This window comes from Homalodisca vitripennis, chromosome 5 (assembly GCF_021130785.1).
Source record: "Homalodisca vitripennis isolate AUS2020 chromosome 5, UT_GWSS_2.1, whole genome shotgun sequence".
NCBI classification, from domain to species: Eukaryota; Metazoa; Arthropoda; class Insecta; order Hemiptera; family Cicadellidae; genus Homalodisca; species Homalodisca vitripennis.
Window position 1 is genome coordinate 50,845,255 of NC_060211.1, and position 268,693 is coordinate 51,113,947.

The window sequence follows — 268,693 nt, forward strand, 5'->3', positions numbered from 1 at the left end:
TAATCTATGTGAAGAGACATTCGCATTGTGTCATCAGGTGCAGAATTGATTGCACTGTAATATTTACGAAGAGGCATTCTCATTGTCTCATCAGGTGCACAATTCATTGCACAGTAATATCTGTGAAGAGGCATTCGCATTGTCTCATCAGATGCACAAGTCATTGCACAGTAATATCTGTGAAAAGGAATTCTCATTGTCTCATCAGGTGTACAATTCATTGCACAGTAATATCTGTGAAGAGGCATTCTCATTGTCTCATCAGGTGCACAATGCATTACACTGTAATATCTATGAAGAGGCATTCTCATTGTCTCATCAGGTGCACCATGCATTGCACAGTAATATCTGTGAAGAGGCATTCTCATTGTCTCATCAGGTGCACAATTCATTGCACAATAATATCTGTGAAGAGGTAGTCAGTGAAGGAAACATGATTTTCCGGACATTTGCCATCGTTCAGTGATACAAAAAATCAGTAACACTACGTTTCGATATTTGCAACCTGATCTCTTCTTCAGGTAAATAACTAAACTAAGATAACATTACAAACTAGGTTAAAATAAACAAATCATACCAGAGCGTTGTGACACGCGTAAGTGAGGAATCACAACCACCATGTTGTGTGTCAACTTCACTAACTCTAAAACATGCACTTATAAGAAGAAAAGTTTCCTTTTTTCCTTTCCTGTTTCCTTCACAATTCTTCCATCGTCAAAATCAAACTTCAAACAAAGAATTGATTCTCGGTATGCACCCGGAACCAGTAAAAAAAATCAAAGACCTTTTGAGAGCCTGCATATTAAATTAACTAAACACATTAATCATTTAACTTTTTCGCATAAATGTAAGATTAAAACGTTATGCCTGTAGGGTTATTGTTGTGTAGTGTTTATATTTCTTTTAAGAGCATTTTTAGGGTTAGTGCAGTTGACACACAACGTAGAGGTTGTGATTCCTGAATTACGCGTGTCACAACGCTCTGGTATGATTTGTTTATTTTAATCTAGTTTGTAATTATGTTTTAGTTCAGTTATTTATCTGAAGAAGAGATCAGATTGCAGATCTCTAAATGTAGTGTTACTGATTTTTTTGTATCACTGAACGATAGCAAATGTCCTGAATACGAATGTCCGTTTCCTTCACAATCCTTCCATCTTCAAAATCAAATTTCAAACAAACCATTCAGTGTTATTGAATTTTGTATCACTAAACGATGGCAAATTTCCGAAAAATCCTGTTTCCTTCACAACCCTTCTATTCACAAAAGCAAACTTCAAACAAAGAATTATCATTCTATCATCAGTGCACAGTTGTTCATTAGTCCACAATGTTCATGTGTTTGGAACAATCAATAAAAATAGTCGCTATAGAAATTCTCAGCTACAGAAAAGACGAAACACATAGTCTCATTGAAATACTGTTAACAGGCCGATCCGACGGTCAGTTCTAGTATTATTATTGAAATGAGTGAGTGCAAACCTAGCGAATTCTGCCGAATAAGCTCAACATGGATCGTGCAGTGAGCTGTATAACATAAAAGACAATAATTTATTAAAGACTACCAACATATTTGATAACTTCTCGTATCTTCTTTATTGAAGTTATTTTTAAGGAGTTTAATTACCAGTATGAAACATATTAGGCGCACGAAACATACAGATGCACGAAACATACAGATGCGGTAAAAGTCTTCCATGTCAAAAGACAAAAGAAAGTTAGTTACAAAACAAAGAACACAATAGAATCCAACAAAACAACAGTATTTGCAAAAATGCCAGACAATTATGCATAGAAATTATGAAGAAATAAAATTAGTTCAGTAGCATTAAATTATCATAAAATTGGCAACCTGTGATAAAGAAGCAACATCTATCACTGTTTTATCAGGCCTCCACGTTACAGCCCCTCTCCCGTCAATTCACTTCTATAAGCTGATATGTTTTATTGGCATTTTCGACTTGAACCGATTAAAGATGGTTCTCCACAGCATGGACGAAATATTTTATTTGTATTAGTAATGGTTCAATATTGTGTGAACCAGAACATTAGTACGAGAGTCCTGAAACTAACCGCGTATACTTAAGAACTTAAGAATTTGAAAATAGCATATAATATGTACGTTTGGTAAGTAGTATCGAAACGACTTTCCTGGTGATTGTTCACATCCAACACGAAACTGAGTGGGAAAACGGGGGGAAAGGATTATATTACGATGGGTTACGATCGATACTTTTCATTATACTACTACAAATTATTAAAATATAAATAAATATCGTCTCAGTATCAAGTTTTTATTTTTATTTTCCTGTATTATCATTTTGGTGTTTAGTTGGTTAAGCTGTAGCAAACCTCGTTACAGCTCCGCCCTCTTTAACTCAACTGTATAAGCAGAATGTTTTATTGGCAGTATCGGTTCAACTTCTGTTGACTGAGGATCCACTGGGAGGCCGAGTGAAGGTACACACAGAGACGTATTTCATTAATTGTACTGAATGTTTCAAAGCTGTCTAAACCAAAAAATTGAGATGAATCATGTACAACTCAGTTGCTCTACCTTGGTTAGACATCCTGTCAGAAACATTGTAGTTACACTCAATTGTGCACCTGATGAGACAATGAGAATACCTCTTCACGTAGATTACTCTGGTTTTTATATTTTGTAGTCTATGTGTCTTTGATGTGGAAACTTGTAAAGAGTTCGTTTTGAGCTTCTTCGCCGACGATTGTTGGATCTCTTCAGACTGATATGACTCCTAATTCCTGGGGTTAAGTTGTGACAGCGTCAGATCCCAGACGCTTGACTAAGACGAAGGTGAACTGGAGTTAAACTAAACAATCACAGTGAACATATCCTTAGTTAGCAACTATCGAAATTGTTTTCCCGGTTATTGTTTCGCAATCGAGGCGAAGTTAAGCGGGGAAAAGACGAAAAAGAAGCCTATAAGACAAATGATGAACGAAAACGTTCTATATACTACAGAATATTGAAATTGAAATAACAATTTTCGTTATATCATTTTTATGTTTTTGTATTACATAAAAAATAGAGTCCAGACTATTACACAACGGTATAAGCTTATCGCAACAGCAAAGGTACTTACTGGTAATAACACTGAAGGAGAAAGAAACGCCAATGCTTCTAATGGACAGGTATGGAACTAATATTAGCACGGTAATATCAGCTGATCATTTCCCTAGCCACCAGTCACGTGATTGGGAAACAATAGCCTAACTATTGTTGGCACTCTGATGTTATCAAATCTCTGGACAACAATGATGAAATATTGTTTTCTACAACCTGCAATGCCGGTGTAGAGTGATTGCTATATTGCTAAGTGGCGTGTGTCGAAGGAAAACGGCTTACTTAACTCAGTTGATCAGGCTCAGTGGTGTATATAGAATATTATTTTGGTGGGGCTAACACACTGGGTGATTTGTGATGTATAAAATACCCTAAGAAAATATGGGCACGGGAATGTTCTCCGGGAAGTTGTCGAGCTTTAAGAGATATCTTTAGCTTAAACAAACTAATGGGTCCAGTTTTAATGTTTGTCATTCATATTTTATGGGGGGTGGGTATCGAGCCCCCTGAGCTCTCCTTTCTTTATATAAATTGCCGCACATGATTATAAATTGCCGCTTAATGCAATAATTATTTTTAAATTGGTTTACTAAAGCACTTGTGGAAAAAACCGGATGGGCATTTTCTTTTTATCTCTTAACAGGGGATTTAGCTTACCAACCGACATTGTTTTTCGTTTGGAATACTCTAAAAAGAATCTGTAAATCCACAATACTGCTTACACATACGTAGAAACGGTGCATACGTTCATCCACGAATGGATTAACAGACTTGAACCCTTACTTTAATAGTATCGATAATCAAGGCTTAAAATAATTTGTTCAAGTATTTTCATCACACATCTCATGAAATTCAAAACGAAACATAGATTTTGCCCTATGAAACTCTGAAGGTTCTCATTGTTTTCGATTAGATTTGAAAAAATTAAATTAGAGGAATTATACAACCTTTGATTATATTAGTTACACAAGAGATAACTCTTTCAGTGTTCTAAACTGAGTCATAAAAACACTGAGTGCTCTGACTGCCATCTGTGGAGTGAGATAGTAAATAGTTGAGGTAACAATAACAGTTACGTGGCGCAGCCTAGCGTCGGACATCAGAACTGACTAAAATAAAATAATCCCAGGACCTCAGGTCACCTCGCCCATATCAATGATTTACCCCTGTGTTACTAATACAATCAAAGTTACAACTCACCATCTTCTACTTCATTTTACCTCAAGATCAACAATCTTGCAGCTCTATGGTCTTTTGTTGATAGTTTTTCAGTTCTTTTAGCATGGTACATTCTTTGATAGTTTATTACATGTTTATTCATTATGTAATTAAAAATGTTTTAACTAGTTGAAAGTAGTGTAACCTCTATTCTATTTATATAGCTTTTATCTTAATTTTAATACTTGTTCTACTTGAGTCTATATGTTTTCATGTTTCAAATTCAATTTTGTTTGCTCCCTAAACTGTTTATACTTTTTATATTCAGTCACTTATATTTACATTTTTGTTTTATGTAAACGTGTTTTTTTATTATTCTAATTTGCAACGATAAAAGATCCACTAGAAAATGTTGAACAATTTTCTTTAGTGAGAAACTACTTACTTGAAACGTAAACAATGTAAGTGAATTATACTATCAGCGCTTTTAATTATTCACTTTCTTTTCAGCAATTGTACAAATTGTACAATCAGCAAACACCCCAAACTGCGACTTTTATTTATCAAAGTTGTAAGTGGGGAACTTATAAGGAACTTTAATAATGTTTAAATTTTCTCATGGACTTCAAAATAACTTCCACGTGAACCTCATGCAGGAATATAAGTTAATGTTTTATTTACTCGGCGTTTACTAATTTTTAAGAAGAACTAGGTTTATGCCATTTGTTTATATTATTAGGATATTGAAATATGTTAACTAGAAGAAACTTCAGAAATAAATTTATATTATAAGTAGTAGTACATTGTTGTATGGTAGATAGACTATGTATTAGTTATTCACTTCCTTAATCAATTAGAAGGGCATTTTTCTTTTACAACACCCACGTATAACGCAAACCTTTTATAACCATAACACTGTAGCTACTATGTATTTCTCCCCTGTTTGAAAGATCTCAACAAGAATGATAATAAAAATGTAATAACAATTACATAAACCCGATTTGTTCGTATCAATTGTGATTGTAAATTCATGTTGAAATCGATACATCCTCTAATAGTAACATGGGCTAAGATATGGTAATTTGTATTATTTAACTTTTTCATTTTAAATATAAAAATACACCAACTATACATTGATAGTAATAACAGGTTTGGTACCTGTTTATTATGGTACAATCTGGAATCAATTATAAAGTAGTTTGTAAAATCATTCATATCAGTAAAATCATTAAATTCAGAGATTTGAAATACAATGCCTACGTTGGTGGTGCTGCTCTCATGTGACGATCAGTTGAACTACGTGTTCGAAATGTCTTGCTACCAAGGCCGACAAGGTAGATTACGCAGGAGAGTATGCTCTCTAGCGGAATTCCACGGAACTTGCTTTTCAGTCGGCAACGTAGATCAATCAGTCTGGTTCTAGATGGTGCTGCTTTTGGTGTTTATAACTGGAACTATTTTTGTTGATGCTACTACATCTACTAAAATAAATAAAAAAAACTTCCAACGTTTAAAACCTATACGGTAAACGTTTCGGAAGTAGCTTTTCACATCACCATGCTACTAAATTTAACCTGTTAACTTAAACTTATAACAGATACGGTATACATTTATTCTTCATGTATTCGGAAACTTTCTAAATCAATATATTAACGGTGTTTAGTATAAATTTCTTAACTGGTAAATATTACAAGTATTTTAACTTTCTCAAATATTCTCTATTCCGCATACTGTATGTAAAAATAATTCTCAATTTCAATGTTTAAAGAAAGTTGAGGAATATATTATTTATTACAAATTTGTGAAGAATATTTACTATTTTGAAAATAAATTTAATATTTTTCTATTACTTCTGGTCTAGTCTGGTAAATATGTTTTTAGATAACGAATATTTTACTGCATTCATAAATGACACACGAATAACCTTATTTCAGTCTTATATTCAAAAGTATTTTTGAAAGGTATTTGTTTAATCTAACATACATGAATATTAACATGTGAAACTCTAAACATACCATGTTTTCTACTAATCTGTAAAATATGCTAAATTAATCCTTTATAAGTATTTGTTTTCAAAAGAAGTAATTATGAAGTATCTAGATTTTTTTTAATGCATATCTAATAAAATTTCGTATTTAAACTCATATAGAGGATTTTACAGGCTTCGAAAATTGTATGGAGATTCTTAATGCCCCACTTTTTTAACTATGGGTACGTAGTTAAATTGCAATAGTGTATAATATAACATTAAACATTTGGGTTTCATAACAATTTTACTTTCCTGGGTATTATTTATGTATGTACATGTGGTTGTGTTTTTGTTTGTGTGTATCTGTTAATGTAAGAATAATTAATTGTGTCAATATTCTTTTATTTACATTGCAAATATAGACTTCAGATTAACACACAACTGTACACAGTATTATTAACAAAAAAATAAAAAATATGTAAGGTAAAAGTGTTACAGTATGGTTATTTGTGGTGCACAACATTTTGCAAGACACGTATTGGTACACGAGTTATCTACTATGTATAGAATTAATCTCTAAATGTATTGCTAAGCGCTAATTTCGTGAACTAATAATAATTTTTTTCATAATCCAATTTACCAAACAATAAACAGTTGTTGATGTTTTCAGCTGAATTTGGAAAAAACTAACTGAAACGTTTATACGTTAAAATTCTATCATTTAATGTGATTTTTAATTTAAATTGAATTTTAATCATTTCATTTAATTTAATGTTTCTATATTTAATCTTAAACAGTCACTGACTGTTTAATATTAATGACAATATTCAAGATTTTGATATTGACCTCAAAATAAGATAATGTGTGGTTGTGTTTATATTAATGTAAGTATAATTGTGTCAATATTCTTTTATTTACATTGGAAATATAGCCTAAGCTTCAGATTTACACGTAACTGTACGCAGTAAAATAACAAATATTCAAGGTAAAAGTGTTACAGAATGGTTAATATCTGGCTAATAATAACTTATCGCCTTACCAATCAAACTATATTCAAATCAAATCAGTTTTATTGTGACGACAATAGTACATTGTATAGCAAACGTCATGAATTTTGATCTAAAATTTCTTAAATTCTTTAGCACAAAATTCTCATTCACACACACACACACACACACACACACACACACACACACACACACACACACACACACACACACACACACACACACACACACACACACACACACACACACACACACACACACACACACACACACACACACACAATTTTACAATTACGCCCCTTTCATTCTTCGCCAATTAACCCACTTTAAACGGAAGAACACTTGTCTAATTGGGCGGTCTCCCAGTTAAATGCCAAAAACTCTCCTATATTATAAAACGCTTGTGAAATTATAAATATTATGAAATTAGATAAAGTTATACGTAATCACTTGTCTAACATAGACTATTAATACTACTAATCACTAAAAATATATTTAATACACACAATATTTACAACAGTTTTTTTTAGTTGGACAACACAAATTAGGTTATTCTTGAAAGCTATCCGTAAAAGGGCAACATATATTGTTCCATTTTAAAAACACTGAACACATAAATCAAATCCTAAACATTGAATGTTTGTTGATGTGACTTATTAATGGGCATTGAAAAAGACAATTTCACAGGAAATTGCATTCGTTTAATTTGAAAATGTAAATCTGAAGGGATTAAAGGAACCATAGGAATTAAAACAACTTCTCTAATTCCCCATCCAGCCAGTATTGTGCATTATATTATGTAGGGTTTTAAAGATTTTATCAGCAATCATGTAGCATTGCAAAATTTAAAGGAATTAAGTAAGGTTAAGTAGTAAAATGACGGGACACCCTAAATTCAGCACTAATTTATGCGGAGGTATTCCAGAGGGCTGCAAGGAATTCAGGAATTCTGTAGGAAAATGAACTACCTCACCAAGATCTAGCACGGGCTTACAGAGTAGTATGTTTGCATCTGTGAATAAACGTTCTTAGTCAAAGTATTTACTACTGATAACAAAAAACTTTGCATGTTTAATCTACCTTACATGAACATTAACAAGTGAAACTCTACACATACTATGTTTTCTACTAATGTGTAAACTGTGCTAACTACTACTAGTACTAGGTGATAGAACTCTTACTGAACCAAGCTATAGTCTTACAACTTGTGTTATTGATTTCTGGATATACTTTGTCGATAAACTCTTAAACGCCATTTACCAGAACCAGAGGTTTCTGTTTTCCAAATCTATTCTACCATTGCCTTCATCTCTACTGCTAAAGCAGCAATTTTGCAAAATTCCTGTTTTCATGAGTAGGCGTATATATAAAAATAACAGTGTAAAATATTAGCTTCAAGAAATTATTAAACCTCCCTTGTAAATTACAATTAACACAATTTTAATTCAATACTGAATAGGATCCTTAGTCAAATCCACGAATGGAGATATCGTCGACATAGTTTGCATAGGTTAGAATAAGATTCGACTTAAAATAACATTAAAATTATTATGTCCTTTCATAATAATATGTTATTAATTTCAATAACGGAAAATTTCGTTATAAATACGTTTTCTGCCATCACTAAAATCAATATAGAACACCTATTACAGACAACAGTGCCAATAGTTATTGCATCCAGTGAGAGAAGGTGTCCCGCTTCGTGCAGAACCTCAAGCCGAAGAAAACCAGTGACATCCACGGAATGTCTTTGTGGTCTGCAAGCGTTGCTTCAAGCACAGTTCGGCACCACGCACTGAATTGATCAATATTCCATTCTACAAATAAGAAAATTTTTATGTTCGTCTTTAAGACAGCCACGGCCATTCCAAGTTTCAAAAAGGATTAATTGAAAACAGTTATTTTCTTTGTTTTTTACACGGTAGTTCCTTATTTGAAAGTAGGTTTCCCTAAAGAGTCTAAAACTCCATTGACTGATTTCAAATGGATCATTGACATTGCTATAAATCTCTTTCATTGCATTATTGATAGCTCGGAAAGGCGAGAACAACTGCTCATCACATTTATCGACCTTTCTAAAGCATTTGACTGTTTGCATCATGAGGCCTATGTTGCATCAGTCATGAGCAAATGGTATCCGTGGTCTGCCTTAGTTTCATCATACCTTGATGACAGAGACCAGAGTGTACTATCGTGTCAGGCAAAATGCTCTTTGCGTTCCCCAAGAGTCAATTCTAGGGCCAATCCTCTTTCACATCTTTTATCAAATTTGACTTATCAATTTATCGCGGTGGCGAGATTTAATTTACTGACGATATTGCTCTGTGTATCAAACTGAAAATAATTATGCTAAACATCATAGCTATTGTAGAACTTGAAATGCAATGAACGCTTTTCACAAATTTTCAATAATTTGAAAACCAGCTGTTGTTAAATAAAAAGTTAAGTAAAAAATATACAATAATAATACATACATACTTTACAAGAACCTGATGATGAATTCATTGAATTCGAAATGTACATTGTACAAAATAAAATCCATCTAAAAGTGTTAAAAGGTGTATTATTGTATATTTATATCAAACACTTTTCGAGGCTACTTTTCTAATATGGTAAAGTAATCACCTACTGTCTGATACAAAGAGAAAAAGACTGACGACCCATTGTACTGTTATAAATAGATGAATCGCCTCGTTTCTTGAGATGCACTGACGAAGCCTACTCAAATGTTGCACAAAATATTTATGTTTGCACCCGTCAGTATTCTGCCCATTGGGTGTGCCAAAAACAACCTACTTTGGCCTAGTACATTTACAACTGAATTTCTGTTTAGAATGTAGAAGTCTGTCAGCATCATCTAAATTAAAATCCAGCGATGCAGGTATAAATGCCCTATAACCAGCTTATGTCTATATTATTTTTGATGTCGTTGTGTGTTGCTTATTCAAGTGTGGAGTTCGTTCAGGTAGAGATGTGACAGAAAAGAAAGTAGATGTAAACCAGTGGGAAAGAGAACCGAAACAAACAGCTCAGAACTACCGCCCCACCGCCGCTTTCGAATTACAAACGGAGGTCAAGATAATCAATAAGCTCGCTGAAGAAATAAGACAAATTAATGACCTCAAACGATTCAAATCTAGACTACTACAACGCCTGGTGTCAAAGGTATTTTACTCCGTTCAAAAGTTTATGACTGCCGCTGGGGTTGTGATCATTAGAAACAAGACATTAATTTATACTCCCTTAACGATGCCCTAAATATATGAAGTGGTTGCATTGAAATGCAAATCGTAAATATGCAAGTTATGTTTTTTAAGTACTTAATCATAAACTTATGTTCATCATTCGATTCTATGATTGTTAATACTTACAGATTTCAATGAAGATGTATTTTTACTCAAATGTAAAAACGAGACTATCCTTAAGTACAATATTAATGTTACTAAACTATTATTCTTAACAATATTGAATGCTAAACAATACGAGTATGGGTGATAAATATGAAATATTATTTTACAAATACAAATAAAGGGACCGACAGCCCAGAAACTCACACGAGTCTCAAAACAAAGTGTGAACAACTCACAGTCAAAAGCAAAATAAACTCTTTTACAGTTATTACGCTAACCTATACTGTACCATTAGCATATTATTAAACAGCTGTAACTTTTCTTATATCCAGAATATAAGATAAAAAGGAGTGTGATTCTTTTGATATGTCTATTTCGCGATGCTTTTAGTTTGGGAAATGTGTTAGTGCTCTCTCAAAATCGTGCTTTTCGTGAATTCAGAGTGTTACTAAATACCACCTGATGAGATAAGGCCGAGTTTACTTTGGTGTGTTACCAATACAGCCTCTACCTACACAGGATGACATTAGCTGTGCCGGCAAGTCAGTATATTAATAACTGTGACGTTGACAAAAATGTTTCCTGTGAAGCTGGTGTTATACATATACCCTAACCCTGTTTTTTCCTCAGCAACCGACAAAGCCGAACTAAATTCATACCCTAAGATGTAGCTTTGACATTGTGAGACAAGAGGTAAGTTCTATGTTTGCTACTTACCCTTTATTGTTAAGTCAGAGTGGGGTTTCTAGAAACTCTGGGTCGCGTAGAGCTTGTGGAACCACGGCAGAGTACGCCTGAGGAACTTACCTGCAGTACGGACAGGTGCAATTCCTCTCTCTTGTCCTGACCTGTCAAGTTGAGAAAGACAAGATATTCATAGTTCCTACTTTGGGAGGAGTTCGTTTCACTCCCCAGAGGTCTCCAAATGGGGAACTGCATTTAATTCAGTATGAACTTCAAGGTTGGCTATGACCCTAAAAGAAATGGGTTGGTATAGTTAGTCAGGCGAAGGATCCCCCAAAACCTCTCCGAGCTTGAAAATTATGCACTTATCTCCATTGCCAAAATTCTTTAGTCGAAAAAGTAAAGTAGGAAAACTTTAGATCACTTCATCGCTTTTTGCGTACTTCAGATCGATAATGACCGCATATGCTGAAGGAGGTGCTACATTTTACACATTAACACGCGAGACAATGTCGGTGTTGTTGTGTGCTTGGTAGGCAAAAAATATTGTAAATGTCATCGTTTGTGACTGAATTATCACAAAGATTTCCTGTTCCAATTCGATCGAGAGACAAATTGCTTACGCTCAACGTTTCCTAGTCGTAATGACGGAGAACTACTGAACAAAGGAACCTTCGGGAGAAGTGACGCTTGGAGGAAGAGTAGAAACACCACTGCTCCAACTGCACAGGTGGATCGCAGGGTTGAAATTATATTCAGGTCTATCACGTTCAAGTCAACTGCCTGTCATTAATAAGATGGACGAGAAGGAGGAGCAAGGTGACATTTGGATGTCCACTCCCGCCCTCGTGAGAGATGCCATCGAACGATTGTGATCACATATGTGTGTATGTATATATGTTATGGACTTTACATCGGACAAAAACACGAAGAAGGACCTCGCAATAATCCCTAGATGATCTTTGATAGATGCGAAGATTTTGCATCATTAACACAGAATAAAAAAGAAGAGTTCCTATGTAAGTGATCTGCACGTTGTGAAGCAGCTAAGTATCGAGATGTCCGGTTAGTAGTAAGTTACAGTTTTGAATTGACCTATCTCGTCCGTCGATACGTTTCCTTCAAATAGACGTATGGCAGTCACCTAAGAGCCCTTAAGAACAAAAAAGTAAGTCGTGGATCACTTGGTAATTAGAAGATAAAATGTCTATTCTTCAAAAATGGATTCTCAACCGGCTAAACATACACGTGTAATTAGTGATTACAAATCCCACACCAAGATAAAATCTATAGGGCCTTAACGAATTTAAAATATTTAAAACTGTAAAAAATAATCCGGTAGATTGAAAAATATATAGACTATATTTTTTTTATTTATGCCTGTTGAAGAATGAAAAATAAAAAATAAATAAAAGGATTAATATTCCTCTATTGTCATCTAAGATTTTCTGTTCATGCCACGTCAAAAACATTGTTAACAAAACCAGACTGACCGTTGTGTGGCCAATCAACAACCAATATAACAAAATACTGCTCTTTATTGACAATTATATTGACTTTGTTACACAGCTGTATTGACTAAATATATCTTCTTTATTATAATAATGATAATTCATTATATTTTTGGTTTACAACTTTTTATAATTTCACACTTTATTGAAGTTATTTTCTTTCATTATTATTTCTACGGTTTCTCTTATTGTCAATATTATTGAATTCCATTGCATATCTGGTTTTTTCACATACCGAACACTCTTATGCATCGTGTGTTCACAAATGTAGATATTCAAAATCTGTCTTCCTAATCTCAGTTTATATTTACGAAACAAGTATTCAATACTTTTACAAATTAGTGGTCAGATTAGGCGTACACAGTTTCAAGATATGGAAACGTCAGCTATAGCGAAACAATTACAACCAAACATGCAATAGAATTTGACAAAAGGAAAGTACGTGCAAAAATTCCATACTACTACCAAAGGTTAATAAGAGTAAGGACCGAAATAATCAAGAAAGAAAGAAGAAATTTCAACTATGATGATAGCGCGAAGTTATTCAAGGTGGCAACCATATCGTAGCCATGATCACTCCAGTGATCGTTGATTGATTAAGATTCAGCAAATCATGTAACAACCCCGTCTTCTTTAACTCAAATATGTATAAGCAGACATATTTTATTGGTATCTTTATTTAAAACACTAGCACATACCCGTGGCTTCGCCCGTAATTTCTATGCAATATTCAGTGTATATATTTGAATAGCTCCTACGATTTCAGTATCACCTGAACTACGTATTTTAGATCAATGTAGTGGAGTTCATAGTTTTCCTAGTGTAAGAAATTCTGACATAATACGATATGAGATTTTTTATATAAGTGGAATTAGTCATATATCGTACATTAGGTACCCATTTTACAGTGTTAAGAGGGCCAGAAGTTAAGCAAAAGTGTGAGTCATTCTTATTTCAGATTTTGCACTTCTAGTTCTAATTAATTCTATTTTCAATTGAAGTTTCCTATTTTGCCCTGAGAAACAATATAAATAATCATATAAATAATTTTGTAATGAGGTTGAAATCAAAACAGTAGGCTATAGCTTTCTAAATTGTATGGATATAGATATTTTATTGAGAATTAAAAACTAAAATCGACATCAACAATATTAAACACATTCCAGTACTTACATTATGAGAGTTGTCATGTAAAAATAATACATGATACAGTAAATTTCTTGCTTCCCAATCCATGTTCGCCATATCATACTATTTCCTCGATCCAGTCTAGGAATTATATCAGTATTTATATAAATAATAGGCATCGTATACCTCATCAGTGAAAAATGGATAAGATGTCACTTCGACGATTTTCTGTCATAACAGTTGCACTTGTGTGTTGCTTTGTGATCCAGAATCAATACATTGGTGTACCTAAGATGTGGAAATAAGAAGTGTTCTTACTTCTGTTGTGCTTTCACTCTATAAGTGTAAACAAATTGAAAATATTGGATAAACAATTAAACATATAGTCGTGGAGTCAAAATACAATGTTCTCAAATAAACGTTGAATTCATTTAACGGGCGCTTTGAGTTTTTTTTTCTCTTTTTTTAAGCCTCAGCTACACAGCTATGTAGGCTTCGATGTTCACTGGTTTATCTCGTGTCTATACATGATTGGCCCTCCCCGGGATTTGTTAATATTACACAACTTTAGAGACCAAGGTGGGATATTTTGCTGCTTTAAAAACCTGTGGGGAGTAGCCTAGAAGGATTTACGAAATAAGAATATGTCTATGTTCATTATAGGGATCCTAGGAATGTCTATGTACAATTTCAGTACAATCAAAGGTTGAGTAGTTTGTACGTGAAAGCAATACAAACAAAGGTACTTTCACATTTGTAATATTATTAGGATGTAAACTGAACATGGCCTTGTGCAAGTGGCTTGTAGAATGAAATCAATGTTTCAATAGCGATGTGCAGCTATAAGGCAGAACAGCAAGATCTTCTTCACTTACGAGGTGGTTGATCGTGCCGGCTATTTTGAATATTGTAATACATTTATTAAAGGTGACATATAAGGGAAATTTTATGATTTTTGATCAATTATAAAGTTAGTTAACACAAATGTATCTCTTCAAACGTTAAATTTGGGTTAAAACACTTATAATCTTCTTGAAAACTTAGAAATGGAAAAATTTAAATTCTGTGACTGTGAAGTTCTGATGAAGTAGTAAAAGTTGGGCCCCACGTAAATGCATACTCTTCACCACAGATATTTTATCAAAAAAGAAATAATTTGTTTTGTGGTTCATTTACCTTTTAAAAGTAGGACTGATGGCGTTCAAATACGAGTTTCAAGGGAGATAAAACTAATTTTGGGTCAGAGACAAAATTTAACCCTACTCACCAGCCAGTCAAATGGAGAAGGAATGAGATGGCAGGCAACACAAGTAGATTACCACTTAGCCTAACAATGTTGTCCACCACGTTCTTCCTTGTAGTCTTCTTGTCTTCTTACACTCATCGTTAAATCGGTAGAAGATTGTTTTTTATAGTAAAATATTTAAAAGTAGTTATTAATTTTGTTTGGACAAACTTTCAAACCTTTGGATGAGTAAAATAAAATTGTCTTTAAATAATTATTACATTTTAAATTAAGCTGATTAAATTAAGAATGCTATGATTGGGTGGATCAAGACGAGAGTAATTTAACATAAACAAAATTTACTAACAATAAAATTACCTTAACATTAATAAGAAATTATCTAAAAATTGTTTATATTATTATATTTCTAAGAGATTTGTATATATTCATGATACATTAAGGATGAATGATTTATGAAATGTCACAACCTACTACAAATTAATTTTGTATTTTTAGAAATATATTTAATATATTTGAATTACTACTTTTAAGGTTAATTGTACCACTTAAAGGAGCTAGGATAGACATAGGGGATTAACCTTATGTTTACGCAAGTCTAGTTGATTAAGTTTAAACAACAAACTACTAGGTGCAATTTTAGTATTTTCCAAAATTTCGGAGGGGAGGTGGTTGACTCTCCTGATCCCGCTTTTTATATACACCGTATGGTTTATACTGTCAACTATGCAAATAATGTTCTTACAAATTTGATTGGCATTCCAGACAGCATAATTTTACCATACGTATTGTTGAATACTAGCCTACATTATCCAACAGTTTCGTAACATTAAAAACTCACAGATCCAAGATTCAGAACTGTGCATAGCTTGACAACTGAAGAGAAAGAGGGAGTGTCCTCCAAGTAAGGGCATCACTTCTTCTACAGATCATATTGGGCTTACGGTTTCATTCTGTATTATACAACGCTCCTGTGCCTCTGTCCAACCAGCATCTGATACAGTTCGGCACCGTTTCGCATACATCATACTGACGTCTGAAACGACCACAATGTGTTCCGCGAATATCTGTATCAATTGAGTGGTAGTCTCTGACACATGACATATATTACGGTTAAGCACTCGACATGATAGTGTCACGTTTCACTTCTCGTGTGTGCTCTTGCTGGAAGGCTGTTCACTCAACACGAAAAAATATGTCCATATGATCGAGACCCCAAGTAACATCTCGTGGTTCACCAGTTGAGTAAAGCATTCGGACCCTCTCTAAGTTCAAAACCGTCAAACGGCAAAACAATTTGCTTCTCAATTATTCTGAAACAAGATATTGCTTACTGGGGATATTATCTGGTGCAAGCTTTGCAGTCTTATAAACATCAAATGAGGCGTATTTAAATCCAAGTAAGAGATGTCTATTCAACCGTCGTGTCGCGCCTGGAAGCGTGTTAGAAGGCCGTATGTCCACCCTTGGAGCCACACCATTGCCAACCGAAGCACGAAAAAAAGGTCAAACGATCTCAATTTTTCAAAATCTTCAGCATACTACTATGATAAAGACGGGTAGTGAAAAAAGAGGATTACATTTTCCAGTACTTATGGGATTTCAGAGGATTTTGGGGGAAGTCCAGAGAGTAAGCTCCAAGTTTTTTTTTATCTGTTTCTTTGTTGAAGACGATCTTTCACCAGTACATGTCAGTATTACTGAATTATTTAAATAATAATAATCGTTAACTAAAAAAAATTGAAAATTTGGGGGGTATTCGGACCCCTTGCTAGCTACGTCCTTGGGAGTCCTCTTGAAAATATACACGAAACCGACTGGTAAATGCTGAAACAAACAGGCATCTCTACCAAGGTTGCATGACTGTGAAGGTATCCACTACTCCTCCTCTTTATGGAAGGATGCTCGAGGGATCTCGTGAAGAGACGGCCCCAATCTAACATTAATTCTTAATAATGTCACTCCAGAAGCTGGTAGAACACTTTATAAGTTTAAGTGCAGTGGAAGGCAGATTCTTGTCCTAGAGACACACTCCTAACTTTGCCAATGGTTTAGCAATGAAAAATTGATTTACGATGTCAAATTATTTTCAAACATTTCAATAACGACTTCTAGCTGCGTTTCCAAAACAAAACAAATTAGAAGCTTCACATTTTCAGAACAATCATCTTTAACACAACAAAGACCGAAAATTATGAAGGAAACACAGGATTTCCCCGGACATTAGCCATCGTTCAGTGAAACAACAAATCAGAAACACTACGTTTCGAGATCTACACATGCGTTAGGTTAGATTTTTACCGGAGGAAGAGATCAGATTGCAGATCTCGAAACGTAGTGTTACTGATTTTTTGTTTTCACTGAACGATGGAAAAATCCTGTTTCCTTCACAATCCTTCCATCGTCAAAAATAAACTTCAAACAAAGAACCGATAACTAATACGTACGCTTCCAAAAACAACGCAGAGTCAAGATCGTGAAACGTCTTGACTATGTAAGCGTTCTTAAATTGTTAGGCCTATATAGCCTTCTTTACTTGTGGTTTAGAACTCAAATAAATTTAAATCTTAGAGTGCTGAGCAATTAAGTAAGGTCCTAAAATTACCTATTACAACAAAATTCTGCAAAAATAGGCCAGAAACGTATCATAATTCCTACGGTATCGAACGATATCCTTGTGACAACAACCTATGACCACACTGCGCGAGGCGAGTTGACGCCGAGCAGCCCCAGCCAGCTCCCAGCTCAGGCCGCTCGCGAGAGGGGCTAGCCGGAGCCGCTCGACAACGGATATTAATTAGATTTAGCCAAGGGCTGGAGTAGAGCGGACCGGGCCGAGAACTGGTCCATCGCCACAAGTGACCTTTGTGTGCCGCCGCGCGCTGTGCCGCTCGCAGTCGGGCTGCCACACCGCCCTAATCGTCTTATTTATTAGCGTTTTTAGCATTTAAATGCGAATATCGAAAGTTCACAACATAAATCTCTAGTCCGAGATGATCGAGCGGGAGCGATACACCTGTAATACTAAACGGATCAAGGTTTTTATTGGTATCACTGGGATCTCGGAAGACGCTTAATTCAATCTCAGTAAACACACCTGCAATGGAAGTAAGAAAATATGTAAATCGAGAAGACCGTGAATCTGAATGGTCAGAGTAGAATTTCTTTACGGAATCACCAATGAATGACTCAATACTTGCAACTAGAGGAATTCTTAAATCACACCAATGAGCATCACTTTCAATAAATCTGATGAGCCATTGCGTCAGTAATACACCTACAGGAGAAATTATCCTGACTTAAATTACGTTGTTGAGCACCTCCTCGGTAAATCTGTGGAGAGAATTGTGAGCTCCTGAGATGTTAGGCCTGAAAGATACTTTCAAACATCTGAAACATCTTGAAACGAACCCAAACAAGCGTTATAGTATGTGTTCTGTAATCTGAATTATAATAGTAAGGCTTCATGTTTGTATTGTAATAGACGCGACTGTGGCCTCAAGCCGTTTACGACAGTAAATTAGCTCATGTTGTAAGGCTTCATGTTTGTATTGTAATAGACGCGACTGTGGCCTCAAGCCGTTTACGACAGTAAATTAGCTCATTTTGGTATTGTAAGAGACGCGACTGTGGCCTCAAGCCGTTTACGACAGTAAATTAGCTCATGTTGTAAGGCTTCATGTTTGTATTGTAATAGACGCGACTGTGGCCTCAAGCCATTCACGACAGTAAATTAGCTCATGTTGTAAGGCTTCATGTTTGTATTGTAATAGACGCGACTGTGGCCTCAAGCCGTTTACGACAGTAAATTAGCTCATGTTGGTATTGTAAGAGACGCAACTGTGGCCTCAAGTCATTTATGACAGTAAATTAGCTCATGTTGTAAGTCTTCATGTTTGTATTGTAATAGACGCGACTGTGGCCTCAAGCCGTTTACGACAGTAAATTAGCTCATGCTGGTATTGTAAGAGACGCGACTTTGGCCTCAAGCCGTTTACGACAGTAAATTAGCTCATGTTGTAAGGCTTCATGTTTGTATTGTAAGAGGCGTTATTGTGACCTAAAGCCGTTTACGACAGTGATTAACTCACATTGAAATGCTTCATTTTGTATTGTAAGAGACGCGACTGTGGCCTCAAGCCGTTTACGACAGTAAATTAGCTCATGTTGTAAGGCTTCATGTTTGTATTGTAATAGACGCGACTGTGGCCTCAAGCCGTTTACGACAGTAAATTAGCTCATGTTGGTATTGTAAGTGACGCGACTTTGGCCTCAAGCCGTTTACGACAGTAAATTAGCTCATGTTGGTATTGTAAGAGACGCAACTGTGGCCTCAAGTCATTTATGACAGTAAATTAGCTCATGTTGTAAGTCTTCATGTTTGTATTGTAATAGACGCGACTGTGGCCTCAAGCCGTTTACGACAGTAAATTAGCTCATGCTGGTATTGTAAGAGACGCGACTTTGGCCTCAAGCTGTTTACGACAGTAAATTAGCTCATGTTGTAAGGCTTCATGTTTGTATTGTAAGAGGCGTTACTGTGACCTAAAGCCGTTTACGACAGTGATTAACTCACATTGAAATGCTTCATTTTGTATTGTAAGAGACGCGACTGTGGCCTCAAGTCATTTATGACAGTAAATTAGCTCATGTTGTAAGGATCATGTTTGCAGCCTTCAATCTTTGATATAAACGAGTTGTAAAGATAAAGAAATTGACCGAAGTAACAAAATAATGTAAAACAGAATACGACTAGTACTTGAAGAAACTTTTTTCTTCTGAAGAGAGGGTGTTTCATCTTTCCAGCTCAATGGACAAAGAAAGAAAAACATGATAATCTCGAGAACGAACTTATAGGCTTAAAATTTTGCATAAAGCTTCATTTATACAGGGTGTCAATTAAGTCTGGAACCTCTTTTTTAATTTTTAAACCACAATATAAAAAAATACCAATGTTCACACGTGCTTACTGGTGATAGTAACGCACACATCTGCCCAATTAGCGACCAGATAATCCCTTTGGGGGACGGTCCACAAGGAGTCCGACAAAATTCTTAAATAGCAGCATAGGTCAAGTTTGGTATCAAATTAAAGGTCTTACTTAGCAGAGTACAATGCCGCAAACCGGACTTAAAAAGGTGGATTCATTCAGTAGTTATAGCTATTTAAATTTTAAAACAATTGAACAATGTAAATTATTAAGTATTACAAGTAAACACCAATTTTTAAGTTCCTGTGATCAAAGTAAGTGTTCAAAATGTTCCCCATTATTTATCAATGGTAATTTAAATGGTGACTCGTATCTAGCAATGCTCCAAAATGAGATAATTCCTGCACTACAAGCTGCTCTTGGTCGACAATTTTAAAGAATTTATTTCCAACAAGATGGCGCGCCACCACCAAACTTTGCTCTCCTTGTTAGCGAATACTTGGATACAATATTCCTTCACAGATGGATTGTAAGACGTGGTGCAGTAGAGTGGCTTGCTCGTTCCCCTATTTATCTCCGCTGGATTTTTTTCTTTAGGGATACCTCAAAGATAAAGTTTATCGTACTAAGCCTCGAGATTTGGCGCACCTAAGAAATCTCATAGTCCAAGAAGCTCAAGATATTCCTCGTGACTACCTTCAAAATGTAGTGGATGGCTTTTACAACCGCCTAGGACATTGCCAGACGATGGTATTGGAACATTTTGAACACTTACTTTGATCACAGGTACTTAAAAATTGGTGTTTACTTGTAATACTTAATAATTTACATTGTTCAATTGTTTTAAAAATTCAAATAGCTCTAACTACTGAATGAATCAATCTTTTGAAGTCCGGTTTGCGGCATTGTACTCTGCTAAGTAAGACCTTTAATTTGATACTAAACTTGACCTATGCTGCTATTTAAGAATTTTGTCGGACTCCTTGTGGACCGTCCCCCAAAGGGATTATCTGGTCGCTAATTGGGCAGATGTGTGCGTTACTATCACCAGTAAGCACGTGTGAACTTTGGTATTTCTTTCTATTATGGTTCAAAAATTAAAAAAGAGGTTCCAGACTTAATTGACACCCTGTATATTAGCAAAACTGAGCTACGAATAACCATGATGACAACGAGATAATAGCAGAATAAATAAATTTGTAAACAAGGTGAGTACAATCATATGAGATTTTAACAAGGGGCTTATTAACACATATAGATTATTCACGCAGTAAAAAGAAAAATTATTGGAGTGAAAATCAATGTTAAAAGTCGGTGACAAAATCTCATTTCAGTGAACTTTTTTTATTGTAGTACCCTCCCTACCTCTCCGGAACTTTTATACTGCTATAAAATCTAACTCAAAGAAAAAAAATTGAATGCTTAATTTTTTTAGGATATCTTGATATAGATCACCTGCAGGTTTTAAGTGTTGCTTAACACTTCATTCCTAAACAGACAAGAATGAATTATATATTTGTGTATGTCCAACCGTGGAATTTGGCTGAGCGTCATTGGAGCACTCGGAGAAAGGATGTATAAATTCTCTCCTGCACCATGTATGGTGACCGCAGGACCTCATGAGAATGAAATGAGCTATAGCCTTGAAATTTGGATGCGACCTAAGTGATGCCTGTTACGCGACTCCTGGTGTGGAGTATTTCTAACTTGTGTTAGCAAATTATTTCAGTCTATAATAGATTTTTTATGTTAAAATGCTTTAAAATTTGTTTTAATGCTTGGTTAATAAAATATTTCTGGGAGGTCATTCTCGGGCGACCCTCTCCTACGATAGTGGATCGTCAGCTTAACACTCATCTTTTTACAAGGGAAAAACGCTCTGAGAGTACAAGAGGATCGTGCAGACCTATTTTCAGAGAGCTGCATTTAATGACTTTACAAAAGTATATATATATATATATATATATATATATATATATATATATATATATATATATATATTTATTGTTGCCTAATTTATATGAAAGAAATACTTATAGTGACCTAAGAGTTAGAAGTTAGAGTTACATCAATGTTGCACTAGAAATACTTATCTATTATTAAATTTAGTACCAGGTAGGTTAGAAAAAACTACCAGCAGTCTTATTTATATGAAAATTAAACTTTTTTCACATTCTACCAGAAAACGCACGGGGTCTGTACCGTTAAATAAATTTAAATCAGTTATATGGAATTAGTTAAAAGAAAATGTTTTTTATTCAGTAGAAGAGTTTATGGTATCTAATATGAGTAATCTTAACTTTTAATTTTAGTCTGTTTAGTATATTTTAATGTGTTTTATCTTGTTAAATAGTTGTAGTTTGTTTTAATGTTAGTTATATATTTTTAAATGTAATATAAGCTATGACATGGATATTGTTCTGTGTATTGTTGTTACATTTGACTTTGCTAGTTGCATTCTTTGCATATACTTAAAAACAATAACATTCTTGCAACATTTTTCTAACATCCATATATGGCAACCTTACCCACAACCAGTTTTGACCACTTTGTGAAGGTCGGCGATGTCCGATGATAATAACTCGACAGTAGCTGAGAGACCTCGTATTAACGGCATTGAAACACACTGAATCTTCTACATATTTTCTTGGGTAGAGCAAGAAGTTCATTCACTTTCCACTTACTCGAGCATTGAGAGATTATATCTCTCACTGGAACATACTGACACTAGCTAACAGCTAACTCTTGTGGTTCAAACCGCGCCGAATCATTGCTTACACTATTATTACTTTGGCGTTTTAACCTGAAAGATGGTTCTCGACAGCGAGGTCGAAATAATTGTGTAAGTAATATGTTGCTAATACAAATTATTTATTCAGTAAATATTTGTCCATAAGAAACTATGTTGAAAATAAATTATAAACCATTCATTGCTATTAATAGATAATCATATCTCCAACAATGCATTAGCATGGAGACACTAAAATTTAAGCTTCTATAGTGAAGCATTTTTGGATTTGAGGCGAATTATATTCATAAAGCAGTTTTAAACTTTGGCCTAATGCTAAAATGGAAAATTCCCTCTTAAGGGAAAATCCGTTAAGATGTAGTGAGCATCGGCAGTACACTGAATTTTAAAAAGTACCCATCATTAACAGAAGAGAGCTGGGAAATGGTTTGGTAAAACTGTAACCACTTCTCACCCAATGATCTTTCCCAATACTCTTCCTTTACACTCTATTGTAGTCACGTTCTTTCCAGTGCTCCTCTCTTAGTTGTATTTAACTAAATTAGTTAAGTAAGCCATATGCGCTGCAAGCTGCTTACTCGTGTTCCCCCTTAAGGCGTGTTTACTTCAGTTCTGTCGGAAAGTGAGTATAATGAAAGTAAGGGGTTTAATGGAATATAACACACGCACGAAGGCAATATGTATGATGATAATCTTCTTAATTTGAATATGACGCTCCAATTAGTGTTCGTACATGGCAGAATGGAGTGCACTGATTATGGTGATTTCCTCTATAACTTACTACAACTCATTTTAGAAATCCTGAGCGAACTTTTCCTTTTTTTTTGTACTTTCTGGTAGGCATGTCTTTAAATATTGAGTAATATCTTGTTAGAAACAAAATGATCTCAAGTTTGATCTCTCCCCGTCTTTGGGGTTGACTAGAAATTATTCCAACACTCTCAAATGTTCCTTTTCTCAAACAATGTTTTGAGCACTGAAGAATCATGCCCAGTGGTACAGTACGTGTAGTTAGTGACCTCTAGATGTATTGCCGTTTTATCTTTGACAGTTTCAGCTGTCCTCGAAATCTGCAATTTGCCTTTTTGTAATGAAAGACACGTAAAGTGAGCGCCAACGCAATGCCGAGGTTACAGAACCTTGGAGAGAGGCTAGGCGGCCAATTAACAATAAATGAGAGGAGTTAGTATGCATAGCGCATGCGTCATTACGGCGCACATCCGGTGAGACAAACGGCTTGTTAGAGCAGAGGCCTGGGCCAGTCGCAGACTCGCAGTCGAGGTTTGCAACACTTCCACACAACGGGTCCACTCTTCTCTCGCCAACACACCCTCCCTTCTGGCGACGCGCTGCTGGCCGTCTTCCTTCTGACGTCACACCACTTCTAGCTGACGGAACAACGCATTTAGATAACAGGAATAGTAAACAACTGTAGCAACTTCAGTGGTTGGATTTAGAAAGATACAGTATTTTATAGATTTCTAGGATGTATTAGAGACCGCACTGGTAACTTTGTAATTGATATATTATCCCTAACAGTAATGTCTCTTTCAAACATTTGTAATTATTGTAAACAATAACTTATTGTTGGATATTTAAATTTTAAAGGAATAAGCTGCACTTATGAACCAGCTAGTAATATGGGTGTGGAGATTAAAACTGTATTGGGCAGAAGTAACTAAATCTAAACGTTTTAGTTGTCAAAGCATACCGACTTATCAAATACTATGATTCACTAAATTCCACGACAACCCGCAATTTATTCGAACTCCTACATATTACGAGTGAAAACGGAAAGTCTGTCAAGCTAACTCAGGACAAGACTGATTGATACTGCTATCAATTTTTGTCAAAAAGACGAAGATACTCGTCTAAATAACAAAATTAGTTGGAACACGGAAATATCCCGCTTTTTATTAAGCTCGTATTATTGAAAATCACATTCCAATTATCACAACATACGGACACCTACTCATTGAAAAGCCGTATAAGCCGATATGTTTCCGAGCTGAGTTTGGGGTTAGATAAGTTCCACTTTATAAAACTACTAAATAAAATATATTGTATAGGGTTTGTACCAGAAATGTAGGAAAATCTGGACCTGACCACAATCCTTCCGGTTGTTCAGCTGTACACGCTGCTAAAGAGTATAATTTCACATATTCTAATGCTTAGCGACTTCAATATTCAAGCTATGATAGGGATGAGTGTAATTTTTAATCTAAAATATGTTAACTAGAGTAGACTTGATTTTTATAATTTTGGATTATTACAATCTGTAACAGTTTTACCGCAGCCAAAATACCTAAGAGCAAATCCTTATTTATTTAAGAATTTCTACTTTATTTATATCCTGATGGTGTGTTACTGATCAAAGGAAGACATCAGTCCTGTCCAGATTGAAATCTCTACTCATGGTAGGGAATGCTGGAAATTACTAGAAAATAACTGTTTACTTTGCATTGAAATGGTGAAACATTACTAAGATTTAACTATGCTGTTTTTCTTTGCTCTACTGTCAATAGTACTGATGAAGTTTTTTTGGCTGCCATTGTTCAGTTAGACTGGCATATTCGACAGAAACGTTTCTATCCGGATGGGAAGTAGCGTTAAAAATCTCTTACATTAAAAACATGTTTTGCGGAAAAGTTTATGTACAAAATATATCCAAGAAGTATGAATCTAATTTCAGTTATAAGGGAATCCAACTTGTGAATGTAGAGTTTAGATCCGTTTAGTGCAGCGTCTGAAGTCTGGCGCTGTCACAGACTTGACCTCTTGAGTCTGGAGCCATATCAGTCTGAAGAGATAAAAGGAAGCCGACGACGAAGAAGTTAAAATCGAACTCATTGCATCGTTTCGACATCAGAGAACGTAGATTACAAAATCGAGAGTACCTAATCTAGGTGAAGAGGTGTTTGTCACCGTCTCATCTGCTGCACAATTGAGTGCACTACGATGTCGTAGATTCCAAAACACGTCGAAGCAAACGATTTTTCTACCAGCCATGGTGCAAGGAGTTCGATTTACATGTTTGATGGGTTTGACACATATCAAGTTAGAAAATATAACCTGTGAAACAATAATTCGTTATTGTTAACTCTCTCGCTATCGTCTCACTTCGACCAAAGCTAACGCTACCGACAGTCAGTCTCTTTCTTGGGGAAAATTCTTTTGTGTATTTCACGGAAAAACTAAGTTCTGCTCTTGTACATTGCAAATATGCTGTATATTGTAACCCTGCAGATGTAGATCCGGTGTTATTGGTGTTTCCGTTACTTCCATTAACTTAAACACATCCACTCGTAAATAGGCTATTTTGTATTCCCTTTGTTTCATTATTTTCCAAATTAGTTATCTTGTAAAATATGTTTTTGAGTGAACTTTTGATTTGAAATAATTTTTAATTACGTAACACTTTCTTTCGAATAAAAACAGCATTTATTTGGCCGTGATCGTGATATTGTGAATTAGGAATTGTCTAGACACATTCTATTTTTTTCCAGGAATAATTTTTAACAGATTTGTTTGAGAAGTTCTCCTGAAGGTATAAATGTGAAATTTTAAAGTATGTACTTGATTTTTATAACTTCAGGAAGTGAGATTTGTTTTATTATTCTATGACTTAAAGAAATTATATTTTTAATTAAATATCATTTAAAAAATTAACTTGTTTAAATATATATTTTATAACACAATTAAACTACTGGTATTATACAAATAAAAACGTGTCGCTCCTTGAAGCTCTAACTCATATACATACTTTAACATTTCCCATTTATATTTATATTGCCGTTTTTATTTGGGCCTGGTTACAAAATGTCCTAAATTTCATACTTTAAAGACCTGTAATTTCACGTATAGTGATCAAAATTTATTTCTACTTTTTTGTGTTGAGAGAAGTTATCTCAATGGGTTAAAATATAAAAAATATTTTCCAAATCCAAAATTGATCGCACCACCTCAACCAAGAGTTCATCAGTATTTGACTTGTAGTGTATAAATATAATGGCAAGAAGTATTCCAAAGTTAAGATGAGTTATGTATATCCTCGATAACTCGTTTCCCTGAATGGCTGCTTGCTTATTTACATCCCCCCCCCTTATGTAAACAGACTTGAGATGGCCAATCTAAGAATCAGATACCAATACTGTATGTAAACTAAAAAAATCATAAGTAAACAAATTCCCAAACTTTGCTGAACCTTTAAATCACGACACACTATAGTACGCATCAATGTTTAGTTAGATTCAGTTGAGCAAATATAACAAACAGCAAGCGGTATGCAGTATGGGATTGGTGGTCTCGGAGTAGCAGTGAAGCGGATCAGGGTACCAGGACTACTAGTAGACTACATACTGCTGCTACTAGAGCGGGGATCAGGTGGTCGCCGCCGCGAAGGCGTGGCGTGGCGGTCCTATCCACCGCTGTTGATCAAAAGCGTTTTCAATATCATAAAAGGAGTGCCAGCATCATTTCATCTCCGTCGCTCAGATCCTGTTTGTGCGCCTCCGGTCAATGTACTACCCGGCCCGACAAAGTCGTCCTTGTGTGCTACTAGCTGGCCTGACAAAGTCCGTCTCACTCTACTACCGGTCGTGAAAACGTCTTAAGTCTTGTACTACCTGGACTGGAAACATCGAGCGAGCCCTCATACCGGTTCCGAAAACGCTGCTCTGATTTCCTAATAACCGTTCGAATTCCAATCTTCGATAGATTAGTGTATTCGGCAACACAGGTGCAAAATAAAGCGGCATCCCTTAAATATCAGTTTTCTTTGTAATTTACGCCAACTTCTGAAGTTTTGAGGGTATACCTGATTCATTTTTATGAATCACTGTAATACTTACTGATTACTTTGTCAGTTAGGTTTGCTAATAGCGTATGTTTATCACACTATATATTGTGTAAAACCAATTTCACACCATACGTTTTACTTAATAAGACAATGACAGATTGTCACTAATGAGAAACAATATAATATCGACTCTACTTATTACATTACTTAGTATATAAAATAACTTAGTTTATTTATTTTCAAACTATATTTGACTAGTTGTATTACATTTTATTATCCATGTTCATAAGTATAGATATAATTCGTGCCTTATATACTTTATATCAAAGATTGAAAATCTATTTAATATTTTTGTTTTACACCATTTTATAGTATTTTGATTAAAGCATTCCTGTTTATATATTCCGTTCAACAGAAACCTAGTTGTAATGTTTGAAAATAATTTCGTTATTTTGTATTCAATTGATTTTTGAATGCACCTTCAAGAACAAACATACAAATTGTTATACATATGAAAATTACAATGATGCTAGAAAAGACTTTATCAATAGTACAGAAGAAAACGAAAGTAAACAAACCGTTCTATTTGGTTGGCCAGTGAGTTCGACCTAGTGTAACCTGTATTCTGTAGTTCAGTATTAATAATTAATGTTTAGTTTTTATTAAGTACATATTTTAGTGTTAGTGTAAATGGAATAGACACACAACATGACTGTTGTGGTTCCTATGCCTGCCACAACAACACTCTGGTATGTTTTGTTTACTTCAACCTAGTTGTAATCATGCATTAGTTAGTAATTTACCTGAAGAAGAGATCGGATTGCAGATCTTGAAACGTAGCGTTGTTAGTGATTATATTGTATTACAATGGCAAACGATGCCAAATATCCAGAAAAATCCTGTTTCTTTCACAATCCTTCCATCGTCAAAAACAGACTTCAAACAAAGAAACAAAAGTACTTGAAAATCATTTTATTCACAAACATCACAATGTCAAAAAAAATCAATTGTATAAAAATTTCAATCCTTAAAGAATAAACTACTAACAGATAATATGTACATTTCATTTTACCAATACAACAATTCACTCACATACTACAAAGTAAAATGTAAATCTTTATAAACATAACATCATCATAAAAGTTCACCTGTACATAACCTCCAATAAATCCTTTATTACAAAAACACATTGTAATAGCTTCACATTATTTTCATTGACATAAAAAACGTTTAAAAAGTACAAAAAACGAATAGGTTTACATTGTAAAAATGAATGACGGGAACTACTTGGACTTGTTGAAACAGTAGTAGGATGTAGATCTTGTACGATTAAATATAATGAATTCCGTCTTGTAAGCTAGTTGTCGGTGTAAACGGATTACTTTGCAGGAAATGCTCAACAAGGCACTTAACATATGGTAATTACACAATGGCCCGCATTCTCAAGCTCCTGGACGTATAAAAACTGCTCTTGGTCACACAGGAAACGCCCTGTCAGCGACTCGATAAGCGGGAGCCATCAAACTACTGTGGCAGCCGCTCCGCTATCCTCGGCAAACAACACCCGGCTACCTCGAGATACTCCCCAAAACTAATTCTTATCCGCTATTTTTTCATTTCCACACAAAAAAGTACAATTTGTACCTTATTAAGAATGAAAAATACCACGAAACGGACGGAAGTTTCATCTAGTTATTCATCTGCTACGAACAATTAATTTTAGGAAACAAGTAGTATTGAAAAATCATCGAAAAATACATTTTTCTGAAATAGATAAATTGACATGACAGTGCCTCTCATTCTATATACAACATTCGATTTTAAAATGATTTTTCACACCAATGTACAAACCGTGATAGTCAATGGAATGAAAGCTTGTCAGTATTTCACACACTACATGAGTATGACCATTCACACTATAAATACTTGAATGCAACAATAACACACGGCACATGTGGAACTATAGTTTGTCATCCATACTATGACTATTTACAAAACAATTTACAGTACCGACGATTTGGCATGTGTCTGAGCAATTATTACTATTCTTATCGACGCATGATCTCCTCTATGCTGAAGCCTTGCTTCTTGGTGGTGGGGCCCTGGGTCGGCGCCGGTGGAGGAACAGGAGCGGGGACGGCCGCAGGCTCGGCGTCGACGGAGGGGCCAGGAACTGCGGCAGGAGTAGGAGTGGAGTCACTGGGCCCAGCACCGGACTTGGGGCACTCCGGCGAGGAAGCGGCCGGGGGGATGTCAGGAGGTTCCGGTAGTTTGCGGCGAAATATCCCCAGGCCTAAAGCGTTCGGCAGTTCTTGATTGCTGGTGACGGTCGCCGAGGGCGGGATGGATACGTGAAGATCTCTGCGAACCTGGAGTTGAGGTCTCGACCCCGGAGGCCTCATCGTGTACACGGGATCGTGAGGATGGTGACACTTGGTCGAGTTGGGGGACGGTGAGCGTTTCCGAGCGGAAAGATTGGTGGGCGAATGGCGCCTGAACATCGGCATAGGAGACGGAGAATGGCGCCTGAAAATCGGTACTGGAGACTGAGAATGCCTCCGGTAGAGAGGAACTGGTGACGTGGTCTGACGCCTGAACATGGGGATCGGTGAAGGCGACTGACGCCTGAAAGTGGATGATATCCTACTGGGACCGGGCTGTGGAGATGTGCACCTGATGTTTGCCACGGGGGACGGCGACTGCCGACGGAACACGGAAACTGGGGATTGAGATTGTCGACGGAACATCGACACCGGTGACGGAGAGTGCCGTCTTGTCGGGGACCCAGGAGACGGAGAACGTCGTCGGAATTGAGAAAACATCTCTGAAGAAACGTAAGTTCTTTCGACTGAAGGTGTTCTGGACGGGTCTTCATCGGACGATCTGCTATCATTAGGAGAATTACTGGAAGCAAACTCTTTGTGAAGATTCTCAGGAGCATTTCCACCTTGAAGAGTCTCCGCGAGCACGTCAGGCGGGACGTCTCCTACAGCGTGAGTTAGCGCGTGACGCCGAAGGTCACAGTTACGACGGAATACTTTTCCACAGGAGTTGCACTCGTAAGGTTTGTGGTCGGTGTGGGTCAGCAGGTGGGTCTTGAGGTTGGAGCGCTGATTGAAACTGCGACTGCACACAGGACACTTGTGGGGCGACTCCTCGAGGTGCAGGATCTTGTGGACGGCCAGAGTCCTGGACTGGCAGAATCCCTTGCCGCACTCCGTGCACTTGAAGGGCTTCTCCTTGCTGTGGATGTACCTGCAACACAGACAGATCCTTATGAAAGAGAAACAGGATCAAAACACACAAAATGCACTCAAATGTTCCTAGTAGTTCATGGACACTCCAGTTTCAGACAACAGAATCATTTATTTTATTTGTGGAATAATACATTTTTTGAAATATATATATACCACTAAAACGTGATTGTCAAACCTATGAGCATTTAATTACAGGAGTACACCACACCATGTGTCCCGTAATGAGTTTCGTTGAGATTGTATGCAAATTTTCAAGTATAAATCTAATTTCATTACGCTACCTACATATATATCACACGAGCAAATAATTATTGCACTCAGTGTGTTTAAAAGTTAAAATATTCTGCGATTTAAGTTGCCATCACGTTACTCATAATACCAATATGAAAACATTCGCCAACGCTCAGCCAAAGACCTTAAAGTGACTTGTATCACTATCGAGCTCGATATTGCTTATATAGAAATGAAGCTCCACGCAAAATTTAAAGTCTATAGCTCATATCACTAACTCTAAGCCAATTCATATTAAATGAAATTGAAAAATTAGAAATTTAAATATTGTTGAAAAACTATTGATTTGGGTGGGGTCTAAATGAAGGATATTTCAAAACATTTACTGGATGGGTATAATTCGTTTATTAGGTGGGATTATAGTGAAAATTTCATAGCTATTAGAACAATTACCTTATTATGTGCTGATTAGCCTTACAATTAAATATTTAATTAATTTTAGTTTCTCTTATAACTTGTTTAGTTAGCAACTTCGATGTACACTATCACGACTTCCAGTTGCTTTAGCTTATCTTTTCTTTTTTGAGTACTTATGGATACAACATCTCACATTGTTCAAAAGCACCACTTTAATATGTAATGCTGCTCTCTTGGATACCCCAGTCTGATAAATCATTCATGTACATTTGGTATAACCATTACCGAAACAAGTTTACAAACCGGATAAATCTATAAACAAACAATGGACCGTTGTTTTGACACCTGACATACCCCAAAAAGAACAATCGGTCATTGGTACATGAAGACGGAGCGAACCTGACAGCGCTGGCGGAGGGGAGGGACTTCAATAGTAATACGCACGCGAGTAACCTGAGAAGCTCGGATTTCCCGTTGCGTGACTGGCGTGCTCGTGCGTCTGGTCTCTCTTATCATGCCATCTCGCCCTCGTCATCAGGTCATCCGACTCTTTAACTTTGCCGATCTACGGGGACACTTTCTCCCTGTCTAATGTTTCGGCCTATACATCTTTCCCGCCATCAAACTCTGACGGGTTCTGAGCTGCAGGTAGCAAAACATATCGATACAAGTTAAATAAATAATATAACTCAATTAAATAAACAGAGGAAAATTATTAAACAAAATGACTAACACAATTTGTTCATTTTATTAACAACGGAACATATCTTTGGTGTTTTGCACCAGTTGCAGGGGACATCTGTCCATTCTCTTCACGTACCAATGGACAAGAACGTAGCCAGGAAAAGATTTGGAGGGGGGTCCAGACAACTGATATTTTCTCGTGGTGGACAGAGAGTAAGGCCCCATTTTGTTCCTTAAAACGTTCTTGACCCGTTTCTTTGTTGAGAACGATCTTTCAGCAGTACATATCAGTAATACTGAATTATCTAAATCACAATAATCGTTCACTAAAAAAGTAATTGAAAAAATTGGGGTAGGTCCGACCCCTTAGATCTTCTCGCTGGCTACGTCTATGCCCATGGATATCAGACTCATGGCTTGACGCAGAACCCTGCAGCTCAGAACCTCGAATCCACGAAACGGAAAGAAAAATTCGACGTACCGGTACGCGGCATAACTCGGGTCGAACCTGCCAGGAGTCGATATCAGAACTCGGTATCATCAGTAGACGAGTTTGGTACTTCGAGATGTACGGTTTGAGATGGCAACGAATGAATCAGTGATTTGTCTTCTGTTGCAATTCTTCTCTGGTTTGCTGATGTTCTTGAACTTCATGTGATCTTCAGGGCTACATTTAATTTCCATGTGTTTTGTCTCTTGCCAGGCCGGCAAAATAAAAAAAAACCAAGATCATTACAGCCCCTACGTACATCTTACAAAACTCTGTGTCTTGTTCTTGAGATATTTGTCTATAGGAAATTACATTATCTCGACGTTGACCAAGATTCTGTCAGGGCTGAAGAAGGCTAATGCGGATATTTACTTAATCAGCGAGCAAAATATCTTTTAAGCTTCAACAGCGCTTGAAATTTTTTTCATCCATCCTTTCTCGTACTTATCGCAGTGGTATAGTACCGTTGACAAAGTTTAGCTATCGGATGGCTTTGTTCGTGTTTCTATGCATCAACTGGTGTTTTCTAAGTTACATTGCGCTACGATGGACAAGACGTCCTCTCTCTATCGTTCGCCGTCCCTAATTAGTCGTTTCACGTGCGCAAATCCTTTATAAGTATTACAAGATTATCCCATTCAACGTGGGTCGAGAAGTCAGTTGTTTAAACTCGCCATGTTCTTGTAACGGTGGAAAACTCTTTACGGAGTACTCATGGGAGAAATGAGGGTTGAAGCAGAGGGCAGTCCGCAACCCACTGCTTCAGCTGCATGGATGGACTCTACTCTCCTTGGAAGCCAGGGTAGTGATCATATTCCATTCATTCATGCTCGGACTAGACTTCAACAAAGAATGCTCAAAACGGAAAAAGTAACATTTGGTTTTCCAATAGCAAGTTAGTCAGAGACTGAAGCTCACGTGATATAGAGATTTAACGTGGTTTTCGCGGTCACCAAATACATTGTTTCCATCAAGCGTGTTGATATGATAATCTATCTACTGTTGCTTGGACTTTGACACGGAGTTGTTCAAGGATATGGGGCCGATATGATCCATGCCATATTTTACTGGTCATATAGGTTGTAATGTGGTCCTGCGAAGAATAATTTGTACGCTGCCAAGGTTGCCAAGTACAGGAGATAACCAGTTACTAAAGGTGGTTCTGCAACAGAAGTAGCCTACAACGTTGACGCTGGAACCATCGTCTTTTCATCGAGCACGGTCTAGGTCGTATGCATCAGAGGCATGATTCCCCACAGGCGAATCTTAGAGCTAAGCCCCCTCAATTGAAATGACCCGCAATGAATAAATAAATATGATGAATAAATTTGAATCTGGGCGGTGAATAAATAAAACAGAACACGCTTGAGGATGTTTTAATTGCGACGTTAATTGACGTGTGAAGGTAGTATTTTTAGTTTCCAAATGTAAACTGTTATGGAGCACTTTATGTAGCGGTAATTAGTCTGGAGCCATAATTAATTGTTGAGCCTTCATCACGTCCTTCTATACTTCCAACCTCACTGGGGTTTATGAATGAGCACTAGATATAAAACAAACTGTGGGCTAGTAAATATCCTGTTAAAAACAGAGCTTTGCAAAAAATTAAATGTACTAAATCAATATTTTTATATATTTTTTTCTGAAATAAACACGTAAAGAATATTATTATCCTGACGACAGGAAAAACAATTTAAATTACTACTCGAAATTTTACAGAAGTATTTACAATATGTAATTTTATCTTATGACTACTGTAGCAAACACCCGCGGTTTCGCACGCAATTACGTGTTCACACCTAGGCCACTGAGAGCCTTTTCTTTTTTAAATGGCATTCTTAACACTCCAAAAATAAGTGATAGTCTCTGGAATATATTTCAATACATTGATCCACTTTAGAGTAAATTTTTTTATACCGTGTTTTGGGACCCTGAAGTCGAAGAGTGAAACAGATTTTTAAGTACCTCTCAAATAATTGTAATTTCATGTACCATGTCAAATTACACAAATTAAAAATACATAATCGCTTTTAAGGTTAAAGATATTTTTCTTTAGGTTTTCACTTACAATTCCTCTAATTTTAATTTATTAAAAGTGAACAATAATACTAGAAGTATCAATAGCATTTATTAGGGAAATCGCATTCAAATATGTCGAATCTTCTCATTCGAATGGAAAATATTTATCATTATACAGTGCTAGTGACTTTTATTAAAAAGTATAAAATTATTAAGTTATTAGATAACACAGTGTCAATGTTAGCTTCTTTATCTGTATTCAATTGTAGAATTTGTTTTAATCCTGTATTTATTCTCTCAGCAGTTCTGCAGCAGCTAATATTTCTGTTTTGTTTAATAATTCCTATCATAACATTTGTTTTCAATAATAGAAAAACACATCCTAATTAGTTAACACGTTATTTGATCAAACACTAGTCTAGGTATAGAAGTATAATATTGTCGTTGTTTTGTTACAATTAATTGATTGTGAAGAGAGAATAAACGTTTCATTTCATTATCCTACAGTCAGGTAAATACTTACGAGAACTTACGTAAAGGTTGGATTACAACATTTTAAGATTCTCTACAGGTAGACTGGATATCTTATAAATAAAAGTAAATCGCAAAATCTGTTGCTAAGTACCAATCTTGTGATGGCTGAACTGATTTGGCTAATTTTTGTGTGATAAATATTCATAGATATCCGAGAAAGGTTTAATTTATATGAAGATAAATATTAGAACAGGTACATGGTATATTTTTGAATGCAGAAAATTGTAGAATTTGTTTTAATCCAAATTTAGCTGACACTTACTAACCAGTAGTTGACACTTTGAGCTTAAGGTCGATAAATTGGCTGAAACATCTGCTTACATTTAAATTTTAAAAATACTAAGTACACATTGTAACACAGTGTGTATACTTGATCAATATTATAATGCAGATAGCAAATAAAATAAGTTAATATCTAAACTTTACTAAAGATTACCCTAATGTAAATCATCTAATTGTAACTACTGCACATTGTTGAACTTAATAAACATTTCCGCCTTATACCGGAAGTAGGTAGGATTTCCCCCAGGCCGTAATAGGCTTCTCATTCCTAGTGTGTATGTATATTTTCGGGACAAGGGAAACTGTTGTTAAGGCACTGGAGATATTTTAAAACGAATGAAGATTACAAGAGCCGGAAGTACACGCTTTTTGACAGAAGTATATTTCCGAGAGCTACATCCATATGTAGTTTTTCTATCGGGGCAATAAGGAAAATTAAACTGTGGCACCGTAAGTAAATTTAAACGCCCGAAAGTACCTATTTTATTCGAAGTACACTTCTCAGTTCTACGTTTGTATATATTTGTTTCTTCATCGTGACAAGGCAAACCCTACTATGGTACTGGATGTACCTTAGACCGGAAGTATATGACAAGGGCTAGAAGTAAACGCTTTTTGATAGAACTAGGATTCCAAGACCTGTGTATTTGTATTTTCCTTATCAAGTTAACATATGCTGTGACGTAAGAAATATAATTAATTTGAACCACAAATGCTCCTACATGTGCAAATCATGACGTAAGTGTCTGGTTAGACTCTGATTCTCTTAACCATGAACACTTAATATTAATGCCCGTTATGTACCTGATGTAATCTTACATTGGAAAAGATTCATAGTGGCTCCACCATTTTACATCATAAGTACTTTTACCAAGTAGTATAATGACGTCTGTGTGCGAGCCGCACACAGAAGTAACATCTGGTATAGAGCACAATATAATTTACTCTAAGTGAAATACTAATACTTTTCGAAAAAGTATCCCCGCTTCTCCGAAGGTAATTCAGAATTAAAACCTCCCAGAAGTACCGGCAACGTCATATTTAATACTCGAATATGAGGAGGTCCATTCCATCGTCATCCTCGGACTAGTGAAGTTTCTCCTACGAGCTGTTTGGTGGCTCTTATTTGTGTAATAATGCAAGCAAAAAAACTCGAGTTTTATACTAAATGTGATATCACGCTTTTAAAATTTTTACAAGACTTACCTACTTCTTTAGTCAGAAAATCATAAGAGCTGCAACGATTTCGATCCTCGACAGATATCCATTTTTACATTACGACTGACATAACTAATCTGTAGATCAAGATAGTGTAATATCTTACGGGAGGGTGTGAGGAGATACGTCACACATGAATCAGCCCTTCGTGCAGCGGCAAGCCACATCTGATGGTTTTACGAAAAAAGAGAAAGAAGGTAATGGTACGTGAGGAGTTATCTGTGTAGGAAATAATTGGTGTCGGTGATGGAATGTGTGTGTGACTACTCCAGAGCGAGTGCGGCGGCGCGGCGAGGCGCTGCGGCGGCTGAGAGGTCGGAGATCTGACAACACCGCACAGGAACCGGTCCGAGAGCCCGAGGCCCGCTCTCTCCCGCCACTCGCCCGCTAGGCCGGCCAGCCAGCCGAGCCGTTAATTAATTATTAAAGGACCACTGGGGATCTACACCTCGACTCGACTCGGGTCCGACTGAAATAGGCGCTCTGGAGGATCACGAGAGGCGATAAAACAATTTATGGTCACAAACAGCAGCCTGTCACACTGTACCCTTTCGACCGGCGCGGGGGCTCTTTGGGAAACATTAATCAAACGTAGGACCATTGCTGAACAAATTACATTACATACGGAGTTTGCAGAGTGAGGCCATTAAGACAATGGCGCACATTATTCACTTCAGTTGTTTCTTCATGAAATAAAATATCACTACTAAGTATGATTTCTTGTAACTTAAATAGTAGTAGCTAAGGTGGAAGGGATGAATCAATATAAATGTTTAGTTTAGCTCCAGTTCGCCTTCCTCTAAGTGCAGCTTCAGACGCTGTCACAGACTACTCCTGGAATGCCATGTTAAGTCTGAAGAGAGCGAAAAAAAGGTCGGCGAAGAAGATACACAAAATAAACTCCTTATCTTGTTTCTTAGGAACTCTTAAAAAGTAGTTGAAATGGAGCTTAACTCAATATTTCCATTGATTTAACCCTTCCCGCCATAGCTGCGGTATGTATAAAAAAACTCGGTTGCTTAGATATCGTGTCTAAAACATCGTAGTGGACTCAATTGTGCACCTGATGAGACAATGAGAATACCTCTTCACTTAGATTACACTATATTATGTTTTCTGGGCTGGGTGTCGCTGTTGTCGAACCGATGTAAGGAGTTTATTTTTAGCTTTTTCGTTACAGAGCTACAGAGATTTTGGATCTCTTCAGACGAACATGACTCCAGATTCAAGGAGTCACAAGACGTGTGTGACAGCGTCACATTTCAGACGCTACACTAAGAGGAAGGAGAACTGGAGCTAACTTAACAATCACGAAAATAGTAGTCTTCATCAAAAAATGGTCGCACAGTACGAATTTTGTTTTAAATATACTAATGTTCAATATATTGGAGGAAAGTTAAGGTTATAATACTTCATGTACCAAATTAAAGAGAGATCGAGTTGACAGAACACTGCGAAAAAGAGTGTTTTATATATAGTTCACTAGTTAGGAAATAGCTATATAGTATATATATATACATTGAGTACAAAAAGCTAGAAAACAGTCAAGATAAACAAAGTGGAATGATGAAAATTGACGTTGAATACGTGACCTAAACATGTGTTAATTTCAAATTTCAAATTACGATCACGATTAAAATGCAAATTTAAATTATAGTTAAAACACACATCTGTGCCAAAAACCTAGGCGTTTTTTTATTTCTTCTAAAGCAAAATTATAATGCCCCAAATCTTATAAATAAAATAAATCACAATCTAATTAATATAAAATAAAATCATTTGAAACTCATTGAATGCAAGACGCAACATGCCTGAGGACAAAATCTGAAAATGTATTTGTTTTATAAGTTTTTTTTATATATTAGTTCCACTTCAGTTCAACATCCAGGTAAGCACATAGAACATTAACAGCCAAATTTTGTTATATAGTGTCGTCAAGTAGAAAAGTTTGTATATTATAAAAAGATATTAAAGCAGAACTCAGAGCCACCAGTCTTTTCTAAATTAAGAAATTATTTATTTTTAATAGCGCGCATGAAAAGTTGTCAAGAAGGTATACTGAATGCACGATAAAAGTAAATTGTAATCATTATCATTTAAAAAACATTGTATCATCTGTAAATAATGAAATGACGACAGAATAACATTTTAAACTGCAATAAAACACATTCAAGCAGATCACTTATTTACAAAAGAAACAAAGTTCCAAGAAGGTACCCTGAAGTACTCCAATTCTGAAAAAATAGGAAATCTGGGAGAATCGTTTTTTCTAATTTGGGCTTGAAACTGGAGACAGCCTGTTAAAAAAGAGAGTGAACAATTCAGTACATTACCACGTATATAGTATTTCTGAAGTTTGTCGAAAAAACTTACATTCACTTACAAGGCTTGAAGTAAAGAATCTTATTAATGCAAAAGCCGACACGTCTGATATATTGCGATATGGACTTAAACCGTACTAATGAAAAGATGGTATTACAAAGGGTTCAGAAAGCTAAGCAGTCAAATGTAATTCTTTGAAACATTTTTGAGAATATAGGTGTTATAGGGGAGGTCGGTGGGAATTTTAAATCTCTTGCTCCAGAAGTTTCTTTCGGGTGCCTTGACAAGTGAATGCGTTAAATAAATATGTCATATTAGTTCATTTATAAACCTTATAAATTACATTCTTAAAATATTAGAAGGGGTTTTAAAAATACAATTGCATTATGATTTTAGTGATTGGAAACAAGCAGAAGATAGAAGAAGGAATTCGTGTTAAAAAATATGTAAAAATACGACAATTAAGAATTCAAAAGAGGGATTGGTATTTTTTTATTTCCAGCAACACTAATAAACATACCATTCAGAACAAATGCTATCTACAGTCTACAGGATTTTAGGTATGGTGTCAATCGTATTCAAGGTTCTGGACTCCTGAACTAAGGTGGAATAAGCTACGAAATAGCCCATGCGTATACTTCTGAAAGTTAAAAACATGTCTTCGATGTGCTTTATGCTCAAAACGCGGTCAGTGAATTAATATTTTTGATATTTGATCCAGTTTAAAACTAAAACATTGTACATAATTTTTTGAATTTTCTAACATCTTAAATTCGATTTCGTATAAAGTTTACTATTGATCAATTTCGAATTTTAGTTAGTACTAGCCGAATAAGGAACTAAATAATTCAATCTAGAAAATATACAGAACAGGATTGGCGGACTTGAAATTTTACGACCTAGACGGTATGAGTAAGTTAAACAGTTCGGGGACCGCGCCGGACCAGGATGATCGCTCATTAGAGAGACAAGTGGGCCAGGATTGTCTCTGCAGAAGCCAGCACGGCCATTGTCTACCGACCTCATTTACATTGAATAGAATGGTTCATGCCGACTATCATTAGTTGTACAGACCGAGCCGTTCTGCTACAGCTGCGAGCCTACTTGGAATACATTGCATTTACATGTGACCGTCTACTGCTCAGCGCTGTGGCGAGGCTGCTCCACCCGCTCATCTCTAGCCGGTTTGTAACACAGCATCTTACAGCAACATGACTTGTGCTACAGCTGCGAGCCTACTTGGAATACATTGCATTTACATGTGACCGTCTACTGCTCAGCGCTGTGGCGAGGCTGCTCCACCCGCTCATCTCTAGCCGGTTTGTAACACAGCATCTTACAGCCAACATGACTTGTGCTACTACAGCTGCGAGCCTACTTGGAATACATTGCATTTACATGTGACCGTCTACTGCTCAGCGCTGTGGCGAGGCTGCTCCACCCGCTCATCTCTAGCCGGTTTGTAACACAGAATCTTAGTCTGTACACTGTGCAGCAACATGACTTGTGCTACAGCTGCGAGCCTACTTGGAATACATTGCATTTACATGTGACCGTCTACTGCTCAGCGCTGTGGCGAGGCTGCTCCACCCGCTCATCTCTAGCCGGTTTGTAACACAGCATCTTACAGCAACATGTCTTGTGCTACAGCTGCGAGCCTACTTGGAATACATTGCATTTACATGTGACCGTCTACTGCTCAGCGCTGTGGCGAGGCTGCTCCACCCGCTCATCTCTAGCCGGTTTGTAACACAGCATCTTACAGCAACATGACTTGTGCTACAGCTGCTAGCTACTTGGAATACATTGCATTTACATGTGACCGTCTACTGCTCAGTGCTGTGGCGAGGCTGCTCCACCCGCTCATCTCTAGCCAGTTTGTAACACAGCGTCTTCACAGCAACATGACTTGCGCTACAGCTGCTAGCCTACTTGGAATACATTGCATTTACATGTGACCGTCTACTGCTCAGCGCTGTGGCGAGGCTGCTCCACCCGCTCATCTCTAGCCGGTTTGTAACACAGAATCTTAGTCTGTACACTGTGCAGCAACACGACTTGTGCTACAGCTGCGAGCCTACTTGGAATACATTGCATTTACATGTGACCGTCTACTGCTCAGCGCTGTGGCGAGGCTGCTCCACCCGCTCATCTCTAGCCGGTTTGTAACACAGCGTCTTATAGCAACATGACTTGTGCTACAGCTGCGAGCCTACTTGGAATACATTGCATTTACATGTGACCGTCTACTGCCCAGCGCTGTGGCGAGGCTGCTCCACCCGCTCATCTCTAGCCGGTTTGTAACACAGCGTCTCACAGCAACATGACTTGTGCTACAGCTGCTAGAGCCTACTTGGAATACATTTGCATTTACATGTGACCGTCTACTGCTTAGCGCTGTGGCCGAGGCTGCTCCACCCGCTCATCTCTAGCCAGTTTGGTAACACAGCGTCTCACAGCAACACATGACTTGTGCTACAGCTGCTAGCCTACTTGGAATACATTGCATTTACATGTGACCGTCTACTGCTCAGTGCTGTGGCGAGGCTGCTCCACCCGCTCATCTCTAGCCAGTTTGTAACACAGCATCTCACAGCCACATGACTTGTGCTACAGCTGCGACCCTACTTGGAATACATTGCATTTACATGTGACCGTCTATTGCTCAGCGCTGTGGCGAGACTGCTCCACCCGCTCATCTCTAGCCGGTTTGTAACACAGCGTCTTACAGCAACATGACTTGTGCTACAGCTGCGAGCCTACTTGGAATACATTGCATTTACATGTGACCGTCTACTGCTCAGCGCTGTGGCGAGGTTGCTCCACCCGCTCATCTCTAGCCGGTTTGTAACACAGCGTCTCACAGCCAACATGACTTGCGCTACAGCTGCTAGCCTACTTGGAATACATTGCATTTACATGTGACCGTCTATTGCTCAGCGCTGTGGCGAGGCTGCTCCACCCGCTCATCTCTAGCCGGTTTGTAACACAGCAGTCTATACAGCAACATGACTTGTGCTACAGCTGCGAGCCTACTTGGAATACATTTCATTTACATGTGACCGTCTACTGCCCAGCGCTGTGGCGAGGCTGCTCCACCCGCTCATCTCTAGCCGGTTTGTAACATACAGCATGCTGACTTGTGCTACAGCTGCGAGCCTACTTGGAATACATTGCATTTACATGTGACCGTCTACTGCTCAGCGCTGTGGCGAGGCTGCTCCACCCGCTCATCTCTAGCCGGTTTGTAACACAGAATCTTAGTCTGTATACAGTGTGCAGCAACACGACTTGTGCTACAGCTGCGAGCCTACTTGGAATACATTGCATTTACATGTGACCGTCTACTGCTCAGCGCTGTGGCGAGGCTGCTCCACCCGCTCATCTCTAGCCGGTTTGTAACACAGAATCTTAGTCTGTATACTGTGCAGCAACACGACTTGTGCTACAGCTGCGAGCCTACTTGGAATACATTGCATTTACATGTGACCGTCTACTGCTCAGCGCTGTGGCGAGGCTGCTCCACCCGCTCATCTCTAGCCGGTTTGTAACACAGCATCTTACAGCAACATGACTTGTGCTACAGCTGCGAGCCTACTTGGAATACATTGCATTTACATGTGACCGTCTACTGCTCAGCACTGTGGCGAGGTTGCTCCACCCGCTCATCTCTAGCCGGTTTGTAACACAGCGTCTTATAGCAACATGACTTGTGCTACAGCTGCGAGCCTACTTGGAATACATTGCATTTACATGTGACCGTCTATTGCTCAGTGCTGTGGCGAGACTGCTCCACCCGCTCATCTCTAGCCAGTTTGTAACACAGCGTCTCACAGCCACATGACTTGTGCTACAGCTGCTAGCCTACTTGGAATACATTGCATTTACATGTGACCGTCTATTGCTCAGCGCTGTGGCGAGGCTGCTCCACCCGCTCATCTCTAGCCGGTTTGTAACACAGCATCTTAGTCCTATACAGTGTGCAGCAACATGACTTGTGCTACAGCTGCGAGCCTACTTGGAATACATTGCATTTACATGTGACCGTCTACTGCTCAGCGCTGTGGCGAGGCTGCTCCACCCCCTCATCTCTAGCCGGTTTGTAACACAGAATCTTAGTCTGTATACTGTGCAGCAACACGACTTGTGCTACAGCTGCGAGCCTACTTGGAATACATTGCATTTACATGTGACCGTCTACTGCTCAGCGCTGTGGCGAGGCTGCTCCACCCCCTCATCTCTAGCCGGTTTGTAACACAGCAGTCTGTATACTGTGCAGCAACATGACTTGTGCTACAGCTGCGAGCCTACTTGGAATACATTGCATTTACATGTGACCGTCTACTGCTCAGCGCTGTGGCGAGGCTGCTCCACCCCTCATCTCTAGCCGGTTTGTAACACAGAATCTTCTGTACACTGTGCAGCAACATGACTTGTGCTACAGCTGCGAGCCTACTTGGAATACATTGCATTTACATGTGACCGTCTACTGCCCAGCGCTGTGGCGAGGCTGCTCCACCCCCTCATCTCTAGCCGGTTTGTAACACAGAATCTTAGTCCTATACAGTGTGCAGCAACATGACTTGTGCTACAGCTGCGAGCCTACTTGGAATACATTGCATTTACATGTGACCGTCTACTGCTCAGCACTGTGGCGAGGCTGCTCCACCCCCTCATCTCTAGCCGGTTTGTAACACAGAATCTTAAACTGTACACTGTGCAGCAACACGACTTGTGCTACAGCTGCGAGCCTACTTGGAATACATTGCATTTACATGTGACCGTCTACTGCCCAGCGCTGTGGCGAGGCTGCTCCACCCCCTCATCTCTAGCCGGTTTGTAACACAGCATCTTACAGCAACATGACTTGTGCTACAGCTGCGAGCCTACTTGGAATACATTGCATTTACATGTGACCGTCTACTGCTCAGCGCTGTGGCGAGGCTGCTCCACCCCCTCATCTCTAGCCGGTTTGTAACACAGAATCTTAGTCTGTACACTGTGCAGCAACACGACTTGTGCTACAGCTGCGAGCCTACTTGGAATACATTGCATTTACATGTGACCGTCTACTGCCCAGCGCTGTGGCGAGGCTGCTCCACCCCCTCATCTCTAGCCGGTTTGTAACACAGAATCTTAGTAGCAACACGACTTGTGCTACAGCTGCGAGCCTACTTGGAATACATTGCATTTACATGTGACCGTCTACTGCTCAGCGCTGTGGCGAGGCTGCTCCACCCGCTCATCTCTAGCCGGTTTGTAACACAGAATCTTAGTCTGTACACTGTGCAGCAACATGACTTGTGCTACAGCTGCGAGCCTACTTGGAATACATTGCATTTACATGTGACCGTCTACTGCCCAGCGCTGTGGCGAGGCTGCTCCACCCCCTCATCTCTAGCCGGTTTGTAACACAGAATCTTAGTCTGTACACTGTGCAGCAACACGACTTGTGCTACAGCTGCGAGCCTACTTGGAATACATTGCATTTACATGTGACCGTCTACTGCCCAGCGCTGTGGCGAGGCTGCTCCACCCCCTCATCTCTAGCCGGTTTGTAACACAGAATCTTAGTCTTATACACTGTGCAGCAACACGACTTGTGCTACAGCTGCGAGCCTACTTGGAATACATTGCATTTGCATATGACCCTACTGTTCCGTGCTGTGGTGACGGTGCTGTATGTACAACATTATCCTTCAGCCAGTAGCGTATGTTGGATGGTAATCATATTTCACTTCTTGATGTTTATATGGTAGCTTTCAAGAGCTTATCGTAATTAATTCTTACGAAAACAGTCCTTCATATAAACAGGCAATACACAAGGACTAACATCTAAACTATTCACTTCCTGAGAAGACCACGTATCGCGTCACAGACATGTTCCTATCATTCCCACAAGTTACAATTTTCCATTCTGTGTACTTCCATCAGCATAATAACCGGAAATTATAAGGAAGTAGCACTGTCTTTGAAATTTGTGTATGATCATCAGGGTTTATTTGAGGGGAAGGGCGGCCGAGGTGAGAATCCGGGAGCGGGAATATAGATAATACTTATCGCAGAGATGGTCATGTAGAAAATTTGGTTCACCATTTGAATATAGTATTTCCCAAGTTTAGATTGCTCTCGAGGGTTAACAGTATAGTGTAAGGATATTTAGAGCAACGTACAGAGGAGTATTTGGGCCACTACTTAAGTATATTTTTAGCTGTGGAAAGAAAGTGTAATGGATAGGAATTTCAAGAGACTTAAGACAGTGGGCTAAATTTCAAAGTACGTCGTCTAAGCTTATGCAACTCTGACTCCCGATTAGACAAGGATGGTGGCAATAAATATCACTTCGGACTTGCAAGTTAAAAATAGATCTAGTATGGCAAGATATTGAGTTAGAAATGGATAAGGTTGATGCAATGAGCAGGCCAAGAGAAGGGAGCCTGGAAGAAGGGTAATATATATATATATATATATGGAGGTTCTCAGAAAATTAAGAGAGATCTTCTTGTTTTTGGATTATACTACTTCAAGAGGTAGAGAAATGAGAACTAATCATTGCAGTTTTTATGAGACATGGTAATTTTGTTTCAGAGTTGGCTGGCTTCGTTTTGAGGGAGGAATCGATGTTGGTTTTTGTCAAAAGCAGGTGGCATCTAGTCATGTGAAGATCTAATGTGAAGAATTTGAAGAATGTGGGAGAATGATGTTGGTTGGAAGAACTTGCCTTTGTAAAACATGACTTCTGAATAGGCTTCAGAAAATTAAAAAGATTCAGGTGGATAGCAACGTAGTTTTAGATAAATGAGTTTAAAAAGTCAAGAACTTAGTTGATTAATGAAAACATAGCATAAGCTGACTACGGTAAAGAAAATTAGTGAATCGATTGGAAACAAGAACATGGCCCATTTGCTATGATAGAATAAGATAGACCTAGGATAAAGAAGCATTGTTCCTACCTTGGCATTGACAAAGATGGAAATGAAAAAATGAATCTGACCTACTTGTCAGAATGAGAGAACAAAGGAAGCGTCAGCCTAAACTGAGAAGTCAGCGACAGAAATAGGAAAGCTACGATGGTCCGTGACACATAGTGTGTAATGTGAAGAGTATCACGTTCAAGAATAAATTGTGTGATCCTTTCGCTGAATATGGAAATGAACGGTTACAGAAGGTATCACATTTGAGGATAGGCAATTTCATGAGGATTCGGATGTGAGGTCATGCCGTGTGGACTGACTAAGAAAGCTTTATGGCTTATATGTAGGAATAACAGTGGACCTTGGTCACAAACCCCAGAACTTGCATTGCAACAGTTATAACCCTCCGCATTAAACGCAATTGTAGTTAATACCCGGTCAGGATCCTCCTGTACTCCATCTCGGTGTGCAATCGATGGACACCTAGAACGTTTAGTTACAAAAACTCTTTCGGAAATTATACCTTTAAGTAAATATTTTTGGAGCTAAAAGAGATAAAGACAACCTGAATACAAAACCTTGAAAGAGACTACGGAACAATGAAGCAGCTAGTAGAGGAATCAGAATTCTCTGAAGACATTGAGACTATTAATTATTTTATAAAGAAGAGGTAAAAGAATAAAAAGAGATCCGGTCGGCCTAACTTGGAGAGGCCAAAAATGTGTAATAAACCAATTAAAATAATAACTCAGTGTAAGGTTCGGATTCGTATTTAATCGAACGTTATTCAATGTTAATAGTGCACACAATAACGAAATTACACAGGGAACCACACAAACAAAATTAACTTAAAGGAGATGGACCATGGCCGTGCAAAGACACGGGAAGATGAACTCTACTTGTAATGGATACACAGGAAGACACTTAACTGACAAGTGAGTTTTCGGTTGATATTTACATAAAAACGAAGTCTCGTGAAATGTGAACAATTTACAAGAGAAAGGTTCGAGTATGCGAGCGAGCAAGCCGATGCCGTGTTCTACTAAACACTCGCATCACAGCAGAGTCGAGTGTAGGAGGCTCGGTTAATGGTCTTGTCCAGTGTCCGGTACGACTGGCCGCGTCGTTCATGGGCACGTTGGCGAGAAAAGTGGTCATAAAGCGGAGACGGTAGCGCCCAGAACAATGGCATGGCAAAACACAGATAACCGACAACCGGCATGCGACAAGCAATGGCAACAGCACCGGTAGCGTCGGCTTCTTACCTTGACATAGGACATTGCCTGCAGTCTGGCGCACCTTCACACAAAGTCCTCCTGGTGCTGGCTGCCAGTTTTACATAACCCGTCAAACCACGTCCGTTTAACATTTTACTCTTTTTAATTGTTTGGATGTAGTCTGTGTATTCATTTCACACGGTCAATGGACTGATGGACCAAAATGATCTCTAGTTATTACTTGACACTTGGTCCCTTTATTGTCTCAAAACTACCACTATACGGTAGACTGTAAGCTTGTGGTTAAAATTTCAAAAACTTCTGCACGTACATGAAGAAGTTGATTGTTTATTGGTATAATCAATTAATATTTGTAACAAATATTTACTCCTGAGTTCTTATAAAAGATAAAACCTCATAGTCGGGGTAGACGCTCATTGCTCTTAATTTTCTAACCTGACCACCATCGTGAAGTCTTAGAAATATTGGTATCAAAAATGTGCAAGAGCTTGTTTAAAAGTAGAAAGGTTTAAAAAAAAACGTTTACTTTCTTGTGTATCATAGAGTTTCTGAACCGGAAATGCAGTTGAATTTTAAGAAGTCGAAAGAAGCCAGGCCAAAAATTATAAAACTTTGATCAAAGTCGAAATTTGATCAATTTAGAATATACCACAATCAGGTACATATTATAAGTATCATAGAAACTAAATTAATCCAATATTTTAGGTATATTGAAGTACTGTATTTCTTGGAACAATTATGAGTAGAGATTGCTAGACCCGAAAATCCAAAAAATACCCATTTATTTCCAAAATTCGTTTTTAACGCTGGTCATGTGGGCCACATATTCTCGCTAAATCCGAGATGAACTAAATGTTTGAAAATTAAATAAAGGAAGGAACTACCCTTGTACCGAGAAACTAGTGAATAACAGTAAATGCAGCGTGATTCTTTAGCACCACGGAGTGAAAAGAGTGATCATGACTTAGCAAAACACTAACTTTCTGTCAAGATTGTAGAAATTTGAAGTGAATCCACTGAAGCAAATAAAGAAATGTGTATATTTATTAAATTTTTACTGATTTATTTTCGATCTAATACAAATTAATTAAGCAGTTGTTCCATGAAATCAAAATACTTTGGAGGCTGGGGATTTTGGAAAGGTCTGATGACTAAGCCGTCTCGGTGTGAGGCGAGTAGTAAGTGTGGTGTGGAGGTACAGGTGCCCTCTCGTGCTGAGAGAGAGACAGAGACAGAGAGTGAGAGAGAGCGCTAATGATCCGTCAGAACAGCATTCCTGGGCGTAAGGAACGAGATCAGCGCCCCCCTCCCCCCCCCCCCCCAAACGACTGACCAGCGAGCGCCCGGCTGCTGCTGGGGCTCGGGCTGCCGTGGCTGCCTTCATGGTGTTTGCATTTATTAAAAAGGTCGTAATGGGAGACATTTATTGCGGAGTCTCCAAGCGGGAATTTTATAAGCCTTCCCGAGCGGCACCTCTAAACCTCTTCGTGCATCTGAGTGACGGAAATCTTCTTTGGTAATAAGAATTTAATGCGCCCCGCATATTCTTAATTTTATTTATGAACTCGTAACTTTCTTTATTTATCAACATTTCATTATTTAGACTCGCCGTTGCCCCCATTCACATCAACCTTTTCATTAGTACAAGCTTATAAAATGTCTCCAGTGAATGATCAAATTATTAAGTATTACAACGTTTACGTAACCTAAATGTTCACATCGTATTTAATATTGTTCAAAATTTAGTCCAGTGTAATTACGTAGGTTTGCAGGAAATTGTGTTTTGGCAGTACAGTATAAGTCAGCGTCATAAGTGCAAAAAGTAATCACAAAGAATAGTAAAGATGTATTAAGAATATTACATTTTTATATTACAAATATTGTATCGTAAACATGTATATACATAAACTGACCATATTTAAGAACACCGAACCTTTTGTTCCAAAGTAAAATTTGAAATATTTAGTTAATAAAACTATTAAAAATTCGTCAACAGTACATTAACGTCCCAACAACTTCAACGAATAAAAAATACGAATATGGGTCGAAATCTAGTGAGAATCAAAAGATGCCTATAACTCTAATAAATCGAAAATGTGAGTTTTAGTTTTATACACATTGAGAAACAAAGATGCTAGCAACCTTCAGAAACCAAAAATATGAATATTAGTTAGATAAAAGTGAATAATTGAATATACTAACAACTCTAATGAATCAATAACAAATAGTACCTCGATACAAAAGGGAAATTAAAAAAAATACCAACTTTATTGAATAAACACGGCGAATTACAGTTGGATATTTTTTGAGGACCAAAAGTTAGTAACAGAGCGAATGAATAAAAAATATGGACTGTATTTGGTACTAGTGAAATAACTGTATAGAATAATGTATAAAGGTAAAGGTGGGAATAAAGCAATACGTGTGTAGATTCCTATTGGCGACATCACAGACATAATTTGTGCAGTGTTATTCGAGTCGCCTCGCGATCCTTCATATATTACAAACATAGCTGCAGTCACATCCAAGATTTATGACTAATAAATACTAAGCTGCTTACATCCCGCTCATTCCCATGAGAATTAAAAGCTGTCTCCTTGTTTTATTGGTAACTAATGAAAATAAATTACATTACTACACATCCATACACATCTTTAGAAGTGGATAATGTGGGAAAACTAGTAATGGACACCGAGTGGTCATCATGATCTTTGATTAATCTTACAGCAGTGCCCACCTTTTTCTCACTTTCCCCAATCTAACTAAAACCTTGTAAAAAATAATTCTGTTGCAGTCTGGGTTGTTCAAATTACAGACCGTATGTTCTTCAGGCTGTATTCATGATACCTATGCTCATACCACCAAAGGACCCCCAATAAATTCTTTCTTTGAAGAAACCTAATCATCTTTTACTCAGGTACATCTTTTGACGCATCGCTGCGTAGAACATTTGTATTGGATCCCCAAAACCGATATAGGAATATGTCGTCCTTATCTCTTAACATCTCTAATCTCCAGGAAACCACAATGGACAATCAATTCGCGCATAAGTGGAAGGAATTAGAGGCTTCCATGTGTCCACTCCAACCAAACCCATTGGCACTTGATCCCTACCCTCCTTTCGCAACAGTATGCACTCAAACTACAATGATTTTAAAACGCTGCCTTCGTTTAAATGTCCCTTGTGTTCCTTTACTTCTCTACCTGTCCCTTCCTTTTCGCACAAGTTAAACGCGTGTCATCTGAGATTACATGTAACGGTTTACAATTTTCTGCAATGTGATCCACGTACAAAATATTGAAAAGTTTGTTTTCTCTGACTGAGATTGTTCAAAGTAATCTAATTTTGAAAATTATAATAGATTAGTTTAAACCCCCTTATGGCACAAATTTTTACGTTTATTGGTAACGACTAAGAGGAATAAAAATTACATTGTCCAGGACTGTTTTTGCTCCTAACGTCTTCTTTCTTACAGGCTTATAATACAAAATCCCGCGAACAACTATGTAGAAAGTAAGACAAGCGCCAATTTTCGGTACGTAGGCATAATAACATTTTTGGTACAATAAGACCAATCTTATTCATTTTTTAACTAAATTAAATCAATTGCATATACAGTTACTTAAGGCAGTAATATTATTGCTCCAGGTATCTCTGTTGTCTCTGGTAGCGAGCCGTTGTATTGGCGACCATCTTGAATGTACAACCCCATACCCCATAAGAACAATGTTAAACCTCCTGCGTTTTTACGATCTTGTTTAGGCGTGACTTTATGGGAGATATCTCATTGTTATCATTACTCCTCCAAGATCTTTTAATTTTTTCGATATTTTTTAATGTTAGTCGACAAGAAAATTTCTAAATTTTTTGTCCATCATCGGTTATGCATTCAAAAATATTTATAAATATAAAAAAATAAACTATAAAGCTTTTGGGTTAATTACATATTTAAAACATGACATCTCCCATAATGATGATTATACGATCAAACTTAATGGTGCATGGAATTTATCATTGTCTTAGGGAGACATCTAAGGATCGTTTACCTACAACGACGTTAATCTAAGATACTAGACATTAAACATTAATCTCAAGTTTTCTTTCAAAAAATAACAGCTTCTATGCCAGTTTGCAATATAAAACATTATAACAATATTAATTACACTAGTACACATGATCTTAAGTAAGGCTAAAGAGTCCTTTTTATGAAAACAAATATCAGAAACTCGCCATGAATGACAATTACATTCATTGGTTTCGGATTTAAAATGTAAGTTTGTGAAAAGAATTGAACCTGAAGAATGGGTTAGTAACTAATTATTGAATATGTAGAACTAATCAGAATATTGGATATAGAGACTATGGACTACATACAGGAAAATACATTAAGAAATTTGAAAAACTTCTGCATAGTGGGTACCAACTTAATAAGCAAAACGTAATAATTATCCTAACCAATGGAAACATTCATGGACCTACAACGAGGGAAGATCGTAATTTCGCCGTAGCTCACAGAATTCCAATAGAAGAAATTATATACTCCGTAAAAACTACATTCAAGGTGAATGTTGAATTCAGCTCCAGTTCACCTTTCTCTTAATTCAGCGTCTGGAATGTTGACTCCTGCATTCTGAAGTCATGTTCGCCTGAAGAGGTCCAAAAACGTCGGCAACGAAGACGTTTAACATGGACTCTTTGTACCTTTTCGACATCAAAAACACCTAGACTACAAAATATAGTGTAATCTAGAAGAGGTATTCTCATTCTACAATCAGGTGCAAAAATGCTTAACTCGATATTCACATTGAATCAACGCATCCCTCCATAGGTACGTTATGTGTACCTTGTACCACCCGGCTATCTGTATGTAGGTTCACTAACAACATACGTGGAGGTATGTCAAAACCTCCATGCATTGCTTCATGGCTGTTGCTGTCGAGTGGAGCTAGAGCTAGAGAGAAAGGAGGTATGTTAGTGAACACACATGTAGACAGCCGGGTGGTACAAGGGCTGTTGCTGTCGAGTGGAGCTAGAGCTAGAGAGAAAGGAGGTATGTTAGTGAACACACATGTAGACAGCCGGGTGGTACAAGGGCTGTTGCTGTCGAGAGGAGCTAGAGCTAGAGAGAAAGGAAGTATGTTAGTGAACACACATGTAGACAGCCGGGTGGTACAAGGGCTGTTGCTGTCGAGTGGAGCTAGAGCTAGAGAGAAAGGAGGTATGTTTAGTGAACACACATGTAGACAGCCGGTGGTACAAGGGCTGTTGCTGTCGAGTGGAGCTAGAGCTAGAGAGAAAGGAGGTATGTTAGTGAACACACATGTAGACAGCCGGGTGGTACAAGGGCTGTTGCTGTCGAGTGGAGCTAGAGCTAGAGAGAAAGGAGGTATGTTAGTGAACACACATGTAGACAGCCGGGTGGTACAAGGGCTGTTGCTGTCGAGAGAGGAGCTAGAGCTAGAGAGAAAGGAGTATGTTAGTGAACACACATGTAGACAGCCGGGTGGTACAAGGGCTGTTGCTGTCGAGTGGAGCTAGAGCTAGAGAGAAAGGAGGTATGTTAGTGAACACACATGTAGACAGCCGGGTGGTACAAGGGCTGTTGCTGTCGAGTGGAGCTAGAGCTAGAGAAAGGAGGTATGTTAGTGAACACACATGTAGACAGCCTGGTGGTACGGGCTGGAGCTAGAGCTAGAGAGAAAGGAGGTATGTTAGTGAACACACATGTAGACAGCCGGGTGGTACAAGGGCTGTTGCTGTCGAGTGGAGCTAGAGCTAGAGAGAAAGGAAAGGTATGTTAGTGAACACACATGTAGACAGCCGGGTGGTACAAGGGCTGTTGCTGTCGAGAGTGGAGCTAGAGCTAGAGAGAAAGGAGGTATGTTAGTGAACACACATGTAGACAGCCGGGTGGTACAAGGGCTGTTGCTGTCGAGTGGAGCTAGAGCTAGAGAGAAAGGAGGTATGTTAGTGAACACACATGTAGACAGCCGGGTGGTACAAGGGCTGTTGCTGTCGAGAGGAGCTAGAGCTAGAGAGAAAGGAGGTATGTTAGTGAACCTACATGCAGCAGGCAATTACGGGACAGCCCGAGGAACCACATATCAAAATGGCGGCCGCCGCAGTCCGGTCCAGGTGTTCCGTGTGCGGGGCTCGCGGCGCGGAGTGCTGGTCGCGCGTCTCCGAGCGGGCTTGGCTTCAGATGACCGCCCAGATTATAAGTGCCCATTACTGCAGATCCTTCCAAAATTATGTTTTGTAGTTGAATCACGAAATTTTGATTAAACTCGTCATTGTCTATTACAGTCCAAGACGTCTTACTCCAGGCATCTTCCTTGGTTTTTATTCTTTTACTGGGCCTCCTACTAGCACTAACATATAATTCAAATTGGGAAACCCTAAGCCATCTAAATGAAAAAAATATTCTTTTTCGGGTGTAGGCAAGCCATTGTCTACTCCTTGAATGTTCAGCCAGCTAACACTGAGTCAGATGGATTACTTTTTTTAATTCATAGGCCTATTCATAAAACAAATAAAGATACAATGATACTAAGGAAGCTATTCTCCAATGTCATTTACAATAATGTGGTACGTTTTGTTCTTTACTAGCACGCTTTGACTTCTCAGCATATATTATTGGTTCTAACTAGTGGCAATCGACTTCTTTAAAAGTAGTTTCGGTTTACTACAAGTCAACATGTTATAACAATTTGCTGGTTTCTTCAAGTACTTCGCTGTGAAGGACATGTTTAGTCGACAAATGTTAGACTGAAACTGTCAATAAAGAAGGCGAAGCTGTAACACAGCTTAACCAACCAATGACACAGATGAAAAAAACTGTGATCAACGTGGCTCAGCCTGCCTTAAGGTAGTGCAGGAATTTGGGTTTGGAAATATGTTTTATGCCTAAATCATAGCCATTTATAATAACTTCCCTGATAACATTTTTTATCGCTTTATGTGAAATTATAGACACTTAAAGTATGCAATATGTTCTAATCTGACACAAATAAAAACGGGCGAAGTACATATGAAAATTGTACAGTAAGAAAATTATATATATATATATATAAATATATATATATATATATATATATATATATATATACATTTATTTATTTATATAAATTCAAAAATACATAAATCATTGAATCTGTACGTAACGTACGTAATGTGGAAATTTAACATTTCAACTTCTGCCGTTTTTATTTAAATTGGAATTATAACAAATGAGTTTCTACTTTTTCTGTATTCAGGGAAGAGACAACCGAAATTATCGTACTAACACCTATATAGAACATCGAATCAGCATGCTCACTCTCAACATTTGTAGCAATGAACAAATATTAACCGTTACTATCGAATAATAAATAAATGTAAGTTTATTTTCATTCATATATTTTGTATAGAACATGCAAATCAAACCGACAGTAGTGGCGACAGCTACATCATAGCGGAAACAGTTGGTGGTCAGCAGCGATATGGCAACACTGCCTCAAACGTCATCGGACTATTTTGGTGCGGTCTGCTCTAATCTGGCATGATTTTGATATGAGCAACACTGTGTTTAATGACGGCGCATCTCATTCCATGAGATTTGGCTGACCGTTAGCGATTTATTGTTACATTGTCTTACGCTTACCCATGATGGCAAGGGGAAATAGCTGAATGAATGAATTTGTTGTTAACAAGCCAAAGTACAATCCTATGGGATTTCAACATGTAAAATTATTATTCATAGAGTCATAGGAAAAATAATTGAGTGAAAAATCAATGTTACAAAACTATGACAAGGTTTTATTTCGGCGCTGATTTCTACTCTTACGTTGTAGTAACCCTCGTAGCTCAAAGGATTCATGAACAAATATATGAATGTATCATATATGAAAAGATATAACGAGAAAGATTTAATTCATAACCTTTAATTTTCATGAAACTCAATTTCTACAAAAAGGCGATAATGAGTTCCAATATGGTGCATATCCAACCATGGAATTTGGCTGAGCGTCATTAAAGCCTATCGTTAAAGAGGCTGACACATTTTCACCTTTGTCTGCTGAGCGATGTATAAATGTATTTTCTCAACGATTTTCTTTGTGTTTGCGAGACATCTCGAGAATAAAATATGCTATAGCTATAGATTTGAAATTTTGCAAGCAGCCTCGGCAATGACTGTAACGCGTCAAGTGGTGTTGCGTACTCCTACCTTTTTTAGATGTATAACATTTCAATATGACCTAATTATCTTAATAAGAAACACTATAACAATATTAGACTCGTACACATGATCTTAAGCAAGGCTAAAGAGTACTTTTTACGAAACCCAAATATCAGAAACTCGCTATGAATGACAATTTCATTCATTAGTTTCGGATTTAAAATGGGAGTTTGTGTATATAATCAAACCGGAGGAATGGGTTAGTAACTAATTAAGTTAACAGGTAAAACTATTCAGAATATTGGATATAGAGATTATGGACTAACTACAGGAAAATACATTAAGAAATTTGAAACACCTGTGCATAGTGGGAATCAACTTAATATGGAAAACGTAATAATTATCCTAACCAATGGAAACATTCATGGGCCTACAACTTCTTTACTAGAGGCAAGATCGTAATTTTGCCGTGGCTCACAGAATTCCAATGGAAGAAATTATGTGCTCGGTAAAAACTGCAGTGAAGGTGAATGTTGAATTCAGCTCCAGTTCACCTTTCTCTTAGTGCAGCGTCTGTCACAGACTTGACTGAAGTCATGTTCGTCTGAAGAGATCCAAAAATAGTTGGCGATGAAGAAGCCCAAAATGAACTCTTTACATTGTTTGTACATCAGAGACACATAGACTACAAAATATAGTGTAATCTATGTGAAGAGGTATTCTCATTATCTCATCAAATGCACAATTCGAGCAACTAGAGCTATATTTAACATTCACAACGAATCAACCCTTTCTACGCACTGCGTTATGTGCAGTCAAGGCCTTTACACCTGTTCTGATAAAATTGCATACACCTAAGTCGAATTTATTGAAAGGGGAACGAAACACCCCTGGTGTTTTAAAAGAGAATTATTTTTGAATAATTATACCACTCGATGAAGGAAAGAAATATGACAGTACCTTTTACACTAATATTACCAACAAATCCCGCTGTGTAATTTATCTTATAGTAATTAAATTAATAAAATAGAGATACAAAATAATTTAAATCAACTCTGACCCAAATTACTACTGCAGTATTGATTGCATACAGTGCATGGTAAAACCATTCAACTAAGACCTATTATCGTCTCTATTGGGTTATTAATATACAGGATGATCAACTTAAGGTGGCTATCATTGGGATCTCAGAATGTATTAATTTTACAGCCAACTTTAAATACGAAACGACCTTATTTTGATGCTCATTATGATTACGTAGTTGACATTTTTATATTCGAGCGCGATTTTTCAAATATGGCGGTCAACTTTCGGAAACCTCTATTTTTAAACAGATTTATGTTTAACGTGCAAATCTAAGCATTTTATTATTTTTTTACTCTTTATTATTTTGATATACTAAACAATTAAGCCACTAGAAGCACTTAAAGTTTCAGAAACTCTTTCTTTCAAAATGTATTAAAGTGGTATGTAGGCTATTGCAATTTGCAAATAAAATAAATTAATTCAGAGTACTTTTTTTAAATTGAATGATAGAAAGCTATTGCAATTTCAAAATTACTTGATTTCTTAAAGAAATTACTCAAATTACTGTCAAAAGAAATTATTATGATGACTTAGTTATGACTTAAAGCAGATTTTCAAAGTGACCTCCACTTTATAAATACACGCGTGCACCCTCCTGTGCAAGTCATTTACGGCATGCGCTAACGTGTTATGGCAAATGTTGTGCAAAACGGCCACCTTGTGTTGATCACCTTGTGTAAAGTATGTATCAAACTGTTTATCTAATTTTATAAGTGACAGCTTGGAGAAGACTTAATCAAACGTTAGAGATTCAGGACATTTTATCGAAATTACAAAAATCGTAAAACGTGATGAAACTTGTGTACTTTGTCAGTTTATATTTTGAATCGTTGTCTAAAGTACCAATTCCTGAAATAGTTGAATGATACTTTAAATAGTTAAGAACATAAAATCTTAAGTAATACTGTATCGGAATTGGCTTAAATACATCTACAATCAACGCCTCGCTTTTGAGGGTAGGTCTATGAGCAAACTGACGGGATCACCACTATCAACTGTGGGCAAACTTATACATAGAAAACTTCAAAAAATATTCTCTGGAAGGATAGAATTGAAGAAGCTAAAACAATGAGTTCGCTACTTATATTGATGTATGGGTAGTTTTGACCGCAAGGTAAAAGACAGCTTAGATATATTCTTACAATATCAACATTTAATACCATACATCCCAACATCAATTTTACTATTCAAGTTGAAAATCAATGTGTTGGAATTACAGGACGTGATGACGACGAGGAAGTACAGGACTTTCGTTATACAGGTAACCAACACATACCAAGGTAAAAATAGTTATCTGGGCGGTAAATCTCACCCTCATCTAGTCTAGACGTTTGACGTATTGAATACATGAGTTAATGGTGCAACCATATCAGATAAAGATAACCGAGATGCAGAGGAGGGGACATTACACGTGATTTTACAGCAGAATAGGTACACCAAAACAGAGTTAAAAGACATTTGGAAAAAGTTTGAAAGTGTGATTTCAGAATGTACCACAATAAAATCCAAACTAAGATGATGAACGTCTAAAACTGGCCTTACACCAAAGGAACAATATCAAAACGTATCAAATCACACACAAAAGGACGATTTTAACGTGTACGCCTGGAGCCCATGAAATTCCATGTATTGTGGCTCGCTCTGTACTCACAACGCTCAGTATCAAGATCACAAGATACAAGATCACACATTAGACGCCACTCTCGCTCAGCGAAAAGCCTTGGCCCAAGATCCAAATCGCATCTGTAATCTGAGTTGGCCAGAACAGGGTAAGCGATAGACCACGATCTCCCCACCGGCAGGCCGGGAAGGCCAGTGGTTTCGCCTCGGCCTATTCAACGACAATAGAATCTGACCTTGGCGCAGTTTGCACTTTCAGTTGGACTATTAAAATTAAAACTATTGCCGTGAAGCACAAATGGTACCGGAGGAGAACTCTGATTACTAATCCCTTTGGATAAATTTACTCTTCTTTCTACTTCTTACACCCACATAAAACAATTCTTGGCGATAAAAAACGTTCTTTGCATTACAAATTTAACAGTTCCTTAGATATTTTTGCCAAGAACGTATCCTATTACCAAACCAGAAGAATGATACATTCCAACTAATCTGTTTCCAACTCTTCAAACATATTGTCTTCCTGCTCAGATTTTTCAGGGTGTGCTGGCCTCAAATCAACTTCTGCCAAGTGTGGCATACCAAACTTAATATTGCCCAAAGTTTTAGGTGTTAAAAAACAGGAAAATAAGTATCCGCCGGCCAGAAAACCCCATTTATTGGTGCACACAACTCATGTGTCTTCATTATCATCTTTTGCAGTAATTTGGATTTATCCTAGAATTTGCACACTTAGCAATCGAAGTTCTGCCTGAAAGCTATTATACTATCAAGGACCTTACATAACAACGTATTCCGTACCCCTTATGTATGGCTCAACATAATGTGTTCCACTTGCCTGTCTGCCCCCTGTAGTCTCACCACCCTGCTATAAAAAAGTTGAAACGACCATCAACTCCCTCTCCACCCCTTAGAGTTTCCAAAAACTGCCGCCAACTAACCTGATACTTTAACCTCTTCTCATATTACTAACTGTTTTAAACAGGTCTTATTCAATTAACATGTTGTATCAAAGCTCATTCTCAAACAGACATCTACGTATTGAAAGTATTTCAAACGCCTAAATAATCCTAACCTGAAATTTAATTCCTTAATCACCAACCTGTTCATACTAGTAGTACAATATTTATTGACTGACAGTTAAATCACGTGAAACTATCAGGACGTAAAGGACAGGCTCAGTTATCCTGAAATTTCAGTAGCTACACGTATTAAAAATTCATTATCTGTAACTTAGGCTACTTCAATAGCTATAAGAAGTATAAATCCCACTGTGTTTTATTTTTTGTATGACTTTATTGACTATTAGCGTCAAGTAGGATGAATGTTAAACTATTCCTTTTCCTAAAAAAGCAATTATTATAACACTTTCGAAAGGGAGAATTATAAATTTGAACTTGTTCGAAACTTACGTTGTGTTTTGAGTTCGGAAATATTTAAAACATATTTCACTTGAATACGTTTCGAAAAGTACATTTTTCAAAACGATAATTTTTTACACGCTATTTTATTATTTTGTTCCATTCCTGTGTAATCTGTCTAAATTTTCTTACACACTCGGAAGAAAATTTAGGACGACATTTATTTAATTATATACACCGCTCAGTTATAAAGAATAAATAATTAAAACATTCACAATATGACTTTTCAAAGAAATTTTACATTTTAAAACAAATACGAAATCAAACCTGTTCATGCTTGTTTTTGTGTCGCAAACTTCACCAGCTAAATTATTTACTTCTTTAAAACCTAATATATATATATATATATATATATATATATATATATATATACCATAAATATATATGGTATTGTTGTTAGGGAAGCATAAAGAAGCAAACTATTCTATTATCATGTCTATCTTAATCTTTTTTATACAATGATTTCTTTACAACAAGGGAAAACTTGATATTTCCAAAACGTATAAGTCGACAATAGGCACATACATTAGAGCGATAATTAAATACATGAATTATTTTGTATTATAATGAGACCATTTGTTTTAAATGTTGCATTATTTACTTGTTACTGTACTATAAAATATCATCATCAGACTGACCTGTGGTCCCGGAGGTGATCTTGTCGGCGGAAAGCCTTGCCGCAGATGTCACAAGAGTAAGGTCGCTCGTCCGTGTGAGTGCGCTCATGGATCAGCAGGTTGTAGGACTTGGTGAACTGCCGGTTGCAGAACTTGCAGATGAATTGCTTCTTCGGCCTAGAAGCTCGACCGGGGGGTCGCAATAGTCGGCGGTCCAGGTGTGAGTGGGGTCCTGAGGCCGAGGGGAACACGGGGGGTGCCAGAGGGAACCCGGCCCCCTGAAGCCCCGGTAGGAAAAAGCCCCGCGGGGTAGGGGGCAGGAGGGGGCGCCCCGTGGGGCAGCAACATCGCGGCCGCGGCGTGCGCTGCTGCTACACAAGCGGCTTCCTCTCGCAGAGCCAGCTCTTTGCGCTTGTCGGCCATCATCGCCATGAGCTCGTCCCCCGGCTGGTAGAGGTGCAGGGATCGGCTGGGCACGACAGGCACGAAGGCCGAGTGGTGATAAGCGGCGCTGGGGGGCATGGCGCGTGGCCGGGGCTCCTCGCGAGGTGGAGCCGTCCCTGGGCTCGGCATCGCTGCCTGTAACAAGAGTCACACACGTTACACACTCACTGTTCCATATTTTATAGTATGTTTGTGCTACACTATCTACTTTATTTCTAGTTATTATCCTAACACACACTGATTAAAACACACTATTTAAAATGTATTATATAGGTTATGGCTATAAAGATACAATGAATTGTAACCACATCATTGGTTTGGTGGATGACGAAATCACGTTCAAGAATAAATCCGATAGATGTACACTGTAAATCATAATTTGCACCTGCGTGGCGTGTGGGGTATCTTTGAAAAAGCTCTCAATGAACATTACAATCTTAAGTACCTTTTAAGGGTTCAAAGGGTTAACGTGGTGCAGTTGGTTTTTGTTGGATTAATACTTTAGAGCTACAGACTTTGAAGGTAATTTTCGTGAAAGCTGAAAATATATTTAAAAAATGTATTATTCTTCGTGGAGTTGTAGCATTTGTAATTAGGGATTTCGTGCAATTTATCGCCAGGTCCAAGGACATGCTGCTATAGATGTTAAATTTTAGTAATATTTATATGAATCGTTACTTCAAAGAATGATAAGTGATTTCAAGATTTTTGAGCACGTAAACGCCATAGGCTATTAATTATTAGTAGATTATTATGTAAAAATGACACGTTTTATATCTAATATGACAGGAAATTTATAATATAAAGATGTGTATTTCTTCAAATTAATCTCTTATATGAATTCTCTAAAAACCGATATCCTTATTTTCTTCCGTTTTTCTTCGGCCTGATTTCCAGATATTTTTAAGGAGGGGCCAACTACCTTTTAACCCTTATTCTGCCCGTCCTCATGAATCACTACCCTGTGCGAGGATCTTATCGAACAGAATAAGGGGTGATTAGATACAGTATAAGGTCTACGGTACTGATAAAAAGTGTAATGGTCACATACTGGCTTTGAAACTGTGCTATCTTTAACTTAAAACCGAAGGCCACCGTTTTAAACCGCTCGGTCTTTGTATGTTGAGGCTATTTTGTGAAGTTTTTCACAAAAGCACATACAAGCCAAAAATATGAATGTCTGAAAGTATTCAAAGGTATTCAAGTATTCATCACTCTCCCCTTTTATTTCACTTCATAATCCTCGAATGGTGGGTATTCATAAATTATTCATTTGATAAGCCTATCCAAGCAAAATGCAAGTTCAAGCTAAGATACGATTTTTTTTAAATTTCAGGTATTTTAACTTGCCCACCTCATTTCAACTCGTAACTCTTGAATGGTGCGTTTTATTTAACAACATGAATTAATTCATTTAAAAAGTTTAATTTATCCGAGAAAGGTTTCCTATTTTTCCCACACAAACTTAGATGTGAGTTTTTTTAACTGCAACGGTACGTCCACAGGCTATTCCAGATTGTAACCTCCAGTGGTTATAAGGCGCAATCGGTTTTCAGACGATTTAATGATTTTTAATTCTTAGTCAAGACTCCCTTTACAGGAGTACTGACAAGATCCCTTTCCTAAGGACAAAAATTTTGATCACTCCATGTGGTATTGCACCCATGGTGCCACTGGTCATCAGTGCGGGCTTCGGTGACCCGTACTTCTGCCTAAAAAAGAAAAACATTCCTCGAGATAGTGCCCAAATTCAAGCCCAAATCACGTAAGCGCTCGTAAAGGTTATCTTTAACTTTGGCACTACTAGAAACATATTTATGATAACCTTATCTAAACCTACTTATATCGTGAAATAACAAGTAGTAGATAGGGACACAGTGGCCTCTGAAAAAACCAAACTACCACCATTATTATAATCCAGTCAACAGATCCGTACAAAAATTTGGTCCAAATTGCAGTCTCTGTAGAGAAAAGCTTATAACATTCTTCTTAAATGTATTTCTTGCGGGAAAAGGATCACTCAAAAATCTGTTTACTGTCTGTAAATAGTCATACTTTTAGTGTTTATTGAAACCCTACGGACATACCTGTAGAGCTTTCAAATACACATTAAATAACATTCAGTGCAGTGTGATTCAAGGTTTACTTCTCTCAAGAAAATATAAATTCGATTGCTAAATAGTTTTAGTTTATTATACTAGTCACCTCTTTCAATCATATCTTTGCCTACCATGCGTGTTTTTGCTCCCGACTTGTAGAAATAATAGTCTCCACTAATTTTTACGTCTTTCTAAAATCTCTTTCACTTTTAAGACCGTGCTTACAAAATCCCCCAATAACAGTTTCTAGCAGACGGTAATTGACATTCTCTAGTACAAAGCTTGAGTAAGTAGACCATCTTCAATTCCAAACAAGATATTGCCAGGTAGTTGCCAAAGCGGTAGTAGGCCACATTCAGAGTACCAGTGGAGGGCCATTGTCTCAAGATAAAAATTGCTAAATCATTTAGATTTGAGCAAGAGACAGTGATTGTCTGACGACTCTACAATTAGCATACAATAGTATGCAACTTGCCTCCTGTGTGCCACCTGGTAATATGGCCACCTCCATGTGCTGGTCGGTCTATCTACATCAACATCTCCACATAGGCTACACTCCTTACAGATGGTGCATGGTCGGTCTATCTACATCAACATCTCCACATAGGCTACACTCCTTACAGATGGTGCATGGTCGGTCTATCTACATCAACATCTCCACATAGGCTACACTCCTTACAGATGGTGCATGGTCGGTCTATCTACATCAACATCTCCACATAGGCTACACTCCTTACAGATGGTGCATGGTCGGTCTATCTACATCAACATCTCCACATAGGCTACACTCCTTACAGATGGTGCATGGTCGGTCTATCTACATCAACATCTCCACATACAGTAAGCTACACTCCTTACAGATGGTGCATGGTCGGTCTATCTACATCAACATCTCCACATACAGTAAGGCTACACTCCTTACAGATGGTGCATGGTCGGTCTATCTACATCAACATCTCCACATAGGCTACACTCCTTACAGATGGTGCATGGTCGGTCTATCTACATCAACATCTCCACATAGGCTACACTCCTTACAGATGGTGCATGGTCGGTCTATCTACATCAACATCTCCACATACAGTAGGCTACACTCCTTACAGATGGTGCATGGTCGGTCTATCTACATCAACATCTCCACATAGGCTACACTCCTTACAGATGGTGCATGGTCGGTCTATCTACATCAACATCTCCACATGCTACACTCCTTACAGATGGTGCATGGTCGGTCTATCTACATCAACATCTCCACATAGGCTACACTCCTTACAGATGGTGCATGGTCGATCTATCTACATCAACATCTCCACATAGGCTACAGTCCTTAAAGGTGGCGCAATAAGTTTTTTATAGTGAAAGTTTTGTAAATGTTTTTAGGGAGTTTGTCGTACTTCTTTAAGACAATGTCCAGGAGACAAAAAAGAGGAAACTATTTTCTATCTCCCCACGTATAATTACAGACCTATTAAGTAACAAATCCATGCAGTTTTGAAAACAAACCAACGATACCCATAATAAACTGCGGAAGATAAATCCGTAAATATATAATTGTTTTGTTTGTGCTGAGGCTAAAGCCAAACTTCAATATAAATAATTTCAAATATAGTACAAACAGAAAATTATACCTAGAAGATTTCTATGAGAATGTTGTATGAATTTTAATCTGTTTTTGAAATACCAGATTAATAAAAAATTATTGTATTAAAAAGTTTACTTTTATTAAAACATTAACTTATTAAAACCTCTAAATAGGGTTTCATCTGGATTGTGAGTTCAAACTTACCTTTATTAAGTTACAAACATATAACAAAACATTACTATGCATAATACAAGTTCCAGTTTATTTTTCAAAAACTATCCAATACACTCAAAAAATTCAGACAAAAAATTTGATAAGGTTTCGTCAGAAGATTTGTTATTTCATTCTTTGAATTTGAGCAATATTTAAATTTGTAACACTTATAATTCCACCTAGTATACTATAATTTATGTGAACAAGTTTTGTATTACTTTCTTTTGTTTTAAGTGAAATTTGATTTGGTGTGTAATATTTAATTGTAGAGTTTTTATAAACTATCCAAAAAGGTGGTAGGCCCTGTACTGTATCTATTCAGTACATACAAATATTCATTAGATTGGAAATACAACATTAATTCGATTTCCTAAAAGGGTTGGTTAGCTGAGAAAAAAGTCGAAAAGAAATGCTACAATATTATGCTAAACAGCATTCCTGTGTGGTGTTTTGGCATCGAGTCCAGGTGCAGAGAACCACTGCAACAACCTCAATAGGTCATCGGCTTCTCACCAGAAGCCTGCTGGAGCAGGGTGCAGCACGTTTGTCCTACTAAAGGACCCAGTGCTCTGACATTGCTGCCACATCAGGAGCTCGCTCTCTGCTCTCGCCACTGTCATCACGCAACTCGCAATTGAGTACTGCAGCAACATCTTTAGGTCATCAGCTTCTCGTCAGCAAGTGTGCTATAGCAAGGTGCATTACAGCTGTCCAACAAAAGGTTCCTGTTCTCTGACATTGCCGCCATATCGGGGTATTTCGCTTTCTACTCTCGCCACTGTCAACATGCCCTTCACCTTGGAGCACTGCAGCAACTTCTCTACGTCATCGACTTTACATCAACAAGCTTCTTGGAGCAGGATGAGCCGCGGATGTCCTATTAATAGGTCACAGTGCTCTGACATTGCTGCCATATCGGTATTTCGCTTTCTGCTCTCACCACTGTCAACATGCCCTTCACCTTGGAGCACTGCAGCAACATCTTAACGCCATCGACTTTACATCAACAAGCTTTTTTCTTGGAGCAGGGTGAGCCGCGGATGTCCTATTAAAGGTCCCAGTGCTCTGACATTGCTGCCATATCGGTATTTCGCTCTCTGCTCTTCGCCACTGTCAACATGCCCTTCACCTTGGAGCACTGCAGCAACATCTTTACGTCATCGACTTTACATCAACAAGCTCCTTGGAGCAGGGTGAGCCGCGGCTGTCATATAAAAGGTCCCAGTGCTCTGACGTTCCTGCCATATCGGGTATTTAGATTTCTGCTCTCGCCATTGTCATGACACACCTCGCTATCAATAGCACAGCTAATAGTAGTAATAATTCTGAATGTACTGGCTTCTACACAAACTTTTTACGACACTATCGGGAAAAAAGGTTTTTAGAAAACATGCAGTACTTTTTTGTAACCACTTTCATGAAATGATAGCGATAGGAATGCTCCCAGAAATGACAAGTATCCATTTCCATAATTCATCCATAAATTAACCATGCAAATCAACAGATGATGACTAACAAATGTCCTGTAAAGTGAACTGCTTTATTGTTAGTTGCATTGATGTGTACATAGGCGTAGGAGAGATCATTAACAATAACATCGGAGGACTTATCAGCCAAAAGAGAAACACGTTCTTTCCTTCATATTTTTGACCACTATGCCCAAGAAACTTACTCATTACACATTTTCTACATTTCCACAAATTAAGTCAGACAATTTTCTCGTATCTTAGAGTTGAGTTGTACTATTGTTACGCGCAAGATTGTTTGGTGTAAACTTTGAGTGATATCTGCCAATGCACTATATTTTTAGTATCTTGAAGAATTTAGTAATTTTTATTTGGAACAGAGTAAAAATGTTTGATACTACAACAAGGAGTTGTAGACATTTCAGGTAGTATTTGGGAACATCTCAAAATCAGATCCAAAGTAAAGAGAAAAGTTGTAGTATTTAAAAAGCTATATGTGGGTTGGGAAGTCATTCAGGTCAATAAATAAAAAGAAAAAAGAGAGGCGCCAATAGTGAAACTTTGAGTACCCCACATAGTCCAAGACGAAAAATTAACACATTTCCATTATCCTAATTAAATATTTTTCATGCTTCTTCAGACAAGACCAAGTACAATTCGATTCCCTACCACGTAGCCTATTTCCTAGAAGCTAAGAAGTGTAATTTAAAGAAGTACATTTTCCACAGAATCATAGACCTTTGAGGTATCATGCAGAACTGAGGCTAAATGTGATCCTTAACATTCAGTGACTGCAGAACATTGAAGATTCAAACATTTCATAAACAAAACTCGCAATTCAACTGATGATTTATTTTTCAAAGCCGAGTTGCTTTTCATTAAACTCGGCTTTGAGCCACACCAAAAAGACTTTTCAATTACTTTTATGCCAATGAAGACGAGATATCGAGTGGTAATATTTACATATATTTTATGTTTTTTTATGTTCTTCAATCGAAACGACGGTTTTATTAAGGCATTGTTTAAAATATGTTGGTTTAGACGGCCAATGAGAAATAGACAGCATACAGAATGATATTAGCTGATTGTTCAAAACTGACGCAAGAATATCATCCCGTCGTGTAGCTTTTTCATTGTTCGTTTTTTTGCAGTCGCACCAAGTACGTACCTGATGGCCTCATGGGAGTTAATTGAAGTGAACAATTGATCCTCTACACATATGTTCATTTTCTTAAAATTGCGCAGAGGTGAAGTCTTACCAAGGTTTACGTTAATTTGTGTAGGGACGTTGATTATATAATAATCAAAGACATTAGCAACAGGTACAGTGAAGCGACCTGATCCTCTATTGTGTCACCTAGACGTAGGTAGGCAGGTAGGAAGGAGACAGGTAGCATCAATCCCTTCTAGCCACATCTTCCCTCTCACTCTACTTGCCACACAGGTGGGCAGATGCCGCGAAGCTGCTCCTCCTCTGTTTACAGACTAGCACAAACACAGGCCATTTTACCAAACGGCCACCACAACTCATTGTGTGGGAACCGACAAAGGTTGCTGCGACCAATCGAGTAACTGAAAGCGTTCTGGCCTTGTACAACATAAAACAACAAGGAAATACTTCAAGACTTGTTTAGTTTACTTGCAAGCTTTCGCATTATAAAAAATACACTTTTATGTACAAAATAAAAACAGGACAGCGCCTTTTTATTCACATTTTACTAGCTGAGCGTTAGCGAAGTCTATCACTCGAGGGACTGGAACAATTTCATTCCGTATCTTTTTCCACACGATATCTCGAGAACGGATTGGCCTATTAATAGACTTGTATGAAATGTTGTATGAAGCTTCATTTCTATATGAGGAATATCGAGTTCGATGATAGAGCATGTCATTCCATTTGGATGAGCGTTTGTATATGCGTGAATATTTTGATACTATATTTTTGTATAGGTAACCACGATGGCTAGGAGAAAAAGCATAGAGAGTCAAATCAAACAGACTTTATATAATATTTTGACATTTTTTCTTGGTTTGGTCATTAAAAAATTCGTACATCCTGTCGGGTCCTTCAATACTCTGTTGTATCAGTTTATTAGTATATATACAATATAATTTTCGATTATGGTGCATGGTTCAGATTTGGCTGAGCATTAGCAAAGTCTATAACTCAGGGTGATGCTCTGCTATTTGCAACATTTCTGGAAAAATTACTGTCCTGCCTGTTTGCCTGTCTATATGTCCGTTTAATTTTTTTCCGTTCTGAATAAATCAAATTGAGGCATGGACTTGAAATTTCGCAATTTTTAACTTCAATTCTACTTAGGCAACGCCGTTTGTCTCTATACAAATTGGCTTAGCATAATATCTTCATAATGCATCGAGAACAATTCCATCTGTAGATTTTAAATTATGCCTGAAACTTCTTATCTACATAAACAAGAATGAGAACGAAGTGCATGTCCATCTATGGGATTTGACTGAGCTCCATGAATGAGAACGAAGTGCATGTCCATCTATGGGATTTGACTGAGCTCCATGAATGAGAACGAAGTGCATGTCCATCTATGGGATTTGACTGAGCTCCATGAATGAGAACGAAGTGCATGTCCATCTATGGGATTTGACTGAGCTCCATGAATGAGAACGAAGTGCATGTCCATCTATAGGGATTTGACTGAGCTCCATGAATGAGAACGAAGTGCATGTCCATCTATGGGATTTGACTGAGCTCCATGAATGAGAACGAAGTGCATGTCCATCTATGGGATTTGACTGAGCTCCATTGAAATCTATCACTCAGTAGGCTGGCAGATTTTCTCTTCTGTCACACTGTTTGTCCGCAGATCATTTCGAGATTCAAATGAGCGATAGACCTTAAATTTCGCAAGCTTAATTTCGCCTACAATGGTGGGGCAAGTTTGCTTCTACCACTGGAATACATATTAGGCTTAAGAAACATTATACCAGTGTGAACATCGGCCGATTTTTTCATTACTAAATTAGTACTAATGGCATTATACTCCAATTTTTTTTTTATTTCAATATTGAAATATACTACAAAACATCCCGATCTCCATCCCAGTAGGTTGACAAAGCTCGTCAAACATCAGTGATTATACATGTGCATACTTAATCATTGAAGTTCATACGCGGGAATCGAATATTCCATTCAAACCATTCAACTGAGATACTTGTTCATATCAGATCATCGTAATTCATCCACCCGAAGATGATGTATTTTATCTTAACAAATATTCCTGCTGATTTAATCAAGATTTATCCGTAAAATCTGTTCCCGCAACCCACAAATCTTTTCAATACAGCTTTTTTAACACTGAAATAATTTATACATAATTCTACATTAATAATGACTACTGAAAATCAGTTTTACGCTGTTATCAGTGAAACTATCAAATGTCTTATCGCTATAAGGATAACGAACTTAGAATCGTTAAGCCGGATTTGGAACTCATGCTTTTTTTTATAGAATACATCTTTTTGCAAATGAAATCGTAATATTTGTTACATCTCAGACATTTCTGACCAGACCCTCTAGAAATGTATTCTGTTACGTGATAGCTTTCATTATACTAGTTACACAAGAGATTAACATTTATAACCAATGCTATAAATTGTGTTACTTGTACAATAAAGGTAATCGATCAAAGGCACTATCTGTGAGGATGTTTCTCGCTGGTCACCGTAGCCTGCACCGATAGTAGGAAGCATTATTGTCAGATGTAAAACTACTGAATTAGTAATGAAAACAAAGGAAACAGTTTTTATGGTTGTTTAAATAAAGGTTAGAAATTATTTTTAGTTTTTAAACGGTCTGATACTAATGCTTCCTGCCGCAAATGCGGGATGAGGCAGCACCACCATCCCGCACTGATGGCAACGAACGAAAAACACCCCTTCAGACGTGCTTATGACGTAACAGGATAAAACTGTAGAGGGTCGAACAAAAGTGCCTGACAAAACATAGTTTTAGAATCTCTGAAGTCTATAGGAATAGTTTAAGAGTTGCGGCACATAACATATTTTGACGGTTTATCTCACAAATTGATCAAGAACAAAACTGTCTCTGAAAAGTCATTGTAAAGAACTGTTAAATCCTGCTATGTCAGTGAATATAGCCAATCACTTATACAGACATCTTGTTAGGTAGGAAAGTAATATCTGAGACTTCTTACTATTATGTTGATTAAAACTGATTTGACTGAGTTTGTTCATTCTTTGTTGTGCTGTTTATGTAGTTTTTGCTTCTGGAAGGTCGTATCCTCTTTTGTTCATCATCCGAAGATGATGTATTTTAACTTAATTTTTTTAAAACAAAGATTCCTGCTGATTCAATCAAGATTTATCCGTAACATCTGTTCCCGCAACTCATACACTTTTTCAATACAGCTTTTGTTAACACTGAAACAATTTCATACATAATTCTACATTAATAATGACTACTGAAAATCAGTTTTACGCCGTTATCAGTGAAACTATCAAATGTCTTATCGTTATAAGGATACTTTTAGCTTAATTCCTCCAAGTTCTTGTAAAAAATAAACACCATCTTATGTTCCCCCTACACATTTTAATGAGAAAACTAATAATTTTTATGGTTGCAAACTCTTAGAATCGCTCTCCATAAGGTTCTCAAAAAACCAGAAATATCAGAAAGCCATTTCAGCACTCAAGTCTTTGATGATGGCGTAACTAAGTGGGAGGATAAAGGAAATACTCCACCCCTCCCCGAAAAAAAAGAATTTTTAAAAAGTAAATCAGCACTCCAACTAGTTTGTTTCTTTGAAGTCTATCTAATGTATTTAAATTTAGATTTATTCAGAGTTATTCCATAAGGTTTGGTGTGCTCTTCAATCAAATTCACCCCTCCCCCAAAGCCAAGTCAAATAACACCAATGACTGACTACCTTTATCTTGACCAGAGACCAGAGTACAAAGGATTACAAATCTCTGTAACAGACTGATGAAAACACTGGAATACATGGTCTACTCACAATAACTCTAATGGCAGTTTTTTTCCACTATTTGTACCAATTCTCCACTGAATAGTTGATGACAATTTGTGTTGGATGTAGAAAATTTAGGAATCGCTCAATTTAATATCTTTAAAAAAGATCATTTTAGTCAAGCATATGATCTATTACACATAATGTAGCTATGGTGGGGGAGGTTGATTCAATGTGAATGTAGGGTGTAGCTCCAGTTCACCTTCCTCTTAGTGCAGCGTTTGGAATCTGACACTGTCACAGACTTGACTCCTGGAATCTGGAGTCATGTTTGTCAGAAGAGATCCATAAAAGTCAGTGACGAAGAAGCTCAAATTAACTCCTTACATCATTTTGGCATCATAGACACTTAGACTACAAAATATAGTGTAATATAGGTGAAAAGGTATTCTCATTATCTCACCCTCAATGTGTAAATGATAAGACAATGAGAATATATCTATATTATTGTTATTATTACTGCATTAATTTACAATTTATTATCAGATTAACATGTGTGTTCCTCAGAGCTTACAAAAAGACTATGCTGCATTCCACAAGACTATAACACAGTGTCATTTAGGATCCAAAGCATCAATAATATGTACTATATCTAGAGCATTGTTAACACATAAAACATACACTATGGAAGTAGTCTACAAGCTTGGTAGCCAAAGTGTTTAGAATGTATACTATATCTAGACCATTGGTAACACATAAAACATTCACTACCAGAAGGTATAGTAGTAGTGTTTATGCATGGTAGATAGAGTATCCACAAATTATATTGTAGTTTGAATATGTTGTATATGAGTATGTTATAGTGTAGGACATGAGTCATGTATTAAATTTAGGATATCTGGGATAGTATCAGTATGCATCCACTGCAGTCGATGTGTTAATGATCTGAAATTCTGGCAAAAAACTATATACCTCACTACTTCATGGGGGGTGGGCTTAGATGATTTTACATTAACCTATATTTAAAATAGAGCTGCAAAACCTTACACAAAGTTACTGGACATAAAAATCTATTTTATCACATATTCAGTGATCCGGTACTTCCTCAGGGGGGCAGCCCCTGAAAAATGATTATTTTTCAACATGGAAAAGTTACTATATGGACATATTGCCACATAACACAATTTGGTGAAAGGATATAGTATGAGTTTGTGCACTTTCTAAGCCAAAGCTAGAGTAGTATTGAAATACAATACATTTTTTTCTAGAAATTAAAATCCACCACATGCGTCCCTTGAAATTAAGGGTCGGGGTATTATTCCATTTTAATCAACTACCTGCTGAATAGAATAAACACGAAAAGGTGTAGATGGAAGTTTAATAGCCGTTGACTAGACAGATGCATGACACTGGGTTGTTGCTTTATCTACATCACAGAAGCAGCTTCTTGAACGGAACAAAGACGCTGTAATCTCAATTTTGTTTCAAAAGAGGTCACGATCTGTGTGTCATAGACACTAAGGTCGAAGGTGGAGTTTCTGGGTTGAGTGCAAAAGTAACCAATTGTAGAATAACCAGTCACAAATGCTTGCTCTGTAAAGAGAATTATAATGTTGAAGCCAGAACATCTTCTTCTTGTTAATGGGATTATATGGTTCAGGATGTTGTCATACTATGACACACAGTTCATAGTGTTGCTAGAATAGTGTTCATATCACACCCAACAAATTCAGTACTAGAAGATACAGTAGTGATCAGTGTGATGGAGAAGAAGCAGAGGAAACATCTCATTGCACTGAGTTTTGATGAACCTTTGTACATGCTTCCAGAGTGACAGAATGGATAAGGATGGAGATAGGGGGCACAATGTCTCAGTCTTGGGGAAAGGGAGGGTCTAGCTAGCCCCTTCCAGTCAAAGCGGGTAGGGAACATTATGTATTATATTTAGAACTTGCAACCAACCTTTTAAACTGTGGGAGCTCCACCTACTATAATAGTCATCTCCCGCAGATAATATACCCATCGATCAACCCTTTTATCCCATATCTGGGATAAAATATTCAGGAGTTAGTAGTGTGTTGCTCCTGGACATCTACTGGGTTGCCCAGATGTAAATGACACACCGGTTTTGCTGTACACATTGCAGGTTCAACTGGAAGGCACACACAAGCCAGAGGTGAACCCTTTATGTGAATAGTCAAAGTGTTTAATAGAATCTAATATAATGTTTGTGTCTTTACTTTATCCCATACAGAGCTACATATAAATTTACAATTATCAGATCTCTTTAATGTTTGAACCCTTTCCTTCTTTCTGTTCTTTATTTTTATATTTACTAATACCTCCCCCACCTGACGAAGAGGAGAGATTTCAATCCTCAAAACGTTGTGTTATACCTTTTTTAACATATAACAATGGCAAATGTCCAAAATCCTGTTATCCCGTCAAACCTTAATCCTAACACATTACTCATATTGTATTTAAAATGTTATATTCGGTGGCTACATTCAAATTTTTTCACTTTGAATTGGTTACAGAAGAGTTTGGTATTTTATTATAACCTAACACACTGAAAACAAGTAAATTATCCTTTCCGTCACAATCGGAAAATATATTTTAGGTGCGGCTGTTAGACTAAAGTTCAAGTTTTCTTTGGTGTTGTAAGAACGTTTAAGGTTAATACCGTAGTTGTTGCAATGGTAATTGTTAAGTTGAGATTTCATGAAGATGTTGTTTCAGCAATGTTTAAGGTTAAATTACTATACAGTATATATTTCCATAAAATTGTATGGATGAGTTGTTATATTATCCAAAATTTGGTCAGTTGTTATCTTGAAGTCTTTTGGATAGCTTTGAAACCTCACTGAACCCATAAAAGCCAAAGTTAAAAAAAAAAAAAATAATGCCTGTGTTTTTATTGTTATGACTCATTTACTGGGATAAGATGATTGTATGTTTTGTGAAACTTATAGTTAAAGATATGAAAAACTTCCAAAAAACTTACTTAAATATTTAATACTTACTAAACTAAATTTGATGTTCTGTTTTCATAGCATAACATGTGGTCTAGTTGATCTCTATAAAATTTATTTACAAGTTTGATATTATTGGTTTCTTTGAATTTGTTAAGAGATATCAACTTTACAAAGACATTTTGGGGATATTATTTTCATGGTAAGTTGTCTGTATTAGTTTGTTTGAATCTTTTAATTTGCATGTTAACTGTGAAGCTAAATAATATGGTGTATAATACAAAAATTACACATAACTTTAAAAATCTTTGAGTGTTATTTTATATATGACAATACATAATGTGATTAATAGTAAAACCATTTAATTCAATACAAGTGTTATATTAACAAACATCGAGCAGAACATGTCACAGTCTAAGATATGAACGAAGGTGTCAAACTTGTTTGGTTCAGTTATCAGATATGTACAATTCTCTTAGGCGATATTCAAAATATACGAAGCGCGTCGTGTCCGTTTCCCCCACCATTGTAGCAGAAATTCAAATACAGTAAAATCACTGCAATAAGCATCGCGTTGTTATTGCAGTCACTGAATAATACTTCGACTATACAACTGAATTATCTTACCTAGATTCCGTGCAGGTATAAAGAATAGTCCACTTTTAGCATAAGTGTAAACAATGTAAACAAATCACAAGAAACACACGACACGACACAAAGTCACTGTCACACTCACACAGACAACCTCGAGTCGACTGGAAGTGGAAGGGAAGCTGAACGGCGGACACAGACAGTGGCGCCTCTACCGGCAGTGCTACCAAGCTACTAGGAGCGGGGGGAGCACATTGCTCACTGATATACATAAATTACTGTACCTTTGCGCGCTCGCGTGCGGACACACTCACCACGGACACACAGCAAGTCCAATACGTAATGTTTAACGATAATTATTATTTCATTAGAGTTTAATTGTGGAAACATTTATTAGTCACCAGTAGAAGCCTACCTGTTCTACACTCTTATACCGGCATCTCAACAACACATAAAATTGCAAAGATAAACAATCTGAAATTTTTTGGTTTTATAAACTTTTATTTGTTAACAGCAAAGTAATATGCACCGTATTTTTCATTATTATTATAAAATAAAACTAGTGTTATAATTATATAAATAAACTTTGATTATAATATATAGGCTGCGGCTTTATGATCAAGAGGCTTTATTTGTCCATTGCCAATAAATTCAACACGGATTTGCCAATGGGCATTAGCAGTTTCCTTTTAAAACTTAAAATGTCAAAGTTTGAAATACCGCTGGAGTAGAAAGGACTCCACAATAAACTGTACTAGATGAGTATTGTAAAAACAAATGGGTAGTTAAGATCCTCTTCCAAAAAACTATTGTACATGTAGGCCTAGGTTAAAAATTATGAAATTATGAATTTTGAGACTACTTAGACTTAAATATTTGCCGAAAATTAGCTGTTTAAAGACTAACTAGTTTAAATACTATCATTATTAATCTCTCTAACTCTATCTCTTTTTCGTGCTCCTCACTATCCATCAATAATCAAACAAAAATAATACTGATAATTTGACAAAATACTAAGTAATATATTTTGTGTGAACTTTTTTCAGTTTTATAGTAAAGAGCCAAAAAGATAGGTTATGTTACAAAGCAGTATAAAAATCGTAAATCTAATTTTGAACCAATTAACCAATTAAAAGCCCAATAATAGATTCTAACTTTCCTAATGTAAATTCAAACAAACATTTAAACATTGAAGTTTCGTCGATTTTGTATCAAGATAATGTTCCTAATTCACTTTATAAGATTTGTCGCTTATATAACACACACACTCTTTGAAGTGCACTCGTCTTGCTTTTACTTGCAAACATTGTGGTCAAAACTTGTTTCGAGTAGATTTCATAAAAAGAAAGCTCGGTTGCTCCTCCATGCTTTGGGGTCGTGTCTAAAACATAGCTGTGTACTCAATTGTGTACCTACGACACTAAAAACACCTCTTCATCTAGAGAGATTACACACTTCGCAAATCTTTTGGGATCACTCCAGACAAATGTGAACTACAGATCCAGGAATCAAGTATGTGACAGTGTCAAATTTCAGACTCTGTACTGTACTAAGCGGAAGGTAAAATGGAGCTAAACTCAACATTAGTATCAGATATTTTTCTTTTTCACCGATCATGATCCCAGATCACACGAAATACATACAAAACTAGTTGTGAAACCGGCTAGTCTAACTTTTACCGACCACGACTATGTGACTCACGTGTCAAACAGACCTACATTTCCAAATGGTAAGCATGTCATAGTCTAGAAGACACAGATTGTTTTCATACTCTTAACTAACGATTTCAAATAGAACCAACACGTTTTGGTAGAGTCTCTTCGATGGAGGGAGCTAAGCATTTGTAAACCTACAAAATTGTTTCAAACTAGTAAAGAATATTATATCAGAGTCCTTCACAACTCGTATTCCACTTATCAATCAATACAATAAAAATGTAAAAACAGTACTTGCATAGACTGATCAAATATCTAATTCTAACGTCAACGATGCCAATATAATTATCCTGCATCCTAACTCTGCCCGTTTTTGTTCATGATTCCAACAATTAATTGTCAAGTCTACAAAAGCATCATTACATGTTACAACTAAAGGTAGCTCTATATAAATTAACGTTTATACTTCTGATGACTAACGTATCCTAATCGCACATTTTGATAGTGTAAACGTGTCATTCTTATTGCCCTCCTGAAAACAAGAGACTCTCCGTCGTAACGGTCCATGTGTCTTGGTCGTATCAGACCATCGGACCTGGTCTTTGTTCGATGAAGACATTTGAACAGAGATAAGACTCAACAATAGGTCTACTCAACGTCACTCGTGTATAAAACATTTATAAATTTCCATTCCTCTTTTTACCGTACTATAAGATCGAAAAAGAACTTAAATACTTAAATTATAATTCTTATTTCATCCTCATTTATTGTCTACCTTGAACAATTTATAGTAGGCATCGCGTGTATTACTGAGCCATATTTGATATCAACTGAAAAGTTCATAATTCTGGGTTATCTCGTGTACAGAGCTAACACTGATAGGGATGCCCAAAGGGCGTCCTGTGGCGTCGCCGTAGTCATCAAAAGACATATCTCACCACTCATTGTAATAATTACCATATTAGAACAACCTAGAAGATGTTACAGGTAACATAAAAATTAACAGTGGTAATTTAGTCGTCTATTCCACATACCATTGTCCATGATATAAATTCTCATGCACCTATGTTTAAAACGTATTTTATTACGATACTCTAACGATTTTGTTAGAAGATTTAAACTGTAAACACTCAGCTTGGGATGTAGCGAAACAAATCCTAACAGAAGAAGACTGTTGGCAGTTATTGCGGACAGTCACATAAAAGAGTACTCGTAATGTCTGATGAACTAGTGTCTGATGTACTAGTGTCTGACGAACCAGTGTCTGATGTACTAGTGTCTGATGAACCAGTGTCTGGTGTACTAGTGTCTGATGAACCAGTGTCTGATGTACTAGTGTCTGATGAACCAGTGTCTGATGTACTAGTGTCTGATGTACTAGTGTCTGATGAACTAGTGTCTGATGTACTAGTGTCTGATGTACTAGTGTCTGATGAACCAGTGTCTGATGTACCAGTGTCTGATGTACTAGTGTCTGATGAGCCAGTGTCTGATGTACCAGTGGCTGATGAACTAGTGTCTGATGTACTAGTGTCTGATGTACTAGTGTCTGATGAGCCAGTGTCTGATGTACCAGTGGCTGATGAACTAGTGTCTGATGTACTAGTGTCTGATGAACCAGTGTCTGATGTACCAGTGTCTGATGTACTAGTGTCTGATGAACCAGTGTCTGATGTACTAGTGTCTGATGAACTAGTGTCTGATGTACTAGTGTCTGATGTACTAGTGTCTGATGAGCCAGTGTCTGATGTACCAGTGGCTGATGAACTAGTGTCTGATGAACGCACATAATACCGGGTGTCCCACGAAGAGATTTAAAAGTTTGATTTTATACTACTTGCCCATTTATGCACCGAACATTTTCAAACTCTACACAATTCATTAAATAGATTTTTATAATGTTCTTTGAAAATGTCAGCTCTCTAGCAATTGTTGACGCAAAATGGTGGCATTTAGAAAAACTATATTTTAAAAACAATAAAAAACCGTATTTTTGGTTTTGTAAAATTATTTATTGTCATATTCTAGAGAAATAAAAAATTTCAATCAGAAAATTAGAACCTAATAAAAAACTTACAATTACAGTCCACAATAACTCGTACTGTAATCTATCCACAGCGAAACACTGATAAAAACGCCTAACAAATGAATCATAAGCTCTGACAAAGAAATTCTGCGGTATCCGGAGAAGTTCTTATTGAATTGATTTTTGTAATTCTTCATCATTATTGAGGCTACGAGCATAAACTTGTTCCTTTAAGTATCCCCATAGAAGAAATCACACACAGTTAAATCTGGGGATCGGAGTGGCCAATCTAAAAAAATAACTTCCACGACCAATCCAATGACCATGAAAGTTGTCATTTAGTAATCACTAAAGCAAAATGGTAAAATTTTTATATATTCATATGTTACCATTTTCTTTCTACAATTGTTAGGAAGCTTTGACTTTCACAGAATATTTTATTAATTGTGTAGAGTTTGAAAATGTTCGGTGCATAAATGGGCAAGTAATATGCAAGCAAACGTTTAAGCCTCTTCGGAGGACACCCGGTATTTTCGTATAACCATAATATTAGACCAGACATTTTAGATGTATTGGTGTCAGTAAAATTGAGTCTTACCCAATGTACATGCCGTCCATATCTGACTTCGACTCTGATACCAGTTTGCTCTCTTTTTAACGAACCATCCGTATTAGAGCCCTGACAAGAAAATGCATAAAAGAAATCGTTAATTGGGGAAACCATTAAGCGGCAATTTCCAAGAAACTTTAAACCCTTACACAGTCTTTGAAATAAGTTTGACAAAGACGAGGCAATTAATAAGTTATTGAATTCCACCAGACTTTACATAGAACAAGCCACTGCTCAACTATTTTGAAACACAAGGACCCTTCTTACACTCCCGCAATACATTCTTTCACTTATTACACTGACGAATAAAATATAACAGATTATGGCGAGATTCCCTGGCTCTCGCAGAAAATATAACCCATTGAATAGGCAGGCGTGTGAATGGCAATTGGAAAATTTTATATCGAATCTTATACAAATATGTAATATAAGCAAACGATGATAATTCTTTGTGGTTGCCAACGAAGCGGGTTCTTAAAGAAAACTCCTCTTTGAAAGATAATGGGTATATTTATAAAAGCAAGGCAGGTAAAGTAAACGATTGCTGATTACAGGCACTTCAAATCTACATTTATTCATAACAAGTATATATACAGTGCAAGACAAAATTTTCATCTCATATGTCATATCCTCTTCATGTCACAACATGAGAGACCGGTGAAATCCATTTTTCCATCTGATATCTTATACTTCAAACCATTGAAAATTAAAGACAATCTCCTGGTTATGATATTATACCTTTTCAATTTAAAGAACTTTACTAATTATTGCAATAGAAGAGTCGGGGGAAAATAGTGCCAACCATCACTTGCAGAATCTTTTGGGAAAACAGTGTCAAGGAGAATCACAACATGGAATAAAACAGGAGATTTGTCTGAAAAAGCTGAAGGGTAATATATTTGCGATTCTTATAATTCATTTGCACCCAATAATTACTCGGATACTGATTCGGGGTTTAAATCAGAAGAGCATTCAATAGGGTTTCCTCAGTTTGAGCCAAATGTTGCTTGTCATTATTCTTAACATAACATATATGGTTAGCTACTGATATTTCATACTTAAATCATGTTGAGTGATCTTATTTACATGTTCCTTTAATGAAAAAACATGAAAAGGTGTTTTGATGCTTGGTACTAAACTCTCTCAAACTAGCGTACGTTGTTAGTTAGCTCTTTAGTTACTTGTACACTCTTGAAAATTAAAACAATGTTATCTGGGAAAATAAAGAGTCAACCCTCTTTTTTGTGTTTTGTAATATAATCATGGATAAAAAGGGACGCATAAGGTGTATCTTAGCACAGACAATGGATACGTTTCTATAATTATTCTATAATATAGAAACGTATCCATTGTCTGTGATCTTAGTGAAATATTACATCAATATATTAGACCTTAATACTTTTTAGTTAAATTTAATTTCTTTGCCAACATATTTATGGATTTAACCAGACTTTAAATATGTAAGATATCAAAACTTGATAATTGCTTCTTCGTTTAAAGTTTGTTATTGACGATGGAAGGTTTGAAAGAAGAACAACATTTCGGACATTGGCAGCTTTTGGGTATGTTTGAACCACCTTCTTTCCCTTCTTTACTTCTTTCTGTTCGTTATTTTTGTATGTATTAATACCTCCCCACCTCACGAAGGGGATAGATTCCAATTCTCGAAACGCTGTGTTATACCTTTTATAACATATAACGATGGTAAATGTCCAAAATCTTGTTATCCTTTGATAATTATGGTAGGCCCTATTTCTCCAAAGTCCCTCAAATCATTAAACTAAAAAACACCTCGTCTCAAGTAAATAGTTACTGTCCAATCATCCTTCTCCCGACACCTTCGAATCTGTTTGGACAGATTAAAAAAAGTCTAGATGTATATGTAAATAATGCCTCCCTTATTCTCGATCATTCATTTGGTTTTCAATCTCATCCACGATTGAGAGTATCTGAAGACGTTATACGAGGACTTGAAAGAAGATCGCATACCACTGCAGTGCTTTCAGACACACGTCTCCTTTTGATCGTGTCTGGCATGATGGCTTGTTATTTAAATTGAGAGAACCCGGTTTCCCTTATCATTTATTCAAGATTATAAGGAGTTTTCTTGAAGACAGGACATTTTCAGTCAAACTTGATGGAGTTATATCTCCAACCAGACCAATAAATGTCGGGATAAGCTGTATATTTTAATCATACTGAAGAAATTGTGGGTCGTTTGTTTTTTCCTTCTACTTATCCTTGTCAGAATTATCATACAGTAGTGCATTCAGGAATACGTCAGGAATAAATAATGACTGTAAATATTGATGTTTTTCCGGGTATATTATATTGTGATGAGGTATGGTTACATTATTTTATAGTTTTAGTTTTATAAACTTTATTTTTTATTTGTTTTGGTAAAACTTCAAATCAGAATATAATTCAAAACAAAATATTCAAATGGTCAAATAGTTATACTGTATAGTTGTCAATATAAACGTATTCATTTTCAATTCTAATAAAAATCACAGTTTTTCAAAGTGTAGGTTGAGTGTATGGAGGATTAAGAATGCTAGAAGGAAAAATTATATTATGGAAACGACTCAGTAAATAAAACGTAAATACGATAAAACAATTTTGTTCGTGGGTTAGGTATAGAAGACATGAAATAAGTTCCTTGTGTTTTTACCAAAGAACGAAATCGAAGTCACATGATTTATTGATTTAAAAATAACTTCCAGTTAAATTTGACCAGACTGTTTAATAAATTGACTGTTTCCAGTCACCACTTTAGCTTTTGACAACACTGATTTGGAAATATATATAAAGAAATACTCAGCGGCATCAAAACAAATATCAGATTGCACATTCATCTCATGAAAGTCTTTATGAAGATTAATCCTTCAAAACCTTTGATTAGCCTGTAAGAAGATTAAAACTAACGTGCAAAATGCATGGGAATAGAGAATTTATACAGGCAACTTCGTATTATAGTTTCGCTTGGTATATGATATTTCAAAGTTTCTCCAACATAAGACAAGGCTATGTTTGAAATAATTGAATTATAACAAATTTAGCCACATCTTCACTGGGACAATTTGTGTATTTTTCTTTCACGCATTGTTGCCTTTGTAATGGGAAAATATTATACATAGTTATGCAATTTATATCCTAGTTTTGTAATAGTTTCCCAGTTATATTAGCATTCTTCTGTAAACAAGTATATTTTTCTTTCCGACATTAATTTTTATTTAATAAGTTTTGTTATAAGGATTGAGGGTCCCAGAGAGTTTTACCTTGATGTCCATCATCCTTGTCTTTTCAGAGTGCCCTTTTTTGTAGCGTCAACTTCTTCAACAGAATCTTCTATTAACAAGACTATGAAATATATTTTGAAGTAAGTTTTTCAGCATGTGCATTTCTTTAGGATGTACCTGTTGAAATTTTAAGTGTCTGTACTTTTTGTATTGGACTATCGATTTTTTATCAAAATATTAAGATGTCCTAATAAATCTGCTTTTAATTTTAGATAGTAAAGGTGGTCTGAATATGAGTGCTTTATACGTGTTAAATGTGTCATTTTGCTTACTAATATGTAGCCCAAGTTTGTGAAGTTTTTTTTATAAGAAACTTGTGGAAAAGGCTCGTAGCTTTTTTCCCGTTGTCTGAAAAGTTAAACAACCAACGGCCAGACAACAAAGCACATTTCAATACCTTGAACATACTATACATTATAGTATAACACTAAAATGGCGCACGCACACACGCCGAACACAGTCCACTGTAATGCCAAAACACATTGCAATTAGCAGGCTCACCATATTTTAGTAGTTATGTGGGTACGGAGTGTTGGGTCAATTGCTTTCTTGGTTATCTTGGTCGTTCAGTAGTTATCTCTGTGGCCGCTCCTTGTGTGTCGCGTTTCCTTGTAAAATTTATACCGAGATATGTTATTCTGGACTATTGTGGCCGGAACGGTGTGATTATCAGTGTCCATAGTCTTCTATCACCAAAAGAATGACTATAACAAATCATAATATCATAAATTCCACGTTCCAACTAATTTCCATCAAAGATCTTGTACTGATATTCAGTAGGATGTCAGTTTTGACACTCATATAAACTTCATATTTAATACACGTATGTCTAAAAAGCTTCTAGTTAGGTTTATTACGAGATGAACCAGAGGGTTCCTTAATCTCCTGGCACTTAAATGCCTTTCAGTTTGTGGTTTACCAGGCAAGTCATTTTACTATATAACTTAGTAGGTCACAGGAAAAGGTGGTTCATACAACATTAAGCAACATACAGAATAAAATCAATAGCTTGTGTTACATGCAGTGTCAAGATTATGCAAAACAGTATAATGGTATGCACACAAATAAAATAAATAAAAACAATATATATAGAGTAAGCATGCAACAACAATTTCAGTTTTTAGTTCCTGGGTTGATAGTCTACTTTGTAATACAAGAAAGGTTTATGACAAACTTCAACTGAAGTTTGGAACTCTCCAATTGTCTCCTGCCGTTCGAAAGGTTACAACCGCATACATCCATCAGACGAAGAGAAGAAGTAACCCCAACTGCTAAAATGAGCGGATTTTTTATAATATTGATTTAGATTAAATTTGTCACTTTTAATTACGTTCTGGCACAATAGAAAGACAGATAAAAGATTGGATAAAAGATACAAGCTCATTGACTGCATCTATCGTGGACCTACTCAGCCTAAATACAAACTGACTAACTGAGTGCTAATAATATATTTTTGTTTAGAGAAAGCACTTACCTGATTGTTTTATAACTGCTCCACTTGTTCCTAAAATTGTCAACCAATTACACCATACAATTCAAGCTTTATCAGGAGTATGTCTCGATCGACTCAGTCAAAGGCCTTTGATAGATCACCCAAGACCAAGGGCGGATCCAGAGGGGGGCGCGAGGGCGCGCGCCCCCCCCTCGGTAGTCACAAATTCAAATTTTTGTTTGTTTATAAAAGATTTAAGCTTAAAGTAATACTATATTGTTCGTTAGTAAAGGGTGCTTTCATCGGCCACACTATTCGTAATTGGTACTGTCGGTGTTTTCAAACATACATTTTGTACTTAAGATTGTAGATTTAATTCGTGTATGAGTAGAGAGGGGAGGTGGTAACAGTGCGTATGATCACCGGAAGGGGTGGGGGAGCGGTGCGTGCGCATGAGTCGTCCTAGTCCGCCCGCCCCAACGATAGGCCTACACCACACCGCCTACTACGGCACTCAGTTGATTCAGTGCGTACGTTCGTGAATATCGTGAAGTACCCGTTCGCTTGTGTTTAATAGCTTTTTGAGTGTTAACAGATTTTTGTGCAATATGGATCGTTATCTTGTTAAAAGACCAAAGTTAGACAGTGAAGTTCCTTCTTCAAATGTTGAGGTTTCCACCCCAGCATGAGGTTACAGACGTGCCGCTGCCACCACAATCGGCGCCATCATCCTCCAATTCACAAGTTAGTATCTCCGAAAACATGTGCTCTTTCGACATCGGGTCTCACATTAACAACATCTCTAAGATGAGTGACCATACTAAGTATAGTATTTTTACTAATCATTGGAAGCCTAAAAAAGGACTTTAAGTTTCCTACATCCTCTCATGTAAAAACGAGGACGGGAAGAACAAAGAAAAGCTAATATTGGCCATTTTGAAAAGGATCCATGGTTTAGTTTTTTCAGAAGCTAAGCAAGGGCTATTTTGTAAATTTTGTGCAGTACTATGCCATCAAAAGTTAGTTGGAGGACAGCATACAGTTTCTTTAAAGAAATTAGTTACTGAACCTCTACAGAAATATGCTAAACTCTCAGGCAAGGACGGAGATTTAGAAAGTCACGCAGCGACACAATATCACAAAGATGCTGAAATTGACGCCAAACATTTTATATCTGTTTTTTGAAAACCCTGAGGGAGAAATTCTTAATTTGTTAAACGAAAATAGGAAGGCCCAAACCATGCAGAATCGTGCAAGGCTTGTGCCAATAATTAAAAACTATTTTGTTGCATGGTAGGCAGAACATACCCCTTAGAGGTCATAGGGGATGATGGCAGTTTGATTGAAGTTGGAGATGATCCAGTACAAAATGACGGCAATTTCAGTTCAGGGCACTTTTGCGATTTAGAATAGATAGCGGGGATGTTCAGCTTGAAGATCATTTGAAGTCTGCAGGAGCAAACGCCACTTACATCAGCAAGACAACAGCTAACTGCCTTATAAAATGTTGTTCTGATGAAATTTTGGAAGTGATAACTCAACGAGTATCAGAAGCTAAATATTATAGCATAATATTTGACGAATCAACAGATGCGTCTCATACTTCTCAGCTAAAGCCTTAGTTTACGTTACCTGTATAACAATGCTATAAGAGAAGACTTTGTAGGTTTTGTTGATCTCCACGGTACGGGTACGAACTATTCTGATCAAGAAGTTTGAACCTGTTATCACGGGGGAGGTTTTAGGACAGTCTGTGCTGAAATTCATGCAACAGCTTGGTTTGAACATGAATAACTGTGTAGGGATCGGTTGTGATGGATGCTCTGTCAATATGTCTGACATGCGAGGAGCAGTGACAGAAATTAAAAAAATTGCCATAAACAGCACCTTATGTGGCTGCAGTAATCATGCATTGAATTTGGCTATTTCAAAGTGCAATAAAGTCCAAAGCGTGAGAAATGCAGTAGGCACTGTAAAAGAGATTTCTAGATTTTTTCACCTCCTCGGCCAAACGGAACTCTATTTTGAAAAAAGTACTGGGACATCAAAAATGAGAGGATATTGTGAGACCCGTTGGGTAGAACGGCATGAATCAATTTTTGAGTTTACAGAAGACCTAACAAAAATAGCCGAGGCACTTAAAAATTGTCTCAAAGTGGAATGATAGCTCAACAGCAAGCAAAGCAAATTGCTTATTGTGCTCTATCTCCACTTGCGAGTTTATAATAACTATGCATTGTCTTAGTGATATAACGGATGCAACCTGTGTTCTTAGTAAATATCTTCAGTCAGAAACCATAGACTTGTGTTCAGCAAGAGACAAAGTAATGCACACAATAAAAGTACTTCAGAATAAAAGGCAAAATCCTGATCAATTCTTTTCTCTGATTTTCAATACTGCTGAAAAGACTATGGAGTCTATGGGCATAGAAGTTCGTATTCCAAGAATTGTGGGACAGCAAGTAAATAGACCAAACTACACCCCTCAACGTCCAGTGACAGTCGGGAATGTACAATACAACATTGGAAAAAATCCGCATACATAACAATCCTGGATAACATTATTGCAGATATGACAGATTTTCAAGCGATTCACTGGAGTGTTATATGCTGAACCTAACCGTTCCGACAAACTTGGACAAAATAGTGGATATGAAATCTAGTTTTGAGCCCATATGTATGAAGTATTGCAGTTTAGTGTCATTGAACAAAAACACGATGCTACTGAAACTTATGAACGAAGTATGCTCCCTCAAGAACATTCCTAATTATAATGAATTTAAGACTATAACTAAGCAATGAAATGTTTTGAAGCATTAAATGAAAACAGCTACCCTCTTCTAAGGGCTTTGGTACAAATTCTGCTTACTCTTCCAATTTCAATAGGTAAGTAATTTTTGTTTATACTATTTTTTCAAAATTATTTATTAGCAGATAATTTCTAAAACCAGTAAAACTAATAGTATTTTCTTACAAATCGTGTGGTTGTTAGTAAAAAGTATTTTTTTCATTAGTATGAAACATTTGACCTTTTTTGCCAATCTGTTAGAACTTATTGTTTTTTCCAACAGCAACGGCAGAACGATCTTTTTCAACTCTGAGAAAATTGAAGTCATGGATCAGAACAAGGATGGCAGAGGATAGGTTGACTGGACTCGCTCTGCTAAACGTGCACAGGGACATCGAAGTATGCCCCGAAAAAGTCATTAACAGATTTGCAAGCCAAAAAAACAGAAGACTCGATTTTGTACTTTAAAGATAAAAATTTTGTATTTTTACAACTTTTGTCAGATTATATACAGTTTATTGGAAATATTACATTGTTTTCATTTATCACTTTAGCCCTTTTTTTCATTAGTATACAATAATAACATTATATGTCAAATTACAGAGCTTTGACTACCAACATGAATCATATGTGTAAAAAATCTCCCAAAATCTCAGACCGCCCCCCCCTCACAAAATCCTGGATCCGCCCTTGCCCAAGACGGTACCAGAGGGTGATCTCACATCAAGTTTGGATTGGATAAAAGATACAAGCTCATTGACTGCATCTATCGTGGACCTACTCGGCCTAAATACAAACTGACTAACTGAGTGCTAATAATATATTTTTGTTTAGAGAAAGCACTTATCTGATTGTTTCATAACTGCTCCAAAACCTTTTGGAGAAGGCAGGGAACAGCGAAACCGGTCTATAGCCTCTACGTTCATTGCTGTTACCCTTCTTAAACATGGGCACAATCTTTGATACTTTTAATTTTTGCTGGGAAGTTGCCTTCCATGTTCCATATTTATTTATAAATATGGATGAGGGAAACAGCGATTTAATGTATGTCACTTTTTACAAGCACAGTGGACATATTGTAGATGTTACAACTATTGGGTGATTTGAGCCTAGACACTACACTCACATCACTTGGGTTGACTGTTTTCCATCTGTGCTAGAGCTTCTTTAGACCAGTACTCTGGATTTAGAACATATTTCACTTTGTGTCCTCTCAACCCAATTTTGTAGAGTTTGTAGGTGTTATATTTAGAAGTCCGCCCTCCATATGTTACATTTCACGTAATTAGATAGTATGTTTTCATAAAATTTAGTTGAAAGCCTAAAAATAAAGTAATTTATTATTACTTACTGTGATTTGGTACTAATTATTACAATAGGCCTATTCCTAGGCTTGTTTTTGGTTATACCTTGTCTTTGAGCTTGATTAACATTTGGCTCCTCTTCCTCCCAAAGGAGACCAATTGAAATTCAGCAAAGTTATTTTGACTGATCTGTGAAGGTCTTAGTGGAGTTTCTTTGGGAGACGCAAGTACTAAAGAGTTCATTTTTCAACACCAGCATTTCGTTCGAATACATTCAACGTAGGTATGGTAGGCCCGTTTTCATTGAGGTTTGGATTTGAGTGCTAAATGTATTTGTTCACGATAAATAAGTGAGAGTCAGGGTGACTTTAATGAGGTAAAGATCAATGTACACTCCTAATATAATCAGAATGAAAGTTTAATGCTGTTATAATCACAATTTGCTCGTCTAGTAATAATCATATTACCGGACATTCGAATAAAACTGAGATTTGAACTGTTAAAATCTTAATGTAATCAAAACACTCATAACAAACTTTGTTAGGTTTATCATCATCTTTGCTGTAAACAGCTTTCATAGGGCTTAACCAGGAATATAAACTATAGTATGAACAATTTCACTTATTGAAATGAAGTATCCTAGTTTTAAAACACCAATAAACGGGACAAAACTTTTCAATATTGACAGTATTGGTTATTTACAGAATTGTAAAGAAGGTTTTTTCCAAATTTAAACTAATAATACTTTTTGTATTTTCTAATGACAAGTACTACGTAGCGGATTTTTGATATTGAAACGTATATTAAGATATTACCTGAGGAACTCAATGAAAAAAGAAGACTTAATGGTTTACTATTCTATATAACAAGGGATAACAGTAGATCAAAAAGAAATAACAACCCAAATGTTGCTTTCTAAGGATGAAGAAGGTTAATTTTAGTTTGTAATCTCATTGCAATATCAAACTTATGATGCTAAATGTATGTACAACTAAAAACGTAAGTTCATTAAAAAAATATTTATGTTATTAGCCTTTTATCAAAGATATTTAAATATATCCAAATATTGTTTAAAAGTAATTTTTGTTATTCTAAATAGTATAATTTAATTAATTAAGATCATTTTAACTGGGCATTTATACCGCTGTTACAAGACCTTAGCTGGAGATGGTAGGGATTGTTATCAGGTGCAATTTTATTCAGCCCTGGTGTCTCTAAGGTGTGTCTCTAACACATCCATTCACATGGAAAATAGCTTCGTCTGTAAAACCTATATCGTCTTCACTTATTCTGTTCTACATTTCAACAGCGAAATTGTAACAGTGTACACAATCATTGGGTATAATTTGAGTTTCGTGTGTAAAACTATGTTTTTACACTGCTGTTTTTGGAATACCTAATTCAACGCTTCGACGAGGGATGGACTTCCTAGAACTTCTAATGCCGATTGTTTAATTAGTTCAACCGTTTCGTCTGATACACCTGGTCTGCCGGTTGATTTCTGTTTCTTAACTGATCCATTTTCTTCGAATTGTTTTAAAACCAACAATTAAATTGTTATGTTATATTTGTGTAGTGGATCTCTTCCTTTGTTTGAAGTTTATTTTTGACGATGACAAGGATTGTGAAGGAAAAAGGATTTTCCCGGACATTTGTCATCGTTCAGTGAAACAAAATAATCAGTAACACTACGTTTCGAGATCTGCAATCTGATCTCTTCTTCAGGTTCAATTTGGATCTCTTACTATCTTCCTACGAATTACTGAAACCGCACCATTCTTTTATGATAACCCTGTATAGAATTGCAGTTACATAACAGTCACACCGGCTCAGCATAAAAAAATAACTACCTACCGTATGACAAATTTAAGTGAAAGTAAAATAGGTAGTGAATAGTAAACAACAGAACATATTATTGTTCCATACCCAGGTGGTAGTCGAATTAGCTTGTTATAGAAGCTAAGAGAAAGAAAGAAAGAATTTTTAACAATTGAAGATGGCTGCAAAAATAGTAGAACAAAAAATTTTAATTTGTCAACAATGTTTGAAAAAGGCACATTATATGCCGTCCAGGATTAGTAAAAAAAGATTACAGTGACACATAATAAGTCTTAGTATTGTCTTATTATTGTGACTTTGGAATTCAACAAAAAGAAACGTTTAAAATTAATATTTTTCCATGAGAGTATTCCTCAACATTCCCCGGCTATTCGGCAAGCACGTCCCTCCCTAACAAAAATATAAGTGCACAGTGCACATGTTAGGGGGGTACACATATTAGAGTACACATATTAAAATAATAACTTGTCACCTACATTATAAGTGAATTTTGGGAAACACGCAAGTTGCCGAACTCACCGGTTTATTTTGTATGGTTAACTTATTTACCGGTTGTCATCCAGTAATATGGTCTGTTATTGAAAAATCAGCTGTAGATAAGGCAGAAACCAGGTCTGCGTTTGAGCAGCTGTGGGCTGGTTAGGACTAGGAGGTTGGATTCCAGGAATTGTGGAATGGAAGAGTCATTAAGAAACAGCGAACAACTCATCAATCATCGATTCTGATTCATCTTAAATGAAAAGTACTTTGAAGAAAGAAATGAAAGCTGCGTTCTCAGCTAAATTATAAGGTTGGTTTTCCATACAATTTTTATTAATTTGTTTAATGATTTAAAACAACAAATTATTTTGCACACATTATTTAGGTATATAAGGGCTTGGAAATAGTTTTTAGGCTAAATGAGACTGACCTGGGGCAAAATGTATGGTCTAGAACTTATATATCACATAAAATATTGCACCATAGGTCCACATGCAACTTAATATAGAACTATTTTTAGGCTATATTTCAATTTGATTATCATAAGTAGATAGAATTAACTTAAGTGGCCTATTACTAGATTAAAGCACCTTTAACCTTCACATTATTCAAGAATTTAGCTAACTAGTCCAAGCATAATTTAGCTGTCTAAGAGTTCATTTTATCATTCCTTGGCGGTGCACCGGTTTTTGGGAATTTGTAAAGATTTAGTTTTATCCTTTAGATTCTAACATCCAGATATTCGGATGTGTGCAGAAATGGTGAGAAATACTAACATCCTCTTACACAGACATGTATATTTCTTTGATATAAAAAAAAATCAATATAATACAATCTTAAAAGTCTAGAACAACGTGATCTGATGTCGGAGAAGTTGGACGATCTAGGACTTGATTTGAGGTCGGAAAATGCTGATAAGATATTCCTCTGGCCATCAGTGCGGGCTTCGGTGGGCCCGCACTTCTGGCGAATTAAGAAACTTCCCTTTTTACAACTTCCCTCAAGATTGTACCCAAATTCAACCTGAGCTCATGTGAGCACTTGTGAAGATTATTTTTAACTTTGGTACAACTAGTAATATAGGCTATATACAGTAACCTAATCTAAACCTATTTATATCGTTTAATAACATTCCATTCCTAGCTTCATTGCTTGCACGAAATGGCCTCAGCTGTTACCATTTACCGAGTAACCTAAAACCAGAAAATCATTAATTACTCAGCCAAATTTTATTTTTACTTTTCTATTAAATTCATTTTATTTACTTTATACTTTATATGCAGTTTTTACCTCATTATAAAACTAAACTTTATTATAAAACTGAAATTATTATCTCAAGCATTCTTACATTTTCCAAAAATAATCTGGATGATCTGAACCTCCCATACAGCCCAGCAAATTATACTATAAGTAAGCTTCAGTGTTTCTGTATTTTAGTTTGTGGTTAGAGGAGTTATCACAATTTAAGAAATTTTATTTATATGTATGTACCTAATACATACATGTTACCTAAAACGGGTAGACTTTAATAAGCGGCCTACACTCGTTATTCAGTTGTTTTTAACAAGTTGTTCGATGTTTTTATACAAAGGCATATTTCAATATTACAATTTATTTAACTTAGCATATGATTTCACCTTATTACTTATATCAGTTTTAACGTAAACAATAAACAGCAAGAAGTAACTAATATTTTGAGACTGAAAATGGCGATGAATATGAGAAAAATATGTGAGATATTTCTCACAAGTGACGAGATTAGTTTAAGTGGCTTCAACATGTACGTTTGGCTCCTGGTAACCCATGAGGAGAATTCTTTCCTCCATTCCACAAAAAGCTGTTACTCATTGCTATCAAGCTGGGCAAGTTATAAATATTGTAAGGTTTCTTTGATATGTAAGTTTAGGCCTTAGTTGGTTTTGTTGTTTTGTAATGTTAGTGTTAAATTTATGTTTTTAAAATTGTAATAAAGGAGATTCTTCTTGTTACGGTAATTTATTTTAACTCTCATTGTGTACAATTTTTTCATATTGAAGTTGGATAATATATCGAAGAATTCGACAAAAACAACTGAATGAGTGTAGGCCGCTTATTAAAGTCTCCCTCCTAAAACTATCTAAAATCACTTTTAATCAGTTTTTATAATAAGCTGCTGGTACTTTTATTTCCATAGTGAATTTTTATACATTCATGAACCATATATTGCACATAAATTAACCTTTAAACTGGCCATATAGTACCTTCTATACTGCCAACCCCATTTTGGCTGACTTGCAAGCTGGTTTTTTAAACAGCTATAAAATTTAGTCTATATGTTGTATGCTAATGTACACTTATTATATAGGCTAGGCTATATATTGTTTTGCCAAAGTATGTAGAGTTTGAAAATTGAATTAGTTGGAAAAATTATTAGAACTCAAAAGAAAAACTTACAAACATTAGTGGTTGCTGAGCAATTTTATTGTAAAACTACAAATATTGAGTTTCCTGATCATGTACCAGCAATTTTTGGGGAAAATAAAAAAATAGCCAAAAGATGCAGAATTTATTAAAAGGTACATATACATATATAAAAATTGGCTAATTCACTGATAATGTGCTAGTTTTTTAATCGGGCAATATCAAATTAATTATTGTTCTACCGACAAACCTAACAAATGTTGTCATAGCAATCCCTAACAAATAAATGTTCTTTTATATGCAAATTTATAAGTTTTAGCAAAAGAAAAGAAAGAAAAATACAAAAAACTTGAATTTAAAAAATAGATAAATTTAAGTAAAAATTTTGTATTCGTGTTGGTATATTTTCACTTAATTCAATAACTGTTCAAAGAGTGTAAATTTAAGTGTTTTATTAATATATTATAATACCTGTTGTATATGTTTATTCTTACTGGAATAAAGGGAAATTAAAAATAATTGTTCTAACACACAAAAATATAAACCGCTAAGTGATTTTTATTGTTAACACAAACGCAGCCTTTGTGCAACACACTACATATCTGTTCAGTCAGAATTTTCAGCCCAGGCAACAGCTAGCAATGATAGTAACAGCACACAAATGTTGTAGGCACTTCTTCTTCAACTTGGAATAGTTTATTCATTGGGAACATGTATATATCATTTTTGTTGGGGTTAAAGCCTTGTTTGATGCATCATAGAACTGGAGATGACACAGCAACTCAGAATGCGATGTTTTGTAAATGTAAGTGTAAATACTTCATTGAAATTTTGATGACCTATTATTTTGGATGGGAAGGAGATAGCAATATCTGGTTTTCACCATTCTTTAAGTTTTTTAAATGCTCTTGAAAATGAGGGATCATTTGAGAGTGGTTTTCATTTGAAATGTTTGAGTTGCCCCCAAAAACCCATAATAGGCACTAAAAATCATTAAATTAAACTTCCTTTCTACATTGCACCACTACCCAAATGATATCTCTTGATATAAACATTACAAAAAAATATAGGGGGAGGGGTCCTTACATTTTATTCACTCCAACCTTTTTATATACATACATAGGTGTGAATAGCCTACTTCTGACAAAAAAACAACTAAGATGGATTTTATAACAGGTTTAAAATTTATACATTCTAAAAGTTAACAGTAACTTTAGCTTTTATATCAACATTACAGCACTGACCAGTCACTGCATACTTAATATTTGGCTGTCAGATCAAATCAACACAGGGTATAAACATTACCACCTCAGAATTTGATGAAATTTGATATGAAGGAAGTCCTCATATAGATTAGAAAAATTGCCAATTTCCTCCTATAAATATTTCAAACAGTCTCAAAGTTACAGCTTTGTAAAGTTTCTCAAAATTCACCAAAAAACCGCAACCAACATATTTTGAAATTACTGTATCTTTTCTCGTAATTAAGCTAGAGATATGGCAGTGGTGTCATTTTAATCAGTTTTAAATGCTATCTTCTTTTTATGTACAACATAACATACTTTATCATAAAAAGTTTTTTTATTGAATTCAAAATTTGTATTTTCTCAAAAAGAAAAAGTACTACTATTAAAAATGATTAAAAATTCATGTAAATTAATAGTTTATATTTTTGGTAAGTGGTCCTCAAAATTTTAAAGTGGGAGACTAATGTGTTCATAGTTAAATAATAATTTAAGAAAGGATGTTAAAATTTTTTTTTAATATCATACTATGTATTCTTACTAAACTTAATTTCATTAAGATGATTATTATTATCATAATTATAATTTAAGTACTTAAAAGAGGGTTGCCCGATTAGCAGTAAAGCTATGGTGATTTAAAAATATGTTGGTTGTGGTTGTATGGTGGATTTCGAGAAAATTAACATAGCTGTAACTTTGAAACCATTTTTCATACCAAATTACATCAAATTCTGAAGTGGTTAACTAAATTTTTTATTTTAGTATGTTGGTTTTTAAGGAATAATTTTCTTATCTGGATATTTTCATACTCTGTGCTCAACAGGGGTTGCAGAAAAGGCTAAAATAAAGTGTTGTTACTATGAAGCTATGCTTTCATACTATAAATTTAATGTAAGTAAATTGAAAATAGTCTTTAAATTAATTGAATATGGTTGTGCTGTTATAAAGCAATGTTTATATAGAACAGTTTGTTACATTTAACAGACTCTTTCAATTAATAATATATATGGTAGCTGTAATGCATCTTTTGAAACCAAAATGGAATTTTTCACGACTTTAGAAACCAGTAGGGTGTAGCCCGAAGAGATTTTATAAATAAGAATAGGCCTATATTTTCAGTGCAATCAGTTGAATATTTACATGTGAAAGCGTAACAAACTCACTTTCACATTTATAATATTAGATTATTATTGAGAATAAGAAAATCTGAAAAATATTTATTTTTAATGTTTTTTTTTTTGCTGTTTTACTAACTCATTGCTTTATGGTGTTTTAAGTATAATATTTTATAAAATTATCAAACATTGTTTTTTTAGGAAAAGGAATTTTATACATACTACAAAGAAAAATGACAAGTCATCTCGAACAACAGTTAGCGGAATTAAAACTAAATCAGTCAGAAGTACATAACGCATCTCCAGGGAAAAAACCAGGCCCTGCAGTTCCTCCAAAACCGAAAAAACCTCAGCCACAGGTAAGTTTAAGAAAAGCATGTTCATAAAATTGCATAAATTATTGTAAGTAAAATTCAGTTTAAGCTAGACACTACATTAAATTTTAGTAATGGTAAGTAAGGTAATTTTGGCCAACATTTATTTTAACAGGTGTGAATGAACTACTAAAATAGGTGTGTCTTCAGAATTTCTAATGCTATTAAAGAAATATTTACAAGCTTAAAGATTTATAAGTTTCAAGTTAAACAGCCCATTTAACGTACTCTGAAATGACCTTCTGTAGTAGTACTTGTTATCATTGTGTACTTAAATATTACTCACTGATAACAATGATTTAGAGTGTATACCTTTTGTGCTAACTTTTCATAATGTATTCAGTATCTAAATTAAAATTTGTCATGATTATCTGAAAGTTTTCAGCATGGTAGGATCTCTGCTTGGCACACTATGTTTTGTATTTTTTCATTTCCAGGATTCTCAAATAACCTCTCTTTTTTATAATCATGCGTTTCTTCACCGAATTCAACCAACTGTTCTTAGATATTTATCTTACTCCACATCTTTCTATTCTTTTTTATATATTTTTTGGTAATATACTGTGTGTGTCTCTGTCTCTAAATTCAACCACTTCCTCATCCACTTCTTTGTTCATCCACTTCCTCTCAAACGTTCCTTTCAACAAGGCTCTTTCTATTTCTCTTTTTAGCTTGTACAGTGTTCTTGTTCTGTTTCATGGTAGCAGAAGGGTTAATTTTTAGCGAAACCAAAAGGAGTAGAAGTTTTAAAAACTTGATATAGACTGTAAAATGGCAACTTACCATAAGTGTAAAAGCTTCAATGTCCTCTATTGAATGTTCAGTCCTTTAACTAATTATTTTTCAACTAATTTCACTTTTAACTTATATTTCATTCAATACTAAAAAAAGTCATGTTGAAAACCCCAATATCAGGTGCTGCTATGTGAAATACGACTGAAACACCCAATATCGAGCTTTTGCCAGTTGCGTTGTTAAACTGTTTACTTTTAGCCATAAGTTATTTTATGACTAGTAGTGACTGGTTTACTTTAAATTAAACTGATGTTTTATAATTATAATTAATTTATGATATAAAGGACATTTGGATTAACTGTTTGTCTTGACCACAGGTTCCCAAGAGTTACCCTCTGAATGGACCAAGTGAGCCATCGTTCACTTCCCCACTGTCCAGCACAACTCCGGAGCGGCGACCAGCCCCTCCTATCTACTCTAACATTGACCAGGGCCCAGGTCAGTTCAGATTAGGCTGTTTCATAACAATTACTCAAAGAAAACATTTTAATTTGTTGAAAATCTCTCAAAACTTACACATTGTGAAAATTAATCTATGTGTATGTTAGGAGTCCTCATCAAATTATAATAGAATCAAGATTTTTATTAGTCTTTAAACACAGTACACATATGCAATAGACTTCGTCAAAATACTTATCAGTAATAATTACAGTTATTTTGTACAACCACTCCAAAGTTTAAAATATTAATAAAATAGAAGATTTAACAAGGATAATAAATAAATGAATAATTAACAACAAGAACATTACAAATAACAATAACAAGAGAATAAAAACAACGAAAGAATGAAACGTGTCTAAAAACTTATATTACTAGTATCACAGGCAAAGTATTCATTGACACAATAAAATGCTTTTTCTTTTAACCAGCCATTAATTACAGACTTAAACCTATCAGTACTTACTAACCAAGCTCCTTCTGGCAATTTATTAAAAAGTTTTATTTCCTTATAAATGTGACTTTTCTTAGTTTTTTCTAGTCTAATTGGTGGTAAGTCAAGCTTATATAAGTTTCTTGTTTTATAATCCTGAGTATTTCCTCTGATTTGATATTCGTTTAAATTTTCTTTAACTTTCATGAGACAATAAAAAATATATATACAAGGCAATGTCATAATGTGAAATTCTTTAAAAATGGACAAACACGTCTCTCTGTCTGGTTCTCCTTTAATTATTCTAAGAGCTTTCTTCTGCCATATAAAAGCTTTATTAGATACTCTACTGCTACCCCATAAATTGACACCGTATATCAAATGTGTGTGAAAAAAAGCATAGTAAGATATAATGAGCAGTTCGTTACTAACACGGAACTTAAGCTTACGAAGTAAAAATACAACCCTAGCTAACTTTTTACAAACATTTTGTACATGGCAATCCCAATTTAACTTACTATCTAAATAAATACCAAGCAGTTTAACAGTTTTAACATTTTCAAACATATTATTCATTGTAAAACAAATTTTTTCAGTTTATTTTCATTTACTACTAAAAAGTTAGCTTGAAACCACTTAACAGCCATATTTAACATTGCATCTTGCTCTAATAAAAGATTTTCAATAACATTATTACTATGTAAAAGTTTGGTGTCGTCAGCATAAAGGACAGATATACATGGAACATTACAGGAAAAGTCGTTGACTACTATAGTAAAAAGAAATGGGCCAAGTACTGAGCCTTGAGGCATTCCATTTTTAATTTCATTAAAGTTAGACTTATCATCACCTTGAACAACCATCTGTTTCCTACAGCTAAGATATGATGATGAAAGATTCAGTTCAATTCCTGTAATACCATAACGAGTCAGTTTATCCAAGATCAAAGCATGTGAAATACAATTCGAAAGCCTTGGACAAATCAATTAAAGTTGCAGACTGTACATCTTTATTTTCAAAACTTAAGATTAGGTATGTCATTAGCAACAGATTCAACTGCCATTACAGTGCTACAACCAGGCATGAAACCAAACTGTTCATTACACAAAAGATAATTAAGCAAGAAATAATCATACAGTTGCTCCTTAATACAATACTCGAAGATTTTACCAATGATAGGTACCAAAGAGATGGGGCGGTAGCTAGATGGATCTAACTTGTCTCCCTTCTTATATATAGTAATTATTTTTACCACCTTGAGAGCATTTGGAAAAATACCTTGTTCTAACATCTTATTATATAAATATAATAGAGGATCTATAATAATAGAATTAAAGATTATGCAATTAGACATGTTTTAAACTAGTTTTGTCGTAGTTGCTTTTTTATTTATTGAACCATGAATGGCAATGCTTTTTTTGTACAAAGAAAACGTGCAGAGATTTGTATCAAAGAAACAAGTTCTATATCTCTAATTTGTAACATTATCTATATTAGACAATAATTTTATTAATACTATATATTAAGACAATTCCTGATGTACAATCTGTATAAAAATGGGAAATAAACATCTTATGTCTTTTAGTTAACTTAAACTAAATAAACTAAAAGTTAACTAAGTAAGTAGATAGAAGAAAAAATTAAATTAAAACAAGTAATAGAAAAAAGGAATAAGATCTAAAGAAACACTGTTAAATATATAATAAATAAACTATTCAAAACTTCATAAGCTGAAGAGTAAGACTGTAAAACTTATTAACTATAGAGGAACAACAATAAATATAATGCTTTTTAATTGTTTCGATTTAAAATGAATCAACAGTGGAGTTTTAATACAGATATGAGGAAGAACTGGTTGTTGCACATTGGGAGGCATTGTATTCTGGATCTGAAATAGAGATTGTGCACTGTCTGTGGTCATCAGACCACATGGTTTTTTTTCTTGTGCTGTACAGATTCTATTCTTTATTCTGTTTGATAAGATTATCGCACAGCCCAGTGACCTATGTGGGCAAAATTATATGCTTTGTGGTTGATACTACAATTTTTAGACAGCATCAGGAATCCCCTAGTGTGTTTCTTTGTGCATATTGGTTACTTTGTTGCATCGACAGCTGTTTTTCTGAATACCTGATAATTATTTAAAATATTACAGGTAAAACATTATATTTGTTGTGGTTTAAAATAAGAACAATCATACTAAAAAATAATAATTTTGTCAATTTTAAGGCGTTAATTTGTCAATTTGCTGAAGAAAACTACACTTTTGGGATAGTTTATATAATATAAAATAGTTTATAGTATAAAATAAAATCAATTGTTTAGAAAGTAATTTACCTTTTGTGATTGACAATGATGTGATTACACTTCTTTTTACTATTGCAGGTTCAATAATAAACAGTGCCAGTTCTGTCAGTTCCACTGCCACCTACAATAACATCGAGCCGTACAAGCCCAGATACCAGAAGGCAGAACCTCAGAATGCACTGTACGCCAACAGCAACAATCCAACATACAGCAACATGTCAACTTATGCCAACCTAGTAGGTAATGATTCTGCTTTTTACCACTTCTATTTTGTATAAGTGTGCATTAATTATGCTTTAAACCCATCAAAAACACTTTAGTCATTCTATTATTTGCCAAGCATATTGTTAACACAAAATGTTAAGAGAGTTCCTCTTGTTGGTCTTATGCGTTCCCTTTAAATGCCATTATTGTAAAACTCCAGATCTCGCCTATCAATCAATGGCTTTGGAATATCTCATTAATCCTGGCAGGTATCCATCTTTGGGAATGTGTTTGGAATGACCATCTTTGATTTCAACCCTTCACTTAATACAAAGTAAAGACCATACCGCATATTTCAACCTACAAAACCTAAACCAAAATCCCTTTCACATGCCAGTCTCTTTCTTGGATAAAAGGTAGAGACGTCCCTCTCAAATCAATGTGGTATCACAGTGCCTTTCAGTGCAGAACACTGATCTCTGTAATTTTTCTGGTTGTGTTACAATCGTACCTTGTAATGTCTTCATTGTATGTTGAAGAACTCAATTGTATGCCTCTATACACTTGGCTGGATGTCATGTAAACTTGTCACTGAGTTTCTGAACAGCCAACTGTTTTTTCAAGTTTTTATTCCCCCTTTACCGTTGAGCCTCTTGGAATTAATAGAGCACATAAGAGAAGCTATGGAGGGTATTGGCTTCAATACTTTTAACAGAATCTGGTCAGGATTTTACTAATGAATTTATGTCTAATGTGTAATCTGTTGGTTTCATGTGGAACATCTATAACATTCTTAACAAAAACTTTGAAATGTCCTTTTTGTGATACGGCACTATTTATATTTTTATGTTGATTTAACCACTATACTACTTTAATTCAAAAGTGTCCATTTCTTTGTGATAACCATATTTTACTATCTTATAAACTGTCTTAATTTATGGTGATATGACATCTGACCTAGTCTTTGATTTATATGTTCTGAATTCAGATAGATACATTAAAGTTCTTAAAATAAGGCAATAAAAATTAAATAAGCCAATCCAGCTCTAGTTGAATATTTAGTTAGCTATGACTCTGAGTCAAAGATAACACAGTCTGTCTGGGCAGGAGTCCTCTTTATCAATAGTTTCCACTTTGCACATCTCTTACTCTCATAAGCACATCCTTGGACTCCTGTTGAATTCCTTATACAGACATAATAATCTTTGGGTTGTACAGAGTACGATTCAAAAGTAAATTGAGCTCTCTTTTGTTTCAATATCTCCGACCTCGCAAATACAAATGTATTATGTTACAGATGACTTGCCTCCTCCTCCTCCAAAACCATCGGAGTTCAGTGATTTCCCCCCGCCACCATCAGACTTGCCTCCCCCTCCATCCCCCGTGAGCAGCAGCTACTCTGAGCTGAGACGAGCCACTCATCACTACCAACCAGACTACGGCACATACACGCCCTCGTCCCAGGTCACTGATAATCACCTACCTCTTTGTGCTCATTTTGTGATAATATTTGAGAGCATCAACTTAAGCAGGATATCAACATTTTGCAACGTACATTGAACAGATTTTTTTTGTAAATAGTTCATATATCAAATGAGTTATATTTCATCTCAATATCTTGGTTCAGTACAAAAATTTTGTATTTCAGTGCTTGATTTATAGGGGAATGCATCAAAAGATTTTAGAACTGGGAAGATCCAGAATATTTTGGCGACACATTTAATGTTGATTGAAAAAATATTTGGTCAAGGTCTGTTAATTATAAATAAAGCTGGTTTGGTTAAAAATAACAAAAAAAGTTATAAATTTCCAGATTTATCATGATGGCTTGAATTGTGACAAGACTGCAAGTATAAGCATTGCAATTTTTAGTTCTTCAAAATGCAACATGGAATTGTACTTTTTTAAATTCAAGCTATTTTAATTTCCGTTCTTTTCATATAAACAATCTGCAACTGAAGAAATACTAAGTTACTATCTCAGTTGTAATAAAATCCTAGTAACAGTTTTTTATGTTATAAATATGGTTAATTTCCATATAATGGTTTTGTTCATTCAGAAGTATGTTGTACTTTAAGAAAACATTGCAGAAATTGTGTATTGTTTTCTCTTGTGTGAGTACAAGAGATACTAGATAAAACTTCAAATGTGAACCGAGTACTGCCCATAATATTTTTGTTCAGTGTTTTGTGGCTTTGAATATTATTTGGGAAGGGAAGGAAGAAACATAAAATGAGAAAGTAATTTTTAAACAGAATTCTTTGGAAAACCAAAGTACTGAAGAAGTATTTTACACTTATATAGGGTTATTAGGAGCTGACTATGGTAAAATGATCTTGGTTTTTACCCTTAAGAACAATGTTAATCCTTATGCAGTTTTGCACCCTCAGTTGTGATCATAGCGTTGTGAGAGATACCTCTTTTTAAACATATAATTAATTAATGAGCATCCAAACAATACTCAGTTTTTTGTGAAGTTTATACTTTTTAAATATAAAATGAAGTACAAAATAACCTTCCTTAACAACCCATAAAAATATTTTTTTTAATAAAAAGCATTTTGATGAGTAGTTAAACCTCGAATACATATTAACTCATGTTTGTTCATAGAGTTATTGGAAATGCTCCTTTTTAAAGATATAATAAATATGCATTCAAACACTTTTCTTTTATAGTTTATACTGAACTTATAATTTAAATTACAGTTAAATTATTAGTAATTTTCCCTGATCATTTAATGGTCTACAATTTGTTATGCTTATAGTGAAATGCTCAAGCAAATTAATAAAAAATGAATATTTGTTATTTTTATTGTTTTAATTATTAAAACCTAAATTTAATACTAGGTTGTAATGTCAGTAATTGATTGTTGTAGGGGTCGACTACATACGAGTCAATCTATGAGCCCATCAACCCCCGGCCACCCAGTGGAATGTCCTCCCGTTCCAATTACTCCTTGTACACGCCATATGTGAAGGGTTGCCCACCCCCTGCCCCCTCACCGTCAGCTGCCAGAGGACCCCAGGAAGTGGTGGTAGACGCACTCACTGATCTGCTCGTTCAGTCCATGGATTCAAATTCCCCTGATTCTGAAATATATGGTAAATATCTAACATGTTGTGCTGTACTCATAAGAAGATAAATTTAATCACAAACATAAAACCATTACCAATGAGTGAATTCATTTCAGAATGATGCAGGGACGTGCAGATTCTATCGTAGATACAAGAATTGCACAATCATTAAAACTGTGAATTTCTTATTATTCATTTATTGCACTAATTTTTCTAATATAAAAATATTTGTAAGGATGGTTCAGTTCCAGTTTTTGGTTTAACCGATTTTTTTACATTGTTTGTACACTTAATGTGTCAGCCTTAACCCTGGAACTGGCAGTCATATTTCTCTTAGTGGCAGAGGGGTTTTTAGTACTTCATACATTGCCGTATATTTATTTTATTATTACATGTTTACTATAAAGTACCTATGTCATATTATATATTTCTTCATTCAGCATTGTTCAAGGAACATTTTTCACATAATATAATTAAAACAAAAAAATTCCCTTACTCTACCTCTTCATGAAAAAAAATTTTTTTTAGAAAAAATAAAAATTAGTTCAAAGTTTTTGATTTGTAAAATTATTGTTGTTAGTGATATGCAAAATTCAAAATATAAAAAAGGAAGAGCATTTAATTCTGAGTAAAAATAAAACAACACATAGTTTATAAGGTTTACATGTGGTAAACGATACAAAAATCATACACTGACATTCGAAAGTGCTACTTACCAACAAAAGTAAGAACTTCAAAACTCACTTGTATTTGTATAATCTTGTAACTATTAGTTTATATTAATTTTCTATTTTTTTATTTTTTATTATATATTTTTTTGGTTATGTTCTGAGTAAATGTCTAAATCGGAATCCTAATCGTTGCTTATTTCATGTACAACTAGTTCTCGAATGTCACTTGAACGATCGCGGAAATTACGATCCATTACGTAAACACGTACAAAAAACTTACATTATTGTGTTATATACACACACCCATCATTACAACGAACTCAAACAAACAATAAACCAGATAGAACACCATGCAGCTGACGAAATAACAATAGCCGAATGAACCAGTTGACTCACGCTGCGCGCGCAACTAGCGCGGTACGCGGGAGATTGTAAACAAACAGTTTAGAGATTATAAAACGTATGGACTGTAACGAAACGATAAAATTATTTATTAGTGTATCATTTACATAAATTGAACCTTCCTCTTTTGATTGGTATCAATGTACAACTAGTTTTCGAATGTCACTTGAACGATCGCGGAAATTACGATCCATTACGTAAACACGCACAAAAAACTTACTATTATTGTGTCATATACACAACCATCATTACAACGAACTCAAACAAACAATAAACCAGACAGAACACCATGCAACTGACGAAATAACAATAGCCGAATGAACCAGTTGTCTCTCGCTGCGCGCAAAACTAGCGCGGTACGCGGGAAAAAGTAAACAAACAGTTCAGATATTATAAAACGTATGGACGTGTAACGAAACGATAAAATTATTTATTAGTGTATTATTTACATAAACTGAACCTTCCTGTTTCGATTGGTATCAATACCGATACTCTTTGATCCTGTTTTAAGTACGTAACATTGAGAAATAAAAGACGTATTAAAACGCCCGATATCGGGCGCTGCCATCTAGGATGCGACTAAAATGCCCGATATCGGGCGTTTGCCAGTTCCAGGGTTAATAACTGACAAATGGTACCCAGCAGGGATCACTTCTGGCTGGTTTATACCTTCCAGTTGAACATAACATTGGGCATAGCAAAAACCAATGTTTCACTTAAATCTGGGCAACCTAATGGATGTCCAGGAGCGGCGCAAATGTCGAGATTCTGGGGTGCAAGGGAAATTCAATAGGTCTAGTCTACTGCAGGAGATGACTGTTGGACTTGGTAGGGTTCGTTCCTTAAGTGTCAAAGGTTCTTGCTAAGCCTCAACATAAGTTCATCTGAGGGGAGATGACTAGAGATTAGTGCCCTAAATTCTTTCTCATAGATCTCGATAGGAGGCGGCTCCTACTCCCAACATTACCTGTCCAGAATATCCTGTCATTTAGGAAGCAGCACAAAGGTCCTTATAGGACTAGGTGCAATTTCTAAGCTTCTTATCCTAAGAGAACAACAACAACAAAACTTAAAAATGGAATCATTTGGAAATATTTAGATCCGGTTGGAAATCTTCCAGTATTGTTTAGTTCTGCTGTAATTGTGTGATGCAGTTTGATGTGCCATAATGTATTAATTTGGCCAAACACAAATTTCCTTCCCCTAACAATTATTGTTGGTAACATTTATTGTTAGTAACTTTCGGTATTACTAGTCAAAACCAAGTGAGCCTGCCAACTGTTTAATGCATTAGGAATATTATTATAATGATTGTAACAGTTACACAGGCATGTTATAATCATATTTCCCATAGAGATGAGAAATTGTTGAGAATAATTTAGGAGACGGATGTTACAGGGGATTGTTGCAAGTGTGGTCAGCGAGTCGTGGGAGAGGAGTCTGGTTGTACTGCGATGGACAAAGTCTACCACATCAACTGTTTCGCTTGCTCTCACTGTGGCATTCTGCTGCAGGGCAAGCCCTTCTACACCCTCGAGGGCCAGCCATTCTGCGAAGCTGGATACTTGGTACGTCTTGTGGTCCATTTAGAAATACAAATACAGTTCATTCTAATTTTGGTATCAAAGTTTGAAATTTAAATCTGATTACCTTTATCACCACAAGTGTATTACGATATAAAATATGCAATGATGTTGATTCAAGTAACTGTTATACTGTCTAGTTCAAATTGACTGTATGTGAACATTAAGTTTTCCTTATTTTGCATGATGCCATTGGGATGATTAGGGTATTAGACGGGTCTAAATTTCTAACGCCTATTCAAAAGCTTGTGGTGAGTTTGATAAGTTAACAAATAATGACTTTCAATAAAATATATGTCAGTACATTAGAATTCTTAGTAACAGATTCACTATAATTTTAGTTTTATAATTATCTTAAATATAACAACTTTCTGATTAATTTTTAATTAAAATATATATTTACATGTGAGAAAACATAATCATCGCAGATTATGTAAATTGTGTTTGTCTTGACAAAAAGAAACATTGTTTACAAAAAGTTTTTGGACGAAGTTCACTTTGAGTTATAGGACATTCCCAAGTATTTTACAGTTAGTTCCATTGTATTATTCTGATTTTTTCCTGCCAAAACTGAAGCAATTATTGTTTTTCATTCAAATTCAAAAACATGTAACATATTTGTCCGAAAATGTCTTTCATTCCTTTAATATCGTTACCTTAACTAGCTAGGAAATTACAAACATTATATTGATAATTAGTGAAATATGTCATTATTACTTTATCTTATTACATTAAAAAATTATAGTTGATCTTTCCTAATTTAATTTTGGAATTAACACTGGTCAATCCAAAATGTTGGATTGAAAGCTTAACTTTTAAAGCACAGCATACAGAAATATCCGTATTGTCACCTTTTATTATGTTGTGTACATTATAAATCACAAAAATGTTGTGAATGTGTACATTTATTGACCTAGGGCCATTAAGAAGCAAATTAGATTGTGTCGCTTGAAAATTTAATAAAAAACAAATGCTATTCTTTTATTGATGTTTCGTATTATAATGTGAGGCATGAAATGCAGATCTAACTGTTTGGTATGCCCATGTATATGTTGTGTCTACATGTAAACCAGTAGAGCTTTTTTTGAATAATGTGTTTGTTTGTTATTTCTTCTTCATTGAAATAGAAAATAAATTTGAGTTTGGAAAAAACAGAATTTTGTTTTAAATCTATATATATATATATATATATATATATATATATATACACACTAATGGAATCAAGGCCAAATTTTCTTCAGCCTTTTAAGGATAAAGCCAAAAAAAAGAAGCTGACTGTGTTAGGCCTTCAAACCTCTAATGGTCAGTGGAATTAACTGAAACAGCATGTTTGTAAATTTGCCTCACCAGTAAGTAAAATAGGTAAATAACTGCATTTTAACTCTCTGAGTTTGAGAGTTCTATATCAAACTGGAGTTAATATGAGTTTGTTACTTTTTTTCTATTGATCCAGGATGGAGAATGTAAAAGAAAATTGGATTTTTCTAAAGCATTAGTGACAAATTTTGCTGTTTTGTAGGAGGTTATGGCATAAAGTACATCATTATATTGTCATTCCCATTTATGAGATGCATTTATTGAGATTTATATAAAGAGAAGACAATAAGAAATTAAAGTTTTTTTTACCGTTGTGACATACTTTATCTCGTTATTTCAATCTTGCCACATAAGTACATTTTATTTTTTAACTTAATTGAAATATAATAGTACAGTAGAGTCCCGATAGTTCGAGTCTCGATAGTCCGAGGTTCCGTTAAATCCGAGCCAACACATGTAAAAAAATTAAATGTGATATTGACATATTTGTACAACACACTCGAGCGCATGTCTGTAAACTGAGTGCTAGGCTAATTGGAGAAGCCGGCAGCCTGACTCATCAGTGCCACTTCATTTGCAACCGCCCCACCCCCACCCTATTGTCAAGGCCACGGAACATCGCGCCCCGTATTGTCTAAAAAATAAATCAGTCCGTTGCTCATCAAGTTCGACTGCGGTACGGTTGTTCTAGATTACGATCGCAGTAATCCGTCTGTTATTTACAACGTACAGTACTCGTCTAAATATTAAGTTTTAGTAAAAAAGTATTTTCTGAATTATGTGTTCATTGTACAGTGAACTATGAGTTCAAAAAGTAAAGGAAAGTTTGTACCGATAAAAACAAAACTAGAAGCTCTTAAAAGACTTGATAAAGGTGAAACGTTAAAAAAATTAGTTGCCGAGTACGGAGTTGGTGAAGTGACAGTTGGTGACTGGCGAAGGAATCGCGATAAAATTGAAAAGTTTTGCATCAGAAAAGTGCTCGGAAAAGTGTACTAATGAGCGGAAGTCTATGAAGAAAGCAGAGTATGAAAAAACTAGCGAGGCCCTATTTTTTATGGTTTTGTCAACAAAGAAACAAAGGTTTTGTCCTATTTCCGGATCTATTTTACAGGAAAAGGCATTGTACTTTCGCAATGAAATCAATGAAGGTGAGGAAGATTTTACGGCAAGTGTAGGATGGCTTGACCGTTGGAAAAATCGTTTATGGCGTGAGGCAGTTAGGAATTTGTAGGGAGAAGAAACTCTCGGCGGATTCCGAGGCAGTTGTTCAGTTCTGTGAAAAGTTAAAAAATCTTATTAAAAGTGAAAATTTAACAGCTGATCAGATTTACAACTGTGATGAAACTGGTTTGAATTGTAAAACTTTGCCATCAAAAACTCTAAAGCTTCACGGGAGGAAAAAAAAGCTGCTCCGGGTCACAAAAAAAAGCAAAGAGGACTGTGCTAGCCGCTTCAAACGCGTCGGGAAGAAATAAATTAAAACTAACATGTCATTGGCAATTCTGCTAAGCCTCGTGCGTTTAAAAAAACATGTCTTTTTTCAACGCTTCCAGTAACTTATATAAACCAAAAAAACGCATGGATGGACAAACAAAAATTTTTTAAACTGGTTTTTTAGTGAATTTGTTCCTGAAACCAAAAATATTTTGAAGAAAAGCAACCTACCCTCTAAAGCCATCTTAACACTTTGATAACGCAGGATAACACCCAGATGAAAGGAAACTGCAATGCGATGGCATACTCACGATGTTTTTTTGCCACCGAACGTGACCAGCCTCATTCAGCCTATGGACCAAGGCGTACTTGAAACTTTGAAAAAAAGTATAGACGTCGTTTTGTTTGCAATCAATGTTTCAAACAATTGAGGGAGAGGCAACCATAAAAGATTTCCTGAAAAGAGTCACAATCAAGGATGTAATTTATTGGATCGCTGAAGCTTGGAGCGAAAATTAAACCAGAAAACAATCCCAGAAAATCATGGAAGAAAATCGGAGTGTGTAAAATTGAAAATGATGATGAAGATGACGATCTACCGTTAATAAATTTAATAAACAGACTTCCTGGTTGCAATGGGACAAATCATTGGAGAGTGGATGAGTAGGGACGAACAGTTAGAGACAACAGACGACACCTTAGTTGAGATGGTCACAGACATGACAACTGACGGGAGTGAGGAAGAAGAAAGTGTGCAGGAGACAGACCCGGCAATGACTCACAGCGACGGCTACGCAGCACTGGACGGCGGCAGACAGACACGTTATTGCTTCGGCGGTGGAGAGACATGGCTGCCCGCAATCGCTGCTGTGTGGTGAAGCAAAAAACTCTAGACAGTTTTTTTTAAGTAAACATTGGATCTTTGGACCTCTGTAAGTAATTTCTTAATGCTGGTAATTTGTAATAAAAAGCATATTTCTTTTGTTTGCCTTCAGTTTCTAATTTTATAACCCAATTCTTCTCAAAGTGTGTCCGTATAATTCGAGTTCTTCACAAATTCGAGGTACATTCGGGTCCCATTCACCTCGGATTACCGGGACTCTACTGTATATACACATTTTTTAGATTTAATCAACCTGGGAAACTGAATTTTTTCCTGACAGATGGTGAAATTGGTTTATTGAAATTTAGTGGCTGAAAATGCTTTAGCCAACTTTTACTATTAAAATTGTTGTACTTGTTTTAATCTATGATATTTGATACTTGTATATTGTAGGATACACTGGAGAAGTGTTCGGTGTGTATGAGCCCTATCCTGGACCGGATACTGCGTGCGACCGGCCGACCCTACCATCCTCGCTGTTTCTGCTGTATCGTCTGCGGCAAGTCCCTAGATGGCATACCCTTCACTGTCGATGCCACAAACCAGATCCACTGCATAGAGGACTTTCACAAGTACAGTACCAGTTAATGAAATGAATAAAGAATAACACTTAAAAACATTTATAATGTCTACTATGTACATTTCTATCTTTTGGTAAAAAAAAGGTCACATTCTGATTTTTGTAAATTACAATACTAATTGGAACAATGCGCACATATATATATATATATATATATATATATATATATATATATATATATATATATAAGTGGTTATTCATCAGTAAAAATTTGTTAAGGTATAACAGTATATTAACTCTTTTCATTTATGTTGAACATCTTCTGACGTGAAATACTAACTACACAGGGTGGTGTTGAAGCTGTCCCGATACAAATCTTTTACTGTCTGTAGTGGCTGAATAGTTGACAAATATCCCAATAGATTGCCGGAGCTTTACTTTGCTGGATTTCTGTAAGGACTCTAAATCAAATACATTACAAATAATAAATGGATTGGAAAGGGTTTACGTCATTTTGGTCTACAATACTTTGTATGTCGTTTAACATACGTACCTTCACAGTACATTTAAAACAATGCATTTTTCTGCAGATAATTTTTACTGTACAGAAGATGAGTTAAATAGAGAAACTAGAAAACCATACAATTTATACATTGGAAACATGAACAGCTGAATAAGTTGGTGCCTTTGTTTGATCTTCTATGTTAGTTGTGACGACAGTGACAGTTTCTGAAAACCAGTTACGTCCAGTTGTTTTATATTTACAGTAAGCAGGGAATTGCACACATTTTATTAGAAAAGTCTGCAAATCACCCAAAAACAACCTGCTGGTTAGATAAAAATCAACTGCCGCTTCGAGGGTAAAAACTTTGTGAGATTATTAGTTCTCATCTAGTTTATAGAAATTCAATTTCATTTTTATAATTTAACTTATTATTTACTCCTTAGAAATTCTATTACTAAAAAATCTGGTAATTTGTAATACTGCTATATAATGAAATGTCGACTTGTGTAAATTATTATTTTTCTATTATTACAAAAAGAAACGTTTGCCTGTAGGAAATTTGCGCCGAGATGTTGCGTGTGCCAACTGCCCATCATGCCTGAGCCTGGACAGGACGAGACTGTGCGTGTTGTTGCTCTTGATCGTAGCTTCCACATCGCTTGCTACAAGTGTGAAGTGAGTGTGTGACAGTTGTTACTTACATTCAATAGTAGCTGTTAACTGGCATTATATAAGATAGATTCAAGATTCAAACATTCTTTATTCCTATTATGTACAAAGGTACAATAAATAGCATCAAATTACAAATGGTCAAGACTTAATACTAGATAGGACTTTAAGCATTTTACTTAATATTTTATATGTTTATGTATATGACACGAATTTGTGGTTGTGACAGGACTGTGGGTTAGTGCTGTCGACTGAAGCGGAGGGTCGAGGCTGTTATCCTCTCGACGATCACGTCCTGTGTAAGAGTTGCAATGCCAAGAGAGTCCAGGCTCTCACTTCGCACATGACTACAGAACTGTAACTGCCAAGCTTCAGTACTAGCTGCTGAATACTATATTTATTCCAGGTTTGTATGTGGATATGTGAATGTTTGTAGGGAAAAAATAGCTTAATTTACCATATAAAAAGTTACTATACAGGGTGTTTCAGACCACCCAGCAACAATCTGCTGTGGTAGAACCGTTTGACATAGACCGATGCAATTAACTGTAACCCTAATAAATCTCATACAGCAAGCGTTGCAAAAATTTGTTTTGTCACATTTATAATACAGAGTTTACCGGAAGATGAAGGTCACAGGTTCGAATCTCAAATATCAAAAATTTCAAATAGCAAGATAGGTCATGTGACACATTTTAAAATCCTTTGAACGCTAAACAATTTGGTACAAATATTTTTAAAATATCGTAAATAATGCTATATTTTGTCAAAATGGCAGAGAATTTTTGGAAATAATTTGAGTTTATTCTTTTTTATTGTGGTCCTTTTGTATTTAAATTTGCAATTGTAAAATTTTTTTATGTTGGAAAAAGCACAAGATAAGCTTTTCAAACTGTATGCCATTTGACCGTTTCTCAAGTTTTTATTAACAGCACAAAAATGTTCAAGTTTGAAAAACTATGCAGATCTGTGCTTAAAAAAAAAAAAAAAATGAGAGCATAGGCCATGTGGCACATAAAATTAAAGGTAATCCAAAATTAAACATTTTTAAAGTTTAAACTTAAACAAAATTTTAGAAGTTGTATATTTTATTTTTGTAATGATGTTAATATCGTCAAGTATTAATTGTTTATGTGATGTCAAATTGAATACTTGTTCATACCAACATTGTTTTTCCATGTTCCTTTGCACTGAGTAATCTGTAAAAATTGGACTGTATCACGTTTAACCAATTTGAAAATTCAAGTGTTCGCACAATTCTACTACTCTATCTGAGGATTTTTAAACGACTATTGAATGACTATAATAATCAAATCTGTATATTTGAGTATTAATCATTGTTTTTTTTTTTTAAGTTAATGGTCAATTTTCAACATTGTGATCAAGCTGGAGATTTGATGAAGAATTCCAAATTGAGTTGGTCCTAGTGTTACAGTAGAAGTTAGATGGAGGGGAGCTAGTTTTTGTTGATGTCCCGTTTGTTACCATTCCCTTAAATCCTAAATTATTCAGTATCTATACTGAGTTTTTTTGTATATGTTTAGGAAGGAGATTTTTCACGCCAAAAAAAGTAAAACGAATTTCTATAAAGAGATGCCCTAAATTTATTGCTTTTTTATCTATCTGTTTGTATGTTGTTGTTTTTTTATATTGATATTTCATAAATTTGTTAAATTATAACATAGTATGCCTACTTGTCTTACTAACACCTCATTGAGAGCTAATAATAAAAGATATCGTTAAACAAGTTTCAAAAAGGTGGAACTTTAATAATAGAATTTCAAAAAAAAACAAAGTAGCAACAAGAAACTAACAAGACATAAAAAGTAGACCACAAAGTGAAAAATGTTACTATTTATTTATTGAAATTGGAAAATTCCAATTGAAAAATACATTTTTAGTAATCTTGTGCTTTTACATTAAGTGAAAACTTAATACTATGTAATCTGTGCAAATTATGGTTCAGTACTTTTTTATGATCACTCGTGCCACCTCCGTGGTAGGATTTAAATACTTATGTATCAGTACTTACTTCCAATATGTCAATATATACTTCCCAATCTTAAACATGAAATAATTTTTTAAATAACAGTAAAAATATGTTTTTCTAAAAAATCCCATTATTTATTTTCATTGACTGTTACTAAATACAATACTAATAATAAAATTTAAAAGCTGTTATTTCTTTAAAAGCTATAATATTTAAAATAATTTAGTCTCACCATTTAGAGCATTCTGATTCACATTTCATTGAATTTTGTAGATAAATATTTTACTACTACAATCTACATTTCCTGACAAAAAATATGTCTAATACATAAACATATGTCTTTGGGCAAACTTTGTATCTTCATTGCTGTTTTTAACAAAGCTTGCAAATGGCTGAAAACATTTTAAAATTTCACTGTGTAATAAAAATTTACTTGCCCTCTCTTAACTACTGTAATCTACATTTTCTGATAAAAAGTTTTGTAATTTACTTTTTGGGCAAATCATACATTTTGAAAAGAATCTGTTAATACATATTTATAATCACATTTTCACATTTTAAATCAAGCTTCACACATACACAAAACTATATACCTTAGAAGTATAGAAATTTGCTTTCATCAACTAATGAACCCTTTGCGGATAAGTGGAAATCTGCCAAATCATGTCAAATTTTATGCTCAGGATAGAAACATATTTTATAGAAACACATTTCTCTGGCACATATTGATGAAAAACTTAGTGTGTGATAGTAAATATACACCTAATACTTTTTTATGGCAAAAAAGTCATATAAGCACAAAACTAATTTCACTTTAAAATAATCATTTAATTGGTGTTTAGATCATTTTAATTTTAATTTTCATAAATTACCTCTGGTTAAATATGGTTTTAACCCTTTCCGGGCCAGGCGGCAATATATTGCCGCCATAGATCGTGTCTGAAAAGTCCCAGGCGGCAAAATATTGCTGTCGGTGTCATATGCGAAATACGACGTCAAATGATTAAACTGTTATGTTTTTTATTCCCTAGTATATTTGTAGATAATTAATATGAATATCATTTTTATTTTGGAGGTCTATGCATTTTTATTTTGTAATTGTCACGTGACATTATCAGCTGACTCGATCTTTCGTTGTTTATGCTTTAGTGTAATCGTATTATTGCCCCAGCAGGGATCACTTCTGGCTGGTTTATACCTACCAGTTGAACCCGCCACTGGGCACAGCAAAAAACCGATGTGCCACTTCAATCTGGGCAACTTTATGGGATGTCCAGTAGTGGCACATCACTAACCGCAAATGTCGAGATTCTGGGGTTCATGGGCAATTCGATAGGTCTAGTCTACTGTGGAAGATGACTGTTGGAGTTGGTGGGTTTTGTTCCCTTACCTCAGAGGTTCTTGTTAACCTCAACAAGGGTGTGCCACCCCCTGCCTACTTTGACTGGAGAGGCTGGTTCAGAGCTGGCCTCCCCTTCTTCCGGGATGACTTTGAGATGTAGTGCCCTAATTCTTCCTCATGCATCTCGATAGGAGGGCGGCCCCTACTCCCTAACCTTACCCATCCTGAATATCCTATCACTCCAGAAGCAGCGCAAAGGTTCTTTCAGGACTAAGTGCAATTTACAAGCTTCTTGTCCTAAGAAAACAAACAAAAAAAAAATCGTATTATTGTATGCTGGATTTTTCTTCATTGTTTTATTTTGTGGTTGTACATATTAGTAGTTTTAGTTGTTACGTGCTTAGCTATTGTGTGTAGTAGTTACAATGACTGACAATTTGCGATCTCACAGGAGCGAAATTGTAAATAGCATATTTGTAAATAGAAAAAGTGTAAATAAATTTCAAATAAAATTGTGTAAATATTTCTTGGTAAATAGTGTTTTTTAACTGTATTAAAACTGTTTATGGATCCTACAATGATCTGTTTACCGGTACATCCATAATGTGAATATTTATTTTGAGTTTCTTGCAATGTAAGAGGCAGTTGCTTTAACACTTATAAAATGTTGTGAAGTAAAATTATGCTTATTTATACAAAATGTGTCATAAAAAATTTATTTATGAGAGAAATAACACAACATTTTGTATGTTTGTTCCTTTCTAAATGTATAATATAATAAAGTAAGCTTCCCACAGTAAAATTATTTTTCCTTTTTTAGTTATTTGCAAAAAAAATAAAAAATACATTTTTTATGTAATCTAACATTTTTTTAAATTTTAAATTACTTAAAACTACATCTATATATTTTTTTGTTGATAGTATATATCTATACGAGTAATTTGGTGCAACTTTTAGGTCATTCTCTAATTTTTATGAAAACTTATTCATTTTAATCTAAGAGACTGCAAAATCGCCAATTTTAGCCTGGCACTTTTGACTAGTCACAAGGGGATATGAGATGTGAAAAAATTTTGCAACATCTCATATTTGCTCCTGGCCCTGAAAAGGTTAAACACTTTTACATACAAAAATAAATTTGTATGGATTATATTGGATTTTGCAGGTATTCTGCAAACCATTCATGAAGAATTAATTTAAGTATTTTAAATCTACTGATAGATATTTTTTTTACAGATTTACTCGACGTTCAACTCGTCTGCCATTGGGGATTTAGTCTAAAATGTAGGCTTCAAATAGTCAAAGTCAGCTCATCGTAGAATAAGAAAAAGCATAATAAGGTACATATACCGCACATACCAGAAATGCTAGATTTTTATAGAATATATATCTTAAAATAATTTTACCAATTTTTTATTGTTCTATTGTACAAGCTACATATTAGTCGCTTTTTTACTATGTTTTATCTATAAGTGTGATTATGCAAAGGTATGTATTGTTATTACTGTAAATTTATTATATTGCATGTATGATGTGTATGTTTTCAATGTATCTGTATTATTATTATTTTTAATAAATTTATAAATATATACTTTTATGTTACAAAATATGACTTTTTATTATGTTTCCCCAAGTATTGTATAACCAAGAATTAAATTGTTTAAAACCATTAAAAGGTACTGTATTTCAAAGCCATTAAACCATTAAAAGCCACCTTCATTTTAATCCCATACGAATAGTGTTAAATCTCAACATAAATTATGTCCTTGTTTGCCATATAGTTATGGGAGATGTATTATTTTAAAGATAGGACCCATCCGAACAATTTTCTGTTTATTTCATTATTTCTAGTAGTTATTCAGAAAAAAATCTCAACACATTTTTGTTCTCTATCATTTGGATACTCGAAAAGTATAAACTTCACAAGAAACACTTAAAAGTGTTAACATGCTTATTAATAAAACCTTTAAAATGAAAAAATCCATAAGTCTACGATCAAAAAATTGAAGGTCATAAACGTGTTTGAGGTATAACTTTGTTCTTATGAGGTAAACTTAGGTTTTTTTCACTATAGTATCTTGACAACTTTACTGTCGATCTTTACTTGCTTGGTTGCCTTTTGCAGTCAACCTAGATTTGTTATTAACTAGTTAAAAGTATTGTTATTTTTTAGTTAATTCATTATTCGCTGTTTGTTTATTAGATACTATATAAAGTTTCATTTCATAGAAGAAAATTGTTAAGCAACAGGATTTTGGATATTTTACATCTTTTTATGTTACAAAATCAGAACACTAAGTTTGAAGGATTCGAGTCTGTTTTTTCTTCAGGTGTCAAAGAAACCTTACAGCACAACGTTAAATAAATAAGCACAAAAAATTAAAATTATTGTTTTGAGCAGGAAAGACATTAGTTGTCATAGGTGGTTGTCTATGGAGAAGGTAGTTAAAATGTAATCCGGTCACCGCAACCCTATGTAACATTGTGTTAAAATAATATTATTAACCCTTTTGTGGTTTGTAGTAATGCCACTAATTGAAAGGTTTATTGCTAATGTATCAGCAATTTGACATTGCTTAAGACGTTTGCTGCTAAAATTCCCTATATAGAGTTCCGTATATGCTGAAAATTTTTAAATATATTTTTACTTACTTTTGGATGAAATATATTATGAAAACTACTCATAAGTCACAAAAATTATCACTCTCTACCATTTTGGGAATGCAGTAACTGTGGTTACCGCTAGCTCCTGGGGACAGTCTTTTCTTGCCAGCTGGTAACTAGTTATTGCTCGCACTAGGGAAGACCCTTTTATAGCAGTGGGAATATTCCAAATGAATACATCGTAGCTAAGTGAACTGTATTTTATTCGTTTTAGACAAACATAAACAATATTTATACGTAATTGTGTGTACCAAAATGAATGTAAAAGTTCATAAAAATGTGAAAAAGTTTATATAAGTCTCCGCTAACTCACTCAAATTCATTTATCATTTACAAATGTGTGGTGAGGAATTATAAGAAAATATATTTAAATGTTTACTTGAAATGGTTGTAGTTTACAAAAAATATTGTAGTACATAAGTTTATAAAAATGAAGAAAAAAGAAGAAATAAGTTTACTGAAATAAAATATTGATACAAATGCGTATATACATCCTAACCAACCCACCCAAAAGTCGTTTATTATTTAAAAATACACCTAGAACTTGGTTTTTGTACACCACTTGGTCCCAGAGGAACATCCATTGTGTTGCACAATCACTTATTACTATGAAAACTTAAAAAATAATGAAAAAGTCTAATGTGAAAATGAAGTGATACAAATGCGGGAAAAGTACCTCCCGAGGAGCGAGAAATACAGCGTTGTGATAGCTGGAGTGCTGGCCGCTCACTGACCTCATTTCAGAACAAAGGCTCTGTGGTAACCAGAGTTGCCGCCCGCAGATGAGTATTTGCAAGCAGACCATTTGACAATTACTGCTACTGTCGAGTATTTTCACACCGTGACATCAGCGCTCTGACAAAGTTAAATGGGCTTTCTAACCACGCCATTCAGTTGTCTGATATTTGTTTTAGTTGGCCGAGAGGTAGGGAGATTTGTGAGAGATGCGGAGTGGGTGGGAGGGAAAACTGGACATCTATTGTTTAACTAAAAAAAACTTCTAGGATTATTTTATAAAAAGTATACTGCAATGAAGTTTATATTTTATTATAACTTTATGCTTGACTTAACATCTTAGTTGTTTCTGTACCATTAATGTAGTTAGTTCTATAAGTAAAAAAATCATGGAATAAACTGTGTTATTTAAGTCATAATCAAAAATCAAGATTTTTTTGAAAGGCTGCACAATTTGTTTGCAGTCAAAGGGTTAAACAGCCAACTGTGGCTGTGTCCATACTTCACTGAATGCTTTGTACTTTGTACTGGTAGGGTAGAAACTGCATAATCATACCTTATTTCAGCAACTTAGTTATACTGAATAACAGCCATGGTAACAAATACAAGGGCAGTTCACTTTTTCAACCAAGATTAATTTTTATAATATTTGTAGAAAATTTTGTTCTCAACAATTATTTGATTATTTTCATTTATCTAAGAAATGTTCATATCAGCATGAATGCTTACATAAGTCTAAATTCAAATTTTACTCAATTCTTAGGATGCACAAACTCGAATTGGAAATACAGTATTTCCTTATCATATTAATTGGATATGAAACAATAATTGATGCCAATAAAATAAGTATTAAATATTTTTGGAACGCATCATCACATAAATTCATCGATTGGCGGTTGTTTATCACTGAAGGTAGACTACATTGTGACATTGATGGATTAGGATTAAAATTAATGGATTAGATGATGGATTCTCAGGGTCACTCAATAAAATTGATGAATGGATTATTGTAGTCGTTAAAACATCCTTTTTGCACATTTTTCAAAATTCTATATGGTACACTATTTTTTTTTTTTAGCAAATATTCTGAATTTAGAAATATCTGGGTATTTTGTTTGTATGATCAACTATAATATTGAACAGAACTCCGGGTGGCATACATGCGAATAATATAGGTTAAAGGTATATCTCTCTACACATTAGAATACTGAAAGCAGGGTGACCTGCAATTCATTTTAGTCAAAGAGTAGAGAACCAATTTACATATATGAGCACACAACCTGGTTTTTCATGAAATCAATAAGAAGAATTTCCCTTAAGACAGAAATTGGTCATTACCCATTCTAGTTTTGGTCAAGGTCAAAATGACAAGATGTAAAAGGGTTGATGTGGAGCAATAATTTTTTTTATTATATATTTGTTAGTTTGACACACTTCAAACCAAGTCAGACAAAGGCAGATCACTGTTCTCTCAGGTTGTGGGCCTGATTATGAGACATGGATATCCGAGGAAACATCTTCATAGAGTCAGTTTTAGGGATGATCCATTCTTTAGATTATGTAATGAGCATAAGAAACTGCTGAACACCTGTTTTTTTTTTACTAACCTGACCTGATAATAGTAAGGGAGCATTCCGCCATTTGGCTTTCTGGACAAGGGTAGTAAATTTTTCTAGAAGGACCTGATCGGTTGTTTTTGAAGTTTTGTGGGATCGCTGCGATTGTAAACTGGTAGGCATTTCACACTACACTTCTGGGCTGCAAGAAAGACCCTCAGTGTTTCAGTGCATGACAGTAGGCCATCTCAGAAGAAAAATTATCAGATATGTGAATAAATATTAAATAAGCACCAACTTACAGACCGATTATTTGGCGGTCGACTTTCAGTCTTTATCCAGTTGTCTGATGGTCACTAAAAAAATATTATCTAAGCAAAAAATTATCATTTGATATTTTTAATCATTTCCATATCAAAACTAGCAGTTGATCAATTTCCATCTTAGATGTTCATGTAGTGATTCTAAGAAAAAACAGGCTGTGTATGCAGTGAAATTGCCACCCTGCTCCAGGACTATTACAAGTATCTAGAACAAAATGTAAAGTACAGTTGAGATTTCAACAATATTAATAATGAAGAAGAAACTATATTTTTGTCAGATGAAAAAAATTAATGTCAACAGACTTTTATTTAGACAGAAAACCAAAACTTTACTGTTCTCTAAAGATTGATGCACCAAACAACACCACCAGTCTGTACACTTATAGACTGGGACATCAATTCAAATACGTCCTTAAACCAAAGGTGCTGCTCCTAGCCATTAGGCCAAGATCCTACAGCCAATATGCATTTTATTAGCATGTAACCAAATTTTACACAAGAGTACCGTAATTTCCCATTTAAAAAAATCAACCGTCAGCTGCTAATTTTATAGTAACCAAATTATTGACAATATCGAACAATGAATGTTTTCTCAGGTTATGATTTTTTTACTCAGTAGCTGAAAACTAATCATAAATAAAAATAAAAGCTCGTAAATAAAAGTGTAATATACGTAGCTGAATATTAGTGAGCACCTTTCAGTCTGAATCTCACTGGCTGATACTGCATTACTGTATGACTGATTATTCCGATGCTTGGTGTGTAAAGCTAAAGAAAAGCTAGTGAATCAGTGGTGTATATAGAAAACTATTTCAGAGGGGGCTGACACACAGGGTGGTTCAGGAGGTATAAAATACCCTCCAAAAATAGAGGTTCGGGAATCTTACCCTGGGAAATCGTTGTGCTTTTTTAAAGACCCTATAAATATGTTTTAGTCTAATAATACTACCAAGTGCAATTTTAATGTTAGTTTTTCAAAATTTCATGGGGGGGCTGAACCCCCTGAGCACTCCTTTACATACGCCCATGAATATATCTTTAGGTATTCTTATCCTCTTCAATGATTCCCTATTTTGAACCCCATCACAACTAGTGCAACTGATAATACATTTTTTTCTAAGGGAAAATTTTTCCATTTTCTAAAATACAAAGTTGCATGATTGTATAATACAAATTGGCCCTCATCTGGTTACAAGATGCGATTTAATAACTAAAAATATATTTCATCAATAAGACTAGTGTTATACTCAGTATTTTTTCCTCCAAAAGATATCCTATTAGGCACAAATTACAACATTAGCTATTATGTGAAACTGTCAGCAAATTTACAGATACAAGGTTTATAAGGTCATCTCAACATCAGCAATCTTTTATTCAAATTTTTATCTCCATTCACGTGTTTTGTGACAACTTTATTTATAATAAGGTGAGTCATTTTTTTTAACACAAATTCATTACATTTTAGTCTATTAAGTAAAATATTTATCTAAATTTTGTATTGGTATAATAATATTATTATATAAAAAAGAATATATACATTAGTACTTTCAACATGATACTATATATGTAGTAGTAGTTAAAAACATTCAATTTGGTTTTTTAGTTAAATGAGTATAATGTTGAATTTTAAAATTTCTAATCCTATTTTCAATATTTATTCATTATAGTGAATTTATATATTCTTTTTAATAAAGAAATATAATGTGTTTGCATCACTGTTTTAAGATGTTCAATAATAAGTTAAAATTTCATGTAATGCATCTTAAGATAAAATTACAAGAAGTTTGGTTTTAACTTGTTAATATTATTGCCTAGTTATGTAATAACTATTTGTATTATTTAACTGCTAGTTTGAAACAAAAACTATAAAGCTGGGTTTAACATGCCAGTTTATTCTAAAAAACATGAAGTTTTAACGCTTTTTTTGTAAGAAACCAATTTATTGATCAAAGGCAATTTCTGTATCAAAATTATTAATTTATTATGCAGAAGATGTTCCTCTGCACAAAATAGGTGTTATGTACAATCCAAATAAGACTTTTCTGTCTGGGGCACGTAATCCCATTCCCATTTACATTTTTTCCCTTTGCTTTTTATAATTTTTGGGAAGATATTCACAGACACTTGATTTATTTTTGAAAGTCAAGAGATGTTTTCAAATACCAAACTTTGATTTAGAACTAGTAAAGGCACAATTTTGGAAGCATATTACCTTATCAATCAAGTTGTGGAAGCCTTACTGGTACCACATAAGACATACATGTAGTGTGTCATGCTAACTTTTCAAGGTATTTGACCATGTTGTGTGTATAACATTATTTAAGCTAATCCAAGCCATTAAAATATTTTTTTGAATTTTATTTCAAAGCCATGAGTAGTTCTTACTTATTGGATTAAAGGCATAGGGTTATTTGCTGAGCATTAGCAAAGCCTACCACTCGAGAGGCTAAACATTTCTTTTTTGTCTCTCAGTCTACATGGTAAACAAACTTACCTATAAACATAACATGTTGTATGAAGTGTCATTGCTATACAAGGAACATTGAGTTCGATGATGGAACATGCCTTTGGAGTTTCGTTGAGAGTTAACAAATATTTTCAAATTGGTATTATGGATAACCATGATGGCAAGGAGGAAATCACAGGATCAAAAAATTTGTAAACAAAGTGAGCACAATCATATGGCTTTTTAATTTGTGACATGCAACACATGTAGCCTAATGGAATGAATTATAGACTGAAATTTTGCATGCAACCTCAGCTTACGCAACACGTGGCGTACTCCTACCTTGTAGTATGGACTGACTCAATAGGTTAAATAAATAGTTTATCAGTTGAAGTTTGTATTATTTGACAAAATAATCTCTGACTTTTAAATGGTGGAGATTCTTATCTTTATTAAAAATGCAAACCTTGATTATAACTTAAAGTGGGTACTTTATTGATTATTTTCCATAAGAATTCAAATTCGGATCTCTGGAATTATAATCTAAAGCACTAACTCTCCAAACTGGAACAGGAAACAAGAAAATAATAACTCATAAATGTAAATTTTTGTACTTGCAGATTCTGAGTTATTCACCAAATAACAATTCTAACAATTTGTTGGAATTGACTTATACAAATTTATAATGGCAAAGAACACCTGTTTAGAAAATAAGGTAGATGTCAAAACTAAAAGGAATAGAACTAAGTTCTTCAATAATTCGTTGATTATTTGTCAAGAAAAATCTATATTAAATGACATGATTTTATTATGAATTAAAAATCTTTCATGTAACGGCAAACAGGAGTGAAGTTTTCAGGAGTGTTATATCTTAATGTATTATATTTTATGAATGAAATTGAGGGCAAAGCTCGGAACCACAATGGCAATCTTGTTAGAGGAAGCCATGGAAGTGCTGCTGGCGAAGAGTGTACTTCAGAGTGACGGCACAACAGGTAAGCTAGGTAGTGTGTTGGTATAATCACAGAGTTATACTTTATTTCAACTTTTTCTGAAATACCAACAATATATGTATGAATAACTTTGATGAATCACACGTTATTCTCCTTCTCTAATACTATGTTTCATTACATATTTTCAATTTTTTTTATTTTTGAGTTTTTGTATATTTTCTAAGGATCTGGAAGCTGAGAGCCAATGTGCATTGTATACCACTCACAACCTAGTGTTTTGTAAAATAGATAGAAGACTTTTCCCTAAAGAAGAAATATTTGATGATCAAGCTTGCTAGTTGTAGTAGATTTGAAATAGAAGGCACCAAAAGAGCTAAAATATCTAATGATACCTTTTTTGCAAGTCATATATTTTAATTACACACACTTATAACCATCAGATATAGCTACGAAGAGGGGGGGGGGGGAGTTGATTCAATGTGAATGTTGAGTTCACCTCTTTATTTTGTAGTCTACTTGTTATTGTAATAACTTTATTAGAGATGTAGCCTCGAAAAGTGTTTCATAAATATGTATATAATTATAAACCTTTTTAACACTTTTTAAACTTTTTATTTTCATACTATGTACATTTCGAATTCTGAACTTAACCTTAGTACCTGAAGATGAATTCCCAGAATTCGAAATGAACATAGTATGAAAATAAAAAGTTTAAAAAGTGTTAAAAGGTTTATAATTATATACATACGTAATAACTTTTAATAGCTGTATGAAAATAGTGTGTCTTTGATGTCGGAACAATTAAAATAGCTCGTTATGAGCTTCTATGTCATCAACTTTTTTTAGGGATCTCTTCAGATGAATGTGGACTCCAGATTTAAGGGGTCAAGTTTGTAATAGTGTCAGATTGCAGATGTTTCACTGTCAGGTGAACTGAGCTGAACTCAACATTCACAACCATCAGACATGTCGTGAAATAATAGTTATATCACTGTTAATCAACGAATACATAGATTTAAAGTTTTTGTTTCCAGCCTAGTATTCGATTTTCATATGGTTGGTTGACACTGATTTGATTTTCGTTTTCATATCAACTTGGTTAATAAGCCTGAAAATATCTTTAATGTGAGTTACCTTACTAACTAACACACCTGGTAACAAATAACTGTCAGTCTATACTTCTGTTGTGTGCTGCTTTAATGGTAAAAAAGATTAATTGTCTCCCTGTTGTATCTTCAAATTAAAGAACAAAAAAGGCAACATGCACATTATGGTAACAACAGCATTCCTGTTGTTGCAAGGCAACAATCTTCTTTCATTAACTCAGATCTATTTCATGGTATTGAATAAAATTCAAAAACAGCCTGGAAAAACGTTATTAATTCTTGATGGTGTTTTCATGTTACAATTTTATTAAAATGCTGGAGTTTTTCAAAGATAACGATAATTTTGCTCGGTTTTCCAAGCTATAGTACACATTTCTTGCAATCTCAGTGCTGGATTTAGATGTGGGCTTAAAGGGCTAAAGCCCAGAGTGGCATATTTTGGGGGGTGGCAAATTATGGTAGCATGGGACTGAAGTCCACCTCCCCAAAATGTTGAAAGACAAACTTTATAATTGCGCCTAGTAGTTTTTTAAAGTTAGAAAACACTTATGAGGTCTTATAACTTGACAATTTCCTAAGGTAAGATTTGTGAGCCCATTTTTTAAGGATATTTTATACCTTCTAAAACACTCACTATATCAGCTCTCTCAGGAATAAATTTTTATATTCGCCATTCCATTATAGTACTATATATTATATTGCACCACTGATGAAAAAATGAATCAATACAGCACTCACGATTATAGATTGTCAAAAATTTCACACAGAAAGCTCGACATCTTCATTCGATTTAGCACATCAAAACAATATGTACTAGCTCTACAAATCCCTATACACTATTCGATTGTGTACAGAATTAGGAATTTTTAAAATCTGTATAAAGATTTCTACAATTATTGCACAGTGTGCATGGGTCCTTGACAGATGTAACCAGTCCTGTCAGCCACCACCGCTGCTGTGCACTCTACAGTAAATTGATCAAAGAATACTGCTTTGATCATGTTTTGTAGTAATACACTTTAGTATCCTTAATAATGAATGTTTTCTTTTCAAAGCAGTATGATACACTGCATAGAAAGCAGTTTTCAAAATGGTGTATCATGATATAATGCTGGATATTTTATTTATAATATGTTTTTCATCAAACATAATACTCGTACCTATAGTATTGTTTTTTTTTTTTTGGCAGATTAAGTGTTATTTAATAATATTAATTTGCAGAAACCACTATATTGAAACAATTCCATTTTGTTTCAATCTGTACAGTAGAGGTAGATACAGCTGTGTGCGCTTTTAAATTGGTACAGCTGTGCGCGCGACCAGAGCTGCCAAAGCTGTACAGTCATGCGTAAAAACATCAGTCTGTGTATAGTCGTCACCAGCGAGCCGGGTAGATAAGCGGTGGCAGTACCCGCCCGCTATGTTTGCAGAAACGCACGCAGTTCTCCCCCGCACCATGGGCCGCCTTAACCCTCACAGGCCAAGGTCACGACCACAGTAATACGCTTCCTGTTGTATTTCGTGTTTAGTACCAAATGTACTTATTTGTGATTTAACTTAATAATAGCATATATTATTAACAATTAATATCTTAATATTCTTAATATAACAATGTTTTATTTTCAATAATAAGTCATTCATTAAATGAGTGATTTATTAAAAAATATTACTTATTATTTTATTTTATTTCCAAATATATGTAACATATTTTTTATATCATATGAACTCCAGCAGCAACGCACTAGTGTAGCTTTGACTTTAAATAGAACAGCTACATCGGAGACCGTGTGGCAGAAATGTAATTGCGCTACCATGCTAAACCTTTGGCTTAGGGTTGTAATCTATTTGAATCTTCTAGTAATGATCTCATTTTATGAATTATATATTTAAGTATTGATTATTCTTTGTTGCTGTCAGATTTTGATTGATTTGCATGATTTTTTTGTGATAGGCCGTATTATCATGCCCGTTTCTTTCGTTTGCCATCAGGCAGTGAAAGATTATAACGATTGATAACATACCTTCTCATATACTATTGCGTTATTAAAGTTGTAAGCTAAAGAGAACCAACACAGCGGTCATAAGCTGTAGGGGGGAGGGGGCAGCGATATCGCAATAGCGGCAGATTTTAAAATCCACCTCTGTGTAGCCCCGTTTTTAAGTCCCCAAAGTCAATCTAAGCTTTTTGTGAATTATGAACCCTACAGAAAAATCACAAGACTTCAGTTCGGAAAACTTATAACATGCATGGTTAGCGTCAACCTCTGTCGTTAATAACCTATCTGTCGTTTTCATCTTGTGGAGTTGTTCAGCTGGACATGTCTGCTATTAGTCATCATGTCTACATAATCTCTAAAAATTAACAGGTAGTAAATGAGTATCATATATGAGTTCTAAAACTATTTGCCAACTAATTAGTCTAACAGTAAGTTTATTATGTGGTGCAATAATATCTCTAGCAAGGCGGTGACTGTTACATACTATGGTGAAGAAAGAGTAGATTCGACCGCCGCAATTCGGTTGCCAGGCCTGTACCGAGAGCACGGTACTTTTAAAAAGAACAAACATGAAAATGTTTAGACTTTTATCTACCTCTTTCCCTCTTAAACTTTTTTCATAACCAAAAAATTAAAATAAATATAGGCATACTACATTTTTCATCTCACAACTGAATCGAATTAAAATATTCTTGAGTAAAACCGATTGTATAAAATAGCGAATGTCTGACAGACTTGCCTCCTGCCTCCTGGAATCTGGAGTCCATATTCGTCTGAAGAGATCCAAACGAAAAGTCGGTGACGAAGAAGCTCAAAACGAACTCTTTGCACTGTTTCGACATCAGAGACACCTAGACTGAAAAATCTAGTGTAATCTAGATGAAGAGGTATTTTCATTGTCTCATCAGATGATAGCGTCCGCTTTCAGACACTATACTAAACTGAAGGTGAATTGGAGCTGAACTAGGATTCACATTAAGTTAACCTTCGCACCATAGCTGAATTATTACGTAACGGGTTTACTTTTTGCTTAATACTAACACTTCTCCATTTAATGCTCTAAAATATAATATATATTTTAAATTTACATTCATACTTTTTGAGGGAGAAATGATAAATTGAGCTGACATGTTTTAACGGGAACCGAGTGAGACTTGTGTTTCTTGTCACCAAACGGCTTGCGGACCTGCTCGTGTTTGCTCAAATGAAAACGCGATCCATTTTTACTTCATCCGAAATTTTATCCCACTTAATGTGATGATTTTCAGACCAGTAATTGTTTGTGTTGTCAAATTAGACTGTGGGCAGTTCTTCGCCACACTTTTATTTTTACTTTGTTGCTTAACTTTATGTCGACATTTTTGACATACGAAAAAGAGGATGGATTTAATAAAACATATTGTTATATTTTTTATATAACATATAACGATGATAACTGTCCGAAACCCTGTTAGCCGTTATGATAAAAACGAGTTACTTGAAGGGAAACGTAATGTAATGGGGAACGTATTTCCAAAGGTCTGATAATTCTATAGCTTCCACTGTTTCGTGTTTCAATCCCAAAACTATTTTTAGTTTGAGCCACCTCGGTTGACCCACAACAATTTTGATCACCGTGACTCCTGAGCATTGGGTGTTGGTTATTGTCCCCATCCCGCATTGAGGATCGTGAGGTAGGGGCCGGTGAAGTCAATATACTGTGAGGACTTTCACCTTGTTTAAAATCTAAAAACTCGGTTTTAGATCAGACCAGATGCCGAGCGAGGCGACTGAAGCTGAAAATATTCAGTTTGCAGACGTGGATGAAACCTACAAAGAAGGGATCCGAGTTACTGGATCTTCACTAGAATGGATGTTCAACATAAGAGATTATGTAGAAAACTAGGTTATATTTTGAAACATATTTTATTATTATCTGTTTGAGAACTGAAACTTTGCCATCCTGCTGTTGTATATGTAAATGCTTATAAAAGAAACAAAGGTTAAACCATGTAGTGGGGCCACTTACCACGATGACAATATTTGATCTTTGACACTGCATCGATCAACAACAAAAAAGTCAACAGTGTAACGCTTTTGGCAAGCTCAACCCAACAACCTTAGATCCCATACTATTAGTATATTAATGTTGATTTGAGTTGGATTTTGAATTAGAACATAAGAAAAATGACAATAAATAGTCTATCTATCCCATAAGTCTACCCTATCATGTTCTTGGTGCACATATAGGGTACTTTGTATCGGGATACATATAGTATTTGTAAAAAGAATATGAACTCAATTATGTATTTGAGGAAAAAATATATTTGAATACAATTACACTTTATAATGTTAGCCGAGAGTCGATTTGAACTGTATAGGCACATAACCTGTGTTATCTTTACATCGATAGAGGAATTTGTTCTTAAGAAAAAAATATATCATTATCCACGCTAATTTTGGTGGAGACCAAAATGGAAGGTATCAAAAGGGTTAAAAATTCGAAATAATTAAATCAAATTATTTATAGTTTGATTTAATCAAAACCGACCGTTTATATATATATATATATATATATAACGGTATACATATATATACGGTATATATATATATTGAATTTATATATATATATATATATATATAAATTCAATAAAATCAAAATATATAAGGAGACTGACAGTCGCTACTTTATGGGTATGTACACAATATGGTCATGGTAAATGGCAAAATTTACAACTCAATCACAATATAACTGAGCACTTCAATGAGCTCAATCAAAACAAATCCAACAAAATCAACTTATATAAAATTTAGTCTGCGACAGACAGATTTTTAGTCCAACAGTCCATCTTGGAAGAAACCGAGATTAAATAAGTCTACTCAGCAAAATTCCTTGGAATATGCCTTGGTCGTGGGATTATCACGTAGATAGTGTTTGTGCAAAACTGTCCTGAAGTATTTTTCTACTGAGACCATTGTCCAAATACTGCCCAACTCAAGTGTTGATACCAGCGTATTATAGGACTAATCTACTCACATCTCTCGTATGGTGTAGCTTTGTGGGGAGTTTGTGCAGACAAATTGTTCTAGAATGTTTTTTTTTTACCATCAGAATAACTGAAAACTGCAACTTAGAGAGTCGTGCAGACCAGCTTTCAGAAATCTGAAACTGTTGAAATTGCCCTGCCTTTATATTCTGGAGACGTCTCTTTTTTAAGACGTACACTTTTGTGAAACTAGAGGTTATATAACTACGGAACTGGAAGACAAAGAACGTTTAACTTCACAGGCAGGAGTTCAATTTGTCAACTAAATGTACAATTGAACTAAAAATGATGGTATGCCCATGGCATTTAAAACTTATCTAAAAGCCGCGTTGATTTCAAAAGCATTCTACAGTATAGACGAGTTTATGACTCGCGTTTGGGAGACGACATGATTGGCTGACTGACATTGGGGCTAGGGTGGGGAAAATTGGGAATGAATGAGAATCGAGGTCAATTTAAAATTGTATGCATGAATGAGGTTGAAATTTAGTGAATGAATGCTAACTTTTAGTATGTAATTTACTTTAACGGTTGCGATGACATGTCAGTTCAATAAAATATTATTATGGTTAGCTGACTCTAATTTAAGTTTAATTTAAGGAAAATATGATATTCAAAAATTTTTAATTATATTTTAAACCCTTACACCCCCCCCCCCCCGTGGTGTACTGAGACTGCAGGCTGTCTGTTGTGAGTTCTAGTAAGTTGATGTCTGAGTCATATTCTACGAAGCGTGTTATCACACCAACATCTGTCCGAGCTGCAACTTCCTCAGTCCTCATCCACCAGTCTTATAGTATCGTACATCCCATTCTAAGATTCCTAGTGTGACTAGAACATGTGGCTAAAACAAACTGTATATTTGACTATTTAACTTCAAAAGACCTTTTTATTTCAAAATATCTTCGTGTGCAAACAGGTAGAAGATGGAAAACTCTATATAAGGTATTTGTTAAATTGTAGGCAAGACAATATTATTTCAAAGATTTTTATGGTTGTTAACAAAATCAAAATTTTAGATTTGAAACAGGTAAAAAGTGTGGAAAACTAAACTTTACATGTGTTATTCGTACATTAGATTTAAATAATTTATTTTTTTATTTTATCAGCAAAAATTAATGTTTAAGTTAACTTATCAGTTTAAATCAGAGAAATGTTTTATTAGTTTACAGCGTATTATTCAAGATGTAACTTTAAATAGCTGTAGGGATACTGGAATCCATTACAGTACGGTACACATTTTCCACCCAACATTTCTTTATTTCCCTTCCATTTTTGACATATCTAATTTAAAAATAGACTTCAAGTTTGTATTTACTTACCCTTCAGTTTGATTTTACCGCAATAACTATAATACCAAGTGAAATATACAGTATAAATAAAATCATCGTCGAAAGTTAAATTAAGGAAAGTTTATAACAAAATCGTAAATTATTATTTATTCGTGTTCGAAATTTCATAAAAAAAAGTGGTTCGAGAGAATCTTCGGTGTTTAACCCTGGGTGTTCAGTAAGGACTGCCGCGGCGCGACTATCCTTTCTGTACAAAGTACAGCCTTGGAACCGTAATAAACAAAGTACCAACTTAATGAACTCTGTTATGTTTTACTCCAACTTAATTCTAGATCCGCAGTGACTTTTTAATAGTTTTGAGTTACTTGCCAGGAGCCTACCCTGATGTTTCTTGATGTCCATGCGAAGGGCTAAGACTATAATTGAGTATACCGGAGCCATAAGGGACAAATATATCACACTGTTTCTTATGCCTGAACTTAGTCAGAGCCAAAGTTCACGACTTGGCAGAAAGAGAGATCTAGCTGTTGGTGAACTGTACATATTTGCAGAGACCACAAATACTTCTATTTACGGTCTGTGACTTGCCATAGTCCGAGACTGTAAAATTAGACTATAAAGGCGTGTTCATCGTGCAGTGTTATCGGTGCCTCACTTTTATATTTTTTCTGTTAATATTTCCATGTATTGTATATTTAGTTCATTAATTAAATTATGGTATTCAAATTTTGGCTTCAAACTTCGGTGCCTCAGACATCAGTTTTCTTAGAGCTGTCTTAAAAATTTTAGTAATTTATGATGTTAGCGAAAGAGGCGTTCAATTTCGTAAACGTAATAAATGCTACTTAATTTATAGACGAACAATCCAATAATTATTAAATTTTATTTTTGTGAGGCCTTTCGTAAATAATTTACTAATAATGAGCCTAGACCTTTGCAAAATTCACCGTTACTGCCTTCAATCTAATTAAATATTAATATTTACATATACAGAAGACATACTTCCTGGTCTTTAACTTTCATATCTTTGTATTTTTGTACAAGTGTTTTTATTTAAATCTACATTGTTTGCATTATTACTTTGACCACTTTTATTTCAGTTATGTGGGTCTGATGATGTGTTCCTTAAACACGAAAGGTCTCACAAAAATTAAATTTAATAATTACTGGAGTGTTTGTTTATATTCCAGTAAGAATAAGCTGTTAGAATGTGTAATAAATGCTGTTCTTTTGGATTGGTATTGTTATCGTTTATTCACACCACTCGTCGCTGAGTAGTAATCTGCTCAGTATAACAAAGGATCGTCAAGAAAGAAGCCTCCTTTTTCGGATTCGGCCATGTTATTTTACCCGGGACCCAGAGCTGCACATAGCGCTGCTCAATTAACCCACATATCAGTTAAATACAAGTTAGCACTTCATTATATTGCATCCGTGCATTATTTGAGATAACGTCCTTATTTCCGTACTCCTTACGGATACCGTGTAAAACTCCAGACCGATTTCAACATTACTCTTTGCTACTCAAATTGGGAGCAGCCTTGACGTATGTACTCTCCGTGTTTATGTGCATAATACAGGAATTGTGTCGTGCGCTCGCTTACCTAGTGTAAACAGGCCGCCCCCTCCCCCCCACTCCGCGCCGGGGTGTGTGTGCGGGGTGGTCCAGAGCGGGATGTGGGATCAATACATCTGCCAGTGCCACCCCGCGTCCCGCGCGCTATCAGTAGCATCGGGCCTCACTCTGCACGACACTTCGCCGCCCAGGTAGGCAGTAGTCACTAACACTAAAATAAACACAGCTTATCGTTGTGTAAGGTTCAATCTAGCTAGTCGTATGCACTGAATTTTGTACCGTTTTGAATTCGTTCCTAGCGCTATAGCTCCATTCTTTAATATGGTCGTAACTGAAGTTCGACGGTTTTACTGAGAACGCACTCTAAATTTTCCTCAAAAAGGTCGGTGAACATTTCAAAGTCGCACAATTAACAATCATTTTCTCCGCTGACAATTCGTGGAAAGTGCATCTTTCTTTCTTTACTAAAGTGTCTTTGCAGTCACAATTCGAGGTTTCTCTTGCCTAAATTCAAATTCTAAGAGTGCGATTAGTTGTAATTTTATTTTATCCCTTGTGGATCCAAATCCCACCATTGTATACTACTAATCACGGCTTATAATAACCCGCCAGTCAGTCAGACTCTCGTTCTCGACACAGGAGCTATTTCCGTACCCTAATTGCTGAAAGGGCAATAATACTTTATGGTTGCTACGTTACTTGCTTTACTACCGTTTAAATATCCAATTCTCGGGATTGGCTACTATTTTAACCGACGCGACAACAAACAGCAGGAGCTTGACGATGCCCCACCCACACCGCCTGGTGGTAGCGTGCCTACTGACTTAACACAGGTAGGCAGGGCAGGGTAGTGTGTCAGTGATGTTGAGGTAGGGTAGACAACCTGTTGCCCGTCCCGCTTGTTTGTTTATATCCATACATTGCCTATACCTGCTATTGTTTGTTATCGACGCGACGGACTGATATTCGTTATTAATGTAAGAAAATATCAATCCCCGCTTGTTTACAATTCAGACACTAGCGACGTTTTATATCGACGGACTGATCTTCATTATTAATGTAAGAAAAGATCAAGCTTCACTTATTGTTTGTTATTGACGGACTGATCTTTATTATTAATGTAAGAAAAGATAAACCTCCACTTGTTTGTTTATCCATCCACACACTGACGATGTTTGCTGTTGTTTGTTACCGACGGACTGATCTTAATTATTAATTTAGGAAAATATCAAGTCCTGCTTATTTGTTTACAATCCACATACTGAAGATGTTTGCTATTGTCTGTTATCGACGACGACGAACTGATCTTCATTACTAATGTAAGGAAAGATCTAGCCTCAATTATTTGTTTACTATCCACAAACAGCCGATATTTATTAATGTTCGTTATTGACGGACTGATCTACATTATTAATGTAAGAAAATATAAACCCTCACTTGTTTGTTTATCCACCCACGCACCAACAATATTTGTTATAGTTTGTTATCGACGGACTGATCTTCATTACTAATGTAAGGAAAGATCTAGCCCCAATTATTTGTTTACTATCCACACACTGCCGATGTTTATTAATGTTTGTTATTGACGGACTGATCTACATTATTAATGTAAGAAAATATAAACCCTCACTTGTTTGTTTATCCATCCACGCACCAACAATATTTGTTATAGTTTGTTATCGACGGACTGATCTTCATTACTAATGTAAGGAAATATCAAATTCCAATTATTTGTTTAGAATCCACACACTGCCGATGTTTGATTAATGTTTGTTATCGACGACGGACTGATCTACATTATTAATGTAAGAAAATATAAACCCCCACTTGTTTGTTTATCCATCCCCGCACCAACAATATTTGTTATAGTTTGTTATCGACGGACTGATCTTCATTACTAATGTAAGGAAAGATCTAGCCCCAATTATTTGTTTACTATCCACACACTGCCGATATTTGCTATTGTCTGTTATTGACAATTGAGATATCTTTATTATTAATTCATGAAAATATTAAGCTTTAGTTACGCTTGGTTCGAATTCCTTTTAAGAGTTTAAATCGTCTTTGCCAAAACATGACGCATTAGAAATACATATCACAGCCACTTCCTGTGGTTTTGATAAAATTTACTCCAGATTGCAACATTGAATCGTTTTACATGCTTTATTTATTTTAGGTCATATTCCTTCAAATAAAAGATAATTTCCCAATTTGTTATTCTGTTAAAATATCCTTTCGAATCAGCTCCGACAACGTTAAGTTCAAAGTCTTTACTTATCTTACTTTAACCCGGTTCAGAAATAAGTTAAAACCAACATTATAATTATATTGTGTTTACTATAAGAATGATTACTAGTATTTTTACTTTGTTTATTTCTGCAAAACAAAGGACGTAGCTTAGCTTAACAATTTACTATTAAATTTACATTAAATTATTTTGGACGAACCATTTTTAAAAATATAGTTTTGACACACAAAAACGTATCTACATATAAATAATCTATGTTTTACATTTAGTGTGAAAAAATCAACTATAGCAAAAATTGTTTGATTTTCAATATTTTACAATTTATTTTATTAAAATAAAAAACTGGTTTATTTTGATTTTACATTGTGCATTTTAACAGCCACTCAATTTTTAAAATAAAACAAGTTATAGATTGCCAATAAAGAGTATTTGTAGACACTTTCAAATTTAAATTTTATTTACAGAATGTATAACAATAAAACGATCAAGTAAAAGACTTTCCACAATCTAACAACACTTAGATTTTTTTATTAGAAGATCCTGTACTTAGAAAAGGGGTTAACAATATTGAATATGGTCTTAAAAAGTTAAATTAATTCTATAAATAATACCAGTGTTCTCAACACAAGTTAAATACAAGTTTTTAGAAATGAAATAATTATACTTATATAACAGATTTGTTAAAAAATATTTCATAATACATGCAAACCCGTCAAAAATTCAGAAATAAGACACATACATAATAGATATATCAATATCTGTTAATAGATCAACTAGATAAAAAAGCCTTTATCAGTCAACTAGATAAAGAGAGTGAAAGTCGCCACATTAAAGGTCTATAACTAATTTTCCAATAGTTATTTTTAAAGTAACTATTGGAAAATTTGTATTTATTTACCAGTGATAGTAAATTAAACTTTTGTCCAATGCTCCAATATGCATTGATGCTTCAATCATCTTGTTTACCCTTCTTATACCCTTCCACTACGATCACCAAAACTAGCTGATGATAAATTTCTTTCTAAGGGTAAATTCCTCTATCGATTTCTGGAAAAGCCAGGTTGGGTGCTTGTACAATACAAAATGGCTTTGGCTCCTGCACAATTATAAAGTCTCGTGCATCTGGACACTGATAAAAATTATATAAATAGGAAAGAAGACCACTGAAAAAAGAGTAACACGATTCCCTAATTGGCAATTTTAAAACCAACTGGTCCATCAAATTTTAAAGATGAAAAACGTCACAAAGTTCAATCTACAATCATAGTCATAGAAATATTATTATCACCGTAACGAATAGGATTCACATTTTAATAAGGTTCGGAAAACAACAATGAAGAAACAAAAAAAGCAAACTACTACTGTATGTGGAAATTTTGTTAGCGAGGTACGAAAAATCGGTGTGAATCGAGGACAGATACTGAAAGAATAAGGGTGTTATGTCACATAGAGTTGTTGGAACTGGAGATTCAACACTAACTTGATAGAGGGAGGGAGAATTATTAGTGAATCGAGGAGTCAAAGCTCTATTTGAATTATTAGTGAATCGAGGAGTCAAAGCTCTATTTGAAATACTTTGTAACTGTGTCCAGGAATCTAGAAACAGAATGTCTAACTGAAATTCAAGCACAATTTCCTTGCATTCATACATCTGAGTATATTCATAGGATGTATCCATTGAAGACTAGAAGTATTCTTAAATTTAATACAACTACTAACATTAAAATGCGTAAAATATCAATGAGTGCAAAACCTGAAATGAAATATCTAAAAAGAAAGCTGCTGTGTATTTTTACTAACTTACGTATATTTCAATAATTTATAATATATTTCTGAATTCTTCATCTTTGAATTTGAATTTAATCTGACCTCCGTACTAAATTATCTGTGTGTTTGAGAGAATGAATGTAGCAATAACAAGAAATTCTTTAAAAAGTAAATTGTTAATTTAAGTTTTAATTTATCTCTGTTTGAATTTTTCTACGTATTAAGCTAATAAATTTGATTTTTAATTATTAATAGTAGTATATATTTTGGTTAATTTTAAATTTTAATTCAAAATGTAATTTGTTATAGTTCCAAGGTCATTAAATGTACACACACACACACACACACACACACACACACACACACACACATATATATATATATATATATATATATATATATATATATATATATAGGTAGAGAGGGCTAAATAGCCCTCCTAACTCCGCCTTTTGAATAAAGGCATATTTCATTTTCATTTCATTAAATTATAATAAATTCAAACAAGGCATTGGCCAATTCTCGATCCCGAAATCACACGATTCTTGGTGACGGTTTCCTATACCTCGCCTATTATTCCATTAACATATTTTCGACTAAAAAATTATATAAAAATTAATAAAAACTCTCAGCTTTTAGTTCCGATTAGTCTTAGCGGAATAAACCGATGTTTAAGTTCGTTTTCGACAATGAACGGGTTATGAAGAAAACGTGATTTTCCGAACATTTGCCATCATTACGTGATACAATAAATCAGTAAAATTAGTTTAGAGATCTGCATTCCGATCTCTTCCTCGGGTTGATAACTAACCTAACACGTAACTACAATCGATATTAAAATCAATCAATCATACCAGACTTGTGGCACGCATACGATAGGAATCACAAAACCATGTTGTGTGTCAACTCCATGCACACTATCGCTAACACATGTACCTAATAAAAACACAACTCTGATTATTAAAATTGAACCAAAGAATACAGATCACAATAGGTCTGATCTGAAAGACCAACCACTGAACACTGACTACAGTCCAATGGCACATTTCTCTTCTTCACGTAGAAACTATATGGTGGTAAAACAGGAAAGAGCCTTTTTTATTGGTCCATTCTAGATGAGCTTCCCAAAATTTAAACTGTAACTCAGCATTTCATAAATTTTGGTAAATTCTGGTATCAAGGATCAGATTTGATAGATCAGGTAAAAGATGGCGGCTACTGACGTGTCTCGGCACTACAACGCGATACATTGACGCGGAATTAACGACTGCACTCAAATACGAAACCAAACACGATACAAACTATCGTATTTGAAGAAAACGCAGGTTGACTCTTAATGTGAATTGTGCGAAGCAAATGACGCACAACTCGATGCGATAATATTACCGATCACTTCACAAGCAAACACGCAGATTGGTATTGCATAATAATTTTGTGATTCATTGAGAAATTATCGTCCTTTAACATCTTCCCTCCAATTCTATGCCGAGTGTTGCAGATCTACGTAACGGTACATGGCGCACTAGCGAGTCTGTCGCTGTCAACGTGGTACTGGAGTATTTTGTGATCTGCCCCAAAGAATCGGCTGAAAATAAGAATATAAAATTATCATAGTATGTATATAAAATACATTATATGACTGAAGGAGATAGCATGTTTTATTTATAAATAATGTAGGTACGTGCTTTACGCAATATATTATTAAAATACATACATTTTATTTCAAAAATAATGTAATTTTCCAAAATTTGTGAAATTACAAATCATTCAAAAACATATTATTTCCTCAAGTCTTAATTCATATGCATACATATGAACATTTTTATGTTCAGCTAAATTTCCTTGATTATAGTTAGATTTTTAAGACATTTTTGATAATAAAAAAGTTCTTAAAATATTTTTCCTACCTTAATTATGTTATATTAAGGAAGTTAAATTAAAAAATAAAACAATTAAAAACCAGTACACCATCCTGTCCATCAATACTGAAATTTTGATTTTAGATCTTTGGCATCATTATTTCATACAATCATAAATCCTAGAATATGATAAATAGTCAAGGAATTCCTGACTGAGAAAATTCTAGACTAAGCCTTTTAGTCAAATTCAAGGACACATACATTGAGAATCCTTGGTAATTTCTGGAGTACAGTTTTATAAATTCAGAGGTCAGAGTGTTTACATCTGCTTCAAGAGACTTTGAAATCACAAGACATGAAGAACAGTGATCAATAATGCCAGAGGATTGTAGAAAGGCAGTTGAACTAATCTTAGACCCAGAAATCGGTGATCACAAAAATCAAGGATTCAAAAACTTGAGGCCCACTAAATATAATACAACTGAGTAACATCACAAGAAAGCCCATACAAGAACTATCAGTTTTCTATTATTGTTTTCTGCCTATGGGAACAGTATCGCAATGAATGACGCTCAAAGAATTCAAAAACTACAAAACACACCACTGAGGCATGTATTCTCTCTGAGACGTGTCACAGTATCGTGATGCTGTTAACATACGTCACATGGGTGACTTCTGCAAGCTGTTTATAAATTGTATGACTCACAAAGTCCTCCTACTCAGGGAGCCCCAGTACCTGAGTGAGAGGCTGTGGTATCGGGATGAAGTCTCGCAGCGTGTCAGCCGTGACCGGAAGCTTCACTTACATAGAGTGAGGCTTCAGCTAGGCTGAACAAGTTTATCCAACATTTTATAATGACTTCCCTGGTTTCCTGAAGTCTCTTTTCTTTAGTTGTTTAAAAAAAAATGTAAAAGTCGCAGTTCAAAATTAAGATCTAACTTGACTTATCCTGAAATCCAGTTTGTAGCTGAGAATGCTTGTAAATAAAGGCATTTTTATTTATTTAACTACTAAACTAGTGATCAATTATCCAAGGCACAAAAAGGAATTTAGATCAAAATAAAATTATGAAACAGTACTCCAGTAATCTCAAACCTATAGTCTATTCTGAAGGCACCCTGGGAAGCAGAAGTGTATAAATGAATAATCTTTTAATTTCTTTCAAGAGAAGTTATAACATATGGAGGAAAGGGACAATGAAATACAAGAACTATGTAGCATAAAACTGCTTCTGTTTTTATTTGCACTATAAAAAGAACAATGTTACATAATACAGTACTAGATGAATCCTAAAATATTGACTTTAAAATTAATACACACAGTACATAACAAATTCCCAACAATACAGTTCAATATAGTTCAATACAGAGCATGATACATATAACATATAATCTGAGAATGGTGGATGTGCCAAAAGCAATTTGTATTGTATAAGAATACAAATGAAGGAAATCAATCATCAGCCACACTGACTTTGATGGACGTCAAAATGGGATGGTATAACAAATTACGAAACAATAGTTTTTTCTGATCATATTTTTCTTAGTTTAACATGCTTAAAATCTACCGCCAGACATGTATATAAATGTTAAATCAGAATCAGCTAACCTTATACAGAACTTTACAGTGAAGGCTTTCAGTCTCTAGGTTTATTATTTATATTTATGTATCTAACAGTTGATTTTAAGTGTACCAACCTAGAAAAAGTATAATTTGGGGAAACAATTATCGTTTCATATTTTTAACCCATTTGATTCCCTCCCACTTCGATCTCCACCAGAACTAGTGTGGCTGACAATTGATTTCTTTCTTCAAAAAATTCCTCTTTTGATTTCAAGAAAAACCAGCTTAAACGGTGCAAGTTGTCTCTCAGCTCCTAGACTGTTTGGTAGCACCTACACCTGCACTGTGGTAACGTGGTAGCACCTAGACCTGCACTGTGGTAATGTGTTAGCACCTAGACCTGCACTGTGGTAATGTGGTAGCACCTAGACCTGCACTGTGGTAATGTGGTAGCACCTAGACCTACACTGTGGTAATGTGGTAGCACCTAGACCTGCACTGTGGTAATGTGGTAGCACCTAGACCTGCACTGTGGTAATGTGGTAGCACCTACACCTGCAATGTGTCAATGTCCCGTATACATGGTGAGTTTGTTGTTGTGCAACAACATATGAACCTCATGTTGCGATGGTATGAGTAATCAAAGACCACTGCATTGAGATGTTATTGAGGAACTACAACCTTACCAATGACTCAAGCTATTCGATACGACGTGTCAGTGTTGTGTTTATGATAGCTGTAAAGTTTTTAATGAGTTTTGCAAACTTTCTCAGAACGATCCATAGATGAATAATTAGACTTTTATAACAAGTCAGCGTTGCAGATACATGAATTGATATTGAAATCGTTCTGGAGAAAAAGTGTTGCAAGAGTGTTGTGAGCCAAAGGTGTTTAGTTAATGATACGATTGATATTTTACTGCAGGACTGTGCACCATTTCATATTGGCAGACGTATAGAACTCTACATACACATAAATGGTATGGTCTTTTCTGCATCCAACCTACACTGTTTTAAGTGGAACATGAACTATCAAGTGATCATGTCTGCATTTAGTGTTACTGTTTTTGTAATTATTCTCAAGCATTAGGTTCGTTAAGACTCTATCTGTCATTACTGTACTGTGGCTCTATAAATAAAAGCGTTTCACTATCTAACTTACAACCAATTAATTTAAATGCTGGTTGTGATAAAAATGAAATGAAAAATGCCTTTATTAAAGAGGCGGAGTTATTAAAATATCAGACCTCTTAATCCAACCTAACGTTTGCACTCTTGGTGAATTATTTTACCATTATTGTTACCAAGCAGGACATTACAACAAAAAAGGATGCATTTCTGACACTAACCCTTCACTAGGAGCATCCTGTCACTAATACTGCAGCTGTAGCATTATTGTTGCTGCTATCAAACACGGTAGTAGATTAGGAGTTTATCTCCTCATAAAATAATAACACAAAAACTAAAATCCTATCAGACTAGTTATTGTGAATTGCAGAAAATCCGTTATCTTTTTAAATCTGTTAGGATATATTATTTGCCATTTACATTTATATTAAAAATTAAAATACAAAATAATGTAAACCAGTGTTTAAATCCAATTAAAGTACTGAACAAGACTAGATTTTTTTAATGTGTCCAATATATTTAAATACATTATTTTAAAATTAATTTTTCTCTTATTAAATTTTAATTTTAAAGGATAGTCAATAAATCATTCTTAATGATATAATCTATCAGTTTAGAGAGTCCCACATACAATAGCATCGTTATCTGATGTCCAAAGGGTAGTATATGTGTTATTATAACATACATAGTAAAGTTAATACTACGTATTTATAATTCTAAGATCTTTCAGTCCTTGGTGATTATACAGTTTATTGATATAAATATCCACATTCAGTAGCATTATTTGAAGTCCAGAGGTTTCTATAACAATACCTATCTCTAGGCCATATTTAGTAGCATTGTCTAAGGTCTAGAGATTTGCATGAGAATAACTATATCTACTGCACATTTAGTACCATTGTCTGTGTTCCAGAGGTTTCTATGGTAATACCTATCTCTTCCTCACATTCAGTAGCATTGTCTGAGGTTTCCATGGTAATATCTATATATACTCCACATTCACTAGCAATGTTTCAGTTCCAGAGGTTTCCATGGTAATACTTACACTTACCCCACATTCAGTAACATTATCTGAGGTCCAGAGGTTTCCATGACAATACCTATCTCTTCCTCATATTCAGTAGTATTCTCCGAGGTCTAGAAGTGTTTCTATGATAATACATGTCTATAGTCCACATTCAGTAGCATTGTCTGAGGTTTCCATGGTAATACCTATCTCTACCCTACATTCAGCAACATTATCTGAGGTCCAGATGTTCCCATGATAATACCTATCTCTTCCTCACATTCAGTAGCACTCTCTGAGGTTCAGGTGTTGTCATGATAATACCCATCTCTTCCTCACATTCAGTAGCACTCTCTGAGGTTCAGGTGTTGTCATGATAATACCCATCTCTTCCTCACATTCAGTAGCACTCTCTGAGGTTCAGGTGTTGTCATGATAATACCCATCTCTTCCTCACATTCAGTAGCACTCTCTGAGGTTCAGGTGTTGTCATGATAATACCCATCTCTTCCTCACATTCAGTAGCACTCTCTGAGGTTCAGGTGTTGTCATGATAATACCCATCTCTTCCTCACATTCAGTAGCACTCTCTGAGGTTCAGGTGTTGTCATGATAATACCCATCTCTTCCTCACATTCAGTAGCACTCTCTGAGGTTCAGGTGTTGTCATGATAATACCCATCTCTTCCTCACATTCAGTAGCACTCTCTGAGGTTCAGGTGTTTCCATGATAATACCTATCTCTTCCTCACATTCAGTAGCACTCTCTGAGGTTCAGGTGTTTCCATGATAATACCTATCTCTTCCTCACATTCAGTAGCACTCTCTGAGGTTCAGATGTTTCCATGATAATACCCATCTCTTCCTCACATTCAGTAGCACTCTCTGAGGTTCAGATGTTTCCATGATAATACCTATCTCTTCCTCACATTCAGTAGCACTCTCTGAGGTTCAGGTGTTGTCATGATAATACCCATCTCTTCCTCACATTCAGTAGCACTCTCTGAGGTTCAGGTGTTGTCATGATAATACCCATCTCTTCCTCACATTCAGTAGCACTCTCTGAGGTTCAGGTGTTTCCATGATAATACCCATCTCTTCCTCATTCAGTAGCACTGTCTGACGTCCAGAGGCTTCCATGGTAATACCTATCTCTACCCCACATTCAGTAGCATTGTCTAAGGTCCAGAGGTTTCCATGATGATATCTATCTCTTCCTCACATTCAGTAGCACTCTCTGAGGTCCAGAGGTTTCCATGATAATACCAATCTCTAGTGATAATCTATAACCTGTAGTGGCAATGTTGTTTGTTAAAAAGAGTTGTCATGACTACTAGCACTGAGGTCCAGTATATTATCTTATAATTCCTAAATATCCTGTATATGATCTTTGCTCTGAGCCCTTGGGGACAATGAAGTTTTTCTATTTAGAGTGTTATCACAAACAATATCATATGATGCCCAGTGGATCAATATCTTCACTGTATAACTTATCTGTACTCTGTAAATTAGATCTACAGATGTCTAATTTAAGTATAGTAACATACCACAGTAAAGTATATAAAGTAATCATTTTATAATGCTTTACCTCAGTGGTTCCTATTCAACAGTATTACATAAAAGCAATTAATTATATGAGACAAATAAAATATTTTAGTACAACTACTTAGTATAGTCAAGAAATGTATTAATTGCAATAAACCCATCTGAAATCTACGTTAATTATAAAAGAACTCTGTTTTATAGTCTTCAATTTTAAATCATTAGCAAGTTTATCTTTCCATCAAAGAACCAAAAAGTGATATAGAGGTAAACAAAGAAAACTTAATTTATGAGTAGAAAAATGAGCAGAGTAGCAAAATAGTTTGGCATAGTGGTGACTAGCTGGCTACAGTTCAAATGAGTCTTTTGTGGGGGTCGGAGTGAATTACTTTCTCAGTCCAAACAATCACATCATGAGACTTGCATTTGTGCAGAATTCATTACACGCAAAATCATTAATTGGTCCATTTTTACAATTGTAAGGTGAGTTAAGTAATGTGTATAAAAAAAATATAATTAGTTTGTATGTAATTAACTATCACTTCAATCAACAATATGTAGCCAGCCGTATTAAACTTGGCAATGTTTTTATAAATTAGTCTGAATTAACAGGCTTATTTTTTTGCAGAAAATCCTTTTCAACCTCACAAATCAAGAGTGTCAACCATCTGCCTAAGAGACAGCATTTAAATGTAAATATATTCATTTTAACTATTACAACTGTACTTAGAATTAACTATTAAGTGCACTTCACTGCATTTTTTTAAGTCTATGAGATCTTTATTCAATATCTTGTAGACAAATGTTTTAGACATATAATACATAACGTATTATAATATATGTTATATACGTATATTACATTATTGAGCTAAAATATTGTAAGACTAAATTATTAAAACCTTAAGTTAGTATGATGATAGACAAGATTCTATCAGTTCATTACAAAGTATGTTCTAATGTAATGCAGCCACTCATGATCAGGTTCAGCTGTTCTGACGTGAACATTTAGTCAAAACCATGAATCATTGATTAGTATAACAGATGTAGACAGTTCTTAGATTCATCCTTTTCTTAGAACTTAGGTGTATAATAACACCAAATTTTGAGAATTTGCATGTTGTAGTGATTTAACTTTATGTTGAATATATTCAATTATTAATCTTTGTGGGGTGTATAAACAAATTCACTAACACAATCCATGCACTGAATACATCAGTAACATCCATTGTAGCTAAGATAAACTATGACGTAACCCTGATCAAAATGAACAAAATACATGTTCTATACAGAGTTTCGTTTAGGACAGGAAATAATGTTATTAATTTAATACTTGGATTAATTAATTAGAGTATTAACTGTTACATCTAACCTGTACTAGATTTATGAGTATACTTTATGCTTCATAATTCTAAAATACTACTTAGAGTGTGGTACAGCCAGTTTGTAATATCTTTGTTCTTATACGATCAGCACTGTATGTTACATGTTTTTTTTTACATGTATACTTCTTAGTATTACACAGTGGTTTTGACAATAATGTTTTATTTACGTTAAATTTCTGTTTTTTAAATAAAGATTACAGGTAACAAAGCACTAGACCCAAACTGTGATCCCATAATCTTCAATCTAGCAGTGTTACACTTAAACAAATCATTCAGGAACCATTTTAAAGATCTTTGAATTTTGACAGTGAGGGGCGTGTATATTATGGAAATCCTGATTCAAACTTACAAAAGTGTGCAAACCAAACCTCTCATTTCCCAACATAATTATTTTACACAGAACTTTAATGCTATTCCAGTCCCAATACATAAAACTACCCAGTTTAAAAAACTATTTTCTTATAACGGCCAATATTTTTTCAATAAATTACCAATTGCGTGGAAACAGATTCCAACATTAAATTCTTTCAAAAGAGTCATTAAATAATTTTTGCTGGAAAATAAAATATACAAATTTGATGAATTTAAGTCGAATTCACCAGGAACTTGGTAATAGTGATTGATTCATGATGTGCCATACTTAAAATTATTTTGGAAATTTAGTATAATTGTAAGATTAAATTAATTTATATTAGCATTTAGGTTTCTTGTCTATTTGACGAGCCTTATAACATTGTAACATATTCCCTTGGGCTAATAAAGAATTTCATTCACACTCCTTTATTTATTTATTTACTTTTATTTATTTTTTATGTTGTCACATAACACTATGTACAGTAAGTAATTAACTACCTTAAAGTAGATGACATGTCAATTTGTTAAAAATACCTAACCTAAATTAATATAAATTGTATAGATGAGACATATAAGATAAAATTTAAACATAAAACATTAACCATTAATATAAATAGAATATAACTTCTATAAATAACATATAGTAATAAGATTTAAACATAAAATATTAAAGACTAAGCATTAAATTTAAAAATAGATAACACACATACAAAATCCACAACACAACATAAACAAAGACACACAATTTATACAATTATTAAAAACTTATTGCTTTTTAGTCAAGAATTCATTTACACTGTAGAAACACTTTTCCAGCAAAATAGCCCTTCACTTTATTCTTAAAAATCCTAACAATTCTCTAATTTGACATCATTGGGTAAATTGTTATACAAACGAATTCCTCCATACTCAGGCAATTTCTTAAAGGCTCATGTTTTGTGTAAAGGATAAATAAGAGTACTATTGTGTTTGGTGGAATAATTATGTATATTTGAGAACAAGTTTAAATTTGTTATGTTTTTCTTGATCATAATGAGTTTCTGGTATACATATAAATAGATGGAAGAGTAAGCAGTTTTAAGTCTCTAAAACTAGTTCTGCAGGATGCATCAGACATAATACAGTTTCTAATTAGGGAGTGGCTTACTTAGGGAACAATTTTCTGTCTTTAGCCTTTCTTGTAAAATAGTATAAAGTTTAACATAGTGTTGCAGTAAGAGAGGGCATGCAGGGATGCTGGATTCGTGGAGTGATCTACTGTATTCTCTGGTACCTCAGCATTTTCTGTGGGTTCCTTGTCCTCTGCTGTCCGTTACTCCCTCTTCTGTTCTTCAATCATCGCTTGTATCGTCGCTTCATTGACGTCATCTTTGCGATATGGGAGATGTATCCTGTTGTAAGTAATGATAATTTACCACAGTAAGCTTAATATTCATACAATTTGAAATATTTTATGTTGTTGAAAATGTTTTATAAAATGAAGAAAACTTGTACTTTGAATATTAAAAATAATAACAATCTGGAATCAATTCTTTTTTGGAGTTTTTGTTTCACGATGGAAGGATCATCGAAGGACAGAAACCTAGTGTTACTGATTTTTTGTATGGCAAATGCGTGGAAACATTTTGTTTCCTGTAACAAACGGAGTGACAGAATTGCTTCATTAACACAGTATGCTATTTTTACCAGATAATGAAAAGTCCACAGATTTAAATACTGGTAACTACTTAACTGTTTTTCATTAATGATATTCGAATGTATAGCACATTATGAGTTAATTGAAACTCAGTTGCTATTAAACTATCTAGATGGTTGCATTGTTTTCTCAACAAATTAACTCATTAATAAAAAAAATTAAATTGACTCATGGTATTGGGCATTTGCAGTACATAAAAAGCTATATAAATTTTTTAAAGACAAATACCATTGTAAATTACAACTGCTTGAACATATTGATCAAACATATTATCTGGCACCCATTTATTTCTGCATGAATTCAATTTTGTTTCAAAAATAACATAACAGTTTTCCTTTTGAAAAAGCACACCACATAGTAAAACAAAGCAATGTACAAACTAAACAGAAGGTGATAGATAGATAAACCAGTACTTTAGTTCAAAACTACATTGGCAGTAGAAACAATAAAAGCCAGAACGACTTAGGAGTTACACAGATTATTTTATATATATATATATATATATATATATATATATATATATATATATATATATATTCTTATACATACTGTATATTACAAATTTATCCTGGCCATAAATATATTTCTTTATAATTTCCTATTTAAAAATAGTGAATAAAAAACACATCAAATAAATAATCTAATTACAACTCAATGTATTTCAGTCAAAAGCAACTATATTTTGTAATGTATCTAGTCATGTAATGTAATTTAGCCAATTGTAAATGCAAAAAATTTAATACATCACAAAAAATGTTTTGAGATACATATAAAATATCTGCATATTTCCAGCACTTTAAGTACTGTAAAAGCTTGCACTATCACTGCATTTAAGTCTCATAGTGTTGAAAGAAGATGTAACAGGATAGATGATTACTAAAACGACTAATTGTTTACAAGATTATTATGTCCTTTAAAAACAAAATTTGGAGAATCTGACTTACTAGAATTAAGATTTTACTTTAAAAGAATAATTTATATTATAAAATAACTGGCAATGTAATACAGGTTCTGATGGAACTGTTGTTCGGAACGAAGATCATCGTGACAGGGGATCGAGTACGGACAACCGAATGCAGCCTCCTGGTGATGAACCATCGGACGCGCTTGGACTGGAACTTTTTGTGGGCTGCGATGTTTTACGCTGCAGAGCCTCAGAGCCATAGAATGAAATTTGTTCTTAAAGCGCCCTTAAGACACGCACCAGGACCAGGTACTTACTAATTTGTTTATGTTTTGACTTAGAATATAACACAATAAATTAGACTCACTGCCTTCTCGGAAATATACAAACCATAAATAGTAGGTGACAAATTTACTCCTTTCTCCTCACATTTTGTCACCTGAAATATTTTTCCATTCCATCACATGTTGGCTGCTAGCCAATATATTTTCCATCACATTATTACATATTTTGAATGACTGCACTTTTTTATGTAATTCTTTTTGTTACTACGACTCTTGATGTTCATCTTGAGTATCTGTCCATTTCTCTTTAAGTGTTTTATAATCATACTTTTGTACTCCTTGCTATACTACTACCTTATACATCTTATTATTACACATTTTTCACAAATTTTAAGTTGAATTTCGGTTAAAAAAAGTTGTATACATCTGTTAATTTTTATTACTATACACATTTAAAACCTGCAAGACTGGGAATTTGTCCGGGCCCTGATTGGTCCAAGGGATGCCAGGAAGCGAAACGTACACTTATTGCTGTGCGCATGTTATAAGAAAACATGTCCCTTACTCGAAAAAGAATAATTAGCCCAAAATACAGGGTCTCTGAAAAAGAATGCCGGTATTGTGAAACGGTCGTTACTTAAAAACTATTTAAGATAGCTAAACGATTCAAATATCAAATTGAAATTACCAAGTTTCATTTTCTGTGTAGCATGGGAGGAAACGTTGACTTTGGAATGTGCAGAGCAGTAACGTGGTGGCAGTTTGCTATAGTGACTGACACTCTGGCACCAGTTGCAAGTACAATGTTTATGGCCCAACAGAAGGCACAGTATGTTCTGTGGTACACAGAATTGAAATTGATTGTTAGTGTTTCTGATGCAAGATTGTTAGTTTTCTTTGATTGTGTCATCCCTTGTTTTTGGCTGACCAGTTAACTGTTAAACCAGCAACAAATTACTTTATCATCTGGTGAATTTTGACCTCGATACGTAACTTGTAACCAACACTGGACACTATCGATTTCAATTCTGCGTACCACAGAACACGCTGTGCTTCTGTTGCGCCGTAAATATCTTACTCAGGATTAGCGCCAGGTTGTTCTGCATGTGTTAAGGTCAATGTTTCCTCCCATGCTACACGGAAAACAAAACTTAGTCATTTCAACTTCAATTTAACGTTTAAATGGTTTAGTTATCTTGAATAGTTTTATGTATCAGCCGTTCAAAACCCCAAAATTTTTTTTCAGAGACCACATATAGCTGTACACTAAGGATGTACATAAGTATGGTAAATTACAAGAAAAGAATGATATGAGATGTATTGTTCATTTTTATAATAATAAATAATACATATCTTTGGTAATTCTTGAATAAATGTAATTGATATGAGAGTGCCATTTCATGTCAGATTGATTAAGTAGTATACAAAAAATATTTTTGGACAACTTCACTTCAGAAAAATTATGTAAATTACTGAATACAATTTAGTCTTAATTGAAAATCGTCTACGGGCCCAGTAAATTTGTGTTTGGTCTTTACATTTATGCAAATGTAATCAATCTATCATTGAATAAAATAATCTTAAGATTGACTTACTTTTTATAATCTCCTTTCTGTAATTTTATGGATTAGATTATGTACTTTAAACTGTAAGAAACGATTAAGTAAAGTAGTGTGACAATATCTGTCTGGGTGGAGTTGAAGACAGGGGTGAGTGGATAAATAAAAAATGTACTATTTTAGATATTTTGCGTAATTGCGTGTATTTTTTTGTAAATCACTTTTTGTAGGTATAATATAATTAAACAGTTGTTATTGGCTAAAATAAGCTTACGCATATGTTTATGCATACATTCTTTTTCTCCAAAAACTTTGTTTAAACACTTTACTTTACTTACAAACCAATAAAGTATTTTCAGATCACACTACATATTAACCACATAATAACTCATCATTCTAATTAGTTGTCTTCTTTTGAAATCTCTATTTTACTGTGTTACATTATCTAAAAAATATTTGTTTACCACATTCTGTATTTATAATAATTTTTTATTAACGTCATTTATTTTCTTTCGTTGGACTTGTCAAACAAACGAGACTGAATGGATGCAATGATGTATGTTTAGGGTGGGTAATGCAGATGGCAGGGTTCCTGTACATTCACCGGCAGTGGGAGAGAGACCAGAAACTGCTGAACAATGTGCTGGACTACTTAAGTGACATTAAATATACATATCAAGTAAGTCGCTTTCACTGTACAGTGTCAATACTCATAAATCTATCAAATCCCTTTAAAAGTATTGTCTATTCTAAATTGAACAAATATTAGTTTTGCATGAATTCTTATTACAATCTTGGTATCTTGAAAGTAAATTTAAAATTCAGTTATTTATAAACAATATACCAAATAAAATCATTTATTGTTTAGAAACATACTGTTACGCATGACACCAATAAGTTAAGAATCAATGCAATTACATTCAAAACAAATAGGTTACAACTTCAAAAAAATTCATGTGTTGTGAAAGAAAACCTTAAACAAAATGTTTTAGTACTACAGTACTTTGAAATTTATAAGAGGTAATTCACACACTTCATAGGAAATACAGTATACAAACTTAACTACTTGGTGAATAAAAAAAAAGTGCATTTTCTAAGTCTGTCTGCTGTACACAAAAATGAAAAAAATATGATTTCATTAACCAAATCAAAACAGTAATGTTTAAACAAAATAACATAAAACTTAACTTTGCTAATTAATTATAGCAAAAATCATTTATTTAATTAGAAATTGTACATTAATGTCTTATTTTGTAGAGTAGAATCTTATAAATGTGTTCCATAAAATTTTAATATAAATTATGAAAACTTTATCATTTAAAACTTAGCTTATAACAAAAACAATTAACTCTTTGGTAGAAAAAAACAATTAAATAGTTCTATAAAATAAACTGAAACAAACAGCGGTGATTTTTTAATCCAGAGTGGGACTTAATATGTGAGCAAGATCAGCTGTTTTCTCCTAAGCTTGTATAAAAAGTTAGCTATATATTTAAAATATATATATATATATATATATATATATATTGTAACTGCAAAGGAACAACAGTGTTTATGGACCACCTGATGGTCCCTGATTTTCCTCTTGAGCCAAACGGCAACTGACAAGTTGCTTTTCTGTTACCAGCCAACATGAACTGTCAATTTGGTTTTTATTTCAAAATCATTTAAGTTCAATTGTACATAAAAGACAAGGGATTTTAATAAAAGTTTGAATTATTATAATTATTTGACACCTATTTTTTTATTAATGAAAATGAGCTAGATTTCTGGTATTTCATCATCTATGATTTCACATTAATAACATTTAACTTGTCCATGTTCAACTAAATTCAGTTATTATTTTTAAAACCATATTTTTCAATCGAATTCAACAGAGACGTTGGTAAAGTGCCTCCTAGAGTCCAGAATCTTATAATATATGACTAGAATACAGCACTTTGTTTATTTATCAACGACAGCAAATGTCCAATTTAAACTCTGTTATCCATTTAAATTGTACATTCTCTATAGAAATGCTTTAAACAAACAATATCTGATTAGATCCTCTGAGGCCAAGACTATGATCCAGTTTCTAGGAGCACTGCATTTTCTGTACTATAAAAATGTTGCCTGGTCTCCATGGAGTAAAACGATGTATAATATTGTGGTTATAAAAATGATCATTTTTGCCCAGTTTATCAACTTAGTATGATACCTTTAAATATATACAAAAAAATCTGAATCAAGATTACAGTATTAGTATTGATATTTGTTATACGTTTTTCATTTTTAGGTTTTAATATTTCCAGAGGGGACAGATTTTAACGATAGAAGTTTGAAAAAAAGCAATGAGTTCGCGGACTCTCACCATCTTGAACGGTACACCAAGGTTCTGCACCCCAAGACAACAGGCTTTGTCTTTCTTGCAAATAAAATGAAGGAAAGTAAGTAATCCCTTATAATATTTTCAACTATTTGTGATGTTATGGAACTTGATCTTCTAATCATCATCATCATCATAAATAAACATAATTGCATGCACTCCTTTTTTTAGTTGTTACATCACACAAAGATTTACTCTCCAGAATATTAATTCAGCTCAAAATTTTAATTTTCATTACACTTTAGTTTGTTTATATTTTAAGGCTTTAAATGAAAAGAAATATCTGACAATCATTTCTGTTTCTAACAGATAAGCAGTTGGATGCGGTCTATGACTTCAGTGTGGGATATCCGGGATCACTGCCACAGTCCGAGATGGATGTTCTGCGAGGTATATTCCCTGAAGAAGTGCATTTCCATATAAAAAGGTGAGCACTTTCTATTAAGAGTACATTTATTTTGTATAAACAACATATATTGTTTCAAACTCGATTTAACTGAGCGCTCTGTGCAGATATCCGACGAGTGAGATGCCCACGAGCGATGCTGGCTTGAAGGAGTGGGTCAATGATCTCTGGCAGCAGAAGGAGCAGACTCTGGCAGACTTCTACTGTCACCGCCGCTTCACGACTCACCCGACCAATGGTCATGCTCAGTCAGCCATAAACAACTCTCTCCTTCTGGCCCTACTGTTCTGGACCGGACTGATCGCGGTTACTCTCTACGGACTCTGCACCTCCCTCTACATGCAAGTCTGGGCCCTCATCCACTGCTCTGTCTTCTTGCTGCTCTCCTTCACCTCCGAAGGCATCCACCAGCTCGAAGCTTCTTGGTACAAGAATCAACAAGTTCACGACAAGCATTGATCCGTGTTCATCTACCGTAATAGAATAGATCAATTCAGAGGTTTATCGTAACATACTAATATATATCTTTTGTACAGTAAAATATTTTTCCTAATAGATTTTATATTCTTCTAAATGTGTTCACACTTGGATTGATTACATATTCACTATTATTTTTATAATACATATTCGTACAGAACCCAAAGTCTATATTTTATGTTGTAATACTTGCAACTGTCATTCCCAGAAGACCATGTATTTTAAATAGACTGTACATACGAATTTAAAGACATGAATTACTGGTTCAATTGGGTAAAGAAACTGATGTGATTATTAGAAGTTAAGTTAGTTTAGTTTAGTTGTACAGTGTATAGAGAATAAGAAAATAAATTATATAAAGACAGTTGAAACATTTTAGAGTCAAATTTAATTCACCCCAACTACAACCAATTTATCAAGCAGAATAAATACATGAAATTTTAATAAGTTCTTCTTCTTCAGACTCAAGAGTGATTATTACAATGTGGTCTATGATCGTAGACTTACTAATGGCAAATGGACATATCACCATTACACAAGTGTTAAATAGCAGTGTTGGAACAATGAACAACACAACAGATAAAAACATACAAACATCTACATTTACTATTAACATAAAAATAATAAACTAAAACCTTTTTTAAACATTTTATATTGTAGACACGCATTTGATAAAGATAGCCATATATTGTGGAGTTAATAATGTAATATTTACTATTATTTGTGCCCTCAAAAATGTATCGAAAGAAATCATTTTCCCTATTTGTAGTATTGACAAATACATTGTCAATACAAACCAAAAGAGTATCTATAGGTACATTATAGACTATTTATATATTGCACTTCAGGCTATAACAAATTAAAAATTATTAAATATAAATTAAAAACTTACTTTCCGAAACAGATCCATCTTGCAGCACCAATCCATCATTTGTCACATTGTTTTAATTTGTGATCAACTATATTTTCACATAAGCAAAATCGAATGTGAAAAAAGCCAACCACCTTCTTTCTTAGAAGGTAGGTTGGAAAGAACCACCTTTTCTCAAAATATTCTTCATTACCAGCAGGGATCACTTCTGGCTGGTTTATACCTACCAGTTGAACCCACCACTGGGCACAGCAAAAACCAATGTGCCACTTCAATCTGTGCAATCCTATGGATGTCCAGTAGCGGCACATCACTAACTGCAAATGTTGAGATTCTGGGGTTCATGGGCAATTCGATAGGTTTAGTCTACTGCGGAAGATGAAGATGACTGTTGGAGTTGGTGGGGTTTGTTTCCCTTACCTCAGAGGTTCTTGTTAACCTCAACAAGGGTGTGCCACCCCCTGCCTACTTTGACTGGAGAGGCTGGTTCAGAGCTGGCCTCCCCTTCTTCCGGGATGACTTTGAGATGTAGTGCCCTAATTCTTCCTCACGGATCTCGATAGGAGGCGGCACCTACTCCCTAACCTTACCCATCCTGAATATCCTGTCATTCCGGAAGCAGCGCAAAGGTTCTTACAGGACTAAGTGAAATTTATAAGCTTCTTGTCCTAAGAGAACAAAAAAAAATATATATATATATATTCTTCATGCTTCCTTCACATGATGTAGCATTAAAAATTGGCCAAAGCATCAAATCTCATACAATAGTAGAAGAATTTATACTTCCTGCTGCAATTGACATGCTTTCACGGGTGGTAAGTTCCCAGGAAGATTTCAATTAAAAAAAACCCACTATCATAATGATTCAGTAGCTTGAAGAATTTCTGAAATGGTTGAAAGCGTTAAGGATCAATTAAGACAAAACTAAACAAAAGTGAGTTTTTTCAATACAAACTGATATCGACTAATGTTGGCAGTTGACCTCAAATTTTGTGTTTCTTCCGATATGAAATACATGAGGCAATCGAAGAGAACATTCTATTTTGCAAACCACTCCCTAATCACTCAATAGGAGAATGCATGTATACAAACGTTCATAAAAGCTACTGAGCCCTTTAAGATTGTTTGGAAAAATGTGTTTCAATATGCAGTGATCGTAAATACAGTGGCCTGATTGCAAGATTGAAAACCAACATGCCTAATATTAAGTGGGTTCACTGCCTTCACAACCAAACTCTGGCATCAAAACAAAAGCCGATCAAACTTCGTCAATAAATGATGAAGTGGAAATTGTTAATTTTGTTAAAATTCATCTAAAAAGCGACTAATTTCCGCTTTGTGAGAAAAAATGGGCTCGAGTTAACTGTTGATCAGATTGTTTGAGTTAAGATGTTGGTCTTCCTTCGGGATGCTAATCTCTAGCTTGCAGAACATTTTGCTGATAAAGAACAGTTAATACAGCTTGCATATTTGGCTGATATTTTTCCCAAATAAACATTCAGAACATGGCATTGCAAGGGCCAGATAAAACAGTTTTATTTGCACAGGGCAGAGCAAATGGGTTATAAAAAAAACTGTGAATAAACTAGTAAAAGAAACAAATTTTGAAAACTTGCCTTTGACACTTGAATATATGGAATTTGTTTCTGATGTACAATTTGATTCGATTGACTAGACATTTTGTTTTGCTACGCGTGTCTAATCGCCTGGATTCTTTGAAAACCCAGTTTTGGACTTCATTCCAAAAATGACTCATGGACTTCATAGGAGGATACTTTTAGTTCACAATGGGTTTTATATTCAATTAATAAAAAGATGGTGGAAAATTAAAATTTAGTGCTGTGCTTCATGACAGACTGATGTAATTGTCAACATACAAATAAAAAACTGTTGTACGAAAGTGATTAGACTGTAGGCTATTTTTAAGAATTCTTACATCATTACATACAGTTATATTTTCCAGGAGTATGTTTGTTTACTTTATAATCATAAAAATAAAGTAATCTACTGTTTTACATCATTCAACAGCATATTTTATTTTGTTTGCCCTTTGGGTTTGTATGTAGTTCAACATTGTGTTACTTGTATTAAGAATCATGCAGTTGGTCTTGAATCTAGTCCGCTGGTTTTAAAATGAGGGAGATATCGATGGAGGAGTCAATGCAGCAGTCACGTGCTGCGGCACCCTCTTACACTTGCATGACTAGGGACTAGCACTTGTTGCTTGCCCAGTGCTTCTAACTACCATTTAAAAGTTTATCAATTAATTTATAGAAATATATAATGTAATCTGTAAAAAAATAACTAACCGAGAAACCTTCACACGTAGACAAATATTATCTTATGAAATTTGGGCCTGATAGTTATAAAAAAACTTCGATCTTTTCTTCCACAACCTCGACGTGGCCTGCCTGCTCTAGACAACGGTACATTGAAATGTCATTAAAATTCACAACAAAGTTCACAGACATATACACTGAATGAGCTAATTTTAAATTTTTAGTTTGGAGAATACTCTAACAATTTCCCAATGACATATGAAACCATTGTATGCTTTTCGTTGTACCTTTGTTGGCAGTAACTCTACTTATCGTTGTGGGGACCCAGGTTATTTGAATCTTGGTTCCGATCTGATACTTCAACACGTTAAGACATAATCTTTTCAGCCAAGCCTGAAGTAATGTAATCAAATCATAATGTTCTGAAAGAAAAAAAGTTGTAATACAAACTTACTATAATCAAATGTATACTAACCAGTGGACAATAAGGCAGTATATTTAAATAGGAAACAAAGAATAATAGTGTTTGCGGTATTATATAAATATAAAAGAAAATATCAAGTATGGTAGCCATTTGTTAAAATAAATAATCAAGCCCAAAAAGTTGGTGAAAAAATATGTATTTGTTAATATACAACAGTAAGTGGAGGGTTTGTTATTACATATCAGTGTATAACTATTATTTACCAACAGAAAAAAAACTATAAAATAAAAAGTTTACACAAAAACTATAGACAATTTAACAACTTAGTATGTAAATGAGAAGGTATGAGAATGTGAATATGATAATGAAATGAGAAGGTGAGGAAAATGTACAATGTGATGTAAAATATTTAATAAACATGTAAAAGCTCTGAAATATATAATACAATCACAAAAATAAATATGAATATCAGATTTAAAAACCTTATTTTTTCCTGCCTCTTTTGGAATTCTTGTTCCCTTTGGAGGTAGAAGGTCCGGCACTGTCAACTTTTTTTGCTGACGTCTTCTTCTTAACCTGTAATAAATTAACAAATGTGAGGTAATAATCAATTGTTTAAGCTTAATTTTTTTCAATTAACAATGTTAAATTGGCCATTGATGGTTGTTCTGAAGCCAATCACATTACAACTCCAACCCCCTCAACTCACTTGTATAAGCAAATGTGTTTATTGGCAGTTTCAGTTTAAACATGTCAACAAAAATTGCACCCCATAGCAGGCCCAAAAAATGTTAAGAATTTAATAAATTTGTTATTAACAATGGATGGTTTGAAAGGATAATAGGATTTTCGACATTTAACGTTGTTATGTGATTAACATGTTGTAACAGATAACAATGGCAAATAACTAATATGCTATCACAAATGTCCTATTTTGTGTCAACAATGTGAACAGGAAAATTTAGCTGATAGTCATAGCATTGGCTGTGTAAGCCTCAAAGCTAATGTGATCATATTTTGAACATACTATACGTTGAACATTCTTCAAAGTGCTATAGTTACAATCATTTTTTATAAACTGGAAATTAATGAGATGGGGTGAAAGTTTTCTGGTTTTGTAACAATTCATCTTTTGTGTTTTTATATCGACTTTTTAACCTCCTACCACCAGATGCAGTTACCACTACTTTAAGGAATTTCAGAAGTTGTCTTGTGAAATGGCTGAAGCAGAAGGCTTTCTATTCAGTAGAAGAAATACTTTTACATGATTTAAGTGACCTTAAATTTTAATAATGCTATGTTTTAATTTTTAACAATTATTATTTATTGTTATCTGTTGTTTGTTAATTCTATTATTAATTTATTATTATTTATTTTAGCATTAAGTTTTAATTAATACTATATTTTGACAATATTTTAATTGTATATTTATTTGAATTTCTCTATAGAGATGGTGTTCTTGACTGTTGATTTAATAGTACATTATTGTAAACCTTATCTGACTTTGTCAATGCATACAACATATGTGGGACGACAATAAATGATTCTTGATTCTTGAGCTACAGTGCAGCAGGAAATTTGCTAAAATTAATTATATTTATCAGTCGATCTGCTAGCTGTATTTCAAAATCTTTCCTTTTGAGGGGATTTCATCAACCTCAAATGACAGTTTTTACTTATATGACCCTATGACAGCTAAAAGATTTCCTTCATGATTTCTATGTATTAGAGCCAAAGGTGGGTAGTTAGGTGGGGTAAAACAATTCGACTATGTTTAGGGGGCAAGTTCATGTTTTGAAATTGCTCCTTATGTTGACTATTTAGGAAAATAAGTGATTTAGGTATTCAGTAATCTGTGACGAGTTCTTTTAATGTTATTTTGCATATATTGATCATACAACCAAGCATAATAGAAAACATCAGGACACACTCTATGAGTCAAAGTCTATGAGGGAAGGAGATCACGATGCATCTAAAAGAATAGAGCAACCCATCTACAAAAAATGGGAACCTATTAATGAATAATTTATTTAAATCAAAGAAAAAATGTTCACTATCTTCTTTAATTGTACAGTTGTAATTATTATTTAAAATGACTTGCAATTAAATCCCATACAGTGTTCAATAATTGCTATTTTTTCTTTATAAATTGGGTGGGTTATTCCATAAACTGATAATCAAGATTATCCAAGTTTTAGCTGCTCATTGGTTACAGAAAACAAAAACTGTTAATAAAGTTTGCCTATGTACAAGGTGTACTTAACTATGTTGCAATGTAGAATGTTTGAAAACCATAGTTCATTGTTTTAAATTTTAATAACATAAATATAAACAAATGGATTTTTTCCATAATGGATTGATTTAAGAGGAGTGTATAACTAAAGTATACAAGTTTTATTTCCAATTATTAAACACTGGACAATATTTTACTGTCAATTTTTGTATTCTGAATTATGCAAATTTATTAATGTATTGAGGTCTGATAAAAATAGGCCAGTAACTATAATTTAAAAGAACATAGAAAAAACGTTTTCATTAAAATCTTCTTTAACAAGAAAAAATATAGACCTTTCAAATGCCACATTGTGAAAGTTCCTATAACCACATGCTGGGAAAATAATTATATCCTGTACTTTTCTCTACCATATACTGTATAATAGTCACCTTATTATGAATGCATTTTAATTAATGTGGTGCAACTAACTCTTATACGTTCTTTTGTCTGACAATGAATGTCACAGCATATGCATATGCTGCTTATTATAAGTTGAATATACAACTTAATATTTTATGATGCAGCCAATACTGGCTGAGCTGTTTTCAAGAAATGTTTCTATTTATTATAATATTTCATCTTCCAAGAAATAGAAAATAGATTAAAACTTTGAAAAACATGAAAGTTCAATGCAAAATCTGTAATTGCACACTAACTGTATCTGCACCAAATTTCCTTGGTGCGTTAAGAGTTAAATTAAAAAAGATACCAAATGAAATGGAACAAATTGATTAATTTTCTATTACAAATTTTCACAGCCAACAAATTAGTTTGGGGCATTGCTTGAATATATTCAAACTCTATGGGGGTTTCAGTTTGATTTCAGATTTTGAAACCACTGCAAATCTGAAATCTCAATTATTTTAATATTTGTAAAGTATTTGTAAACAAGTAAACTGTTCCAGTTGTTCCAGATATGTTTTTGACACATACCACTATCATTGAATCAACTTCCAGGCTATCCTCTTCCTCCTCTTCCACATCCGGCACATCTTCTTCTTCCTCAGGAACTGTGTCCAAACTGTCAAAATCTGCCTTACTGCCCTTCTTGATTGGTACAGCGGCGTAAGGTGTTGGAACACTGGTTTTGTTGTAGGCTCTGGTGAATGCAGCTTTAACCTATAATTATATATAAAATGTTATTGTTTTGTACATAAGCAATGACAAATGAAAGAAAAGCATTAGTATACTACTATAGAAATTAAATGCAGCAGTATAATGAGCTGTTCCAAGCTTGTTCTAAATATTCTTCTGGATTACTCATTGTTTAGTAAAAGTAAGATAACTCCATTTGGCTGTGGATGTACCTGCCTCAGCTCTATAGATGATTCTTTGTTTAAAGATAGTTTCTGATGACGGATGGTTTGGAGGGATAACGAAATTACATTTTGGTATAATAATACCTTGCCAAAACAGTTCCAAATGTAGATCTCACTATATGTTTCGGAACAAAAGTTCTATCATCAGGTAGTTAAAAAATATCATAATCTTTCATGTACAGTCAAAAATGAAAAATAACACACACACCCAAACACCAAAATGGGGATAAGCAGTAAACATACCGTGACAGTAGGCTACTACACATACGATTATTATGAACGGGTGGACACCAGACAGGTTTAAGTGTGCAACTGTTACGTAATTTCTCATCCAGTGCTTCTTCGTGTGTTGAGGTAAACTCAGCTCATGATAAACTATTCATCTACTGTCCGAGCAATAGTTGACAATATTATGTGATCGGAATTGTTTCTTGTTTAAAATTGTACAGTTTAAGCCTTGATTTTTAAAATGTTAATAAATTTAAATTTCATAATATTTCTTGAGAATATTGTATTTCCAACCTTTCTTACAGTCATTCATACCCTACAACACAATTTTCAAACATTTGATCAAATGTAGGTCTTAGGATCCAGCTGTTTATAAATCGAGTTCCCGTTGGGGAGAAAATTAATAAACTCTTTCAACATATAAAACACAATAGAAGAGCCATTGTGATAATTTGTTCATGCTAATGTGTGTATGCAAATATGTGAGAGCACATTGTATGTAATTACATTATTAGAATTGGCCTTTTATTTTATATATATATATATATATATATATATATATATATATATATATATATATATATATATACCCTTTTAGTGTCAGGGATCTCGCTACAAGACAATGTAAAAATACACTTGAGTACCAAGAGTCTTGCTCCGAGACGATACGTATCTACATGAAAAGTGCCTGTCTCAGAATAAGACAATTTCTGTTTCAATTGTAGTACCTCTATAACTTATCCTGTACTGGCTTACATCATACCAAAGACCAATACATGAAAACTAACCTTTACAACTGTTATTTCTACTTTGTACAGCTTTTATATGATGTAAACAACTATAAATACAACATTTTCCCAGTTGGCTTCCAGTGTCGTGATGAATAGTGAAGCGATTTTTTATCTTTTATATTTGTGCTTTTTTTTATTCATTTAGTGTTTTTAAGTTATATTATAGTTGAATTAAAGACAGAAGGGTATTGGGACCCGGCAGCGATGGCCGAGGTTCGGGGCTCTACGGGGACCGGTCGGCTACAGTGTTGCCAAGTTGTTCTGTCTGACTCGATCATCCACAGCGTTCACATCAACCGCTTCTAGGTAGGGGTGGTTCGCAGCGGAAACATGTGGACACATTTATCGAAGCGATAAATTAATAGCGTTCGTTGTTTTGAGAATTGTTATTTTATAAGTAATTGAATCAGAAATCAAAACCTTGTAAAAGATTTTTACTGAAACCACGAGTGTATTATTGAAAATATATACATAGGCCTAATAATAATAATTTAAATATGGTACATTTTACTGTTATTAATAGTTACCTTCAAAACACAAAGGAGTATATTGAAAAGAACTAAAATTATATTCGTTAAGTAAATGCAAGTCTGCTAAGTTATCTGCACCTCCAAGCAATGATGTCTCCTCTTTCCATTAATATTTTACGGCTACCAAATTTCTTGTGTTTGAAACCCAATATCTTCAATATAATGGCAACAGATGATTTGCTTCCACGAAAAAGATCTGCTTCTGCAAGACTTACTTGTAGCTTCCTTACTGTGGGATACTCTCTTCTTACGAAGAATCCGTAGACATGGCGGCGGATGGGGCATCTTTTTGAAAGGCGTCCAGCTCCGTAACAGGCTTAAACCTCGAATATTTCTTATCAGGAGTGTTCAGTTTCAAGCCACTCTGTTCACTTTGTATTTTCTCCTTTCCAATTCTCACAACTGTATTTTTTCCTATCTCCAAAGCTGCAGCAGTTCTTTCGATAACTTTTTCTACTGGAAGTATCGGTCCTTTGTTAATTTTCTCTCGCTGGAAGTAGTCTCTCACTCGACAAACCAACTCACGAGATTGGCCTCGCAATGGAACGCCTTTTTCTCCAACCTTGGTGCAAGGCACACTTATCACGCGAGTGCGGGGCCTACCGCGTTTTTTTATCACTGTTTCAGTGCACTGAGACATGGTACGGAATTGACAGTAATTAAATAATGTCTGTCACAAAAGTGTAAAACTAGGAAGTACGTGCGTACACTTGTCTTTCAAATAAGGTTTAGTCTTGAAAAAGACTGTTTAAACACTTGGCCACGAACAAACAGAAGCGCAATAACACCACACGAAACAACATACATAACCAACAACCAATAACGTAATGAAGCACGGTTTGCTACTGCGCATCACCCAGCTGATACCTACCGGATGACAGCTACAACAGAGGAGACGTGACAACGCTGCCTCCGTCGAAAAGGAAAGTGCTCGGCTGTGATTGGTGGAGCGGTAGGGCGAGCCTTCGTGAGGCAGTTCGGCTGTCTTCGGTCGAGCTCGTCCCAATACCCTTCTGTCTTTAATTCAACTATAGTTATTACAATTATTTAAAAAGTGATAAAAGTCAAATAAGAAAACTTTTAGAAGATGTCTGTGCCAGTGATACGCCTAAATAGTGTTGTAGAGTTTGTTTGAAACTCGTGAGTAAGGTTATATTTATGTCTGAGTTTCTTTTTGGTAAGTAATGTTTTAATATGATGCATGAGTTTGCATTGTTTTTAAGTGGTCTTTATCTGTAAAGTATTAACATTTCAAAAAAGAATTAAAAAAAGTTTTTTTATGATAAAAAGTTAACTTTTAACTAAATTTTTTCAAAACCCCTGGGTTTTTATAGGAAAACAAACCTTTAGCGCTTGACTAAAAGTTTTTTTATAATAGTTATTTCACCTCAAACTGGATTTTTAATTTGTTTTCCGTGGAAATGTTGCTATGTGATAAAAATGCTAGTGATTTTATTAACCCTAGAAAGCTAAGGCGTCGTCACTGTGACGACGCGATACAGTTTTTTCGAGTGTGGCGCGCTAAGTTATTGTTTGAACGCGCCCCCCCTCCACGTAAGGTCAGTCAAACGCTCCGCCGGGTCCGTGAGTAGTTTGGCAGCCACCTCGCTCGTATAGTTTGTGCATTATATCGAATGCGTAGTCGTGGAGACGAAACGTTAGCTTGTACGTTGTTTTTTACAATAGCATTGTGTCGTCTTGCCGACGATAGTTTAGTGTTTTACGTGCTCGTCATATGTACGAATGTTTAGTGTTTCTATGTGTTTTTTGTATGTGATAAAGTTGTAAATATTTATGTAATATAGTTATATTGGTGAACTCTCAAAATGGATACGGATCAGGAACAACGTATTCTACAATGTTTGAATGAAAGTTTATCTGATGACTTTATATCTGAAGAAGAAGAAACCACTGATCAACGATATTACTCCGGTATAGACGACAGTGATGATACAGACGCTGACCCGGACTATTCACCATCAGGTACTAGTTCTGCTAGTGATAATGAAGACTTACTGGAAATACCTACAGCTAAAATTGCTACACAAGGGATAATTATGGATACTATAGATGAAACTATCAATGCTGTTATTGCAGCTTATTGCCATGGTCATCCTCCACCGACAGACATTCCTCAGGTAGGAAATGCACCTTTAGCTCGTCCGGCTTCACCACCAATGTCTAGACCTCAGGAAGCTTTAGCTCGTCCTGCTTCACCACCAGTGCCTAGACCTCGAGCAGCTGTGGCTCTTCCTGCTTCACCACTAGTGCCTGTACCTCAAGCCAGCCGTAGCTCGTCCTGCTTCACCACCAACTGTAGCTCATGGACCACCACCAGTTCCTCGTGATCCACATCACTTTATATGTCCTAATCAGCGTAGTGCGGGGGAGGAACGGACACTTGTGGAGTAACATTCCATCACGACCAACAAATACCAGAGCATCTGCAAGAAATATAGTACATATTCGGCCAGGTCCAACTGTTAATGCAAGAGACAAAAACAAACCTTTTGGATGTGTTTTCATTATTTTGTACAGATAATATGAAAGACAAGTATTATAAGTCACACTAACTCTGCAATAAGAAGAAAACAAGTAAATTTACACCAACTTTACAAGTACAATTTCAGAAATTTACTAGAGAGGAGTTTGATGCATTTTTAGGTGTCCTGATTTTGACGGCAAGTCAAAAGATAATCACATGCCCTCTAATGAACTATTCAATGTAGAATTTTGCGGTAACCGTTATCTGGCTACAATGAGTTGTGCGCGATTTGATTTTTTAGTGGAGGCCCTTCGATTTTGATGGATATGAAACAAGGAATGAGAGACGTAGGCAAGATCGCTTCGCTCCAATAAGGGAAGTCTGGGAGATGTTTGTGGCGTCTTGTAGAGACAATTACAAACCAGGATCATACTTAACAATTGATGAACAGCTGTTGGCATTCAGAGGTCGTTGTAAATTTTCGTATGTATATCCCTAACAAACCATCAAAGTATGGAATCAAGATTGTGATGGTTTTGTGATACAGGTTCTAAATACATGATAAATGCGATGCCATATTTGGGTAAAAGGAACCACTCCCAGAAATATACCACAAGCCGAGTTCTTCGTAAAGGAGCTGACACAATGCGTCTACGGTTCAAATAGGAACCTCACCATGGACAACTGGTTCACTTCGATCTCATTAGCAACACAACTTCTAAATCCACCAATAAATATGACTTTAGTTGGGACTCTACGTCGGAACAAACCTGAAATACCTCCAGAGATGAAAGAAGCTGGAGATCGACCGGTTGGGTCTTCAATGTTTTGTTTTGATGGACATAAAAACAATGGTGTCGTACACAGCAAAAGAGTAAGAGAGTCGTGTTGTTGCTCTCAACTACTCATGAGCAACCATCCATCAACCCAAGGAGCAAGAAGCCAGAGATTATCGAATGTTACAATGCAACCAAAGGCGCCGTTGACAGTCTTGACCAGATGTGCAATAACATGTCGTGCAGCCGAAAAAAAACTAGAAGATGGCCATTGTGCGTCTTTTATGGCATGATTAACATAATGTTAGTCAATTGCTACACAATTTACGCACATAACATGGTTGCTCAGGGCTCAAAGCCAGTTTCAAGACGTGATTTTGCAAAAGAATTGCACAGTGAACTCGTCAAGCCTTGGCTTCAACATCGAAAATCGCATCACAACTTTGCCAAAGCGTCTACGCGAATCTATCGCCAGCATCTGGAAGTTGATATTCCTGCTGCCCAAATAGATCCTCAACTTGTCCAGGGAAGAAAAGATTTGTGCATTTTGTCCTTCAAAAAAACGACGAATGACCTCCCATTTCTGCTGGCGCTGCTCAAAGGCAATGTGTGGCGAACACCAAGGGAAGTGGTGTGTGGACTGCACTTGTTAAGTTTTCAATTTGAAAAAAAAACTATTATATTTGATGTAAGTAAGCTTTAATATTAATTTTTTTTCTCATTAAAACCCTTTTTATGTTAAAATAAAAATGTTTTTATTAATGGTAGTCTCCCTGACGAATGTTTAGCTGTAACGTGTTTTTTTACGAACCTTAGCTTTCTAGGGTTAATTTTAAAAATTAGATAAAAATGTGATTGTTACAATAGTGTTTGATACATAATTCAACACTTTTCAATATGGATTTTTCACTTCTAGCACTAAAAGGGGTAAACAACCAGATGAATTGCTGTTTTGAATTTGACATGAAAATGAATTAGTGTGCAACATTTTGCCAACAAATGTTCTTATTTAACCATGTGGTGGCATGCTATCTTTGTTCCATTTACAAGTAATAATTCCTAAGTATCTCTACACTTCAAATACTGTATTTTTATAATGATGTTATATGTTCAATTTTGAAAGACTGCCACTACAGTGGTGGTCCATGTCGTTCAAAAATGAATAACTGCCAACTCCAGGGTTAAAAATTACAAAAAATCCAAAATATATCTTTTTACCTCTATTCTACTTTCTACTTGCTTCTTTGAGTAAAGTAATTTTAACAAATTACCTTGCTTTCAACTTCGGAAAATAAAGTCTTGGTGTTTGGCCATGAGGACAATTCTGACAGACTCTCTAGGTCCTCTCGGACCAGACTGTACTCGCTAAGGATGGACAGTGCTTGGGGGATACCAGCTGAACCATCCCGTACCAGTGGTGAAACTATGCTCCTCTCCAGGGGCACCACGTAGTCCAGATTCATCGCTTCTTTGTTTCCTGATATCCTGTCATCAGATGCAGAGTAATAACAACAGGGACTTGTGTAGACGAATTAATACTATAAATAACAAATACGAGGTCCAATCAAAAAGTATCCTACCTTTTGGTGCAACGTAAAACTGAAGTTACCTGAAAAAAGCTGGCGTTAATTTTCTTTAAAATAAGCACCCTGAGAAGCAACACAACGATTCCAGCGACGTTTCCACTTCTGGAAGCAGTCTTGAAAATCACTTTTCGGCATCGCCATGAGATCAGCCGTCGTTTTTTTCATAATTGCTTCTCGACTTTCAAATCTGGTGCCTTTCAATGGTTTTTTTGAGGTGGGGGAAGAGCCAAAAATCGCATGGAGCCATATCTGGAGAGTACGGAGGCTGAGGAACTTGCGGAGTGCCGTGTTTCGCCAAAAAAGTTTGAATGAGCTGGGAAGAATGAGCTGGCGCATTGTCGTGGTGTAGCCGCCAATTTTGAGACGCCCACAAGTCAGGTCTTTTGCGGCGAATCGCATCTCGGAGACGACGTTGGACACTTAAATAGTACTGTGCATTCACAGTTTGACCCTCAGGGGCATATTCATGGTGCACAACTCCACGGTGGTCGAAAAAAACAGTAAGCATCACTTTGACATTGCTTCGAACTTGCCTTGCTTTTTTTGGCCGAGGATCCTGGGGAGACTGCCATTGTGATGACTGAAATTTGGTCTCAGGGTCATATCCATAGACCCAACTTTCGTCTCCAGTTATTATCGATGTCAAAAAGTCCGCATCATCCTCACAACATTGCAGCATGTCCTCGGCAACATCCAATCGCCGTTGCTTCTGCTCGTCTGTCAGCAATTTTGGCACAAATTTTGCGGCTACCCGGCGCAATCCCAAGTCATCCGTTAAAATTGCTTCAGCTGATCCGAAACTGACATCTAACTCAGTACTTACTTCCTCCACAGTCATTCGACGATTTTCACAGATCAAAACTTTTGCTTTCTCGATGTTTTCCGGAGTTCGACTTGTTTTGGTCGGCCCGAACGCGCGTCACTTTCTGCCGAGGTTCGACCACTTTTGAAACGGTTATACCACTCTTTAATCTGCGTAACACTCATTGCCTCATTTTCGAATGCTAGCTGAATTTTCCGAATGGTCTCACTTTGTTTTTCTCCGAGTTTCACGCAAAATTTAATGCAATAACGTTGTTCCACTTTTTCCGTCATCTTCACAGTTAGAGAAAACCGATACGCGCACTTGACTTATCAGTACATACTGACCCGTCTCCGGCGAACCAGTCGGGGGATCAAGATAAGACTTTGTACCTTTCCTTATCATAGTAGGAACTATTGTCGCAACAAATCTTATCTCATTATTGGCAGCAGAAGCCGCGATACACGACGAGGTCGGATACTTTTTGATTGGACCTCGTACTTTAGACCACTTGCAAAATAATACTAACTTGAGTCTGGAGTGTACAGTCAGCTCTTGTAGAAGACGACTCATTTTCGTCTGACGGGAATTTTTTCCAAACCATGCAGGAAAATTAATTTGTGCCCCTATATGGCCCTCTAAAACTTGCCCTGGAACTAATGAACTAAAAATTGCCTGAAAATCAAAAACAAGTAATTACAAAAGTGAAAAACAGTTCTGAATACAATGTTATATTATTACTTACTTAACAATTTTCACTATGGTACTGAATGAATGAATGTTACCTTATTTACAACAAACGCGTTTTCGACTGCTAGTGGTACAGTCATTATCGGGTCGCGAAGTGGTGAGCACTGCTGTTTTTAGCTGTAGTCAGGTCAATCTCCGGAGTAGGCAACTTTACACCGTGTTGTCTTTGTCTTAATGTGACAAGTTTTTTTGAGTAAAAAAAAAAATGTGTTGGCTTGGTTTGTAAGCTGTTTATAATTTGTATTATTAAAAAGTTATATTTGTTTTGTTATTGCTTTTGGAGTTGTTTTCAATTTTAAATTTTGTTCTAATTTGTACATGTTTTTTTTATCCATTTTCTGTTGCTATTTGGATAATGATTTGTCATTCTCTGTGAATTTCTTCTTTTGTTAGGGGTAATCGTAGGATTCTGCATGTAAGAGAATTATAAGCTACCATTTTATGTTGAGATGGGTCTCTACTATTATTTCATGGGGCCAAATTGTTAAATGAAATTTATACATACAGATTCACAATACTTTCTTTTATCTTGATTTTATCTATTCCTCAAGGGATTCTGAAAGATATGTTGACAAACAGAAATTAAATAACATTTTACTTTCAAAACTCAAGACGTATCACAAGGAGGATGTTCATACACAAGACTGACTGCATATTAACTTGTTAACTTGTCCAACCAGACCTAGCTGCAGCTCCTGCCACCAGGTTGTGACAAAAGTTAGATATTTTCATATTTTGGTTTTTTTTTCAAATTATTTCATAGATACAGTATACAAGGTATAAGCTACATGTGAACACTATTTAACTGGCATCATCTTGTGCCTCGTCTGTATAAAAATATTGACGAATATTAATTTATTTTATATATTGTACTAGCCGTTTACTGCGGCTTTCATACTTGTTGTACACTTTGCTCATTTATGAGCACTTCTGGTTCAAGTGAATTATATTTCCAACGCCGATTTAGAGTTTGCCTTGTTGCCACGATAAAAATATCTGTCAAAAGTGTACGTTTATAGCCATTGTACATGTATATGTACTTCATTCTAAAGTAGTCTAACATTCAAGATTTAGGTTCAACTATGAATTTATTTTAAAGACAAAAATACATCATAACTTAACGCCTTCAAACAGTGTTTGGCTGTTTAATATACATAACTGTCTCGTAATTGCAATTTATAATGTGCAGGCACGTTGAAAACTTTGATCTTTTGCAGTGCTGCCTGTTGGCTGGCTAGTTACATCAATGGGTATAGCGTACAACCTTCTCCATGGAAATATACATTCAAATTTTTATAATGATCGGTCAAATAATTTACGATTCTATAAAGAAAATACAGACAAAAATTCATATGTATATATTTATCTCATTAAAAAAATTGTGTATATAGTAATAAATAAAATAAGGAGTTAGTGTCTTTTTTCTGCTTTAGCAAACCCAATGTAATTTAAGAAAAATCTTTTTTGGAGAAAGACAACAGTGAAAACTCCCATTAAAGTATTATTTATCATCTTGTAAAACTATGTTATTCTAGTTGTAAGCTATAAACCAAGAAATTTACTTTATTTAGTAAATATTTTGGTGTAGAACTGGGCAGTATTTTAATATTTTTTGTACATATTTTTACTTTTGAAAATGAGTTACTTATTTTACTACATTTGATACTGCCCATATATGCTAATAGAGTATTTTCAAATCAATGAAAATGTCGTAAAATAATGTATAATAGTTACCTGTACTGGCAGAAGACTCCAAGCATTATGAGAACGAATATTTTTCTCTACCAAGTCACCAAAGCTCAAACTCCTCGCTGCTGATGCAAACAGCTCTATTTTCTTAATTTTATTTTTCCTGAAAACATGAAACCAAATTACCTTTACCCTTACTTAAACCTAATAAATTGCTTAAGAGCCACTAATTTATTATACAGTGTGTTTCAGACCACCAGTCTCAAATATCTAATGGTCAAATGGATAACTGCAGGGATTTAGTTAAAACTAATTACCCATTAAATCAACCCCAAATAAATTGTTTGAAATAATTTCAACTCTATAAAAACACAATTTAAATCTAAAGAATTTCAAATAACCTACAAACACACGTTATCTATATAATTTAAAAGTTGTTGCATCATAGTAACTACTAACCTTGAGCGCAAGGTTGAAATGATATTTATTAACATAGTGAATTCAACTTTTTTATTATTTTATTTTTTGCTCTCTTAATTGCCTGCTTTACAAACTAATTGTATAGAGACCATGTACATTTCCATTTGGTACCCATAAATACAGTTTATTTGCCACAGTTTTGTAATGATTAAAGGTAGAAAAGAATTTTTAATGTGAAAATTGTTCATTTTTGAATGGCCTTTGATTATATATTAAGTAATAGTTCAATCTAATCTATTTAACCATTATGGAGTTTTGGTCTAACATTTCCAACAACACATGCAGGTGGTACAACAAGCAAGATAGAATATATTTTATATGAGATTTCTTATTTACAGTATTTCAATCTGGCAATTCATGTGGTGATGTCTGATACAGTAATTTATGGACACACTGTACAAATAACAGCTTCAAACTTATAAATTTTCAAATTTTATGGTAATATCCAGGAGAATATATTTTAACCAAAATAGATCATATTCAATACCAATATCATTTATAGACCTAGATTGACTGACAACATAAGGCTTTTTTCTGATAAAGGCACAATAGGCATATAGTTGATAGTGTGGTCGGCTTTTACTAGTTTATATAATTTTTCAGTTTGATTATATTGTACCATGAATTTAAATTTAGATCAAATTAGATAAGATTATAGACCTTATCAGCGAAACAATTGATAATAAATAGTAATTAATAGTTTATATAATTTTTCAATTTGATTAGATTGTACTATGAATTTGAATTTTAGATCAAATGAGTGTATGGTAAATAGTTATTTTTTGATTTTTATCAATAATTATCCTAATTTTAACTAAAATGCCCTGTTTTATATTTTTTTGTGCTTACCTCTAATAACATATCTATAAAAAAATTTGCTTTGAACTTAAAAGAAAAATTATACTTTATAGATGTCCTGGCATTAAAGGGAATTTATGGAATTCGTTTGTGGCGTTTGAATGGTTAATATTAAAAAGGATACCAAACCAAACGCAAAACACTAATTATTAAAAAAATAAATAAATACTTCATTCACTATCCATTATTACTTTCACAAAACAAAGTAACGATAATCTTGTTCGAAAATTTTTTTCAATGATACACACTATTGACTACCTGAAACTACATAGTGTTACTGGTAAAATAATTTTTAACTTACGCCTCCGGTTTGTGAGGGACAGCATTTAAATAGTTCTCTTGCACAAAGAGAGGCGTTACATTGTAGTCATGGAAGAATAAATCACATTTATCATGTATAGACATTGACTTGTGTTCTTCCTCTGAGAAAATTTTCCTCACAACATCCCAAGGCCCCTGTACAACATATAATGATCAATTTTAATATTTAAAATAAATCAATTATTAAACCCTTTTAGGAAGGGAATATACACCGCATGCAACTGTGTGAGAAGGATTCAACAACCACTTTTCTAGTACTACTTATACATTGTGAAGGAAACAGGACTTTTCCGGACATTTGCCATCATCGTTCAGTGAAACAAGAAATCAGTAACACTACGTTTCAAGATCTCTCTGTACCTCTTAAGGTACACCGAAAAACTTTGAAAAAACATATGGGAATGATTTGTTGTGAGCAAAATTGCATAGCCTACATACTTTTCTTGTTATATGCAGACGTTTAATTTTTTTTTAACGATTAACTCATTGGCCTAGACTCACGTATATACCACATGCAGTGATGCACGGACCGAACCTGGTGCGCAGCACGATCTGGTGACGTTGCGATGTACTATTTAAAGTATTTATAGTTTTTCGCGTTAGATGGTATGCCAATACGCTTTCTGCAGACCTTTTGAGTTGTTGGTGAGTTCAGGTGTGCCAACTATGGCAGAAAAATATTACTTTTTTCAATAATTGTAATCTATTACCAGTGCTTATTTTGTGTCGATACTAGGATTATATTACGTCTAAAATTACGGCTAGCACTTCTGACAATATTATTGAAAGTTTATTACAGTAGTTATATAAAATCCATTTAAATATTTATTTGTGATATTCAGTAAAATTTTGTTTTGTTGCAAGGCTAAAGGCTAGCCTGCAAAATAGAAACAACGTCGTTTGTTTGTGAAGTTTTATTTTTATTTTATTTATTTTATTTTTACAGTGTATTTTTTAATGTAGTTCTGTGTTTTTATATGCAAATTGTGTGTGAATGCTACAAAATCTGAGACCCGTGCAAACTGATGGAAAAACTGCACTTGATAAGTACTCAAATATAATTTTTTTTAATAATAAATGTTCAAATAAAAATTTTAATATGATTTATTTTTCATGACAAAGAGTTAATGAACAATAATATATATTCAGTTTTTAGATAATAAATAATTTTAATAGTGAAAAAAAAATTAAAACTTAAGTTTTTTTACATAAAAAACCCAACATTTTTGTTATAATAATTAACATTATTAGTAAATTTAAAACTAAATAAAAATTAATGTTATAGTTGTAAAATGTAGCCTAGTTTCTTAGAAACATGATGGTAAATTAACCATGGTAATAAATTAATTAGTTAGGTTTCTATACAAATTATACGAAACCTTTACACTTTCAGCAAAATTAATTGCTAGTTCAGGTCCATGCAGCACCAGAAAAACGACTAGGCCAATGGGTTAAGGTTTTTTGACATTATTATTAAAAAATTTAACAGCAAATAAAAAAAGACTGGAAATAAGCTGTTGCTTGTTTTTTAAATTTTAATCTTGTTTCTTGGTTGACAAAAACTGTTCTTTGTAGTACGATACTTTGCTATAAAGTTTGTTGTATAATATTATATTACTTTGTATAATATTCAAAGTGTAAGTAGTAAATGTAAACATTCCAGATTACAGCTGAGATAGATAGATATAAACTTTGTACATATTTGTCTTTCTATTCTCTTATATTTGTATTCATTTTGTAGCAGACAATAATTACAAAATCTACATAATCCTTAATAAATTGCTGAAAAAATCCTTTGAATATCATAATATTTATTTGAATGAATTTTGTTTTAATGAAAATGCAACAATATATACATTTAGTAGGCCTGATTTCTTACGATATCATTTTGCTTATTGCTGATAAAAGGATACATCCCAAAATTTGTTAGTAACAAAATTGTTTATTGGTTTATGACTAAATGTATAAAACAGGTAAAAGAGATCGAACAGTACAAATTTGTACTATGAGTCTAAAACATACATTTGAGATGGATATCAACAACAATCTTACAACAGTCTATTACATTATTACCTAGTAAAATCAAAAGTCATATTATAGTTAGAAACTATATTCACAAAGCCAAAATAATTATGTAATGAGTTGTGCACATTTATAAGAACTAAACAGCGCATTAAATATACTCAAATAAGGCACAATCCACCAAAATAAATGCTTGCTATTTGAATATATTTTTCCTTTTTGAGAAGAGGCCAGTATCCTTTTTGGTCCTATTTTGACTATCTTCATGTGCCACTGGCCTGTATGAGGATGTTACAAAAGATAATTAACCAATACATTTAAGTATCAAAAGGTCAGATAGAATGTAACAACACTACAGCTTAAGTTAAAACCTCCCATCTTTATATGAAACTAACCAACTCATCAAAGTAAATTCATCAAGTGTTGGTAACTTGTTATATAATCTGTTTGTTTATAAGTTTGTTCATTATATGTTCTCTCATTGCGGTAATGGTTACCCATAAGACTGATGTAGAAACTTTATTATTTTTATTTATAAATTTGATGTTCTTTTAACTGTTAAGAGAAACCTAAGTATTATCAAGGATTATTGCATAGTCACACAGATAGGGATCAACATGATTTTAAGAAGGACCTGCAGCTCTTAATAAAAGGGTAAGTTGGTGTAGTACAAGATTAACGATTAACAAAACGATAAAAAAGTGTCATGGTTACAGACAGGATTTATTAGTGCCAATCTCCATATATATATAAGTGCTTTCTCTTGTGGAAATAGAAAAAATCTATACTGTAAGTAAACGTTTTATCCTTTTTAATTTTTAAAAATACATCACAATTAAAAATAAGATTTGTTTTCTAGTTTGTAAGAAGGAAATTTATTTTTCTACTATCTGTTAAAACTATTTTTAACCCTTTGAGTGCCGCGGCGTTTTGCTATATGGTATGTATAAAATGCCGAGCCAAAATGCCTGATTTTGCAAGAGTCTGGTTAAAAATTCATAAAAAAATTATTTATTGGTATAATGTCCTGAGTTTTAATTTTTTTTTTTTAGATAAATATATTTTCTTTATAAATATAATACATTGATTACTTATTTTACCAATAAAAAAACATTAACAAAAACTTTATGAGCAAAAACATTGTTTTTTATTTTGACACAACTTAGTGTTATTGAAATATTTTGTTTTTTCACTTTCAGTTATTCTATCTTATACTCCATTTAATTATTTACAAAGACATACAAACACTTTTTTTATACTTATAAATAAAGTTTGGAAAATAAATATGAAAATGTGAACCACTACAAAACTAGAAATTTGCTAACCTAACCTAACACTCTGTGTATTGTCTACACTGCTAATGCTTAAATTTAATGCCTGCAATACTAGGTCTTCATTGTCAGCAATGTTTTTATGACTCATTGTTTATAAATATCACTGAACAAACACAAAAACTATACAAATGTATTTAGTAAAGTCCTAGCTGCTTACGATCACCTTAACTCAAGGTCAAGTCATTGTTCTACTTACACACAGACTAGAACAACATACACAAACGAAATAATATGAATATACTAACACTACAAACCCATTTACACTTAAAAACTTTCAATATTTATAATAATTTGTGAAATAACTCGCAAACAAAACATGTGACAGCTCGTCCATGTAGCTGTCGATTCTAAACTCGACGGACGCGCGGTAGCTCTTTACAACTGCTGTAAAAATCAGAATCTAACCAGAATGCAACAAAACCTTCATCAAAAGTTACGTTGAAGCCTTTGGAATGTGTATGTATAGTCATTGAGCTAATTTAGATAAATACTATAAAAATATAAGCGTTACTGCAGAAGTCGCAAATAGCGATTCTGGCATTTCTTGCATATAATGCAGGATCGCTAATAGCGACGCTCCGGCACTCAAAGGGTTAATATCTCAATTTTTAAAATAATTAACATATTTTTAATAAAACAACTGCAAAACAGCTGAAAAAGGCTTGATACCCTTCAGAAATACTGAGTGGAAAATCCCTGTGTATTGGCCTGTGTAACATTTTTAAACGAAAATTACATTTATGGTCAAATTCTTACCATCTTTATATGCTTTGTACTATTTGCTAAACCACTACTTTCCATAGAAAGCATGGATAGATGGTTTATTATTAATCTTATATCTTGATTAGCACTCGCTATAATTTCTGTCAAAGCATCTGGAGTTAGCTTCAATTTCTCCTTATAACAGAGAGACATCATTGCACCCTGAAACAGAACACACAGATAAGTGGTTTGCTATCAATCTTATACTATGGTTAGCATTTGATATAATTATCAAAACATCTGAAGTTAGCTGTAATTTCTCCTTATAAAAAAGAGATATCATTGTACCCTGAAATAGAACATACAGATAAGTAGTTTACTGTCAGTTTTACATCTTGGTTAGCATTTTATATAATTATCAAAACATCTGGAGATAGTTTTAATTTATCCTTGAAACAAACAGACCTCACTGCATTCTGAAACTGATAATGCCAACTTATTTACACCTGAAACCTATGGCAAAGATTAAATATATGTCATATATGCCTGTTGAATAAAAAATCTGCGAATAATAGTAAAATATTTTAGAATATAAAAACACAATTTTGGGCTTTATTGTAGAAATCATTACAATATTATTGACTAAAGAACTAATCCTGGATCTCTCTAATTCAAGGTATGAGGCACTCGGTTATTAATGCTGATATCAACTTGAGATATGCATTATTGGTGCCAAGAGAAAAGTTACAATACAAACAAATCTGAATTAAAGGATCAAATACAATATTAACTTAATTATCTATTAATATCCACAGTAACTAATAAATGAATACAATAGTATTTACAATGCAATGGTAACTAATTTTTGAGCAGTTAGTAACATACCTTATTACTCAATTTTTTCTTTTAAGTTGAATTATTTCTTCCATATTAAACTGACAAGCGAACATATTGTATATGAAGTAATTATTCTAGAAGTGTCTTGAATGTTTCTTTGAATGGCCATTGTTGCCATTTAACCATATGGTGATAGGCCGAAACTTAACCAGTAAGACCAATAGTGATCAATACGCCAATAATACACATCCGCCTAAACATATTGACCACTATCAGTCATGTTATTTTTTAAGTTTCAGCCCTACCCCCAATTCTGCGCTACCCCCGTTACCTAATCTGTACAGGATCCCCAAATGGGTTCACTTCTGGCCAGTTTATATCTTCCAGTTAAACCTACATTGGATATACTAAAAACTGATGCGTCACAACGCTATAGATGCCTAGGCTGCGGCATATCACTAACTACAAATGTCGAGATAATGGGGAGCCAGAGTAGATCGATAGATCTAGTCTACTGCGGGAAATGACTATTGGAGTTGGTGGGTCCCGAAGTGTTAAATGCAGTTGCTGGCCTATATGGAGTCCAAAATATTTCAAGAATTTAATTGTGTTGGCAAATTTTCAACGTAGTGTGAACAAGAAAATGCAGATATTAAGATATATTGTGTATTATAACAAAGATTGATTTTCATTTACTTTTTTTAGACTATTCCTAAAAAAGTAATGGAACTTTCTTTGCCAAATTAGAAAAATCATATGGCAATTGATTACACTGGGAATTGTTGAAAGATTAATTCTGCTCTGCTGAGATATATATTACACATTCCTCAATATAATTTGGAGAAGTTAATTAATTAGACAAAACACTAATATTCACTCTACATATTATTTCATAAAACTGTGCAAAAAAACTCATTCAATAAAACATTGAGTTATCTAAAAACATCATTTAATTAAATAATTTAAAGTGATTTAGATTTAGTAAGTTAAAGATCCCAAACCTTGATTTGTTCAGTTCTGGGTTTAGAGAACCGCAAATCAAAGCAGTAGTTGGAGAGGCTGCGTATCTTGGGATGGTTGCGATCATTGCACATACAAATGATAGGAACTCGTGCACCCTTGATCAACTGTATCAGCTCTTGTACACCTCCTCGGTCTTCGTTGCCAGCCATACCGTCTACCTCGTCCATCAGCAACACATGCTTCTTGGTTACCTGATCTCCTTTACCTGAAACATCCATATTTTCTTACTACACTTAATACTCGGTTACTGAAATATAATGCACTGACATAAGTACTCAGCCCTACAAGTACCCTATTGTACTTTTTTGAATTAAGACAGAGCAACAAGAGAGTTTTTTGGCGTTATTACTTACAAATTGTCTACTTACTTCTAAGAGTTGGTATATTTTATAATAGCCAATGAACTTCCAAAATGGAATATCGGAAAAAAGTGGTTTGTTACAACTCGTCGTCGTGTTGCGGTCACGGCAGCCGGGCAGCTGTTTGTTGCCGTTCTGCTAATTCGTCATCTGCATTGTTATTGATTTGCTTGCTTTTACTTTACAATGATTGTTTTGTGAGTAAATACAATTAATAATGACAGTATTGAAAACAAACAAGTGCTAGAAGAGTGTTAAATTCCAAAATCTTTAACGACTAGATTATGTTCTATGTACCAAATTAATTTTTCTTTAATGATTTAAAGACCAGGTGTTGTATATAGAAAAAATGGAAATGTAATTCAATACAACGGATGTACAAACAAGCACATTATAATTCCTTGAATTTTGCATAAGCAATAAATCAACCCTCCAACTGTCAATATAGAAACTTTAATACAGACAAGGCCATTTTGGCAGATTTGCAAGGATTTTTCCAAACTACTATTAAATCTATGTGCTTTAAGCAAAGGTAAGCTTATTATACATATTTATTTTTGTTAAAGTGTGTAGAATTTGAATAGTGAACTGAAAATAATATTAGCACTCATAAAAAATATCCTTGTAAAAACTAGTGGCTGCTAAATTTTACAGAAAAACCTAATATTGAGTTTCCCATTTTGGAAAAAAATGGCCAAAAGACACAGACTTTATCACCCAGTATACAGTAAAAATATATAAGACAAACATTTCATACTAACATATACAACAACAACAAAAAACAAATTGGCCAATAATAGAATGTTTTTTTTTATTTTTTGATAGGTCATTATAAAATATTACTTTACATGCAAACACAACAAATTAATGTCATATCACAGTAATTCCAAATGTATGTTTTATTAGGCAAATTTGAAAATCAGAGCAAAAATTTTATTTTAAACATTATTCCTGATAGTATTGTTTTTTTTTTTAATTCAATAATTTTTTCAAATAGTATAGAATATAATCTTTTTATTGAAATATACAAAAAGAATTTCCTGCGGTATGACACTTGGAGATACAGGTAATTTTTATACCCTTTTCGCAACTTTGCAGTTGGTACTAACTATGCAACTACTTTATAAGTTTCTAAAAATCAAGAGATGTTTATCAGAAATTTTAATAACTATTTGGGATAGTTTTGTTCATTGGGAACACATAGATATCATATTTGTTGGGGTTAAAGCTCTGTTTAATGGTTAAATACGCCATAGAATCGGAAATAACACAACTCAAAATAAGTCATTGGGTAGTACGAGGATTAAGGATTGCTACAAAAAAATTGTATTTCACGTTATTAATTAAAATATATTTGAATACCTGTGAAAAATGGCGACAAAGAATTAGTTGACAACAACTCTGATACTTCTTGGTGAAGCAGTTTCTTCGACCGAGTGTCTGAAGCATTGAACTCAACCACATCGAACCCCAACTCTCTGGAAACAAGATGGGCCGTAGTTGTCTTCCCTGTAAAACAACATTAGTAAATTTAAATATGACACATTGCTATTGTTTGATATTGCTACTTGAGGTGAGGGGAACTGCTGAACAGGGCTAGTCTTATACATTGGAGTGTGAAACAACTATCCCAGAGTTCATACTTTCAGAGTCCCTAAACTTCAAAAAACAAAAGACTGGAAATATCAATGTAGTATAAAAATAGAAAAATCTAATTGTAGAAGCCAACTAATAGTTTCTATGAAATTAAAAGTGTTAAGATATTATCAATCTAGGTTTATAATAATTGTCATGTTTTCATTTTCAAATAGTGTTAGTTTATTTTATTATGTGGTTATCTCATTTGAATGATAATATATATTTTAATGTCTAGAGGAGACCAAGATATAAATTTTTCCACTATTTAGATTATTTTTACTATCATGAGATAATGATAACAATATATTATTACATTATTTAAATTATAACAAGGGTAAATTGATCAGGTTACTAACCCTGACTTCTTTTGTCTCTTGTAGTCAGTAATATATTTGTATCATTCATAAAGGAACAACTAAACACATTTTCATTCAAATATTTTTAACAAAGAATATGAATCATACTACAAAAATTACAATTTAAAAGAGTGGAAAATATTGTAAGTAAAATATTAATTAACTTTGAAAATAAAATGGTGTCATCGACTTAACACACTATTATTAAATGTCATGAGCTTCTGATTTAAAGATGTTTAATTACAGCACAGTGGCACATGTATCTATGCACTCATTGTACTCTAAACTAGTATTTCATTTTAGAAACCTATTGAAGGGATATCTGACAAATACCCCTTGTGCTCGAAACCTTTAGTTATTAGACAAAAATGTTGTATTTGTATAAGGCAAGTTAAATCTGTTTCACAAAATCACATTTAAAAACAGACAAGAAAGTTTACTGAGCCACGATCTTTAGCCAATAACTTCAACATTATACACTGTATTTTCACTGCTAAATCAGCAGCATTGATACTGGTTAGTACTCTATTTTCAAACATGTGAATGCTTTTATTGTACGGATCAAAAGTACTTTATTGTCAAATCCTTGTCAATCAAAGTTGTCTATTGTTGTTGCTCTGTTGCTAAACAAGAACTTTAGAAAAAACTAATCAATTCAAATATATGACAGATTATAGTTTATTGACCAGAATCAATAAATATAAATGAAAATGACTTACCCACACCAGGTGGACCTGACAGTAAAGCAGCTTTAAAATACGCTCCATCATCATTCTTTACCCAAGGACCTAAACAAAACAAATATAACGTTGGAGTATAAATAGAGTGCAAAACTGCGCATTTATTCATCCTAAACATAATTTACAAGTATAGGGGCAAACATTAAAAACTTATTAGCCTGGTAGTAACGATTAGCAAACTCTCGTTGACGAATTTGGTACATCTGGATATTAACACTTTGCGATAGGAAAGCCACTAATGTGGCCCAAACTCGTTTCTCGCTCAGCTCGGATGGAGTCTCAGGTGGTTGTCCTCTCAGATGTGGGCAGTAATAAATTACCTGATACAGAGAACACCCATGGTCACCTTTGTTGTCTGGCAACCTGAGAGGGCAATCATATAAATTTAATGCCGATCACAAAGGGTAACATTCGTAGCATTTTTTCTGATCTAATCACTAAATAGTAGAATGCACGAAAAGATAAAATACTAAAGTTATTGAAATTTGGAAGTTTCAAGAAAAATGAATAAAAATTATTCTTCCTTATAGATCATAAACATTTTATGATTGATACTTACAGATACTCATTCATTACTGGTGAAGATTACATGGTAATTTGTTATAGATATTGAAAACACATTATTGTACAAGTCAATGCAAACACTAATGCAATCCTCCAGTTCATTCAAACTTCTTAAACAAAGCAATACATTAAATAAATTTAAAAAAACTAAATAAAACAAATTAAAATATAAAAAAACCCTTTACAACACTGATAAAAGAATTTCCTAGGAGTAACAATAATTGTTTAATTCAACAGTAATCCCAAAAGCTTCACCTACTTTATAAAATGATTGTTCCAAAAGGAAAAAGCCAACTTGTCTTTTGAATATACCAAATGGCAGTGACCTTAAACTATTTGTAGTGCATTCTATAATTCTGGTCCAAAAGATAATTTTGATAATGAATACTGTTTGGATCTCAGCTTTTTGGTTACAATATTGTTTGCACTCCTTATGTTATATTGGTGGATTGTGTGATATGTTAAGTTGTTTGATGTAGCCGTATAAAGCAGCAACAGTTTATACATAACTAAACAAGAGACTGTCATAATTTTTATGTATTTCTTGAAATTTTTGTTTACATGAATCTTGATAACCAATACCAGAGATATAACGTACTGCTTTTTTTTGTATTAATACAGTTCTATTAATGTTCTTTTTAAACATATTTCCACATATTGTAATTTCAAAAACCAATTGGGAGTAAAAAAATGCATAATATACCATTTTAAGAGCATTTTTATTGCAGAATTAAGACAGTTTTATTACTTTCTTTAAACAAATAGTAATTATATGATCATTCCAATTTAAATTTTTGTTGAAAATCAATCAGAGAAATTTTGTAGAATCATATGTTGGTATCACTACATTGTCAACTACTATTTGAATTTCAAAGGAAGATTCTTTATTTGAAGTTAAATTTACAACTATTGATTTATTTACAACAGTCTCCATTAAAGTATTCCACTTTATTATTATTTTTTATATTTCCTGTGATTTCCGAAAATTTCCAAAGTTTTGTGTTTATATAGTATAGATGTGTCAAATACATATAAAATTGTCTGGTTAGAATTACTTACATTTCCAATGTCTATTGCATACTTATCAAATTAATATAGTTTCTTAGTGAAATGTTAGCTTTATTTTTTTTATTTCTTCCCAAATATCTGTTTATTATTTATCACGTATGAGCATATAAGTCTTTTCAATTCAAAATTTCATTTGTCATATATTCTTGTTTATTTTCCTTAGCAGATTTTTATTTATTTTTTTTTTTGCTTTTGCATTTTTAAGAGATTTTTAACTGCAAAATTATTACGATTTCAAACCCAAAGTGATTCTAGTAAAATTCCAATATATCTTGTCTCAGTTCTAGAAATAGATTCAAGAAATACAGTTTACAATCTTTACAGATGACAAACTTTTTATTCCATTTTCACAATGCTTAGATTTTGACCATTTTTCTATGTTATTAGTTTCAAACAAAAGATAACATCTAAAAAAATCCATTTTTAAATTATTTATTTCTTAAAATGTGACCAAATTTTTTATTTTGTTTTGCCATATCAGTTGGCGTGTACAAAGATTATTCCAAACAGAACAAACAAACAAAAGTGCTCTTGTTAATGGAGGTTTTACACTGGGTTTTCTAAATTTACTCAAAATAATACAAATTAAATACCAATATCAAGGTTTTCATGTGATTTTATTTTACTACCTATTATTTGCATGAGACCTCAAAACATTAAAAACAGATTAAGATTATCCATCCACGACAAAACTGACAAAACATATTATAAATTTATTTTTATATTTACATTAAATGTAAATATTACTTTCTATAAAGAACATAAATTATGTATTATTTATTAGTAACAGCACAAATACAACGTTTATTATATTAATACATTATTCTTGTAAACAATAATATCATGATATTAATAAATTATTTAGAATTTTGTTCACAATAAGAATTAAAAAATCATTACTTACCAGGCTTTACCAACTTCTTTTGTCCTGAATGGTTATGGTGCCAGTTTCTAAGCCAAGTCGTCAGTTTATTGACACAACTTTTGTCTCCCTGCTGGCCGATGATTTGCTTCGTTGTAATTGGCTTGTATTTCTCTACCCACAGATTACTAAGAGCACTTGACAATTTACTAACTTCTTCTAATTTCATGTCAGATGTTACAGATTTCTCCTTCGACAATGTATTTGTATCTTTTTGTGACGTTTTTGAAAAGGCTTTTTCATTGTGTTTGGTAGAATGCTGCTTTTCTTTTGCATCTTTACTTTTTACTGCAGGTTCTGAGCAAATAGCTTTATTACTTTCTGAGTCTTTCTTCAACTCCTTTTTATCATTTTGATTTTTGTGGATAGGCTTATCTAAAGACGAACTTTTTTTAAACGGTGATGTCTTTGGAATGGTACTCGAGGTTAATGTCTTCTTTGAAGGAGATTTCTTAAATAAAGAATTTTCTGATGGTGATTTCTTTGGCGATTTTAGAGATAGTTTACTAAGAGACTTATATTTGTTATTAGTTTCTGGTGTTTTCACAGGACTAGTTTTAACTTTATTAAATGTATTAATACTTTCAGACAAAAATGTATCCCCCTTTGTTTTAAGCTTTTTCCTTGGTATATCATCACATTCAGTTTTATCTATTTGTTTCTCTGCACGTGTGGATTTTTCAAGATCAGGACTCTGTTTATTTGTTACCTGTTAACATAACAATTGGTGTTAGTGACATAATGAAATTTAACCCTTTAAGCGTCATGAAAAATTTGACCTGATCTTTGAAAAAGTTACAATTTTTTTAAATTTCCAATGTGTAAAGTTACATTTATTTTCGTTTCTGTATGTCAAAATAGAGTTATTTAACGGTAAATAAAATTTGTTTAGCCCTTTTTGGATTTCCTAGGCTAATTTTTAACTTTTGAGATTATCGCATTGTAGTTGTCACTAATATTTTTATCATTTATTCAGTAGTATGGGAATGAAACACAGTTTTATAGATAAACATATACTATATTACAAACCAATAAAATTAGAAAAATACAAAAGTAGACAAAGAGTGTTTATTTGGTGGCGGGCTGTCACAACTGACATTCTGCGCATCTCCCGCAAGCCACTGTTATCGCGTGGACTTTGAACCTTCTTATCGCTCGGCAACCTGTAGGACAGCCTTGCAGGGCTTGAATTATGTTTCTTGCTTTCTGATAACATCCTTATGACCGTAGTAAAATATTAAAAAGTTTGGGGTTGACCAAGTTATTGCTCAGAATTACTAAATCTTCAAATTCCGAATCGTCTGGATTCGCCATTCACACGAATAATGGTAAAAAAACACTAAATAAATACTGGAAACTGCTGTATATAATATGAATAATTTACTTTAAAAAGAATAGGACACAACAGAAAATTATCGATAACCGAAATACATATGCGTGTACCGGACGCTTCTCACTAACTAATTGACTAGATGTCTTGACGGGAGCTCCCGTCAATGACTTTGTGAAAGGCGCGGGGCAACTCCCGCTAGACAGTGTTTGGCCAATTAGAAGCAGCTGCCACTCCCATTGTAACAGAATTCGAGGCAGGGCAACCCGTCTGTATGTCGCATGACTACTAGAACCATCTAGCAGCAAAATATTCAACTAACATAGCAGTAAAAAAAATAAAGAATGCAAAAACGCGGATCCACGGCAATAACGTTTTGAGCTTGTAGTGGCCCTCCGCGGATTCGCGTCAATAACGCTGGAAAGGTTAAATATTATTTCATATATGAAATTAATAAATAGTTTTAAAAATTGGCTACTTGGTAAATGTATTTCTTCTATTGTAATATCTTTCTGGAAGACCAGGTAAAAATCAAAATGATAAAAATATCGATCAAGTTTGCTTTTTAGTGGTGGAGGATTGATAATTATTACTCTCTGTGAATTAGTTTCAAAGGAAAGCATCAGTAAAGGTTCAGTTTATTGAATTTCAACAGAAGATTTGACAACTAGAAAGTCTTTGCAAAACTGTTCCACAGGACTTGTCAGAAGAACAAAAACAGTTGTGACTTGAAATTGCTCAGAATATGTTAGAATGCACACAATTGGCCCAAATTTGCTCAAAACAGTCGTAGGCGATTAATTTTGAATGTGTGTATGACCCAGATACCAAAATGCAGTCTTCCTAATAGAAACAAGTAAAATCACCTCATCTGAAAAAAGCACTTCAAGTTTGAAGTACACTCTAGGCCATACTGACTATAGACAGCAAAAATTAGTTCTTCACAAGAATGCAACTGAGAGTGAAAACAACACTAAAGAGTACTATTCAGAAGTTCTGCATGTTCTACGTGATCCAAAGTGGTATAAACATCCCGACTCATGGATGCCTGTCACAATCTTGACAGCTTCATCAGGACTATGCTGCAGTGCATTCTTCCCCCATGTTCAAAACTTCATGGTTAAACAGATTATCCTTGTTAACTAATATTGCAGTTCACAATTTCTGGGTGTTCCCTCTTGAAGATGTCCCTTAAACGTTTCTCATTTGAGACAAGAAATAACATAATGCAAAACTGAAGTTCATTCCGAACGAGGCTTTCAAGATACTTCCAAGTGGCAAGAGCACTGGAATAAGTGTTTGGAATCTTAAGGGGACTATTTTTAAGGAGATAACTTATTAAAACATGTTAATGAATAAATAACCTTTATTCGGATTAAGTTTGGATCATTTTTGAACACACCTCATATTTTTGAAGATCTATAAACGAGGTAGAGTAAAAACATTTCTAAAGTCAATGCCAAGAGACACCAGTTTAGCAAATTGTCTGTGCAAACAGAAGAATATTAATTAATGATATTGCATATAAGGTATAATTCCACACCATTCTTCATGGCCATTTGAACATGCCAAAAATTGTTTTTGCATGGCCCCAAACCACAAAGAACAACGGATAACGATGATAGATGGTTGATTAATTGGTGCGGCCAATGCATCCACCTTACTCGCCCAAACTCACAATGCCCGTTTTTAATGTTCATTTTAATACATAAACAAACTGATTCAGAATTAGATGCTGCCAACATTATTTCTACTTAAAAGAAAATATAATTCATCACAGTAAAAAAAATGTTTAGTGCTAGGACTTTATTTAAAAAAATTTAACTCAATAATATTTTTCTTATTTTAAGAGCATTTAAAAGGTGGATTATCAATGCTTCAAATCTCAATTATAAATACCTATTTATTGACATTAATTAACTACTAAAACATCAATTTTTTTGTAACATTTTATGGAAAATATACATTACCTATTTATATCCTAAAGTTCACATGTAGGACACCAATCAAATTCCAACACTGTTTTTTTTTAGAATGTCTGTTTTTTTTAGAATTTCACAGATTAATTTTTAAATTATGAAACTTACACTTGCGCTACACTAAAATGGTCACAAAGAAACGATCTTTCCAATAAAGTTGCGAACTAAATTTGTATACAGTATTTCACAATGCTATAGAACATATAATTTGTGCTGTATCCATTAATTGAAAAGAACCTTAATTAAAAGAAGAGTAGGAACTTGCTATACTTCTATATGTATATCAGCAGCTGTTAATGACAACCAACTATGCAATTAATTGTTGAGTTATTTATAGTGTTATACTTTATATGTTTATATTTCTTTTATTTAACCCTCAAACTCGTAACTACCCGTTTTCTGATGGTTACGTTGCCACACGTATTGGCAGCCACCTAAAAATGGGCGGTCGGTACATCGTCTGTAAAAACACTTTTTATAAAGTATTTCCGCCTTGTACTAATGATATTTAGGCACCAATGTAAAGAGGACGAATTACTCTTTATTTTAGCTGAGTCCTCGTTACCAATCGAATCTGTAATCTGTGACTCCTAATGCTAATCTTCTTTGACAGCCGCTTACGTTCTATCCAAAGAGACGAATTCAGAGTTTGAAACGTTTTTAAGTTGTTTGTTATTGTTTGAAAATCTACTAAATTGAGTTATATTTAATTGAAGTAATTGTTAGTGGTGTAATTTATGCAGTAATTTGTTGTTGTGTGTTGTGTAATGAGTGTTATCTTTGTGTGAATTCATTAATAATGAATTGGTTGTTTTTGGATTTTATGTTTGCATGCTAGACTAGTTGCTTGGGACTTCTCTGCATGACTGCTGCCAAAACTAATATTATATAGTAAAATTAACCCTTTTTTAACTAGGTCTACTTTCTTAAATTAATAAAATAGAGCCATGGCTGAGGAAAATTTATATGACAGATCTTCAGATCTGAAAAAGCTTGGATTTGTTTTGCATGCTTTTTCATATTCGCGCATTGTTTCAATATTCTGAAATTATAAACATTCAGATCAAACAATTATCATGATATATATTTAATTTATAACATGATAATAACTAGATAAAATTTCTAAAAATCAGGCTATCTTGAATTTATAATTGAACAATAAAAATATTGTTTTCCAGGGGTGGTCCCACATTTTATTTTTTTCCTTATAAGCTTTTATGTTTGGTATTCTGTACAGGATAGTTATACAAAATATTTTTATGCAGATATTTTCTACAATATAAATAATTATTATTTATGAATACAACCATATATAATATATCATGGTTATATTGATTTATATACTTAAATCTTTTTAAGACATCTGCAAAATACCCAAAAGTAGCCCGCCAATACCGAGTAATATAACTGCCAGTTCTAGGGTTAATTTGAGCCCTATTTAGTTTGACTTTATGGCCGGAATTAAAAGGGTCAAAATGTGAACAGAAATGGCTCAACTTGTATTGAAATAAAATATAAATATAATTATTTACTTACTGAATTTAATTCATCGGTTGATTTTAAACTGATTGAATTACTATTATCCTGATCTGTTTCACTGATTATGTGAGAATCAGTCGTACTTTTGTCCAGTATGTCAAGTCCAACGGCATCAAGATTCAACAATTCTGATTCCAAATCTTTATCAATATGGAATTCCTTATCCTCCTTGGGAACAGCTTTCTAAAAATGAATTCATGGTTAACATTTTTTGTACTATTATGTACATAAAATTAGAACTAAACAAGTAACATGTTTATAAATAATAATGATTATGACATACTACTATGAAAAACTGATGTGAAAATCAAAAGTGCACTAGCAAAATACGTTTTAAATGTTCCAGCAAACCTACCTGAATAATTTACCAAAAAGAGAACATATTACTGTTTTTAATGGGAAATGTAGTCAACCCAATATAACATTCTCCTTAAATGAAATTACAAGCTTTGATGTGTAATTTACTCTTCTAATTAATTTTTGTTGGATCCAAAAATCATGCAAAAACAATTTTATTTCAAACCTTTGCATATTACAATTTTTATTTGTACAAAAATCATTTTATTTTAATTACTTTTCTATAATAAATACACGTGAAAGTATTATACTATTTAATACGTAGTTGAAAAAACAAAATTATTAGTCTCTATATTTTATCTTGGTAGGATTTTGTGTGAAGAGCTGAAAAGAAAAGCAATCAAATTTAATCCAATAAAACATACCTTAATTATATTGCGGGCATTGTCCCTTTTTATTGGCTTGGAGCTAAAAATATCACTTGCGTTAACTTTTTCCGGCTCAAAATATTTTGATTTGGTTTTAGAATCTTCTTCCTTTTTAATTTCTTTAGGGTTTTCTGAAACAATATAAAAGTCTTATTTAATTCATAAAACTCATAATATAAGTAAAATATATATATATATATATATATATATATATATATATATATCTTATATATATAAAAATCTTGAGTCACGATGTATGTTGCCAATAAACTCCAAAACGAGGAACCAATTTCAATCAAATTTCACATGTATCCGTAATTTAGTCTAACTTAGAAGATAGGATAGTTATTATCTGAATTATTCGCTTATGTCGTGAATATGAACGAATAAAATGAAGAAAAGTTTTCAAAGCGCCTGCACATTATAACCTGCAATTACGAGATAGATACTATATTAAACAGTGAAACACTATTTGAAGGCGCTAAGTTATGATGTATAATTGTCTAAACTAAATTTTTGGTTGAACTTAAAAGGTTGAGTGGTAGACCACTTTGTAATAAAATACATTATGCATGTACAATACATTTTTGACATATTTTCTTGATCGTGACATCAAGGTAAAATCTACATCGGGGTTGGAAATATAATTTACTTCAAACCAGAAATGCTCATACGCGGGCAAAACTTACGAAAAGCGTGCGAAGCCGCGGGGAACAGCTAGTATATATAACTATATACAGGGTGTCAATTAAGTCTGGAACCTCTTTTTTAATTTTTTGAACCATAATAGAAAAAAATACCAAAGTTCACACGTGCTTACTGGTGAAAGTAACGCACACATCTGCCCAATTACCGACCGGATAATCCCTTTGGGGGACGGTCCACAAGGAGTCAGACAAAATTCTTAAATAGCAGCATAGGTCAAGTTTGGTATCAAATTAAAGGTCTTACTTAGCAGAGTACAATGCCGCAAACCGGACTTCAAAAGGTGGATTCATTCAGTAGTTATAGCTACTTGAATTTTAAAACAATTGAACAATGTAAATTATTAAGTATTACAAGTAAACACCAATTTTTAAGTACCTGTGATCAAAGTAAGTGTTCAAAAATGTTCCCCTCCCATCATCTGACAATGTAGTAATCGAAGCCAGGAATCAATAATTATTACCAATAACACAACTACAGTTAGAATGTGAAAGCGGCAGATTGAGTCATACACAGCATCCACAGAAACTTAACGTTTGGGCAGGTATTATAGGAAATCAAATTAATGGCCCATTATTGATCAATGGTAATTTAAATGGTGACTCTATCTAGCAATGCTCCAAAATGAGATAATTCCTGCACTACAAGCTGCTCTTGTCGACAATTTCAAAGAATTTATTTCCAACAAGATGGCGCGCCACCACACTTTGCTCTCCTTGTTAGAGAATACTTGGATACAATATTCCTTCACAGATGGATTGGAAGACATGGTGCAGTAGAGTGGAACCTGCTCGTTCCCTGATTTATCTCCGCTGGATTTATTTCTTTGGGGATACCTCAAAGATAAAGTTTATCATACTAAGCCTCGAGATTTGGCGCACCTAAGAAATCTCATAGTCCAAGAAGCTCAAGATATTCCTCGTGACTACCTTCAAAATGCAGTGGATGGCTTTTACAACCGCCTAGGACATTGCCAGACGATGGTAGGGGAAACATTTTGAACACTTACTTTGATCACAGGAACTTAAAAATTGGTGTTTACTTGTAATACTTAATAATTTACATTGTTCAATTGTTTTAAAATTTAAATAGCTATAACTACTGAATGATCCACCTTTTTAAGTCCGGTTTGCGGCATTGTACTCTGCTAAGTAAGACCTTTAATTTGATACCAAACTTGACCTATGCTGCTATTTAAGAATTTTGTCTGACTCCTTGTGGACCATCCCCCAAAGGGATTATCTGGTCGTAATAGGGCAGGTATGTGCGTTACTATCACCAGTAAGCACGTGTGAACTTTGGTATTTTTTTTATATTGTGGTTTAAAAATTAAAAAAGAGGTTCCAGACTTAATTGACACCCTGTATATATATATCGTCGTGCAATAAACATAGGGGCGTAACTGCAAAATAACAACTTTTCAGGAGAGCAGTTTTAAGAAACTTATACCTATGGTTTTAAGTTTTAAATCTAGATATAAGCGGCCTAAAGTCAACCAAATTTTTGCACATAATACCTTAGAATATGGACATCAAAGTACGCTAGTTATTTTTTCTTTTTTATTTTTTCCATCCATTTAAAATAGCATTTAAAGCAGATACGCCAGTATGTCTCAAACAAACAAATTCAAAAAATCAGTTACGCTCATTCATTTTCAAGTTATAAACTGTTGTAAATGATAAGAGGAAAGGAAGAAAACTAGATTTGAGCTTTTTAAATTATATTTATTACATACAAATCATTAAATAACAGAAAATAGGATTTTACAATATGAAATTCAATGTGGGCCCAAGATTAGTTTTTTTAAATTTGATACCTTGTGAAAATCAATGTGGGCTGTTAACTTAGTTTATTAACTACAAAATACACAAAAATAACGAATAAAAACTTAAACTAAGCAAAAAATTGAAGTAGCCTTAAACTAATTGTATTAACTACAAAACAAAAATTTTCAATTTGACATGTAAAAAAAATAAAAACCAACACACTACCAAAACCTGGTAACGAAAGAAGTTCATCTTCATAACGCTGGTTACAACCACTTTTTCATTTAAGTTAATCATGGCGCAGGTTTTTGTAAAACAGCATGTTGTCTTCGCCCCGTATGATGGGTGTTGGACCACTGCAGAGCCCCATCAAATCATTGTACTTATCTTTCGTCAGTTTTGGTTCATTTTTCTTGTAGAGTCTTTTTGGCTTTGAACTGGGATCGATGTTACTTCTGGGCACTGTCAAACTACTGTACAAACTGTCTACATGGCTTGTTTTGAAAAAAAGTTTACAAGGTTCTTCTTTCTTCAATACCATGTATTCGACCCATACTAGGCCAGTTTCACAATGTTTCTTCCTTCGTCGTCTCTTTTCGTACGGTAAGGATCCTTAGTTGTTTGGCTAAGGCCATGAAATCCAAGAAATCAGAATTTTCCATACTGTGTACGTCATATGGATGTTTCCTGCGTGCCAGGCGTATAATAGATTTGAGTTCGGAAGGTACAGTGACATTGCCAGCAGTACTTAGTGCTGAACTTATTGCACTATGGGCGGAATATCGCCCTCATTTTGGCCATGGTACGGCTCAAAGAATTTTAGCGATATAAATCTGATACTTTTAGAAGTACATACAACATTAAGTAACATTGTAGCAATGGCAGAGTTTTTGTTCTGACCACTGCATCCGTCAGAGAACAAAAATACCTCTTTGACATTCTTGTTATCAAGATCACTTAAGTAGTCATACAGACATGACGCGATTTCACATGACCCTCTTCGGCCTAAGCCCTCATGCCAAACGTAACAACTACAATCTTTGTTGACGATGTTATATTACAGTCATATTGTAATTTGTAAGTCTTCTATGGTAAAAGAGCTTACTGTCTGCAGCTATAGGCAGCAGTATTATTTGCTGTAAATCGAAAGTAGCACATACACATGACTCATCTACCAGAAGATCCTTAACGTGTTGTTTGAAGGCCCTCACAGCTTTTTTTCTGAAATATGGGTTTGATAGCGTTTGTTCAAGGTCCGCTTTTTTTATTAGAGTCGCCACTTTTGTAGGCATTACATAGCCCGCATTGGTCCTTTTTTGGGTGATGAAACCCAAGGTTCATTTCCCTGAAAATATTTGAGTAGGTGAAGTAACTGGTCTTTATATTTTCTGTTTTATTTTCCCTGTTGAACATTTTCGACCATTTTATACAAACTCAGGTCCGGTGCAAATATTCCTTCGAAGTAGATGCTCTGCAATAGTGAGATTCTACAAACGTGGGAAACGGTTAATGTGGTTGATAATTTGCATCCCGATACAATTTTGTCCTGATCTTGTAGAACTTTTGAGAGACCACCTCTTTTTCTCCTTCCAAAACCCCAGATTCTTTGTATCTTTGATAGTGATGTCCTAACCATTTTTTCTGAAACACATAATGTGTTTATAAAAAACTTTTTACAAACAGGAATTTCACTTCCTTGTTTGGGCAAAAAATATACAAAAGTATATGATCTTCGAGACTGTTCTTTTCCAGTTGTTTTTCTCTTAGTGGCCATTTTTTTTACATATCTTACAATGTATTCCCTCTGCAGTTGGAGGCTTCCAGTTCCATAGAAATCAGTCAATATTTGTTGCCTTTCTTCATCGGAAACTTCTGAACACTGTGCAAATTTTTTACATCCATCTCCATTACACCTTTCTCTAACTCGATTTCTAGCTGAAACAGTTTTTTTTGTCGTCACACTTACATATTGTTCGCCTCTATTCCTTTGCTCTTTTTGCCATCTTCTTTTTATTTTTCCTATTTTTAAGTTTATTCTGTGAGCAAGAATAAGTGTGGCACCTTCTTTTTGAGCTTCCATCTACTTCAAAATGATTCAGGTTCCAAATCAACTGTAGGATGTGCTAATATTTTTTTCTTAGGCCTAACTGTTTTGGCAGTTTCTGTAGCTTTCCCTTTCAGGTGGTGGTCATCAATACACAGACTCTTATCAAGATGACTAAAAACAAAGAAATCGAAAACATAGGGGACATGCCGCAAACATTTCTTCTCTGCAGTCACCAATTTCACAAGTGGCACATTGATCATCCCTAGGATTTGTATTTTTAGGCTGATTGTCATTGCTGTTAGAAGATGTTGTACACGATGCATTGTTTAAGGAATGTCTATCGTCGCAAGAACCCAAAGTAAAATGGATCCTCACATAAAACATAGCTGCAGCTGTCACAAAGAGAGAAAACTGGTTTTCTACAAGACTCAAGATCGCATGCTGGAAAATAATCAGGATCCAAGTCTAGATTGTCATTAATATCCATTAAGTCCAACCCCAAATCTTCATTATTAACATTATTGTTGTTAGACCTAACCTGAAAGGAAGCTTAAAGTAACGTCTCTATCACTTTCACCATCCATTTTCCGTGTAGTGATTGTTTATATTCAATTGTAAATGTTTATTGTTAATTTACACTTGATCATACCTCTGAGTATTGCCCTCTTCGCAGTTAAAAAAAAGATAATAAAACTAAAACAGAATGTGACAGTCTAAACATAAACTTCACACTTAACACCACAGTATAAGTACACACTGGCAAATTGGAGGTTATATTATTTTCACACAGTAAAACTGAGACTGACAGCTGCTACTCTTTGTTATTGCCAACCTCTCCACGTGAAAAATCCCCTCGAAATTCACAGAATGGCTATTCAATGTTAATGTTTAACAGCACTAAAAATATATCTATATATATATATAAAAATGAAACTGTTCGTGTGTAACAGCATCACTCACAAACGGCTGGACGGATTCGCCTAATTTTTTTTTTAATTTTGTTCGTCTTGATCTGTAGAAGGTTATAGGATACTTTTTATCACTTTCTCCCGATTCAGGATTCCGCCCCACTGGTTACAGAAATACCCGTAAGAAATGCATTGCAGCAAACATATGTTATTAAGTGAAAGAGTCTTTTCAAATTTTTAATCAGCTGTTCTTTGTAAACATATATAATGCGACAAAAAATTGTTGTTATTTTTGACAGTAACTAAGTAAACATAAATATTTTTGACGTTTTCTATGTAAACAAACATTTTTTGACATTTACAACGTGTCACAAATGTCAAATTTTTGATAAACGTGATTTGATATCTTTTTTACAATTTCCAAGAACAGTGTTATTTTCCATCAGTAAAAGGTTTAAAAAAAATAGGCAAGTATTTTTTGTTTTCTCATGTAAATATTCTTTGAAGAATGTTTTTCTCAACATTTTTTTTTTACAGAATTCCTTTGAGCAGTTTTTTGACGAATTTTGCTTCAATGATATTTGGATGTAAATTTTTGACGGTTAGTCGAGTGCCGTTGCACAATTTTGGTGGTCGTAAGTTTCTCAACATCATTATCGGTGGATCCTACTTTCAAGAGTAATTGATGTGACGGCATTCCTGATGGTTCAAGTGAGTTTAAAAACTCCACAGAGTAGTGTACAGCTTGTTAAATATACATTAAACGACCTTAGTCCAATGAAGTTAAGTGATTAATATTCAAAATAACAGATACACCAGTATGCCCTCTGCCCTCTAGTGAACTGAACAAGTTTCAAGTTAAGAAACATACGGGCGTAAGTGCAGATACGCCTCTATGTCTCTGCTTCTAACAGCTGAACAAAATAGACATATGGCTGTAAGTAAAGATAGGTCTGTATGTCTCTTGTATTGAAAGCATAATGTTAGATACAACCCCCAATATTTTTCACAATAACTTTTAAACCGTAGAAAGAGAAGATGCAGATACGCCAGTATGTCTATTGGATAGAGCGCATAAAACATAGTGGGGTTATGGTCTTATCTCAAAATCGATAATTTTTCAGTTACGCCTTATGTTTATTGCACGACGATATATATATATATATATATATATATATATATATATATATATATACTACTTTAGGAGAGAATTTAATGTTCTGTAAATCAAGCTTGATTTATTCCATTTTTAAATCGTATTATTTGTAATAAAAATTAATTATCTAAAACTTACCATGTTTGTAATTTATAGATGACAGTTTAGTTATCAATGATAAAACTCTTTCTCAAGTAAGCAGACATTGGGAAATATTACTTCGAACAATGTGATGAGGATTTTTGAGTGAGAAAAGAGATGGTAATCAACAGTACAAATCCAAAAGAAATTAATTTGTTTTAATAGTGAATAAACATTTTAATTAATTAAACAGGGTTGTCACTCAAAATCACTTTTCAAAATTCACAGTTCTTTCCTAGTCAAAAATTTCCAATTCTCTCATTCATTATCAAACCAAATAATAACTGAAATACTGTATTATACCAATACAGTGGAACGGTTATGGTTTATCGTCACAAGCTGTATTTGCAGGAAATTCCACAATGTTGTGGTGGCCTAGCAAATTTTGTCACTAGCGGTATATAATATAAGAAATTCGGTGACGATTCATCACTACCACTTATTTTAAGCTCCTTAGTTTTTAGATGAGTCTTTCAGCGTTTTGACATAACATCATGTATACCTAATAACTTTCCTTTCTGTGATGTTTAGAAAGTACATGTATCCAATTTGGAAAAATAAAGAGAACAAACAATTACCAACACAGCACTACCGTGGGGCAGACTGCAGTCCAGCATTGCGGTTCAGAGATCTACTGTGTACAAACTTTCGGTACGAGACCACAATTTCTCCTTGAGATCATCAAAACATTAGCTGGCTACAAAATAAAAAATTCAGTTATGCTATTTAGAAACATTATATTGGCAAGATTGTGAAAATTCACAGCCTGTTTAGTGCAGAAAAACAATAGAACTACATGGTCAATGTCTCTTGGTGAGACTGTCCTGTCACAGCACGATTGTAGTATTACTATTATACATTCTCGTCAAAGCATGGCAATTGGTTACTAAAAAAACTTCCTAAGAAACAGTTGATGTTAAAAAATAATTCTTATTTATCCATTACATTTATCTTTTATTCACATTTGCTAAGAATAAATTTATATATTAGCACCTTAAGTTGACACTAAATTGTAATTTCACTTTAAGAAAAGAAAAGGTAGTTAAAAAAAGGGACCATTACTAATTATATACTGATATTAACAACAATAACCTAAGTCATGGCTAATTATAAAAATACCAAGGAGTTATCTTGAAAATCAATTGCAATTTCCAACTTACCAACAGCCACAGAAGTCTTGCTGCGCTTAGATGATTTTCTGTTAGTTTCCTCATCAGAATCAGAATCAATCACAACTACTCTTTTTCTCTGGCTTGGCTTTTTCACAACATCTTGTGTCTTTTCATTTCCAGAAGATTTTTTCACACTAAAAAATGATCTGATATCCTAGAAAGAGAATTATAAAATCAACAAGTGTATATTAATAGGATTATCTAATCTAGTTCCAAAATAAACAGATACAACAGAACATTGAAGAACCAGACAGAATGTAACAGACAGACAGACTGGCCTTTGACCTTTTACCCCCAAAATTAATACAGTTCTTAATAATAATAATAATCTCTTTATTGCATTCTTTTAACAATTTTTACATCGTATCGCAAACGTCAATAGTTTAAATCAATTTACACGATTTCATCTACACATTCACGCAACCTCATACTCACAATTCATACAATCATTCAAGACACAATCGCATTGACCTCAGATCCAGCACTCTCAAATATCCCGCGGCTTATCATGAATTCATCAACAGAGTAGAAAGCCTTGGACACCAAAAGGAGTTTGAGACGCATTTTAAATTGATTTTGATTATTGAAAATTTTTATTTCTTCAGGGAGCCTGTTGATTAATCTGATACCAACTTCTTGCGGTAGATGTTGCGCTAATGTCAATCTGCTTTGATGAGTTTGAAAGTTGTCCCTGCCTCTAGTTTCATATTGATGAACGTTCCTGCCACGAATCAAGGTGCACCTTGATCTACAGTACATGATCAGCTCAAAAATATAGAGACAGGGCAAAGTCAGCAATCTCAACTCCCTGAAAGATTCCCTACATGACTCTCTGTAATTCAAATTTTCAATGATTCTGACAACCTTTTTCTGGAGTCTAAAGACGCACTCCATTTTGTTTTTTGCACAACTTCCCCAAAGCCTTATTACATACGCAAAATGAGGATGGATTAGGCCATAATAGGCCATTCTTAAAACTTCTGGGGAACAAAATTTTGCTAGATTGCACAGAGCATAAATACCTAAGGTAACTCTAGCACAGACCCTGTCAACATAATCGCTCCAGGTCAGTCCTTCGTCCAGAATCATTCCCAAAAAATTTGTGAAATTATTTTCTTCAAGAAGGTTGTCATCCATAAATACGGCCGAACACACCACTCGATCATGCTGACGAAGGCTGAAACTTACTACAATTGTTTTTGACTGATTTGTTTTCAGATTCATTTCAGTGAAATACTGATTGTATGTGTTCAATTCCATGAAAGAGGTGATTTCCAATTCTTGTATTGATTTACTTTTAAAACAAAGAGTCGTGTCATCGGCATATTGAACCAGTTTTCCATGCTGAATAACTGAATTCAATCCGCCGACATAAATTAAAAACAGGAGAGGCCCGAGGATAGAACCCTGAGGAACACCGTGGGCTATATTAATTTTGTTTGAAATGACATTTGAAATCTCCATGCACTGATGTCGATCCTTAAGGTAAGAACCGATCCACAAATGCGGGAGACCTTGAATGCCACATTTCTCCAACTGGTGCAACAGTGTCTCGTGGTGCACACAGTCAAAGGCTTTAGATAGATCGAGAAATAGTATGCTAAGCACAGGTTCTCGCCTATCCAAACCATCGACAACATTGTCCTTAAGGTTGTTCAGCGTCAATTGTGGATCTGTTTCTCTAAATCCAAATTGCTCTGGATTCAGAATTTCGAATTTTTCATTGGACTAAGAGGAACATGTATCAAGTTACAAGTCCCTAGGGCCTTTCTATCAAGAGTATCGCATAGGCGGACAAACAGACAACATGATTTTAAGAAAAACCTTTAATAACGTTTAATTCCCTACGAGTCTACACTAATCTAATCACAATAAGTGTATTTCAAAACTTATTTAGAGAATAATATAACAGTATACCAGTTTAGTAGCTGTACTAAATAATATAAAACCTTTCCAAACTGTAGTCAAAATCAGGTTTCCATAATGATATATTCTGTGAACAATAAGAAACTGCAATCACTATAGTACGCTACAAATCATTATAAGCCTGGTTGTATGGGCACCCTGCCACCCCCCCCCCCCCCAATCACATTGTGGCTTTGTCATATTGTCATATCAGCTGATTCTCAATATGAAGCAATGCAACAATGTCTCATTTTGTTCCAGTTGTTTACATCCATTTTGTTCTTCAGAATTTGATTATTCTGCATATTTTAATTTTATTACTACTTTTTGCTCTTGCTAATACTTGAGCTGTAATGATCACTCGATTGATAAATTCAATCAATTATCCAATCACTAGTTAGTTATTCCTCCGTTACAGCTAGCAATACCATGCCACAACCCAGGCTTGCATTATTTGTCTCATACTATGGAATTAATGGCATTAATGGAAATGTAACAAATTGTATTCGTTAAAACAGTAAGATATGCAGCTAGGATTCCATTGTGCTGATGGGAGGTTGACCAAGAGGATAATACCAAAAGTTTTTAGGATATGATACAAATGATACCCTAAATACAAATAATGACCTATACCCCAGAACTGTTTCAATCAAAGGTTTAAAAGAATGCATTGTCAGACTATGTATAGTGTCATATGTTACAATTATTTATAATAGAGTTAAAATAGTTTGTTTTCAAAACTTATTTTAATATCTGAGATTTTTATTTTTGAGTTTTAACCAATCGAGCTCAAGCAAAGGAATGAAAAGAATCTCAAAGATGAGTGTGTTTTTCTGTCTGAGAGAATAGTATAGGACCTTGCACTTAGTCCTAAAAAGACCTTTATACCCTTATTTGTATTTATTCCTAAAATCTGAGACTTCTGCAAAAACCTATTACACTAAATTGCTGGCTCATAGAAAAATTTATCTGCACAATCAACGAATTCCTGGACTTCACAAATGACTAATGACACTTTATCATTAGATTTAATTTATTTTGTAAATGATGGCTGTTCAGAACTTGATGTTCATGAATAGTTTGTATGTAAAAGAATTGTATGTAAATTGAATAGAATGTTCAAGTAGTAATTTACTCTAGATTGCAGTACGGTATTGTATGCTGGGGAGCAGCTCCAAAAACAAAAATAGACGATATTAGAGTAACGCAGAACACTTTTATATGTTTAATCTTAAGGAAAAAAAAGGTGAGACTCTTCTTTACAACCTTTATTACATGTAAATGTATCGAATTAGAAGAGGTGAGTTTTTTTAAGTATTTAGGTGTATATTTTGACCAGAAAATAAATTGGAAAAACATATATCTTTCGTCCAAAATCAAATTAGAAGTAATGTTAGGAAGTTTTATTTTTTGAGAAATTTTTATGACGAAAAGCTGATACGTACTCTGTATTATGCACTAATCTACTCTAGATTGCAGTACGGTATTGTATGCTGGGGAGCAGCTCCAAAAACAAAAATAGATTATATTAGAGTAACACAGAACACTTTTATACGTTTAATCTTAAGGAAAAAAAGGCGAGACTCTTCTTACCCTCTTTACCAACAATTAAAAACTTTTCCCATACAATATATTTTTATTTATAAAGTATTAAGATTATTTTTTATAAGAAGTGGAAATAGAAATAATATTGAACAGCAAAAACAATATGTCACAAGAAGTTTACAAAGAGGTCTTATCCAAAAACCGAAAGTTAATAAACTAGCTTCCAGGCGTTCGTTTTCCTACAAGGGTCCTCATTTGTTTAATCAAGTCTTATAAATAAGAATGGATGGCAAAATGTGTTGGTAAGCGTTAATCTCGATAACGGCTGGACCAATTCGGTTAATTCTTTTTGTAAAATGTCCATTGAAATCCGAGGAAGGTTTTTATGAAGAAAAAGTTAAGAAAAGTTACCTGGAATATTTTGGAATTCAGAAAAAATTGTAGTTTTTACGTTTCATAATTCAAATTAAACTGGGACTAAACAGCTGTTGACAGCTATAGTTCAACAAATTTTCTGAAACATCTGTTTACATTTAAATTTTATCAATAATAAGTAAACAGTGCTTGATCGGTAATGTAATGCAGACAGTAAATAAAACATTAATATATAAATTTTACTCCAGATTGCGCCAGTGACGAATTAAAATCATCTAATGCATTAAATACTGTTATAAAACTAACCTTAATGAACAAAGTTATGAATTTTTTCACATAAGTTACTTTAAACTGGTGGGCTTCCTTGACATTATGATATTACATTTTAACAATGGCTTATGGAAAAATAGAGAAATGAATACTAACATGCCTCAACGATTCATTCTTTCCTTGGCTACAGTCCAAAATACAAGTGTAACGCAAAACTTTAATAACGATTATTTTGGAATGTTGCATAACCTTAATAAGGATTTTCCTCTTATACCGAAAGTACATAAGAAGTAAGTAGGACTTCCCCCAGGTCGTAATAGGCTTTTCAGTCCTACTTATGTGTTTATTTTCTTCATCAGGACAAGGCAAACTCAACTATGTCAACACGATTTAGACCAAAATAGATTTCTGAGAACTAGATAATCCAACGTATATAGTATTTTGATCGAGGCAATATGGCAAGCTAAACTGTGACATAGTAGGTAAGTGAATTTAAATGGTCTTAAGTAGGCACTTTTTAACCGAAGTAGGCATCTTGGTCCTACGTAAGTATATATATTTTTTTCTTCGTCAGAACAACAAAGCAAACTCTACTATGGTACTGGAAATATTTTAGACTTGAAATATATGACAAGGACTGGAAATATACGCTTTTTGATCGAAGTAAGTTTTCGAGACCTGTGTGATCCGAGATTTGTGTTTTCTTGATTGGGATGACAAGGCAGATTCAGCTGTGACGTTATGTATATAATTAATTAGAACCAGAAATGCTCCTACATGTGCCAAACATGATATAATAATTAAGTTAAACTCTGATACTATTTACCATGAACTTAAATAATACCTACCTGATGGATGCCTACTTACGTTTTAAAATTTTTATAGGACCCCCCCCCCATCATATTACATCATAATTGCTTTTACTAAGTAATATAAGGACTTCGGTTCTAAAGATTGAGTGCGAAGCTGCGGGTAGTAGCTAGTTCCAAATAAAATTAAAACCTAAAATTCTTTTTGCAATGCTATAACTAATTGGTTACTTAGTCAAACTGAACAGATAGATATCATACCCAACAGATTAGTCTAAAATATTCCTGAATTCTTTCTTTTTCTTATCTGCAAACTAAAATTCGTCACCTTTATAAACAATTCTTTTATTTTAATGTACGGTACTTTTCTTTTAATTAGTAACCAATATAACAAAACATTTTGTAGAATCTTAATATTATTTCCATTAGCCTATAATGTCAAGATAATATTATTGTCATTATATAAATTGTAATTGTAAAAAAGATGACTTAAAGTCTTCAATATATTAATCTTTTATGTATATTTAAACATTGACTAGTATGTAAAAATACGATTGACTACAGTTTAAATTGATTAAGTTGTACTCTTACCAACGTTAATGTATTTTTCTTTTAAGGTTAATTTTAGTTAAATGTAGTGAGAAGTTTGATATTACCACAGTGATCTGCACATCAAGTCCTTGCCTTATCAAGTCCTTATCAGAGAAGGTGGGACTGTTATCAGACCTTTCCTTGTCTATTGTTTAGTTTTATCTAACCAGCAACTTGTTAATGTGGTTAGATCATATTCCATAATAATCTTGTTTGTAAAGTCTGTATTTTTTTCGGAATAAATCTCATTATTTCAGTTAGTTTTCTGTATTCTAAAAACAGTATAAATTAATTAATTTAGCAATGTTTCATAACAGCATGCAATTAAAATCTCCTGTTGATCAATGAAAAATAACCCAATATTCAGCAAAAAATAAATGATTTGTCATATTTACATATAAAAACTCAAAACCTTGACAAAACTATAATTTTCAGTGTGTAAAACTAAATGTGGAATTAAAATGAAATCACAATAATTAGTGAGTAATAATTCTTAGCTTTCCATGACAAATATCTTCTTTTTTTTTAGTTTGACTTTAGATCAAATAATTAGCAATTTGATTGTATTTTACTACAGTGATTTTAAATTGCTCATGTGTAAAGGTTGAGTTGAACAATTATTTTTAATTTTTATGTTGTTTTCATCTTGTAATTTTATCATTGTCTGCTACGTTATTGTATCAAGTCTTCCAGCTAAGGGTAAACGCGCACTAGCACGGCCAAGACCAAGACCAGTACTGGTCTGGAACAGCACGGCCACAACCTCGACCAAGACCAAGACAGTTTTGTAATGTACTAAACAGACAACAGTCAGTCTGAAAATGGATGTCGAGGAAATAGCAGTGGCCATGTATGTATGTGTACCGTAAAAAAAAAAAAAAAACACTGGATACACCCCTTGAGAGCAGAGAGGCCTTTAAAAGGGTACTTCGTTAGTTTATATGCTAATTTACGTGAGCATGAAGAAGAGTTTTTTAACTACACACGGATGCGTGTTAAAAGTTTCGACGAACTGTTAGTGAAAATTGCGCCTTACATATGTGGAACTGATACTACCATGCGCTTATGTATTGGAAATGAAGAAAAACTACTAGTAACGTTAAGGTAAGTTTAATAATTGAAGAATATTCTAAGTAACATAGTAAATGAATATAAACTTAGTTTTTAAATTTATACACCAGTCTATCTACTCCTGGTCGCAGATTGGCTGTAGGCAGTGCGCGCGTTGTTCTATAACAGCTCATGGAAGCATGGCCGCAACGTCAAGCTGGTCTCGCGTGTTTGGTCTGTGCGGCCAGAGCGTACAGCTGTGGTCGTGCGTCTGTCTTGCGTTTGTCGTGTCTTGGTCTGACTAGTGCGCGTTGCTCCACATCATTTCAGGTTGTCCTGGCTGCACGTTCTTGGTCGTGGTCTTGGTCTTGGTCTTGGCCGTGCTAGTGCGCGTTTACCCTAAGGGAAAGATCTTTATGTTTTGCTTACACCACTATTTCTCGTGCACAGCATGATTCACCCATGCGCAGTTGCATTCCTTGTTTGTGATTTCAGGATTTTATCATTTTATTATTGTTGATTAATTAATGTATTTTATCCTGTGTTTTTAGACTGTTTATCGACTCTGGTTGTTATTATATTATTTTGTTGATATTATTTAATTTATAAATATTGTTTTAACTATTGAATTGTTATTTTTTATAAATAATGATGTTTTAAATATGTCATGCAATTTTAATTATTTATTTAACTTAACTGGTCATGTTTCTCTTCTAACAAAACTTATCGTAATTCAAAATTTAGCTGAATTTTAACATATAATTATTGCTTTAAGTTATAGTAATAGTTAGACAGATATTAGTAATATTTTTACTTGGCATTGTGCTACAATACTGACTTTCTCAATACATAAGACAGTCTTGTGATCTGTGAAATATATTACAATAATACTGTATACATTGACAAGTAACCTGTTCACACATATTATTTACAGTTGTATAATTGTAAAAGTTATGTTGCAATAAATATCTTGATTCATAACTAGTCCACTCCACAATTGTTATGGCATACTCGCTATATTATATTACTGATAGGAAAACTATATTCGAGGTAAAGGATGAACTTTAACAAAAATTTAAAACTATAAAGAGGTATGATATAAGTATGTGATGTATACGCGTGACAGAAATACGTAATGTGTTGTTATTAAATTCAGTGTACATCTGACTCATCTGATTCAGCGCACTAATCCCTATTATTGTTACTTGACAAATGACAATCTCAACAATAATTTTAAAACCCCCATACCTATCCAAGTATGTTTGTTAGCGTAGAACTTGATTCCATGTGTAACAAAAACCAAAAACTTCAACGTCTTATATTTTTTTAATGTTCTAACCATATACAACTTTCAATTCAATAAAAAAAATGTAATGCTTACTATCATTTTATTATACTGAAACCTCCTCATCCATTAACCCAAACCCTCATTCATCATCACTACATAAGCACTCATAATATTGTAAACTTAAAAACGCATTTAATTTAGATTCATAATAAATTATTTATTCTAGATTAAATGTACAAATGAGGCACAAACATGACATTTAGCTAACCAGCTGAATTAAATTGATCCATACTCACAGAAGTCTCACAACTATCAGATGGTATTTTTAAACTCTGTTATGTTTTTATAACCTAGTACTGTAAAGACTAGTCTGCATAATAATAAAACAAATTAAATTTACCACAAAAAAGTTGTTGTGTACAGGATTAAGTGATGATAATAACGTGTTATTTTTTTTTTACTGTAAAAAACTAAATTCTGAAGACGAATTATATTTTATTGCTTGTTTGGACAACACAATTTATAAAAATGTACGACCCATCAAAAATTGATGAAGAAAATTTTGAGCCTGCAGCAACAGAGAAAATAGCACGCGGGAGGGAAATGGTTACTAAGGAGGTGGTAACTACAGATAATAAGAATACTAAAAGATCTACAGTGTTCCATGAAGGTTATGTTGATGGAAAATTGTATTTAGTGCCAGACAGTAATCTTGAAGCAATGGCAGATATTGTTAACTTTAAAATGAGGCCAAGAAGAAGTACTCAGTACAAACATCAAACATCTTATGAACTGTCTGAATACGATCACTTTCGTGGGAAAATGGATGAAGTAATAAAAAAATTGGACAAAATTAAGAGTGCAAGTACAACTAATGTAGACCAGCCAAAACATGGGGAAGAATTTGAATCTGAGGAAGAATCTGAATCTGAGGAAGATTCTGAACCTGAAGTAGAACCTAAATCTGAAAAAACTCCTAAGTTTAAAAAAGTTGGGAAAGATGAATATTACTTGAGGTTTCTCATTTCAGGACATTTTAAAGACGGCTTGAAACCTATATATATAATTCAAGAGTACAATGGTGATCCAGATATTTTTAAAGAACAAAAGGCAAATTTTTTTTCTCAAAAAACAGAAGGTGATGTTGACATCAACATATCTGGAAGATTTTACAATGAAAATATTTTAGAGGAATCTAACGGAAAACCGGTAGCTTTGAAGACAAAACCTGAAAAAATTATGATAGACGAGAAAACAAGTAATGTATACGAAACATTTTTTAAACAAACTTTTAGCATGAAAACTGTTGAAATACTTGTAAAAGGTCAATTTATAAAGAGTAAAATCACACAAAAAATTACTCCCTATGTAACTCTTAGTGTTATACAAAAGTCACTTGCCCAAGTCTTTACGGATAAAGAAGTTAACACTTATAACAATAATGAGGTGAAAACTATCCTGGTTTATGAACCAGAGAACAACAATCCATTTTCTAAAGTATCAACTGATTGTGTAAGTGAAGATGAATACTCAACAAATACCAAATCCTCAATATCATTAGAATGTTCTCAGTATGAAAGAGATTCAAGAGGATGTACTATTTCAAAGTCAAATGCAAAGAATTTGTCAACTAAAAGAGAACTAAATAAGCAGAATGAACAAGCTATTACAAACAAACCTTTAGAGATGAATAGCCTGTCAAATAAATATGGTATGGCTGCCAACATAAATACAAGTAAGTTTGAAAAAAACGCACAAGAACAAGGTATTTTTAACACGCTTAAAAGCAATGTTTTAGCGAAAACATTATTTACAAAAAAGAAGTACAATGGTGAATCGTTAACGAGTTCGAAACCTAAACATGTTCATAACACAGAGGATGTACACACACAAAAACCGAGTGACATCCAAACAAAAACCAAATAAAACTTTGCCATTGTCAAATAAAATAACGATAAAAATTGATATGTTCTAATTCTGTCGAATCAAAATAGCAAAGGTAAAGTAAAGTTTTATATTTTACTTTCCAAAACTATAACTATTGCAATGATAAATTGCTCTCGAATGTCTCAGCAAATATACAATCTTATAAGATATTGGACCTGAATTATATATGATTAATCCATGAATTCTATATTATTATACAAAACATATGTTTTGGTGTAAATAAAACTTTACATTGCAAAATCTAATATATTGACTTAAAATCACATATTTTTAGGTATACAACTAAACCTAAAAGAAAATAAATTTTGCTAGTCAGAATCCAAATTGTTGTAGTTTTTAGTTTGAAAAATAACCAAATTTTAATAAGCAGCATTTTACAAAACCGTGACACTATCAATGAGTCATAATTTATTGTATTATTTGCTACATAGGCAATTTAAATTTATTCACTAAATATTGTCGGGAGAAAATATATGTGAAAATATTTTAGAAATTAATTTATTAATGTCAAATCCATGGTACAGTAAGACAGCAGGTTTTTCTAGAAGTCGACTTTGACAACGGGATTACAATAGGGATGGGTTGAATTGATAATGAATACCTCTGGTCTTGTGATTGGATAGTCGGAGGCCAATCAAAGGTGTCGGTTATAATTAGCGGGTTAGGGGAAGGGGTTGGTATAAAAACCTCTGACACACGTATCTCAGCATCTTTTTTGAGTATCTTCTGCAGATTAATTGTTGGTGCTTTTCAAATTAATTTATTACTCTATATGTCTGCATGGAATTTTGCAGATTATTGTATTATTTTTTTACAAAAGGGAAATAAAAAGATTTGAAATTCAGTTAATAATCAACGCAAGTTTTCAAGTGAGTACATGTCATTGCAATTATTGTTCAAGTAAAGTTCTCAATTTTAATATTTGTTAAAAGTTACTTGTTATAACCATTTAGTATACAAGTCAGAATAATTTTAAAACACCAAGATATAAAGTTTTTAATAAATATTTTTGGGTGAAACGTAGATAAATTACAAATTGAACTTTGAGTCTGTAATGACAGTAATTAGGTTGTGACATACATGGTACAAAGAATTTTTCGCCTAGTTTTTAGTTAAGTTTTATTTAGTTCCATTTATAATAAAGTGCATTTTATTTTATTTGAATTCCATACGAAAGTTACATTTTTAGTTAGATTTTATTTCTTTAAACAAGAAGTTAACTTTAATTTAATTTATTTTATTTTAAAGAAGAAAACCTTTTCTTAAAAAACTTTTATAGGACAAGTGGTTGTATAAGCAATTTGGTATTAAATCTAAATTTTAATAACTAGATAAAGAATCTTTATTCAATGCCGATGTTAATTTGAAAAGTACTCTCCTGTCTATCTACCCTACTATTTATAATGATTAGTTTTTAAACTGGATAATTAAGTGTTAATCAAAGTTTTATGTAAAGGGATTTTGTGGAACTTTCAAATCTTTCAACAATAATGATAAAGCTTATTCAATCTCAGTATTGTAAAATGCAGATATAATTTACTTATCAGTGTGCTAAAATATGTACTGCAATTTTTTTTATTTCATATTATTATTTTTGGTTACGTAATGACTGTAATAAAGTTGTTACCTCTCTTTTTTTCTATTTACAATTCTAATACAGTAGGTCAAATGGTTACAATGATATGAACTACTGTATTTAACCACAGTAGGGAGGAATTTGCGTCAGTATCCGTAGCATTTTTAGTGAAAGTACTTGTGTTGTAACCTAATATGTTGGAGCCCAATGATAATTATTTTAAAGGGAGGCTACTTTGTATTTTTAGTTTATTGTGACTGCCTGAGCTGTTTAGTAATCAGCTGGTTTTTAAAATTAAAAATACTCTCATGTTAACATTGAAATTTGAAAGTCCATGGAACAGGTTAAGCACTGATATTTATGTAAGCAGGATCATATTCAGTTTTAAGAACTCCTTTACGTCGTGAATATTCGTTGCATTTAATTTCAATAGAACAAATTTCATATTTTAAGAATTTCCTGGTATAATGAACTTTTTTGGACCTTTGAGATTTCTTATATTAAGGCACTATATCATCGTATCTGCCTATGCGATACAATAGATAGAGGAAAATAAAAATGATATCCTTATAAGCAACGCAAGCATTAGTATATAGGAATTCACACTGTGCCTTAAAAATTTATAGGTATACTGGTCTAGTCTATGTATCGTAGTGTTTGCATACAGATGTAATCATTTTGAAAGTAACAAGTTTGAATTATTATATTCAATATTGTTAACCAAATTCTTAAACAAACTTTAAGTTTAATATTCAATATTATGCAGTATATTGAACTGCTAGCTTGGTAAAATTTATTAAATATCCATTAATATTAATTTACAAAGACAAACAATTCAATGAGCCAATTTTTACAATGGCACAGTGGAGAATAAACTCCTTACAAAATACCAACTGATTTAAACATTAAAAAATCTGTTATTTCTTAACTTTTCTTTTTATTTCCATGTCGCAATAAGAAAAGTTAATACTGAGTTAAATGATGTAGTACAAGCAATAATGTTTCTGTAAATATTGCATTTTTTTTTAGATTAAATAATAAAGAGATAGTTTATCATGCAATATATTATTGAAGAGAGAGAACACCCCTGCCCGCTGCATGTGCCAACTACATCTTGTTCTAGGATTTTTCTTGGTCTTCAGCATTTAAAATTATAGTATAACACTTTTTTACATTGCTGACAACCAACTGCAGAAAGACAAGAAAAATTAAAAAATAAAATACAAGAAGAAATTAGTAATAGCAAGGGCACTAATTATTAAGCCTAAATTAACATGTGTAGGACAGGTAAATAAACTACCAGACCCCTACCAGAGTTACTGTCTCATTGCTGGTGATCTTGTTTCATTTACATCAAAACATTTAAAAGTTAGGTGAATACATGGTTCCTTTGATGTAGAATAGTGTCATTACTCTAGAAAACAGCTGATTTGAATGCCCTGTACTTTGTGACAATAAAATTCAGCATAATGAGATCAGGTCATGTACAATATGAACAAGATGTCTTTAACTTCACCCCTCAATAAGTGAGAGGATCAGTCTTAACAGGTTTTGAGTAACTTGGCTATCGAGTGGTACTTTGACTAAACTGGTTTAATTCTTTAGACCAGCCACTTAATGTTACTATCACACAGTATAACGTCTCACTGCAAGATGATATCTGGTATTTAGCTTACCTTATCAGTTAAATAAGAAAATAGTTATTCAAAAATTCCTCATATTGCGGCAGTTACTTTCACAAAATGTACAAACGTATCTTCTTTCAAAATTTCACTGGACATCTATAAAAGCATTTACACAGCTGTGGTAACAGATTATTATCTAATACAGCTGTCTAAAAAACATGTCGCTGTCCGTCTGTCACTAAACTCTTGATAAAAAGATCCGAGAAACTTAGTACTTGGATTCCTTTTGGTCCAAGAAAGAACACTATTAATTTTGGGGTTAAAAGGTCAAAGGACAGTTCATGTCAGTCCGTGCGATAAATAGGCCTATTGATTGAAAAGTCCTAGAGACTTGAAACTAGAGATGTATAAGTGTCTCTTGGCCCAAGAAAGGGCAATCTTGATTGGCAGTCTGTCCGCCTGTACTACTATTGATAGAAAAGTCCTAAAGACTCAACACTTTATACATAGGTTCCTTTTGTCCCAAGGAAGAGCTCTATTTATTTTGGGGTGAAAAGGTCAAAGGGCAGTATGTACTCCAGTTTCCCCAGGAGGGTTCTCTCCTGGCTGGTTAATTATACCTTCCAGTTGAACCCACAGTGGTACATCAAAACCTGATGTGTTACTTAAATCTGGGCACTGTTATGAATATCCAGGAGAGGTACATCATTAACCGCAAATGTTGAGATTCTGGGATGCATGGGTAATTCGATAGGTCTAGTCTACTGCGGAAGATAACTGTTGAAGTTTGTGGGGTTTGTTCCCTAAGAGTCAAAAGTTCTTGCCAGCATAGACATAAGACTGTGCCACCCCCTGCCTGCTTTGACTGGAGAGGATGGTTTAGAGCTTGCTTCCCTTTCTTCTGAGGGAACATGACGGAATTGGTCCCCTAAACTTTTCTCTTGAATTTCAACAGGAGGTGGCACCTACTCCCAACATCCAAAATATCCTGTCACTCCAGAAACAACGCAAAGGTCGTTATAGGACTATGAGCAATTTTATAAGCTTCTTGTCATAAGAGAACCCAAAAAAATTTCCTGTGCAACAACTCTTTTGCTACAATATGTCAACTCTTTTCTTTTATTTTTAGTATCCTTGTAGTCAAATCAAGTTATTTGAAGTATTTAATGACATGACATTTAAGTGAAAGTACATTTAGATCTTATTTCTACTATTTCTTAACTTTGTAAAAAACTTACCCTTGACATAATGACAGTTTTACTGTACAAAACACACGATATCACAGTTATGAAACACAAGATTAAGAGCTCTATTTCAAGAATAAATGCTCTTAAATTTGATCGAAATTTAACTAACCAAAACTACGCCAATAATGTCAACTTATTTCTTTGTTGTCTTCCAAAGTTTCAGCAATTCACAAATTATACTATTATAATAATGTTGAGGTTATGTCTGAATGTTTTGTAACACCACACAACTAAGCTTAGAGCCTTGGCGCCAAAAACCAAAATTTGCTCTTTATGCCTATTCAAAACCAAAAACGAAGCAAAACTATATTATTCAAATATAGCATTGCATGGGAATGTATACTACTCCATTCTGTTGTATCTAACACACAACACTTTTTACCATTTAAAAATTATTAAATTCTCACAAATGTGTTTTTTTTTTATTAAGTTAAGAAATACAACCAAGATTTTTACATTAAGAACTGACTGTTACCCGCTACTTTGGACTCGTATCTGTATAGTATAACTGAGCAAGAATGCAGCATCGATGCAAAAAAGATCACCCCTTTTGAAACTACGTCCTAAGCAGTCCTGATATAAATACAAAATGGTCATTAGAAGAATTTCCAGTTCAGAAACTCTTTCAAAATGGTCCAGCACTAAGTTGAATACCTATAAATGACCGAGGGATCGGAACCCAACATTCAGAGAGGAAACTCCTTTCTCAGTGAGGAACATTTGTGAAATAACAAATCACGATGTGAAAGTTTAAGACACATATTTCGATAGATCATAACAAACATAGTAAGGCATTAGCTCATATGTTTCTGTTCATAAAGTGTTGCTGTTGATCCTTTCAACGAAGTCATGAAAATGGTTTCAGAATACATTATAAGTGAGCAGCAATGGAGTGACATGAAAGGCTATCCAGCATGTAATGGCTTGTAAACCCACCAACAATATTATATGATGGTTTCACTTTGACTACTAAGCAATTCAGTGTCTTATGAATTGACAAGCTGAATATTCAACCCTCATAACCTGATGTCTCGTGCGTAGTCAATTTTTCCGTAGCTGATATATGATAACAAATCTTTTTAGACTACCGGGAAAAGTCCAGGTGTTGGAGTGCAAGACCCTTTTTTTAGTGAACAAATATGAAGAAACATGAATGTTAATACAAAATATATCATTTGTTTAAGTAGTTTATGATATTTTAGAAGATTGTTTTGAACACTTTTAAAGTACAGGAATAAAAGCTACTTCAGAGAGAGACTAACTATTTGATAGTAGTCATATAGAAAGTAATATTATACTCAAGCAAAATGTTCTGAATTTTGTAGTATTTTAAATAAAAATACAATTTAAATCTTGCTGTCTTGCTGTCATACAACAAGGCCATTGGAGAGCACGTTGTTTCCAAAAAGAACTACTGTATTTATAACACCATGAACTGTACACAAAATAAGCTATTTCTTCTGTAATATCTGTGATTGGAAATTTGTGGCAGAAATTTGTTCGATAAAGCTAATTCTGTTCTTGAAAAGTTTAAAGCATAGATAGCGCTAAACCAGTAGTTTTCAGTTTAATCCATTTTAATGGTTATTAATTACCTCATTTTTATAAATTAAATTTAAAATTTGAGTATTTTTATTATTGTCAGAAATAACTCAATGTACCGTAACATGGGGTTTATTGTTATCTATAATCCTAATCACTATAACATTATAAATTCAAAAGTGTTTTTGTTTGCTTTCATACGTAAACTATTCAACTGATTGTACTAAAACTTTAAATGAACATTATTAAATCCCCTGGGAATAAGCATATTCTTATTTCAAGAATCCCTCCAATATCTAAAACAGCAAAAAATCCCAGCTTGGCCTTTAAACTTGTGTAATATGAATTGAACGAGCCTGATAAATGTACTCGGCTATTCTGTGTAAACATTGTATTAATACAGCACAATAATATGTTTAGTTAACTTAACCACTATTTTCATTTTGTTTACATTTATTGAGTGAAAGGATAACAAAAGTAACAAATCTTCTTATTTCGGCGTCGTAGCAACAAGTCAATCCAATTAATTAATTCAAGATTTTAATGAATGAACTAAATTGAGAATGTGTACATGTAAGGTATTGAATTTGGTTTCCTTAGACATTTGTGACGGCATAACTATATTTGCTGGGCCAAAAAAGGAGGAACTAGGCATGGCTTGTATATTTATAATAGCTGTTTCCTTAATTTGTCGCTAGATCATGCGACATAACGTTTCAAGTGAAATAGATTTTAGCATCGGCAATATTTTCTCATTAACTGATACATAATCACAAGTAATATTAGATACTCATCAGTACTCATAATATGCTTTCCAATCACTTAGACTTCTCCGAAGCTCCAAGAAACTGACAACCAAAGAAAAAATGTTTTCTTTGGTTGTCGTTGTTGATACATGTCATGTATCAAACTGATTAGATTAGATTAAAATAGGTATAATATAAACAATATCTAGTTCCAGTGAAAAAGATTGTGAATTTGACTTTCGCAGTGAAATTTTGGCCGTGATATAAAATTTATGAAGACGAACGTGAAGTCGTTAATTACTAAATTGGTTTCTACAAATTATATAAAAAAGTAGTAAAACCACTATTTTGTCTCTTTTCAGCCATCCTCCACTGTCAGAATAAATTTCGTTCAAAATATGTCAGATGAAAACACAATGACGGAGGCCCGTTTGTGTTTTCATCAGTCATTTCACTTAAGCAATATATAAATATTATGTTCCTAAATTGCAAACCAATAAAATTAGAATGAGAGAGTATCCCACGTGTAGATACTTAAATAGCATATAACAAACATTTAAATTCTGTAATTAATAACACAGCATTTTTATTAAAAGATCTTAATGTTTATTGATAATTACATTCATGATTAGATTTTTCATGTTTTCAGTCAAGAAATGAATTCTCTAATCACAACTAATAATTTAACTTTGTAAAAAGGTGTTACGATTTTTTATATGGAGATGGGGTAGCTTGGTTATAACTAGAATTTCTTATATAGTGTTTGAACAGTTTCCATTCTTAAATCATAAGAGGTATAAGTTATGTGTAGGAGTAAAAGTTGTTTAAAATTCCTAAATATTTCTAATGAATCTTTATGTCTGAGACAGTATTGCGTAATAGTCCACTATGGCAATAGTGGAATTAAGTTTGTTGCAATAATCTAGTCAGCTACAATTTTAATCAAATGAAACTGACTAATTATCTTATCCGAGACATTATAAACGATATTATCATGCTATATTATTTATTAATTATCGTAAAATAAATGCGGATGTGGTAGCTATCATATTTAAATGGTCTTTCAGAAAATGTTCCTCGAGACAGTATTATCAGGAATAAATCAAACTTTCAAAGGATCTGGCACAAATTAAGGAATTGAAATTTGTAAATTGAAAGATAATTTGTAGACGAAATATGATGAGAAAAATACATTTCCGCCCGCCACAAAACGTGCATCTCTTAAAATTGTCGCTTGAAAAAAAATTTTGAAATAGATTGAAATTCAAGGTTTTGATATTAACCATGCGATATGGAATTTAATGAAAACTGATAGTGGTTCCCTAAGATTAAGATTAAACTGAGATGAAATTACATTTAAACTTATCTACTGATAATATTGACTTGTTAAAACTTTATATTGAGTACAATAATTTCCAAGGAAGAATTTGACACCGATCATTTGGAATTCAGGAAAGGAAAAGTATAAAAAAACCGCACTCTGTTTTTGTCGTTAAAATAAAATGTTAAGAAGGCAACCTCATAAAAGTCTTAAATTGTACAGAAAACGTTCCTTAAGATTATGACTGAGCTAGGGACAAATGGGGTTGTCGTAGAGTAGGTTTTAAAGATTTGATTGTTCTTTGAAAATAGGGTATCTATAACGCAGACGGAGAGTTTTATTACCGAAGAGACCATCTTATTTACACTTGATTTATACATCACAGTAATATTACCAGTCATATACAGCTTATCTAAATTTATATATACTTTATTTATTGACCTATGTAAATATCTAATGTTGTGACTATTTATTTGGAATACTTATGATTATAAGTAAAGAATTTTCGACTTAATGCACATTAAAGCTTCATAATAAAATAATACACCAGTACCACTAATGAAAGTTTCAAGAAAAAACTACTTTGACATTTCAATTCACGTAAGCTAGGTTATGTTACATATTGTATGATATGCCTATTACAGGAGTAGATTGGTGTGTTGACTGTGTTGATGTATAACAGGTTGTTATGTTGAATCAGACGTTGTAAACAGTATTTGTATGAAGTAGATTTTATTTATTTTTAAGGCACTGGTGGTATAATACACTAACAAGTTTATAATAGTGTATTATTATGGATATCATTATTTACTAGGCAGATTATTGAAATCTACCTAATCAGAAGGTATGAAGTAACCTAGTCTACAGTATAATTTATCAGACATAGCCAAGAATTTGATTTTGTTGAGTAATAGATAAGCTGGTTATTGAGGAATTTTTCACAAAACTGTTCATATAGTTAGAACTCATTGACTTATTGAGGGTTGATGTACTGAATATCAGTGAAGTTATCAGACACGGTTCTAATAAAACTTTCACTGTTATTAATGTATTCTGGTCATCCGGGTTGGGCGACGCGTATTCGATAAGTGAATATTAAGTATCGATGATTGTACCAATCGATATAAATAACCAGGTCCCCTTATCGTACTCTTCCCAGTCGTCCTCCTGAACAAAACAAGGGTAGGGTACGATAAGCGGACCCGGTTTTTTATATCGAAATTGGCAAACGATATTACTTAATCTTAACCATCGATATAATCAATCGATACTTATCAATTATTTTGAACAATTAACTTAAATAATCCATATCAACAGCTGCAAACATTTTAAAAATAATACTCCGATAGCTTATATGAGTGTTCTGTGTTCAGAAGAGCTTATTACAGCACCAACAACACTGTCATGTGCTGTAGCTTTCACTGCCTTTTGGATAACAATGGTGACCATTACTCTGCTGTAGCGTGTTAACTCTAATACGTTCTTGATGCTTTTAGTCAGAGGAATCATTCTGGAGTTATGTGAGAACTTGACTTAGGAGGGACTCCAAACTGTTCTAGAGCTGCCTCCATAGATTGATATGCTACTCGTTCGAAAGTTCTTTCAATATCCAAAAAGATACTGACCAGGGCTTACTTTTCTTTGAAGGTGTCTTCCATCACTTTCACTAAGCTGTGAAGAGCGGTGGTAGTTGACTTACCTTCCATTTATGCTAGTTGATATAGATTAAGTGGGCTTACCAGTTAGGTTTTGGCCTGTATATGTCTATTTATTATTTTTTCCATAGTTTTCACTATGAAGGAGGTTAGGCTAAATTGGTCTGTAAGAATTTAGTTGAGATGAATCTCTATCCTTTTTCTGCACAAACACCAGTGTACCGTCCCCCAGTTATTTGGAATAAATTGTAGGGCATAGCTACTTCTAAACAGGATGATCAGTATATTTAAGAGAATGTCAAGCCCCTCTTGTAGAAGGGCTGGGAAGACTCCATCCGCCCAGGAGATTCATAGGGGTTGAAGAATGTTATTTCAAATTTAATCCTTTCTAATGTAAATATTCTCTTTGACCGATGTCTGGATTTTGCAACCTCTCAACCTCATCTCGCTCCAGCCAGAGAATAAAAATGCTCATTTTGAGTTGAGTCCACCTGGAAAGTGCGTCTCCAACAACAGTTCTAAAGTCTCCTTCTTGTTCACTGTATGGCTGCAAATAGCCTTTACTAAAGACCCTAGATGGTTACAGTGATCATTTTGGTGAGTTTTATGAAGCCTGGCAACCTCTGCTAGGCTGCTATGTTTTTACAAAAGTTTTGTCAGGTTCTTCTTTTATTTTTTTTATTTTATTTCTTGTATTCGTTAGGGCATTTTGGTATGAGAACCAGTCAACTATCTTATTTGCCAGTTCAAGAAGTTTTCCAGTTTTGTTTTTAAGTGTTTCTTGCCTCTTTGTCCACCAAGGCACATCTTTCAGTAGCCTATTGTATTTGAGGGGACAGTTTTTCCTATAGGCCTTTATGATGGCTTTCTCTACCAATTGAGCTGAACTTTCTACTTCAAACTCATTTTTCTGATAGGGTTCTATTTCCTCCAACTCTTCTGTAGGGGCACTCTGTATCCCCTTCAGTTGGTGGATTTTTGGAACCCTGTTGGTCACGTTCGTCTCTACTTCTGCCTCTACATGCCGAACGTAATGAGACAATGATCTGAAAGTGAGGCATGACACCTTGCTATGTTAACGCGTATAAGGCCTTTAAATAAGGTAAGATCCAAAACCTCGTGCCTTACTCTAGTAATAAAAATGGGATTAGACCTCCTATTTTCTAGAATAAGATACTGAAAATAAATTGCAGGAGCTCCTCACTTCAAGGGTTAATATTGGTGCTGTCGCAAACGTATATACATTTGTATAGTTGGCTATTACTTCTCTGGTTATGCAATGATACAAATGTCACGTTCCTAATAATTTATTTAACACTTTGTACTACGCTACATATGTTTTGAGTTGTGCTGTGGAGTAATTTTGGCTAAAAAATTTGAAATTTGCATTCTTTTTACCCTCCCCAGACTTATCATCATAACTGCATGCTGTTAACACCAAAATCAGGTTGCCGCCTCCTCCCAAAAAAATTATTCCTGAGAACGCCGGAATCTTTCACACGGAAAAATATATTGTCTTTATATGTTTGTACAATCTTCCTTGTGTATGTCAATTTAAGTTGTATGAGGAACCAAACATGGAAGCTAGTACTTCCGAACCATTTTTAAAGAGTGTGATGACTTACTGTGTGATTACTTTACACTGATTTACAAGATTAACTTATTAAGAAGAGTATAGCCTACTTTTTGGGCTCATCAAAATCCAAACTTCACTGAAACACCATTCTAGTATTGTCAATAAGGTATTAGAATAGTATGTAATTAAAAACTAACTACCTCAGAAATGTTGTCTTTTAAAATGTTTAAATTTCTTCTATAAGGTATTTATATGTCTACATAAAGCTAGATTATTTTCATTAGAGAAAATTGATATTCATTCATAAATAAGATGATAAGATGAAATATTTGCAGATTACAAATGAGATCGTCTGTAAGTGTGATTCTGTCCAGTCCTACGCCGGATACAAATATGTCTCACCCTGACTATGATCAAAACGCTCATGATCATGCAACGTTGTTGGTTCTCGTCAAGCAAATCGGTAAATAAAGTATTTAAAAATTCTAGATACAACAGATATATAAGCTGTTAATTTATATTATATCAGAATTACAAGAATTAATGATAGCTCTATTATAATTTTACGTAGATGTAACAATTGTAAATTATATTTTAGTTTTGTTCAGTAGTCTCTAATGGATATTTTTGTAGCTTCTTTCATTTGAACAGTTTTAACCACCATAACACAAGACATCAACTTTATCCTATAATCCATTACCAGGAAAAAACCAACATTGTTGGAGAAAATTTGTTCACCATATTGCTAGAAGAATTGAAGAACACACCAGCATAACAGATGAAGAAGCGATTGACTTATTGGCTGTTGAAGAGACTGTACTACTCAGTGGATGAATTTTACTACTACTAATGTTTTTACTTTGACTACTAATGTAACAATATGACTCATTACTAATCTCCAAAATTATGTAAATAAAGAAATTGTCTATTGTCAAACACTTTTGCGCCTTCAGTTTAAGTTGTACATGGAAGAGTATAATTTTAAAGATAAATTATAATAAAAAAAGTAAGCAATTTACAAGAAAGAAGGTATTTGTATTAACAATAATAACATAATAGTTAACAAATAATAAAGATGAAACATTAGTTTAAAAAGGACAAAAAAGACAAATGCACAAATAATGACATCGGTTCCAGGTTCATGTCTGTCCAAGTCATGTTAAATACATGATATTGTTTAATCCCTCAGGAAGTTTTAAAAACAGAACTAGATTTTTTTAACGAAAGCTGTTTGGAATTATTATTATCATCATTGGTAGTTTCCCAGTTTCCAGCATCATTGAGCCTCTTCGATACAAAGTCTCCTCCACCTCCCTCTTATTTTGGTCTATCAATATTGCATGGACTGTAAAAAGATTTATAGCTTATATTAATATAAAATAAATGAATGTTATTAAAAGTTATCAAATGCTGGCAAGAAATCATAAACTTTTTCTACCATGATTCAAGCCCTTTATATCTCCTTCTGTTTAGTCACAGGTTCATGGCTTTTAGTTATTTATTTTATCTTACTTGTATATTATAATCTTGTATTTTCATCTGCAAAAAGGTGAAATCAAATGTTATATGTTAATTATATACTATAGTAACATTTAGTAGCATAACATAGTATTTAAACAAATCCTTTTATCGTTTTTTTAACAAAGAAGAACAACTTAATTTGCATACAGGTTGTGGTAGATAAGTAATGAGACTGGCCGCCGCGTGGCGCCCCAGTCGCTTGCAGTGCGGTCTCCACCTGCAGGTCATGTGGTGGGGGATCTGAGCTAACAGTAGAACCGGTTCGCAGTCGCGTCATAGCTCTGGCACAGTGAGGGTCGAGCTCCGCGTATTTCGTTGTTTGTGTGCCCGTGACACTTGTGAAAATGCTGAAGATGGATCGCTTGATAGAACAACGGTATGCAATCAAATTTTGCCTATGATTACGGAGCCCTACAAAGAGCATACCCTATCAAGAGCTCAAGTGTTCCGGTGGTTTAATGAATTTAAAAACGGGAGGGAATCCGTTGAAGACATGGAACGATCTGGACGCCCTTCAACGAGTCATGTGGATGAAACGGTGGCCAAAGTGAAAGAACTCCTGGACTCCGACCGTCGTCTAAGCCTCAAAATGATCGCCGATGAGGTCTCTGTGAATAAATTTACGGTTCACCAAATTGTTACGCAAGATTTGATGATGAGGAAAGTTTGCGCAAAATTGGTTCCCCGAGTGCTCCCCGCGAACAAAAGCCTCGTGACCTCCTATTTGACCCAAATTGGAGTTGAAGTTCTGCCATACAGCCCTGACATGAGTCCTCCTGATTTCTTCCTATTTCCGAAGGTAAAAGTATGCCTGAAGGGTCATCGTTTCGACGATATTCCGAACATCAAACGTCCTGTCACAAAGGCACTAACTGGGATAACTCCAACGGATTACAGTGGGGCCTATGAAGCTTGGAAAACGCGCTGGCAACGTTGTGTCGACGTCCAAGGCGGGTACTTTGAAGAATATTAACGTTTTGTACAAATCGAATCAATAAATTTGTTTTTCTAGACTGAGTTTCATTACTTATCTACCACACACTGTAATGAGGCTAAAAGTTGTACTGTTTGTTAGTTTTGATGAAACATGTAGCGATCTATAATAGTTAGATTTTTGTTTTATCCTTTAAATCTAGTGGTTATAAATATTTCTTAATCCAATAAAATGATCAACAATTCATGTACCACCGACTGTATTGTGCAAGATACTTTCTGACTGATTTAATGCAAGTCATTTGACATGTTTTGTATGAATTTTTGTAATGTTAATATTTAATTTTAGGTGAAGAAGTAACTGCAAAGACTTATAATAAGATTTATGAAAGAATTGCCAAAGTGACGAATTTGAATATAATCGACAGTATTGGTTTTGAAAGAAATATAAAGTTAAAGTACGTAAAAGACTACTTGGTTGGCAACAATGACTGGGGTGATTTCCAGACTCATCGCAGGCTTTTTGGACTTGTCACCATTGGTAAGTGTCCTAAGAAACATGAATTATATAAGTTAACATTTGAGTTTAGTTGTCCAAATCTGCTTGTGAATTCGTTGATGTTAGAAAATATTAGAAAAAGCATTTTCGTTCCAACAACATTTCACCATGATTGCTTGATTCTATTAACCAAACTGTTGTCAATCAAGGTGTTTATTTTTAGTTACTGTAAATTATTTTAAATACTTAAATTGACTTATAAAAGTGAGTTTGTTGCGCTTCCTATATTTTCCTATCCACTGTAATTCATTCACTTTATTTATGTTGGTTATTAGCCATTAGCTTGACATTATATGGATATTTAGCTTGATTAGACTATGGAGCTCTAATAGCCATATCCATCTAGAGCACACACTTGAGATAAAAATACTTTTATTCAATACAACATTTTCCCAAAACCACACTCACTCTGAAAATCAGCTCATCCCACTTTAAAGTTTAAAAACATAGATCTCACTTAAACCTCAATAATGTATTCTTAAAATTGTTCATATGGATAAATTAAATATGTACATATGATTATTCAATTTAAAAAGTCTGTAAATTTGAACTATTACAAATTGTGGTATTTTATTTCTTACATATTCGTTTTGAAAACTCTCTCTTACTCTCTGATATTCTAGCAATTTGTTTTGTAAATGAGAGAAAAGTCTAAGAACCTGCACCTAAACCTCAAAGGACCTTTGTACTTCTATTAATTGTACTTAACTCAGATCTGAGGCTTCTGTAAACATCAATTAGATCTGTGGGCTCCTGTTCTCTGATGTCTTCTGGGCTCAAAAAATAAGCTCCTAGGAAATTGATCCTGGTTTAAAAAAATAGCAAGACACTTTAGCCATATGTGTGTCACTGATTCTTCTGGCTCTCTGCAGAGTCTGTATTTATCAGTCTGGATTAAACCAACTTTCATTAGATGTTTTCGAAGGAGGTCTTGTATATCCTCCTTGTTTAAATATAGGAGTCTAGGCTACCCTTTAGCGTATGGAAGATAATCATTTTTGATTGCTCCAAGTCTCGGATCTTATCTTTTTTTCTCATGTATTTACTATAAGAGAAAGTTACTCTACAACCTTGCTCTGGCCCTACCAAAAGAATTTCAGAGCCTATCTTGGCCAATCTATTTCTCATGCATGTGGAATACTGTAAATTAAGTTATAACCCTACCATTTGGCACAAAGGTTTGTACTAAAATGTTGGATTTTATTATATACTTTTGTTCTATCCTGTCACATTAACTGTTGTTCCTCTTTACAGGGAAATGCAGCACACAGGTAGAGCTGAACGAAGTGTGTAGAGTGCATGAAAGCTTGAAAGTGAAGTACACAAGTACTCTGTACGACTCAAGATGCATTATAATTGGGGTCAACGATGGCCCCAACACTCCATCTTTCCCAACCCCTTCGAACTTCAAGAGTAGAGCAATATTTTGTGCATCTGACGGGGAACTTGACGTACTTGATTCAGAGATCTTAGAGTTCCTATCTACTCTTTTCTGGGTGCTTGAATCCAAGCGCCATGAAAGATGTAGAGAGAAGGTAAGCTATATTATAGCAATAAGAATTTGTTCAGGACATAAATATCATCCTTTTTATGTAAAAGTAGTCTAACAATCATAGAATGTTTTGAGTTATGTTTAAAAATCTTACTCAAATTAAAGTTTAAAAGTTTATCAGATTGAACAAACTAGAAATTATAAAATACCGGCCATTTAATTCTTGGCTAATTTAAACTAAATTTGATAATCTTGTTCACATAATAGTAGTCTAATCATGTAAGTGCAGTAAAACTTGACTGTGAAAACCATTAGTAACTACTTAAGTGAATTACTACATATGTTTTATTATATTTTGTAGTACATAAAATACAGTAAATATATTTTATTCTTAAAAACCATAGGTAAATGATAAATAATAAGATTTATTTACAGATATTAGCTACTTACAATATTTTCTTCTAATTTAGACTTAGTAATTGAGGAATTAACAACAAATAAGTATATACATAATAATTGCTAGTTAGAGGGTTAAACACCAAAACAAACATAAATTGTTTGTAGTTTATAAAGTAAAAGTGTTCCAGATAGACAAAGTTTCACTACTACTGGCACCGTTCGAGAGGAGAGACTTTGTCGGCCTGGATATGGAGTCTCGGAGTAACCGCAAGAGAAGCCTCGGCCGCATGACCAAACATCTCGGGGACCTGTGTCTGCAGGCAGGCTTGACGGCTGATGCTCTAACTCACTATCAGACTGCCAGTGACATACTGCGCAGCATTAATGACTGGCTTTGGCTCGCTGGTAAGTAACCCGTGTTACAGTCTTTGGAGATCTATGTCTGCAGACACGCTAGATAGCTGATGCTCTTACTCAGTATCAGACTGCAAGTGACATACTGCAAATCATCAATGACTGGCTCTGGCTCGCTGGTAAGTAATTCCTGTTTCAGTTAGTATTGAGAGGAGTTAGGATTTGAGGGCTTCCTTTTATCGAAACCAACATATTCAGTACTTGGTGTCATATTTACTGATTGAAGTTTCTTTTATTTTCATATTATTCAGAATTTTTTGATACGTTCTTGAAAATTTATCTCTTAAAGTGTTCATACTCTTATTAAGCTTAAATTATTTTTGAATATTTATAACAGTTTTATCTGTGATTCTCATTCAAGAACTTTTGTCTGTAATACTTTAAAAATTTACTAGTTTTTTAAAAGGCCTTAACATACACTTTTATATACCATTATACATATATTTTTTTAATCTAATGAACCTAAGTATTGAAATATCAACATACAAAAATAATTTGATAAAATATACTTGATGTTTTTGTGTTTGAGGTACATGATTTGTAAAGACTGGTAATACTTTAACTTGACTAAATATTACATTTGTATCATACCACTTTACTGAACAGATGATCATAAAAACGACTTGCCATTTGCAATGTCTCACGTGATCTTAGCATATGTTACACATTCGTAACACATTGTATAAATAACACATAGTATTTAAATATATATGTAGATTTAGGATTATGAGTGTAATTCAACATTTAAGTGTAATTATCATGTAAATAGTCATTATTATTAATACCATTAAAATACTCTGTTAAGCAATTGTTAAACTTCTAAAATATATTAACTCTTTTACGACCAAATACAACTTACAGTAGACTCCCGTAAGTTCGGCCTCGGTTAGTTCGGCCGCCGCTTAGTCCGGCCGGTCGGCTGAGCATGAGTCACACGCACTTGGCGCCAGCCAGAAAGCGGGCAGCACGTCTCTACTAACAGTGCCGTTGTATTCTTTGGTTAGTTTACTGCTCTGTCAAACAGCTTCATCAGTTCGTCTCGAACATTTTCATACTGGGTGGTGCTCGTCATTTTTACAGTAGACCTACAAAGTCAGTTATTTTCTTTTAGTTTGCGTTTTGTACTGTTGTTTATTTACTCGTGGGTTTCTGTGATTTCTTTTGTGTATGTACAGTACTGTTGTTTTCATAGTTTTTGTGTGTGTGCGTGTGTGTTTGAACAAAAACTGTTTTGCATCGTGTTTTAATCTGTTTTTAAAATGAGTGAAAATGCTTAAACGTAAGTACAAGTCAATGGAACAGAGACTACAAGCTCTGGAGAGATTAGACAAAGGAGAATCCGTGCAAAGTATTTGCAAGGATTTAAACGTGGGCAAAAGTACAGTCAACGACTGGCGACGCAACAGAAAAAGTATTGAAGGCTTTTGTACACAAAATTGATACCGAAAAAGTTCTAGAAAAGCGTTGCACACTAAGGAAGGCCAAACACGAATTGGTGGAAGATGCTCTATGGTTGTGGTTCGTTCAAGAACGAAAGACGAGGAACGCCATTAAGTGGACCAATATTAAAAGAAAAGGCCATGATCTTACACTCAAAGCTTTCAACCAGAAGAGGCGTTCGTGGCTAGTGATGGATGGCTCTCTCGTTGGAAAAAGAGACACGGCGTACATTTTATTGGAGTTTGTGGTGAGAAGTTTATCAGCAAACCCAACAGCGGCCACCGACTTTTTCTGCAAGATTTTTTAAAAATTATCGATGATGAAAACTTTTGCCCAGAGCAAATATACAACATTGACGAAACTGGGTTAAATTTTAAAACTTCTGCCTAGAAAAACATTTGCCACCCCGCAAGAAACGTCTGCTCCAGGGTTTAAAACCAGCAAAGACAGGATAACAGTCGCCTTGTGTTCAAATGCTTCGGGGACTCACAAGTTACCCCTATTTGTCCATTGGCAAAGCAGCAAAACCGAGAGAGCGTTTAAGAACATAAACATGGACGCTCTCCCATGTATTATCGGTCACAGAAATCAGCGTGGATGGACACGTACTTGTTCAGAGAATGGTTTTGTATGCGAATTTGTTCCCAAAGTGAAAAAACATTTGGCAAAATCGAAACTCCCCGCCAAAGCACTTCTACTTCTTGACAACGCGCCTACTCATGATGAACATCTTCAGTGTGACGATGAAAAAGGAAATTAAACTGCTGTTCCTACCACCCAATGTAACCAGTCTTCAACAGCCGATGGACCAGGGGGTCATTGAGTGCTTCAAGAGGAAGTATCGTCGTAAGCTACTTTCGGAAGTTCTTTCCAAACTGGAGACTGATGACAGCTTAGACCTTACCAAAAGTGTTGAAGTCAGTTAACATGAAGGATGTTGTGTACATGTCGGCCAAGGCATACGACGAAATACCACCATCCACGTTTGTAAAGTCTTGGAAAAAACTTTGGCCAAATATAGAAGATAGCGTAGATCAAAACAACACAACAGCAGATGAGCCAAACAACATTCTTGATGGCGAACCTGATGACAATGCAGCTCTAATTGCACGACCTTCAGCAACTACCGAACTGTGGTCCCATTGTTGAAGAAGATGTTTTGGAGTGGATTCAACATGGAAAAGGAGCTAGACAACGAGGTTCTGAATGATGACGAAATCGTCGAGAGTGTGTCATTCGCCAGGACAACGAGATGAATAACGACGCAGATGGTGCTGAGATTGAAGAGGAAGACGAAGAAAATAAAATGAGCCACGCTGAAGGAAAAGCAGCTTTGCAACTGGCAGCTACTTACATCGAACAGCAAAAAGAAGCAACTGCAGTCGATGTAATTTTTTATTAAGAAGTGGCGTGAGTTTTGCACATAAAAAATCATTAGAAACAAAAATTCAGAAAAAAAGTGACAGATTATTTTAAGTGTTAAGAAGCTAAACCACCAATGTACAGTGCAGTACTGTATTATTTTATTTTATTTCATTAGGTCTGTGGTTTTGTAAATAAAGCGTTACTCTGTGTTGTATTCTATGTGCAAGTGTTTGATTCCTACACGCATTGATTCCCAACATATGCAGTATTACCGTGTTTTATTGGTAAGTACAAATTTAAAATTAGTTTAGTAGTTAATTCTGTGTTGGTAATGTTTGGAAAGGTTAATTTTACGGTTATTTCATAACTTTTATTGAAAAATTACCCTTGCAAACAATAAATGGGATGGGCATTTTTTAAATAGGCATCGGTTTAGTTCGGCCGCTTTTAAGTTCGGCCCTAGGGTCCGGTCCCGAGGTGGCCGAACTTACGGGAGTCTACTGTACATGCCATAAAAACGAATAACCCCACTTTTTAATGTACTAGAAAAACTACACAGCCAAGTGTTTTTATGGGTTAAGGGTGTAAAAAACAAAAAAGTGTACTTTTGACAAATAAAAGCAATACAGTTAAAAACATTTTACTGTAGGAAACAATATATGATATTTCAAAAAATACCCTATATGGTTGCTTATGTGGTAAGTTGTACTTTACTTCTCTAAGGAATTAATATAGACCAAAGACTTTAATATTAATGTAGTATCAATATTGTAATATATGATTATTTAAATTTTATTGCACTTTTTTATGTAATTATAAATTACTTTGACAAAACCTATTATAATAAAGTGTTATTTAACAGCCAATAATTTTGCTTTATTGCTCTTAGAAATGAATAAGGTATGGTTACAGGGGCACTGGAAGGCCAGTGTGCAGCCTCGGCCATTATTCACTACCCCAATATGTGTAGATCCTCCCCAGTCAAGAAGAACTCCTCTCTACCTGAGACCCAGCCTAGGTGAGTTGTCTGCCTCAATTAATTTGGTTAATATTTAATACTGATTTCATTTTATTAAAAAAAAACATCTAATTTATCTAGCATTCCATTAGTCTGATACATAAGAATTTTGTACCATCAAAACACTATGTTTCTGGAAGTAGTTAATTGAACTCAAACATCGATTGACTTTTCCTCTGTTTGCAGATCTAGTCAAGATGGCAGGACATCAAAGGATGTGGATACCTGTGTTTCAGAAACAAAACGTGTAACAAATTTATTAACACCTGACGATATTATTAGATATTATAGAGAAGCAATCGTTCATTACAGCAAGGTGAGCAAAATTTTTAGTTAAGAAACACTATTAGTTATTTTATTCTAAATTGTTGTTAAAATTGCAATATAAAATTGTTAATTACAAATTATTATTCAAATATACGCTTGAATATATATATATATATATATATATATATATATATATATATATATATATATAAAACCCTATCATTATTATTTGAATATATAAGCGTATATTTGAATAATAATTTGTAATTAACAATTTTATATTGCAATTTTAACAACAATTTAGAATAAAATAACTATATATAATAAAAAAAAAATATATATATATATATATTTACACTTAGTATAGTTACACTTACCTAACCTTCACTTATCTAACTATCCATATATCAGACATGGTAAGCTGAACTCTAGTTATTATAAAACCCTAAAAGTCAATCTGTAAGAACAATATTGATCTACATTAACAATTAACATGTTAACATTTGTATATTTTTTTAGTATTGAACACAACTCTAGATGTACAAATAATATAGAACTGAGGGGTTGGTAGGGGTGGGGTAATTAGCAATATTGTGGTATCAACATCAACAATTCTCAATACTGTGATTCTTTTCTCTCAATTCCAATAACAACATCGTCAAAGTGTTTTATTAAAACATAATTAATGAAATCAACAGAAGTGCTAAAAGACACTTAAAAAGCCATGGTTTCATCATGTTAAAGAGTAGAGTGATGATGCAGGAAGTGAAGCAGAATCTCGAATCCATTAAATCTTCAAATAAATCTTTTCATAGAAGTCATCTGATTGATTAGCAGTGCTCAAATTACCGATCGCTGCAACTTTTATACTTCCTCATAAAAAGATATAGGTAACAAAATTAAAAAATTACCATAGTTCTATAAATAATATTTTGCTTGCAGTTCCTTTCCTACGTCTATTTATGTTTTCTGTGTCTATGCATGGACGTCTGCATTTATGTGTGGACATTCTCTACTCAAAATATTTGGCAGGCCGCTCCTATTGGCCAGACTTGTTTTAACGGTAACAAAACAAAACCGTTCAGATATTATATTCTTAGTTTTAGGAATCAAATCAAATTCAGAATTGAGAGGTCACAATTTTGGTATCTGAGTCTAAATTGATTTTGTTTTAATCAGCACATTCCTGTATTGAGTTATATTTCATTGTAAATCCTGACCTTGATAATTTGATATTCTAGTATCAGAACGCAAATGTGATCGAAACAGAAGCGTGCTACAAAGCTGCCAAGCTGGCCATCCAGCAACACGCCTACCTGCAAGCTGCCAACTTCCTCCACAGTGTCATTCTCATCAACCTCGCGTTAAATGAAGAGGAGAAGGTCAGTGCAGTATTAAGTGGCTGTACATCTAAGTTGTGCTTACACAGTTTTTAAAAGCCTTGCTGATTTCTGCTTCTATGAGCAGAATATTAAAGCATATCGAAAGCCCTTATTAATGTGAAAAATCTAAAACAATACACCTGAAGTAATTTCATTCCCATCTTTATTCCTGTACGAACTTTCACTAGACTATAACCCTTTTAGTGCCAAGAGCTAATGAGATTTGACCGTGAGTTTTTCCAAAAAGTGTCGAGGGATGATTAAATTTTACCATCCAAATAAATACAATAAGTCATATTCTACTTTTCCCCCCAACACAAAACACAAATTGTCCCATTATGTTTATTTTTGAAAAAGTTATCAATTATTTTGTAGAACACTACATAAATACCAAATATATAAAAAAAACCATCAAAACTTACTTTTTCTATGTACACAAGGAACAATAAAAAAGATGCGTACAAACAAATTAAAATCATAAAATTACAATGTTTGTATTCCGAAGTTAAAAAAATTTAAATAAAACTTTTCTTTGTGTTACTTTTTTAAATTTTTACTTGTTTGATCATTCAAATAAATAGTAAAAGCCTACTTTCTCCCCTACTCAATAAAAGAAAAATAATCTCATCATGTTTTTTTTTTTTTAAGTTATGAATTATTTGGCTGAATACTACACAAACACTAAAAGAGTGCTTGGCACTGAGAGAGGTGACCTCTCATAAATGCTTGGCACCCCTCAAAAGTGCTTGGCACTCAAATGGTTAATAATGTAAATAGATCAAATTTATACAGTAAAACCACGATTATTGCAACTTTCATTATCAAAAAGTCGGGTTATAGAAGACAACGTGAGAAATAGTGGAAACAGTTCCAGTAGCCGAAAATCGAGAAAATACAGAAAGATCAAATAATTCAGGGAAGCAGCAACCCCACTATTATATTGACAAAACTGCAAATATTTATTGTGGGGACTGTCAATGGAGGACATCACCTCAGTTACCTTGCACACAGGCTAATGTTCACAATATGAGCAATAAAATCCCTCATCTATACCATCCGGGCTTTCACTAGCCATTCATCCAGTCATAACTGAACTGTCAGTAGATTCCTTCCATCCCTATAGCCGCCGCCATCCCTTCCACATCTTATCTTGGAATGTCAGTGCTGTACTCACCAACACTGTTTGCAGCAGCAAAACCTGTTTCGCTATTATCGCTCAGTGCTTGTCTTGCAGTTTCATGTACTCTTGCCTCTGAATTTTTTCAAGAACAGTTTATATACAGTTGATTTTAAATGTTCTGTGTATATTGTAAAATAATATACTAATGTTATAAGTTGAGCATATCCCATTAGTTTGTATTAACAAAACCTCTTATTACCAGAAACTTTGGTTATCCAAAACATGTTCAGTCCCTATTATTTCTGATAATTGAGGTTTTACTGTATTAAGAAAAGCCTGGTCAAATAAAGAATCTTGAATCATGTGGTACCTAATCATATTATTGTGGTGGTTTGTTGCTGATATGTTCAGTTTTTGTACCTTACATAAAGTAAGTTATGCTCTGCACTACAATCTGTATTACATCTGTAATATTAGTCATACTATATTCTAAAGTACACAGTAAATAATTAATTTCTACAATATTTTCTGACACTAACAGTTTTTATTCTTTGTGATACTTGAGCTTTGATCAGTTTGACTGTCAATGTTATGAATTCAATCTTGCTGAATATTCTTAAAGCACATTGATTATTCCCATATTTTTTTCTTGACAATTCTTATGAGATTAAAATTTCATGTACGGTAACCCTTTTTAATTTCTATTATTACTTATAACTTTCTATTATAAAATCAGGAAAAGATAAGATCTATATCTAAATTAAATACAAATAAAAAATTTAAAAAGAAATTGGAGCAGTTATTATTATACCAAACAATACAGTATATTTCTCTGTAGGATTAAATATTTCCACCTATTATAATGTGTGTGGTGTTATAAAGATACAAATGTAGGCTATCTTCGCACTTGTAGAAGCAATAGTGATGTGTTACAGATAGAGCGGCTGATGAGTCTCTCTGAACTGTACACAAAGATAGGGTTCCAGCGCAAAGCCTCGTTCTACCGCCGGCTAGCCGCAACTCGCTTCGTGTCTGCTCGGAACCCCCAGACCAACTGGCAACAGTGCTACAATCTCATGCTGCAGGCATTGTCGGGCCACAAGCTGTCTCTGGACCCTGCAGACCACTCTCCTGGTATGTGTCTAGTTGTTCTGAAAACTTTTCCTTGATACTACCCGCAGAATTAATTAGCTGCCACATGGAGTAGTCCACAGATTTTGGAATTTGATATTGAATGTGATATTTTCAGTATAATTGAACTATTTTAGGCCAGTCTGGAGAAATTCTGTCTAAGGGAAACTAAAGTCAAAGTCCTGAGCTTTTCAGTTAATACACATTTTAATACATTTAATGAATGATGGCATTGCACTGAGGTAGGTTAAAACCCCAATAAAAACAAAGCCAGACAAAAAAGAGCTTAACCTTGACATTTGTAAAGTGTAACCGACTTTGACAGATGAATAACTATATTTATTAACAAATATTTACTATCACCTGTTCAAATGTGTATAAAATATTATATTTATTATTCTTTACTTGGGCAATCACGTTTAAAACACATTTACTATCTGCTGATTAAGCCTAGTCCATAAGTATAAAGGATAATGGAGTGTTAAGGGAGTTTTCAGGACCAGTGGGTGTAGCCCTGAGGGATTTTCAAAATAGAAGTAGGCTTATGTGTTAACCAGGGCAGGGACCTTCATGAATTGACCATGTAAAATTTTAGTACAATTAGTCCAGTAGTTTTTACATGACTGAGTAAAACACACACACACACACACACAAACACACACACACACACACATACAGAGACCATTAAATTTTTATATAATAGTTTAGAGTATAGATTGATAGGTATGGGACCTATTTTTGATTGGCTCTACTAATTCCATACAGAATGTTTATTATTTACATATTGCCTATCTCAATTATCGTATCTTTAATAATTATTTCCACAAATGCATTGTGATCCACATTTATCATGTATTGATAATAAAATTCATATATGTTTCAAAGCATCACGGTACAACTACGAGGGGTATTAGAAAAATAAGGTTCCCAATGCCGCCGAGACGGAATGCGATATGTTGGGAGAAATCTGGCAACACTGTCTTACTCATCAAATGTCCCTCTCTCTATCCATACCACTCGCGCCTCGCAACGTCCAACAGCGCCGGCCTAGCTGCCTTCGAAGATGTAGCTCCCTGTCGTTGTTACCGCCAGATGCGAAATTCGTGCTGTGATACGTTTTTTAAATGCAAAACAGATTTCATCTATTGAAATTCATCGTCAGTTAATCAAAGTTTATGGGGAAAACGACATATCTGTTCAACACGTTCGGAAATGGTGTAGAGAATTCAGTGAAGGCCGCATGAAAATTCACAATGAAAACCGAAGTGGACGGCCTTCAGTTTCAGATGGAGTTGTTAAAAAAGCTGAGACAATACTGCTTGAAGATCGGAGAATCACCATTCACAGGAACAACAGTAAACTCTGACAGATTTTGCGACACATTACGAAAACTGAGGCGCGCGATCCAGAACCGCCGGAGAGGAAGATTGTCCAGTGGTGTGAGGCTTCTCCATGACAACGCTCGACCTCATGTCTCACGTCGAACTCAAGAACTGCTGACAAATTTTGGCTGGAATATTGTGCCCCATCCCCCCTACAGCCGAGACCTAGTCCCAAGTGATTATCACTTATTCCCAAAATTAAAGGAACACTTGGGTGGCCAACGCTTCATTACCGATGATGAAGTCAAGGAAGAGGTTACTCAAAGGATTGGCGGCAGAATTCTACACATGGGGATAGAAAAGTTGGAGCATCGTCTACAAAAGTGTTTGGACAGAAACGGTGATTATGTGGAAAAATAGCTAAAATTTTACGTGTTAAATTGATGTATAACACTAAGTAGAAATATAGAGCTGTCAATTTAAAAAAATCATGGGAACCTTATTTTTCTAATACCCCTCGTAATATTAATGATAGTTTGAATGATTTAAATTGTAATTTGTAAATTGTGGTTCTGATTTGCAAATATGCAGATAAACTAGAAGGGTGGCCTGGGCTGCAGAAACAAGTGCTGCAGGATCTCGTGCTGGCAGCAACACGTGTGGGTCAGTCAGCAGTTGCCACACGACACATGACGTTCCTGCTGCAGGTGATGTGGGGACAGCTGACAGCAGCCGAGCGCCACGAGAGTGCGCTGCAGCTACAGTCGTTGGCCGCGCAGTGCGAGGGGGCTCCTGTGCCTCTGGTGCTCGATTCAGGACTCGTCATACCACCAGTCAATCTGGTCATGGTGCCGACCACAGAGTAAGATACATGTAAAAATCAATAAACTGGGGTTGATCTGTTATACAATATTTATTATTTACCTATGCGAATGATAAATATTTCATATCTACTTCTCATAGGCCACAAGCATTCCAATTCTTGTTCTCAGTGTAGTGGAGGTATCGTTGATTCTTTTTTCTTAAATATTTTGTCGGATTTCAGTACATTCATTCATGTCGGTGCATGGCAAAAATAATATCATTCTAGTGTCACCAATAAGGTATTTTTCTCATGATAGAGATGTAGCCTCGAAAAGTGTTTTATAATAAATAATATAATATTAATAAACTTTTAACACTTTTAAACTTTTATTCTTCTTACTATGTACATTTCGGAATCATTGATTCCATCTTCAGGTACAAAATAAGGTTAAGTTAATTATAAAAATAAATAATTAAAATCAATTTGTCATGTGTTTTTTACTACCTTGGTGGCTAAATTTGTTGTATTTAATTTTATGTGAGATCATTGTATATTGTTTAAAAGTCTATCGAATAATAAATTTTTGTTAGAAAATCTTTGTCATTTAATAATATATTATGATTAATTTTGGCACTTTTGTAATTTCAAAATGTTCTAAAGTAGATAATAAGCGACTTTTTTTGCTTGTGTGTAAAATTTCAAGATTGTTTTCGATGTTAGTGTATGTATGGCCGGTGTTATTTAAATGGTCTGCATATTTTGAATTTGATGATGTTTTCAATGCTTTTATGTGTTCATTAAATCTAATTTTGAATGATCGGCCGGTTTGTCCAATATAGTGGGATTGACAATCGTTGCAATTTAATTTGTATACTCCACTATTGTTGAATTTTAAATTTTTGATTTTGGTTTGTTTGAATTGCTTTTGTTTTTTATTAAAAGTCCAATGTTGTTCGATGTTTTGAATGCCAATTGATTATCCTTGTTTATAATTTAGCCACCAAGGTAGTAAAAAACACATGACAAATTGATTTTAATTATTTATTTTTATAATTAACTTAAATGCAAATTAAATGCAAATTAAATGCAATAAGGCTCCTGGTGAAGACGGAATTACAAGTGAGATTATTAAAAGTGGAGGAAAAATTCCTGATAAAAGAAATACATAAACTTATTACAAAAGTATGGGAAGAGGAAATTATACCGGAGGTATGGAGAGAAGCAGTGGTAATTCCTCTGCACAAAAAGGGGGATAAACAATTATGTTCTAATTAATAGAGGAATATCTCTTTTGAAACACCGTCTACAAGATATTTTCAAAAATATTACTATCAAGATTAAGTCCTTATACTGAAGCAATAATTGATGAACAGCAATCAGGAATTTATGAAAGGCAGGTCCACAATAGATCAAATTTTCCTACTTAAAAACAGGCAATTTCAAAATATTATGAGTTCAACAAAGGCTTCTATGGAATTTTTATAGACTTCAAGAAAGCTTATGACAGCATAGATAGGAATGCTCTATTCAAGAAGATGGAAAAACATGGAATCCCGCAAAAACTGATAAGACTGTCAAAAATGTGTATAAGTGACTCAAAGGCCAAAATAAGAATAGATGGAGAAATGTCGGAAAACTTCCTTATCAACACTGGGAGTAAGACAGGAGATGGGATTTCCTCCCACTCTCTTCAACCTGGCTGTGGAAGAGGCATTACAAAAAGTTAAAAGACTACAAAGAGTGGGGTTAAATTAGGAGTGGACCTGAACATAATGGCATTTGCGGATGATGTAGTGATCTTGTCAGAAAGTTTGGATGACCTCTCCACACTAACAAAAAGTTTTATTAAAGAATGTTCAAACAGTAGGCTTAGAGCTAAATGAAGATAAAACTAAAATTTATTCATTTTGGAAGACATGCTGGAAATGTGAGAACAAACTTAAGCATTGACAACTACTCGATTGACTGTGTAGAAAGTTTTAAATATTTGGGTGTAACAATAAACAGCAAAAACGTGGAGGATATAGAGATACAAAGCAAATTAGCTAATGCAAATAGGTGTCTTGGGGCGTGTACAAGACTCTTTACGTCAAGATTGTTGTCACAATGCTCCAAAATAAGAATTTATAAAACAATCATTCAACCATCCTAATGTATGGAAGTGAAACATGGACATTAACGAAGAAAAATGAGGGGCGGTTGATTGTTTTTGAGAATAAAAGTTCTCCGAAAAATATTTGGACCAATATGTGATGAAGGGGTGTGGGCGAATAAGAAAAAATTAGAGAATTACGCAATGTATACCAAGATCCTGATATTGTGGCTTATTGGTGAAGGCAAAGAGAATTAGCTGGCTAGGACATGTACATCGGAGACAGAGGGCACAAGGTTAAAAGAGGTCTACCAGGCGGTACCGACAGGAAGGCGCCCTTGGGTAGGCCAAAGATAAGATGGTGCGATCAAGTGGTCGAAGATGTGACCCGGTGTGGAGGGTCCTGTGGATCTGGCGGAAGACAGGGTGGCGTGGGAAGAGGCTCATAGACGAGGCAAAGAAATCGACTGAGATTTGTTACGCCCCGGCAGTAAGTAAGTAAGTATAATTAACTTAACCTTATTTTGTACCTGAAGATGGAATCAATGATTCCGAAATGTACATAGTAAGAAGAATAAAAGTTTAAAAGTGTTAAAAGTTTATTAATATTATATTATTTTCTCATGAATTATGTAGGTGTGAATCATGATAGGGGTACATATTACCCATATTATTCTGTTTTCATGGGTACCTAGCATATAACTATGTATGTATGTTCTAGCTGATTTAATACTCATCTGTTATTAGTTTTTACATTAATACAATATTTTACAATTACTGAACTCACTGTAAACTAATCATATTTTAGTTAGCTCATTATGTACTTTAATTGTTATAATACAGTGAAATTTTCTAATACATTTGATTTAAGTTTAGAATTGAAACACAATTTTAAACAGTTGTATGTAGTTTCACAAATACAAGGTAGATTAGTTTCATTAAGTTTAAAAAAATATCCATTTCATTCTTGAAGCTCTTCTTGAGTGAAGAGATTTACATCTTTAAGGGAGATAATTAAAAGGAATATTGGGAAGGGAACATGTTTCACTTAATTTCAAAATCTCAAAAAAGATATATGTTCATGACATTATAAAATGTCAAACACATAAAGTTCGTGAACATGCATAAGTTTTTATAGTCTTGAAACTATTATACATCTGCTTATTATGTTACAAATGGTTCTTTCAATATATTTTTTGCTGGAAAAACAAAATTTATATTAGTTTTTGCTTGAAATATATACCATGTTTGAGTTTAGAATGTATATAGGTCTACTAATAATTAATAATTTTCAAACATGCGCAAATTTAGTACTAAAAAAATCAGTTACGGTTTGTTAATTTACCATTTTTTGTAATAATTCACTAAAATAATGATCAGAAATAAACTAATTACTTTTATTTTGTATTACTGTGTAATACGCTTTAAAACAATGGTTACACAATAAAGAGATTATTTGGATTATGTATATTTACATACATAAAATTAGTTTTGCTTTAAAAACCAAATTATAAGTAATTTATCCTTGTTTACCCTTGTTGTTTTGTTCACAGAAGCTTTGTTGTACAAAATCTGAAATCACATTTGCGACCTGTAAAGCTAGAAAAGACGAAAGAGAATTTTGGACCATTTCTTTTTACCCCAATTAACTTTGGTTCACTTGAAAGAAAATCTAATAAAGCCAGCAACAAAATAGGTAAGCTCTTATAGTTTAGTTAATTCCACAACTTCTAGCCACAGCTAAATCTAATTGTGGAGCAATATATTTGTATTACATTAATCTGTATTGAACTTTTTGAGCATCATGAAATCTGAGTAGTTAGTAAACCTTCTATGTATATAAAACTTGAGCAATCACATAAGTATTCAAAATTTTGTTAAAATACCAAAATCTAGTGAATAGTAATTTACAAAGTAAAATTAAAATTTATCCTATGACATCTTATATAATTTAAACATATTAAACAATAACATTTACTTTTTCTCAGTGAACTTTGTGTGGTAATTGGTCAAATTTATACCACACAGTTGCTTTAAGAAGAGACCATTCACCCTTGGCCTTATTCACCATTATAATTTTCCATATATCACAAACATGTGCATGTATTTCGTCAAATCGACTGAGAGGGAGATGTTTTCATAGTATGAAATATAAAATATTGCATATTGTAGTTTCTGGACCTATGCTAATTTGAAATCCAGACAACTTAGAGTCAGAAGATGTAACATGGAGCCACTGTCTATCCTGAATTAATTATTTAGACAAAACATTAAATATCGCTAACACAAATGATATTCCAGATTACTTGTGGGTAGCGGAGGAGTTGTGCGAAGTGAAACTTGAACTGAGCAATCCTTTCCCCTTTGAGCTGGAAGTGTCTAACATGGTAAGAAAGTATGTTGTCATGTATTAATTTTCTTTTTCAATGCAAAATCAACATAAAATAAAAGTTTTCTTAATATCCGGCATTTCTAATACTCTTTAACTATTTTATTGACAGTCATTTCCCAACGTTGTGTGCTTAAATTGCCAGTCTGTATATATATATGCTTTTAACCCTTCCCATGCCATAGATGGATATATTAGAATGTTATTTTGTCCAAAACACATAATACTGTTATATCAGATATTATAGACTATGTCTCTTGGAGAGTTTTTAAGTTCACAAAAGGCCTTTGAAATGCCTGGTGCACGCTCCGTGCTTATCGCGGTTGCCAAGGAAGTATTTATAAACGACCTTCACTCTGCGGCAGGGGGATGCGAGCACCCTTTGCCTAACTCTGACCACCTGCTCGTCAGTTCTGCGTCTCCTACAGAGCCATAACCAAACATATCCGTGGCGTGTATTACTGCTTTCTTGGTTTTGTCACGAGTGCGCGTCTACTACGTATCTCATTATTATTCTTCATCGAGGTAGTCTTGTAATTAGTTTGAAATATTTATCTTGTTTTATAATTAAATGTAAGTAAACTTTTCAGTTTAATTACATTTTACAATGAAATAAAAATTTATTTAAAATAAACAGTTTTGTAAATAGTTTTTTTTTTTTTTTTAATAATTTTTATCAATAAATACATTAATTTTAAGTAAAATGCTGTTTTATACATTTTTTGCATTTATCTTTTATTATTTAATTATAATAAAACTTAGCTTTGAACTTAAAGAAACAAAATTGTTTTCTTGTCTTGTTGATATTATAGGAGGTAACGGTGCCAGCATTCACGTAAGAGTTAATCTTGGTAACTCTGAGTGGAAGAAGACACAGGAAAGAAGTCTAAATGGTAGACTAAGTCATTATGATAGTGTTTTAGGCCCAGTGTTGATATCTTATAGAAATTTAGGCTGGTTGTGTACTAAATTGAAATTAGTATTATTCAATACAACTAATAAAAAATCACACAATTTTCCAATATAAATTTGTATTTTGTGCAAGGCCTTTCAAAATCAAGGTTTTTGTCTTTTTGGGACTCCACAAATAAATGTACATCTTTTTAAATATTGCATCATAAATATTTAAATAATGCATGATATAGCTAGAATTTGGAAATAAGGTTAGCCAGAATAAAATATTCAATAAAGTTACATTAACTTTCCTATAAATTAAGATGATAGTAGAATTTAATTTTCAGTACTCCATCTTTATTATTTTTTTTAGTTTTCTTGATTTTCGTAATGTAAAATGTTTTCCCAATCATCCCAGTGGGTTGTATTTGTAACTGTTTTTATAATCGTAGATTTTTATTAAAGATTATATGTCCAGGTTCAATGCAGTGTTGTGCAAGAGCAGATATTTGTTCTTCAATATTTTATGCGTGCAAAATGTTCTTTAAATTTTGTTTTGGTTCTTTTTGTTTGGCCATTGTTTAATTTATCTCAACCGTTGCAATTAATTTCATAAATTCTGAATTTGTTTTCAAATGAGTTTTTGTATTTGGGATATCCTAATATTTGTGATAATTTATTGTTTGTTTTGTAAATGATAGACATTTTTTTAATTGTTCTGTAACTGATTTGAAATATTCCTGTACTTTGTACAAATAAATTGTTTTTTGTTGTCTTGAAGGGGTAGTAATGTTTGATATTCTATTAGTTTTGTTGTTATTAGTATTATAACTATTACACTTTTACCAAACACTTTTGGATGTACATGAATATCCTCTAGTACAGGGATTCTCAACCTTTTTGAACCTATGACTCCATTTATGTGTCTCAAATGTTTACGACCCCGACTAAAAATTGCAATTAGGGGGAGCGAAGCGCTTGACACCACTAAATAAATATGTCTCATGTCTTTAACATACTGAGGTTTTTCTTATGATATTTTCTCATTAAATATTTGATAAAAACTAAATTGATTCCTCCTCTAATAAATCTACAACAGTAAATTTAATAATACGTAATGTGAAAATTAAATTAAAATATAATATTTTTGAGTGCATTCTGAAACCTGCCAACGAGCTTGATCAGCTTGTGTTGCTACAGTGGGAGGTTTTATGAACTAACTTAGGGTGCCGATGTCTTGGTTTTCTGTCTGCCTGATCCAACATGTGAGTTTCTTACTCTTGACTTGACATATTTATTTTATTTGCTTCCATGAGTAATGAGGCAGATAAAACTACAAAAATGCAGGAAAAAGACAACGATTCTTATTTGAAGTTTAGGTTCATGTTCATTCGAAATAAGCAGCGGTGTGTGTGTCGTGTGTATTGAAGTACTATGCGCTGAATCAATGAAACCATTGAAAATGTTACATTATCTGGAATTCAAACATTGTGGACTCAAGGATGAACCAGTAAGCGTTTTTGAGCAAAAATATAGCTTTTTTTCTTCTGTGATCCTTCCGTGGCCGCTAGGTTGAGAACCCCTGCTCTAGTGGGTCTAGGCTATCAGTGCATGATTGGACTTGTAATGTTCCAGAGGCTGCTGACCAGTGGTGCTGTGTTCGAGAGTTTGCCACTGACCCTGACTCTGCCTCCCGACGCCACCAATGTCGGGGTCACTCTATCTGGCACTTCCAAGGAAGTGGGTCAACTAGAAATTACAGGTATAAGAAATAACTTTACCTTGTCTCTATATTCTCGAGGTCACCTTGTATTGTCGTTTCAAATTGGTCCAAGGCAGGGACTTCTACCAGTACGAGTCAAGTGGCAGGGACAACTTCAGAAATGGAACAACAGCTTTTCAACACTTGCAATCTGAAATTGGTGTGATACTAATCAATAAGCTCCCTGAGAATATTAAACATCTAAATAATCCCAAACACTTCAAATCTCGATTAAAACACCTCCTGGTGTCAAAGACGTTTTATTCTGTTGAAGAGTTCATGACGGGCTGCTGGGAAGAAATTATTTGAATATTATAATTGATAGAGAAAGTGAAATCCCAGTTCTGATATCAAAAGCAATGTCCAAAGCCTGATGGTTGGCATTTTAATTAGTATTATAGTTCTATTTATTTATGCATGTTATGCAATTGTATGATTATTTTTGCAATAAAGGATATTATTATTACTATTAGTACTCTGACAGAAACAGTCTACAGACTTAAAAAAATAATTGATCGGCCCTTTTGGGTGCATTATGGATCGCCATTAATTTGAGTTAATTAGAGTAAGAGTAAGGGAAACACATTAAAAAAACATGTGTTTTAAGTGTAGATGAAAATGGTGTGAGATAACTGTTTTTATTAGTAATAATCTAAAAAATAACGGTCTTGGTCATGGGAAACACGCAAGGTGATATTTACTAGCATTGTAAATTAATTTGATTTCAGTCTGTATGTATTTCACACATTTGTTATTGACAGTTTTTTAAGTGAATTTTATAATATGTCTATGAATTGTTTTGTTCTTTACAGGATACTCAACACATACTTTAGGAGTAAAAAGCAACTGTCGACTGAAAAACATACCTAAGATAGGAGAATCCATGTTTTCAGTCGAAGTTATACCAGCCCTGCCGTTATTACAGGTAACATGTTTAAAATATTTCTCGTATATAATAGTTTTCTTCATTATTCATTAGAATAATGAAGAAGTATTTTTGTTTATACTAAGGATATATATATATATATATCCAGAGTAACATTTTCTGGTATATATATATATATATATATATATATATATATATATATATATATATATATATATATATATATATATATATGAATCGTGATTTGTTAAAAGGGCCCTAGTCCATTTGGTAAAACTTTCAGGAATTAACAAAAAACCATCTTGTTTGGAAAATATTTACTTTATCTTTTATATTTTTTTTAGTTATATTTAGTTTATTACTATTTTTTAATTACTGAAACAATAGATATGGTGTTTTTTGTTCATTTATATTACTTTTTAAATTATTTAAAAACTATGGACTTGTGCCGTTTTAACAAAATGCACTAAAAAAGGATAAAAAATAAACTATTTCTGATCAAAATTATGCTTTTATTGCTTACATTAGTAGTTTGGTTATAGCATTTGGATTATAAATTAGTCAAATTAACAAAATAAAACATTTTAATTAGATTTGAGAAAATATTTTTGAGCCATAGTATTAGTTGGTCACTTTTTAATGTGTTTTAAGGTCTCAACCTCTGGTACTCAAATCTTCTTCTTCAACTGTTCTACTGGTACATACTGAAGAGCTTTCTTGATGTCAATGGCCTTGGCTTCCTTCAAGGGAATTTTCCCTCCCGTGTATGCAAGTCTGGTTGGAGCTGAAGGCGTACCTGATTGAGCAGACATGAAAAATGTTTGCTTGTCTAGGCCATTATCTGTGGAATAGGCCGTGATGTACCCTTTTAAGTCTGACCTATACACAAAGTGGTATAGTTTACTAATACCAAAGCAAACCCTACTCTCTCTTTTCAAGTTTTTTCGTCTCATCAGAAAACTGTGCGGAGTTTGTAATGCTTGCCCCACCAGTTTTTGAAAATCCAATATTTCATCACAGTTCACTTTCTTAACCAAAAACTTTCCTCCTGGTATGCTGTGTTTTTAACAATTTGCTACACAACTTCATAGGGGGTGAAGAGTCTGTTCATATTTCTTAAGTTGCCTTTTCACAAGACCGAAATCTCGGTCACAGGAAAGAATTGCTGCACTTTTGAAAACTGATTAGAATCTGTTAGATACAACAAAAATCTGCTCAAGGCCTGATTTTTATTCTGCCCGTAGCAGTGTTCAGAAAATATTCTTAACTCAGAATACTGGTTTTTAGGCAAATAATTCAGGTAGTCATTAATGAAAGAAACAGACCTCATTGGGGCCTTTTTTTGCCTCTGTTTCGTCATAGACAAATATAGGCAAAGATATGTTTTGCATAAAATCTATTGAAATTGATAATACATGGGGCTCTTCAGCTTGTGCCTGTTCAGAGTTTTCAAACTCCAGTGCAGAATAAAACTTTTTACTTCTCCTGATGTGGACCATTAGTATTTTGGGGATGGGAAACAGCTGAGCCACAAACTAAACAAACACAGCTGGAGACAGTGCTGCCAACAAACGTTTTGTTAAAGGGGCACAAGTCCCGGACTAGTGCCCTTTTAACAAAACTTGCAATACCAAACAAGCTCTGTAGCTTATGCTATGTGGCGGATTTGTGCCTTTCTAACACAGTTAGATGAATCTATGTCTGAAGAATGCTAAACAGTGAAAAAGTGAATTTCTCAAAAAAATGGACTAATGCCCTTTTAAACAAATTGCGATTCATATATATATAGGTCTGAGAAGCCTACTTCTGCCAAAAGACAACTAAGATGGGTTTTTGTCTTTAAATTTGTAGTAAACGTTAAGATAGTAGCTTTGTCTTTGAAATCTGCATTTTAGTATTGACTAAGCATTACATACTTTAATATTTGCTAAAAGATGCAGTTAAAAGTATATTTTTTACTACATCTTTTAATTTTCTAATCTGGATATTTTTCACTATGCACTCAACAGCGGTTGCAGAAAAAGGATATATATATATATATTATATATATATATATATATATATATATCCAGAGTAACATTTTCTTGTATATATATATATATATATATATAGGTCTGAGAAGCCTACTTCTGCCAAAAGACAACTAAGATGGGTTTTGTCTTTAAATTTGTAGTAAACGTTAAGATAATAGCTTTGTCTTTGAAATCTGCATTTTAGTATTGACTAAGCATTACATACTTAATATTTGCTAAAAGATGCAGTTAAAAGTATATTTTTACTACATCTTTTAATTTTCTAATCTGGATATTTTTCACTATGTACTCAACAGCGGTTGCAGAAAAGGTTGAAATAAGAATTGTTATTATTATCAAGCTTACTCTATGCTTTCATCAAGACTATAAATTAATGTGAACAAATTGAAAAGAGTTGATGAATTAATTAAAGATATATTTTCAAACATTGTTTACACAGAACAGTTGATTACATTTAACACAGTCTTTCAATTAATATTTCACAACTTAATATTTCAGACCAGTGGGGCTTAGTCCGGAAGGTATTTCAAAATAGGAATAGACCTATAATATGTTAACCAGGGACCCTAAGAATGTTCATGTAAAATTTCATTTAAAAAAAATGACTACTGGACTACTATCGGTCCAGTAGTTTTTACGTGATTGAGTAACACACAAAGAGAGATACCTTTAGATTTTTCTATAATAGTGTAGATATCATAAATACCTTCTGAAAGAAATGTTTACTAATTGTATGAAGTATTTAAAAGTATTGCAAGTAAAATGTACCTGCTAGTAATGTGCCAGTTATTTTAATTTTTGTAGTTCTACTATGTCTCTTTTTAATAAAAAGGGTCCTTGTTATCAATTCTACTTCTTTCTTGAATGTCTGGTTTTCGAACTCTTGGATGTTTTGCTTTTTGAAGTAAAGAAAATTACTGCTATATTTAGTTTGTGATTAGAAATATAAATTTAAATCCTGTTATTGATATAAAAACTGAAGTTTTTTTAGGTTAGTTCCCCACTGCCTACCAAGACTAATAATGGAGCCAGCATTTCTCTCTACGCTGGAGAAAGGTAAAGGCCAACAAATAAATAATTTTATATTAATGTATTTTATAAAGCTGAACATTTTATTTCTGCTGAACTATTAGACTAAAGTATATTTAAACATTAAAATATACATTAGTCATTTAATATGAGTTGTCAAATCTACTGAGGCTAGTACATATTTAATAATTTTCTCTTCGTTGATATTGTCATTAAATTAGTTGATTCTTCTAAACAACAGTTTCAGCAGTAACAGAATTCACTTGCCATACTGGTGTGAAGTAGCAAAACATTATTCATAGTTCCATATACATAGGGTGATTCACGAAGACATGCGGAAATTGTGGCACCCAGAAAGCGAATATATGTTTGACTAAATGAACTTTTATTCATAACAGTAAAAAGTAAAATTAACCGGAAAACATTTATCTCAATCTATTCAACCAAATTACAGCAAATTTTCAAATCTATTTCTACCGATTTCAATTTATCTTTCTGCTTGTTTAAACATGGCTCTTGTTGCTTTCCCTAGTACAACAGGGTTTTCCTTTAAATGCATAAAAGCTTAATTAATACGTCTAAGAAGCGCCTCACAGGAATTAACCTCGTAAACATTCTCCTTCATCCATTCCCATATGCAAAAATCCAATGGCGTATGATGTGGTGACCTAAGTGGCCAATGTTTAGAAGCTCCATGACCAACCATTTATTTGGAAACTGCTGATTCAAGTAGGTGTAAAGAATATTTGAATAGAGTGGCGATGCACAACCATATTGGAAGTACAGCTGGCATCATCGTTTTGCAAGAGAAACATCTTCAAGCAATGTCGGTAATTCTTCTTGATGAAACTGCAAGTACAGCTCACCATTTAAGCGCTCTTGAAAAATCAGTAGATCATGAATAATACCACACCAAATCAAAAAAAATGAAGCAATACCTGACTGGTACAATAACAGCATAAAAGTACAGAGTGGTGAGAATAACGTACGAGTATATTGATTGCCAGTCATCCACCTTTCCTGTCGTGTGAGACATGTCTTGTGTAGTACACTGTATTATTTAGTTAATACAATTTCTGTGCTCTAATCAAGTCTGGATTGTTAATGTTCAAACTATTGACACTCTACTGTACTTTTAAATCAGCAACCTGTTAAAAATAAAAATCCCAAGGTATCAATGGTACACCATTATTAGACATGAATTAGTTAAAATCTTTACAGCTTTGACAGTATGGATGTAGTGTCTGTATTTTATTGGGTAAGTTTTCTTTTTAAATTTTGATTAATTGTTATAGTTAATTCTTTTTCTATTTTTAATAGCCCAAATTGCCTGACGGCAACATTGACTTAGTGGTTATTTTTCCTTGGAAAAACATTTTTCATCTTTCGTTACCCATATTGACAGCAAATGCCAGTAATCGTGTTATCCTTGTCAGTACTGTTATGTTTGTAGGAGATATTCAGAAATACACATTGCTGTGATAACATGTTTTTCTTTTCCTAAGCGTCACTTTTCTTTTACTCATTTCAAACTAGGTTGTTAATTTTTATTGTGTACTTTTTATTAAAGACTAAATTTAAAGAAACCCAGCTGTACATATTTGTTACTGTTTCAGCGTGGACTCTAGCCTATTGCTGGAAAATGTCGGTCAGTTGCCGATACAGTGGGTGGAGGTGTCGGTGGAGTGTCTACAAGACTCTGAACAGGTGCTAAGGTGGGATCTGGAGCCATTATTAGCACAACTACCTTTACAACCAGGTGCTGCCACTACTCTCCCCCTGCATTTCTTTGGAGCTGCTAGCTTCTTGTCATCTTCTAATCCAGGTAATTTAATGACTTTTATTTGAAGCAGTGGCGTAACTAAGAGAGGGTAGAATCCCTCCCCCACAAAAGCCCTAAATATTTTTAAAAAATATATGTTTAAGAGGAGTCCAACTTGTTTTAAATGCAGAGTTAAATGTTTTGTTTTGAATTAGGCCTATCTAAGTTATTTAAATTTAGATTTATTCAGATTTACCCCCATATTCCTCAGTGTGATGTGTTCTTCAATTACATTCTATCCCCCTCCCCAAAGTCAAGTCCTAGTTATGGCACTGACTTGAAGGGTCATGGAACCATGGTATGCACTCGACCTTAGTGGCAAATTTACACAACTGTCAATGAACAATAGTGATATTCGTCATTGTAATACATCAATGTTTTAATTCTTTACAGCTAATTTCAATGACATTTTTCTCATCACAATGTTTTATCTCACATTACACCAATCTTATTAATAGAGTAGTTATAGACGCCCACACAAATATGATTACTATTTCACTATCACAAATTATGAATTATCATCCCAAAAATTTGAAATTTGACAGACTTCTCTTCAAAGATAACATTTCCAATAATGCTGATGTTGAACCTAGTATCTTATAAGTTTTGTTAATGTATTTGACTAGTGATTAAATCTTTGTGAAAAACTTTATATTCACAATTCTTTATTAAACTCTGAATTCTTTATAAATAATAATTCTAAATATTAAATTCTTTATTAAAACGTGCTATTTATAAAGACATTACAATTTATAGAGTGAGTTTGCCACATATTATCAGTATCAGTGCTGGAGGGAATTATTTTAAACACACATGAAGTTTCGTAACTCAAGCATTAAATGTAAATTCTTGTTTATCAAAACATTAAGGGTGACCCTCTATCAAAAAGTTTTGGAGAGTTTCCACCTTTTGTTGATTGCAATATCAGTCTAGTTTATTTGTACAAGCATTTCATCCTGTGACAAATGTAGTTACAGCAGAATTTCTCAGCTAACAAATTCACTTGTGTATTCAAATTTTGAAACATGTTTTATTTTTTTTTTTCAGAAATTAGCTGTATTAAGCTAACAAGATGTGTAGTCAACAGTTCTCTTATTTTCTACCATTGATATTAATTATATATTCAGATACAGCCAGTGTCAAGAGTAGTATATTCTCTGCTCCGAGTTCTTTCCTGTCCTCTACCAGCAATCGGCCTGGGTTTCCTGATCGCTTCTTGGCTAAATCAACAACATCTTCCTTCAAGTAAGCTGTTTTTTTAATTCTTTAATATTTTTTATTTGGATTAATATCATTGTTAAAATGATAATTTTAAAATCCTATCCTGTAATCGAGATATTTCTTGATCACAGAAAAAATAAAACACAAAGTCTGACCATGTACAGGCCCTGAAAGTAGTGACTTTCAGTCTATTTCCTTGTCTAATAATGATATAGCTATTATTCATGTGTCTGATAATCGGTTTTAAGTGTACTAATCCTACAGCTGGCAAGAAAAGAATTTTCATTGCCAAATGTCTGTCTGATTTGGCAACGACGAATATTCATTGCCAAAGTAGACGTGTATAGTTATTTAAATTTAAGGTCATAAAAATTATTTATGTTTGATATCTTCTGGCAGACCATTAAATATAGTACCGATTTATTGCTTTTACTTCAATTATTATTGCCTCCCTTGTTTACCGTAAAAACATTTTCATTGGACGTCTGACATGAATTTAATTCACGTCAGCAATGTTTTTGTTGTGAAACAGTAAACACATGCCATGTTTTGTGTTTGGAGTTATGAATTTAATAGTATTTGTGTAAAAATGTCTTTTATAGTCTTTTAGTACTGTTATTACTGTGTTTTAGCTTTCTTAAGTTATAGTTTTAGTTCTTTATTATGAGTGAAAACATTAGAAACCGATAAAGTGATTTTAGAGAGCTTGTTTTGGAGCATCCTATTTCTAGTGATGATGAAGTCTATTCTGACATTGAGGTAAACTTGACAGACCAGTAGCAGACGTGATTTCTTAGTAAGTTTTCTTTCACAATAATGTGAGTCAGACAGAGAAGTTGTTATTCCACCTGATGATGTCCTTGGCCCTGCTCATGCACTCACGAACTTCCTGACCGTATGTGAGTGTAAAAAACTGGAAAAAAGGAAACCAATTTCTTTTGCCCTGGATGTGATTTTGGAGTTCACCTTAAGTCCTACCATCTGCTAAAACACTATGCCAGACCAGTTCAACAGAGAAGCCACAAATGCAGGGTAAAATCCAGTAAACTCTGAGTGAAAAATGAAACTTTGTTTATATTGTACATATTTAAATAAGGTAGGATTCAAATTTAGTATTTCATTTTATTTTTGTTTTAACTGTCGTACTAACATAAGTATAAATGCAGTCATAAGATTATGTTTACCCATGAAAGATATTATTTCTTTATAGATAAACTTATTTTCACAAAAGTATCTGCACACACCTTTTATTGTATGTAACAAATAAGTTTTGAGGTAAAAGTTAAAATAACTATATATATATATATCTTTGGAATCAGCACAAAATTTAAAATAAGTTATACATTTATAGTTTAGATCTAAAACTTGTTGCTAAGCAGTTGCACAATGAAATATTTACAAAATAAAAAATGTTGGTTTTTAATTGTGTGAAAAATTTTATTTACATGGAAACAATAGGTTATTGTTTTATAATGTTCTCCAAATATTTGTGAATAAATTGACATAATTTTTTACATTTGGACTAATAGTTATGAAATGGGAATCTGTGTGGCTGTTGAAATAGCTGCCAGCACAGAGTTAAACCATTGCCAGTTCTAGGGTTAAGCTAGAAAAAATATAATCTCAGAAAAAATTATTGTTCCATAATAAACTTTTAACCCTTACGATACTCTCCTTTTTCTACCCCCACCAAAACTAGCGTGGCTGAAAATCGATTTCTTTCTAAAAAAAGTTCCTTTATCAATCTCAAGAAAACCAGGTTATGTGCTTACGTTGCAATTTGGCTCTTGTCTCCTGGACTATATTTCTTAGGTTTCTTAACCCGCGAGAACTCGCGCTACAAGAAGTTACGCAAGAACTCACGTTGTTAGATCGAATCTAACATCCTCCAACCAACTAAGAACGGCTTTTTCATGGTCTTCATTCATAGCAATAATTGTAAAGTCATGAAAGAGCAATCTACGAAATATAACTCAAAAGCAAACTGAAAAACAAGAAAAATCCCTAAACTGATGGATTTAAACTGGCAGTTACGCGATCACTCGCGCCGTTAGATCGCTCCTAACACTGGGCTGACGTGATCACTCGCGCTGTTAGGTTGAAACTAATAACCCGCAAGGAGCGTCCGCCACCCCCACCATGACGCCCCACCCCAGCGACTTCTACTGTCTAAACATGATGCAATACGCAGCAGACATACCCATAGAAGCATAAATTAAGGGTTCAGTGTTGTAAGATAACAAATAAAAAAAATGTTATATAACACAAAAAATATGTTAGATTCAATCTAATAGCGCGAGTGCTCCCGGGTTAACAAATTTAACTTCAAAAGAAGATTTAGATGGAGAGAGGAAAAAGTTAGATTTTTTCAACATAACCCGTGTAGAGTGTCATAATAATAAATCAGACTCTAAATTCTTTCTAAAAAGTAAATTAATCAAGTATTTATGGTGAGTTATCTTTTTTACACATACCATGATAATTACGACAGAAGACTACAAGACACCATGCTACTCTGTTTGTGTGTCCTGTATGTAGCCAGTAATATATTTCACTACCTACTGTTACGCAACGTAGTAGTTCTGAGTTTCTAAGGTTTATTTTTAATCTAAGTTTTTGTGCAGGTCTGGTGGAAGCAGCTTGAATTCTTTTGGTTCGCAGTTTAGCAAGCTGTGTTTAGAAAACTCACCAAAGGTTGGTTTACAAAATTAGTAAAAATTGTATTGTTATTGTTATTTTGTTATTGTTTATACAAATAATTAATACAGCATGATATACAATAAAACAAAATAGAAATTCACAAGTTAAATATTCAACACTTATATTTTATTTGTATTTTTTTAAGGAATTCGTGTCAATTACAAATAGTAACATATATAAATAAAATGTTTGGTTTTAACATAGAGGCGACAGAAGTGTAAGATAGAGAGAAAAAATTTTTCCTGCTCCCTTTGTCACTATGACTTGTCCTCCAGTTGTTTGCCATTTACGAGTATTTTACTGATTAGGCTACATCATTAATGGTTTCTTATTATATTGTGATGAAAACTTGCTAATGTCGCTTTTTGTTGCTAGTGAATTGATAAACTTGTATTGTATTGTATCGCACACAAACCTAAAGCATCGTTCTACTTTTGTATCAGTGTACTATTTCCTGTTACGGATCATTTGGTCGGAATTGCAGTTTGATTTTCTTTGATAAAGCCTCTTTTTGTCCTTTTGCTGCTGCTGGAGAGTAAATTTTTTCTTAGAATATGCCATGTAATATGTTCAGAACCCATTCGCTATGTGTATGAACTAATCAGAATTTGTTCATGGGTTGTAATTTTTAAAAATATACTTATATTAATGTTCAAATAACTTCTTATCTGAAATTTTGCTGATGTGTCCAGTTCATTCCATAAATTGTGTGCAGAGACAAAACTACTATATAAAAAAATTGTTTCTGAATTTGAGGGTCCTAACGTCTTTCCGCACAGTGGAAGACTCCATTAATGATTCACATCTCAATCTGGGAAGGGGATGAACTAGTGAAAAACAATTTAATTAATTCTGGTTTAGAATGAACTGAACACAAGTGATATAGAGTTATATAACATACGAATATCATACAAGTGATATTCAAATATAACAATATTGATTATAATATCAAAGCTGTTGAGTATCATAAACTATAATTATTGTGAAATAATTGTTTTTTTTAGGCCCTGCAGTGTCAACTGAAAGTCCGCTACTCCAGTGATCCGGGAATGGCAGCCGGCTTCTGCCGTGTCGCCACATTTCTGTTTTCTATTGAAATAAACTGCTCCGTCTTCGTTACGAACTGGGATGTGATCCCTGCAGAAACGTTAGTATTCCACTGATAATAGTTGCCTATTACTTAAAATTAGGCTAAAGTTTGTATTTCCATATGCTATGTCTGCTTTTAATAATTAATGCTTGTATTTAGCATGTTTATAATTGCAAACTAATCAAACATTAAATTTAGAATATTAATGATTACATCTTATTCTGCTATTTTTCCAGCTAGTATCATCTTAGTATAACCTTTCAAAGTGCACAATGGTATAAATAAATAGTATCACCAGATTATTGTCAACGTTGAAACTGAAATCTAAGTTTTCAAAATTGATTTTAGAGACTTTCCTGTTTAAAACTGGAAACTTTAAGTTCAATGTTAAAACTGGAGCTTCAGATCCACAGTCAGTAGCTAGTCTGTGTCCTTTTAAATATTTGGACCAATCTAGAATGCTGCATTATTCCTTGTAGTCCCCTTGCATCAATACGGTTTGTCCTCACTCCCAACTCTAAATAGAAACTTCTGAGACAAATAATGCATTACTTGTTTTTTATTTCAGGAGTAGCCAGTTCTATTTGGTGTTAGATATAGCGAACATGACAAGCCAAGAATTGGAACTTAAATATGGCACAAATAAGAGTCTATTGATGGAAGAAAATGAATCTTGCCGCATCCCAATTCCAGTTGAACGATGTCCTCTCACCAAAATCGGGAAGGTATCTCAACTCAATTATTATGTAATTGTCACAAATAAAACGGTTAGAAATGAATTCTTTATTCTTTTAATCTTTATTGTTATTACCATTTTGTAATTTTGTTGCTTTTTTATAGCTATTTAAAACGGGAGAAAGTGTGAGTGATTTAATGGAGCTGAACAAGTCATGCAGCAGTCATATCGCTGCTCTAGTGGACTTGGAGTGGAGCCTGGTAGCTGGCAGTCGGTGTGGCAAAGCCTCTCTGCACGGCATCACTCTGTCTCTCAGCATGCTGGACATTGTGCGCATGTCCCCCATCAGTTGGGGTAAGTTTGGAATGACAGAGTATGACACTCGGCCGTCAGCGCATATAAAGGCGAGGGCTTACCATGCAAATAATTGTCTGCTTTTTTTGTAATGGTAGTTCTGGGTTGGTCCGCTAGAGTGTGTGGGAAGTATATTTCAGTAGTTTAGATATGTGCTGAATTGTGCTAATTTGAGGTATTAGCTATGGGTGTCTCATGACAATTAAAAAATAAACATCATACGCAGTTGTGATAGAACACAATCTGGTAAATCCACCAATTTCATCTAGAGCACTCTAGCGCTGACTGAACTATCAGACGCCAAAGTTCACAATCTTCATGAGTCACTGGTGCACTCATACCATACAGAAATAATGCATTTATAAGTCACTGGTGACTTGCATCACAATCTGAAAAATATTACCAAATTTAAGATCACAGCGAACATGTTAAACTGTTATTTACTTTCCAGACTCTTTTGTTAACAAACACTGTCTGAAACTCTGGATTAACATTTTTACTACTGTAGTGAAAGCTTGTGAAGGACAATAGTCTTAAAACACTAATTGTTGAGTAATATTAATCATACTTTATTTATTTACTTTACTTTATTTGCATACTAAAAATATGCAGTCTATTGCGTTTGCTTCTGCAGTACACATTTAAGTGCTTGGTGATTATAGATATCACAAACTATTGTTGATGTTAAACCAAACAATCAGTGAATCTGCCTTGGAAGCATTCCAAACTTCTCTGAAAATTATCAAAGTTTTGATAAATAACAAATACAGTAGAAGTCCAATTATTCAAACCATCGGATTAACCAAGGCTGTTTAATTTGTATTAATAACTCTTTAGGAAGCATGTACAAAATTACACTGAATATACCAGGTCTGTTTATGATGTGTAGGTGATCTACAAGCCATTGTTAGAGTTGTAATGGTACAAGGCTAGAACTTGAATATTGCTTGTAGATTTTTTGAATTTTTAGTTTTTATTAATCAATATTGACTTTTTCTATAAATTAAAATATTTTACTGCAATCCACGTATTATCTGAGATTTCCGTATCCAATGTAGTTGCAGTCCTATTTTGCTCAGGTTATCAGACTTCTCGATATTTAAATTCGTCATGTACAGTACATTCAAAATTGTAAAGTCCATTTTCGAAATTTTAAATTTAAAAGTTACAAAGATAATTTTATTTAGTTTGTTTTGTTGTTAACATCAGTATTCCTGTAATTCCAAGTCCTCAATTAAACCCACTCTCTCCTTAGGCTATGTATAAATGGTTATATGTTTGGTAGATGTGCTGTATACTTGTAGAAGTAGAATGTCTGATTGTTACAGAAGTGTCCGTGAATGGGAGCCTGATCGAGCCTCACGAAGAACTCAACAGCCAGGTCGGACAGAGTTTACTGTTAGGTTTCAATATTCTGAATTCCCTGTCATGGCCATTGCACGACCTTGAGCTCAAAATTCAGTTTTTTCAAGACCACCAGAATGGCATCACCAGCTACCAGCTGGACACTCGTGTCGCTTGCTCGGGTGCTACGTGTGTGCAGCTAGAGGAGGTAACTGAGCACCGCTTATAGTGTACAACTAGTACTAGTACAACCCCCATGAAAACCTCAACAGCCATGTCGGCCAGAGTTTACTTATAGATTTCAATATTCTGAAATCTTCCCTGTCATGGCCATTGCACGACACCTAAGCTATTGTCATGTCATTCGAGTGTCCTACCAGCTGGCATTCACATCGCGTGCTCGGGTGTTAACGTGTGTGCAATTTGAGATGGTAACTTACCACAGCTTATAGTTGACCTATTTGCCATGGAAATTGTTTTCCTTTGGATTTTGCAGCGATTTGCAAATTTTAAATCCATTTTTTTGGGTTGGATTTTAATGAAAATGAATGATTTAATAATTATTAAGCAGCTAATTCATAACTAAGCTGGTTAATAATGTTATTATTTCTGTTATATAGGCGTTTTTGGAAGTGTTCAATAAATTTATATTCATCTTATAGTAAATATTTTGTTTTATATTAGAATAAAATGTTTGAAGTTGCAGGTGTAACTAACTGCATCACTGCGTAAGTCAACAATTTATGGATTACTTTTGAGGAGTAATTCTTTAATTTTGAAAAGTATACCGTTATTATTTAGAATATAATGTTAATCAAAATTTGTGTTTAGACATTAATCTAGAAAAAATTATGTAGTAAAACAAGCACTCTGATAGAAACTTTTGTAATCTAATTTTTTATTTGTATGTGCCACTTTAAAATTCTGTAGCTTTGTTTTATCAAACAATATTCTCACATAAATGTTTCTTTTTTAGTGTTGGTATACATAATTTCTTAAAGTGCTTTCTGGCCCTAACTTTGTGTGGAAACACGTATTTTTAGGATTTGTTTTTCAGTTTTAAAGTATTTAAAATAAAAAATACTTGAATTTAACAGTTCATGCTATAAAACCATTCTTATACTAAGATAACATTTCCCCTTCCGGTAAATCTAACATTGTTAATATTAGCACTTAAAATTGCATGGTAGAATCATGCAATCCATACCAACAAAACTCATTGTTTTATTTAATACATTTTTAGTCTTTATTATGCTATGAAATTTTAAATGAGAGATTGACTGAATAGGTGTAGTTGTCAAGAAAAAAGAAAATATATTTAATTTTTTATTAAACAGAGGCCACCCATCCAGAACACACTGTGAGTTTTGGAAAGCCAGAAAACTTTTTAAAAATTGGAAAATGAACTACTGGTAGTAGTTGAATAGACTGAATAATGGTTCTGGCCATCAGCTTGGGCTGCGGCTCAGTGATACTCCGTGCTGCACAAAAAAAAAAACGGAGCTAATGACCTTGACCAACTCGGTGCATACTTCCAGCCAGACATAACTTCCCCCGTTATTGATAACTATCTTAAAGTGAAGTAATTAAATATTTACAGTAAATTAGTAACTGTAAAATCCTCAGCATGCTATAAATGGGTGGCTTCTGTTTAATCAGAAAGTAAAAAATACCAATAATAATGATATAGTTAAAATCTATTTTAACATTATATACTGAACTGAGCTGCATTTTCACAGCAGTTTAAACTATTTCTCAAGTATATTTTTATTGAGTATCTTATATATAACAAATTTTATATGTAAATTGCTACCAATAATATATTATTAATAACTCTGAAATACTAGCAATTTTTCAACTTAACGAGAGATTTTTTTTGTTATCTGTAGGTGGCAGAGTTTGGAAGTGCCTACCACGAATGTGTTGTAGTGTTCCTAACTCCAGGACAATACAAAGTCAACATTCAGTGCACATCAAAAGAAAAACATATATGGAAACTCATTCCTCACTTGGTTATTCAAGTTTCCAAGCCATAAGCAATTAAACTCTGGACCTCGTCTGTAGATGACAATGTTTAAATGGTTCATAAATTGAAGAGCTAGAAAAGACTTGGATACAAGGATGGCCTACAGCATTATTTTTCTATGTATTATATTGTTATAGTTTAGTATTTTATTTTTTTGTTATTCAAATGTTTTTATAAATAAATATTGAGGAGGTCTATGTCAAAATGAGGAGATGAATATTCAAATGCCATTTTGAAGAATAGTACTTGTTAAAGTACAGGGTTTGTACCTAAAACCAAGGTATAATAGTTTTAAAATTAGTAATATTAAATCAGTACATTTTATATCAAAATAAACAAAAGTATTAAGTAACTTGAGAAATTGTAAAAAACAAGGTAAAGTAAAAAACCCTTGCACACATCCTTTTTAAGACGTGGTGTTAGCTATGAATTTGTACACCCTTTTTGCATAGACAGGTAACTATAGTGTACATAATTTGTTTGTAAACTGAAAAAGCATAAAAATATGTTATTGTGCTTTTAAAGAACACATGAGGAATAATCAATTCTTCGTCAGAAGTTTGTTTTTTACAATGGAAGGATTGTGAAGCAAACAGGATTTTCCAGACATTTGCCATTGTTCTGTGATACAAAAAATTAGTAACTCTTTTTATACCAAAAAATAAGTAAAACTATTTTCAAAATCTGAAACCTAATTTCCTCCTCAGATGAATAACTAACACATAACACTATAATCTAGGTTAAAATTTAAAAAAATAATACCAAAGCGTTGTGATACGCATAAGTCAGGAATGATAACAACCACGATGGTGTTAACTCCATGCACACTAACTCTAAAACATGCACTAAATAAACACCCAAATGGCAAACGTCCGGAAAAATCCTGTTTCTTTCATAATAATCAATATATTTATTTACATCTTCTTTGTCAATTCTTTACTTACATTGAACATGTTGAGTGTGTAACCAAACTCAAAATTAATTTACATTGAAATAACAGTGTAGAACAATTAATTTGAAAACCAAACTACTGCCAAGGGTTGATTTTGGTTCAAGTCAATTGAAATGTCTTTTAGTTTGACTTGTACAAAAGGAATGTATGAACTAAAGTAAGTGGTCACAGTTGCAAGTCTGCCTGAAAATGGAAAACCTTTTTGATCCTGTGGCTTTGCAGACATCACTGTTTTAAGTTGTGTGACTACTTTTAGGTGACTGTAGTGGTATGATTTATAATAAATGGAGTAGAATACTTGTGATAATTCACTGATGTTCACTAACGCTTGAAATCCCATATGTAACATCATCAAACTCAATGTCGCATATATAAAAATAAAGCTTCGCTGACACTTAGCCAATAAATAAGAACATACACTCAATGATACTAAATGTGATTACAACCAAAACAAAACATTACCTTATTCAATGTAGCATGCCATTTTCAAAGATATTCAAATGAAATTTTGCATAAATGTACACAAAAACAGTAAAATGTAATCTGTCATCTCTCTAATAAAGGTGAATGCTAGTATATGCTTTTTTACATAGGCCTTCTCAATTATGAAGTTTATACATTAAATTTTGTTTTTTAAAATGTATTCTATTTCATTTTCAAATACCTAATTAGCTGAGCATCAGTGAAGCCTATAACTTGAAAGGCTGGGAATATTTCATTTCTGTCTGATTGTCTGTCCGCATGATATCTCAAAAAGTAACTGACCTATTGACTTGAAAGTTTGCACGAAGCTTCATTTTTATATGAATGGAACTCTGAGTTTGATATTGGTGTATGTCACTCAATGGGATTTGGCGCTGAGTGTTGGCGAATATTTTTACATTGGACTTATGAGTAACCACGATGGCAGTGAGAAACTATCAATAAATAAATTTGTAAACAAACTGGGTACAATTATATAAAGTTTCAACATGTGACATTTTTATTTGTGTATGTAAAAGTTAAAAGAAAAAAAATAATAGATTGGAAAATGTTTGTTATAATTTGGTGACATGTGCTCTCTTGCGTTGTAGTGTATCCTCCCTAGTTCACAAAAACTTTTATTATTTGAACATTGCTATGATACCTAACTTAATGAACAAAATGTGAATGTGGCAAGATATCACAAGAAAGCTTTCATCTGTGATTTTTAAATTTTTTTATAAAACTTCATTTCTATATAGACAAAAACAAGCTCGATGATAGTACATGACTAACTATGTAATTTGGCTGAGCATTATTGAACCCTATCAAGCCTGTCAAAATCTCTTTTGTCTGTCGGGAAGGATTTACAAACTTTTTTTCTGTATGAGTGTCTGTATGTCTATCTATCTGTCTGCAGGACGTCTTAAGAATTAAATGGGCTATGGATTTGAAATTTTGCAAGCTACTCTAGCGAAGCTTGTTATGCAACATGTGCTGTGGCATACTCCTACCTTGGTTTAAATAACAGAGCTACCTGATTCAAACTTTCAATTAGCTATTATCCAGTCCCTCCATACTTGCATTTGAAAAAGTAAAACTGGCAACAATCTGGATAAATCTCCTAATATCACAAAAACTACTTTTTGGCTAATTGATCAATGATGGATGGCTGTAAACAAAGATTTAATAATGATGAACGTTGATATGAAAAATTGAGGGAGTACCGCTTAGGAGTGAGAGTAGTTCAGAGTTTGCTTGGAAAGGTTTAAAAATTTAAAGCTATAAAATGTACATTTTTAGTTCTCTTGAAATGATTTCGTTTACAAAAGAATAAAAATACAAAATATTCTCTCCAGAAACTTTATTATAATTTAGAACCTCAAAACATGCATTATGTTTGCTTGTTTATTTATTTTGAAGTTATTGGGACAAAGCCTACTCTGATAATTGAAATATCGGATAAAACAGACCAGCTTCGGGTTGGTAGATATCTAAAAACTGAGCAGCAGCATCACACGTTTGTATCTGTAGCAAGGGTAAATGTTTGCTAGCCTTAGAAATTTAGAATATTAGCCTTAGAATGTGATCAATTCCTGATGGAAACAAGCTAATAATATGGGTTTTGGTAGGACCAGAACCGAGCTGTGGAGCTGCGTTCTCCTATAGTAAAGCTCTAGTAAATGTTTGGGGGAAGAGGATTAGATCTGAGACTTGGAGAAAGGCTTCAGGACTCAAGTAATCAAACATTTTTATCTCTCCATATGAAAAAGGGTTGTCAGGACTCCTAGATCTAAGAAGGAGGATTATGATTAGTACTTGGGATGTTAAAAGGAAATGGACCTCTTAGGAAAGATCTGATGAAGGTGGGTCTAAGCCAGACTGATGAATGCAGACTCTGTGGAGAAGCAGAAGAATCAGCAGAATACATGTGGCAAAACTATCTTGCAATTAGCAAAACTAGGAAAAATTCTTTACGGCTTATATTGTGAGCCTAAAGGACATCATACAACAAGAGCCCTGAAATCTCACAGGCCTTAGATTTTGAATATTAAAAATAAATAAATAAGGCACAAAGGTCCTTATAGGTCCAAGTGCAGAGATTTCCCTCATTTAAAAAAAAGGTTATAATGTATACACTATATCTGTGTCATTAAATTCTTCGGCTAGCCTGGAACTTTGGAAGAACGTATTCCATATAATGGGGTTCCTACTGTACCTCATACACATTTTAGAGAACTTTGAAAGTGTATGGTCTTAAGTTTTATTTACTTTTAGACTAATTTAGTGTAGAAAAAAATGCAAATGTTAATTACTATTCAATTTTCTTTCTTAGCTAAGCATTCAGCAAAGCCTCTCCCGCCCACTGCTGATGACCAAATGTTATGTCTCTATGTATGCACGATTGTTGAATGAGGTCACAATTTAGTGTAAAACTCTGTCTCTGTATCGGTATTGAAATAGTAAACATTGGCCCATTGGGAGTCCTGATTTCTGTCTTGTGAAGGTCATTTTCTTGCTCTGTTCTGTAGGTGTCCATTTTTTATAAAATGAGCTAGCTTCCTTTTAAAAAAAATGTTTGTACGTATATAATATATCCTGAAGGTTCTTTATCAGGTACAAATCATATGATAAAACAAAGATAAAAATAAAGTATTACTTGTACTAAGGTGGAGGTAGACAACACAAGAAAGTCAAATAAAACACAGGTAACAGTAACAAAATTAGGAACTAATCTTGGCGCTAAGTGGAAATACAATGTAGAAATTAGTCTTTCTGTTAATTATAATTAACAGAAAGACTGAATAATAAATAAAGAAAGAATAATAAATGTTATAATTATTATAACATTTACCCAATCACATTGGACCTTACCTTACATTAACTTAAAAAATAAATAACATAAAATCAGATTTTAGTATAAATGTTTTATGTTAAAGAAATGAGTGTCTCATATTTATTAAAATATACAAAATAACCATTTAATAATTAGAAAACATACAGGGTGTTCATTTGAAAACTTCAAACTCGTATTAAAAGACTTATAGCCCAAGTATCAACATTCTGTAAACTGGAGTGTATAGTACTAATTGGGGGAACAAAATAGATTATTTTCAAAATGGGGGTGCTCACCCCATGCCCCCCATACCCAAAACCAAAATTTTGAATTGGCACTAATACCTTGTGACACCTCTAATTGAAGATTATAAAAAAATGGTGTATTTCGGTTAAAAATATTGAAATCGGCCAAGCCGTTTGGTATAAGCAGCCAACAATGTAATTTCTTATACAACAATAATTATTATTAGTCTACAATCTACTGTACTACTGCTAATAACAACAAAATTACTCAGTGAATACTGTTGTAAATCATTTGTAAACTTCAAATCAAATGTTCAAATTGGTAGCCATTGTTGTTCAAACAAAAAATAATCTATTTTCAAATTTGCTTAACCTTTCTAAAAGTTTCTCTGGTTAAGCGTCTCCACTCAGGATTGATCCTGTCTTTCAATTCTTGGTCACTAGTGAGGTGTGTTTTAAAAACTACTGATTTCAATTGACCCCACAAAAAAGTCTAAGGGTGTTAAATCTGGAGACCTTGCCGACCACTCAATTGATCCTCTTCTACCGATCCAGTGATCCGGGTAGTGTGCATCTAGCCATTGTCGCACAAGAAAAGCATAATGTGGAGGAGCTCCATCTTGTTGAAAATAAAACATATCCGCATCTAAATTTAACTGACCTACTTCATTTATCTGGTTTTCAAGTGTTTCCACAATAAGAGCATCAATAGTGTTTTATAGCAATTCTAAGTAAGATTCTCCATTTAAGTTTCCTTCAATAAATTAATACAGGTCCAACAATAGTGTCGCCAACTATTCCTGCCCAAACATTAATTTTTTCAGGCCATTGGGTTGATCCTTCAACAAATACATGTGGGATTTGGTCTGACTAAAATCGGCAATTGTATTTATTAACAAAACCGTTAACATAAAATGTGCATTCATCACTAAAGCAAATGTTTTTCAGAAAATCTTCATTGCCAGTAATGATTGCACTCATTTTTTCACAGAATTCAATCCTATGGTCATAATCATCTTCATTAAGTTCACTTTGTAAGGATGAAATTTGGTAAGTTTCAACGCTTTATGAATGGAAACAACAGATAATCCAGTTTCAACAGCAAGTTTACGAATTGATATTTTAGGGTTTTCAACAATATTATGAATCACTTCAGCTTAAAATAATTCGTCAACAACTCTGTTGCCAGACCTTTTCTTGTTATTAACTGAACCACTTTCAGTAAATTTTGTAACTAGATCTATGATGCACCTAGGTGAGACGTTCCTTCCAGGAGGTAGTGTGTTGAATGCGTTAGTAAGATTAAGATAGTAGGGTCCAAAGATTAAAACAATGTCTACTCTTACTTGAAGGCTATAAACAATTTTCCTTGTGAAGCAAGACGTACAAAACGCACCACTGTCACTTAAAAAATGAAACTGCATTCCCAAATGTTTGGTGTGTTGAAACATGACCAGAGATAGCCACTTAACGGACCAGTCTCAAACAATACTGTAGATAAGAAAGATAAGACACTTGCTTGTCCCGTTCACTTACAAATACTGATAATGAAATGAGTAATTATGTTAATATTACACAAAACCTTTTACTTTTTGGCAATCTCGTGTCATTCAGTAAGTAATGGTGTTGTGTTATTAGCAGTAGTACAGTAGATTGTAGACTAATAATTGTAATGTAAGAAATTACATTATTGGCTGCTGATACCAAACGGCTTGGCCGATTTCAATTTTTTTAATCAAAATCCAGCGTTTTAATGATCTTCAGTATGAGGTGTCACAAGGTAGTTGCCATTTCAAAATTTTGCCTTTGGTTATGGGGGGCATGCGGGTGATCATCCCCATTTTGAAAATGTTTTGTTCTCCCAATTAGTACTATACACTCCCGTTTACAGATTTTTATACTTTATGGGCTATAAGTCTTTTAATACGAGTTTGAAGTTTTCAAATGAACTCCCTGTATATTTTCAAGAAATGTATTCATAGCCCGTTATAAGAAGTAATCACTTATGTCGGTCAGTATCGCGACTGCCTTTCCATTTTTATACACTTGTGTACTTTATCATATTATGTTAACTGTTCTTATCTCTCTTTTTCCTCTGACATTCAATACAATATAAACCAAATCAATGGGCAGCAACAACACGTATCTGAGTGTAACAGAATATCTATATATTTAATATACAACAGGAAATTATATGTTAAGAAGATATTTAACTTGATTAAATATGTCACTTTCAGAGGGATAATCTCACTTGTACGTGGTGCGTTACACTGTGCTCAATACGTTTAGTGCCTAATATTTTCCACGAAACTTGCAAATCTTCCTCTTTGATAGTAGGCCTACTTTGTTCTGTGAAGATAACAAACAAATCCTGCTTGACTTTTGTAATTAACAGAAAATACATATACATTGTGCATTCTGATATAAACAGAGTTTTTTTTTTAATCTCGTTTAAGCCTCAGCGTCAACTATGCCGGCTTCGAAGTGCACTGGTTTTTATTGTCAAAGTACATTATTGGACCTCATAGGGGTTTGAACCCGTGATCTCTCGGTTAGAAAGCCGAGACTATAACCATTAGTCTACGGAGGAGGATTAAACAGAGTTGTGATTACATTATTAATTCTAACAACTAGAAACAATCAACAGAGTAGACCTACACACCAGTACAATTATCTACGTCTTGACAATGATAATTCCTAGGTTGCCGACGGATCACACACTACCAATGGAGGATAATGACTTGATGATTCCTTTAAAAATATATAAGTTTTCTCAATTTCGGTTTTAAAAACTAAGAATTTATTAAATGTTATATTGTGCCACTACACATTTAACATAACCTGTATATTTTGTCTTATTACATCTTACAACATCAAAGTGTAGGTGTATATATCCACTGTTATGTGACAAATAAAATTTTCCAGCAACGACTTATAAACAAAATACCTATGCGTTAATCTAAAAAGTTAAGCAATGAATAGTAACGTATTTTACATGGTACACGTAATATGCATGAAATTAGTACCACATGGGCCATAGAGGTTTGTGCGTGGTGATGCTATGGTGATAGTTTCTGTGCACAGCGGTATTATAATAATTATCAAAACGCCAGTGTTCAATACTTCGCATGGTTGTTTATATAGGACGGCGCTACAGTTTAGTTAGCCCCGTGCCGCTGCACAATGAGCCTTTTTGGAAAGAATAACAAATCAAAAGAAATTTTAAAAATATACACCATAAAATGTATTTTCTTTTAAAAGGCATTGATAACCAAAGTTATTACTGTTCTATAGTATCACTAATCTAATACAAGTGGTATGTCACATGGTAAGTCTAATATATTTATGTCACATGTCTCTGTAACAAGTAACTTAAAAGTATATTTATTTGAAGCTATATGTAGAACAATTTCACAAACAACGTACACATCAAGCAGACGATATACAAAAATAGTGGCTGACCTAACTGTTAGCAAAGCTTTAGAATTTGAACATATGGTACACAATGGAAGTAGGAAAATTATGGTCAACTCAAACAAATAGTTTAATTGCAGTAAACAAATACATTGCATAGCAAACGTAGATTATAAAAAATACTTATCCCATATCAAGGCCACATTCAAACTTACAACAGTCAAATATTCACACCCCATTCATTTAATGCCAATTACTCCTACTTCTACCGCTAGAGACGGTTTCCTCATCGCCCGAAGGACATTTGAGTGGAATTCTTATTTTTGATCTTAAGCGTTTGGGAAACAAATAGAAAAAAAATATTTAAAGCTTTAAGAATGCTTTTTAATGACAAAGTTTTAAATATAAGATAAAATTGAAATGTCTCATTTATTGTTATTAGAAAGTCTATTTAGTTACCTGTTGTTTATAGAAAAATAACAAATTTTATAAACAACTACTTCACATAATAATTTATGCATTTTGGGTGAAATATGCCTTGGCACTTATAGGTAACTAACAAAAAACTGCCAATATTAATAAACCACTGTTCTGGGTATTCCCGAACGGTAGTCATCTCTGTCTCTTGTCTCATATTCATGTATGTCTCGTCCTCTGGTTAAGGCAGATGTAGATAAACAAAATAAAGCTGCTTATAAGATGTAAAGACATGGCAAAGTCAACACTTGCAAATTTTTGAACACTGTCCTGCACGACTCAAAAGTTCAAATATAATGCAAATTGATATTTTGTAATTCGAAAACTGTCGTAAAATGGTTGTCTGCGTAGGTTCCCCTCAATACGATTCCATATTAAAGGTGGGGATACATAAGCTATAGTACCTAACTCGGGTAATATTTTGTCAAACATCTTAAGACATAAACACAATCTTAAGCATAATAACATAAAAAAAACAACACAAAAAAGCCTGCTGTTGTGGTGGGGCACATCATATATCTCATACACACCGAGCACTATGGTCCGCTTTGTAGATTCTGGTAACCCCCTGCATTATAAGGACTACTTTTCACCCAAAATTCTTCTTAGACTTGAGAAGACTCGTCTGATGACTCAATGTGACCACACATTCCCACTCGCACATTGTCCGCCATTTAACCAAGTAAACTTAAAATTCAATAAATAAAACCAAACTTCATATTGTGTAATGGCAGTAGTGTATTCAGGACGTATATGAGGCCTGCCTCCCCAAAATGCTCGAATAAAATGATACAATGCACTGAGAATGATATAGTTCAACTTATAACTTTACCACGAAATAAAATCATTAAAGAAATGTTTTAACATTTGATAAATTTCAGTTTTAATAAATAAATTCTCTGTATACTGCAAAGTAAATATAGACAGCAAAGAACTTTAAAATCAGGGGATATAAACGATGCGACAGATGAAATCCTAGGGCCCCGCGCAGTCTACTTCCTTGTCCACACTACCTGTGGCGGCCTGCTCCACACCTAGCAGCAGTGTTCCTCAACACAATGTTTGCCATTCACTGTCGCCTGCGACTGCGAAATTCTCGCCTCTCGCTTCCACTGCGTCCACACCTTCGTCTACTGCTGCTCCTAGTAATGCTGCTATAACACCGACACAGCCCGCGACTCCGACTCCAAGTAATGTGGAATCCTCATTACCAGATGGTCCTCACCATAACACGCCTAAATCAAATTGTTTGGCTGAGATGATAGCGGAGAACTCCTCTCTGAGGACTCAGGTGGCCGAACTCCGCAAGCAGTTACATGACGTGTTGGACCATACCTTTGAGTCAGACAGGCGCCTCCTACTGTTTACTGATGAATTGTTCGTCGTGAATCCCTCACGGAATGAGACACCCTCAACTTCATCTTCCGTAGTTGAAACTATACCGATTGAACCCGGCGAGCAGCGGTCTACCGAGTGCAAAAACAGGCAGTGCACTGAGGTTCGTGATCTTGCAAATAGTCTCAAAACCACCATCGAAGTGTTAGAAGCGGAGATCAAACTACTGAAATCGGGAAATAGCAGTTGCACAAGTAAAGAGGTGAAAGAGGAAAATTCGACTCAATTGACTGTTTGTAGGAATAAAAAGAATCAACCAATAAAAATACAAAATAAATACGATATATTGAGTGAAACAACGGAAATACTTAAAAGTAACACTCCTAAAACATCTACTTTAAAAAATCTATCGTTAAAAAGCATGAACAGAATAAAAATAAGCACAAACGCCTAAAAAAGCAACCCAAGCAAAAAACACGCAACACCGAGACATCTGTTACGCCAGTGGTCTTTTCAACAGTGACTGTCGAGGGGGATAGCCACGTTCGCTCCTTGGCTGGACTAGTCCAGTCCGTCGTCACCGTGGAGACGAGTGTGCTCGGAGTGTGCAAGCCTGGGGCCGGACTGTTGGGTGTGGTTGAGGGCGGTCAACCCCCTCTTCCGGGAAGCTGCTATGTCCTAATTGCCGGTGCGAATGACGTCGGAGCCGGCGAATCATCTACAATCTTTGAGCACCTGGAGCAGCAGATCATCGTGCGCACCTCCACTGCGAAGGTCGTGGTGTCGACAGTGCCATATCGCCACGACCTCTCCACCGACTACCCCGTCAACAAGCAGACTACTCTGGTCAACCACTACATCAGGGAGTTGTGTGCCAGATGTGAAGGATCCGTACTGCTGGACTTCAACACCATCGGGAGGCGGCACTTTACTCGCCATGGCCAGCATCTGACGATGGGGGGGAAGCGGCTACTGGCTCGACTTGTAGTGGCTAATTTGAGAAGGGCAAGCTTGTCTCTGTAGGCCCGTCACAGCCACCTCTGCCTCTGCCGTCACCTGCTGCTCCCGCTGTCTCCATGCATCGCCGCCGCGGAGCAGCAGTTTCCGCCGACGCTGTCACCGGGGTCGACTGCCGACACCGCAGTCCTCTGTGTGCCACCCAGTCCGACTACACCTTGGACACTACCCCACGACAGTTACGCGGATGCAGTGAGATCTTTACCTCCCAATGAACGTCGTACATCCGATGAAAAGACTAAATCAAAGGCTGTTTTTAGGGACCCCACTTGGAAACAGCGGACAAAATTTACATACAAAACTCAATTAAATCGAACAAACACAAACACTAAAAAACAAACTGAATTAAGACTGCTTCGTCAAATTTCTCAATTTGCAACTAACAAACTGGACCAAATCCAATTTATGTGCGAGGATCTGAAAACTGAGCTGCTTGTAATAACCGAAAACTGTTTCAACATGGAGAACATCGCACTGTGCAAATCCCAAATTACAAATTGGCCTCCGCGTACTGTCGAAACCACTCCAAAGGAGGGGGAGTTGCTATTTTTCTTAAACAAAGTTTGTTATCTACACTTTTTCCGATCCAACAATCAACCGAAAAAGATTTTTAAGCAGTCGGGATCAAACTTCAAACGACACAATCAAAATTACTCGTGATCGGATTTTACAGGTCTCCTAGTGGAAATGAAGAAATATATTTTTCTAAATTCGAAAAATTATTGACATACCTGACAAACCAACGTCAAGAATTTGTCGTCATGGGGGATCTCAACATTGGCAAAACTCACCATTCCACAATTTTATTGGTCGATTTACTTAGGTCATTTGACCTGGAGTTGCTAGTCAAAACTCCGACGAGAGTGACGGCTACAACACAATCGGCTATCGACAACATCATAACCAACCACCCAAGTGTCGCAGTGTCTGTAGTGAATACAGCTATTTCAGACCACTAAGGCCAAGAAGCCGTCATTAGTGGCGTACAATTAAAAGGGGAGCCTGAAATTAAGCAAAACAGTAACAGACCTAAGGCCAGAAAACATTGCTCATCTCAATAAATCCCTTTCTAAAGAAAGATGGGATTTTCTAAATTCATTTCAACTCGTAGAGTACCGCAGCAATTTAAATTGTTTAACGACACTCTAAATTTCCACATTAACATCTGCTGCCCTACAAAAACGATCAATGTTTGCGAAAAAAATATAAAAAAAACAACTGAATCACAGCGGGTATTTTGGTTTCTAGAAAGAAACAAAAATTCTTTTCTGAAATTTACAAAAACACTTCAAACGAACAGTTCAAATTTTTTTCAAGAACTATAAAAAAAATGTGATCCAAGCCGCAAAAGTATATGATGTCTCAAAATCAGTTCTGTCTTCCAAAAACGTTTCAAAAACAATTTGGGGCATCATCTATATAATAAATGAATGTTTGTGTGTTTGTCCTTTATGGAATCTCAAAATATTAGACAGACCATTATGAAAATTTGTATGTATACGTATTTTTCCACGGAGAAGGTTTATAAGCTTGCCCATTGATGTAACCACCAAACGGCGCTGCAAAAGATAAAAGGTTTCATAGCGCCTGCACACTATAAACTGCAATTACGAGACAGTTACGTATATTACATAGCCAAACACTATTTGAAGGCGCCAAGTTATTATGTATATTTGTCTTTAAGATACATTTCTGATTGAACTTAAAGTTTGAGTGTTAGACCACTTTATAATAAAGTACATGTACGTGCACAATGGCTATAAACATAAACATATTTTCTTGATCGTGGCAACATGGCGTTGTAAATATAATTCAATTAAACCAGAAGTTCACATACACGGGCAAAGCTTACGAAAAGCGTGCAAAACCGCGGGAAACAGCTAGTTACCAATAAAAAAAGCACACAAACAAATCAAAATTTAAATTAGGAATTGGCTTGTGGAGGATGAAACAGAGATTGCCAATCAGTTCATCGGCTTTTTCGCATCCGTTGCTGGTGGGCAGGGTCCTCGCCCATCTGAACCTCAAGTACGTCCCTCGCGAAGACAGAGCCTCATATCGTCAATGGCGTTGGCTCCTGTAATTGAGGATGAGCTTTACCAAATTAATCAGCAGCTCCCAGCCAAAAACTCGAATGACCTCAATGTAATGTCCCCATGGCTCATAAAAAAATGCTGCGAGCATTTAGTGAAACCTTTAACTCAATTGGTAAACTATTCATTCCAAACAGGAGTGTTCCCCTCTCTCCTGAAAATTGCTAAAGTTGTCCCAATTTTCAAGAAGGACAACCCAGATTCAATCAGTAACTATCGGCCTGTCTCAATTTTGCCAGTTCTGAGCAAAATGTTTGAAAAGCTTTTTCTTATAAGAATGCTTTAGTTTTTGGACAAATGCAATCAGCTCTCCAGTGAACAATTTGGATTCAGGAAGAGCAAATCGACAACAGACGCAGTCGTGAGTTTTGTCGATATGTTTGTAGAGGGGATTGAAAATCGTAACCACACAATGGGTGTTTTCTTAGACCTGTCCAAAGCATTCGACTGCGTTGACCACGGTACACTGCTTCACAAACTTGAGTCTCACGGTATTCGAGGTTTGCCTCTTAAATGGCTTAGCTCGTTTCTAATTCACAGATCCCGAGTTGTCCAGATATCTAGTAAGTCGTCCAAAAAAATAGAACTTAGTTACGGGTCCCTCGGGGATCTATCCTCAGTCCTGTGCGTTTCCTGCTTTACGTCAACGATATAAAATCATCGCTTCTGCATGGAAAATTAGTGCAGTTTGCCGATGATACGACTCTCTTTTTCAATGCAATATCAAGTGAAGTTTTGGAACAACAGGCTTTGTTGACGTCAACAACTGTGTCAAATACGTCCACAGCCTCAATCTTACAACAAACTCTTCAAAAACTAACGTTTTGAATATCGCCTCGCGCACTGCGGGCAACCAGTGTGGGCCTGCCATTTTGCTGGATAACTCCACACTGGAAGAAGTAAGCTTTTCAAAATTCCTAGGAATGCACCTTGATCAAAGGCTGACTTGGAATGAACATATTGACTATGTTTGCGCCAAAGTCTGCTCAGGTATGTTTGTTCTGAGATCTTTAGCCAAATACTGCCCGAGTCAAGTACTTATTACGACGTATTATGGACTTATTTACCCCCATCAGGCCTACGGAGTGGTCCTTTGGGGAGCTTGTGCAAACTCAGTTTCAAAGAGCATTCAGACTCCAAAAAAAGCAGTTCGAATAATCGCCAAAATCAAATTTAGAGAGTCGTGCAGAGAAGCTTTCAAGAATTTATAGCTGTTGACTTTGCCGTGCCTCTACATTTTGGAAACAACTTTGTTTTGTATGAGTAAATGTGCCTTAACCAGAGGCCGAGACATACACATGTATGAGACACGTGGTAGAGCAAACTACCGAACTGGGAGACACAGAACGGTGGTTTATGAACGCCTGCCTTCGCAGGCGGTGTTTGTAGAAAAGAAGTAGGTTTGTCAAAATCAAGTCTTTTATTGCCGTTGACAATAATACAATTATGTGGCAAAAGTCATACAGAATAAATCTATAATTTTTACATTCGTTCACAATACCATATTCAGACATACAATCGTTACATTCATCCATACCACTCACTCGCCGATTCTCTCCACCGCCAACGGCAGTGTCAGTCTTCTAGATTGGAGGTCTCCCAACTACAATTCAAAAACTCGTCGACCCTATAGAATGCTTTAGATGCTAAAATCACTTCAGCCGAGTTTTTAACGCCTTGGGCGTTTGTACGTTTTTCATGGAAGCGGGCAATTTGTTGATATAACGGACGTATTACATACTTTGTTGTTTTTAGTTTGTATTGATGTTCTGAACAAGAGTTCTGGGAACCAGAACATAACAATATGTGCACTGTTTTTTATTACCATATGAGTTTACACTTAAAAAAGAACCTTATATTTTAAAATTATAAATTACCAAGAATGAAACTAATGTGATTTATTAATAACTAATACCGTAGTTTATTATTAGGTTCTCCACCAGTGTTGCGTTAATCTACAATAGCTTAACAGTCTCGGACCAGATTGGCCGGGTCTATATAGTAAGAAG

General features: G+C 34.3%; 6 protein-coding genes across 12 annotated transcripts; 4 read left to right on the top strand and 2 right to left on the bottom strand.

The window, feature by feature from the left end:
• Window positions 1-28,569: 28,569 nt before the first annotated feature.
• On the bottom strand, window positions 28,570-74,654 carry LOC124362158 (protein bowel). Its single transcript, XM_046816400.1, is given in 4 exon segments — window positions 28,570-30,867; window positions 60,143-60,373; window positions 60,375-60,700; window positions 74,489-74,654. Coding segments are annotated over 3 exon segments (1,758 nt in total). The 5' UTR covers window positions 60,695-60,700; window positions 74,489-74,654; the 3' UTR covers window positions 28,570-29,660.
• Window positions 74,655-77,322: 2,668 nt separating this feature from the next.
• Window positions 77,323-77,898, top strand: LOC124363466 (activating transcription factor 7-interacting protein 1-like). The gene has a single exon (XM_046818715.1). It carries the CDS (start codon window positions 77,323-77,325, stop codon window positions 77,896-77,898), a length of 576 nt encoding a protein of 191 aa, XP_046674671.1.
• Window positions 77,899-90,028: 12,130 nt separating this feature from the next.
• On the top strand, window positions 90,029-115,195 carry LOC124362159 (lipoma-preferred partner homolog). Its single transcript, XM_046816401.1, has 11 exons — window positions 90,029-90,195; window positions 94,846-95,003; window positions 96,131-96,251; window positions 99,070-99,231; window positions 100,493-100,659; window positions 102,071-102,296; window positions 104,741-104,910; window positions 108,956-109,134; window positions 110,142-110,262; window positions 110,486-110,662; window positions 114,825-115,195. The coding sequence occupies exons 2-10, from the start codon at window positions 94,878-94,880 to the stop codon at window positions 110,615-110,617; spliced, it is 1,404 nt and encodes a 467-aa protein (XP_046672357.1). The 5' UTR covers window positions 90,029-90,195; window positions 94,846-94,877; the 3' UTR covers window positions 110,618-110,662; window positions 114,825-115,195.
• Window positions 115,196-129,167: 13,972 nt separating this feature from the next.
• LOC124362160 (lysocardiolipin acyltransferase 1-like) lies at window positions 129,168-152,178 on the top strand. Of its 6 annotated transcripts, none has more exons than XM_046816404.1 (8): window positions 129,168-129,339; window positions 143,004-143,067; window positions 145,318-145,507; window positions 146,816-147,020; window positions 149,121-149,233; window positions 150,830-150,980; window positions 151,229-151,346; window positions 151,433-152,178. In XM_046816404.1, exons 3-8 carry the CDS (start codon window positions 145,337-145,339, stop codon window positions 151,782-151,784), a joined length of 1,110 nt encoding a protein of 369 aa, XP_046672360.1. In that variant the 5' UTR covers window positions 129,168-129,339; window positions 143,004-143,067; window positions 145,318-145,336; the 3' UTR covers window positions 151,785-152,178. The 6 variants fall into 6 exon arrangements, with proteins under 6 accessions (XP_046672360.1, XP_046672363.1, XP_046672361.1 ...); XM_046816407.1 differs by having other exon boundaries at window positions 145,326-145,507; XM_046816405.1 differs by lacking the exon at window positions 129,168-129,339 and adding an exon at window positions 131,383-131,453.
• A 3,375-nt stretch (window positions 152,179-155,553) lies between these two features.
• On the bottom strand, window positions 155,554-210,088 carry LOC124362161 (replication factor C subunit 1-like). The gene is made up of 15 exons (XM_046816409.1): window positions 209,519-210,088; window positions 195,288-195,453; window positions 187,402-187,535; window positions 186,677-186,862; window positions 181,814-182,540; window positions 179,257-179,325; window positions 177,906-178,052; window positions 176,163-176,389; window positions 174,379-174,546; window positions 170,247-170,401; window positions 168,653-168,770; window positions 166,698-166,843; window positions 165,052-165,265; window positions 158,585-158,770; window positions 155,554-155,952 (listed from the first exon to the last, which is right to left on the bottom strand). The coding sequence occupies exons 1-15, from the start codon at window positions 209,525-209,527 to the stop codon at window positions 155,860-155,862; spliced, it is 2,745 nt and encodes a 914-aa protein (XP_046672365.1). The 5' UTR covers window positions 209,528-210,088; the 3' UTR covers window positions 155,554-155,859.
• Window positions 210,089-213,741: 3,653 nt separating this feature from the next.
• On the top strand, window positions 213,742-255,444 carry LOC124362162 (protein brunelleschi). 2 transcript variants are annotated; one of them, XR_006922444.1, is made up of 24 exons: window positions 213,742-213,980; window positions 216,703-216,830; window positions 219,171-219,362; window positions 220,635-220,915; window positions 221,460-221,676; window positions 225,403-225,508; window positions 225,695-225,824; window positions 227,017-227,157; window positions 229,213-229,411; window positions 231,322-231,592; window positions 235,181-235,323; window positions 235,929-236,014; window positions 238,546-238,672; window positions 239,485-239,597; window positions 242,583-242,647; window positions 244,237-244,445; window positions 245,570-245,687; window positions 248,288-248,357; window positions 249,368-249,510; window positions 250,022-250,178; window positions 250,294-250,483; window positions 251,812-252,035; window positions 253,717-254,415; window positions 254,450-255,444. XR_006922444.1 is itself a non-coding variant. In XM_046816410.1 (23 exons), exons 2-23 carry the CDS (start codon window positions 216,710-216,712, stop codon window positions 253,861-253,863), a joined length of 3,450 nt encoding a protein of 1,149 aa, XP_046672366.1. In that variant the 5' UTR covers window positions 213,742-213,980; window positions 216,703-216,709; the 3' UTR covers window positions 253,864-255,444. The 2 variants fall into 2 exon arrangements, 1 of the variants encoding a protein (XP_046672366.1); XM_046816410.1 differs by having other exon boundaries at window positions 253,717-255,444.
• The last annotated feature ends 13,249 nt before the right edge of the window (window positions 255,445-268,693 follow it).

Excerpts from the sequence above, each read along its gene's own strand:
- LOC124363466 (XM_046818715.1), top strand. The coding sequence starts at position 77,323 with ATGTCTGATGAACTAGTGTCTGATGTACTAGTGTCTGACGAACCAGTG.
- LOC124362159 (XM_046816401.1), top strand. The coding sequence starts at position 94,878 with ATGACAAGTCATCTCGAACAACAGTTAGCGGAATTAAAACTAAATCAG. Across the intron at positions 100,660-102,070 it reads CATACACGCCCTCGTCCCAG|GGGTCGACTACATACGAGTC; the intron begins GTCACTGATAAT and ends TGATTGTTGTAG. Across the intron at positions 104,911-108,955 it reads TCTGCGAAGCTGGATACTTG|GATACACTGGAGAAGTGTTC; the intron begins GTACGTCTTGTG and ends TGTATATTGTAG.
- LOC124362160 (XM_046816404.1), top strand. The coding sequence starts at position 145,337 with ATGCAGGGATGCTGGATTCGTGGAGTGATCTACTGTATTCTCTGGTAC. Across the intron at positions 145,508-146,815 it reads TATGGGAGATGTATCCTGTT|GTTCTGATGGAACTGTTGTT; the intron begins GTAAGTAATGAT and ends AATGTAATACAG. Across the intron at positions 149,234-150,829 it reads ACATTAAATATACATATCAA|GTTTTAATATTTCCAGAGGG; the intron begins GTAAGTCGCTTT and ends TTTCATTTTTAG.
- LOC124362161 (XM_046816409.1), bottom strand. Across the intron at positions 168,771-170,246 it reads GTCCCTCACAAACCGGAGGC|GAAAAATAAAATTAAGAAAA; the intron begins GTAAGTTAAAAA and ends TCATGTTTTCAG. Across the intron at positions 158,771-165,051 it reads TTTCCGAAGTTGAAAGCAAG|GTTAAAGCTGCATTCACCAG; the intron begins GTAATTTGTTAA and ends ATATAATTATAG.
- LOC124362162 (XM_046816410.1), top strand. The coding sequence starts at position 216,710 with ATGAGATCGTCTGTAAGTGTGATTCTGTCCAGTCCTACGCCGGATACA. Across the intron at positions 239,598-242,582 it reads CAGCCCTGCCGTTATTACAG|GTTAGTTCCCCACTGCCTAC; the intron begins GTAACATGTTTA and ends AAGTTTTTTTAG. Across the intron at positions 250,484-251,811 it reads CATGTCCCCCATCAGTTGGG|AAGTGTCCGTGAATGGGAGC; the intron begins GTAAGTTTGGAA and ends TGATTGTTACAG.